The sequence below is a fragment of the Rhinolophus sinicus genome, linkage group LG02, assembly GCF_036562045.2.
Source record: "Rhinolophus sinicus isolate RSC01 linkage group LG02, ASM3656204v1, whole genome shotgun sequence".
NCBI classification, from domain to species: Eukaryota; Metazoa; Chordata; class Mammalia; order Chiroptera; family Rhinolophidae; genus Rhinolophus; species Rhinolophus sinicus.
In genome coordinates, this window is record NC_133752.1 from 174,564,490 (window position 1) to 174,776,193 (window position 211,704).

The window sequence follows — 211,704 nt, forward strand, 5'->3', positions numbered from 1 at the left end:
TAGGCATGTCTATATTTTATTTTCCTTTAGGTGATTTTTTTTTTTTTTTTTTTGGAAATTATGCTTTCAAAGAATCAGCCCTTACAGAGCATCTAATCTTTCAAAAAATAAAATCTAGTATCTAGAGTCTCAAAATTCACAAAACCAAATGAAAATGTCTGATTGCTGGCCAATAGTGTCATGCTCAAGTCAGTTTTGCATCACAAGGAATCATCTATAACTAATTTCAGTAGGCGAATTCCAATTCCAAATATAACTAGAGACTGCCATTGTCATTCCCAACTGTGTTGACAATTGTCTTATTACCGAATTGTACATGATGTGTTTTCTTTGGTGACTTTTTATACTATCAGTGAACACAATTGGACAACTATAAAGGTTTGCATTAACTTAAGTACTTCAAAATTTTCAAAACTTCATTATAACTATTTAAATGTTATTTCTTATAGATGCTAGAATAGGAAAGTTTCTAAACGTGCCTAATGTAATAGAATGGACAAGAAAAAAATTGCTAAATAATCACTAATATAAGCTTTTCAGTTGTATTTACAAGTATATAATTCAACTCCAACACAAGGAAAATATTACAATGTTAGCTCCAATTCTCTACCAGACACTTTGTGATAAAAGATAAAAGTTAAATGCAGAAACTAACATCTGGGTATTTGTCAATTTTTCTGGAAAACTGTTTCATATGGATTCAAAATTGCCTAAAATTATCTGAAATATAATACAAATTCTCACTACAGTGCCTCACAAAGTTAAAGTTTGTTGATACCTTAGTAATTTTTTATTCTATTCTATGGAATAAGCCTACTTTAAAAGCCTGGTACAATATTACCAAGAAATTTAAACGAAAAGCTCAAGTCCAGATGTATAACTAAGAAATCTTTTCTATCATAACAAAATCACCAACTTAACTTACAAATGGCTTTTTTTAAACTATCACCACACCAAAATTCACACAAAGTAAATTAAAACAAGGATGGCAGAAAGTGCACTCTGAAACTTGTTCACATTACAAAGAGAAGTGATAAAATTTAACCAGCAAAAAATCAAATAAGCATATATGTGAACATTTATATGCAAACTTTCATGAGTTAGATATAAGAAAGGATTAAGTTGATAATTTTATGTATAGCTTATATATAATTTAAAACAAGTATAACTGAAAATTTTCTATGTAAAAGCCACAATAAATAAAATACTAAATAACAGTCTTACAAACTGGTCTCTCAAGAGAATAATAACTGAATGATGTTATCCTAAGAAATACCCTCTTCTTGATCAATCGTTTCTGTTTTAACTGAAAAGACATCTGTCGGCATATGTTTTGAAATTTCTGAACCTCTGACTTTCAAGGCACAACAAGCATTCTCCACGTTGGCCAGACTTTGTTTCAAGATATACAGCTTCTTAGAAACCTCATAAGGTCCAGTATTGCCAATGAATGAAAACCCATCATAAACCTGAGGTAAACATTGGCTCACTTCAAAGGAGGTGTCAATGTCCCCATTCCCTGCCCTGTTAATACACATCGCATCACCTCTTCAGTTAAGTCAGCCACTCCTGCAAGGTAATCAACAGTTGTAATTTCCAGTCTCCGAACACCGAACTGTTTATCCTGAGAATCAGAAGAGGGCAGCAGTAATGGCTCTCTGGAACTGATGCCTGTCTTCTGAGCTCCTGGGTCACCTGCAATATCTTTGTCTGACACCATCTGACATAATTTCTGATTCAGTCAATATTTCTCCCGTATCAGAAGCACTCGTAATCGTATGGAGGAGAAAAATTGTTCTTATGCTTACTACAGCTTTATCCCGACTGTTTTACAAGTTTCTTATATTTGTCACGTCTTGCATCAAGTTTCTGCTGAAATGATTTGAAGATCAACTACCATCTTTCCCTGGTTATATAGGAAATTGTCATGCTTCCTTTCCCTGAATCCTCCAGATCCTTCTTTGTCGCTCATGTTGTCATGGCCAGAGATGCCATGAGCCAAGACTGAGGGCCATGCAGCTGGTGGAGCGTAAGGTGGCCCTCCATTGATGCGTGCCCTTTGTATTATGATTTCTTTTAATTCAAGGGTTATTAATCAGAGTAATTTTCTAGTTATATGAGATATATAAAGGCAATTTTTGTACTGAAATTTTATTTTATTGAAGTTGGATCAGACAACATATTTGTATGATATTTAGCCTAGGATAAGATTTGTTTGACCTAATATATGATCTATTTTTGTGACTAGTCCATGTTTTTTTGAAAGTCATTTAATGATGTTGACTTCAAATTTATGTACATTAGATGAACCATATTAATGACATTGCTTCTTTTTATCCATTTATTATATGACAATTTGAAATAAATAATTAATAAACATACATTCACAATTATTTGTCTCTGCTCATAATTTTTTCATATATAGCTGTATTTAACTTGAAGTAATAGTGATAATTGTATGGGATTTGGCGGTCATTACTTTTATTATTATTCTTTTCTTTACTGATATTAAAAACCTTCTTTGTTACTCATGTAGGTTTTTGCTTTAAATTTTATTTTGTCTATGTTAAAAAACCACTGATTTTGTTACTTTTTAAAAATATACTTTAGAGGAAATGGGCTTTTCTTCAGTCAAAGGGTTCTGGATTTGTAAAATGGTTTGGGATTGGAAATCAGGTCTTTCCCTTGTGGCAACTCAAGTTAGTGTTTTGGTCACCAGATGCAGAATTTTTCCTGTTATAAAGATCAAGTAGGATTTTAGTAGCTAACCATCTCTTTCAGTCCTAAAGACATCATGATCAATTGGGCACCACCAAAGGTATTTTAAGGTCAAAGTATTCTGATCACCGCTGGGTCCTTGCTGTTCGATAGTATTTGTGTCCATTTTGCATCTATTGTTTAGGCAGTGACACTCCAGGATTCCATCATCACCATTGAAATTGGGAAACTCATCTCAAGTATCTACCACTATCATACCTTCTGTTGAGAAGATAGATTCTACAGAGCTTTTCAAAGATACTGCTAATTCCCTCAATAATGTATTTCTCAATGTTCTAGTAAATGAAGTGTCCTTCTAGCCCTCTTGGGTCATATAATGGGGAGAAGAAAAGTTACATAGGATAAATTCACTTTAATATGCTTGTATTCCTAAACTGTTAGATTCTTTCCTCTAAATTCTGCGAGTTTTGGCATTAAACCCCATTTAATGTAAATAAGAATTATTTCAAGCTTTAGACAACCAAGCATGTAAACTGTTAAAGCTGTCTATACAAGCTCACACATTAAATCCAGAATCTGTGAAGAGGCAGGTATATCAATGTTGACTCAGGTCCAGTGTTATATCCGCTTTGGTCTAAAACCCTTAAAATCCATTCTCACATGTATTCTTTGGGTGTCTGTCATCACAAATGAGCAAAATCTTACACTCTTTTTGGAGTATAAATGTTTCCCTTTTTGATCAGACTTTGTAATTGCCTTCCTTCCTTTTTTCCTCCCCTGATTGCCTTGAGCATGCTGATGTGTGACTTTGGTTATGGGTCTAAAGCCAATAAATGGTGATTGAATTGGATATTGAGGAAAATAAGAATCCCTTTGTGTGGCAACTTTCCCAAGATTTCAAGATTCTCAGTTTTATTTATGCAAGTCCATGTAGTTTTTGTCATTCCCAGTGTCAAGTTTCCACTGTTTTCCCATTATTGCTTTAAATTTCATTTGGTAAGACTTGGTAAATCTGTGAATACATTGTATATAATAATTCTCATATATGAACAATTAACTTTTTAAAATTTTTATTGGGGAACAGTGTGTTTCTCCAAGGCCCAAGTCATTGTCCTTCAATCTAGTTGTGGAGGGTGCAGCTCCGTTCCAAGTCCAGTCACCGTTTTCAATCTTTAGGCGCAGCCCACCATCCCAAGTGGGAATTGAACCGGCCACCTTGTTGTTAAGAGCCCACACTATAACCAACTGAGCCATCTGGTGTCCCCTCTGGCAGCTCATTGGAAGCTCATTGTCTTTACTGGCTCATGTGGGAATCGAAAGAGCAACCCTGTTGTTCAGAGCTCATGCACTAACCAACTGAGCCATCTGGCTGCCCCTAAACAATTAACTTTTAGATCTGACTTACAGCGATAAATGATAAGAGGATCTTTCAGGACCACCATAGAAGATCTTGATTTTTTGACCATTACAAGCTGAATATTTAAAATCTCGAATTGTGATAAGTTGTCCTATGCAGTTAGAAATAGCCATACCATTCACAGTCCTTTTAGTCCTTAATACAGTAAGAATCAAAAGCATTAGCCATTTGATTTGCAAATAGATAAGGGAAATTATCATTCAAATAAAGGTGCTGTCTCAAAGCAGGGGGGCAAGATTAATTACCAAATTGAAATGAGTGGATAGCCATCAATAAAGTTGGATCTATACTTGACTGTATATATGTATATGTCTATGTATATTTGTATATATAGAAAATCAATTTTTAAGAATTTTCCATTAAAAAAAGCAAACCTTGAGAGCAATAGAGAAAAATATAGGAAAATTTAATGGAAAGGTTTTTCTAACTATAACTCCAAATCCAGAAATCACAAAAGATTGATAAACACAAATACATGAAATTTGAAAACTTCTGTTTGCATTTTAAACATACAAGGAAAGACTAAAGTCAAATAACAGATTGGGAAAATACTGTCAATTCACAACATAAAAGCAGTGCCAATCTTTCTAATATATAAAGACCTAGAAATTCATAAAAACATAGAAAAATGAGCAAAGACTATAAACAATTTGTAAAAAATAAATGTAAATGGCTTTTAAGATGAAAAGATACTTTCTCCTAATACCCCCTAATGGATGGGATTCTTTGTCTCCAGTTCCTACACTCAGTGTCTGTTATTGCCAATATCCTTAAAATACATGTGCAAATTATGTTGGTCATCACACCTCAAGTTCTTCCCCTCAGACAGGGCAGCTCCTCCAGTTAAAGCAAAACCTGAAAGCCTCCAGCTTATATGTTAAGTTGGTAAAATATTAAAGTCAATGCAAGTGAGTACCAATATAGTTGGTTTATTACTTTATGAATTTAGATGTTATGTGCTTTAAATCATGAAACCAAAAAATAAGTATACAAATAATAAAAATTTGATCTAATATGTTTTGTCTTTGAAATGGTATCCATTATATGTATTATAAAGAAGATGATACTCATATTTTAACTATAATAGTTTACATACAAATACAAATTCTGAGATCAAACTGAATAACCAGGGGCACAACAAGAGTATCCTCAGTGCTCAGTTCTCCACATTACAGGGTGAAAGCTAGAAGTCTAATAGTTGTCTGTTCAAGAAAATTGAAAAGCACTGTTACCCTACTTGAGCGATCCTAATTAATGAAGTGAATACGTTATTCTGGGGCTGCAATTATTAGTGTCAGGTGTCTGTCAGGTGTCTGCACTAAATTCACAGTTGTTTGTAAGCTTCAAAATCTGAATTTGTACAAAATGGACCACAATTTTGGGATACTTTGCAAGTTATTAGAAATGGTAAAAAGCGCCACATTTCCAAATTAAATTTTAGATGTATTTTCCAAGTAATTGATTCCTTCTAGAAGTTTCTGGTCAACAGTTTATATTGATGAATACAAAATATGCCAAGCTTAAAATGAGAAAGATGTGCAAATCTAAGAAATCAGATCCATTCCTATTTGCATCCTAGAGCCTTTCAATCATCACTCCTCACAAAGAAATTACTGGCTTCAATCAGTGAAGTCTTTAGGCAGTTGTAACTCAGAGCAGAAATGTCTTCTTGACCTGGATAACAGCTGAAAAAGAAGATAATCACCTGGATAACAGCTGAAAAAGAAGATAATCAGATAAAGACAACTGTAGCATGACCTAAGTGGCAGACACATATACCATTCTCCACTGGTCAACTGAAAGTCAATTCATCATAAGCGATATCTAAAATCAGAACTCTCTGCTGATATGCCAAGTACAATGGAGGCAATACATAGATCTTGATTGCAGGTGAATTGACTACAGGAACTTGGGGAAATGGATTCATTGGTTATCTGCACTGGCTGGCTCCAAAGGAGAGAGATCTCCTTGATTGACATCATTCTGGTCAGCTTACCCATCTCCAATAATGTTTGTTGTGTGTAATATCTTTAGATGGCTTTGTTATGCAGCTCTCTCCAGATACATATGCCCATGGTGAGCTAGTGAACATTTTGGATGTTTTCTGGACACTCAGCAATCATTCAGTTGTCTGGTTTACCTCTTGCCAGGCATCTTTTGTTTACTCAGGATAGCCAATACATCCCACTTGGTTTTCCTCTGGCTGAAGCTAAAGATTAACAGGGTCATCCTTGGGATCCTTCTGGTGTCTTTTCCTTCTCCTTAATTATTAGTATTTCATTGAATGAGGAGTCCAGAAAACATAACTTGGGAATACAAAGTGAGTAAAACCCCAAAGGCTTTCCAATAGATTATCTTGAATCTGGGGGTTATAGTTCCCTTCTTTGTCTGATCTCATTTCTCTTGTTACTTTTCTCCCTATTTACATACACCAAGCAGATGAAACTTCATGCCACAGGGTCCAAAGACCCCAGCAGAGAGGTCCACATGAGGGCCATAAAGGCATTGATCATCTTTCTGTTCCTCTTCATTATGTATCATGGAATCCTTCTTGTAGTAAGCTCCAGCTTTCTTTCTTTTTTAATCTTATTAAATTTATTGGGGGTGACATTGGTAAGTAAAATTACATAGGTTTCAAGTATACATTTTTATAATACATCATCTATATATTGCCTTGTGTGTTCACTACCCAGACTCAATTCTCCTTCCATTACCATATATTTGACCCCCTTTAGCCTCTTCTACTACCCCCTCACCCCCTTACCCTCTGGTAACCACTAAACTGTTGTCTGTGTCTATGAGTTTTTGTTTGTTTGTCTTGTTTGTTTGTTGCTTTCAGTTTTATATCCCACATATGAGTGAAGGCATTTGGGTCTCAACTTTTCCTGACCTATTTCGCTTAGCATGATAATCTCAAGATCCATCCATGTTATTGCAAATGGCAGTATTTCATCTTTTCTCATGGCTAAGTAATATTCCATTGTATATATGAACCACATCTTCTTTGTCCAATCATCTATCAAAGGACGCTTCAGTTATTGCCACATCTTGGCCACCGTGAATAATGCTGCACTGAACATGGGGGTACATACAGAAGGTGCCAAAACAATGTATACACATTTTAAGAAAGGAAAAAACTATTAAAATTGTAGTACTCAATATATACTGATAACAAAAGATGAATACAAGTCATGTGTATACATTTGTGTGGCACCCCTGATGTGGAGAGAATAATCAGGCATCCCCGCCCCCTCCGCCAGCTGGTGACATTGACTGATGGGGCCTGCTAGTCCGAGAAGATATAAGGTCTTGCAAGCACTGTCCATCCTGAAGATGTTGTTTGTACTCTTATGGAAGCACCTTTGGCTGTATGCCACCTTTGTCTCTGTGGGGTATAAAGGGCCCGGCCATGTTAGGGGACTGGCACGGAGACCAGGCTGGCGCAGAGACAGAGAAGCTAAGGCAGAGACACGGCAGAGACCGTGGGCTGTGCTTTACGTACTGTGTTGCTGACTATGACCAACAGTGGGCCTATGGGGCCCGTGCCCAAAGGTGGCTGCTGTGGGCTGCTGAGAAGCAGGCTGCTGTGAGTTATGAGGCTGCTCCTAGCTACAGATTATAACATGAGAATGTCCAGCTGTACACAGCAGTAAAAACTCCTGGCTGTATCCCAGGAGGCCTGTGAATAAAGTATGTCTACTTTGCCTTCAGCTCCATGCATGTTCTTCTGGCTCCCCGAGACTCAGACACCTTACCCTCAGGATACCATCCACGTGGACATTGACCTGACACCTGGTATATCTTCACGGATAAATGTTTTCAGATTTTTGGGGTAGATACCCAGAAGAAGGATTGCTAGGTCGTATGTAACTCCATTTCTTAAGGAAAATTACTTTTTTGGGGAACCTCCATACTTTTTCCATAGTGGCTGTACCCAATTTACGGTTCCACCAGCAGTGTATGAGGGTTCCTTTTTCTCCACAACCTCTCCAGTGTTTGCTATTACATGTCTTGTTGATACCATGTTTCCTCGAAAATAAGACCTAGCCAGACCATCAGCTCTAATGCGTCTTATGGAACAAAAATTAATATAAGACTTAGTCTTATATTATGTTAGATAAGACCCTGTCTTATACCAAAATAAAAGCGGGTCTTAAAATTAATTTTTGGTTCAAAAGATGCATCAGCTCCAAAAGAGGTGATGGTCCGGTTAGGTCTTATTTTCAGAGAAACACGATAATAGCCATTCTAACAGGTGTGAGGTGGTATCTCATTGTAGTTTTGTTTTGCATTTCCCTAATAGCTAGTGAAGTTGAACATCTTTTCATATATCTGTTGACCATTTGTATCTCTTCTTTGGAGAAGTATCTGTTCAGGTCCTCTGCCCATTTTTTTAATTGGATTTCTTGTGTTTTTTGTTGTTATTGTTGAGTTGTATGAGTTCTTTATATATTTTGAATATTAGCTTCTTATTGGAGGTGTTTTTTGCAAATACCTTCTCCCATTCATTTGGTTGCCTCTTCGTTTTGTTAATGGTTCCTTTTGCTTCACCTAAGCTGTTTAGTTTGATATAGTCCCATTCATTTATTTTTGCTTTTACTACCCTTGCCTTTGAAGTCAAATCCGTAAAATCCTCTCTGCACCCAAGGTCTATAAGTTTAGTGCCTGTGTTTTCTTCTATGCAATTTATTGTTTCAGGACTTATATTTAGTTTTTTTGTCCATTTTGAGTTAATGTTGGTATATGGTGACATATAGCAGTCCATTTTCATTCTTTCGCATGTGGCTTTTCAATTTCCCAGCACCATTTATTAAAGGGGCTTTCTTTTCTCCATGGTATATTCTTGGCTCCTTTGTCAAAAATTATCTGCCCATATATATGTGGGTTTGTTTCTGAGCTCTCAATTCTATTCCATTGGTCTGTGTGTCTGTTTTTCTGCCAATACCATGCTGTTTTGATTATCGTCACTTTGTAGTATAAAATGAAGTCATGGAGTGTGATACCTCCAAATATGTTATTTTTCTTAGAATTGCTTTGGCGTTTCAGGTCTTTTGTGATTCCATACAAATCTGGTGATTTTTTGTTGTATTTCCTTAAAAAATGCCATTGGGATTTTGATGCGGATTGCATTAAATCTGTATATTGCTTTGGGTAATATGGACATTTTAACTGGATTAATAACCTTCACCTTACTGACTCCTTCGGGAAAACTTGTGGTGATGTTTGTGATTCCTTAGGGAAAACATTTGATGATGTGGTATAATAACTGTCATTTATCCATCAAGCCACTCATTCATTCATCGTTATGATGGGGAACAAACTGAGGGAGCTTTTTCTGAAGGTGCTAAGGATTGTGAAAGGTTTCTACAAAAGAAGGAATATTTTGTTCTATAGAGAAGCCTGAATCAAGGAGAAAGGAAACAAAAGACTCTCTCCCTTCTCCCAATTGATTGCATACACTTTTAAATTATATGCTATAGGAAATAATACCTAGAATTATTCTAAATTTTCCTTTGTGTTCCTTCTCAGTTCTTACTTGTTTAATTTTGAATCTAAGGTTATCATTGAGCCACATACATTTCTTTGTCTTTGCAGGAAAACAATCTGAATCACATGCTAAGATTTCATATCATTGCCTAAATGCTAAGGGGGTCTACTTCTTTCTGCCATATCCTGGCAAAGACTTTCTGCTCAATGAATAGGAGTATTTCAGGAAAACTGGTTATGGGGATGAGGTTTTAAAACATATTAGCCCTTCCTATAAAAAAATTGCCTACTTAGTCTGAACCAATAGTCAGTTGTTTTCTTTTCTGCCCTATCATTACCTCTATTTCTGGAATAGTTCATCCTTATCAGGAAAAAGGGGAAAAAATCTGGTGAGATTCTGTCTAGGGTGAAATATGATGTGGGAAAAGAGGTGTGATCTCAAGAAAAAAGGTTTGACCAGTTGTGCAGTTAGGTTGTAAAGTTAGGCACATGTACATTAGAAGAAACTTGAGAAAGAAGGTTGAGAATTCCAATGGTCAAATTGTTCCATAGGTAACCCTAGCTGGTGATGCCAGTTTTAGGAGTCAATTCTCAAGCATTCTTTGAAATGTTCTCTCTACCCTTCTAGACTTAAGAATCTTTGACATGCATTTTTCCCTTAGCATTATTCTATTTTCTGTTTCAGGTAATATTTTGCAAATAACAAGGTTTTTGAAAATTATTAACTTTATGCTTTCCTTCTACACATTATACACATGTAAGAAATAGGGAAAATACTACATATGATGTTTACATTGTAGAACTACTTAAATCTAAGAAGAAGAGCCCTCATTTATGTAATTTGTGTACCTAGATCCAAATTTAGTGTCATCTAAGTTATATTTCCCAAACAAAAAAATTAAATTTAATAGTAAAATTAGTCCTATTCCCTTGAAATATTGTTTAGTGAAAAAACAAAACATTTTTTAATTTACAGTGTAGAATGTGAGATCATAAATCTTTTTATAGGAGTTAATTGTAACGAGAGTAATTTAAAGTGTGAATTTCTTAATTTTAGTTGAAAATGTTTATTATCCAAGAGACATTTCAGAAAGTAAATTGTAATGGACAGCATTTCCCATACTAAATAAAACTAAAGATAACAAATCTTTATCTTGCATTTTTCACTTCTAATAAACATAGAGAGCAAATTCTTAGTAATTGTTGCCATGTGCCTGCCTAATAACACTAACCCATTTATAATTAGATTTGTATTATATTGTTCCTTAATCAACCATTTTATATGAAAACAAAAATTACTGAGTGAATTTTAACTCTCTATAATCTGACTGCTCTGATTGTTTCCAAAACTAAAATCCATTTCCATTAAGAAAACTGACTTGTGGGAAATTGACAACTGATGGTGATGAAAATGATGTTTCATTTACAGATTTTGATTTATATTAAATACATGTTTTTGTTTGCTTTTTGTGTTTCCCTGTTTGAAACTCAATTTGACTGGTCCAAATATGCAGAGCTTACCAGCGTGAAGTGTATTGCAAATTCATGAAATATGATCTCTTTTAATTTGTATAAGAGCAATTTTAACCAAACATTTCTGTTATCGCTCACTAAAGAGTGATAATTATAATTTGCCCAGGATACAAAGCTAGTCAATTTGTTTGGAGCAAGCAATCCGTTGGTTTATTCTTTATGAATATAGAAGCAATCTTATTTTAGAGGTGAGCTGGGCACTTCTGGAATGACATCAAAGTCAAAATAATGACAAATGAAAACATTATTCCATGATTTGAAAAATTTATTTATTATGCTCCAACTGCTTATCTGTAGATTAGCTCATCTGCAGTGATATTTGAGGTCATGGTCTTCTCTCTTCCAACATGCTCAGTAGAGAAGATAACATCTTTATGATCATAATAACTGGAGAAACTATGAGAGAAATTTTGGGGACTGGATACATTGGTCTAGTAAATTGGATTGATTGGATTAAGAAGAAAAAGCTCTCTTCAGTTGACTAAGGTTAGCTATCTCCAGAATTTGTTTGCTCTGTGTAATGGTGCTAAATGGCTTCACAATGGTATTCTACCCCAATATTTATAAATATGATAAACTAAAAATAGTCAATATCTTCTAGACACTCCCCAACTACTTAAGCATGTGGTTTGCCGCCTACCTCAATGTCGTCTATTTCCTCAAGACAGCCAGTTTCTACCACACACTTTTTCTTTGGCTGAAGTGGAGAACTGACAGGATGCTTCACTGTATCCTGCTGGTGTGCTTGGTGATTTCATTGTTGAACAGCCTTATGCTCACAATGATATCAAATTATGATATCAGAAAAATGCAGATTTTTTAAATTGCAAAACATACAAGAAACTTCACTGAATTTTTCCATGTGAGTAAAATTCAATACTTCATTCAGCATGTTGGGCCTGCCCGGTGGCTCAGGCGATTGGAGCTCCATGCTCCTAACTCCGAAGGCTGCCGGTTCCATTCCCACATGGGCCAGTGTGCTCTCAACCACAAGGTTGCCGGTTCAACTCCTTGAGTCCTGCAAGGGATGGTGGGCTGCGCCCCCTGAAACTATCAATGGCAACTGGACCTGGAGCTGAGCTGCGCCCTCCACAACTAAGATTGAAAGGACAACAACTTGACTTGGAAAAAAATCCTGGAAGTACACACTGTTCCCCAATAAAGTCCTGTTCCCCTTCCCCAATAAGAAAAACAAACAAACAAACAAAAACTTCAGCATGTTTTCAATGTTTAATCTGTTGGCAATTGTCCCATTTACTGTGTCATTAATCTCATTTTTTCCCCTGTTAATTTTGTCTTATGGAGACATACAAAGCAAATGAAACTCAATATTATAGGCTGTAGAGACACCAGCACACAGGTCCATGTGGGAGCCGTGAAAACTGTGACTTCATTTCTCTTCCTCCTTTTTTTTTTTTTACTACCTGGCTTCTCTTTTAGTGACATTTAGCTACCATATGAAAGAAAGCAAGTTAGCTGTGATGTTTGGAGAGGTTATAGCAATTCTCATGCCCTCAGGTCAGTCACTTATTTTAATTATTGGAAATAACAAGTTAAGGCAGGCATGTGTCAGGATGCTCAGATGTGGAAAAACAGCATGTGTGATGTAAAACCTTGGCTATAAAAGTGAACTTTAAAAGCAAATCTTATTTTCTGATAAAAGTACAACTTTCTTATAGGTCCATTCTTATTTTTTCCAGTTATTACATTTATTTTGGGTATATATATTTAAGTGTTGTTGAGACCCACCAGCACACTAATGAAGACATCATTTATATCCCTTTATATCCCCAGACATTCTCATCTTCACACTCTTTACCCTCCAAGAATTTCAGGGCCTACACTTCTCTTTTTGTCTTCTCACTGCAAATGTTAGGCATGTAATGCTTAGTTAAATTCTTTTAAGATTTGACTTTGGCCAATACTAGAGCACACCTGAGCTGCACTAACTGGTTTCTCACTTTTTTCTATCATACACTTTCATTGCTGGCCCTTAACTGAGCTCCCTTCATGGCTCTGCTGAATCACTCACATTTGGCTTATTAACCATGAACTTAGTTCTCATCTGTCTTGTCTCTGGTTCAGTTTTGTATCTCTCTCCTCCCAAGTGAGTGATGCTTTAGATGGTCTTCCAGGTAATATTTCCTAGTTGACCTTTCTCTGGCATCTCCTATTTATTCCCTTGAAATTAAATTTCCTTTCAAACAACTTGCATTTGAGTCAGTACCAGGATAGGAGTAATACCCATTCAAACATCTCCCTTTAAGGGGTGTTCCTTAGTGCTCTTCACAATCTGGATGGAGGTAACGAATATCAGTCAGGCTGCTTCACTCAAATTTCTTTCCTTAATAAGAGCTGCAGGGGTTGTTTTCACTCAGGACTCTAAAAAAGAAATTAATTGGGAAGAAATTATTATACACAATGCAGTAATTACATACTATTACTAAAAACATCACTCTATGTCCATACAGAGTAAATTACAAAAAAAAAAAAGAGTCATTAATAAAATGTGCTTCTACAGTGAACATCAAATCCTTCCTCACTAGAGTGTTATTGAAACACTTGATCTGGCACATCTAAGGACATGTCTGTTCTGATTGGACTACATTTTTGCTCCCACCATTTTCTGTGTCAAATTCTGGCCTATTTCAATATATGCATTTTCTTTCATTATAACTAAGATACTAATTACCTAAAGATTATCAATTTTTCTGCATATGATTATGTAAATTCACTCTATAAAATACTGGTAGTTACAGTCTAAGTACATACACTTCATCAAGTATATTTCTTTTTTTTTTTTTTTTTTTTCGTTATTTATTTTCTGTTTGGATGATCTATCCATAGCTGTCAATGATGTATTTAAGTCCCCTAGTATAATTGTGTTTTGGTCAATTTCTCCCTTTAGTTCTGTTAGTAGTTGCTTGGTGTATTTCGGTGCTCCCTGATTGGGGGCATAAATATTGATGACTGTTATGTCTTCTTGTTGTACAGTCCCCTTCACCATTATGAAATGTCCATCTTGGTCTCTTGTTACCTTTTTCACCTTGAAGTCTGTTTCATCTGATATCATTATGGCTACACCTGATTTTCTCTGGGTACCATTTGCTTGGAGTGTCAATTTCCACCCTTTCACTTTGAGTCTATGCTTGTCCTTGTAGCTGAGATGTGTCTCTTGGAGACAGCATATGGTTGGGTTTAGTTTTTTGATCCAATCTGCTACTCTGTGCCTTTTTATTGGTGAGTTCAGTCCATTTACATTTAGGGAGATTATTGATATGTGAGGATTTCCTGTCATTCTATCTTTAGTTTTCTGGTAAGGCTGTGTCTCCATTGTTTCTTTGCCTTTTGTTGTTGTCTATTATTTCTGTGTGGTGGTATTCTATGATGTTTCCCTCTGTTTCTTCTTTTATTTCAGTATATATTTCAATTCTGGATTTATTTTGAGTGGTTACCCTTAAGTTTATGTAAAAGAAATGTTTGATATTTAGAGTATTCCATTTTCTTCAGCACGCTTACTTTCTCCATTCCCATATTCCGGTTCAGACCTTTACTCTCCTCCTTTTTGAGTTTTGGTTGCCACAATTTGTCCCTGTTGATGGTGGTCGAATAGCCTCCTTTAGTATTTCTTGTATTGCAGGTCATGTATTAGAAAATTCCCTCAGCTTCTGTATATCTGGAAAGGTCTTTATTCCTCCTTCATTTCTAAAGGATATCTTTGCTGGATATATTATTCTTGGCTTACGTTTTCTCTCTTTCAATAGTTTGAATATTTGGTTCCACTCCTCCTGGCTTGTAGAGTTTCTGCTGAAAACTCTGATGATAATCTAATGGGCTTTCCTTTGTAATTACCGTCTTCTTTCCCTGGCTGCCTTGAGGATTCTTTCTTTTTCGTTGATTTTAGACAGCTTCAGTACAATGTGCCTTGTAGAAGGCCTGTTGGGATTGAGGTAACTAGGTGTTCTATTTGCTTCTTGGATTCGAGGGTCCAGTTCTGTCCACAAATTTGGGAAGTTCTCATCGACAATTTGTTTGAATATATTCTCTGTTCCTTCTCTCTTTCTTCTCCTTCTGGTATGCCCATTATTCTTATATTGCTCTTTCTGATGGAGTCAGAAAGTTCTTGTAAGTTCTTTCATTTCTTTTAAGTCTCAAGTCTCTTTCTTCTTCTCTCTGTGTCATTTCCAGGTTTCTATCTTCGATGTCACTGATTCTTTCCTCCATCTGGTCAACTCTACTACCTAAGCTGGTTATTTCATTCTTAATTTCTTCTATTGAGTTCTTAATCTCCAGAAATTCTATTTGGTTCTTTTTAAGATTTCAATCTCTTTCGTAAAATGCTCATGCTGTTCTTTGATTGAGTTTCTGAGTTCCTTTAACTGCCTATCTGTGTTTTCTTGTATCTCGTTGAGTTTTTCAGAACTGCAATCTTGAATTCTCTGTCATTTAAGTCACATATTTCTGTATCTTTAAGTGCCTTCTCTGGAGATTTTCACTTTCTTTCTGAGCTATCTTGTTGCCTTGGTTATTCATGGCGATTACTGGTTTACTATTTCTCTTCCTAGACATCTACAGGAGTGACTTCTGCAACAGGTTGATAAGCGGTCTTTCTTTTGTTTGCCAGTACTTGTTGGTAGAATGTTTTATTATTTCTCCAACTGCAACTTATTTTCCTTCTCCCACACAGTAGTGCTATGTTTTCTCTGCACTATTCAACTTCTCACACAATGGGGGATTCCCTGGGAGACGGGCTTCTCCTCTGTTAATAGTCTGTCTAGGTCACAGGGCGCAGTGTCCTGGTGGGTATGTGGAGAGCTTTTGATGTTCCAAAGCTCTTCCAGCTCCTGATTCAGAGCCCGTAGGTTTCAGCAGTTCTGTTTACTCCTGCAGGGATCCGCCCAGATAGGTGGGGTCAGGGCGGGGTGAGTTGTGAGAGGTGGCCCAGAGCAATGGCGGCAACCACCACCACAGCCGGTCCTGCTTCCACAGCTCTCTCCCTTTGCTGGAACTAGTTGGGCTGTGAATTGTGTTTGCAGTCCACAGTTCTCAAAACAGCAAATTTTCTGTTGTTTTGATCTGACACTGCTACTGTTTCGCTTTTAGCACCGGGCAGGTGGGGGCGGGCGAGCTCTGGGAGGGAGGGAGGCGGCTAGTCTCAGTGCCTAAGGCTCCGTTCTCTGCTCGGCAGTGCGGGCTTAAACGACCGTTTTCAGCCTTTTTCCCTCAGTCTTTTCTCCGAGGTCTCTGCCGTGAGCGTTGGGTTCAGCCGTGTTGTATGCTATCCCCTCAGCCCTGTGGAGCCCTGGCGGAGCCCTAGCAGTCCGAGTTCTTCCCTCTCCTGCAGCTGCGGTAGTTCCGGGAAGCAGCGAGCTCGGAGCACTGAGCTGGGTCTGCGTCCTCCGCCCAGCCTCCGTCTCCAAGACTTCTCCCTTTCCTCCTCCCTCCACTCATGAATCTCCCACCTGTAGGTGATTTCAGTCGGTAGTGGGCCTCTTCGTGTTGCCTGTGTGCTGTGCAGGGAGTCCTTTGTGGAGTTTTTGTTGTTCGATTCGTTGTAAATTCCAGGGGAGCTTTACAGAGGCTCACCTCACGCCGCCATTTTTCCGGAAGTCTCAAGTATATTTCTAATATGCGAGCTACTTATGTTGCTATTTGTTGTATAAGACAGGTGTATTGCTATTCCTGTGATGGAATATAATACTATATTCTATAAAATACCTGTAAATTCAATGCTGGGATAAACTTTACATTCTTCTGCAGGTGTAGATGAAATAAATGTTTTATATGATTAGTACTTCTGGGGAAGTTTTCCTGCATTAGTCTTTTTCGATGTTTTGCTCTTTGTATCTCTAATGTTTCAAATGTCTCCAATGACGGATGGCTGGGCTTCAGAGCAGCAGGCATTTGACAAAATGCACTCTTGCAGAAGAATGCTTTTCTATTTGCTTTTTTTTTAATTGTAGTAAGGAAATTGTAAGTGTACAGTAGAGTGTTTTTAGGCAGATGTTATGCAGTAGATCTCTAGAATTTATTCATGACTGTAACTTATAGTTGTTGAATAGCGACTCTCCACTTCTCCTTCCCTTAAGGCCCAGACAACCACTGTTTTACTCTCTGCTTCTACCAGTATGAGTTTGATTGTTTTAGAAACCGCATATAAGAGGAATCTTACAGTATTTGTCTGTCCCTAACTAATCTATTTCATTTAGCATAATGTCTTCCAGGCTCACACGTATTTCCATATTGCAAGATTTCCTGCTTTTTCTTAAAGATTGAATAATATTCTATTGTATGTGTGTATGTATATACCACATTTTCTTTATCTATTCATATGTCAATGGAATTTAGATTGTTTCCACATTTTAGTTATTGCGAATAATGCTGCAATAAACTTAAGAGTGCAAATTGTCTCTTCAAGATCTTGATTTAAATCTTTTGGATGTATACCCAGAAGTGAGGTTGCTGGATCATAGGACAGTTGTATTTTATTTTTATGAGGAATTTTCATATGGTTTTCTGTAGTAGCTGCATCATGACTTCCCTGCTGTAACACACTAGTAAGCACAAAATGTATATTTATTTGTAAAACAAAAAAAATTAGTTCTCATCTGTCTTGTCTCTGGTTCAGTTTTGTATCTCTCTCCTCCCAAGTGAGTGATGCTTTAGATGGTCTTCCAGGTAATATTTCCTAGTTGACCTTTCTCTGGCATCTCCTATTTATTCCCTTGAAATTAAATTTCCTTTCAAACAACTTGCATTTGAGTCAGTACCAGGATAGGAGTAATACCCATTCAAACATCTCCCTTTAAGGGGTGTTCCTAAGTGCTCTTCACAATCTGGATGGAGGTAACGAATATCAGTCAGGCTGCTTCACTCAAATTTCTTTCCTTAATAAGAGCTGCAGGGGTTGTTTTCACTCAGGACTCTAAAAAAGAAATTAATTGGGAAGAAATTATTATACACAATGCAGTAATTACATACTATTACTAAAAACATCACTCTATGTCCATACAGAGTAAATTACAAAAAAAAAAAAGAGTCATTAATAAAATGTGCTTCTACTGTGAACATCAAATCCTTCCTCACTAGAGCGTTATTGAAACACTTGATCTGGCACATCTAAGGACATGTCTGTTCTGATTGGACTACATTTTTGCTCCCACCATTTTCTGTGTCAAATTCTGGCCTATTTCAATATATGCATTTTCTTTCATTATAACTAAGATACTAATTACCTAAAGATTATCAATTTTTCTGCATATGATTATGTAAATTCACTCTATAAAATACTGGTAGTTACAGTCTAAGTACATACACTTCATCAAGTATATTTCTAATATGCGAGCTACTTATGTTGCTATTTGTTGTATAAGACAGGTGTATTGATATTCCTGTGATGGAATATAATACTCTATTCTATAAAATACCTGTAAATTCAATGCTGGGATAAACTTTACATTCTTCTGCAGGTGTAGATGAAATAAATGTTTTATATGATTAGTACTTCTGGGGAGGTTTTCCTGCATTAGTCTTTTTCGATGTTTTGCTCTTTGTATCTCTAATGTTTCAAATGTCTCCAATGACGGATGGCTGGGCTTCAGAGCAGCAGGCATTTGACAAAATGCACTCTTGCAGAAGAATGCTTTTCTATTTGCTTTTTTTTTAATTGTAGTAAGGAAATTGTAAGTGTACAGTAGAGTGTTTTTAGGCAGATGTTATGCAGTAGATCTCTAGAATTTATTCATGACTGTAACTTATAGTTGTTGAATAGCAAATCTCCACTTCTCCTTCCCTTAAGGCCCAGACAACCACTGTTTTACTCTCTGCTTCTACCAGTATGAGTTTGATTGTTTTAGAAACCTCATATAAGAGGAATCTTACAGTATTTGTCTGTCCCTAACTAACCTATTTCATTTAGCATAATGTCTTCCAAGCTCACACGTATTTCCATATTGCAAGATTTCCTGCTTTTTCTTAAAGATTGAATAATATTCTATTGTATGTGTGTATGTATATACCACATTTTCTTTATCTATTCATATGTCAATGGAATTTAGATTGTTTCCACATTTTAGTTATTGCGAATAATGCTGCAATAAACTTAAGAGTGCAAATTGTCTCTTCAAGATCTTGATTTAAATCTTTTGGATGTATACCCCGAAGTGACGTTGCTGGATCATAGGACAGTTGTATTTTATTTTTATGAGGAATTTTCATATGGTTTTCTGTAGTAGCTGCATCATGACTTCCCTGCTGTAACACACTAGTAAGCACAAAATGTATATTTATTTGTAAAACAAAAAAAATTAGTCTAAAATTTATTTGGGTATGGGTATTATCATAGTTATTGTGAGTACTTTATTTATCAGGACACTATAGGAAAGAAAATGATATACCTGGGTCAGGGATCATTTCCAGAGGAAAGTGGTCACCTGTGAACATGCTACATGAGGCAGTTTGTCCCATCATCAGAGCTACGTCTCAAGAATAAAGGTTTGGCCTTTGAAGAAGGATGAGAGAAGAATTGCATTCCCAAGAAAGGTATAAATATCCCAGAATTATTCCATGGAAACACTATGTAGTAATGTGTTTCTCAGTAACTCTAATTTAAAGAAGCTATTTCAAAACAAGTATGTCTGTAGAAATGAGGTAAATTTAATTATCAGTCATCTGCCTAACAAGCTACAAGAGCTAAAGATCTAAATACTCAATGACAATTTGGGATGGAGTAGGATAGAGAGTAGAATGAAACACAGGATTTTACTCTCTTTCCCCTTGTTTATAAAAGTGACTTTGGGAACATTTTAAATGAAAAGGAAAAACCTAAAAGTAATCAGTACTCTTCTTTATCATGGCTCCTTCACCTTATTATATATAGCATGACAAACTAAGTGACCATTAAATGTCACTTAACTAATAAGACAATGCACTGTTTTAAGAAACCTTATGCCATTTGATTGTTACTCTGAACATCCAAGATAAAATGAGCTAAAATATTTTTTAGAACCACATAATCTATATATTCGCCTTTTAAATTCCCTGAACATATATAGCTCTCAATGTTAAGCAAAACTTTGGATTTTTAGCAGTAATTGATAGTATCATTCAGTAAAATGAAGATTCCTCTACAAATTTCAATTTTTGACCATTTTTAATTGCCAAAAAATCTTTGAGGTTTAGGTTTTCCAGATAAAATACAGGACACCCAGTTAAATTTGAATTTCAATACTTTCTGGAAGTACTTATCATGCATTTGGGATATATACTAAAAAAGTATTTATTGTTTATTTGGAATTTACATTTAACTGAGTGTCCTGTATTTTTATTTGCTAAATCTGGCAGGCCTGTTGAGTTACTAGTACGCATAACTGATTAATGAATCTAAAATTTGCAGTATGTAGCTTGAGAAAGCGCACACCATGAAAGGGAATCGGCCTAATTTACATCTTAGTAAACTGTAGCTCAGCCTAAATCAACCATATGTGGAAAAGCAAAACTTGCTGGGAAGGTAAACGGACATACAGCGACCAGGCCAGAGATCACCAACCACATTTTCAAGACTAATTAGGTTTTAATGAAGACAGCTGCAGTCTTCATTTACCATTCCAGTCTTCATCATAAGACAGACTACAATAAAAGAGGTAAAAAAAATTACAGCAAAATCTCAGACGTAGGTGGAGATATCAAACTACACCAATTCAAATAGAAACAAATTGGATATTCCTCTGTTCTGAGATGTCAGATGAAGTAGATAACACCTTAATGATCATAGCTGCTGGAGAGTTTTCAGTGGGGATCTTAGGAAATGCATTCGTTGGATTGGTAAACTGCGTGAACTGGATGAAGAACAGGAAGATTGCTTCCGTTGATTTAATTCTCACCAGTCTGGCCATATCCAGAATTTGTCTATTGTGCCTAATAATGTTAGACTCTTGTACATTGGTGCTGTATCCAGATGTCTATTCCACCGGTCAACAAATGAGAATCCTTGACTTCTTCTGGACACTGACCAGCCATTTAAATGTCTGGTTTGCCGCCTGCCTCAGTATTTTCTATTTCCTCAAGATAGCTAATTTCTTCCATCCTTTTTTCCTCTGGATGAAATGGAGAATTGACAGGGTGATTCCTAGGATCCTGCTGGTGTGCTTGGTCTTCTCTGTGGTTATTAGCCTTCCCGTCACTGAGAATTGGAATGATGATTTCAGGCGTTGTGTCAAGACAAAGGGGAAAACAAACTTAACTTTGAGATGCAGAGTAAATAAACATCAATATGTTTCCATCAAGGTATGTCTCAACCTATTAACACTAGTCCCCCTTTCTGTGTCCCTGATCTCAGTTCTCCTCTTGATCCTCTCCCTGTGGAGACACACCAGGCAGATGCAACTCAGTGCCACAGGGTTCAGAGATGCCAGCATAGAAGCCCACATGGGAGCCATGAAAGCTGTCATCTCCTTCCTCCTGCTTTTCCTTGCCTACTATTTGTCCTTTCTCGTAGTCACCTTCAATTACTTTATACCGAAGTCTGATTTAGCTGTGATAGTTTGTGAGTTGATAGCTCTAATCTATCCCTCAAGCCATTCATTTATCCTAATTCTGGGGAACAGTAAATTGAGACAAGCATTTCTAAGCATGCTATGCAAAGTAACATATATTCTGAAAAGAAGAAATTTCTAACATAAACAAATCTGAAGGAAAACTATCATTTTCTAGGACAAAGGAGGACAGATGTTTCTTAACTATCTTTAGTTCCTGCATTAATATTGGTTTCACATGGTTGATACTCTTAAAATGTGTTTAGTATACTTAAAACTTAGAAAATCTCATATGGAGCTGATTTTGCCTCTTTACTCTGTCTCTGTCTTTGTCTCTCTCTCTTCTCTTTCTCTCCCTCCCTTCAGAGTTTTTTTTTTTAAGACATGTTTCAGAATATACAGAAGTTAATATTCTAACACTAACTGTGAGAAGAGAATTTTCATAGTTAGTTCTAAATCATTTCTCCAGAAGCAAAATTGTATGACTAATTCAGAACAACTGTAATAGCATCGTGCTGTTATTTGCATCCCTATGAAAAGCAGCTAGCTCGTTTCTCATGGTCCTACCTAGATTTTTCTTCTTAGATCATCCAACTTAGCTCCACCTTTGGAAAAGACTCAATCAGGTGACAATTCTTAATCAAATTCTATGCAATTCTATGAATGTAGAAGAAATTAATACTGATTATAATCACAATTAAGGCATCAATTGTGATTAAAGTAAATATTGCCAAAGTGAGTTCAAAAATTAGGATCAGAGATCAACAAAAGAAAGACACTCGATAAGTGTGAGAGAATCATTTATATCGCAAGTTTCTATAAAATATAGTTAACTAAATAAAGAGCCTAACTAGAACTATGTATTGCTTATTGAATAATATTTCTTACACAAAAGACATGTGTAAGTTTGCTTTCAGCAAACAAGGACTGTATCAGACATTGATTGTCAAGACACCCTGATAAGATGAGACCTTCAATCAAAAACTTATGTTTCGAGATGTTAAAATACCCAAACTGTCAAAGGAGACATTGATTCAATACAGGTCATCTCTATACACCAGGAGGATATTATTCAGATTATACATAAGTCATCTATGAGATATCTATTTTGGAAATTCCATCAAAAGTACATCATTTACATTGTGGCAAAGATATTTTGGAGTAATCGACTGTTACTAACCAGCCTAGAGAAGCCATGGACTTTGTGTGCAGAAGAAAAAATGTTTCTAAATATTCTCATCAATAAATTTGTTAAAAATAAAAATTATGTTTACACTAGTTTCATGTTAACTTTTCTTCTGTGAATCTGACAGTGCAAAAGTGGTAAATTTAGACAGATTTACTGAGATTTAAATTTATCTAAACTGATAAATTTAGAAAGATTTACTGAGTGCTTTGTAAGTTAAAGAAACAATAGAAAATTAGATGCATAGGTGAAGCTTACATTTTTTAAATACTGTCTTAAAGAATACCTGTCCCTACTCCCCACCTAAACAGGGGCCAGCTTATGTGGATTTATAGGCATGGAAATGAAAGAACTGTGGGCTAATGGGAATCTTGGAAGCTCCATGTCTCATGTCTTCACATTGTGGACTCTAGAATCTTGGTCATCTACTCACAAACATAGCACCTCAACATTCAATTTTTCTGTGGTCTGTAACCAGGCAAAGGATACTGAGGTAAAAACAGAAGCCATATTAGAGACCTCTTACTGTACATAATTCTCCTTACTGGCATATGTAGGATAAAAGTGATGTCGCCAACTCAAGTGGTTTATCTATGTAGGCAGATTTCTTTCTGTTTTTATTCCTTGTTTAATAAATATGTATCCACTCACACATTGAATGTCTGAGTGTTAGGTACCATCTTGAGTGTTTAAAATACAGATGAAATGTGACAAAGTCCGTACTTTCATGCACAGTCATGAAAAACATTATGGAAGACAGGTAACGATCAAGGAAACAAAGAGTTACAAGTCATGATTGATGTAACTGAGAAAACCTGAAAATGAGAGCTAGCTTGGTATAGCATAATCAGGAGAGCCCTACCTCAGAAAATGAGGTTTCGAGCTGAGACTTGCATAGCAAATATACAATATTCATGCAATAGACATGCAATATTCTGGACAAATAACAGCCCTTTGCAAAAGATGGCAAATCAAATGTCAGTACCCTGAGGACTAAATGTTTTGAGCAATAGGGTCTGAATGATCAAAGCATGGTGAGCAAAGGATGAGTGGCAAGGTCATGAAAGGCCTTGTAGATCACGAGAGGGGATTTAGATTTAAGTGCAATGAAAAGACATTGAAGGAATGAAAACCATGTATAACAAAATTTGACTTATATGTAGATTTAAGTTCATTTTTGTTATCAGAAGAATGGATATTGTATGTGTTAGGGGTGGGGAGGAGTACAGTTAAAGGGACCATCTGGTAAGTTATAGTAAGTAGTCCATATGTGAAATCATAGTGGCTCAGATTTAGATTCTGGCAATAGAACTAGGGAATTTTTTAATGGATGTTTTCTACATGGTGTGATAAAAAAATATGGTTAATGTTTAAATTGAAAAAAAATTATTACAGTAAAAGACACATTGCCATTAAACCCTCTCAAAATACTCTTCCGTGCTTCAAACATTCTCATCCCATCGTACTTACCACTTTCTGAAGCAGTTCTAGAAGTCCTCTTTCGTGAGTGTCTTCAGTTGAGCTGTCGTGGCGGCCTCGATGTCCTGAATTAATTCAAAACGTTTACCTTTCATGGTTATTTTGACTTTGGGAAAGAGCCGGAATTCATGTGGTCCAGATCCGGTGAATCAAGTGGATGAAGAGACACTGTATTTGACAGAAATTGCCGACCACAAGCGATGTGTGACATGGAGCCTTTCTGTTGTGATCGAAAAATACAGCAAATGCTGCTGCCAAGTGCAGTCCAATGGAAAGGCAGGAATCTTCCATATGGGAAGTGGCGCGTCAAACCTTAGTAACTGTGTGACAAGTTTCAACTTGTTTCGTGCATTCAGTCAGGTGTGAGCTACGGTTGAGAGAAGGTGTGTTTTAAAGTGTTCAGTAAATCATCTTCCATCATGACAATGCTCTGTGTCACACATTGCTTCTGGTATCTGAAATCTATGAAGTAACCAAGGTGAAAATGTCAAATAGATAATCGAATATATAAATATGTAACTGAATATAGAGAAAAGATATATACATTTGGAAGTCCTCAACATATAAATGGGATTATCTAAAAGAAATTGTAGATAGAGAAGTGACACTAGATCTGAGCCCTGAGATGTTCAAATCTTTTGAGGTGAAATTGAAGAGAAAGGACCAGCAAAAGATAACAAGAAGGAACTCCTAGGAAGATAAGAATAAAGCGAGGAAAGTCTGGTGAAGTGGAAATAAGAGATGACACTGTGTTATAAGGAGGAACAGAGCAACTTTCAAATGCTGCAGAGAAAAACAGTAAAACTGATATAGCAAAATAAGCCTTGGATTTGACCATATGGATAGACAAACAATCTTCAACTTATCATGGTTAGATTTACTTTTTTTTTTTTTTACTTTACTATGGTACAGGAGCAATATGCATTCAGTAAAACCATAATTCAGGTTTTGAATTTTGATCTTTTCCTGGGCTAGAGATACGCGGTGCAATATTCTCTTGTGATGCTGGGCAGTGGGCTGCCGCTCCCAGGCAGCCACACGGTCACGAGGGTAAACTACTGATACTCTACAATGTACTATGTTGCCAGTGTGTTTTGTGTTTTCACATCCCATTATGTGTACAAAATACCCCTCTGTGTCTCCCGCTTCTGGTGAAAAAAGAGGTAGACAATTATTCTTGAAATAAAATTCAAGATAATTGTGAAACTTTAGACCAATGTAAGTGTTCTGAGCACATGTAAGGTAGGCTAGGCTATGATGTTTGGTAAATTAGTTATTAAATACATTTTCAACTCATGATATTTTTAACGTATGATGGGTTTGTCAGGATGTAACCCCCTCGTAAGTTGAGGAGCATCTGTAATTGGTGACTCTAACAAGAGCACCGTTCGTGAACTGTAGGGACAGAAACTAGGTTTGGGGGAAGGGTAAGAAAGGAACAAATGTGAGAAAGCACAGACATGGTGAATATGTAATAACTTAATAAGTCTTATTAAGGAGAGTAGAGAAAGTAGCATGGAAGCAAGGCAAAATTTTAGTGATTTCATTGGTTTTATTTTTAAGTTGGATGATACAGTGAGTGCATACAAATTGAAATGAGTCAGTAGAGAGGAAGACAATATAGGAGAGGAGTGGTAATTGCTGGAATAATTATGTTAAAATCATGGCCCTGACATAAAAATATAGAACCCTCACACCTGCAATAGGGATATTTAAGTGGATAAAGCAAAATTTGGAACCTTGGAATCCCAGGAAGCTTCCCAACCACCAGAAACAGACCCCTACCTTTAAAAAGAGCAGAAGAGCCTTGCCACTCCTGGAAACTGTTCAGTTAACTCAGTTTGAGGCAGGTTAACATTTGTTCTCCTCAAGATATGCCCTGCTGAAATAATATGGAGTTCCTCAAAAAATTAAAAATGTAGCTACCATGTAACACAGCAATTCCAGTTCTGGGTATTTATCTGAAAAAAATCCAAAACACGAATGCAAAAAGACATATGCACCCCTATGTTCATTGCAGTATTATTTACAGTAGCCAAGATATGGAAGCAACGTAAGTGTCCATTGATAGATGAATGGAGAAAGAAGATGTGTTACATATATGCAATGGGATATTACTCAGCCATAAAAAAAATGAAATCTTGCCATCTGCAACCACATGGTTGGACCTAGAATGTATTATGCTAAGTGAAATAAGTCAGACTGTGAAAGACAAATCCATATGATCTCACTCATATGTGGAATCTAAAGAACTCAATAAATGTACAAACAAAACAGAAACAGATTCATAGATACAGAGAACAAACTGATGTTTACTAGATAGGATGGGGTTGGGGGGAAAGGTGAAAAGTGGGACAGGATTAAGATGTACAAATTGCCGGTTATAAAAGCAGTCACAGGGATGTAAAGTACAGCGTAGGGAATATAGTCAATAATATTGTACTAATTACGTATGGTGTCAGGGTGGGTACTAGACTTAACGGGGTGATCACTTCATAAGTTACATAAATGTCTAATCATGATGTTATACACCTGAAGCTAATATAATTTTGTAAGTCAATGGTAACTGAAAAGTAAAAAGAATTAAAAAGAAAGATATACACTATCACGCCTCATTACTTCAGGACAAGTTTCTAGCACAACCCAATCAGGAAAGTACAGTTTTGTTCTGAAAGAAAATATCTTCAATCTAATATTAGCACACATTGTTAACATATCAGCAAGAATAGGAGAACATACTGGAAATGGGTCTTGAGGGTAGTGGAAAACGAAGTCCTCTTTATTTAGTCTGGATAGAAGAATTTATTGACATGGAGTCTGTCGATAATGACTTGGGACTCAATATTCTGGCAAGGGCACATAAACCCAGTGCTAATATTCCGTCTATGAAGCTTGGACACAATGATGGCCTTGTATATAAGGTAGAGGTGCTGCAATATCTTTGACATGATATTAAGAAAGATCAGAAAGTTCAGAGAGATGGCAATGTCAGGAAGGACTGACTACATGAGATACAAACCACCACCTAACTATGATTCCCAGGACATCCCTCAGAATATTCCATTCACTGAGGCAATAATGCATGCTCTGAGTGGGGAACACTGGCCATACTGAACCCCGATGATGGGATGTTCTCTGTAGGCCAGAATTGGCTGGTGGGATAGGCTACCAAGAAACTGGGGTCCCTAGTGTCACTGAGTACATTAGAATTGCCATTTACAGCACTTAACCATCATTATCACTTTGGACAGCAAGGCCAGCCAGGGTGCTGATCACCATACACTGATCCATAGGAATCTGTGGTGAGAACTAGTAGAAATGGTATTCCTAGAATTCATATAGATATACAGTTAAATAAGGTGTTTCCTGTATTATATAAGAAAAAAATAAAATTCCAAGGAGTCACTGCATTAGAAAATCTATTTCTTCTCAAGCTTCTAGCTCTAAGTCACTTCACAAAAAAATCCATTAACTGAAGAGGAGACTGGGTCCCACTGAGGAATGACCTTGCAAAGGCACTGCAAGTTTTCATGGTAGATGTTTTCTCATTCTTCAATTCTCCCCAAAGGGAACTGTGCTTATTTGACAGAGTATGAACTGGGGAAAGAGAGATAATTAGATATTTTGAGAGCTGTTAAATATAGAATTTGACCTGACAGTAATACCAGAACAGTAAAAATGCCATCAAATTAATCTTCCAGTGAGAATGGAGGCTTAGAGGGGACAAATTCTGCAGTGGGTCCACAAACTCACATAACCACTCTGTGGTTATCTCCCCAGTTCTCAAGAATAAAATTGAAATAGATGTACTTAGCATCTGTCAGAACACAGCACTGAAGGCTCTTAAATTTCAGGTGAACAGAATGACACATCAGTGGATGTCAGAAAGCTTTTGTCTTCAGCCATTCAAGTTTTGAGTAGACGTTGAGAGACAGGTACTATTGGGTGCTAAAGAGGTAGAAATACATATAAAGTTGGCTTCTTCAGAAAGCAGTTCTTGTGTAGTGATGTGTGGATGGTCAGGTTTTTGCTCAGTCTAATGCTTGCCTCTCTGGACAGACCATCGTGATGACCGCAGTCTCTCTGCCTGCTTTGGAACCAACTATATGGCTCCATTTCAAAAGACAAAATATGTGCAAATAACCAAGTGTGAGTCTCAGCCCAGGCCCATCATCACTGTGTTGGGGGAAAACTCTTCCCCAAATCAGATCAGGATCCCTAAGTATCTAGACAAGTACAAGGTAATCTGATATTTAATTTCTGAATGGTAAAATTTAAAACACGTAATTAAAATTTACACACCAATGCCCACTTTTATTCTTACAAAAGTATTGAGTAGTAGACCCTTCTTTGTGACTGGCATTTAAGTGTGGCTGAAATAAAAAGCTATACTGAAACTGTTAGAAATTTGCTGCCCGTAACTCTAAATATGGCAGAAGAAATTCATTTTTAGGGAACATTTGTCTGTTTCAGTTAGAATCATATAATTAAGCCCATGGTCAAACATGCAAATCAATAGCATTTTCTTCTTTGTCCTTAAATGATCACTATGGCAGGAACCTATTCTTGGCACTGAGGATACAAAGGTAAATGAAACACTGTTCTTGTCCTTAAGGAACTCAGGATCTAATGGAAGGTTTAGCTTGGACATGATGATGATGACAATCAGAAAAGTGGCAAAAGAAGGTATGCTGGAAGCTCAGAGCAGGGGAGCAAAGGGAAGGCCTCCCACAGGAGATGCCATGTGACCTGGACCTTGGAGAGTGGGGTGTGGAGGGAAGTAGAGAAAAATACATGGCTAAATCGATGCATATAACATAGTATTTCACTTGTCTAGGAAAACAAAATAATTCAGTAATGTTGAAGTGAATATGGGAAGAAAATGCTGGAGATGGGGGTTAGTTCCAGGTTGTGAAAGATGTGGTGAATGGGAAGCTGAATTTGTCATTTATTTCAGGGACAACAAAGGTATTTTTACAGAATGGTGTTGCATGATCATTTCTTTGCAAATACTTCAGAATGGGACATAAATTGGTTAACATAAAATTTTGTCTTAGTATAAGAGCTACCTCTATCAAGAGATTTATTTTAATGTGTGCAAACTGAAAGTTACCTCTGGTGGGCTGGGAGACAGCTCTTTTGTATGATATTAGGAAAGAAGAAATGGGGACTTGAGTCCTGAAATGAAGATAATGTTGCTAGGCAGTAGTTTTTAACCAGGAAAGCCAAGTTTGGGATCTCTTTCTGAAAATAAAGCATGACAGTAAGTGGTTCATTTATGAACATCTTTGACTATTCAGTAGGCTTGTGTTATGCAAAAATGTATTGATTTGGATATGAGACTTGGCTGCCCAGTATTACGATTGAAATGGGAGCAACCCATTATCTAGTAAATTATTGGCATTTATCTCTGATGTTTAGTGCTATTATGAGATTTTTGGGTTTTACTTTTTTCCCCTATGCTTTTGATAAATAATGGAAAATTGGGAAAGATCACAACTGGGGGCTTCCAGCCTGCTTGCAAGGTAAAGAGAGAGATGTAATTTTTTCTTGATTCCTTACCCAAGTCAGTTTCAACTGCCTCTACTCACAGGCTTATATATTTTTATACATTTTGCCTTGTGAAACATACCAAGTCCATCTGCAGAATAATCACATTACGTCAGAAACTATTGGATCGAAAGTCCAGAACAACCAGAGACTAATTTTGCTTCCAAGGAAAAGGCCAGTTCTCGATCTGATTCCAGAACTGAATCTGGCAGTGAATGTGGGAGTAAAGGATCTTAAACATGTTTAATTTCTGTGTCTGTTACTTTAACAGAAACATTGTGATCTTTCATTAATACGAATACTAAACGCAAACTACTTGTGGCCTTGATAGTAATGTCCCTTAGAGCCTTCATTTTTATCCTCACCTAGTTTCATAGTCAATCTTCTTGGGCTGCCAGCATTCGATGGGTGACTCTCCATAATCAAATTTTGGCACTCAGAGAAACAAAGAGCTTCCAGGTTAGGCACAACTCCTAGCCTGACTGTCCTGAGCCAACCAACTAAGATACTTCACACCTCTCTCTGTTGATCTCCACTCAGAAGCTTTGGAGGTAGATGGAGTAAGTGTGTTGTAATTAGTCTATGTGTGCTTGTTCATTTAAAAAATCTGGTAAGTAAATTTTCTCACTGTATTAGTTTGCTAAGGTTGCTGTTACAAAGTACTATAAACCAAGTGGCTTAAACAATGGAAATTTATTTTATCACAAGATCAAGGTGCTGGTTCAGTCTGAGGGCTATAAGGAAGATCTGTTCCAAGCCTCTCTCCTAGCTTCTGGTGGTTTGCTGGCAATCTTTGGTTCTCTTTAGCTTTTGTTACAGCACCCCAATCTCTGTCTTCATCTTCACACGGTGTTCTCCCTGTGCACGTGTATGTCCAAATTTACCCTTTTTACAAGGACACCGGTCATACTGGATTAGGGGCCCACCCTACTCTCATGTGAGCTCATCTTAACTAATTACATCTGCAACAACCCTATTTCCAAATAAGATCATATTCCGAGATACTGGTAGTTAAGTCCTCACAAAATTATGAAAAGCTGATCTACCTATAAAGCTGCATAATACAGAACATTTGGAGTCCAATCAGAGCTTTGTACCTCCCAGCCTGTCCCTCTTGTCCCTTGACTGAGAACCATAACCCTAAAAGGAAAACAAGAGCCAATGTTTAATGCTGATGACTTTATTGATGATTTAAAGTTGGGGAAAGGAAAGGCCAAGAAGTTCACACCACTGAAAAGTTGATGGTCCCCAGTTGATTTCTATCAATTCTGAAACAAAGAGAAAGAGTTTAGAGAGAAGTAGCTTGGCCTGAGCATGATCTATGCCTCATATCTCTATTATTAAGTAGTCTCATTATAAGACATCGCATTACATTAAGAGATAGAGGTGAAGAAGGAAGAGTGGGAGGTGGAGGGGGAAGAAGAGACCAGCAGAGGGGAATGTAAAGGGAAGAGAGAGGAAGGGGAGGGGAGGGAACGTAGAAACTGGGGAGGTTATAGGCTAATATAAGAATAAGGGAGTAAAAATTAAAATCCCAAAAACCAAAGGTGGAAATAACACGTGCTCTTCTCAAAATGGAAGAGCTTTTCTATGTGCAAGGTTGAGGCAAGGAGAATCGTGGCAAGGACAAATCTGAATAAAGAGTTTAAGAGTGTCAAGACTGAAAACAAAAGTCAACATTAAAAACAAGAGAAATGAACAGAAAGAAAAAGAAGAGTTAAAAATTTTAAGAAAAATTCCCTAGATATATGAATAAAAATGCAGTTAATACCTAGGGAATCACTGGAAGCCATCTTTAGTTGGTTTTCCTTGTCATTGGTCACCTCTCTGACCATCCCGGCCATCTCTTCCACGCTGGCTTCTATGGACACCTTGGCCACGCGGTTCACCTCTGCGACCTCGGCTACGCGGGCCACCTTGAGCATCACGGCCTCTTTGGCCATCTTGACCATCTTGGCCACTTTGGCCATCTTGACCATCTTGGCCACTTTGGCCATCTTGACCATCTTGGCCACTTTGGCCATCTTGACCATCTTTGCCACTTTGGCCATCTTGACCATCTTTGCCACTTTGGCCATCTTGACCATCTTGGACACTTAGGACATCTCTTCTTGCTCTTCTATATGAGCTTTCCTGGTCCTTCTGGCTGTGACGTTCGCGAGGCTGACCGTGGTCTTTTTCCCCATCTTTGCCCTTATTGCCATGCTGACCTCCATGTTCTTCTCCTTGAGATTTATCTCGCAATCCCTCTGAGTGTTCTTCAGGTGATTCAGTATCTGCTTAATCAAGAGAACACAGATTCAGAAAGAAACAAGGAAAAAAGAGGTTAGCCATAAACTTAAATGAGGCAAGTATGGAACCTACTGTAGACTCAGTTTAATTAGAAGTAATGTATTACTGGTTGGAATGGTACTAGATAGTGACCGGTGCCTAGAAAAGGAGGGGCAGAGAAATCCTGGCCTCTTCAGAGTGTGTATGCTTAGCTTAGCAGCTCTTGTTTGTCCCATCACCATTTACTCTCCCTTTTTCTGATGTTTCTGCCACTATTCTATATTGCCATCTATCCTGAATTTGCCGTGATATATATGAAATCATCTAAACCATCAGCTCTCTCATGATGTCTGAGAGAAACCACAAGATGGAGTCACTGTATCTACCTATAGATCAGGGGTGTCCAAACTTTTTTCAACGTTTTTCACCAAGGGCCATATGCGGTAAAATATACAAACAGCCGGGCCACTCACTCGAGGTGAAGTACGTATTGCCTCACCTGGTTTATTTAAGCAAACTAAATGTATTTTTGGAATTTGCTGCGGGCCAATAAAAAATGGATCTCGGGCCTCAGTTGGCCCACAGGCTGCAGTTTGGACACTCCTGGTATAGATCCTCGTATACATGATATCTTGGCAGAAATCTATTGAACAGGGGGAAATTATCAACCACGTTGGCCTTCCCAATGGCAGATAAATCATATAACACCTTCTTTCCGTTTTCTTCTAGCACCTTCTACAAACTGTTAAGTCTGTAGACAAACAGAAAGTATAAGTAAATATACTTTCACCTTATGTTGTTTCCTTTTGCAAATTTCTGGGACCTGTACTTGAGTCCCATCTATTGCATTAACTTTCAATCATTTCTTCATGATCTCATGGCCATCACTTTTACAAACATTCTCTTATGGATTCAACACATATTGTTTATACACATGCTGTATTGTGCCTTACGTCAGAAACTAAGAGCTCAAGCTTAAAAGACACAGCATGTGACCTCAAGCTGCTTGCTCCTCATTGTTGCCAGGTTAACAGAGAAATGGCTGTGTCACCCTTCTATTCAAAAATCTCTTTGTTGCCCGTAGAATAAATTACAAATTCAGCTTCCCCTGTACAACATCCTTTACAATCTGTAACTAACCCACATCTCCAGCTTTATCTTCCTATAATCACTTTAACGTTACTGAATTATTCTGTGTTCCTACACCATTGAAATAATATGTTATATGCACAGATGTAGCTGTGCATTTCACTCTGCTTCCCCCGATGCCTCCACTCTCCAAGGTCCAGGTCACATGGCATCTCCTGTGGGAGGCCTTCCCTTTGCCCCCCTGCTCTGAGCTTCCATCATACCTTCTTTTGCCACTTTTCTGATAGTCATCATCATTATGGCCAAGCTAAACCTTCCATTAGAGCCTGAGTTCCTAAAGGACATTTATCTTTGTATACTTGCTACCAAGAATAGGACCCTGCCATGGTTATTGTTCAGTATTAAATTTTATTGAAATAATATTGGGGTAGAGCATATGGATAGTCAAAGCATTTCCCCACCAGGAATCCTCATAGGCATACCCCTAGAAAAACAGCCAAGGCCAGGTAACCTAGGCAAGAAAAAAAATCAGAAGGAAAGCAGTGACCACATTTTCTAGACCGAAGAGAACCCTTAAATCTAAAGCAAATCATTTCTTTTTTTCTTCTTTTTTTTTGGTCTTTTGTGCTCCTTCTGCAATATGGAACTAATAATATTAAACTATATGGAATGGTTGAGAAAGAAAATCTTAAAGGTTAAGCATGAGTTTCTAAATTACAGTAAAAATTGTAGAAACGGTGACCAGAGGTTCCTAGAATCCATTTAGAAAAATTCTAAATAAGTTAATTGAATTCAAAATAACTCACCTAAGAGTTGGGATTCTTCCTCTTCGTCTTGAGGGACTTCTGCAAAGAAAGAACAACAAAAAACTATAACGTGTTCAATGACATCATAACCTGAGAGGAAGGATCATTGACAAGTCACGAACTGGGGAAAATCATTAAACATGTAAAGGTTTTCTTTAAGCAGCAAAAGTTTTAGTTGACTCATTTATTCAATTTGCTATTTCTTTGGTGACATAACTTATAATTCATTAGCTCTCTCATGTACTATGGTCTTTTCTAACATCCTCCCTCCTACACACACTCTCTCCCTTGTCGTTAAAACTGACTTCAAATTTTTCATTTGGAGTGTGTAAAGCTAATAATGGCTTTAAATTTCATCTACTCTGAGGCATCTTACCATTTAAACAGATATCAAGGCTTTGATAACCAAAGAATGAAGCATTAGTGCAGTATATAAATAAGGTGCAATTGTAAACTTGCTGGTTGAATAATAGAAGTACTTTAGTTAAATTAAAGAGTATCTTTATGATTGCATTCAAATTAGTTAAATGTCAATGGAGATAATGCCCTTACAAACAAAAGCGATTTGTGTTGTTCAATTATTAGTCTGTGATTTAGAGAACAGCATTTACAAATCAATAGGGTGCCATGATCTGCTGATGTTCGGACACTATTTACATATCTGACACAGAATATTTCAGTGTGGAAATGAAGGAAATGACCCATATCTAACAATATGACTGAGGACCCCTAAAACTTAGGGGTTTGTTGTCCCTTTTTGCCTTTCTCGAGGCTCAATTTTGCAAGTTTTCAAGAGACAAACACTGAACAAAGTAAAAAGTATGCTAGGTTCTGAAGAAAAAAGAAAGGAACACATCCTTGAAAAAGGATTTACCTAGCTCTTCACGTAGGTCTTCAACCTCAGTACCTAGAATTAAAAAAAAAAAAAAAGATAAATTTAAAATATAATTTAATAAGACCTCATCTGTACATTTGTAGAAAAACAAGTAAATTTAGACACAAGAACTTATAAAATGCTTAAGAGAACTAATAATAATAATAATAATAATAATAATAATAAAAGATTTGGATACAATGGAGCAATATTTCCCAAAGTAGAACCCTAGACCTAAACACTGATTCTGAAGCAGAGATAAAAAGGGTGTCAAATATTTTACTAGTTCCATATTATATATAATAAAATGGAAAGCCACAATGATTCCAGCAAATAAAGATTATGTGACATCTTGCAACAGAGGAAATTTGAGAACTGAAAGCATTTACAACAATACTACTTACTGTCTACACTAATGTGACTTTACTATTCTGGGAAATTCTTGCCCGTGAAAATAAATGTTTCAAGTAATTATTTGTTACTTCAGGAATTTGCCCCAAACCTGTTTAAACAAATATTAATCTGTTCACCTTTTCAGTGGCATCAATTGTTTTCTCTCCAAGACTCAGAACCTTTCCCTCCTAAACTCTTAAATCATGAATCTTACCTATTCCTAATAAAGCTCTCCTTAAACTAGACCCCTAAACCTTATCTTTAAAGATTCCGACCTTGTGTTTTTCCCTCAGAGGCACTCTACAGGTAAAACAGCACTTTTCTTACCAAAGTAAGGGTAAGGTTATCTTTGCCTCATGACAGATTGTTTTGTTGGTGTTCTGGGGCATCCTATGTTTAACAATATTTTAAGCTATAGTTTTACTTGAAAGTTACTCACATTTTGATAAATAAATGTTCTATGAAATACTCAGAGAAACATAGCACTGCACTTTATTAGACTGTAAGTAAGGCTGCTCTTGAGAAGTTGAGTGAGTTAGGGATGGCTGTCAAGGGGGAAATCCATTTGGGAACAAAGCAGAGATGTGGAATAAAGGAATTTCTGTGTTGAATAGAGATATTAACTTGAAATTGTTCAACATACTTAAGACAATTTCAAGTCATTTTAGATGAGGCAAAAGCTAAAAGAGGTCACAGAATGAGGTAGAAAGATCATGGGATTTGAAATCTGACAGGGCTGAGTCTAAAAACCAGCTTTATCATTTGCTAATTGTGTAAGCTCAGAAATATTTAAACTCTGAAGTTATGGTTCAAACATAAAATATGGATAATAATATCTACTTCAAATTGTTGTAGCAAATAATCAATGACATAATATATGTACAAGACCAGGCATAGACTAAATTCCCAGTATACACTTTAAAAAAAAAAATCTTTCCTTGGAGTTTTACTGTTATTCCCATCTCATACCAAAACTATCACAAAGTGTTAGACTTTGAGGTGCAAAGAACTTTATCATAAAATACCATTTTATAGATGCTTGTTAATACTTACACACCTTTCAGAGAAATCTGAAATTACCATTTTAGAATTACCTTCTCCATGAATAGCGACTTTGTCTCAGCAGATGGCAACAAGTTAAAACTCAAATAATCTATTAGAATTTCATGTATTTGTTTAATATTGCCACTTTGTTCACTTAGGCTACTTCTAAATAGTGACAAAATACGTATTTAAGAAGAAAATAAAATTTTATTCCAACTTCTAATTGTTTTACAAGAAGTCTGGTATCTGAAAGTTTGCAGTTATTTTAAAGAGTATCTGGAGTTTGACTTTGTATCTGGACATTTGGTATCATTAAGATATGCCATATATCTTCTCTATTTAAAAGAGCTACAAGTTGATAAAGCATTAGCCTTACTCTTCTGTTGTATATAAATTCCTTTATTACTGCTTGAAATTATCTATTCCTAGGAATCACCAGATTTACTATAAATACTGTAAATACATGCCTGCCAAATGGTTACATGACCAGACTTATAAGTATTTAAAAGGAATAAGTAATGTAATAGAGAGAAAAAAATTAATAGTGCCTGCCTTATGTGAATATTTTGATGAAAGAAACAAAAATTTAATCAAAATTCTTAATATTTCTGAATGTTTTAGTGTTTGATATTAAGAAAATGAGGTATCTAAATGAATTATAGAATTTTCACTCAATTTAGAAGAATGCGTTTCACACAGAATAAATAACTGACAGTCCATATATCTAAAACCAGCAAAAGTCACACCGCGAAGATGATGGGCTGAGGCCCAAGTTATCAGAGAGATATTGAATTTTAACCCTGCCATCCCTTGTACAATCCCTCCTTTCCCCCTCTTACCATCATTGACGTCCCGAGCTGAGCTCAGGGCCAGCAAGGCCATTGAGAGCAAGAGCAGCAACATCTTGGTAGAAGCCATGGTGTCTCTCTCTCTCGGTGCTGCAGGAACCTCAGAAACACTCCTTTATAAGACCAAAGAGAACAATATCACCATTTAAGCCCATGGGTTAGACACCTTTTACCCATATCTGATCTCCGGTTTGGGCCTCAGCCAGCCTGTTGGGTTGAAGGGCTCGTTAAACTCTTCAATGGAGAGCCATAAATTGGTCACACCCTTTAAAATAATTGTTCCTCCTCAACTACTAGTTATAATTATAGGTATTAATAATTGTCTTCCATTTTGTCATATTTAGTTCAGAACTGGGGTTCTTTGTTTTACTACCCTACCTAACATTGTTCAAGCTGTCCAAATGTCAATTATTTCACATCCCCTTCCTACGGAATGAGCCAACAGAATCATCATGAAATGAAAGGTTAAAATAACAGAAATATAATCACAGGATGAAAGAACAACAAAGGGTCAAGAAAGATTAGTATAAGTTATCTTGACATGGCTTGAAAAATGAAAGCAGTTGACAGTAAGAGATTAAAACCATCTTCAGACTATGCTTGAATTCATGGTTTGTATGGACTATGGAATCTTTAAACTAAAATGATCAGAATAGTGAGAAAACAATATAGTACAAGGAATAACTGAGTGAATTAAGGGTTTCATCTTAGAAAGAGAAGAGTATGACTAAGTGTGCTAGTTTTACTTAATTATGTAGAATAAAGAGCAATCTTGTGTGTATAGTTCTGGAAGGTACCAAAGAGCTATTGATTGAAAAAGGAGGATATTTTGAAGATAATATAAAATAATGTGAAGTAATTCCTTGTAATTATTTAAATTATTTTAGGTAATTTTAAATTTTGTTGATTATCTGCTGACTCCACTAAACTCAAGATGGACAGATTGTTTTTCTGTTCCAATTTTAGCCGAGGACTATCCACTAGGCCTCCTTAGCTATTGTCTGAGGTGAGGAGTTCCACGTGAGGCTATACTGATGCTCCTTTAGATTGCCATCTGTCTTAGTCCATTAAAACTGCTATAACGAAATATGATAGACTGGGTGGCTTAACAATAAAAATTTATGTCTCACAGTTGAGGAGGTTGAGAAGTCCAAGATCAAAGCACTGGCAGATTTGGTCATAGGTGGTCATCTTCTCTCTGTGCCCTCACATGGTAGAAGGGACGAAGAAGCTCTCTGGGGTCTCTTTTATAAGGCCACTTAGAGTACTTTACATCAGGCATTGTTCTAAGTGCTGAATGCATATTAACTCATTTACTGTTTATATAAATTTAGTTTTTAAAATATTTTCTTATTTGGCATTTGTATGTATAGTTTAAGCTTTAGATATGTTAACCTGTTTCACATTTACATTCACATTTACATTTACATACACATATAAATTTATATTTACAACTCAGTGAAATTTGACTTGCACCCGCACTTTCTTCACTGTCAAGGTTTCCAATACCTTCATGGCCAAATATGTATTTTATCTCTTGATTCCTTTGACACTGTTGACTGCCAAATACTTTCTGATATCCTTCCTTTGTATGATTTTTACAAAACTTCTGTCAATAGGTTATTCTTCTACTCATTACTCTCTTCTTAGTCTTATTCGATGGCTCTTCTTTCTCCATTCAGTCATTAACTAATTCAACAAATATTTAATGGGTGCATATTGGCTTCCATCACTGGTGGTATAATGGAGGATATAAAATAATACATACTCAAATAAAAATATTGTTACAAATTTTGAAAAGTGAGATATTCTCCCAAGTTTCATCTTATTCTCTAACTTACTCTCTCAATCTTAATATTTACTCACTTGTCTATTTATCCTGAGGCAATCCCATCCTACGCATGGCTTTAGCAATTGCTTATATGATGATACTATATCTAAATCTAAGGCCTGATTTCTTGCCTGAACTTTAAGTCTGTGTGTCTTTTACAAATGGCACTGCCTGGATATCCACCAAGAGCCTTAAACACACGTTCGACGTCAATGCCATTGTAGTTCTTGTTCTACATGCAAAGTTGTTCTTATTCTCTTCCATATTTTCGATTTCTATTAATAGGAATACCCACTACTTTTATATTTCTATAAATTTCTTCCCTCTTAAAGTCTTTTTTCTTTTGATGTCTGTGAAAATAAATCTCCTGATTCTTTTTATATATTTTTTAAAATTTTGTCTGCTTCATTAAATCTTCATTTTTAAATAAATTTATTAGTTAAGAGGTATGGAAGATACTGCTAATTGCTCACTTACTATCCATTTTTACCAGTTAGTTTGCATAGCCCCAATAATGATCAGGGTGGTAATGTGTCCAGCGAAACAATATTTATTTTCAGACTCATTGCTGCAGGGTGTGACCATATGGCATAATTCCAGAAAATCTGAAGTTAGTTGAATTTTCTTTGAGTGGTACTTTTAGGAAGGCTACTTCCAGAATATGACTTGCCTTTCCTCTTCTTGCTGCCTGAAATAAAGACACAACTCCTTAAAGTTTAACAGCCATCTTGCAATACAGGGCCGCAACATGAGAATGGATTTCAACAATGTTTATTTCTCTGAACCCAGTACTTCTTCAGTATAAAGGTGTTTAATGAGTTGCAAACTTGAGAGTCCATATTATTTTTGGTATGAAGTTCTCTTGAATGAGGGAAAACTATAGGATTGGGATATTTTCCCCTCAAAGAATGTCTGACCTTTGCAGCATACTTCCAGTCTTCAGCAGGGGCAGCTGCCAAACCAGTCACCCAGCTTGCCATTCAGGTGCTGTGCTAATGTCTCCTAGAACAATCAATCTCGAAAATCTGTGGTGACAGCATTCTCTAGCCTCAAGAACATACCTCTGTGTCCCAGTTTTAGTACAAAGAGACTAAAAGGAGAGCAATGACCCTTATCATTGTGATTCCTAAAGGTATAGGAGTGAGAACAGGTGCTTAAAGAAATAGAAGCTGGGAGTTTTGCTATCAAACAGATGGTGAGTGCTCAAGAATTACATTTTGCTTTACCACTGGGGATCTTTTTATGCCCTAGTTTATAAAACCAGAGACATCAGTTAAATTTTCAATTTTTATAACTGACCTTCTCAAGTGCCTTAAAATCCAAGTGTCCAGAACTAGATTTGTCATCTTTCCCTCAAAATGTACTCTTTCTTTACCAACTCACACTCTGTGTGCCTCCAATATCAGAATCAGTTTTACACATCTTTCTCTTTCATTCTTTCATAGCATAAGAAATTGAGTCCTTCTCATTTCCAGGCCTATGCTAGATGTTGTATTGCAAAAATGAAATTTCTGCCCACAGAAAGATTACAACCTCACTTGGAAACATATATACAGAGATGATCATAATGCAAATATTTCTTTAGGCCAGCACATACAAATAAAAGTGAGACGCAGTAAATGGAGCACCAAAGTCTGCCTGTGAAAATCAGGGAAGATTTCACAGAGAACATAGCATTTCAATGCAAGTCATGAAATCGTAGTTAAATGTCAGATGGCAGCCTGGATGCTGAGCACATTCCAGGAAGAGGAAATGTATACAAAAACAGAGAAGTGTGAGAGAACATACCATATTTGGAAGATTGAATGTACAGTAGCCACCCCCCCAATCCAAGGAGGATACATTCCAAGGCCCCCAATGGATGCTTGAAACTGCAGATATTATCGAGCCCCATTTAGACTGTTTTTTTCCTATACTTATATACACTTGAGGCTTCTCTTTGGCATATCCAAATTGCCAGCATCACTACTCCCGCACTCTGGGGCTGTTAGTAAGTAAAATAAGGGTTACTTGAACAGAAGCACTGTGATACATGACAATTGATCTGATAACTAATGTGGCTACTAAGTGGGTGGGAAGTATAATCAGCATGAATATGCTGGACAAAGGGACGATTCACATCCCAGCAGGAAGGAGCAGGATGGCATGAGATTTCATCACACTATTCAGAACACTGTGTAACTTAAAACTTAAGAGTTGTTTATTTCTATAATTTTCCATTTAATATTTTTTTAGACTGTTTCAGGTAGCTAAAACTGTAGAAAGTGAAACCACAGATAAGGGGGGACTACTGTAGTTTGCTACTTCTGAATTATAGTGTCATAAGAGATAAAACAATTAAAGTGGAAGGAGAAAAGACTGGACATACAAGTAGAGACCAAATGATAAAACCATATGACAAAAGTCTTGTGTGCCATGCAAAGGAGGTAGTATAAATTATACTTTACAGAAGGGGGACAATTAATGAATATCACACGAAAAAGTAAGATCATTAGATGACTGTGTTAGAAAGATGACACTGGTAACTGTGGTCAGAGGAGCGGTCTCCTGCAATTCCCCAAGAAATGCATAGTGAGCACTAGAGTTAGGGCAGTGCTGATTAGGATAAAGAAAAAGAAATACTAAAAGATTTATTTTAGAAGTAGAATAAATATGATAGACTTAAAAGTAAAATAAGTAGAGTTTTCTAAAATTAGTTTCTTTTTTTTTTTTTTTAATGTAATGAGTAGACTTAGGATTCACCAAAATGGGTAATCAAAGAATAAGGCAGGTTTGGAGGAATGTATGTGATGAGATTAAGGGTTAGGGTGCCTCGTATAAGATCCAAGTGAAAACATTTAATGTCTCACATGAACCTAGAAAACAGGTGCCGAACAAACATTACCGGAATCAATATATGAGTATGATATGTACAATAATTAGCTGACTTATTTGAAGCAGTCCAAACTATAAATAGCCATATGTCTATCAAAAGACAAAATGATAAATTAAAGTACAGACATAAGAGGGAATATTATACAGCAACAAAAGTGAGCATTCTGCTACCATCCTTATACAAAATGTTCAGTGAGAGAAACCTAACTCAGAAGAGTACGTACTATTTTATTATATTTTATATAAACTTTAAAATAGTTAAACTAATCATTATGCAAAGACGTGTGTGTAGGAACAGTAAGAGGTTATTGTCTAGGAAAGGACACAAGGATTCCTTTTGGGGTATTGTAATATATTATTAATATACTATTTATTGAGCTGATTTTAATGACATGGTTGTGTTTCTTTGTAAATATTTGTCAATTTACATATGTATAATGTGCACGTTTTTCCATAGGCATGTTATACTTTAACAAAATATATTTACTTATAAGTTAGTAATTTAGATGATATGTTTGTGTACATTACATAAATTATTTAAACTATGTTAGTAATGATATAGGAAACAATCATTCTCTTTATAACTTTGGGGAATTCAAATTTATATATATTTGAGGAGATAAGTTGTATGATCTATCAAAGTGCACCTGGTGTTTTATCCAGAAACCTCATTCTTAGAATTTATCCTGTAAGTGTTGCTGCATATGTAGGTAAATAAATAAGTAAACAAAAATTATTGCAGCACTGTTTGTGACAGCAAAATACTGCAAACAATATAAATGGTGATGTAACTGGTTAAATAATTATGGACCACCAATACAATGGGTTACAATTCAATCATTAAATAGAATTCAGTGGGTATATATGTGTGGGATGCATATGAAATGCATATGAAAAGATATCCAAACAACAGTTTAGTATGAGCCCATTTCTATATGAAAGAAAAGAACTCTCTCTAAATATGTATGATATAAATAGCAATTTTATATATAATCTATATTTTATATACCTATTATATATAATACACATAATATATATTTATCTTATATATAATATATATCTATCTTATATTCAATTTTCCATATAACTATTTATATATAATCTATAATATAGCTATTTTATATATCCACATATCTATTTTTACATATAAAAAATATATGTAATATATTATGTTATATATTATATGTAGCTATTTAATCTATAATATGTGTATTTATATAGCTACATATTTACATATGTATTATATACAATCTGTTTTATATCTCTATGTATATAGATATAGATATAGACAAATATCTATATCTATATGTATAGATAGAACAAGCAGGCTGTGTTCAGCAAATATCTAAAAATATAAACAAAATTTTACCGGTGATTTTTTTTCTGGAAATGAAATTGTGGTGAAGATGATGAGTAAGACCACCTTTTTCTTTATCCTTCTGTATTGTTTAAACTTTTTATAATGTTTTTATATTTAAAAAATACTAATGAAAATGAAGACCCTTGCCAGCAAGCTATAGTCTCACAGAATGTGAGGACAGCCTCACAATTTGCCTCAACTTCCTGCTTCCTCATTTGCTCCTGCCAGATAAGATCTGGCTTTTAACCAAGACCTCAAGTCTGTTCCAGTCAACACTTAGCACCTTCCTTTCTGTCATCTGATAATTAATCATTTCAACTCTTAACTCCACCTGTACCCATCATTGACATTTACCTGCTTTCACCTGATAATTGAACTTCACTTTGTTTCTTAATTGCAGGCCTTCTTTCTGGGTGTAATTTTACTTTTAACACCCTGCTCTTTAGAATTGATAATAGTCATGACATTGGTTTCAGTGTCCATTTGCCCTTGAAACCAAAAATCAATATCTAATGATATTTAAGGCTTACTAAACCTGGGTTCAATGCCCAAAGCATTGTGTAAGCTCTTTCAGCCATTGTATTATTTAATTGAGTCCTGGCAACCTATAATATTATCATTCTAATATTATAAGTAAATAAATTGAGACATGGATTGTATTTGTCTTGTAAATTTTGGAGCTGAGATTTGACATGAGTACTATTTGACCCAGACAGAGTCCATGGTTTTAATTACTATATTATACTGCATATGAGATTTTGCCCAACATTTATTATAATCTGCCTCATATTTTTATTTGTATTTTATGTTTTTATTTGCTTATAAATTTCTCAAAGGGACTAGCAATATTTTGTCACTGTTCTTGGAACCCTGAATATACAAGTAAGGGGACACTCCATTGCATTTGCTTTCTACTTTTGAATTTTCATTAACTTCTTTCTATTTTGTGAGTTTGATAAAAAATAAAATAAAATAAATGCAATATCAATTTGCTGATGTTGTTATGGTCAGGTCAAACGTCATTGAATTTGAGGCTGAGAAATCTGTACCAAAAAAAAAAAAAAATAGCATTCTAATAGCTTAACTTTGCTTTATGAAAAGGTTGTCTAATTTTGGCAAGGTCACTTGATAGAATCCTGAAGGGATTCCTAGGTGCTTTCTCGTTAAGACCTGCTCAAAATTACTTTTAGTACAGTTTTACTATTTCCTATTCTACATTATAATACGCTCTCGTTAGTCCAAACTTTTAGTTTCAATATATGTGTGCATTAGGAAAGAGGATAAAGGGGAAGAATTTTTTGACTTCCACCTACTTCTTAAATGGTATTTTTGGGACAGAAGCAGTAATAAATCAAGGGGACTATATTCAGAGTGTCCTGGTGCTGTCCATCAGCAAAGTGAGCAGTGGTTTACAGTGGAATTGAAAGCTGTAGAAAAAACATATGTTGCTAAGGGCAGCATTAAAGAGAACAAATATGGAGAACCTCAGGTAGGAGCCTCTATTGTAGGCTGAGAAGGTCCACTGATGAAAAGATTTGGAAGGTGTGAGTAGTTAGCCTAAGCTTCGATAATATTAAAGCTTGTTTGTATTGTCTTTCATTCTGCTAATGTGCTTTTCCTTATTTTTGTCTTATGGTCTCACATATTCCTCAGACCACTCTTTCCCAGAGGGCATTCTGATCTCTTTCTTGATCATTTAGTGGCTTAAACTCCGTTGTTTTCCTACTGGTAATGAATTTAAATTTATATTTGCAGTAGTGACTATTAACAACTCGTTCAAAATTCATTTTGTCTCAAAATGGCTCCGAAGGTCATACCTCCACCTCTTTCTTGCTAACCAGCACCATTTCTGCTTTTCTTGGTTTTTATAATTTGTGTTTGCTTACCATATCTCAATTTGGAGTGTCTAAGTGTCAAAGAGGAGACTAAGAAAACAGTGTCATTAAATCCCCTTAAAAACAATCTTAAAACTGAAATATTTAATGTACTTTTTTCTTTTCTGATATTGACATTCATCTTATAGGAAATGTGTGTTTTAATGATGCTGGTTGTTTTCCATCAACTCTTTCATCAGGCTGTCACATTTCTCTAATCAACCCAGGACCAGGTACAAATTAGGGAGAGCCCACTGAAATTATCCAAACTAGCCTTTCCTAAACCTTCTTACCTTGCAATACCCATCCCTTCCTGCTTAAACCACAATATAAGTTTAAGCCCATGGTTTCCCCTCTGCTTCTTGAGCCTTCCCCATTCTTCCCCATGTGGCACCCATGGCAAAGTGTACCTCCTTCTCTTGGAAACTGTGAGTATAATGAACTATCTTTCAATGGCAGTCATCTCCTGATCTGTTGGCCTTACTATATCTAAATCATAATAAAACAGTTATATACAAGAATATTCACTAAAATTATTTATGATAGCAAAAAATTTACAGCAATGTAAATGGTCCCCAGCTAAGGAATGGTGGAATTAATTATAATATCTCCATAGAATGAAATCCTAAATAGCAATGTAAAAAAATAAGACAGTTCTGTATAAACTGACATGGGATTATCTTCAAGACATATTGTTAAGTGAGAAACGGAAGTTGCAAAACAAAAGATAGACACTATGATATATACCATATGCTTAAGTAAGTATACAAAACAACACTATATATTTAGAACTATTTATATATAGGAATGCACACAAAAAGATGGTCTGTTTGGATGATAAATCAAAGAGATTCCAGTAGTAACCTCTGGGTAAGTCAGGTGGGATTTTTACTCTATCAGTAATTTAAAAAATATTTTTACCCTGAGAATGAATTTATGTACTATTTGTAGCATTCAAAATAAATAAAATATATTTTATAAAATTTCAGTTGATAACTGAACTAATTTAAACTTTTCACTAGCATTATCATCAACCTACCCTTCAATATTCAAGACGTCTAAGGTCCGCTATGTTTAGGGCCAAATAGGGAGTAGAAGCAAGATTAGCCTCACCTCATCACCTCTGGTATACACTCACTTTTACTTAAGTTTTATATGAATGCAATGATCTCTTTCCTAATTGACTCAGTAAAGCAAAATCAGCATTGTAGCTCTGCAGAGAAGTGCACTGAATACAAGTCTTGAGCAAAGTTTGGCCACTAACTTGTAGTAAACACAATTTTATTTTATTTTTTTCTTTTGGTTTTCTTATCTGGTACGTACCTATTAATGCCCTATTAACCAAAGATAATTATTTTAGAATTCAAAGACGTTTTCTTTGAAAACACATAAAAGAAATATACTAATTGTCGTTTACGTGAAATTCATCTTTATAGAATTCATTCTTTCCCACTGCAAACAAATTAGAACATTTGCCAGGCTAGTCAGCTATTGTTTATACCAGAGATCTCTTTGTTCTCTGAGTTCATACAAGTTACTATCATGATCCATACACCTTTATGCCATATTACAGAGCATGCCTATGCAAAAGGTAGGTGTTCATTAAATATTTCTTAATGTTTCAAATTACACAAGTGGGAAAAACTTATACAGAAGTTGACATTATAAGGAATGACTTTCATGGATCTTCTAAGTCTATTACATGCTTTAACTTAAGCAAATTAATAAATGTCAGTCCCTTGGGCTTCTTCCATATAGTTCCCAAAGCAAGCATTAAAAAATTAGATCAATATAAGATGAAAGATTAAAATAATACCAATTACATAACAAGACAAAACAAAAACGTGTACAGTTTGTTAAACTTTCAGAATTATTTACAGGCAACTCAGCGATGAAATTGATGTGTGTGTGGGCTGAAAATGTCCTCAAATACCTTAGAGGTCATACTCTACAAAATCTTTGGGCATTCCCTACTAGTTCTCAAGGATCTCCTTCTGGGCAGCAGAAACCATATGCTTTGCAATCCAGTTACTCCTGGTACCCTAGAACTCAAAAATAATTAAAACAATCAGTCGAACACAGAGCTCAAGTATAGATGATGTTGAGTTTTAATGACACATGGATTTTAAGAAAAACATTTGAGAGGGTAATATTTTGGCAGAGATGAGTTATAAAAATAATTTAAAAAGGTGCAATAATACCTGCTTCTGAACACATCTCTCTATCCATTATCTAGGGGAGAAAAACAGAGAAGGCAATAATTCAATCAAGAGTTGAAAACCGACCTCAAACTCTCAGATGGGGTGGGATTTATGTTGCCTTAGAAAAGAAAGGGGGAGCAGTAGGGAACATAAAGAAAAGTCCAGGTTGCTCAGTGAAGAATAAAGAACATCGCTAAAATTATCAACTATGTAAGTAAAGTGGTTGCATCTGGCCATCACTATATTCTCAGTGCCTCGCATATTGTGGGCATTCAATACATGTTAGTTGAATGAATGAATAAGTGAAAGATGAATGACTGAATGAAAAAAATCAGGTGGAGTATACATAAAAATTTCTTCTAAGATGGCGTGCCTTTATATATGTCATGGAGAAAGTGGCCTAAATTCTAGACCATTCTAAGTAAATTTTATATTATAGTTAAAATTGGATGTAAAGTATGAGTCTGGGTTAGAAGAATGTAAAACAAAAGACACAGAAGATATTTTAAGATGAAAGAGTTAAAGAACTGATGAGTTCATGTTGCCTGATACTTATGCCTTAGATAGTGGAGGTGAATTAAAAATCCCATGGTCACCAAAGAAGGTGTGCACACCTCAGCCCACACCTAGGGGTACCACAGCTTTTCAGTGTAACTTTGCAGTCATTATCTGTTTATTCTGTACAAGGATCCCCAGAACAATAAATGTGAAGATTAGATTCTGGCTTAGAGTTCTGTTTGCCAGGATGGGGTCTAAATTTGGTTTGACTTGAGTCTTGACTGTCACTCTTGTTAGTTTGTCTCAAAAGATTGTGTATATCCATGACATACACCCAGCTGCTCTTCAGCTGTAAAAGAAAAAAGTAACTGAGATTTTTACCTTCTCTGTATTTCTACAAGCGATTTAATCATATGTCCATAGTCTCCTTAATTATGCTCTTCTGTTAGCTCATTTCTCTCCTTAAGTCGTATCTTAAAAGCACTGTAAAGCATTCACAAGTATATTTGAAGTGCAATTATAAACTGGCTTGTTAGAACAGCTCCAACCTAATACTTTGCTATAAATGATATACGATATATATGTAATACATATATTTAGAACATATATATTTGGAATATTTATATACATATGTGGAAATATATATTCAAAAACTATATACATTTAGAACATATAACTATATTTGAAATACATATATTTGAAATAAATTGGAGGCAAGAAACTACACAATAAGGAAAAATGTTTCAATTTATGCTTATCTATTTTATTAGAATTTTATTGCACTTCTGCATAGGATTAACAAAATATTTCTGTACATATATAATTTTTTAATCACTAGAAATGTTCAAATGTAGGTTTAATTGAAATATGTATGGGAAATCTAAATTGTGTATGAACACCAGGTGTAGATAGCATTAATTCATTTCTTTACTCATTTATTAATTTCTAAAAATATTTATTGAAATTAATTGCATATGCTAGAGTTGTTAATTGCATATGCTAGAGTTGTTAATTGCATATGCTAGAGTTGTCAATATATAGTGAACAGATCAAACAAAAGTCCTTTCTTTCATGGAGTAGGTGACATATATAATAAAAAGGATACATTAGTAAAATACATGCTATATTAGACAAAGGATTGCTAAAGAGAATAATTAAGACAGGAAAGGAGGTCCCTAAAAATTCCTTGCAATCCCAAGTCTTTCATTCTTTAATTCTGGTTATAAATAATTATATGTAATATAAGTGTTAATCTACATAAATCCGTTGTTTTCAGAAGTTTCTGCCCACTGTAAATCTTGTTTATTCACACTTACTGCCATTCAAGAAGCACTGATCAAACTTTTACCAGCATAACAGGAATAATGCTCCTCCTTTCCATGAGGTCAATTAGGTTACAAATTGTTTATTAAAATGCAAGTAAATATGATCAGTAATTAATAAATGCCAGGAAGCATTATACATTTTTGTAATAATTCTATGGCATTTTGACAATATAAAAAATAAAATTTAATGTATGAAAATAGTAATCCCTGTTGATCATTATACCGTAGAATAGGAAACACACAAGAAAAAAAGAGTAAAAAACAATTTTTAATTATAGAAAATAAAAAAAATTAAACTGACTTGGTCATAGAATTAATTTTCTAAAGGGAAAAGGAAGAAAAATGATAGAATTATAGACTCAACTAGGTATTAAATTTAACTTAAAACTCACTTTCTTTTTTCTCTATAAACATTATTTTTCTTTGATAGGGAGCGTAACTGAATTGGAATATAAAGTTTGGAAGCAGCTTCTAATACTTTTTATGAAAGAGTTATACATGTTATAGAATTTTCTTTTATCAGTCTCCTTAATTTTGATAATTCACTTCACTGAATATGTAATATAGAAGCTATAAAGAATTTATTCTTTTATGTTATTTATTTGTCATTGTCCATAAGGAATATTATTTCATGCATGTACACAAGATTTTTCTTCATCACTGTCCTAATGCCATACTTCTGAGTCTAAGGAAATAGAATAGGGATTTAAAACAAAAACTTTTAATTTTGGAATAATTTTAAATTTCAGAATAGTACCAGGGTGTCCAAACTTTTTTCAACGTTTTTCACCAAGGGCCATATGTGGTAAAATACACAAACAGCCAGGCCACTCACTCGAGGTGAAGTATGTATTGCCTCACCTGGTTTATTTAAGTAAACTAAATATATTTTTGGAATTTGCTGTGGGCCAATAAAAAATGGATTGTGGGCCTCAGTTGGCCCACAGGCCGCAGTTTGGACACCCCTGAGTTATAAAGACAGTGCAGAGTGTGCCTGTGTACCCTTACCTAGCTTCTCTTCTCTCTTAAATAACCATAGTATGATGATAAAAACCTAAGAAATTAACATTGGCATAATGCTCTTAACTAAACTACACACTTCATTCAGATTTCCCTAGTTTTTCCACCGATGTTCCTTTTGTATTCCACGATCCAATGCAAGATTATATGTTGCATTAAGTTTTCACCTCTTAGTCTTTAATCTGTGAGAGTTCCTCTGTCTTTCCCTATCTTTCATGATCTGGATACTTCAGTAGAGTATGAGTCAGGTATTTTTGTACTTAGAATGTTCCCCAATTTGCGTTTATCTGATGCTTTCTTATGATTAAACTATAGTCGTGGATTTTTTGAGAGTTCCACGGAGGTGAAATGCCCTTCTGCCTGCACTAGTTAGCGCCACGTCTTGTATTCATGACATTAACTTAATCACTGGGTTAAGGTGGTATCTGCCAAGTTTCTCCTCTGTACTGTTGCTACTTTTTGTTTTCCATACTTGAATGGGGTCTTTGTAATGTGACTCAATACTGAGACAAAGACAGATATGTATCTAGGCCCAGCATCGTGGCAAGGATTAATCTTTGTGGTGAAAAAGTATGACATGTTTACTCTCAGATCCTCCAGCTGACGGTAATAGGCAGTGTGAATGTTGTGGGTGCTCTTCCTTGACCCCCCTATGACCGGTGCCCCACCATCCATTTGTGAGTATTGGCTGCTAACACTCACAGCTGCCTCCTTCTCCAGATAACTGCCCTGAGCAGCAACTCTCTGACAGGAGGGTACAAAAGGCTGATCTCTTGGCCTGGGGCAGGACTAACTCAGGGGAGCACTTGATGCTCCAGAGCTTTCTCTGTGGGTCAGAGTAAGCTACTCTCCCAATAAGACTACCTTGTTGCTTATCTCCTGTCCTACCCTGCTTTGCTCATCCACTCCACTCCCAGGAAAACTCCTCCACAAATATTTTGAAAACATTTCCCTTTCAGGCTTGGCTTCTAAAAAATGTGACCTAAGGTAATACCTCACTTTGAGTTGTTTTTCTCTTCATAGTCTCTACCCACCTCCACATGTAGGACCCAAGGCCCTTTTCTCTCTCCATTCAACAGCAGAAACTAAAAGGGCAGGAAATGCCCACTCAGGGAGACCAGAAATAGGATGACACAAGTGGGGGTCAGTGAAGAAGTTAAAAAAACACTGAGGGCTGTGTATGAGCCTGCGAAAGAAGATTCGGGGGTGAGGGTGGGGAGCTCTCTATCCTCTAAATCTTGTATTCTGAGCCTTAGGGACAAAAAACTTAAATCAAGGATGGAACTCAAGGATAGGACATTCAGTCTCCAAAACCCATTATCTTCTGAAATCAATATTAACTGGATTGAGTCCCTTAAACTTGAAGTAAAGGATGGATAAAAACATATTCTCTGGACTTCTGTACTCATATATAAGACTTCCTAGTTGACAGACCTTTTGGTTGTAAAATTCTGGAAGATGCAACCATTGGCAGAGAAAGAACTAGTAAAATGATTAAATACAAACAAACTAACAGTAAGAACTAATTTAGAAGAGAATAATATCACCAAGCCAAAACAGAAAAGAGTTTCCAAAAGGAGAAAATGAATAATAGTGTCAAATACAAACTCATTTTGAGGCTCCTTGAAAGCTACTTTCAATAGATGGCACTGGAAACCAGACTGCTATTGGTTGAAGAGTACTTACAAAGTGGATTCTAAAATTGAAGAATATTTGTTCAAGAAGTTAGTGAGCTAATACAGAACTTGAGGAGGAAGTAGTATTAGGTTTTCTTTTTAGATGAAGGAGGTTTGACTAGGAAGAGCGCTGTTGCTAAAAGAAGTGTAAAACTAGATATGAGTCAGGGAAAAATCAAACGACTAAGCACAATGCTTAAACCATGGTTTCTTGTTATGACTTCCTTGGAGGGAAGAGCCTACAACAATTTGAACTAGTTTTTACTGCATAGTGATTATGCTTCTAGATGTAGTTTTATGATGTCATGCATGATACTTGGATGCCACACTGTGGTCATTGTTAGTACAACTTTTATACCATCTGCTTTATACATCATTATATTTCTAGATAGCAACTGCAACCATTTGCACGGTCCTTTTATTTTTTTCTTAACATGGCTTCCTATTTTAAATTTCTTTTTGAGTAATACATAACAGTAAAAGAAAATATAAGGCCAAATAAACAATGCAATATACAAAAAGGAATTGAGGTAAAGTAGTAAGAATCAAAAAGTGGGTTATAAGACCCAAATATATAATTTAAAAATTTAGTTGAATACTTTATAGTGATGCCTGAGGTTAACTTGTAAAGTGGGTTAACTTTTATATTATATTACTTTGTTTCTATGTTTAAAAAAATGTATGACCTTTTAAAATAGTGGAATTCATAAGGTAGAGTTTTGAGTAATACATTAGTTAGTATCAATCTATTCCAGCACTACTTTTTTCATATTCATTCTGATAGCACACATACTATAAAAACTGCAAATATAGCTATGAAAGAGTCACCCAATCAAGTATACTCTTGCTCATTTCATCTGGTCCTTTTTAATCTCTTTTTATTCAATCCTGACAACTTAATAATTGTCTTCGTATTTCAGGTACACGGGGATGCATATCATTTGTTTGTATCATATAGTCCAGGAGCAAAATGTTGAATTTAGTACTTATTTATATATACGCTACCTTACTATATGTATTCAAGTTTTACTCTCCCATGAAAAATGTCTGTTCCTTGAGGACAATCACATATTTCTTTCGTATCCTCTGTATAAATACATCCTAATTTAAAGCCATTAGATTGAAGAAGGCTATATCTTCAAAATTGTGTAAAAGTGATTGGATCGAATTAATTATTTAAGATTGTATAAAGCTATTTTTATTGACCAAAGTCACAATTACCTATTAGAAATACTATTCAAAATAAATCAAATCTCTCCCTAAAGTTTCAGTACCATATAGGGCACGAATTATAGGGCACAATTCTTAGGAGGGAAGAAGAGAAACTTCTGTATTGGTACTTATTTTGTACTAGTGATTAGAATAATAAACATCTTAAATCATTGATAGAAGGATCAATAGACTTAAAGAACAAAAAGTCATGGTTTATAAGTTATCTGTTGAGTAAATTGTTACTAGTGAGTTGCTTTTTTGGAATTGCGCATGATATATTAATCTAATTTTGTCACCTCTCGTTCTCTGTTTGCTTTAGGAAAAAGGAAAGCCCCCCGCCCCCCCCCAAAAAAAAAATGAGGATAAACTATGTGTGCTCATCAAAACTTTACCATACCTGTTACCGTACTGGACTTACCACTCTAGGTCTTGAAGTTTTTGCTGGGCTGTGCTCAAAGCCAGCAGAGTAACTACAAGAAATAAGGAATGCATTTTTAAAATCAGAGTTACATTGTCCTTTCTTCTGGAGAAAATTGAGGTTTCTCACTGATAGTGTTCATATAAGGAAATATGCTTTGCTGCTACATAGGAAAGGTTCCAGTCTTTTACCTGAGGGATTGCTTCAACCAGAACATTTCCTCTATATGATTTTATCACCAATCTCACTGTGTTCTATGTTATCAAATTTGTCAAATGATAATATGGCTTCTGCTCTCTCCTTTAACTGTGATGATAAAAAAAAGAGAGAGATTAAGAAAATACATATGTAATTGCTTGATGATACAGGAACTACTTTGGGGAGGATCTAAAAAGAACTTTCTGATTTGTCAGTTCACTAATAGTAGCAGGGCAAGAGTCTATAAAGAAAATACCCACGTTAATATACTAATCTAATTTAGCCTATAGAAATTGATAAGAAGTGAAGATAAGATTTGTAACATTGGATTCCCTTAGCAAAATATTGGAAATGGTGAGTTGGTCACTTGAGGAGGATGGCACTTGTCACAGCAACTTGGAAGCAAATTTGAGACCAACTGGCTTCAGTGAAAGGAACTTAGGGAGTTAAAAAAAAAAAGTTGGTTTTCTTGCACTAACGTGAAAGGTCAAATCTAATGATTTCCATGAACTCAGGACTTGGCTTCTTCATTTATTATCTCTTTGACCTTAAGCAATAACTGAAAGAACTAAACTAAATGCTCTCTAAAAACATGTTTATGTCACATGCTGGAAGTTTGAACCAAGGTTTTAAGGAACTGCTACTTTATCAATTTTTCTATGGCAAAAAAAAGAGAGACTATTTTATAGGCAGTAGAAAAATGCTTGATTGAAAGAGTGCACCTAAAAAAGAAAACTTTCCTTTAGTTTTAAGGAATACAATACATACAGGGGTTAAATGACATGTTTGTGTCCTGAAGTCAGATGTGTTTCAAAGTCTGTCTTCATCATTTATGAGTTGTGTAATTTGGAAAACTAATTAACCTCTCTAAGCCTCATTCTTTTTATCTATAAATGAGTAATACTATTAACTAACTCACGACACTTTGTGTGAATTAAGAGAAATTACACAAATAAAGTGCTTTTCCTGGCATATCGTGAATGTTCAATAAGTATCAGTGACGAGGAAGACGATGATAATGATGTGAATGTTCCTTAGAATGCATCAAGTCTTCCCTTTGGGTATCTAAGGTCGGATGAAAGAGAGGGTTGTTACTCCCATCGACTGACAGCATATAACTGTATACAAGGAACGTGTGGGGTGGGTGGGACCCAGAGGAGCTGAGTTGCTAAGAAAGCCAAGGAGAAAGTTGAAACAAGAGCGGGAAATCATGGCAGTGGAGATAATGTGTTGGGTGGCTGGGGGCGTTGACAGAGGAGAATCACAGCTAACACAGTGAAGCGGTAACATTGCAACCAACCGTCTTCTTATTTTTAACTTTTAGACAAGCGGAGGGCGGAAATTAGAAAACAAATAGGATAGTCAGTGTCGAGGAGAGATTCGAGAGCAGTATAGTCTTAGGTGTGAGATGGACAGCTTGTGGTAGGGCACAGGAGCACACTGCAGGGTGAGCAGAGTGTCTTTAGGGAGCAGTGACCAGCTGAACATGACCGTATCTTTGCAAGTTACATAAAAGGAGTCTTATCCGGCAGTCGACAGAGCAACAGTTATAAACATGGACCAATTCCACACTGCGGTTCTAGGACTGTCTTTTGTTAAATCCTGCATTTTTATGTTGATATGGCCCTTTAGGTGAATTTCTACAGATACCATAAAGCTTAATCCAAATATCTATTTCAATTTTTTCATGTTCTTTACTGTTTTAAGTGATAACATTTATTGAGAATTCATGTGTGACATGCATTGTGTTACGCACTTTATAAGCTTGTCTCATTCAATCCCTATAAACATCTCGTATGTATTATTATTATTCTCATTTTGCAAATGAAAGCACTAAAACCTCTCCAACGTCACACAGCTAAGAATCATACTGAGGCAGCCTGATTTCAAAACCCTCAGCATTTTAGCTCTTGTCTTGGTTATGATGGGTATTTGAATTACTTAACAATGGATGTAAAACAAGCTGGAAAGGGAAAGAAAACGGGCATTAATTAAGCAGCTGTTATGCACAAGGCGTTGTTATGTCATTTAATCATTGCAAAAACCGTGAAATCTGGGTGAAATTTTTCCCGTTTAATGGGTGAGGTAACTGAAGTTCAGAATTGCCCAAAGGTATATGGTAATCAATTGCAATAATAATAATAAAAAAAACATACAAGATATCTGTGGTTTGTTGAACTTCATCTTCTCCTGCTTAAATCACACTGGCTTTCCTGAGATGACTGACTATCCATCTTACTTTTCTAGAAAAAATACTAAGTAAATAGACTGTGGTTCTTTGCCCTGAGCCACACACAATTTGGATAAAAGGTTGTTTGAATTTTAGCTTAGAAAATTAAAGAAGCTGTCTAGTTAACTTCAAAGCACTATAAAGAGAATAAGAAAACCAGTAATAGAAGGAGGGGGAAATCATCAGCTTAGTTTAGAACCCTATTTATCCAAGACCTTTTATGGGGATTGGAATCTTCCATTTCTAATCTCAACCCTCGGAAGTTCCATCTTCTGAAATGCTGTTCAAGGGCTGTTCAAGGACTCCATCTAGTGGATTGAATTTGAGAAAGAGCAGCAGGTTTTATCCATGGATAATCAAACATGTCTTCTAGACTGACTTCTATCATTTGTATTGTGTTTATAAAACAATATTAATTTGTGTCTGGTATATGTGAATAAATGTACCTATAAAATAATTAAAACCAGTTATCTCCCACTAGATAAAGCTCTTTCATTTTCTCCTTTAAAACCTAGACTTTTATTAATCAACTTTACACATCTACATTTTATCTTAAAATGATAATCCTAAAATACTACCAGAGAATATTTTTCCCAAATTTTTCATTTTAAGGTGAAGAAAGTGGAGGAAACCCCAGAGTGTTTTAATGACTTTTCCATGTTCATATTACTTGTTATGGGAAAAGAATCAGAACTAAAACTTGGGTCTCAACTGCCAAGATTGCTTTCTTTCTATGTGTCATATATGTTTATGACAGTTGGAAATAGGTGTTACTATAGATGACTTTGGGGGCTTTTGGCCCTACCTGAGTGCTCCCTTGAATTCAAAGGTTTATTAACTTTGTCTTTCATTTAAAAATGGTAAGTCTCCATCACAACCCTCTGGGAATTGGTGTGTATACAGCAATAATCAGCGAAATGTTACCTATTTCTGGACACTGAATTGAGTCCTACAAGTGTCCCAAAATACGAGAACAAGGAGACAAAGTCGCAGCATCCTTATATTATCTTTAGTATTTTACTGTCACGGATTATTCATGATTGATGCACAGCCTCATTCTCGATATGCAATGGTTCCTCATTATGAAAGTTTTCCAACTCAGGATTTAGAAAAGCAACCTCAGATTTCCCTAGGTTGTTGCAATGGGCAGAACAGAGCTATGTCAGGAAAGGTTAAAGTGCAAAAATCAATAACACTAGGTGGAACAGCAAGAAAAACAGCAAGGCTATCTGATATTTCTAAATCAGAGAGGAATGTTCTAAAAGAACATTCAAACTTTACTGAGTTGATGATCTGTGTTAGGCTCCTGACCCTACATAAAAGAGTTAATTAGCCTTTTCATCTTGTAGTTTCCTCACTTTATACTTAGACCACACAGAGCTTCTGAGAGTATCTTCAAAGCCAACCACCATATTTCTCCAACAAAATTAGAAAGTAAAGAGACTGTCATTATTTTTGCTGATTAAGAAGATGTGGTGCCTAAAAAGATTAGAACTTTAAGAACGAATACAATTCTTTTCATTGAGGCCAATCCATTTAAATTAGATATGCTGAGCTTCCTAATATGTCTGCCCAGTTGTTGTTGTTTAAAACAACTACTTAACCTAAAGGTCTAAAGTCTTATTTCTAGGAAGTCATATTTCTTCTTTAAATGAAGAAACTTAGTACCAAAGATATGAATGAATAATGACATAGCATCTTGTGGTCTATTTTCTTGCCTTATATGGTTATATTCCTTTATGCTGACTTTGATATATTTATTCATCCTTATGACATATAAGTACATAGATTCCTCACTCTTCTGTATTCTAAAATGAACAACCTTCATTATGGTGCAATTCTCTGATCATCTATCATTAATTCTTCATGATATAATTACAAGGCTTAATTTCAAAAGTTATGTGCAATGTTTATGTGTTACATTTTGGATAGAACATGGCTTTGATAGCAGAGGATTTTTATTTCAGCTTTTTATTTTGTTTCTTTTTATTTTTCACTGTGAAAGTTAAATTAGCTTCTCTGACCTAGTAACGGTGAACTTTTATAAATGGTGAAGATGGAGGAGAATCTGGTGTTGTAGTGAAGTACTGGTTATTCAATAGAATGATGAAAAAAAAAAAAAAAAAAAAGAAGGGCTTTGAGAAGGGCTTGTATCCAGAAATTAGAAAGAACTCCTTCAAATCAATAAGAAAAGTGAGAAAACTCGTACAGTAATAGGAAAAGGATTTGAACAGCCACGTTATAAAACAGTAAATCCAGATGGCCAGTAACATAAGAAAGGGTGCTCAACTTCATTAGTCATCATGGAAATGCAATTAAAATAAGTAATTAGATATGCTGGAGAAAAAATAGAGGATAGCTTTCTTAAAAAGAACAGTAGAGATCCAGTCTACTTCTTCAGGGTAGAAGTTGGAATACAGAGATATTTCTTCTGCTCTTGAAGTTGTGCAAGTTACTTACAGCCGGAAAAAATCAGAAGCTAGAAGAAAACATGCTTGGGGGAAAGAAGAGCGATCAGAGAAAGAGATACACTGTTCCTTGCCTGACCTGGGGACACTGACTTTGTTTGCAAACACCAAGAGCTCATTTCAAGAATAAACTGACAGAAATGTTCTTTATCTTAATCCGGGAGGGACTTTACACAAGTATGTTCATATGTAAAATTTCATCAGCTATAGAATTACAATCTATGCACTATAGTGTATGTAAATTAGCTTCAGTAAAGAAATAACTTGATTAAAAGCATAAGGGAAGAGTAATTCTCCAGCTGAAATGAACTTGGGGGTAAGAAAAAAAGCCTCCTCTAGGTGACAGAATTTATAGGCACAAAGAATTTCACTAGGAGGCAGCAGTGACAGACACTGTAATATAAGCTTGAAAGATGTGGAACTCCTGCTGGGGACAAACATTTACATCTTCGGAGAAGACGTGACTGAAGGCAAAGGTTGCTGAGACTTACCTATTATAATACGAATAAGGATGGCATGCTTTAAAAAAGTACTGGGAAAGAACTCATACTCTATTTAATATGGTGTTGTTAGGAACATGAGGTTCAAAAAGGAAATGGAAATTCGGAGGTTTCTCATAAACTGATGGAGCTAATCACTTCAGTAAACTATAGACAATGTTTATAAAATGTTAAAGAGAGAGTTTCACATTCCACCCTCTGACAGAGAATATATAGATAAGGCATTAAATCACAATTAACTTCTTGAAGCAGTTATTTCTTCTAATTGATTTTTAGCTCAAAATTTGTGGATTATGAACATCTAGTAGATATTGTCTAAGTTGAAAACAATAATTTTTCCTTTTTTTGTTTTTCCTTTTTCCCCCTACCTCTGTGGCTAGCCATCGTAATGAGAGAATGCTGCTTTTTTGCTCATTGTTATTGCTCAAGGCAAATTTTCTAAACTTAACTATAGATATATTTTTGTAATATTCTTTTATGTGCAATTATCCATTTTGCTTTTTGAAAATTGGAACATATAAGAAAGTGTGGGTGGAAAACCAGGGGATATTTATCAATGTTGAAAAGTCAAGAACTTATAATTACTCAAGTGAAAGAGGGCTCATGATCTGTTACAAAGAAAGGAAAATGGAATCTAACCAGGTATTTGAATAGCTTGAATAAGATGAACAGAAGATGACCTGAAAGAGCAGAGTATTTTCTAATTTAGATTTTTTTTAGGATTTTAATTATAAGGCATGGAAAATTTTCCTTGAAAAATTAATAACAGGAGGCATTTTTTTTCTTGGGTGGTATGTTTCACTGTAAACTTTGGGTTTATTTTGTAATTACAAGACAGTGGGTTTGCAGTGGGGACTTATGGGAAGAGAGGCTTATTTACCCTTCTCCATATATTTTTGTTCTTTTTACTTTGTTTCTAATTCTTTCTCTTACACTTTCTCCCCTCTGCCCACAACATCCTTTTCTGCTACCTTGTGGGAGAGGAGGATTTGCTAACCTTCCTGTTCAGAACCAAAGGTAGTAGGATATTCACTGGGAGATATTTTAGGGGAAGATTTGCTTTTTTAGAATCACAAGAGTACACTCTATTAACATCTATTTCTTGGAGTAAATCCTAGCTGGGCTGACTCTCTTCAGGCAGATTGATCATTCTCTTCTGTCCCCATCATTTGACTGGGTCAATAAGTAGGCAAGGTCCCCTCTTGAGCTCAGCCTTTTTGACAGAAAGCTAAAGAGTCAGAAGCCTCAATTAGACCTCTGTACTTCCCATCTAGTTTATACCAAACACTCCTGCGTTACCCAGTACTTACCTAGATAATTTCAAATATTACAAAGAAAGCTTTCTATATACACATTTAACTTATTGTAATATTGTATATACATATATTGATCATCACTTATACGAAGTACATCAAGCTGAAAGGAGTCAACGTATATTAGCAAACCTAAGGAAATAATATGCATTTGAGTCAAAGGATTTTTGACATAGAAAGAAAAAGAAAGAGGAAAAGAAATGCATGGTTCATGTCGCCAGACTTGTGAGTTATGATGGATTTGTCAATATTCTTGAGAGAAAGTTTGAAGCACTAACTAAGGGCACTAAAAACATTGACTAACAAAGGGTATAGAACCTGATATATAGTTGGGAAAATCAAAAACCTGTGGTAAGTACTTTAACGTGGGGCAATTACAGGATTATCATGGGTAATTCTGTCAGCACAAGATTTTTCACCGTGTTCTGACTTTGATTCTTAACTTTGTGTTAAATGCATCTCCACTGCAATACGCTTTTTTCTTTTGTCCACTTCTTTTTCCATATAAGCTTTTTAGTCAGGAAACCTGAGGCAAAAATCTGAATGGCAGGATCCTGCATGACTGTTTTAATGACATCTACAGTCAGTAAATCTCACACTGTCCTCTAAAAATACTCCCTTAACAATCTTTCCCTTCCTGATCCATTATACTAGCTTCAACTCCCATTACTCCATAACATTCCTCTGGAAAAATCAGCCATCCTGTTCACATGCCCTGCATAGCCTGCCAGGACAGATGGCCTGTGATGCTTGGGATGGTTAGTTAGTGACTGCTTGAACAATATACCTGTCTGCAAATATACTTGAACCCACAAGTATAAATACTTGTAAAGGGGTAAGCTGTGAAGATAGGTCAGGTCCACAAAATACACTGAAACAAGCAAGAGGAACATCTCAGATGTCCTTTCCCTTCATTGGAGCTGGGTTATCTTCAGTTTGCCCTTAGTTCTGTTATCAGAAGCAGGCTCATGCTCCTTTTTCATCTCTTTCCACAAAGACAGGGTAGGTGGAGAACTGTGGTCTTTTCTGTTGACTTATGTTAAGTACCTTGAGGTCAGAGATCTATATCTGTTTTGCTCACTCACATGCCCCAAATACCTAGAAATGTGCCTAGGGCAGTCAGGATATAGTGGAGAAACTGGAGGCTATTTCTTATTGGCTCAACTGCAAGTAAAACATAGGTTAATGATACAGGTAAGGAAAAAAATTTGTATTTAGCAATTTCTAATCAATACATAGGAAGTTTTTACTTTTGATGTGTTTTAGCGCTATTCGGGCTGCTTTAGCAAAATACCACAGACTGGGTAACTTACAGACAACAGAGATGTATTTCTTACAGTTCTGGAGGCTAGAAGTTTAAGACCAGGGTGCCAGCATGCTTGGGCGAGGGCCCTCCTCAGGGCTGTCGATTGCCAACCTCTCGTTGTGTCCTCACCTGGAAGAGTCGAGGGAACTCTGTGGGCTCTCTTTTATAAGAACACTAATTCCACTTAGTCAGTGGTAGTGTAATGGCTATCTGTGATGTCAGAGGGGTGGTAAACTTGGGGGTTATCACTTTGTGAGGGGTGTTAATGTCTAATCATTATGTTGCTTTGTACACCTGAAACTAATTTAAAAAAATAATCACACACACACACACACAAAAGAACACTAATTCCATTTCTTGTATGCTCCATTCTGGTGACCTAAGCACCTCCCCACTGTCCCACCTCCTATTTCTATCATCTTTGGCATTAGGATTTCAACAGATGAATTTGGGTGGGGCGACACAAACATCCAGACCATAGTCATTTCCTAACATACTGCTTACAATCCGTGAACCCATTGATACATATTCGCTCTGTTTTAGTCATCTCCCCCCAGAACCTTGCAACAACAGCAACCAGAGAACCCCGCCCCTCTCTTCACAATAGCTACCTGTCTTCAAAGACCTGAATGAGTCTACCTATCCTTTGTTTCCCTCGCTTGAATAGTACAAGATAAAAATGATAAAGTTCTGTTCTCAATTATTTTAATAGAAGCCATGGATAGTCTGCCATAAAGTTTTATAACAGTTTAAGAAGCAATTATTTTCCAGACATGCCTTCAGGGAGATAAAAGCCCAGTCATTGTAATTGAACTTGAGTACTTGTAAGTCTTTTGAGCAGTACATTGCCAAGTGATTTCTTGCTTTAAACCCCTGAGTACAATTGTAATGACTTTGTTTTAGGGTCATCTGTCTCCTCTTCTGGTAGGTAAGCTCAGTGGGAGATGAGAGTATCTTTCCTGTCGAGCACTATTTTCCTGACATATTTTGTATTTTCTAGAACCTAGAAAGCACTAGGTTGAGCTACCACTGAAAACAGTTAGGCAATATTTTGATATATGTGTGGATGTGTGTGTTTGTGTATATCGTACTTTCAGAGAGTACTATTTATTTTTCTGACCTTATCCTTAAATTCAAAAGGACCTTTAAATTTACTTCACATACAATGATAGAATGTAGTAAAAGATGCTGGATGTGAGTTCAAATTATAGTGATAATAATAATAATAATAAAATAATTACTATTTATTATGTGCATATTATGTGATTAGAACAGTTCTAAGCTCTTTAAATCTAATCTTTACTGCAATATTTTGAGGGCATTACTATAATTAACATTGTGCAGATGAGATACTAAGAGATGGGGAAATTAAATAATTTTCAAAGATGGCACAACCAGTTGATAACTAAGGTGAAATTTGAACCCAGAGTGCCTGGCTGTAAATTTTGCGCTTTTTACAGCTATGTTTGCCATGGCATTGAGTCTGTCTCTGTTCCATACTAAGAGTGTGAATCTGTTAATATGTGGACGTGTTTTTCTTAACTTGAAATTATAATAATTATTTCAGATTGTGGAGAAAATCTGGTGATATGAATGTTTTGGGAAATGCAAGATAATATCAATTTATATAGGCCTATGACAATTATTTATTTTTATTCAATTCAGTGTTTTTCTGATCTATGTACTAATCACAGATTGCTGAATATAAACATTCTTTCATTAATGGTATTGTTAATATATGTTTTACTAGCAATTAAGCCAGTAAGAAAAAGCTAGAAATAAGGAAAACAATTAATAAGTGAGTATTAAGTGGGAACTAGTAAGAGAATGGGCAAATGCAATAAACCTCACCTCACAACGAGTCCTTGGAAATGAATTGAAAAATAAGGAATAAGTCCTGAATCACACTAGAAAAAAGAAAGAATATCATTAGAAAACTGGAAGTGTTTATATATGTCTAAAAGATAGAAATCTAACAGGATTAAATTGAGGAAGGGCATTTGGCTCAAAGATAGACACCAGATAAAATGGCTTATATGAGCAAGATTGGTTTAAAGACTCTTCTGACTCATAATTAATGAAAATAAAGAGAAATGGGAAGTCAATGACAATCATTAGGGTGACTGCTTAGAGATGGAATGTAAAGCAGTTAGGCAGGTTGGCTCTGCTTCCACACCTCCTACGCAAACATAAACATTCTCTCTCTCTCTCTCTCTCTCTCTCTCTCTCACACTCACACACACACACACACACACACACACGCAGTCAAGCAGTAAACACTTCAACATCTGCTTCCAGATTAGAGAAGTTAGCATGAATAACTAGGTCACAGAGAAAATACAGTGTTCCAGGTGGCTGGTAACACCCAAAAGGAATGGAAAAATCCTCATGGGAATGACTGTAAGATTCTGTGTTAGTAGATGCCAACTGTCTCCACTCCAACATTGGAGTCAAGCAACAGTAAATTTAAAAATTGTCCACAGTCAGGGAAAAAAGAGTTCTCAAATGCAAATATAAGCCTGCAATCAAGACTAACAAAGCATATGCGGGAAATACAATTTCATTAAAGAGGGGCACCAAATAAAACAGCAATAAGAGAAAAACAAATAAACAAATAAAAGGCACAGATATTGAAAAGAAAGCGAGGAAAATGTCAATAACTACAGGTGAGAATCTAATTGTGTCACTTTTGAAAATTGTTTAATGGCCCCATCTCCTATTTTCTCATCTGTATGTTATTATAGTACTACCCTCAAACTATTGTAGAGAAAATTAGATTTCAAGAGCTTAGAATTTTCAAGACAAGTCAAGTGACAGACTATTCAAGTTAATAAACAAGTTCACCAGTTAAAAAATCACTAAAGAATTTAAAATAATGCCTAGCACGTAGTAAGTACTATGTAAGTCTTAGCTATTTATACAACAATGACCAATTTAAAAAAGTAGTTTATAAATCTTCAATATAAAAGCTTTAGAAGAAAAATATAAATTTTTCTAAAGGACATACTGAAGATGAAAATAAATGGGATGATAAGCCATGTTTAAGAATGAGGAAAATAAATGTTGTAAAGATATTAAGTCTTTCTGAATTCTTCAATGAAATCCCAAGCCAAAATCATAACAGAGGTTTTCTGTGAAATTTACAAATTGATTCTAAATTGTATCTAAGAGATTAAGTAAGTGATCATTAAGCACATCAAGGACAACTGTCCAAATTCAAATAACTGAAAACTCTAGATATAATTTAAAAATAAAAACTTCAGTGCATGGCTGAGCTAGCAAAAATCAAAGGAAATGCTTTGAGATTTAACAAAACAAAGTATTAATAAAAGCAAATCCAGGGAGTGAAGTCAAAGTCTGAAATTGGGGCCTGCCTTAAAGGAATCTGCCCATCCAGGATAATTTTGAGCCTCTATTTTACAGTCCATGAGGGAAAATGACAGACAGAAAACAGAGTACTCAGGTTCACTAATGAAAAATCATTAGTGAAGATGGAGGCTGCTAATGGACCCCCCCCACACCACCCCACCACCACCCATACACATACATATACACACCTGGAATACGAGAAGGCTGTACTCTCATTATCATGGTGAATTACAAACAAATTAAAAAAATAAATGAACAAACAAAAAACTTTTCTCAGAAAAGGGAAAAACAAATTTATTATAGTTTTCAACCTTGGAAATGAGGGGAGAGAGGGAAAATAATCTTCACTAAGAATTCATAACCACAAACTAACCATCAAACGTGTTTGCAATATTTAGTGCTCAAAATCTCAACCTGAGAATTTGTTTTAAGGTGATACCATCAATTGCCTCTAAGAAGTAAAACAGACAACTTCAGTAGAGGAAAGCAACTGGAACACAGATTCCCAAAGAATACCCATAGATAAGTTGCTTGAACTGAAAGTTAGGGGGGAAAATCACACACACACACACACACACACCACACAAATGAGGAAACAGGTTGCCACAAGTGAAAACCAGTAGAAACAAAAAGCAATAATCTGTTACTACTTACATGGATTGTAGTTTTGTTTGTTTGTTGTTGTTTTCTGCTTGCTTGGAATAATGGAAATGTGACAGGAAGGGGAAGTGAAAGCAGGGATACTCACAATACATATTAATCATGTATGTATATATTAGGAACTCAAGTGCTCTTAGTGATACTCTTAAAACATAGTCTTTGCTTTCAAAGAAATCATTTTCTATCTAAACAAACAATGATATACATGTTAAAATAACTTATGTAAGTCAGTGATATGAGCCCCACAGAGGTAGCATGAGCATTGTGGTCTGAGAGGCTCAGGAGAAGTAGGTGGAACTTGAATTTGCCTAGAAAAATAGGATGTCGCAAACATCAGAGAAGTGAAGGGATAGTTCAGGTAGTGGGAAGAAATACACAAAAGGTGGAAATTCGCAAGAAACCTTCAGCGACTAGGGACAGGCTCTTAAACTATCATCCAATACTTCCACAAAAAATAATAACAAGAATATGTTTCTAAATGAAGAAAATTGGCAGCCTCCAGGAAATAGACTAGAAGAGAGCAGGCTCACACGTAAATGCAGTGCTATAAGGTAAATTAATTGATCAGTTGACTACTGCCTATAAAATAAGTAAATAATGAAAAAATAGCCATCAGCTAATGTAAATACAAGCACCTATTATCCAATTGTGTAAGTGGGAAGTGTGTTCAATTGGAAGTCAGGAGCCCTAAATTCTCTTCTTGGATTGACTACTGGCCAGCCTTGAAATTCAAATTATTTGGGATTCAGTTGTTATATTTGAAAACTGGGGACAAGGAAGATCTATGGAGGAGAGCAGATTAATCATTAGTCTCATTCATGCTGTCAGCCCTACATTTAACTTTACAGACCAGCACTGAGAAGAGGGTTCTCCCAATGATAATTGACATGTACTAAAGTAATAGGAAGTACCATTTTACCGTCTCAGACTGTTTCATTACCGAAGAAATCCACAGGGTGGCCATAACAGTAAACTAAAAGTAAAAATCTGAGTAGTCTAAGAATCAGACTTCTTTAATGACTAATGTTTACAGATTTCCCTTTCCCTGCTTTTATGATGTCACCAAGCCCGGAGAAGCTGGGAGAACAGCAGGAAGTGGTGACGGCTCCCACTGGAGAACCAACTGTGATTTAGACCCTTTGTAATGCTCACAGTGTTGCAAAGGAGACTTTACCATCCTCATCCTCATTTTGCAGAAGAAACTATGAAGAAAGAAAAATACTATTTTAGGTAACAGAGGTGGTAAGTGATGAAGCCAGATTTCAAAACTTAGTGTCTCTGATCAAAGTCCATCGTCCTTTCCCACACTTGCTGAGAGCTCTAAAGAAAACCCATTTGGTTAACACAAAGCGCCCCTTCTTCCTAACCATCCTCTTTATTGATATAGAAATGAGATGTTTGCTACTTTCTTTATAACTGAAGGGATGCTTAAAAAATTGGATTCATTTTTAGCACAGGGCATTATAAATAACTTTCCCAGTGCAGTATAAATAACTTTAGTGTAAATCACTTTACACTATTAAGTAATGATTTGATCACTATAGCAATTTCAGATTTACTTCAGGGTCACTCACATGTCTTTCCTACCACTTAAATGAAGCAGGATATTTCTTCATTGGTTGTCATATTTATCAAGGTACTTTGAGTTACAAATAACAGATTTCATTCAAACTTGGTTAAAGAAAAAAAAAAGGGGGATGGCTTCCCAATGGAATGAAGGTTCATTTTAAGGAAACCAAAGGCAAGAAGTTCTTTTAGGTGATACAGAAAATCCCGTCCAGAGTCAGAAAAACGTGAGGAATTACAGCAATTGCTCATACTTATTCTCTCCACGTTTTCTAGACCAGGATTTTCTTGGCATGTTCAGGCTATTGCCTCTTCTCATAACTGGCTTTATTTTCTTTTCTAGACCCCACAATTCCTGAATTCACACATTCTCAGCTCCAGTAACTAGTAGAGACTGGCTCACATTTTTGAATCCAGATTCTCAACCTCTGAGAGAAAGAATCCAACATAGTCTGGCTATGTAGAGTAACTAAGCTCAAATAAGAGTGATGATTATTGAAGAACGATATTCTGAGCCGGGCAGACACCCCAGAAAATGTATGTTATGATTGGCTAAATATCTTTCTGGGAAATTATACAAGAAATTAGAAAGGACATCAGAATGGAATTCTAAACCAATTGGCATGTCTACATTTCCCCTTATGCCAATGGTGATAACTATCAAACCATAATTTGAGACAAAAATTTTGATAATTTTTCAGAATAAAGTTAAGCCAAAATTATAAAATTCTGAATTTATACTTACAATATCTATACTTCTGCGTGCCTATTTTAAAATGAATTGTAAAATTAAAAATGAGACTTAATGACAGTTCAAGTAGAAATACACTAAAAAAATCACAAAAGATTAATTTAAATTTAACATACAGAAAGACGCTTGATTAAAATTGAAGTCACTGAAACAGGTTGTCATTTGCAGAGGACACTTCTCTGGAAGATGGCCCTTAAATAACAAAGAAGATCTAGTAAGGATATATAATATCCTGATTAGAACCAGGTTAGTGAATTTTTTTAAGCAACATTCTTAAGTTGTTTACAACCAAAATTTATTCTATTTAGAAAAAGAGAAATGTAAAAGTTACCAATATGTTACAAACGTAAGCTACTATCAAAAGTTAAATTACTTGCTGCTTATACCCTACACTAGTGATTTTCGCACTGCGGCGCACTTCAGAATTGCCTGGAAGTTTTGTTGAAACACAAATTGCCACCTGTCCCACTGCCTCTCACCCCCTTAAGTTTCTGATTCTGTAGATATGGCTGGGGTCTGATATCTGTAATTTGTATTTGTAACAAGTTCACAGTTGGCACAGATGTGCTAGCCCTGGACGGCACTTTGAGAACTCCTGCTCTAAATTTTTTTTCTTCTCTTCTCTTCTCTTCTCTTCTCTTCTCTTCTCTTCTCTTCTCTTCTCTTCTCTTCTCTTCTCTTCTCTTCTCTTCTCTTCTCTTCTCTTCTCTTCTCTTCTCTTCTCTTCTCTTCTCTTTCTCCCTTCCTCCCTTCCTCCCTTTCTCTCTCTCTCTCTCTCTCTCATCCCTATCCTTTCTCTCCCTCCCTTCTTCCTTCCCCTCTCCTTCCTTCCTTCCTTCCTGCCTCCCTCCCTCCCTCACTTTCTCCCTCCCTCTCTCCCTTCCTTCTTTCTCTCCATCCCTCTCCCTTTCTTTCATTCTTTTGTTTCCATGTTCACATTCAGTTCAATTTAAGAAGTTCAGCAGTGTGCTGTGTCAACATCCATGCTGCTCAGTGTGTTCTGGGGGACTCAGGTGATTATGAAAAGCAAAGGAAGTTTTTTCCTTGGTGATACACTCATGCTAGAGCTAACAGAGAGGCTGGAGAGCTTGTGTGGGACCTGGAAATTAATGGAAGTTTGTATTTTAGTATCTCAATTGGTGATCACCTTATTGCTCTTTTGTCAGTTTGTGGTATGGTTTTCTCACCAAATTCACGCCTGTCTGTGCAGAAGGTCTGCACAATGCAGAGTGTGATTTTAAATGGGTGCAAACATCCAGACCCTTGGAGCTTGCTAATTGTCTTTTATTCTTAAGCTTTACTGAGGTATAATTGACAAATAATTTTGTAAGATATTTAAAGTGTACACAGTGATACTTTGATATAGATATATATTGTGAAAGAATCCTCCCATCTAGTCAGTTAACATATCCATCATGTCACATTTATTTATTTATTCATTCATTCATTCATTTGTTAATGTGAGAACATTTAAGTTCTACTCTCCTAGCAAATGTCAATTACACAATGCAGTGTTATCACTATAGTCACTGTGGGGACAGAGCCAGGAGTGCAGTTTCCAGGCTCTTGGCCTCATGTGAAAAGGTGCTGGCTCTGGTAGTAAATGGCCATCAACTGTGATTGGATGGCGATCAGCTGTGGCTGGTTAGCCGTCAGCTGTAACCAGTGAGCCACTGGCCACTAATATAACTCTGTGGATATGCTAGCAGCAAATGGGGGCTAGCAAGAAGATGGTGGCTAAGCTAGCAAGCACGGATTGCAGTTAGCATGGCGGATTGCAGTTAGTAAGTGGTGGAGAGAAGTGGACAGCAGGTTGCGGATAGTGTGGCTCCTGCTTCCTGTGTCTCCAACCCAGCCACCAGCGAGACTATAGTGGTATGACTCCCCTATCTATGGCTCTGTGAGTATTCCTTTTTGGTTCACCATGTCCTGTGTTCTTATGTGGTGAGCGGGATCAGAGACCTCGCCTGACACCCTGCATGACAGTCACTATGTTATACATTTTTACATGCTCAGGATTATTCATCTTACAACTGAAAGTTTGTACCCTTTTACCAACCTCTCCCTATTTTCTCCAGCCCCTGATAACTACTTTTCTACTCTCCGATTTCTTTCATTTTCATTCTGTAGGTTGCCTTTTCATTTTATAGATAGTTTCCCTTGCTGTAAAGCAGCTTTTTAGTTTGATTTTTTTTTCTTTTGCTTTTGGTGTCAAATCCAAGAAATCATTGCCAAGACTGATATCAAAGAGCTCTGAGAACTCTGAGAACTGCTCTAAGCTCAGGACAGGAGAACCATTTCTAACCAGTATTTTTCTGGGTTCATACAGAATTACACTAAATACAAATAAATGCACCAAAAACTATAAGTAAACAAACAGCAAAATCCTTTACAGGCCTACTTTTCAGGGTCCTTTTCAGGTTTATCCAAATTGGAGATGGGGATACTGGTGGTTAGGAGAGTTAAATACACACACACACACACACACACACACACACACACACAGGCGCACACATTTACAAATGACATCCCACATTCCCTCAAAGATGAGTGAAAGCTCAGAAGCTGGAGTTAAGGTTAATACTAGGCAAAAAGGAAGGCAAGGAAATATGTATTCAGGTTGTCACATATTTATGCAGGATCATAGTATAATGGAATCATTATAGATTTTGTGATCAGACCATCCAGAGTTTATAAAGCCTAGGTGTGCCATTTACTAAGTATGGAATCTTGTATGTTGGTTTTCATAATTCCTATTAAAAGTAATGTTGAGAACACACACACACACACACATATATGATATAGATATATTTATATGATACAGATAACATATTAAAATGTCTAGCACACAGTAGGCATTCAAATGTATTAGCCACTATATATTAGAGTCCTATCATGTGCAAGGCACTTAGCTAGGTGCTTTGGTTTGTTTAATCCTCACAAGAGCCCCATGAATTGTCATCATCATTATAACCATCATCATTCCCATTTTGCAAACAAGAAAACAGAATCCCAACATCACTTGGGCAAAAATTCAGTCAAACTCTTGAGGCAAACCCAAACAGTTTGAGGCCAAATGCTTGCCTTTCTACAAAGATGAATTTTCATATCACCTTTATCTTTCCCATCTCATGTTCCTTGGCTACAGTTATAAACCAGAAGTTTTCATTGCAGAATTGCTTCCTCATTTAGTCAATTTCCATGCCTTGCCTTTTACTTTCCTCTAAGTAATGTTCACTACTTTTATATCTTAATCTATAAAGACCTTGTTGGCAGACCTAATCAGACAAAAATAAGATGTGGGGAAATTTATTTTTCATCATCTAGTCTCCATTTTTATCTACATTGCTCCAATAATCCTTTCGTCTTTCTGCTGTTAGACCCCGTTCCCAGGGGGGGAAAGGCTGATCCTGAACTTCTACACCATAATTGCTCACCCTCTCTGTCTAGTCAATACAAAAGAGTCTGTTTTATAGCATAATTTAGTCTATATTGTATTGTTAATGATACAAATGATAAAAATGCCTTTGGAGGGCATTTTATCCTCCTCTCTCTTTATGGCGAGGTAGATAGACCTGTCACCTCTCCCAGTCAAATATTATCTATTTGTCAAGGTGTCGCTCAAATGTCATTTTCTACATGGTTATTTGCCTTATTCCCCAATTTTTCTTAGCCTCCAAATCCCCACAATGCTTTAAGTTACTGTATCTTGTTGTTTTCATACTCAACTTTCTATATTAAATACTACTTGTTTTCTCTTGTCTCCCATATAATGTGATTTTTCTTGAGAGTTAACATTTACTGGCTCATCATTCTTTTGATGCCTGATTTAGTCAGACACTCTGCTGGCGCTGTAGAGGTGGTATGGTGAAGGGGACCACGAACCAGATTTCCAGAGGTTCACAATCTAGTGATCTCAGAAAATGCTTGGGGAAGCTAGGGAAGGGTTCATAGAGAAAGTAAAGTTTGAATACAGTCTGGAAGGAATAGTAAAAGCTCTCAGATGTGAAGAAGGGGAAAAGGTATTCCAGATAGATGAAACAGTCTGTAAAAATGCATGGAGACATGACAGCACATAAATAAAAAGATTTCCAGAAGAGGCAATACATTTACTTACAATGTCAGATCTGATCCAGGAATGCTCCCACTAGTGCCTTTATCCCACCATGCTAGACATCGCTAATCCATCAAGGTTCTCCTGTCTGCTGAGCTCGGACAAGCTCTCACTTCAGAGTCCTTCTCAACACGGCAGTCCAGGCAGCCATTATTGAACAACTGAAGTTTGCACAAATATGAAATCTGTTTGCCAAAAGTACCCTAACTGAAATGTAAAAATTTCTATGTGGTAGAATGTCAGTCTAGTGGGGCAGATGTCGTAGAAGAAGCTTTTAGGATGAATAACTCAAATTAGTTCTCACTGGTGACAGGCAGCCTCTGTCTGTATGTCAGGTAAAAGTAAAGAGATGCTAGCATTGCTGAAGGTTGACCAGGGGCTGGGAGAGAGCAAGAGTAAAGGAGCAAGGAAAGGGTGTGCTGAGTCAAGCTCTGGGAATTTTAAGCATGGAAAGCAAACTTCTTGGGCTATCTGAGTGCCTACCTTTTGGTAACTGTTTTGAAATTTTGTTTCATTATTCATTTGATTCTGCTTAGGTACACTGTGCACAGCTCAAGGAATTATGTTCCCAAATAATAACAGTAACTTATGTCTTTACTGTCACAGCATTCACGTACAGATATCACATGAAGCTCTTTACTGCCTCTGGCAGGCAGGTGGGTCTTCACAGTTCCCCCTCACTACATCTTTTTTTAATCAAAGTCTATATGGTGCTGTATGGGGCAGAGATACCCTGTCATTATTAACTCAGTTTTATGAGAAACTCCCAAGTTATTGAAGTCTTTTACACTGTTTTACAAGCTACTCCTCAGAGCAATACTGAGAAATGGGTCAGCATTGTTATGGCTCTTTATAGTGTCAACTAATGATTGCTGGTGCCTATTCCGGCCAATAGGAATCCCCAGTTTGGGGTGTGGTGAAGGAGGAAACTTCATTCAGTGCAAACAGCTCAAGTGTGATACAGCATGGCTGTGAGAACAGCACAAATGTAGAAAAACTCAATAATGCTACAGCTTAATTATGAAGCAGCACAGCATGGCTATGAGGTGACCCTGGGGCCAGATGGCCCTGGGGCCAGACCCCTCTCCCTCTAGACAGCTTTGCTCTGCTCCAGTCTGGTCCACTCTGGTCCACTCTGCCCTGCACTGGTCGGCGAGACATTTTCCATCTTTCAGCTCCAGCTCCAGCCCGGGTCAGGTCCAGCTCTAGTCCCAGCTGGGGAAACACAGTTTTCCACATTTGGTAGAAAGGGAAAATGTGCTCTTCAAGCCAGAGGGGAGCTGGCTTATATATACAGAAATCCCTGCCCCTAGTCCCTGATTGGTCTGTCCTTATGCAAATGAGGACTCCAAATCCTTGCAGTTTGATTGGTCCAAAGAGCCCTGGCCTCATTTGTCAGAATGGAGCCTCTCTGATTGGTCAATAAAGATGCTGATGGGGCTATAGCTGTGTAGCTCCAATTGGATGGGGAAAGCCTCTGTCCTATTGGTTGAAATACTATTCCAGGAACTCCTTTTGTAAGGGCTGGCTCAAATGGCAGGAACACAATGCAGGCAGGCAGTTCCGTGCAGGCTTCTCCCTGAAGTGCGGTTTGCACGAGAGGCCCCTGTTTAGAAATGGCTGTTAGGCTCTGCTTTTAAATTTGAACCCACTTAGCAACCAGGAGCCCTTTTTCTGTAGGTATATTGTTTCCCAAGTTCCATAACAAACAGGAAAACAAGGCTACAATTAAGTTGATTATTTTCTGAAAAGCTGACAATTAATAGCGGAGTCTTTCTTACAACTAGGATCTCTTTTGCCATTTGATCATGAGTATTATAATTGACCAACAGGAATTAATAAAATATTATTTTCTTAACTATCTTGGAATTTTATTAAATCTCCACCATATGTTAGATGCTGCACAGGTTACAAATCTGACATATATTAAATGGATAAGTGACACAATATGTCAAATATATAAGAGCCCATATTTCATATATATGTATATATATACACACATATATATGTATATATATATATATATATATACATATATATACATATATATATATGTATATATATATATATATATATATATATATATATAAAATGTGTTGTATATTTTAATTTGGGTGCTTAGATGTAGTAAGATATTCACATTATGCTCTTCCCTTCATCACCCTCATTTTGCTCCCTTCCCCACCCTGCCAAGTGATGATGATTATCATAACCAATTATAAAGATGTCATATTGTCTGCTTTGAGGCCTTCTTGGTGTATTACTAAGAACTACTCCAACTCGTCTGCGGTTTTATCACAGCAATTGATAGATTTATACGTTTTAAAAGTAAATGTAATATGTAAGGACAGAAAAACGTATTTGACTCTATGGTATAGTTATGTTTATCCACCAAACCAGAAGCTCTCCAAACCCCATTCTTTGGGGTTTTTATGGAGACTTCATTACATAGGCGTGATTGATTAAGTCATTAGCCATTGCTGAGGGAACTCAATCTCTAGCCATTGTCACTTTCCTGTAAATCAGGGGATGGAGCTGAGAGTTCCAACCCTCTTATCACTTGATTGTTTCCCCTGGAAAGTAGTCCCCTTACCTCAAGGGCTTTCCAAAAGTTACCTCATTAACATAAACTCCCCTGTGGTTAAAAGGGCTTGTTATGAATAGCAAAATACACCTTTATTACTCTCATCACTTAGGAAATTGCAAGGATATTAAGAGCTCTGTGCCAGGAATAGGGAGGAAAACCAAATACATGTTTGTTATTAAAAATTACAGTATCAAAGCAATATTTTCCCTAAGAGCTGAATAGGTAAGCTGAGCATAGGGGGATATTTCCTACCTGTCCCTTTCAGGAACTGTGTCCTCTTGGAAAAATGTCTTTCTTCCAGAACAGCCCCAAATCTACCCATTGACAGAGCTGGTTCAGGCTATATTAGCCTCAGATAACTTGAAATTTTAGATAATAGAGCAGCAGTGTGGGGTACTAACGATAAACTGAGGCATATTAAAATATTTGAGTTTGTTAGAACAAAAGTCTATTTAAATCATGCAGAGCCAAACCAGAAGTGACTAGGAGTATTCCACTGACAGGAGCTAAGAGAAAGACTTTTATAGAGAAGACATGGAAGCAAAGCAGGGACATTGATCTATTCTCTTGCAGGGCTTGAGCCACATGACTGAAAAAGACCCATCTTTCTGAACTCCACCTCCCTGCTGTTGAAGGAAACAGCGTCTTCATCTCCCCTTTTTACCAGCTTCACTACTTGGGAGAAGTTTGGAAAGGGATTGAATTCAGTTGAGTTAAGCTTTTTGCAGGGAAAGATGCTTATCTTTGCTCCTGCCCACACTTGTGCTAAGTGGGTCAGCTGCACTCTTCCCCAGGATCTAAGGGCAGGTTCTTTATAACAAAGTCTCTAACCTTACTATGAATATGGTAGTTCCCCCTTATCTGATGGGATATGTTCCAAGACCCCGTGGATGCCTCAAACCACTTATCGTACTGAATACTGTATAGATTGTTTTACTATGCATACATACCTATGATAAAGTTTATAAATTAGGCACAGTAAGAGATTAACGACAATAACTACTAATACAATAGAACAATTATAACAATATACTGTAATGAAAGTTATGTGAATGTGATCTCTCTTTCTCTGACAACTGAGGCGCTACTAAGTGACTAATGGGCAGGTAGTATATACAATGTGAATATGCTGGACTAAGGGATGATTGACATCCCAGGCAGGACAGAGCAGGACAGTGCAACATTTCATTATGCTATTTAGAATGTCACACAATTTAAAACTTATGAATTGTTTGTTTCTGGAAATTTCCACTTCATGTTTTTGGACCGCAGTTGACTTTGAGTTACTAAAGATGTGGTAAGCAAAACTGCAGGTAAGGGGAGACTACTGTATAGTCAGCTTTCCCTAACTTTCTGGCAACACTTAGGAGTTTTACCTACCATATTTTCTGATCTAAGCCTCTGGAACCAGCGCTCAAGTACCTCAATCACAGCCATTGAAAAGTTTTACTTGAGAGCACTAGTGGCCCCTTCAGGTTGACTTCCTCAGGCATTCCATAGATCATGTTCTTTTTCTCAGCTCCTTGCCATCCCTCACCTACCCGTGCCTCACCCAATACAGAACTGTCTTTCCTCTTGGGGTGGAAACTGTATCTTCTTAAAACCCTCTCTGTGTCTGGTAGTCATTTCCATCACAAGCTAAATGGCTTTTTCCTAGCTCTATCGTCTGTTTCAACATGTTGAATGATGCCTCAGATGTCATGTCCAGGTTTGGAGATTAATTTTCACCCAGGATTCTGAAAACACTGCTCCTCCATCTTCAAGAAGTGGCTTAATTTTAAATAATTCATTCTGAAATGAGGGTCTTAAAAGCATACCCCACTAAAAAATATTTTTCTAGATCTACCTGGCACTATGCATAATTGTTGCAACATTATCAACTATATTCCCTATGCTATACTTTATTTATATCCCCGTGACTATTTTGTAACTACCAATTCATGAATTATATAAATGTCTAACCACTGTACTGTATACCTGAAACTAATATAAAATAATATTGAATATCAACTGTAACTTAAAAAAGTAAATAAATAATTTTTAAAAATTTGAAACAATTGTTGAGCAGGTTGCTTTTATCCTAATTTCCTTCATCTCCTTCTAGACAATCATATATATAGAATTATGTAGTAATTTTTGAACCCTGTCTCATCATACTCCACTAGACACAAATCACTAGGGACTTCTGAGAGTGCAACCCAAATACACCAGAGTCATAACTAGGTTAGCCAATCATCCGATTGGCCTGGGACTGAGGCATTTCCCAGGATGTGGGAGTTTCAAAGTGCTAACATCTCAAAATGATTTGGGTTCAGTGCTAAGAGTTGTAATCTACTCATAGCTCTATAGCTCTTGGTATGGACCACACAAGGGTTTTTGGTAATCTAAAAAAAAAAAAAAAAAAAAAAAAATGTACATATAGGGTTATGAGTCCACAAGCTCAGATGTGAGGGAAAACAAAAAGAAAAAAGAAAGCCATATAATGTATAAGGGTCCTGGCAGGAAAAAGATGGCACAATAAAAGGTAATTAACTGAGGAGGATTCAACAAATAAATTACTTAAAAGGTATAGATAGGATTAAGGGAAGTCAACCAGGAATAGTGCCGCTCCCCTGTCCCTATTGCAAGCTAACAAGAATGGAGAAGCTTCTAAAGATTTTAGATTTGAGAGAGCAAGAAGAAGGAATGGTTACTAGAACCCAGCCAGAGAGTGACTACAAAGGAGGCCCACCTGACAGGATCTGCTGCTTTCAGGAAAAGGACCCAGTCAACCTATAGGGAGGGATCCTCAGAAATCTCGATTCATTCTGTTCTCTTCCTCTGATCTCCTACCCGTGCCTCCTAATGGCTGGACGCAACAAGAATCAGGAGGGCAAAGAAGTCTGTAGAAGCTGTCCAGCAAGGTTAGCCCCTGGAGCACAGAGCAGAGAAGAAAAAAGGTGGGGAATGGATCTAAAGCACAAAAATATTCAGCTTACACTATTTCCTTTAACTCAAAAGCAGTCTTATTTGGAGGACCCATCCCACCAAAGTTATAAGAAATTCAGGCATTAATGGAACTCTGCCTCCCCTCCCCACCCATGTCCACCCCACATAAGACCCCTACTCCATAGAGCAAACTTTAGTCTGCACTGTATTTACACTTGCTGCTGAAATGGGCATTGTCCAAGCTTGCTAGAACAATCAATCTGGTGGTTCTGTGGCTTTATGCCACAGCCTTCACGGGAGTCTTTACTAGAATTGAGAACATCGAGGAAGGTGATGCTACCCAAATGTGCCCACCATGCAGACATCCCCCACACCACAAAGTCCCTCCAGAGGGCACTAGAGGGAGCCGGCCACAGTCCTATTTACCCACCACATGCTATTATTGTCCCTTTCCCAGGTATGAGAATCTTCTTGCCTTGGCTTCTGTGTTTGCATATCTCCTCATAAAGACACTAGCTCTTCTCCTCTTCCACTCAAAATACCCTAGCATATGATCTTTAGCGGTTTGGATTTTCACAACATAAAGAGAGATCTTCTTGAGTCAACTTCTGCCTTTAGTCCTGTAGACTACCAACTGCCAAAATATTGGCTTTCATTTTGGAATAAGAAAAAAGAAACCCACAGAAACAAACTCAGTCAGAATTTTCTCTGATTCTTCTATTGCAACACAAATAACATGCAACTTAATTTACTTACATCAAATTGAAAATGTAAATGGTGTTGGGGTACTATAGCAGAAAGGGAATTTAATCCCGGCATGTAAGACAGAAACAAATATATGTGTGTATATATATGTATATACATATATTTGTATATATATGTGTATATATATATATATATACATATATTTATGTGTGTATATATGTATATACATATATACATATATTTGTTGATGAATATATATGTGTATATATATATTTGTTGATGAATATATATATATATATATATATATATATATATATACACACACACACACACACACACACATATATATTCAGTGTATAAAAAGACAGGAAAACAGCCATAGCCTAGTCACTTATTATACTCTACATATATCTTTTCCCCCTTTCACTTTGCATCTATGTGTCTAAGCCTCTGAGTTTGATAGAAATGGAAGGACGTGGGAGGAGGAAGGTAACCATACAATGATATGACTTCGTCTACAATTTTCAAGTAAACTTGCCTCTCTGAATGAATGTTAGATTACTTTCCAGAGCTGGTAGCCTCACATAATCTATATGGATAACAGCCAGAGGAAGCATTAGTGTAGAGTTGAATAAATGGTCCTGGCTTGAACCTTGAAAGAGAGACCTGAGTTGGAATCATTGTTCTTTGATCTATTAGCTCTATGATGTTAGGAAACTCACATAACCACTCTGAGTTCTGGTATCCTCATTAGGATAACGACACCAATCTTGCATAGCTGGTGTAAGGAGTAGAAGTGATAAAACGAGGCTTCTGTCTAGCACCTAGACCATAATAATGAGTTTTGTCCCCTTCCAGAGGAAAAGGCATTGGTAATCCCAATCCAGCATTTTCTTGACAGACTTCTATTTTGAACAACATGGTGGCCTATTTTTGTAGGTATGTACAGCTTGCTTAAGAGTTTCAGCCATAATAGAGGGCAGAAAAATGCCAACTAATCTTGAGGGACCAGAATACATTGAGATCAGAAACTAGGGCTAAGGTGTGCCCGGTTATACCTGTTGAGTAGCCATAGTGAATATTATTTCCTAAACTATGAAGAAGAATTTAGTGGTGGAGTGAAGTGTGTATCACCCGCCAGAGCAGACTCTTGCTCCTGTCAAACCTGGGTAATACAAATACCAATTAAACACATCCCTGTGGGCTTTTCAAAGTAAGTCAAGGCCATCCAATCACCAACCACGTGCCTACAAAGATTGTCTTTAGAACCTTCTCACATAGGGACACATCAAAGTCATTTTGCCACACAATTCAATTTCTCACCATCTCAGAATTAGGTGCTGTAAACTGAGACCCTTTTTGGTACAACTTAGCTTGTGTTCTTTTGGTTTACTCTTGTTAGAGATAACAAAAGTGGCTGGCTAGCATAATTATACATTAGTGAAATTCAAATGAAATGGCATTCTTTTACTTTCTAAGTCCGTGATATGCCTTCTAGCTCCCTTTAAATGTCAGGTTCCACACTTTAGCTTTAGGACAACATTTCATTTCATTATAGTTATAGATTACGAACGTTGAATCTGAACAAAAACTCATGAAATTGAGGTAAAGGAGAATAGCAGTGGTCACAGCCAAACAGTGAAATGTATATCTTTACTATAACGTGTATGGATTATGTGCTGTTGAGTTGGCTCCAATTCCTGGCAGCCCTATGAATGAGTCATGCCCACAATATCCTGTCCTCAACAGCCCTGTTCCGCTCCTGTGGACTCATGCCTATGGCTGCTGTAGTGGAGTCAATCCATCTCATATTTGCTCTTCCTCTTTTCCTTTACTGTAACATGTTTCTTTATATCATCTGTCATCCTGAAGACATGTTTTTAGCTTAACTGAGTTTAATAATAATAATAATAATATAATAATATATACATAAAACACACACACATGCAAAAAACATTATCTCCAACCACCAACAAAACAAAGTAACCTCCTCAGAAAACAAACAAACCACTCCACTTGATTCTTAAAATCTCATTTTTAAAAATTAGCTACCAGAATTTAAGTTTTCCTATTGAAATTTCACAACTCTTAAGTGTTTCATTGTAAGTTTTTCACGTAAACTCTTACTGTGGGGATCCCTAGTGTGTGGTCACTTGAAAAATCACTTGAAAATCACTGTAAGTTGCCTAAACAGGAACACAAATAAAAGACATTTTGTTTCACTAAAACTGTTTTTGAAATGATATTTCGTGGCTCAAAGCAAAACAGTATAGGTGGGTGTGTTTCTGAAAATTGCAACAAGCTTATTTGTAATTGTAAATTGTAAAATACCACACAAGTATCTTGTAATACTTGTTTTTGCCCAAACTCTGCTCTCCAGCATTCGATACTTATTAAAAGATCAAGACTGATAGTGATGGGTATACGAGATTCAGGTAAAGGCAGAATAAAAGGAAGAGGACTAGAAATAGTTTGCTCACAGTTCAGTAAGATTTCTAGAGATCTAAAAACTTGGACAAGGTGGATATTACTCTCCTTGTTTATATTTAGTTCATAATATAAAAATAAATACACACTCAGATCTACACTAGCAAATATTGCTAGTTTATGGTAATTGTGTGTGTGTGTGTATGTGTATCTTTTTTTCAACATTGTGACCTTATCATAGGGAAGTCGAAACTCTAATGGCACTTGACTAGTAATTTTCTCTTGCCCGTTTTTTAAGAGCTAGCTCTTCCTTACCTCCCAAATTTTCTCATTTTCAATTTCTACTCCAAAAATTCCTGTGCTTGGGGGATTATCAAAACTAAATTTGTCTTCAAAACATGAGTACTAAATAGATCATTACAGTGAGTAGTTATGGATGCTAATAGTGATCAAATGGAAGTCTGACTAAGAGGAAGAGTTCAAATTAAAAAGAAAAGAAAGAATTTGGAAGAGCAAAAACTGAAGAAGACATGTATTGGATGTTTTTCCTTTTTTTCTCTTTTTAGTTGAAATCTATTTTCCAGAATTATCATACCTACCAAAAAAAGTAAGTCATTAGATCTTCTAGACAAAAATTTAGTTCAGATATCCCATGAAATTTAATTCCTAAACAAGTGAGGATATAAAGGGAAGTAATAAAGAAGATGAAAATAGAGAAAGCAAATTAAATCAGGTAAAAAAAAAAAAGTGATATGTGCAGAAAGCGACAGAAGAAAGCTTTCTCAGGAAGAAGAGAGTGTATTTTATTCATTATTTCAGAGTTAGTTCCTAAATGCTAAAAAGTACAATTTTACACAGCTGTTTAGTTTCCCCACCAAGGGGCCTAATAGAAAAGATATGAGTATTTTCTGGTGGCCAGATAGCCTTGCTCAATTGGCTCCATTTTCAAGGTGAGTTCAGGGTGTCTACAGAGTTCTCTGCATGTTTTACATTTTACCAGATCTCAATTATGTACTTAACTAGAGAGGAGAGTTCAAACACCACTAGACGCAATACCAGAACATGGGGATTTTTTTCCAACCAGAAGGGTAATGTTCAATCCAGAAAGAGCATTGGATTGAGTGTAAGGAAACTCAGGTTTTGGTTCTAGCTTTGCCACTAAATAGATGAATTAGTTTGAGATAGTTTGTTAATCTCCTGATTCTCATTTGTAAAATGACTGGGGTTTAAATGGATACTTTTTAAGATTTCCTTCCAGTTCTTATTTATCTATTAGACAATCTTTTCAAGTTCTTTAACCACAAGTAAGCCAATTTGCTAGTCTTTAGAGAAACATTAAGAATGTATCTAAATAGTTTAGAAAAAACAAAAGAAGCAAAACAAACACAACAAAGTTTTTTAGAAGCTGGAACTTTTATATAAAATCAACATATGCTGAAATAAGCAAGGTTTTAAAAACCTGCTTTTTAAACTTCTCAATAATTGCTTCTGCCCTCTCAATAATCTCAGCTCTAAAGGTGCATCATTTTCCAAATCCTAAATCCAGTTTCCCATAGAAGAAGGTTAAGTCACAGTCACTCCCCAACCCTACTTCTCCAGCTCTTAGTTCTCTTAATGAAAATGAAGACCACTCATAATATATCTTTACTTTGGTATGCCGATATAAATTAAAGTTAAAAGAAGGAAAGTGTATGTTTGCAAAGGCAGTGGTGGCATGGAATCGATATTGTAAATTAACTTTATTTCCATGCCCTGGAATTTATCAGTGACATTATCATACAACTACTCAGAATTATGGAGTTGTGGTTCATGTAAATTCTTTGTGTATTATATGTCATAAGTAAGCTAAAGCAAACCCAACATGTAGCATTATCTTGATGGGTTTCCATAGACCAATGTGTGGTCCAGATTGGAGGGCTGGAACTTTTCCACAATAGGCTTCTGGAAAATTATTCAGGCTAAACTTCTAGTTGTGTAGAAAACTTGTGCAACTCAATACACTAGCCACGTGGAGCACTTTAAGTGTGGTAAGTCCAAATGGAGATGTGCTGTAAGTTTAAAATACACACCAAAGTTTGGAGACAGTACCAAAGATTTAAAAAAGAATGTAAAGTATTATTAAACTTTTATATTGATTAAATATCGAAAGGATAATATATATACTTAGACTGTATCTGGTTAAGTAAAATGTATTAAAATTAATTTCATCTGTTCTTTTTTATTTACTTATTTTGACTGTCAGTAATTTTTAAATTACATATGTGGCTCATATTTGGGTCTCAAATTATAGCTCATTTGCTGGTCTGGACCATCAAACCCTTGAACATAGGGTCATTCTAGTCTTGATCCACATACTATTCTTAGCACCTCATGTGAATGGTCACTCTATGCTTTGAATGCCAAACAGAGCCATATAATCAGAGTCCCTACTCCCTTGAACATAGCTAGAGATCATGAAAAACCTTTGCTCTCTTATTCCTCTATTTTTGTGTTCTCAACTGACCATTTACTGATGTGGTTTTAGCATCAATGAGGTTTATAAGAATCGTCCTGTTTTCTAGTTTCAGGTGTATTAATATATCAATGCTTTCATACTTTATGCTCTAGTCCCTTGAATGGTTTAAACTCTCCTTAACCCCCTTAGTCAACTAATTGCATTTTTTTCCTTATGGTGATATGCTGAATAAATTTTTGTCAACTCAGCATCATACCTTAGCCTCTTGAACGGCAGGAACTACATTTCCCAGAACCTCCTTCCCTGTATGGTTCCAAGTTGGAGTCTGTCAATGAGAAGCACTTGCTCAAGATTTAGAAGGCAGAAGAGGTTCTGCCTCTTGTTTTCTGGAGTCAGCGACAGGAAGATGCGTGGGCAGAGGAAGGTTCAAAGCTGCTTCCAGATAAATTTCCTGAGGAACTCCTGTATTTATGTTGCTGACTGACAGCTGATGTGGGTGGACTCACAGTAAAGCTGATGAAGTTAAAATTTCAGGGCTTCTGTCTTGCATGGACCCTTTTTAGGACTCAGGAAGTGGCTTTAGTTTTTAATTTATTTTTATTTATAATTTATTATTTTATTTATAATTTTATTTATTTGTTCTTAAAAAGAGCCCTCTAAATTGCATAATGTTTAAGGCTCACAACACTTGGCCCTGACTGTTTCAGAGCCTCTCAGAGATCTTGTGACTCTAGTGACTTCAGGAGAGACCTCCTGAAAATTACTGGCTTTAGGGCTGGAGTTGGAGATCTTCAGTAGAGCTTCTCTGACTTTTTCTCCCCCTGCCCTTCCAACAGTTGTGGCTCTCTAACTCCCTTCATACTAAGAACAGAGTGGCTTTTGTTTCCATGACTCAACCAGTCATTGCTTAAAAATGATTGCTGTCAACAATTAGATTATGATTCGTTTTTCTGTTGTTCCACTTAATCTCAAATTTAATAAATGGCATTTCTCTACACTACAAATGATAGGAAAATAATTATTTAACATCACATGAATAAAACCTTAGGGTAAGTTCCATCTTGTTAAACACTGGATATTCATAATGTAGCACTTTGTCTGGCACATAGTGTGTGCTTCGTGAATATGTGCTAATGAGTTAGTGTGTGAATTGAGTGAGTGAAAGAATGGATGACTTTATGAGCATTTGTATCCAAGTTGCTTTCTAGTCATGATTATTAAAACAATATAGATCATGTTTGTTCTAATTCTTTCAAGATTTATTTAGCTCAGTGTCAAGAACTCCCAGTTGCACACTGCTTTTTTTGGATGAAAATAAGTAGATTCAGAGCCATTCCAGCACAAATTCTAGGAAATTCCAGGATGCATCTGTAATTATTTTAGGGTATTCCAGAGGTTGGAGGCCACACCTCCAAGGGTGAATATATACATACATATAAAAGGGGCTTGATTATTGGATCAGAGCTTGAAGAGTTCAAGTCCTCTCATTTCTTTCCCTTGCAATTTAAATTTGCATAATAAATAGCAGTGATAATCATTTTGCTGTATAAGAAAGTCAATGGCTAGTCCTCACCAGAATAAATCATGCCTTTAATTCTATTGAAGACTATAATCTTAAAAAAATTAACAATTTGATCATGCTTAGAATTAGATCAGCATTTTTTAGAAAAAAAAAAAAATATATATATATGGCATTACTGTATGCTCTATATTGAAGTCAAACTAAAGTATGACTCCAACATTTAGGACTTTGTCATTTAAAAAATATTGATGAATTCTATGGAGAAGTCAAAAATTCCATATTTTGCTATTTTTCTCTAAGAATTAATTTTCCTTAGTTTTTATTTTTCGTGGGTGGAGTAAGAAAGTAATAATACAAGATAGTTTCATAATTATCGATAATGAATGTGTTGGTAATTAAGATTGGAAATTTCGGGTCTTTTTGTTTATTTGTTTTCATTTAGTAAATATTTACTGTTCCAGCTTATGCTAGGGTACTGTGCTAACCAGTGGAAATATAATGAATTATCCTTGATAGCTAGCTACCTACCTGATGTGGGGCAGGCAGTCATATAACATAATTCCAGGAAAAAAAATATGGTTTGGGGGAATAGGGAAGGGAAAAAAAGGAGCTTTTGTGGGACTAGATCCTGGAGGTACATATGATAATCTCGTATACTTATCCTTGCACCTTTGGGAAACTCTTATAAAGGAGGAAACAGATTCTGGGACATTGAATACCTAGCCCAAGCTAACTCCTTTAATAAAGCCAGCAGTAGAAATTTATACCTAAGTCTCTCTGGGCCTTAGAAGCAAAGAACAACAAATAGTCCTGTATTCCATAGAGTTTTGGGGTACAGGCCACAGTCCCTCTGGCATGTGCTTAGCATAACCCAGTTCATTCTCTAAAGGCCATGTGGGTTCTTCCAACTGGGAACACCGTTTATTGGGTGACGTTGCTCGGTACCTGTCATCCTGAGGCTAAGAGGGCTCGGTTGCTTAAGCTTTCACCAGCTGGCAGAAGCAATTGGAGCAGAAGGTAGGATGTGGATTTATTCAGCTTTTATCCCCAAATGTAGTATTAAATACATATTAATTGCTCATTAGTTCTTCTGTTAAATGGGTGTAAACTCTGATATTTACATGCATTTTCTGAGGGTTGGATTTCAGCTTCCTCACCAACGGTGATAGATGAAATTATCCGTAAACTATCTTTCAGGAGTAAGTTGCCAATTAGTCTTAAGAATTTATTATTCCAGTTCTTAGTTGCTATATCAGAAATAGTTTCTGATGCTTGATAAATGTTGAATGAATACATGTATCTAGAAACAAGTGTCTGGGAAAGAGAAGCGCAGCATAATTTGGATGCCTAATTTTACCTCTCCTAAAGGTCAATTTCAGGTGTCATAAGGTTGTAAGGGAGGAGAGCCCTCTCCCCGCTCCTACTAAAGGACCAGTAGACCGTGCTCCTCAGAAAACGCCACATTACAGTGCAAACCTCAGATTTACCCCGGCTTTCCTTTACTCCCCGTCTCGGCTCCTGCGCTCCAGTCCCCAGCGGATGGGTGGGTTGTAAAGGGCACCAGGCGCCTTTAAATGCTAATGAGAGTCGCTGCCCTACTCCGAAGCCAACTTTCCCCACCCTCTTCCCTCGCCCGCCCTCCCCTCCCCGGCCCGTGCGCCGCCTAGAAAAACTTGTGCGGGGCCATTTTTGGGGCAGTAAGATCCAGCGAGGAGCCCCAGAGCGAGCGCGCAGCCCGAGAGCTCGAGCCGCCTCCGCCGCGAGACCCCACCCCGGCCTGCGCCGCGAGATCCCGCAGCTCCCCGAGAGCGAGCCCGGCCGCCGCGACCACCAGCCGCGCTAACCGCCGACCAACCGCCACCGAGGTGCCCGAGTGAGAGCAGAGGAGGCGGCATGAGCGAGGCGGGCGAGGCCACCACCACCACCACCACCCTCCCGCAGGCTCCGGCGGAGGCGGACGCCGCGGCCCCCCAGGACCCGGCGCCCAAGAGCGCGGTGGGCGGCGGCGCCCCCCAGGCCGCGGCCCCGGCGCCCGCCGCCCACGTCGCAGGAAACCCCGGTGGGGACGCGGCCCCTGCAGCCACGGGCCCCGCGGCCCCCGCCTCTTCAGTCCCCGCCGGCAGTGAAGACGCGGAGAAAAAAGTTCTCGGTGAGTAAGGCCCGGGAGGGTAGGGGCCGCTCCGGGCGGGGCGGGCCGCCGCCGGCCGCCGAGCACGTGTGGGTATCTCCCGCCTCATTTCCTTCTGGGGCGGGGAGCTGGCCGTGTGGGGTCCCCAGAGCCGGTGACGGCGGTCCTTTCCGTCCTGCAGGCGCTCCCAGGTGAGCGCGTGGCGCCCTGCGCTCCTGGCCGCCTGGTGCGCCTCCCTCCCAGTCCTGGGACAGCAGTTAGGGTCTTAACTTTGTCACTTAGGCAGGCACTGTCGCACATTCCCCAAGTGGAGAATGCCTCTGTCCGGACAGGAAAGGAGCGGCCACTGGGGGAGAGGACCCAGGGTAGGGATGCTTGGGGACGTTGGGGAGGGACAGACACGTGGGGCGGCGACTTGGGAGTCTTCCCTTAGGACCTGGGTGGAGAGAGGATTTCCTTTGAAAAGTGAGGCGCTGGAAGGAGACGGGGAGGGAAAGGTGGAAAGGCTTCTTGTTGGGGAGGCTCAGGTGTCTGTCCCTGACGCCCTTCCCACATGGGCACGGGAAAGGCGCCATGCTTCTGTCGGCCACATGCCGGGAAAGAGGTGTTGCAATTCTCTTGGGTCTTGGTCCCACGTCCTCCTTCCTCTCTGTGCCCACTGCTGCGAAGAACCGTGCTCTGTTTACTAGTCGCTACACATTTTCTTCTTCCTGGACTGTGGGAACGCACTTGGTGCAGCAGCTGAAAAAACTTCGTAGGAAATGTGGGTATGACGTGTGTTCAGAACATCGTTATCTTGGGACTTGGAACTTAGGAAGTTGGCAGATGAGATGTTCACGTTTGGGAGAGCAGAGTATTAGAAAGGGTTTGTAGTTCGTAGTTGGTTCTGTCATGTGTTTCAACCTTCTCTCAAGTAACGCCCTGTGTGAGGCCTGAAACAGGCATACAAAGCAGGTGGGTGGTGAATAAGCTTTCTTAAGGGTGTGTGCCTCTATCATCCCCTCTGTTGGAAACAGGAAAGTTAAGAGATGATGTAGGGTGCTTCAGAGAAATTTTCAGTATTTTGGGAGGGGTGTGTTTAATCTCTGAGCCTTGCCTGACCATTTTCTCAGAAGAAAATTGAGGGAATAGTGTGAAGAAAGCATATGATGCCATTGTCCTCCCCGGTCCCCTTGGAGAGGCCTGCTTTCTTGCTTTTTAGGGCTTTTGCTCACTGCCAACAACATGCTAAATGTAACCTGTGTAGGTTAAGAAACAAAATAGCCCCTCGTTTTCCTAGACTAAAAGTTGCTAAGTCTAGTCAGTATTGAACTGTGATACTGTTTCCAACAAGTGTTTCTTGGAACACTTTCTGCAAAATGTCTAAGAGAGACACCGATGGGTTATCCAAAGTGGTGTTAAGATATTCCCCCCCCCCTGCACTTCTATTTATATATGAAGGAATTTTGCAGTGTTTTACTTAATCCTTGTACCCTTCTGGATCTAAATTAACTTTCTGTATTTTAAAGCAGATAACTTTAGACTTGAAGGAAACAGATAAAGTTAATTTTCTCAGCCACCAATTGCTGTTAAGCCTGAAGGTGTTTCATCTTTCCACTGTAACTCCAACTCTCAAAATGAAGGACAGCCTTCTACATGACATTTCAACACTATTTGTCTCTGTCCACTGTGTTCTGCCATCCCCTTTTCCTTTGCCAAGCAAACACATGGGTGCCTAAAATGTGCCAGCACAGTGCTGACTGAAATGGAATTTGGGTTTTGGATTCTCCCATCCTAGTTTTTACAAAGGGTCTTTAACTTAACTGTACATACAGCCATGGGCTAGGAGAGGTAGCTTACTTCCCTTGTAATGGACCATGGTAGACATTAACTTAAATGAAAATGAATCAAAAACAGTTCCTATCTTTATATTTCCTTATGTATTAATAGGTCATTAATTGGGGGGGGGGATGGAAAGAGCCACAAAAAAATATCATTTGAGAAAGTGTGACTTAAAAGCATATGATTTATCAAATAGACCACTTCTGTGTACATTTGGATCTAAAACATAATTTGTTTCTTCTTGCCCTGCTGCTCCAGTTACAATGGCCTAAAACTGAAGATTCCGATGGTTTAATCTCTTCATTGGAGAGCTCTTCCTTACTTGGAATTGGAGCTAGAGATTGCCCAGTCAATGGTGGTGGAATGTCTTTGGAGGCATAAAGAGTAGTGTTTTTTTTTTCTTTTCTTTTTACAAAGAGAACTAAAATACTTCCTTAAGCATATCAGTCTAGCAAAACAGAACTAACCTTGCCCACAACAAAACAAGTCCTAATTGCTATTTTAGTCTTGAGTTTAAAAACTGAATCCTTATTGTTTATCCTTGGAAAGGCAGCATGGATTAATGTTAATTGTTACTTTCATTCTCTACTTTTTTTTTTTTTAAGGTACTCTATTGTCAGATTTCCTGTTTCATTGAGTCTTGATAATTGCTTTATGCATTTCCTGAATTTAGACATTGACATTTATTTCCTAGAGGTACGGAATTTGGCACTCAGAATTGATTCAAAGGAGTCATCTCAGATCATACTTGATGGGTGAAATAAATATTAATCTACAAAGTACAAGTTAATATGACCATTCCATTTGTTTAGATGACTTCTCTTAAATTCTGTTAAAATCTGGTGTTGTACAGAAATGGTCCTCCTCATGACGGAAAGTAGAGGCGATAATCAAGTTTAAGAGGGGGATTTTACAGAAAATGCTGAGTTTAATTCCCACCAACTGCAGAGAGTAGGGTAAACAGTGAAACAGAAGCCCAAATTCATCACTGTGGTTTGAAAAGGCCTGTTACATCATGTCTCAGGGTGGTGAGTACAGAACTGGATTGAGACAGCATCAGTTCTATTATTACTCTTGACTCCTCTGATAGGCCCCCATTTGGCAACTAGACAGGTTACTTTATGTTATGTCTTTGTAGATTAGCTATTAACAAGCAACTACTATTTCACGTAATAAAGTTCACCAGTGTTTCAAAGTGAGAAATAATGTGTTAAGGTCATTGTACTTACCTTGTTCATCTACGTTCTCTTTCATTGTGAACCTTCTCTTGCACTTAGGACATTTTTCTGTGTTAAAACTTTAATCTTAAAGAACATTGTTTTTCCTTAAAGAGTATTTCTCAATTTTAACTATTGCGGAATTGTATAGACTTATGACCACTCCTTAGGATCTTGTGACTTTACTGAAAAATATAACAAGGAAGGTTTATTCTTCTGAAAAGTATTTCCCTATAAGATCTTCACTTGCTCTATTTTCTTTTTCTAATATATTTTGGAATTAAGCTTTTAATGGTTTCCTCAGGTATGTTTAGGATTTATATAATGCTATCAAGACCTTAGTGATATGAGCTTTATCTTTGTAGGTCAGCTACTAATTTATCTGCTTAATCCTGTTTTAGCCACCAAAGTCCTTGGCACTGTCAAATGGTTCAACGTCAGAAATGGATATGGATTTATCAATCGGTATGTGTGTGTGTATCTCTACGTTTTTAATACAGACTTATGTTGTGGCACCAGCACATAAAAATTCTTTATTAATAGCTTTCGTATAAGTTTTAAGATTTGTGAGCACTGTAAATATTCTCATTTCTAAGATACTGGTCATTAAATATTAATTAAAATGCATTTCCAAAACACCGATAAATAGCTTATTTTATAAAATCTAGTTGTTTAAAAAAAATGGGGGGAAAATCAGAAATGGGAAGGGCCTTAGAATAACTGAGACCATGTCCATAATTTCACAGATGGAGAAATGGAGTCTTAGACTGGTTAAGCAACTTTCCTAAGGTCACACAACTAGTGAGTGAGTGAGCTGGAGCTGTAACCCAGGTCATGTCCAAGTCCTGTGTAGAAACTGTAGTGTTTTCTTTAAACCATGGTACCTTGTAACCATATAGGAATGAGAATATGAGTGCAAGCTGTTGGGAGTATTACGGTTTTACTTGATATTCTCATTTTCTTTGCTCTCCCTTCCACCCCCACCCCACACACACACTTCTTAAAAAATTCCTCCAGCTCCTTCCTTGTCTGTTTTGGTGGGGGAGGGAGGAGTTAGGGTGGGATGGTAGTTGAGGGACTGTTTTAGGTTTCAGTGTAAGGAGAGCCTAGTTCACAGCTGTGCCCTGTCCTTTTAACTGTCTTGCTTTGCTTTCGTTGGGAGGGAAATCTGGGGCTCTGATTACATACCACGTGATTTAGAAAGACATGAGAGGAAAGGGATGTTTCTGTGTGTTGAATCTGTATACTTGGATCTAAGCACTGTGGAAATGTGGAGGAATAAGGTGGGTATCTTGGGGGTTTAGAAGTTTTTAATGGGGATTGATTCCGGGCATCTGAATTGAATTTAGAGACTAAACAAAAATTTATGTTGTGTTTTGAAGTCTTGGGATCTAAAATTGTAAAACATCTGTTCTTGTTAAGTTTTTTTCACATAGCTAGTGCCTTTTAATTGTGAGCTTTTTGTCTTCCAACAGAAATGACACCAAAGAAGATGTATTTGTACATCAGGTAAGATGGGTAATAAATGTTACATTTTATCTGTGAAGAGAGCGGTGTGAGGAATGTGCTTGTCCCATTCCCAGATGTGGTCCTGTACATCCTTATTCTACTCTCCACTCTTTCTGGGATTTTATTTTGGAAAGAGAGCTCAATTCCACATTTTAAGATTGGCAGATAAGCTTTTCTATCCCATCATATTAACTGTTTTCAAACAGTTTTTATTTTTGAATAGAATGAAGTAGTACTCAGACCACTTTTTAATTTTTAAAGCCTTGAGTCCTTAGCAAAAACCTCTTGTTTCCATGTTGGCGTCCTGTTCTGATTGTGTGGTTCCCCCTTAGTGTTCTGCTGGAACCCATCCGGCTGTTGCCTGGGTGGGTCTTGGTTAAAGCTCCTCTGTTAGAGCGGCTCTAGCTTAAAGTAAACAGCACAGCGAAGCAGAGGGTTAGGGTGTGTGTCTGCAGATGTGAGGAAACTCACAATTCCCAGGACAGTCCTTACTCCTGTTGAAGGTAGGCATGGTTAGCACATGGCCCGGTCAAAAAGCTCACACTCTCTGATTCGAAGCCAATGTAGAAAAGGGGGAAACTAGAAAATAGGGACTTCTCTGCTACCGCTATCTCAGTCTTTCCTTATGTTAGTGTTATTTTTGCTATTCGCATGTATGATGGACTTGCTTTACAAAATAGGATAAAAAAAGATCCTACCCTTGAACTGTTCTTTTTGTATATTCAGTTTTCAATGAACTGTCTCAAATGTATGTGTAGTTCTTAGTGTGCAACAACAGGGAAGCATGGAGGCAGGTACCGATGCCAGCACCTTTACCTTCATGCTGCGCCAAGCCAAGCATCTGGTTTTCAGTGTTTTTATTTCCTTCTGTTGAGGATTGTGTATGTATTGGGATGGGGTGTGGTGACTGGAGATAAGTGATATGTCAGAAGAAGCTCTCTAGTTGTGGTTTCTAGTGTTAATACTTCTGCTTGACTGGATATATTCCAGTTGTGCCTAGGAAATTTGAGTAGATTTTTTTTGGTTTGTTTACATACTTTAAAGTCGTAACAGACTGAAAGGAAGTGTTGCTTATAATACCAAGAGGTTAATAGACCTTTTGGGGTCAGAACTCTGTGTTTGGTGACTGCTAGAGGAAAAGGACCTCGCGAGTTTCTGTGCTGGTGGCCGGCTTTGTTCGCCTGTGAGTGTCTGACCTGATTCCAGCCCCTGTGAGGCTGTGGTGAGTCACCTCACTGTGCTGGGGCCTGCCCAGTTTAACAGGAAAAGGGAACAAGCGGGCAGGGAGGGGCTGGCTTTGGAATGGCTGAATGTTCAAACTGCGTGCGCATGTATCCTGCCCTGAACTGCCTTTTTCCTCTGTGGGTGAAGTCTCTGCCCTATTGGCTCATTCTTTAATTTTTTTTTTTCCCTCCCTCCTACTCAGAGTAAGGGAAGGGCTGGATTACACATGCCTAATCGCTTTATAAAATAAGGTTGACCTAGTTCCATAGAAACTCAGAGCCCCTTTAACTATTTAGAGATATCAGCTAAAGAAATGGAAATTCATTGTAGGAGTTAGTCTGCCTCCTTCTACTGGTTGGAAAAAGAAAGGTCTATCCACAAGTAGATATTTAGGTGCAGATACTTAATACAGGACATTTTCATTGACCTTTTAATGTATTATCAGGGACATATGCATGGTGTGATGGGAAAAATATTGAGTAAATATATAGATACCGTACCAGGATATGAATCCCCCCCCTACCCCCCCTCTCCCCAGGCTGCATCTTTATGATCTCAGATAAATCACTTATTAGCCTCATGTTCCCTCATCCATAAAATGGGCAGTGAGGGTGGGGGAAAGGCCAGATTATCAGAAATGTTATGATTCCTGAGGTAATTTTGTGTATTCCATCAGAAGTACTTACCACTTGGCATTTTCTAATTCCTTTTTCCTATTTATCAGCATCCCTCCCCCCACTTCACACTTTTTAAAATATCTTTTGAGGTTAGCAGTTTCTCTTCTCTACAGAAACCTTTATACCTAAAATGTGTGCGTGTGCATCTGTGTGTGTGTGTTCGTGAAGGCATTCTTCCCCACCCGTGGAGCTAGCTTAATAGTTTGAGGGAACTAATACATGCAGCATCATGACCAGGTGATGAGGCTGTAATAGAAGTGTGTAGTAACTACACATTCTGTTTAATCCACTTAACAACATGAATTTTGAAGGATAACATGAATCAAAAAAGTAAATGTGAAAGTCTTTTGTAGTTCTTTTTTTGTCTTGTTTTGTTGTTTTAGAGCTTCAGCGTAGTAGGAGAATGGTAATTTTTAAAAGTAATAATAGGTCAACAGTTTCTTCAGTATACCCAGTAAACTTGAAAGTGATGAAATCTGTCACCAACATTGACATATACTTCATTTAGAATTTTCTCTTCTCGACAGACTGCCATCAAGAAAAATAATCCACGGAAATATCTGCGCAGTGTAGGAGATGGAGAAACAGTAGAGTTTGATGTGGTTGAAGGAGAGAAGGTGAGAGAAAGTCGTGGTTGGGTATCAAAGTATGCTGACACTTAGTTTTCTTGCATAGCAAATGGTCTCTCAGCCCTTTATTAATTCACATTACTTTGGATTTTTTTGTACATCAGGAAGAAGTGACTTTTAAATAGAAATATTTCTGGTTAGTGGATGTCATTATATTCTTTGATATATTATAAAAGGACATTTTATCATTTAATACATGACGAACCTTATGTAATTATGGAAGGAAAAGCTAATTTCTGAAGATTTAAAATGACGTATTTTATTTTGGTGCCAAATATATATTCAAGTGTAGGTTAAAATTTAACTTTTTAAATAAGAATAAAATTTTCAGGATGTGGTTTGTAAGCACTTCTATTACAAACAATGCACAGTAAAGAATGTTTTAATCTCAATAAAAAATTCAAATTTGAATATAATCATTGTGTTTTCTCTTTGGCTTGGATTTTGGAAAGCTGAAGGCATCTTGATACACTGTATAACAACTTTGTTCAGATGAAGCTAATGGGTAATCTTGAAGTATGTCTACAGAATATTTTTATGCTGTTGTATATTGAATTCCAATATTAGTAATGTCTTTTATGCTTTGTCTTTAATCAGCAGTCTATTATAGAGATCAGGAAAACAATACAGAATAAGAATAAAAACATTTTAAAGCCATATATGGTACAACTGCTATGGCAGTTACTGGTGGCACCTGAATTATAAACTAAGTGAATGGCTTGTTAACTCCATGTATGTGTTCTTCCCACACACATACACACACACCATTCCATAGTCTCTATTCTTAGTGGCCCCCAAACTGTTCATATAGAAATTTAAATGATGTGTTTACCAATGTGATCCGCAGGGTATCTTGCAAATGCTGCTGTGTAGTGATCTCTAATATCTCATCCAACTCTTGAAAGTTTGTTTTGCCAGGTTAATTTTGCATCTCTGTGTTTCCAGAACTTGAGGTTTTACAAATGGATGTAGCATGTGAAATATATATTTTTGAATTTCCTTTGTCTGAATTTTTTATGTTTTTGAAGCATTATTTAATTCATTTGTACATCTGAGGATAAGAACACTAAGTGTGTTGAGAAAAATAGGAAGGTCTACATGTGTGGGAATCTGTATTACTAAATCAGGGCCCCTTTCCTGTTGCTGCCAAAATGGGAGCAGTTTCACTCTCAGTAAGTCTTTGCTGCACAGACACGTGAGCCCCTGAGTAGGGATTTTCTTGGTATCTCTTAGAGTAACATAGGTTTCAACATTTTCTAGGAAGATAACATTATCTGTTATTTTTCATTAAGGCATATCCTTGGTCTAATATTACTTCTTTTACAGTTACATTATATGTATACTTTTTTTTTTTTTTTTAACCAGTTTATGTTCTTTAAAGAGGTATATACTGCTCTTGAACTTAGTATAACCAAGCAAGAAGGCCCAGTTTAGGATGTGTGAGCAAACGAGCTGTACACATTTCAATCAGGGCAGCAATACCTTGCTCGTCTTATTAAAACTTGGGTGTGTTTTTGAGGTCACAATAGGAATTGTTTGTATGTTCTGCCAATCTTTAACACTCTGGCTGTCTAAGGCTGCTTTTGGCAGGGGTTAATTTAATTTCTTTTATAATTTGAGGCCATCTTTATTTTCTATCTCAGGGTGCAGAAGCAGCCAATGTGACTGGCCCAGATGGAGTTCCTGTAGAAGGGAGCCGTTATGCTGCTGATCGGCGCCGTTACAGACGTGGCTACTATGGCAGACGCCGTGGACCTCCCCGTAATGTATGTTGGTGTCTTCCTACAATTAGAAAAACGTTCACATCTAAAATTAAGTGTGTGTACTTGGAGCAAATAAATGTTTTTTTTCTTTTTCTTTTTTTTTTTTTTTTATGGGAAATTTTTTGTGCCCAGAATTTATCCATAGCCACTGATCTCATTGGAAACTTGCCATTCAAAAGCTATATCAATTTGTATGTATTTGGTTGCAAATAATGGTGAATTATCTTGCATCAAGAAGGCTTAATTAGTACAAGGTTGTCAAGAAGGCATTCTCTTCATTAGCTCTTTTATCTGGTCAGGACCTAGTCTTAATGGCATTTACTGGGAAAGTGGAATGGGATTTCTGTGATTGGCTTAAATCTGTTCATTCCTTGGCACTGGCACTGTTGATCTCTAAGAAAATCAGCATTTGGTTGGCAGGGAAGAATGAGGAATAGTTTAGGAATAGACAATAAACAGTGCTGGCCACACAAATACTAAATTTATCTCAATTAAAAAGCTATTTTATTTAGCATAGCATTTTCCCATTATTTTAAAGTAAAGAAGTAGTTAGTAATTCTCTGGAGTTTCAGTTTTTCAGATTGGTACCAATCCAAATGAAAGGGTTTACAACCAAGTCTGGCTAGAGTTTTCTTAGGAGACTCAATTTGTAGTACTCTCAGAGCACCGGGAAAGAATCCCATTCATTTGTCGTCATGAGGATCCTATAGATGCAAGTCATTTTTTGATGTTTCTAGAGTTAGTACCTGGGATTGGCGTCATAGACTAAAATTCAAGATGCTTTGTGAGCCCAGGGTTGTGGGTATATAAGTCATCCAAGGAAAACTTTTGAAAAATCTCATCAGAATAAAATATCTGCAGATTGAGAATGATTTATCTCTATGCTTTAATAGATTTACATCTTTCTGCTTACCAGAAAGCTTTCTCTCTTCATTCTATCATCTTCACACCCTGCCCAAATTGATATTTATCAGATTCTTTATGATACCTTGTATTTCTGTGTCTGTATTTTTCTTACCCATGTTTTGCTTATTCTGTTTGATTTTTAATAAACTGCAGGGGGCGGGAGTAGGAATGAGGTAGTATAGCATTTCCTATGCCATGTTAATTCATGTTCGTTAGATTCATATAGCTCTAGTTGTGATAATTTTGATTGCTACGTTAATTCAGAAGTAAAAATGGCAGAAATCCTTTAGTGGAAAATTTTCCTTTAAAGATTTTTCTTCTCAGCTGGGAATTCTGAAGTCATGCACGTAAAAGACATTTACAAATAAAATTGTCAAAGTTTTGAAAGTGTACTAGATCAAGGTTTTCATTGTAATGTCTTTAAATCTTTACAGCTCAAGAGCATGTTTGGCAATGGTGCTGCCATTATTTTTATTTTGTAAAACTCTTAATGAACGATTTGGCTGTATAAAACAAAAAGGTACAGGAAAGCCTAAAAAGGAAAACAATTTATGAAGTCTGTGTCTTTATATAATTGGGGATCATATCTGATACAAGTTTTGCAAGGTGTAGAATGGCTTGATTTTTCTGAAATTAGCCTAGCTGAGGCTCTAGTTGAAGCTATTCCTCTTGGGGAATTTACTGCTCCCCTGTGGGCTTGATCTAGAGGGTTCTGAATTTTAAATACTGTCACCCCAAAAGAAATAGGTCATTACTTTGTTAATTTTTAAATTATTCATTTTAAAACTACAGTTATTTCCCTTAAGACTAACTTTGGCATTTGCATATCTCCCTTTAAAGTAAGATTTGAAATAAATTCTTGGAGGGATGTTTGGCTGTTTATTTTTTAATATAAAATATTAGTATATGGTATGGTGGTTTAAATACAGGAAGAAGTATAAAATAAGTCAATAATTCCCTTTGTTAGTAAGGCCTTTGTTAGAAACTGCCTGTATCTATCACTTAAGAGTATCAAAGTGCCATTAGAACTTAATTTCTAAACGTGAAGAAAATCATGCCACAAGTCAGTGGTTCTCAAACTTTTTGGTTTTTGGACCCATTTATATGCTTAAATATTATTGAGGATCCCAGAGTCTTTGTTTGTGTGTGTTTATATCGATTAATATTTATTATATTAGAAATTAAAGCAGAAATTTAAAAGATACTCAGTTGATGTAAAATACTCCTTACATGTAAATATAAGTAACATTTTTTTATGAAGACTATATATGTTTAAATTGAGTGAGAAGAGTGGTATTGTTTATGTTTTTGCAAAATCTCTTATATCTGCTTTACTAGAAGACAGCTGGATTCTCAGATCGCCTTTGGCATTCAGTCCACTGAGAGACCATGTCATTGTAGCTCTGGGAGACCCCACCCCACACTCAAAACAGGATGAAATGGAAACAGGCAAATCGCATTTTCGTAGCATTATGAGAACAATTTGACCTTGATTACCCCTGAAGGGTTTCCAAGGGTTTCGGAGACCCCTTCCATACTGGGAGAACAGCTGCAGGATGTATACCATTTAGAACAAACTGTTGATAGCATTACAAAATACGTTTTTTCTTGACTGTCCTGACTTTGCCTCGGTGGATGGCAGATGTCAGGGGACCCACACTTGGCGGAGCTAAATATTGCAAATGTTGTGCGTGTTCTTGGGGTGGTTGGTCAACTAATATTCATCAGTTTAGTTAGATGACTGTTAAATTCATTATAGGTTGATTGCTTTTGCTTTTTCTGCTTCTTGGTATTTTATCTGCATAGGTCTACTTTAATCTTAATGTAGTTTATCCCAGGTAATCACACGATGATCTGGGTTAAATGCATTTTGTCTGTATAATAGAAGGGATTATTCCTGTGGGGGAGATTTTTTTCTTTTGGCGATATTCATCCTAAATGGTATTCTTTGGTTCTTTTCTTGCTGAAACTTCTTCTGAATCTCTGTTTCTTTGCTTCGCTAGTACGCTGGGGAGGAGGAGGAGGAAGGGAGCGGCAGCAGTGAAGGATTTGAGCCCCCTGCCACTGATGGGCAGTTCTCTGGGGCCCGGAGTCAGCTTCGCCGCCCCCAGTATCGCCCTCAGTACCGGCGGCGGTTCCCGCCTTACCACGTGGGACAGACCTTTGACCGTCGCTCACGGGTCTTTCCCCATCCCAACAGAATGCAGGTAAAATTGCACCTGGGACTTCTCTTCAGCAGTCCTCACCCCTCCGTCCTTCCTCTGCCTCCTCTTCTTCCTCCTCCTCCAACACCAGCTGCCGGAAATAAAACCTTGCTTATGGCTCCTCAATGGTACAAAAGCTTAGGCAAGGCCTTTAGTCTGCTGTCTCAGAGCTTTCATTCTAGTAACATTTCTAAAAGCACAACCACATGAGCCATGCGTCTAATGGGGACCCTGTTTCTAGTTTATGGAAGAATAAATAAAAGAAAGGAGAGAGATAGATGGTATGCGTAAGGGCTTAAACTCTGAAGTCAGGCAGGCCAGGATTTGAATCTTGTCTCTGCTACATTTTATTTGGGGGCTTTTGAGAAAACCAAATTTTAGAGAGATTAACTTGTCCATGCATTAAATGGGGATAATAATGTGTTCACCACTGGGTTGTGATGATTACATCAAAGGTAAAGACTTTAGCATAATGCCTTAGATAGCTAACATCTGATAAGTCCTTCATTTAGATGAGATAGTGCAGATTATTAAGAAAAGCTTCCATAGAGTGGGGATTGTTGGTTATTGATTGACTTTCCTTTTTTTACTGCAAAATATTGATATAGCTATTGTGAACTTGACCTTATACCAACTTTGCAGTCCTTGGAAACTTGGAAAACAGGATAGGACATCATTTTTGTTATCATTTGTGACAAATTTTTCCTCTTTGTGTCCTTGGTTTTTGTTTTTCCACTAAGTGTTTTGACTGAACATTATGTTCAGTCTGTTCTTTGCTACCCTTCTCCTATCCTATCATGCATGACTGTGTTCTTTCTACATTGCTTCTTGTTTTTTCCCTTACACTCTTTAACAGCTGTCCCTGACAAATGTGCTAAAAATAACGAGTAGACTTACGTATATGGAGAGATTGGGTTCATGAGGCATAGTAGGTTTCTTTAGGGCAGCACTTCCGGGCTTCTAGGAAATGAGGACAGGAAGAGTCAGTGAGGTTTTAATACACATTTATTGTTTGTATGTTAGCACCTTCCTGAAATAATCATTCTTAGTATTTAGCATATACATATGTCTCATGTTTTTTGAGAACATGCTGATTCTTTTCCATAGGGTTTGAAATAAAGTATATTTCACCATAGGAACCGAAGGTGATTTTTGACTGCCATGTAGAACATCATTTGCAGAAGCTGGTTATAAACAAATTTTGAAAAATGCTTTTTCTGATAACTGCATTTAGTTGTTTTAACTTGGGCTGAATTTCTCACCCTTTCCATATCTGAAATAAAAGCTGTCTTAGATTCCTTCAGTAGTTTTTCCTTAGAATATTTCTAACGCATACCACGTTTGGATGTTCAGTGAGTAAGAGGTCTGTTTAACCAACAGCATCAAGTGAAAATCCCTAGAAGTTTCTTCTATATACCTAGGCTACCTCAAGGTTGTCAGTGTAGTGGCTTAAAAGTATAGCGCGATCTCTAGGATGATAAAAATTCTTGAGGTTAAATAGAAGAGTCTGCCAACATTTTCTACTACATATAAAACTATGAAATTTATTGGACACAACAGAAAAAAATGATAACTATACAGGCCAGTAATATTTCCCTTATGTAACAAGGACATACTATAGCATGATCAGTGACCGGATAACTTCCATTTTGTAAAGATAATAATTCTATGTATTTGAAAATTAAGTAGAATTGGTTACTGAGCTAATATCAGCTCTTTGTAATCTTTGAGAAAAATATTATATGATAGAGGAAAGGGAGCAACATTGTTTGGCATCTGCCAAGTGGCAGATGTTTGAAATCAATTCTTATTCAGTCTTCCCTACAGCTTTATGAAGTTCACGGTGGTTTCCATGTTGTTGTTGCTATTGTTACAGATGAAGAGATTTGAGTATTTAAAAAAAACAGCAACTTATTACCTAAGGTTGCCTGGGTAAGAAGTGGTAGAGATTGATGTAAACTCATTCTGTCTGCCAGTGCTTTTCCCATTTGGTCTTTCTAGTAAACTCTCATTCTTTATATATGTTAATTGCTGTTTCTGTCTCGTGTGTGTGTGTATGGAAAAATCAAAGTTCCTGAGGAAGAAGCAGCTTCGCTTGTTCAGAGAACTAAATGAAAGCTCACGGGGTTGGGATGGTATGAGTGGAGAGGAGAAAGGTAGGAGGTGAGATTTGAGAGATATCTTAGGGTAGACCAGGCATGCCTGGTGGACCATGGTAAGGACTTTTGACCTACCCGAAATGTGAGAAAAAGCCAGTGAAGGACTCTAAACAAAGAAGAACCATATTTAAGAGATCATTGAGTGTTCATAGAAGCTGGACCGTAGGAGGCAACCAGTAGGGAGACCAGCTGCTATAATTTCCCTCTGTAGAGATGATCATGGCATGGATTAGAGTGCTAGCAGAGGTGTGATAAGTGGTCAGATTTAGAAAATGTTTTAAACATAAAATTGACTGCATTTGATGCTGGAATAAATGTGTGGTGTGAGGAGTAAGATACCTCTGTGGCTTTTGGTTTAAACAAATATAGGAATACTGAAGAAAGATCAGGTTTGGGGGAGAAGTGGAAATTTGGAGGTCTTTTTTCCACATTAAGTTTTACCTCCAAGTATGGCTGTCAAGTTGGCAGAAAATAAAACAGAGTCAAGAGGTAGAAAGTGGCTTGAGTTAGGAAGGTGTCATTTTAGATAAGGTGGTTAACAAAGTCTTTGGTGCTATATTTGAGAAGAGACCTAAGTGAGGCAAGGGAGAAAGTCATTCAGATATTGGGAAAGTTGTACATGGCAGAGGGAATGGCAAGTACAAAGGCCGAAGGGAGCCTGAAGGGGAGAAACGAGAGTGTAGATATGTAAAAACATATTTAAAGGCATGGGTAGGATTAGACTAACTATAAAATGAGTGTAGGTAGAAAATCGATCCTAGGACTGAGTTCTGGGGCACACCAACAAATAAAGATTAGGAAGAGGAGTCCAGCAAAGGACAGTGACAAGGAACAGATAGGGAGAGTGTTTTTCAAGAAGGAAATACTATGTTAAATGCTGTTGATAAGTAGAGGAATTTGGGTTGAAAATTGATAACTGGGTTTGGGTAACTTGGAGATTAGTGGTATGAGGACAAAAGTGACTAGAATGAATTTAAGAGAGTGCCAAGGGTAGGAATAAGAGGTGTTCTCTTTCCTTTTGAGGAGGTTTCTGTGGTGGTGGTGATGGGTTTTCTTTAGTGTGCATGTGTATTTGTAAAGGAGCTCAAAGAAATGGGGCAGTATCTGGAGGAGGATGTGGGGCCAGGGCAAGCTTTTGGTTTGATTTGATTTGGTTTTACATTGAGCGAGTTTTCTCCTTGTTTTCCTTACTCCTTCCCTCATCAACAACTTACTCCTAATGCCATTAGAAGGGCAGATCAAATCACACACACACATTTATATATGTGTAATGTGTGTGTGCACATATAGTTGTGTGTGTGTGTGTATGTTCCTTCTGTCTATTAAATGGCCTGAAATCAATGACACCTGATAGCATTGATGTTTCTAAATAATCATTCTCCAATCAAAGGAAACTCCTTTGGAGAACTAGCTGATTTCAGAGCTGGGCCAGAGAAAGGACAATATGAGCCTGGAACATCTTGTTGTGCCAGAAAGCCAGGAAGTACTCAGAGAATGTTGGCGACATGTCAAAAGGACATGGGCCAGCATGAAAGGGTTGGCCAATAATGATAGTAACAGATTATAACTCATTGAATAAAATAGAAAACCATGAATCTATACAGATACAAATAAATACATATATTGAGAATTTGATGAGGAATGAAATATTTACAGACTTTGAAAGTAGTTCTTCACAAAATCCTCATTAATTATAAAGGGGAAATGAGTAAACTTATAGCAGACGAGCCTTAGCAGATACCACCTTAACTATTCCTCACCATGAATATTGTCAGTAATGGGACAAACGGAAACCATACTCCATCTGACAGGTTGCAGTGAGAAGAATGCAGTGCCACTTCTGTGGCTTCCCCACCAAAGATGCATCAACTAAATCATGGGAAACACCAAAACCCACATGGAAGGGTGTTTTACAAACTATCTGGTCTGTAATCTTTAAAAGTGTCATGATGATGGAAATAAGATTGAAGAACTGTCCCAGACAGACAGCTAAATTTAGTACATGGTTTTATTGTAAAGGGCATTTCTGGGACAACTGGTGAAATTTGGATGGGGTTTAAAGATTAGATTCTATACTTTCAACTTTCTTGTAAGTTTGTGAGTATTCCAAAATAAAATAATTGGAAACGATGGGTGTTGTTTCAGCATGTTTATGTGGCTGGATGGAAATGCTGGAATAGAGAAGGCAGAACATCCACAGTGAAGGAGAGAAGGAGGAATAAAGAGTTCTAGTAGGCAAGACAGCGGTTGGCTTTGGATATGAGCTTGTACCATTTATCCAGTGTAAGGAGAAGAAAATGAATACAAATGTAGGTAGGTTGGTAGATTTGATAGTGAAAGAATGTAGAAATTATTTTCTGATTGCTTCTTTTTCTTAGGGGAATATGGGGAAGGAAGGGATGTTTTGAGGAAAAAAAGGTTGAGATGTGGCTTTATTGTAAAGAATTTCACAGATTGTTGGTGGGTTTTTTTGTTGTTGTTGTTAGCCTTAAGTTCTTCCCCTGTAAGTTACAATAAATTATTTTGTTCCCCTAGGTTACAATAAATTTATCAAGACAGTGTATTTTTTTAAAATGTGATACTTAAATAAATAGTGCAAATAGATACAAGGAAGAAATTGTGAAAGAAATCAGAGATGAAGTCATGGTTAAGTGGTATGGGAGAGGCTTTGCATGTAGAAACCATTCATGGCGTTGAAGGTTTACCCGGTTTGTAGAATTGCCGGGTCTGAATTTGGAAGAATTGAAAAGATTCTCATTGCTCAATGTAGTGTGTCATTCCATTTCCCTTTTATACTAGGTTTTCTTTCAAGAGATGAATAGAGCACTGAAAATGTTAAATTAATATTGTAAAATAAAATTAGGTGCTTTGGGATAAGGCTGTTCTAGTGGGCGTGAGTTTTTCTTTCTTTCCTGTTATTCACAGAGGTCTAATCAGTAAATAGTTCCATGTTATACTTGAGAGTCCTCAGCTGTGCAAGGAAGCATTTTATTTTTTACTTTAAAAAAAAATTCTGAATGCAGCTGTGTGCTCTGTGTCTCTCTTATCCTGTAGCATGACACTCATTATCAGCTCTTTTGCCTTCTAGGCTGGTGAGATTGGAGAGATGAAGGATGGAGTCCCAGAGGGTGCACAACTTCAGGGACCGGTTCATAGAAATCCAACTTATCGTCCAAGGTACCGTAGGTATGTTAACATTTTCCACTAACTCATGATCAGCTATAGGACCTGAGTGACAGTAGAATGGATGAGGATATTGTGGGTCTGTTTTGTGGATTTAGGCAGTAGAAGATGTGGCTGCTTTGACTGTATGTCCAAGTTTTGGGGGGACCCTGCAGTACATGTTTTCAGATGGCCTTGTGACATTTCCCCTCTACTTAAGCAATTAGAATTTTTAGTTATCCCGGTACCAAAGCATTATTTGCGTTTGATAATTTTTACAGGATATAAATTAATACTTATTTAATACTATATTTAATGGAATAAACTGAAAGTAATTGATGAGTAATTTGATGGTCGTGCTACAAATGGAGGAAGAATTGAGTGCCAGAGAGTACTTGGGATACTGAATATTCTGTTAATCGAGCTTGTCTAGTATAAGGGTTAAATCAAGCTGCAGATCAAATTGTCTGTGTTTAAATTCCCACCCTGCGATTAGTAGTTGTATCTTCTTTTGCAAGTTTCTGGACTCTAAGACTTTGTCACCAGGTCTATAAAATGGACATTAAGGAATATTCTATAATTGTCAGCAGGGTTAAATGAATAATGCATCTAAGATAATTAGTATGGCGCCAATAGTAAGTCCTAAGTAAATATTAGATATTATTACTACCCATGATGTTAATATTAGTGAAGGAGGGGATATTTTATCTGTACTTTTATCTCTGTGAAGACTGCAAATTGGGCTAGACTCCCTAAGGTCCTTTTTCAGGTTTTATGTTATAAGCCATCTTGTTCATTTACCCTATCCTTAGGTAAGTGAAAAACAAACAAACAGACTTCATTCCTGAATGACATTTATACCTGCTTAAACTTTGGCAATATGGGTTTATTAAAAGGAGAATAAGTGTATTTTTTGGGGAAAGAATTTGTACCATTCTACATCCTTTTCTCACAAGATTCATTCCAGTTTTAGACATAATCACTCTAATGACTAATTCCTAAGGACTTGCTAATAAAAGACTTCATAGAAATGTCTTAATGAAAATAGAGAGGAGACAGGACCATATGTGAATCCCAGCTCTGTCAATTCCTAGCTGTGTGATCTTGGGAAGGTTGTATTTGACCTTTTTTACCTATAAAAGCAGCAATCCCGTAAGGTTCAACCAGATATGTACGTACCCTTTTTAAACCTCTTGGTTTTCTAACTATAAATCTAACTCCCAGAATTAGCATTGAAATTAAATACTTAACATGAAAACACACAGCACAGGTTTTGGCACATAGTAATTAATGTTAGTTTTCTCCCTGTGTTTAATCCCCTTCGTTTCCACTAAACTGTTCGTGGAGGGCAGATAGGGACTAGATGGCAGAACAACACTTTTTTTTATTTTCCAATCCTCAGTGCTTATCAAAGTGCGTCGTAGGAACATAGTATGCCTTCAGTATATGTTTATTCACTACAAGTAGGTATTCAGATGAAGGAGGAAGATTATGGAAAAACAGGATTTTTTCACCAAAACTTTGTTTCATTTGCTGCATTAGCCTGTGCATAATTCTAGCAATAAGTACCGGTCACATGACTTTTTAATCTTTAAAAATGAATAAAACCTATGTTCTTGAGGACACTTGTCCCTTTGCACTTTTTCTCTTTTTTTGTGTTCTGTGCTCTAGGGGACCTCCTCGCCCACGACCTGCCCCAGCTGTAGGAGAGGCTGAAGATAAAGAGAATCAACAAGCGGCCAATGGTCCAAACCAGCCATCTGCTCGCCGTGGATACCGGCGCCCGTACAACTATCGGCGTCGTCCCCGTCCTCCTAATGCTCCTGCTCAAGATGGCAAAGAGGTAGATCCAGCCAGAGGGGCTGTTGCCAGATCATCCTTAATTATGTCAAACTTTAATATTCTAGTTTATTCTGAGTGGTTTAGTAATCTGATAACTGACACTTACATATATACCATGTTTTCCTGAAAGTAAGACCTAGCTGGACAGTCAACTCTAATGCATCTTTTGGAGCAAAAATTAATATAAGACCTGGTCATATATTATATTATGTTATATAAGATCTGGCCTTATAGTAAAATAAGACCGGGTCTTATATTAATTTTTGCTCCAAAAGATGCATTAGAGCTGATTGTCCGGCTAGGTCTTATTTTTGGGGAAACAGGTATAATATACAGAGGGTGCCAAACAAATGTATACACATTTTAAGAAAGGAAAACTGTATTAAAATAATAATACTCAATATATACTGATAACAAAAGATGAATACAAGTCACGTTTGACTTCTGCAATTACAAGAGATGCTCAAAGTGGTTACCATCAGCATCCAGACACTTCTGATTACGGCGAACTACTGCTTGAGCAATGTTGACCAAAGTGTCCACTTGTATACATTTTTTGGTACCCCTGGTATAAATATATCTTTATATAATAACAAAATGTTATTTATAATGACATTTATATATATTTTACACATAACATTTTATATATTATGTATTGACATAATATATATTTTTACATGTATATTAACATTTTACTTAAGATCCATGTATATATAGAGTAGGCTCTGCACATAACACAAACCAAATACTTGATTTCAACTAACTCAGCACTCTCTGAAAGAATTATCCATACCAGTAGGGATTCAGAGCTAAAATGTTCAGGGCTGTCTAAACAAAAGACAGCATTTACAGAGAGGAGCCTGCCTCTGAGTATGTGTGGAAAGTAATTGTATATCGTAGACTTGTTACGGAGCATTTTGGTGTTTAGTTGTCATTTGGAGGCCAATTTTCTGCGGTACTGATTTTTAACTTACACTTGAGAGTAGTTAAAATTGTGTACAGTGATTTGCCGTCATAAGCAGGAAGATTCCAACTTTTGAGACTTTTTAGTCTTGAACTTTCCACTGTCACCTGAATTGATTCATTTCTGGTTTGTGGTTTTGTTTTGTGTTTCAGACAAAGGCAGATGAAGTGCCATCTGAGAACCCTGCTCCAGTCACCGAGCAGAGCAGTGCTGAGTAACACCAGGCTCCCCAGGCACCTTCACCATCAGCAGGTACAGGATTGGGAAGCCCAGGCTTCAGTTGCTGTTTTCTTTTCAGTGTCATTGATTTCTCAACAGTGGCACTGATCAGTCTAACCTAGTTCTGTGGTTCACCTGGGCAGTCCCCTCATCTCCATTGGGATTCTGAAGAAAGAGGGGTTTGGATGGCTAAGTATCTCTGGGAGTGACTTTTTGTTGCTAGGCTATGGAGGGGCATAAACATTTAGACAGAGTTAATGAGAGGCACATTCTTTTTTCTAGACAGACAGTTTTTAACTATTGTATATTATAGTATTAATATGGTGTGCCACGTGAGAAAACTTTTGAAAGTTTTACTTTTGGGACACCTAGTGGCCAGTTTGATAATTATAAAGTGCCTGACAATAACGGGAGACTGATCTATAGAATAAACTAGAGTGTTTTTTCCTTTGATAACCAATATTTTTTATTTGGAGGCAGTACAGTATAATAATGTGTGTGGACCAAGAGGTTTTTATATGCAGTCCAGGATCTATTACTCGTTTGCTAGGTGATCTTAAGCCGTTTATTTATCTTCAGTAATATCTGCTGCTGGTGAAAATGGGGATGCTAACTAGACTTCCCCACTGAGGTCATTGCAAAGATTTAGTGAGATAACACTAAACAAGCCATGGTAATCATTTACCCTCTTTATAGAGGTTAGCTTACTATCTTTATTGTGGTCTTGCTATTATGTACTGATTGTTCTGGTTTATAAAAATATTTTATGAAAAAATAAGAGTTTCCATTGGATTAATGTATAGTGTACAAATCTGGAAGCTTTATACATGTGTAGGTATTGTTTAGAGTTTTTGAAATAGTGTTTTTTGAATTACATTAAAAAACCAATCATTTTTGCCTTTTTGTCTTTTAACTCTTGGTCATTTTGTTACTTTATAAGTTTGATTTTAATTTTTTCCAGGTGACCTAAAGAATTTAATGATCATTTAAAAAATAAAGCAAAAAGCATACCATGACCTTACCAACACCAAAGAAACATCGAAGCAATAAAGTAGAAGACGAATAACTAAGATGTGGACATTGGAATGTTTACTGTTATTCTTTACGAAACAAGTACAAAAGGAAGATGTCAACCAATTTTCCAGCATTTTATCCGGGAATGTCTGCACAGAAGATAAGAGAGCAACCTCCCCAGTTTCAGCAACCACTAGGTTTATTTTTTTTCCTGGTTTTTTTACTGTTTTGGTAATATGAATTGAAAGAAGAAATATTAATACCACATGGGGTAAAACCCTACCAAAGAAATCTGAAATATATAGTAAATGCTTGTTTTTCCTTTTCTGTTCATTTTGGATGCTGGTGCTAAACTTCCAAGTGTCGTGATTTAAAAAGAAATTTTATGCCCTTCTTATTTATTTCTAGGATGAGGGGAGGGTAACATTTTTGCTTTCCTATGTGACTCTCTTTGAAAATGTGCAGTGTGAAGTTCCTCAAAAATAAAATTTTTACCCTTGAAAGGAAAAGATGTATTACTGGAGTATGTCTTCCTATCTTAGCACGTTTTGTGTTTTTTTTCCCACTTCATTCACTTGACTTACTAGTAAACTCAAAGCCAAAAGTAAAGGTGCATTAGTGCTATTTAATAAATGTAGGCATCTGGGTTTGTGAGAATAGAAAATGGGGTTCCTTTTGGAATGTGCAGCTGGGAAGGAAGAAGTGCATGCCTGAGTTTGGCAGTTGTCGTGCTTTGTTTGCTCTATCTTTTGAGTTGTCCTCCTTGAGGTGACTGGATGGCATTTAGGTCATAAACTTCTAGAGTTCGAACATCCTTGAAGTTCCAATCGGAGGATGTATTGTATGTTTATATGTGTCTTTCAGAAAAAGCAAGGGGGGCTTTTTGCAACAACACTGCAAATTTCTTCCCCTCCAGGGAGCAGATGGTGCCCCAAGTTGGGAAACTACAGCATATGTCAATACTGTGTAGCTACTTCTCATATCCACTGCACCTTTCAAATTATCACTTAAGTACATACTGACCCTAGGTTGGTGCCAAGCACCATTCTAGTGATAGGAGAGAACAAATGAACAAAAGACGAGTCCCAATGAGCTTATATTTTAGTGAGTGAATGTAGAGAATAAACAAATATGAAATTTAATGTCAGGTGGCAATAAATGTTAGAAAGGAAAATAAAACATTGTAGAGACTGGCATAATTGCAGGAGGTATGCTTATTTTAACTCGAGTTGGGGTGGGGGGGTGTCTCTCCTTGTGAATGATAAGAGATTATATAAATGGATTCCTGAGGTGGAAGATCAATAACCCCTTGAATATCTGGGGAGAACATTCCAGGCAGGGGGAGCAGATACAACGACTCTAAGGAGGGACCATACTTGGCCTGGTTAGGAAATGGCAAGCAGGGGAAAGTGGGTTGTCCAAGAACCTTGTGTTGCCTTGCAAGTTTAAAAAGCAACCAAAATTGGTGATACACACAAGGCAAAAATATTCAAAGGTATAAAGTATTTTATTAAAAAATTCTGGTTACCATGTTTATAAAAAATATGTTTCAGATGTTTTATGTTCATGAGAGTGTGTGTGTGTCTGTAATTAGTAAAGTGATATAAATTCAGGAAGAGGGAAAGGGTTTTAATTGTGGTTCCCCTAACAAGTTAACTAACTTGAGGCATATCATTATTAAAATTCTATGGGTAATGTTACTGTACTGCCCACCCAGTCCTCTCTTTTCTAACTTTCTGTTCTTGCTTATTTTAAAGCAATTTTATTAAGGAGTGTTTCAAACATTGTTTATCTTAAAAGGAATGTGCCATACAGTTTTTGGTACTGAGATTCTTTTCCCCAACCAGGTATTTTTACCGTTGTTCCATTATCAGTGTGTAGAGTCCTCTCATCATTTGTACTGCCTGTATAACATTCAATTATGTAGCTTTCCATAATTTTGTCAGTCCTCTATTATTGAATATTGAGGGTTTTTAAAAATTGCAGTTATAAACACTTTATTCCAACACCCTTACAGCCAAATACCATTGGTCTGTTTCAGGGTTACAGCTATTCTATTTCTAGGGATAAAATGTAGTAGTGCAGAGTTTGGAAAATTAATCTTAACTTTGCGAAAGGTAAGACTTCAGCTTTGCCATTTTTCCCAGGGTTTCATCAGACAAACTAGTTCCAGAGTAACCCAGATTTTCAGATGGGATGGGGAAGTGTATATAAAGTACAATAAAAATACACGATCTTCAAAATATCTGTCCTCTGTGCCTCATAAACCTGTTACAGAGATCAAACAAGATGTTGAAATTAAAAGTATATTGAAGACCATCACTTTTTTCCAATCTTCCCATATTTGACAAACGTGTGCCAGGTACTTTGCTAGGGTCTAGCTATAGTGATAAGTTACGGTCTCTGCCCGCAGGGAAAATGGAGCCTAATAGAAGAAACAAACTTTTTATTTTTTTATTAAATGAGAACCAATCTGGGTGCTGAGAAGACAGAGGAGGACAATCTAGATGATTTGAAGTGAAGATCAAGGAACACTTGGAGGTGAGCCAACTCCTAAAGAATCAGGAGGAATTAATTACTAGGTAAATTAGGAGGGGAAGGTAAGTTTAGCATGGGAAACAGCATGCAAATACTTGTGGGGTGAGAGGTCTTAATGCTTGTTTATTTTTTTGTTGTAGGGAATGTGAATAGTGTGACTGGAAGATACTGAGAGATTGAAAGAAATAAGGTTTATGGAGATGTGCAATCATAAAGAGATTTCATTCTGCAATAATTTAAGGATTTTTAATGGGCGGTATTACATGGTAAAACTTGCTTGTAAAAGAGATCGTTCTGGCAGCAATATGAAAGGGATGGAGAGACTACGGGGAAGGGAAAAAAAGGGGAAGAAAAATGAGTGGAGCAGATAACTGGCATAATGTCCCAAAGCATCACATTTTTTTCCCCAGGGGGAGTCTGTTCTTTACCAGAATAAAAGTACTTGGCAATTGAGATACTTCTTTTATGGTCAAAAGCATTTATTGACCTTTTACTGTTTGTAGGAAACAGGTAGTACAAAGAGGTATGAAAGATGGACCTTATACTCAAAGTCCGTCCAGGTAATGTGTGGTAGGCAGAATGATGGCTCCCCAAAGAGTACACACCCTGATTGTCAGAACCTGTTACTATGTTACGTGATGGAAAAGACTTTATCAATGTGACTCAGGTTATGGAGCTTTAGGTGGGAAATTACACCGTGGACCCAATCTAATAATCAGTCCTTGAAAGTGGAGAAACTTTTCCCAGCTGTGGCCAGAGAAAGAGATGGGACAATGGAGGAAGTCAGAGAAACACACATGCAATGTGAGAAGGTCTAGACTGGCCATTGCTGGTTTTGAAGATGGAGAAAGGCGTTCTTGAGCCAAGAAGTGTGGGAGCCCTCTAGAAGCTGGAAAAAGGTAGCGGACAGATTCCCCCCAAAGCCTCTGGAAAGAGCTCTGCCAACACCTTGATTTTAGTCCAGAGAGACCCATATCAGACTTCTACGGAACTGTAAGATAATTATTTCATATTGTTTAAGCCACCAAGTTTGTGGTAATTTGTTACATCAGCAACCAATACACAATATAAAAAGGAACAACATATACATGGCAAGTCAAACACCCATGATGAACATTCCCTAAGAATACACCAAGCTGGGGTGAACATGGGGACACACTGAAAGTGATAGTCCATGTTGTCTTGTCTCTGCCTTTAGGTCGGTGCAGAACCTCTGCTTTATCTTAAAAACCCTTTCCTTAGCTGTCCCTGGGAGTCATTCCTCAAGGCAGTGGAATACCTCGTAAATTTTCACCCACTCTTCCAAACCCCAGCTCTTATACAGACTAGAGTTCTCCATTTTCCTGCCCTGGCCTAGATTCCCTCTGCTGATGTCTACTACTCTCTCCAGTGTCTGAGAAGCCCCACTTAGGGGCCGGGCATCGCTGCTGACTCTACATATAGCTTCCATCATAACTGCTCTGTTTCCCTAAATACTAAATAACTCCAGTCTCTAAATACTCCACATTACAGTGTATCCAAACTTATTCTGTAGTCATGAGTGCCCCTCTCTGTGTGGTATGCTATTGATGTGGAAAAAATTGCTCACCTATTCAAGTTACTGATGACCTATATTTCTTTTTGTTTTTTTTTAAATTGATGAATGTGCTTTTATTTGCATTTTGGTCCCCAGTATCACTTTCGGCACACTTGGTTTCTTTAATTGAACTTCCTTTAGGTGTTAGTATCTAATTTGGAATTCCTTCAGCTGTGTATTTTTTCCTTAGTGTTTCCTATGATTGTAAATTCCATGTGGGCAGGTAACACCGACTGCCTTGTTCTCAGCTGTGTCCCTAGAGGAGAGTCCCTTCCCTACAGGTACGTATAGTATTTAAATAGCTTATGCTTATGACTGGTGGTTGCCTAGTTCTGCGATTTTTATTTCCACGTATTCCTTATCGATTTCTTCATGTCGCAGTAGTGGTCAGTACTACGTGGTGCACCCAGCAACAGCTTGGGATTGCGATTGTCCCTGGAGGGGACTAATCAGACTAAATGTCAAATTCTGACCATTTTGAGCACCAAGGAAGGTACCTGCTTGTGGGGCTGAACCTGAGGTGGCGCTGTTGTGCTTTATCATGACTTTCCATTTTCACTTGGATTGAAATCTCCTTTGTACCTGCCCATCTACCAATCGATCACCAGAGGAGGAAATGAATAAATAGATCAGCAACAAGTCCAGCTTTTACAATTTCAGCAGAGGTTTCCGGCTGGCTAGTGTGTGGTGAGCCCCAGAAACCTCAGTGCCCACCGACTTCCCTTTGTGGGGAGCCAGCCCAAACTCCATCCTTTGCTGGCAGCCACGCCCCACAGTAGGAAGGAGGGACTGAAAAGCATTTCCTTGAGGCTGGCACACCTTGCCCTACCCAAACCGGTCTTTTTTTTTTTTTTTTTCCTTCTTTCTGGCTGGGCCAGTTCCATCTGAAACCAGGACAAGGTAGTGAGTGGGGGTTTGGGGGTATGAAGAGTGAGTGGGTGGGGGAAAGTGGCAACACAGCTAGGGGTGGACTTTGGCTTTTGGAAAGAACAAGAGGGAGGAGGCGGGGATAGGGATGGTTGTGAGCAGCTGTCTGCATTTCATGTGAGCAAACAATCACCAGACGAATGAATCTGCATTTCTTTGGAATAAGCATCTTGTTGGTTTTGGCTTCTGTGTTTTTATGACAAGAAACTGAATTTGCATCAGCAATTTTGGCAAAGAGCAGCCCCAGCCAGAAAGCCTAGTGAGGAGGGGCCTCTGTGTGTTCCTGGTGAGGGGGCGATGGGGAGAGGGGAGGTAGAAACAAGCAGGGTACAGGAATTACTTGTGACAGGACTATATAGTCATTTAGATATGTGGCCTTGGGCTCACTGCTCTCACCTTCAACTTTCTCATCTGTAAAGCAGGGTTGTGATTATTTAAGTGAGGTAATTCCTGTAACCACGGTTAAAAACTGTACAGTGGGATATGCTGCTCCCATTTGACAGAATTTGTTTTCTCCTAATCTGTCTTCTCTTTTTCTGTCTCTTTCCTTTCTCACTATCAATCCCTCAACCTCAGCCCCACATTGTCTCCTTTTTTTCCCTTTCATTTCTATGATCGTGGCCTCCTTCTGTTATGAATCCTTTCCCCATCTGAATTTCTCATACATTTCAGACCAAGCTTTCTTCCCACTACTTAGTGAGAGCCATCAGTTGTTGTGGAAATAAAGGCTACTGTAATGTGCAGCACACCCACACTGAAATGCAGCTGGAAACAGGACTTTGTGCTGTCAACTTCCTTTACCCTCCTCAGTCACCAGACTCCGCTCACAGCCAGCTAGGGGCTATCCAGGTCTTTAAGTGAGACATGACAAAGTATTCACTTCAGTGACAGTCATATACTCTCTTTCTTCAGTACCTTCATCACTGTAGGAGTATGCTAGGGCTGCCATAACAAAGCACCACAGACTGAGTGGCTTAAACAAGAGAATTTTGCTCTCTCACAGTTCTGGAGGCTAGAAGTCTGAAATTAAGGTGTCGGCAGGGTTGGTTCTTTCTGAGGGCTCTGAGGGAAGGATCTGTCGCAGGACTCTCTCTTTGGCATATAGATGGCTATCTTTATGTTCATACGGTATCCTCCCTGCACGTGTGTCTGTCTTCAGATTTCCCCACTTTTTGAGGGCACCATTTATATTGGATTAGAGCCTACCCTAATGACCTTGTAATTTGATTACCTCTATTAAGTCCTTATTTCTAAATAAGGTCGCATTCTGAGGTACTGGAAGCCAGGACTTCCAACGTGAATTTTGGTGCAGCATACTTCAACCCATAAAAATGACTAGTTCTTTAATTATGCCCACGCTCAAAGTCAGTTGAGCATCACATCCATTTCAGTTATTTTCTGCAGAAACTTTGTTTCCCCACCTTTCCTAACCCCTCACAACCAACTCCTGTAAGCTCTGGGAGTTATGTGATTCTCCATCTGTTTTTGTTTTAACCCAAGTGTGCTATGTTCCTATTGTTATGGTAACAAATCACCACAAACTTGGTGGCTTCAAACAACACAGATTTTTATCTTTCAGTTCTGGAGGTCAGAAGTTGGAAATGGGTAGCAGGTCTGTGTTCCTTTTGGAGGCTCGGGGGGAAAATCTGTTTCCTTGTCTTTTCCAGCTTCTAGAGACTGTTGCATTCCTTGGCTTATGACTCCCTTCCTCATTTCCAAAGCCACATCAAGTCTCTCTCACATCCCATATGCCAACGCTGATGCTTCCGCTTCCTTCTTCCACATTTCAGGACCCTTGTGATGACACTTGACTCACGGGATAATCCAGGATAACTTTCCTACTTTAAGGTAAGCTGCTGACTTCCATCTGCAATCTTAATTCCTCTTTGCTAGTTTAACACTATTAAAAACTAACATATTCATAGTTCTGGAGGTTTGGACACAGACATCTTTGGGGGACATTACCTGCCTACCATGCTGAGTTTTCAGTGATTAGGTTTTCTTTATTGGGTTTGTTGTTTTGTTTTTATTCTGAGGGATGAATGTTTTGCTTGCTATGTGTCGTAAAAAACTTGATATCCCTTTTCATAGAGAACAGCAGCATCCTGCCTAATGATAGAACTAAAAATGTGTCCCCACTGAGCAGAAACCTGGGTACCATGATACTTCCCATGTAACACTGTTAAAAATTACTCACCATCCCCACTTATACTTTAACATTACAGTTTAATCCTTCATACCCAATTAATTTGTGTAGGTTATTTTCCTATAAAAATTTATTTCAGACCCAATGCTATTTTTAAGGGTGAATTTAGCTATTTATTTATTGAACGAGTATATGAATCCCGAAATGTGCCAGACATTAGTTTAAGTGCTAGGGCTACAACAATGAAATGAATATGAGATGAAGAAAATAGCCAAAGTCCCTAAAGTCTTGTTCTCATGAAGGTTTCATGCTTTTTCTTCTAACTCTGTCATTTCATTTTTGTCCTGGCCACCAGCCGAGGTCTGAGTTCCCCACCATGCCTTCTGACTTGAGATGTGGCTACTGCTCTGTGTCTGTTTCTTTGCTGTGCTCATAAAGGACATAAAGAAGCTGACTGTGCCCTGAAGGAAATTATTATCTAGCTGGGAAGAAACAGATAATGATAAGCAAACTGATTAAGTACTGAATAAACAGATTATGTATTCAGTGCTCTATACTAGCATATCATTTCTTTGACACAGTTTCTAATGGGGGAAAATGAAAGTAGAAGGGAATGAATGTACAAAAAGAAAAAGCGGCTAATTGCAGACACCAATGTAGGGTGGAAGGGATTCTGTCCTGAGTTTAGGGACCTTAAATTTGTTTTAATCTCTGGCACTGGTTTTGTGGGCAAAGAACAATGCACTTATCTCCTTAGTTATACTTTTGTGGAGTAATTACTGGCAAGAATTATAAGTGAAAAGGAATCTTGTTTTAATGTTTCCTTCTATAGCAGTTAATATCTTATAGCCTCAGCCATCATAAATTGCCTTATCTTTACGTATTTAACAGTGGTTCTTAAAGTTGTCAGGTAACAAAATACATAGAGATATGGTGCTATTTCTAGAATGTTGACCTAAATTAAAATGATTATATGTATATAATTATAAGCTATGTGAGAATTCTATTAAGAACAAATTGTAGCAGATGCTAAAGGTTAAGGAAAGTGTGTTTCAAAATGTACATTGTGGCAAATAGTAAAAGCTCAATAATACACCTATAATACTTGCATTTTAAGCCAGGTAGTTTTCTGGAGAAAACTTCAAAATCATTAGCTTTTTTCTATAATCAGTTGTTGAATGATTTAACCAGATGTACTATATATTATTGTACGTCAGGTAAATGCAGGGCATTGAGCAACTCCACTAGACACTGTTTATGTTATATTCATATGATGCTATCAAGTGTATGATGAAAAGTATTTGCCAAAGATGGTCATTTGTAGTTAAGAGAAGATGATCCTAAGCACTTTTTCTTTTTTTCCTGAGAATAATTAGCTATCAGGACCAAGTGTATGTTGAAGCCACCCCTAGTTGGTGTCATTAGAGTCAACTTCTCCCAAGTTCCTCTTAAGTCAGATGGGACTGGATGGCCTGACACAGGGAGCCTCCCAGCTGTACGATGCTCCTTCAGCCTGGGCCCAAATCTAGTGCTGCCTTTGGCCAGGTAGAGGCTATGGCAGCAGGAAAGGACTTGTTTATCTGAGTAGTAGAAGTGATAGGCTTGGCTTGTTCAAGGAAGGAGGAAAGGGACTAGGGGAATGCTGAAACTCTATCTTGACTGCCTTGTTTTCCATCAGATTTATAAGCAGATTCCACAAATGCAGTCAATCTGATCTGAAGCTGCCCCGCCTCCTACTTCTGTGGTCTTTCCCCGTAGGTCTCCATGCCTGACCCTTTAGCATCCCCTGGGGCTGATATCTTAGTATGAGTCAAAGTGAGTTCTGGTGGAGGAAGAAGAAAGAAGCAGAGTAGTCACTAGAATATTCTCAAAGCCTTATAGTTTTACAGTCAAAATACAACTAGAATGTAAAGTCTCTAGTCTTCTATCTTGGACATATGTGGGGTAGATTTCCAGAGGCCAGTCGAGATACAAAGGCCTGGAAGGTAGAAGAAACGATGAAAGTACATGCTTATTACAAATTCCAAGAACTAGGATCTTCCTCCTTATCCTCATCCCTGCAACACTTAACTGAATAAAAAGAGATCAAATATCCAATCAGCCTCAGGAATGGTAGAAAACTGTAGTGAAAGAGCACCAGACGGAGATTCAACACACACAATACTAGTCTTACCTTAAGTGCTAATTAGTTGAGGGGAGATACCTAAATTCTGTGACTCAGTTTCCTCATCAGTGAGTTATGGAATAGGTTTTTCGGCTGCTTTCAAAGGGCTCTCTGGTTGTACACATTTAGAATTCTATGGCCTCTGTGGAGCTCACATTGCATTTCATAGTGTGTTTGTCAGGCAGAATAAGAAATGGAGGGCCGGGTTGCTGTTGTTATTGTTTCTATAGCAGGGAGGCATGACTACAGTGGCACAGACGATATGGCTACTTCATTTACCGTGTGGGAAGAAAATGGCTTTTTGACATTGAGTTGAAGTTGCTGTCTTTGCATTCCTTCTTGAAGCCCAAGCAGCTCCCATAATCCCAAATTACCTTGGTTTCATGCCCTGTCTTTCATGTTCTCACCCATGTTCCATTCTTAGGATGATCTAATTATGAATTAATGATCAGGAGGTCCTGCATCTTATTAGATCTCTGATTTATGTTCTGACCCTGGGCAAGTCACCTTTTCACTTAGATCTTAATTTCCACATGCAATATGAGATTGTTAAAACAGCCATGGATTATTCTGAAGTGGCTTTCTCTTATTAAATTGAACATAAATTTCAAGAATAATTTAATTTTCAGGATTAGGCAAAAAGAAATGTAGATAACCCAAATGTGATTTTATAATTATCTATAAATCACCTCCCCTTCACCACCACATCTATCTTTCTAAGTATGCTCTTCTTGGGCTGATATTAAAATTGATTAGTTTTAATTCACTGAGTTAACATTGACTGGGAAATAGAGGCAAGTTGACTTAAAAACAAAAGTACAAGCTTGATTATCTACAAACAGATTAGAAATAAAGATTTGAGAGTATTAGCAAGGCCACAGGTCGTGGTTTATAGATCTTCAGATAGTGTGTGATATAAATGGCTCACAAAAAGAAGTTCAATGAACCCTGGATGGAAGTTTCTGTGCTAGACGGAAATCCCCATATCTTCATACCTGCATTACGGGGTTCAACAGCCATACTGAGGGTTGTAACTTTGTGGCTTTTATTTAAACCTCAACCAAACATATTTTGGGTACCCAAAGAGCAGCAGTCTCTGTAGCTTAGATATGTAAAAGCATTGATGTTGATCAAATTTAGAGACATGATGCTTTGGATATTCTCTCTAGTTCCATGAATTCACGGCAGCCTGAGAAATTTAGACCAACTCAGAGCTGTCAAAGAAGATAAAGTGGGTCCTGACACTCAGAGCTACAGAATACGGTGCTCTGTAGTCTGTGTACTTGGAAAGATATGAGCAAGATCAGTATGTCATGGTCCTACACATATAGATGGCATGTCTGGTCATCCTTTAGGAGGCATGTATATTCCAACCTGTTCTAGAACTGATTTTCTTAGAGGCAGACATTCTGTGGTATCACCATATCATACAAAAATTTTTGCTTAACCTTTTGAGGCCATGGAATGTAAATGTTATCATCAACAACAAAAGTACTGAGACTGAAGTACACTGCAACTACAAAATATCATTGAAAGAAATTAAAGAAAATATAAATAACTGAAAAGACATCCTATTTTCTTAGGTAGGAAGACAATACTGTTAAGATGGCAGTACTCCCCAAATTGAGATATATATATGTATATATATCTATATACACACACGTACATATGACGTCTGATAATTAAGTTCACGAACTTGTTGCAACAATGTTGCTAACCTTTTTTGATATCAGAGGCATTATTCATTATGAATTTGTACCGACTGGAGAAACAATCAACCAAGTGTACTATTTGGAAGTGCTGAAAAGGCTGAGTGAAAAAGTTAGATGACCTGAACTTTTCATCAACAATTCATGGCTCTTGCATCACGACAATGTACCAGCTCACATGGCACTGTCTGTGAGGGAGATTTTAGCCAGTAAACAAAACACTGTATTGGAACACCCTCCCTACTCACCTGACCTTGCCCCCAATGACTTCTTTCTTTACCTGAAGATAAAGAAAATATTGAAAGGAAGACATTTTGATGATATTCAGGACATCAAAGGTAATATGACAACAGCTCTGATGGCCATTCCAGAAAAAGAGTTCCAAAATTGCTTGAAGGGTGGACTAGGCGCTGGCATCAGTGTATAGCTTCCCAAGGGGAATACTTTGAAGGTGACTATAGTGATACTCAGCAATGAGGTATGTAGCACTTTTTCTAGGGTGAGTTCTAGAAGTTAATTTGAAATCATACATATATATGTACATATATATATATATATATATATATATGTATACACACATGTGTGTAATATATATATATATAAATATATATGTGTATATATATATATATGTGTGTGTGTGTGTGTGTGTGTGTGTGTGTGTGTGTAATCACTACCAAAATTCCAGATGGCTTTTTTTTTTTTCCAGAAATATTCAAGCTGATTCTAAAATTCACATAGGAACACAGGGGACTTAGAATATCTAAAACAATCTTCAAAAAGAGACCAAAGTTGGAAGACTCATACTGAATGATTTTAAAACTTACTGTAGAATTAAGTAATTAAAACTGTACTATTGGCATAAGGATAAACATATAGACTAATGAAATAGAATTGAGAGTCCTGAAATAAACCCATATGTGCCTATAATTATTTAATTTTTGACAGGGTGCTAAAACAATTCATTAGGGGAGGAAGAATCTTTTTAACAAATTGTGCGAGGACAACTGAATATCCACATGCAAAAGAATGAAGTTGAACCCCTACATCACATCATATGCAGAAAATAACTACAAATGGATCAGACCTAAAAGTAAGAACTAAAACTATAAAATTCTTAGGAAACAAACATAGATGTTAATCTTTGTGATTTTGGATTAGACAATAGTTTCTTAGCTATGTTACCAAAAGCACAAGCAACGAAAAAATATAAAAATAAATAAATTGAACTTCATCAAAATTAGAAATTATTGTGCTTGAACACTATCAAAAATGAAAAAGTAACACAAAATGGGAGAAAATATTGCAAATCATGTATCACATAAGGGTTTAGCCTAAAGGACATTCATAACTCAACAATAAAAGACAAATAGTCCAATTGAAAAAATGGGTAAAGGATTTGAATAGACATTTCTCCAAAGAAGATACAAAAATGGCCAATGAGCATGTGAAACGATGCTCAGTATTATTAATCACCTGGGAAATGCAAATCAAAACCACAGTGAAATACCCATTTCACATCAATTAGGGAGGCTATAATAAAAAAGACAGAAAACAAGTGTTAGCGAGAATCAGTAGTGGATGTGGTGAAACTGGTCCCCTTAGAAATTGCTGGTGAGAATGAAGTCACTTTGGGAAATAGGTGGCCATTCCTCAAAATTTATACAGTTAAAATATGACTCAGAAATTCCATTCCCAGGTCTGTACCCAAGAGAAATAAAAACATATGTCCATACAAAAACTTGTGAAAGTTCATACCTGCATTATTCATAATCATGAAAAAGTGGCAACCTTTCCAATGTCCATTGCTTGATAAATGGATAAACAAAAAGTGGTGTAGTCATACAGTAGAATCTTATTCAGCCACAAGAAGGAATGAAGTACTGATTTATGCTACAAGATGGATGTGAGGGTTAATTTTATGTGTCAATTTGACTGGGTTAAGGGATGCCCCGATAGCTAGTAAAACATTATTTCTGGGTGTGTCTGTGAGGGTGTTTCTGGAAAAGATTAACATTTGAGTCAGTCGACTGAGTAAAGGAGGTCTGCCCTCACCAGTGTTAGTGGGCATCAGCCAATCTTTTGAAGGCCTGCATAGAACAAAAAGGTGAAGGAAGGATAAATTCTCTCTTTCTTTTTGAGCTGTGACGTCCATCTTTTCCTGCCCTCTGACTTCAGAGCTCTTGGTTCTCTGGTCTTTGGACTCTAGGAGTTAAACAGCAGCCCCTGGTTCTCAGGCCTTCAGCCTTGGGTGGAATTATAGCACCTGCTTTCCTGGTTTTACAGATGGCAAATTGTGGGACGTCTTAGCCTTCATAACTTTGTGAGCCAATTCCTATAATAAATCTCTCTCTCTCTCTCTATATATATATCTATATCTATATCTATATCTATATCTATATCTATATCTATATCTATATCTATATCTATATCTATATCTATATCTATATCTATATCTATATCATCTATAATGTATTTATTTATTTATTTTTATTGGTTCTGTTTCTTTAGAAAACCCTGACTAACAGAATGGATGAACCTTGGAAACGTGCTAAGGTGAAAGAAGCCAGACATAAAAGGCCACAAATGTAAATGAAATGTCTAAAACAGGCCAGTCCATAAAAACAGAAAATAGATGAGTGACTGCCAGGGGCTGGGCCCAGGGAGTAGCATTGAGGAGTGACTGCTATTGGTATCAGTTTCTTTATGGAGAGGATGAAAATATTCCAAAATTAGATAGCAGTGATGGTTTCACAACTTTGTGAATATACTAAAAATCCACCAAATTGTATGTTTTAAAAGGTTGAATTTTATGGTATGTGAATTACATCTCAATCAAAAACCCAAAGACAATATTAAAGGTAATTCTAATTTGAAAAAAAAAAAAAAGTTTACCAGAATCTACTAGGGAGGGAGTATATATAGTACAATCTAGAAACGTAGATTCTAAAGCCACACGACCTGGATTCAAGTTCCAAATCCGTGCTTACTAGCCGTGTGATCTGGAGTAAGTTATTTAACCTCTCTGTGTCCCAGTTTCTTTATATGTAAAGTACTTAGCACAGTGCCTAATATATGGCGAGTGCTACAGAAATGTTTGCCACTTTAATTGTACTCCATAAAATGTGCTAGGCCATGGTAGGAAGCAAAAACCAGTATCCAGGAAGCTGTGCTGAGCATAAATGTCAGTTAAGGAGGAGCACGCTGGAGTCCAAAGCAGGTTGCTACATTTGATTTATTATTTGAACTCTGCCCCATCTGACTAAAGGAACTGGTGAGTGGAAAATGAAGGAGGAATAATATGGATTACGGCTACAATACCTAAATTTAACCTTCTTACCAGGGTCCTGGAAAAAGGTCCAAAAATATGTTAGGGGAGACATACAGAGCAGGGAAACAGAGCAAGGGAGGGTGAACAGTACTTAATATATTTTTGTTGTTCAATTTAAATAAATATTAGGCAAAAATTATTGAGGGATTTCTTCTGGAATTTAGACACTAAACTCATGGTCTTTGTTTTCCTGTCCTGTCTTAATTGGAATCTTTGTTGTGTCTTCATTTCAAAAAGTATGATCAAACAAATCTTTGAAGTTCATGTCACTGTCACATTTTTATTCCCAGGAGAAATCAAGAACCCAGGATGGTGGCTGGGTTTTTGATTTTTAGCAATACTCACATCCCTTTGTTTTAAACTGCTTTTTGCATCTTTGTAGGGCGATACCTACAATTCTTGGTTTTTCTGTCGATGTTGCTCTTGCTGTTGACAACACATAGAGATTCTACTATAAGGACTAGAGTACATATCCCTTTTGAGGGATGGATATAAGGTATTAAATTCCTTACTTAATAGGATAGAGAAAAACTGTTGTCCACCTTTCCTTTGGTTTTACACATCTGAATTCTCTTCTATGTAAATATATTTTATATGTTCTTGGATTCATCATACTTGTGCTTTGTTGGATATTCTCCATTGGATATCAATAAATAATTATAATGCCTGATATTTTTGCTCTTTATATAGTTCACAATCCTTTACATACAACCCTCTGACAAAGAGATGTTAACTGGCTTCCTTAAGGTCACACACAGGAAGTTGGTGACCCAGGGCCATAACTGAAATCTCATGACTCCTTTACCTGTATTAGGAGAGGATCATTCCCTTTCACTGTGCATTTCTCCTAGAACCTTCTACTGAGAAATAATCTATGTGGGGAAAATAGGGCAAATTCCAGGGCAGGAGACAGCTGAAGCCAAAGGAAAAATATTGCCAGGGTCTCATTACATTGGAGTCCAGGCTGGTACAGATACAGCATTATTTAAAGTTTATTTGCTCTCAGATTTTTCTCCAAAGTGCATTTCATATTACCTCTCTTTACATGCATTAACTTTTGTGTCCCTAAAAATTATTAGTAGTGAAATATGAGAGGAGAAAAAGTATGATCAACAAATGATAGACCAATGAGTAGAGTTGGCTTGAAATTCTCTGAAATATCAGAACTTTAACAACAGCTTAACATATCCCCAAATCATTTGCTATAGAAAAGCTTTAACTGTGGGAAGCAAGGGCACTTCCAAAGAGTTGGCAGTGGGTATGTGGTGGGGTGGGGTGGGGGTGGGAGGGTGGAACATGATAATTCTACCTTGGATCTGAAACACTTTTATTCTAAAACCGTAAACTCCTTCCACATGTTTTATCTCATTTGTCTTCTTGGACTGTCTATGATTAGGTAATGCCAGGATTATGACGATTCATTATGTTATAGATTAGGAATTAGAACCCAGGGAAGTGATGAGAAAACACTAAAATGTGGTTGCACATTAAAACCTTATCTATTTATCCATTAAATTAACACCCGGTGAATTTCCTCTGTATTAATTAAGAAAAGAAGGTAAAGAGGGTTTAAGGCCGAGTTCCCAGTTCCCTAATATTGGAATTAACCTTGGGAGCATTCAACAAAGCCCAGTACCAGGTTCCCATTCCCAGAGTCCAATTCTGATTTACTTGATGCATCCTGGGCATTGCAACATTGAAAATGAAGGAGGAATAATATGGACTAAGGATACCATACTTAAATTTAACCTTCTTACCAGGGTCCTGGAAAAAGGTCCAAAAATAGGTTAGGGGCGACATACAGAGGAGGGAACCAGAGCAAGGGAAGGTGAACAGTACTTAATATATTTTGATGGTCTGGAATGGGCCTGGCACTGTACTAGGTATTTTACATAAATTATCCCATATGACTTTCAACAGTCTTGAAGGTAGATATTCCTGTCTCTACATTACAGATGGAAAAACAGAGGTTCAGAAAGTTAGAATTACTTACACACAGTCATGATGAATGGTAGAACTGAGATTCCAATAGAAGCCCAACTCCAAAGCTCCTTCTCTTACCACTAACCCCTAGAAAATTATAGGCAGGGTAGAGATAGGAACAAAAACCTGTGAGATTCTGGGTCTGCCACGATCCGGGTAGGGAGATGAAAGTCTGGGGAGTTAGAGTCTAAGAAGAGAAGTCCAAAGTCTGCAAGATCCACCTTTAGTGTAAGTATGTGATATTTTAAATTCAAAAACTCTGAAGCAATTTATAAACAAACAAACAAACAAACAAACAAACAAACAAACAAACAGGAGAGTGGAAACTTTAAGATTTGCAAAAAGCAGATGCTCTGCAGAAGGAAGGTGTAAAGATAATAGTAGAAGCCTAGGTAAGCTGTACTGTAAGGACACGTTAAACTTAGATCTCGGGAAATAATTCTCTTATTCTTGTGTGATGTACAGAAATGAGTGTTCTAATTATTAGAACAGAAATGAGTGTTCTGTTATGCTGTGATACTGATGCTGCATAGGATGAAGTTCTATACAAAAGTAGAGTTGTTCGAAGATGTCATAATTTGAAGAATAATAACAATATAATTGTTATAGGGATATTTTTATTCCTATAATTATTATGGGAATAATTAGTAACAGCTACTATTTACTAAATGTTAGATATTGTTCTAAATATCATTTAATTCTTACAAGGACTCTGAGTTAGATAATATTGTAAACCTAGCTTAACAGATGGGAAAACGGAGGTTTAGGAGAGATTAAGCAGCTTGCTCAAGAGGACACAGCTAATTAGAAGCAGAGACGGTTATACTGGATTTCAGAAATGCACTGGGCTATGCTTCTGAGACTTATAATGAAAACTGAAAGTGAGCTGAGTCCTAGGAATATGCCTTTTTGGCTTTTATTGTGGAAGATATAAAAGACCTTCAGGAAAGAAGTGTCTGAAAACAGTATCTTTCTCATGCATATGAATTCAGAGCAGGGAAGTAAAGGACAAAGGGAATGCTGAGGTTGGGATAACTGCTGGCTCCATCAAGAGAAGAAAGCAGCTATAGTAGAATTGCGAACTTCTACTTTAGAAAATACGTGCCCACACATCTCACTCATCCACATGCACATCTGCACGCACATACCATGGTTCTGCACTTTTTGCTCATTGAATTTGTTTTCCAGCTATTCTCTCTCAATATTTAGCAAACATGTCCTTTGGTACTTTCATTGTATTACACTTATGTTAAGAGGACATACCGTGGTTCTGCACTTTTTGCTCATTGAATTTGTTTTCCAGCTATTCTCTCTCAATATTTAGCAAACATGTCCTTTGGTACTTTCATTGTATTACACTTATGTTAAGAGGAAAGGGATTTTATCACATTTATGCCAGTGCTTTGAAGGAAAGCCACACTCTGGAGAGCATTGTGGTGGGGCAGTCGTAATCAAAATTAGAGAACCTCAAGTCCAATGTGACAGTCAGAAAAACTAAGCTGGAACCCTTGGTTGGAAAAGTAATTATGGTACACAAATGAATTCTTGCCAGAAGAGGAACTTGTAACTACTACGGTTGACGAGCACTTTACATTCTCATTAATTCTCATTGGAATCCTTTGAGGTAAATGGGCATGATTATCTCAGTTGTATAGATCAGGAAACCAAGGCTTTACAAGGTTGAAATAAATCCATCCTGCAGCTCGGCGTTCTCTCTGCTATACCACAGTCTTGGAGATGACACATTAACTTTGTTCCTGGCAGTTCCAACTTTATTCCAATTAGGAAAGATAATGCCTTTAGCAAGCAATAAGGAAGAACTCGTTAAACCGCCAGGCTTCATCTTGACTTTTGGCCAAGAGAGTCCTCTGTTGAAGAGTCCTCTTTGAAGCCATAAATCTTGACTTAGTGATTCTCCCTCTCTTTGATTTTGATCACTAGGTCTTTAGAAAGCTTTTTTGTTTCTCCTTCTGTATTCTCTGTCACCCTCAGCCAGTTTTCTTCTTTTGATGTCTCTGCTTTCAAATGGTTCTGCCTTCCTACCTTTCTTGCTTTCCATTTTCTCATTACAAAATAATTAAAGCTTAATTCAGCCGTACCTGTTTGGTCCAGCTATGTGACTACCTCCCAACCTGGGAGACAGCTGAAGAAGGGAGGGAGGAAGAGAGAGACTGATGATACACATTGATTGTCTGGAATGGGCCTGGCACTGTACTAGGTGTTTTACATAAATTATCCCATATGACTTTCAACAGTCTTGAAGGTAGATATTCCTGTCTCTACATTACAGATGGAAAAACAGAGGTTCAGAAAGTTAGAATTACTTACACACAGTCATGATGAATGGTAGAACTGAGATTCCAATAGAAGCCCAACTCCAAAGCTCCTTCTCTTACCACTAACCCCTAGGAAATTATAGGCAGGGTAGAGATAGGAACAAAAACCTGTGAGATTCTGGGTCTGCCACGATCCGGGTAGGGAGATGAAGGTCCAAGGGAGCCTTCAGAATTTGAGAATGGTGAGGTGGAATAACTGGTGGAGGGGACTTGCCACGTGGCCTGCCGCTTTTCTGGTGTGACTCATTTCCTGCTGTCCTCTGCTGTTCTTCACTGTCCTCAGGAAACGAACAGGTATTCTGGTCCCTAAACTAGGAAGAGAAGGAATGGCATGGTCAGGTGATAGGCTCCAGGTAACCTGATGAATCACCTACCAACTAGAACTAGAACTTCAAAGCCTGACTCTGTTAAGCACCAGGTCAGTGCTGAAACCACTTTCTCCAGCTCACAGGCTGCCGGGCTCTGAAGCCCTTACCCACTGCTCAGGGGAAGTCTGCTACTTGCTCGTGGCTGTGCAGTGCTCCCAGAGGTGTCTTTTTCATCTTACCAGGCATTTGTTTTTGTTTACCTGGGCTTACATTTTATATTTAGAATCTTTAGAGTAACACACCCTGTATGACAGTACTGAGGTAAATAGCAGCTGCGTTGTTTTTCCTGATTGTGAAAGCTCCGCCCATTTGTCTCTGCCTCCCTGCATAGGGCACTCATTATCAGAGAACGAGAAACTGTGTGTGTGCCCATGCACGCGTGCCTGTGTGTGTGTGTTCCCGAAATCTTTTGCAGACTGTCTTCCTTCTGTTCTCCTCAGCTGGGGAACCTTCTCCCTGCCAGAGGGCAGTGGGCTAGAATAGGCTGGAGGAGAGGCCAGAAAACAGAATTGATCTCCTCACTTATGGAAGTGCCAAAAGATTGTTAATGTACCAGAAGTCCCCTCTTAGAAGGAAAGCCCAGCTGGATGAGTTGCAAAGAGGGGCACTGATCCTTGGAAATACAGCGTGACTGACATCAGTGGGTACAAGGTGTTTGAAAGAAGCCAGGACAGCAGCCCATGCGGTGTCTTCTGGACTGTTATCAGGTAGGAGAAAGGAGACAGATGGCTCCGAGGCAAACCCGCATTTAGAGTGGGGTGCCCTTTGGGTGTTCTTGGCTTTTCCCTCTTCTGGACTGGGGAAATTGTTGTTGATTAGTAATCCCAGGAAGAGAAAATCTAGAGCATAGAGAATATCTAATTTAGATATGTTATTTCTGAGTCAGACAGAGAAAGACAAATACCATATGATTTCACTTATATGTGGAATCTGAAAAACAAAATAAATGAACAAACAAAACAGAAATAAACTCATAGATACAGAGAACATTTTGGGGGTTGTCAGATGGAAAGGAGGATTGGGGGGATGGGTAAAAAAGGTGAAGGGATTAAGATGTACAAATTGCCAGTTATAAAAGTCACAGGGACGTAAAGTACAGCGTAGGGAATATAGTCAATAATATTGTAATAACTATGTATTGTATCAGATGGGTAATAGATTTATTGTAAGATCACTTTGTAAGTTATATAAATGTTGAATCACTATGTTGTACACCTGAGACTAATGTATTATAATATTGTATGTCAGCTGTAATTAAAAAATTAAAAAAAACACACCACACACAAAGAAAATAGAGCCTCCCCCCCCCAAAAGAAAAGCCATTGTTGACTTTTTGGGAGATCACAACTTGTTTGAGAATCTTATGAAAGCTAAAGAACATCTGCTTTAGAATCATGATAATATACATTTGGGCTGAAAGTTAATGTTTCAGTAAAGGCTCCCTTGATAATAAAAATAAAGCAGCAAATAAAATTAACTAAAAAAGATATATTATTTCTGGGCTTTTGAGGTGTGATGTAGTAGATGAAGAATTATGGAATCAGGAATATGGGAAATAGAATGATAATTATAATAAAAATAAAATGTCTTGAATTCGTATAATACCTCAAAGGAAATACAATGTGTTCATCTATATGATCATATTCAAAATGTGATCTGCTTGTAGAGTTATTGAGCACTGTGTTTCTTATCTACACATTAGGGGGCCTGTCTGTGTGCCATCACTCTGCTCCTCTATAGAGCAAACTTTTGGGGAGGATCCAAGATATAAATTAGTCTTCCTCATCTCTGCTGAATATCACCTGTGCTTCAGTAATTCCTGCAGACAGGTAAAAATAAGAAGCAAGAAAAACTGATAATGCTCAGTCTTTTTGTCAAAAGATCTTTGTTGAAAGTGTCAGGACTCCAGCCACTGTGGCAGAGCCTCTTTTCCAGCTGTTTCAAAGTGTCTTTGAGGCCCAGGGTCTCTAGGAAGGTGGGGGAAGGTGACTGAAGATGAGAATGATCACAACCCCTCCACGTCTAAGAACAGGGGGACAAGCAATTCCCTCTGGTGATCTCCTCGCTTTCTGTCTCATTCACACTAGGAGATATCACGCAGGATAGAGCAAGTTATCTACACAAGTCTGATTCTCTGGATTTAAAGAAGGTTCTCTCTTCAGTGGGAACCTTCCATTCACTTTTGTCTTCTCACAAGTTTGCTCCAGCAGAAAGGTGGAGCTGAGGTGCTGTGGGATTCTCAGGCCAGTGCTCTGTCCTCTGGGAGTTCTGGTCTCTTCCTGATCCTCAGGCTCACAGTGAAAGATCACTAGGCCTGGAAACTAGGCCCTTTCCTTCCAAAAGCAAATAATAGAAATAGGATTGGGATCAGATCCAGGGAAATGAGCAAACAAAGAAAAGGATCCAAGATTCCACAATCTGGTGAGTAACTGGAAAACATTTCTGATTCTACCCTTATTTTCAGAATACATTTAGAAGACAGACATGCAGACACCGCCTGTCCCACTATAAAACTTTAGATAACACATTTACAGGCAGATGCTACTTATCTGTACTTTCCAATTTATGATATATTTGGTGGTGAAATTTGGTTTCAGCCTTACGATCTTCGTGATTCTTTTAGTTTCTGACGTAAATCCTTCTTGACACTATTGGTCTTGTCCATTTGAGTGACAAGTACATACACGCAATAAAGTAGTTTATGGAACATTTGGTTTGAAATTAAAAGACTGGAGTATGGAACCTTGCTCTGCCATTTACTTGCCGTTTAAAAAAACAACAACAACAAAAAACCCTGGCCAATTCAGAACTTACTGTCTGAATCTTAGTGTCATCCTAGCACAATACCTGACACATGGTAGTTGTTCAGTATGTTTATTGGATCTGAAGACAGGAAGGACAGATCGTTTTCAGAATGTTGGAGATAAGTAATTCTGGAATCTTTTAGATCTGAGAGGTTCTTTGTCTTGCTTCTAACTTAACATGTTCATTCCAATAAATGAGTTTGCTTTGTTAAATAGCTCAAAGTAAGGAGGAAAGGGGGAGGAGAAGAGGGAAGACAGAGTGATTGAGCAAGGAGTCGTACTCTCGTTCTGGGGGCTGCTACCTCCATATATTTTCTCATCCTCACTTTGAGTCTTTGCATCCTGTGCCCCATAGCCCATAGCTATTAATAACTTCCTTAACCCAGTATGGCGTGCATCTAAGAAGGTGGGTCACTTGTCTATATAAAAAGACTATGGCTGGCAGATCCACTTGTGCTCATATGCAGGCAGTAAGCTTGAGGGTGAGGCTGGAATAACAGATTTAATCACACCTTATGGGAACAGGACCACATATTATACAGAAGTCAATCAAGGAGTTTTTTACAGTACATAGACAGTGTACAAGAGAATGCATCTAATTTTTAAAGTTTTACTTGTAGACGTATTTTGGTAAGGAATTTCTTCAGGGCACTCATGGGTAAATTGCTGATTATGTGAGGGAGACTATTTTGTGCTAACCGAACAGAAATGTCATTTGTGAGAGTTGTGTTGTTGTAAAACAGATGCAGAGATGCAGTGTGACATTATGCTTGCATTGTGAGGATGTGTAAGAGTTTGGTGAGTTCCTATTAATATTTTTAGTTCAATTCTAGTTATAATCGTTAACTTCTATGTCTCCAGACTATACTCTTGCAAAGGTTTGGGACAGACTTCACTTCCCATTTCACTCTCATTCTCTTACTATGTGTAGCTCCTCCTTCACCGTGCTATTCCCGTCTAGATTCCCATTTCAAAAGGGGAATTAAAATATGCTAACAGAAGTCAGAAGCAACTGAGAAGAGAAAAAAATAAGGAATCACCATCACAAGTGAGGCAATAATATTGTTTTCATTAGAATCCTGCCTGAAGAGATTTGGCACTATAGATATGTATAAACTGTAGGCACGCTATATACATAATTACCAGCCATCAAATATAAGAACAAACAACTTTACAACTTCACCACATTCTTGATTCTAATACCCTGAATTTAGCAATATGTGGCACTAAAGTGAGAACTTGAAATCTGCCAATGATTTATGCATTGTGTCAATTAGCACTGTATAAAAATGAAATTAAATGTTTTGTTTAAATAATAAGTGATAAACAGCAAGAGAAAAATCAGACCTGCTTGAGGACTGCAGGGAAGGTAGACCTTCCCCACCAAAGCCATGGACCACAATTGCTCAGACAGGTGCTGCAACCGTGTGTGTACTTGAGCACTGGAACAGGAGTCTTGGGTAGGAGGGGAGCCTTTAAAAATACTTTGAGAAATGCTGGCATGAAAGGATAAGGCCTGTGGTATAATGTTTTATATACTTATGGATTTTACAGTCCAGTTAAGAAAAGAAACAGTAGCGAACATACCTTTTTTGTTTTAAACACTATGAAAAAACAGTCTAGATATAATTGAAGGGGACAGAGTATTGGTCATATGGTATAGAATTGTTGATCAGGAACATTCTTGTAATAGTCAGATGGGTTAGACTCTAACCCATAGGCAGAGCCATCCTGGAAGAGTTTGGCATCAAGGCATGCCTTTTCGCCGCTCGACACAGAGTAGGCAGGCAAAGACACGTGGTAACTGAATAATTGCAGGAAGAACAACAACGTCGAGAGGAGTATTGTTGTTACAAGTGAATATGCATCTTTTGATAGAAGTGCTTTGAGGGCTCCGTGAGGTAAGGTTTCCTGTATGGACTTCCATGGATATGTGGTGTGTGTACCTGCAAATTTCTAGATTCATTTGGCATGAATGAATCTAGCCAACCTGTAATCACTGGAAAGAGCTTACTGTACAAACAGCTGGAAAGCAATTTATTGAGTGGGCCTCACCACACCGTACCTTTCTTTCTTTGCTCCAGCATCCGTTTCATTTCATCCAGCATCTTGAAACTTTCTATGCACAAATAAAACTGACGTTGAGAAAGTTTTTTCAGGAAATGCAATAAAAGGTCTTACCGTATCCAGAGGTGGGTGCTCTATAATAATGTGATATCCAGGTGCAGTGGTATAAACATGGGTGTGAGTCATTGGGTGTCGCTATGTTTGGCCACGTGCCTGTAGCTGAAAGTGGCCTACCATGTGTGGGGATCCGTGTGCACACAGGGCTATAAACGACTTCCTTCAGTATGTATGCGTGGGTGTGCAGTTTGGTTTCTGGGAAGAGTTCACAAGCTTGAGCTGGCTGCTCACTGACCTTTCTTCCACTTGTGCTCTGCTAAGAGGTTATGCTCACAGAACCTATTCCTCAGAGAACTGAGCTCATGAAACTGGCTGCTCCCTGAGTGAAAATAATTACATTTGATAATGCACAGAGAGGAAGTAAGAGGGAAGGAAAATAAGAATGAGCACAGCAGTGAGAAATTTTCAAATAGCTTTTGAATTCTCCTTGCTGAGCTGTTTATTTTTAAGACCTTCTCCTTCACTCCACCCTCTCTAGGCACTCTGTTTCTTGCCCTGTTATTAGTGCTTTTCCTTCCATGTGGTCTTGTAGAATTGTAGGAACTTTCTCAACTACCTCTCACTTTGCCTTTTTGGCTTACAGACTCAGTGAGAGGGACTTTGCTGTCTTATTATTCATTGACTTCAGAGATCCCTTCCTATATACAAACCCACGGATAAGGATTTCCCCCTCCTCTCTGCGCTTTTTCTCCTTCTGGCTACTCCTCTGTTTACTCTGCTTCTGTCAACCAACCACACACCTGTCTCTCTTCTGAGTTAGAAGGAAATCGTTTAACTCTCATCCCCCCATACAAGCTCATGGAGCTCAAGAAAAGTGAAAAGGGGCTGAGGCGGGAGCTGGGAGACTTCTTTACATATGTGCTTCAGGACCTAAGAGACTCGCCTCAATAGGTAGCATTGTGTTTATTGGTACCAATAATAACACACAATGTGTAATGTAATGGAAGACAGAGTAATATAGCTAATGTAACATGTACAATATAGTATGTCATACAAGCTACAATTCTGAGTTTTAAAACTACCTTGTTATCAAATCATTATAAAAGTAGATCACATATTTAGGTACCTAGACAGTGGGAAATCACCATAGTCTGTTTCACATTAATCAGAATTAAAGTAGGCTTTCCCGACCATAGAGTCAGGGGCAAAGGGCAAAGTTTGTAGATATATGGATATATGAAAGGGTGGTAATCACCAGTTGTCTTCAGGAAGAGCGAACCAGATTTTTGGAGGTGTCCTTTCAAATATATACTGGTTAAGTAGAATTAAAAATAATTCCCATTAATAATCTCTGGCCAGACTAAATAAGACACTAGTAACTATAGTTTGATTGGAGGAGAAATGGAACTGGATAAATGGAGGAGGATAGGTTAAGAGAAAGATTTTATGGTATATCATTTTACTTTTTTTTTTTACTTTTGAACCATATATTTCCTTTTTGTTTAAAAGGAGAAAGAAGATGGTTTGGTATTGACACTCCCTTTAATCTATATACTAGTAAGAATGAGTGTCTGCATCTATCTATATATGATGGGCAGGAGAAGATTCTTGGAACTCTGAGAGCTGCAGAATTAAATATTTTTTATTGATAAATGCTTTCTGTTGGTTGTGAGGCTGTAGTGTGACGATGCGGAGAAGGAAAGCCAAAGAAAGCAAATACAAAAAAAAAGGTATTATGGATTTCTCTTGAAATCTGCCAACTATTTACTCACTGTCTTCATTAGCTTTGTATAAAAGTGAAATTGAATGTTTTGTTTAAAAAATAAGTGATACACAGCAAGAGAAAATCAGACCTGCTTGAGGACTGCAGGGGAGGTAGACCTTCCCCACTGCAGCCATGGACCACAATTGCTCAGACAGGTGCTGTGAACATGTACTTGAGCACTGGAGCAGGAGTCTTGGGTCGGAGGGGAGCCTTTGAAAATACTTTGAGAAACAATGGCATGAAAGGTTAAGATCAGAATCGGGCTGTACATTCTGTATAAAAGATGAAAACGCCAGGAAAATATAAAGTTCTTCCAGCCTGAATATCAGGTAGATGGACAGAGATAAATGTATGACTCAGAGAATTCCAGGTACTTAATACCAAGTAATCTGTAGATGTGTTTTAAAGTTCTCTGTGTGCTCCATTTAATTTTTTTTTCAGAACGACTGAATCCATGGGAATTATCCTCAGCCGTGCTCCCGGCATTCTCTTGGGTCAGGCATAGAAGTGGACAGACAGCTGTGTGGCAATGGGAGCTGAGAAGGGCATGAAACGAATGCTACTGGAATGCAGTTTCAGTGACAAATTGTGTAGTAAGTACAGATACCACTGATGTCTGCCTTCTGATTTTAGAGTAATGAAGACTAGGGTCTGGATAGATTCCAGGAGGAGGATAATTTGACTTTTAGGAGAAATGAAGACAGTGTTGATAAAGAAATGGGCACTAGAGGTCATTGTCTTTGAAGGGTGGAGAGTACCAATCAGAGATCCAGAGGCTACATCTTCATCTCAATGGAAAAATGAAAGAAGAGGCACAGAGCACACTTGGGCTAAGAAACAGGGATATTGGCATTTCTGATTAGAGAGTTGCTCCCAATAGGGATTTCAGTGACTAGAAGTAGAGCGGAAGAAGGAAGAGGTGATCATTTCAGGATGATGAGCTGAGGACTGATGGGTAAGGGTGGTTGTGTAGACATCAGCTTAGGCTTCTTCTTCAATCTCTTCTCTTCCTGGTTAATTTCCTATCCAGTTGTCCAGCATGACCAGTATGAAATCATCATTGTTCCAGCCCTTCTGGTTGGCATCTTCCTCATCACTGTTGGGGTCATCCTGTGGCTTTTTATCAGAGGACAAAGATCTCAGCAACAGTCTCCTGGACTCCAAGGTAAAGCTCAAACTGGGGCTGGATGGAGGCCCAGGGAAGCTGGAGACTGCATAAAACTAAAACCCGTCTCAACGGGCCGAAGTCTAGAGGTCTAGGTCCCTGCAATGGGAGAGGAAGCATGGGTCCCCTCCTGTGCGGTTGAGAGGGGGATGAACTCTTCTCTAGGAAGTCAGGAGCAGAAACTCAGTATATGCTTGTTGGCTGAAACACAAGTAGGCAAGAGAGGACTCACATGACCTGTTTTTGTGCTCTTTGTCTTACTGCACTATCAAATCTTTGGCCACGTGAATGTCTAAGGATCTGGACGACCTAGTGGGTAAAGCCGAGGGCTTTGTTATCAGGTTGAGGGATGGCATTTTACTCTATAATACATTCCCACCCTACTCTGTGTCCTTGGAATATATGATGAAAAGAGGTGCTTTCATAATAGTCTTTTAAGTGTTAGGTAGGAGATAAATGCTGTTCTGGAGTACCAGTGAGCATGTGATGAAAGAGAATTGGCTCATACATGAAACTAAGAGTAAAAAAAAGGAAAAAAATATTTGACAGTAATGTGAAAGTTTATAGTGGCTGACCCCTACTCCCTCCTAAATTTTATCCCAATCCTCTTATAATTCACTATAATAGATAAACTTCTCAAAGAAGTTGTCTAAACTCACTCTGACTACTTACGCTTGTCACATTCTCTTTTGCACATATTATAATAAGGCTTTTATCTCCACAATTCCACCAAAAGATCTCTTTCCAACATCACCAATGACAGCTATGTTGAGTCCTCATCTTACTTGACCTGTCAAAAGCATTTGAAACAATTTTATACTTCTTTCTTCTTGCAACACTTATGTTTTTCCTTTTAAGTCTCCAGTCATTTCCTAAATGATCTCATTTTAAGTCTACAGATTCAAATGCTTTCTCTATTTTGACTATGGTCCCCCTTGAACTCCAGATTCTTGTATTAAACCACCTACTTTGCAGTTGGGATCAAACACACATCTCATATATAAAATGTCCAAAACAAAGGTCCTGAAATTCCTTCACAAATATCCTCTGCCAGGAGTCCTCCCTGTCTTAGCAAATGGCAAACCCAGCTTTCTATGTGTTCAGTCTAAAATATTAAAGATGTCCTTGACTCTTTTTTCTCTCACACTCCATATCCAATCCATTAGCAAATCCTGTTAACGCTATCTTCAAAATAAACTCATGTCACTCTCACCTTTCAGAGATCATTGTAATACGCTCCAAACTGGTATCTTTGCTCTGCCCCATCTCTTTATGATCTATTCTGCTCAGAGAAGCAGAATGATTCATTTAAAGTGTAAGTCCTGTCAATTGTCTGCTTGAAACTCCCCAGTAGCCTCCCATCTTAGAATGAAAAAAGACAAAATACTTTCAATGGCCTTACTTGATCTGGGCCCTCTCTGGCTTCCTGTCCTGTAACTCTCCAATTATCCCACTCAATTCCAGCTGCACTGACTTCATTACTTTTCTTCAGATATGCCAGGTATGCTCCTTCCTCAATACCTTTGCACTTCTTGTTCCCTTTGTCTATAATACCCTTCCTGATACCCGTACGCTTGCTCGCTAATTGCTTCCAGGTGTTTCTCAAATGTCATCACAAAGGCCTTTCCTGACCTTCAAACATAAAAGAGAACACTGATGCTTCTTATTCCCCTGTTTTCCTCCATAACACACATCACCTGGTATATTATTACCTGCTTCCTCTCTCCTACCACTAGAAAGTAATCTTCATAAGAATCTGGACTTTGCCCATTCCCAACACCTAGAACAGTGCTGGGCATGTAGAAAGTGAAATTTGTTGAATAAATGAATGAATTAATGAATGAGTGGAGATTTAATGAGAATGAATCTATTCCAATGAAGAAAAGTTGGCTAAGGAAGGGATAAAGGACTAAAAGACATTTTTGATGGAAACTCTAGGAAATACAGAATAATTTGACTATGGAACAACTTGAGGGAGGAAGACTAACCATAGCTTAGAGTTGAGTAGTTATCCATACCCCCCTCTACTCGTGGGAGCCATTTGACTGACTTAAATGATAGTCCCCACTGGCAGTTACCACCGCCTTTAGGTGTCTGTGGTTTGAGTATCTATTCAGGAACTTTCTTAATTGTCTCTATTCTATACTCATACTAAACTGTGATCCTGAGAAAACCAGACAGGAAATGTCATTACTACTTTTCAGTGATCCATCTTGAGTTATTTTGGAAGTAATGGAATTATTATAAAAGTTCTCCAAGGTTGGTATTGATGCTGGTTCATAGGGAAACATTAGGAAGTAGCAATGTTGTTAAAGGAACTTCCTTGCCAGTTTGTTCCAAGCTCTGCTTTCCTGGAGTCCGGAGGGTAGGGTAAAGTTGGTTGGTGTCATCTCTTTGTTCTAGGCATTGCCCCTGTGCCTCCATCTAGGGGCCTAAATCAGGAAGCTGGAGAACATAGAAGAAGCGTGTTTGTGCCACATAAGGAGACAACGGTGGAAAGCCTTCTAAAAACTTCCACACATGCCCTGGCTAAGCTGCAGGTGCCCCGAGAGCAACTCTCTGAAGTTCTGGAGCAGATCTACAATGGGAGTTGTGGGGCCATCTATCGATCCAAGATGTACACTGGGGACCCTGCCAAGTACAAGAGTGTTGTCCTCAAGACTTTAAAAGGTAACAGAGGAAGTGTTAGACTTCCCTTGCCCTTTTTACTTTTCTACTGTGCATCGCTAATAGTGAATGCTAACAGGCTTTGCAGACATTCAGATGTCAATCAATAGATAGTTGTGATCCCAACTGTGTGCAGAATAAGAAGGAAATAGACAGTGAAAACTTGAAAAAGAAATGTTATTCTTGGAGTCTTTCCCTAGCTCAACCTTGCCTATTGAGGTGGTTCAAACTGATTTTTCCAAATCGGATATTACTTGTATGAGGATTTTGAGGTTGTTTCTTAATTTTTCTTCACTATATGATCTCTTTCTCTAATAGTCTCTCTCTCTCTCTCTCTCTCTCTCTCTTTCTCTCATTGAGGAGGTGAGTAGCTTAGCCCTATATGGCCAGTAATGGTAGATGCATATAGAACAACTATAGGATAAGCAAGAATATTAATCAAAGGTCTAATCCATGATAATTTTTAATGTGAACAGAACACATGACTATGTAGGCAGATGAAAGCCTACTCAGCTATAAGACCTATGATTCTATATTACCTTTGAGAAAAGACCAGTGAGGATCATCTTTTAATTAGTTCCCTTTCTATTTCCTTTTCCTCCCTGTTCATTCCCCTGTAGAGCCTTGAGAATAATCACCTGAGGTGGCTTCCTGCCTCATACCTCATTTTATCTGAGGTTGCTTCTTGTCTCATACCTCATCCTATCTGTGATGCTCTGACTGTTCACTGCCCATGGCTCTTCTGTTCTCCACAGAATCAGCTGGGCTCCACGAGATTCAAGATTTCTTAGGGCGAATCCAATTCTATCAGTACCTGGGGAAGCACCAGAACCTGGTACAGCTGGAAGGCTGCTGCACAGAAGGGCTGCCGCTCTATATGGTGTTGGAGGATATGGCCCAGGGGGACCTGCTCAGCTTTCTCTGGACCTGTCGCCGGGTGAGCAGTAGGGTAGAGGTGTTAAGAAGGAAAGGCTTGACCTGACTCATTAGCTGTTCCCATGAGTCCAATTAGCCTGGCAAATGACAAAGTAGAGAGTCATTATAGTAGCAGTCAGGCTAATTGTTCCCAATTAGCCTGACAAATGACAAAGTAGAGAGTCATTATAATAGCATAACAGTGACTATCACCATCCTGCAGAACTCTTTATAATGATAGCAATGTTCCATATCTGCTCTGTCCAATATGGTGCCCCCAATCACATGTGGTTACAGAGCACCTGAAATGTGGTGACATGACTGAGAAACTGAAGTTTTATTTTTATATCATTTTGAGTAATGCACATTTAAATAGCCACAGGTGTTTAATGGCTACCATAATGGGCAGTACAGATTTAGAGCATGGACTTTAGTCTCCACCTCTTACTCGCTATGTGACTTTGGCTAAGTCACCTTTCTGAGCCCGAGTTTTCTGAATCTATAAAATGAGAGTAAGAATAAATGTTATTAATGTGAAAAGAAATTACATATGTACAAACATAGCAGTGACTGGTACATAGCAAGTACTCAAAATGATAGCTGTTATAATAATAATTACCTAACAACACAACTATTGTTAGTACTGATTATAATTCTGTTGTCTTAGTGTTAAGTGTGTCTTCCATTCTGTAGTATCACTGTACATGCCAGGGCTGATTTGAGGAGACATTCAGCTTTTAAGTTTTTGTGTCTCAAACTCATATTTAAAAAAATTAATTTCCAGACTAAAGTGCAAATCCTTTTCCTTACAATTTCCCTACTTCTCTATATATTTCTTATTCTGAAGTGCTACGTTTCCCTAGTTAGTTCTTCACTTGCCAGTGACAAGTTAAATGTTAATCAAGTCTCCTCAATATGCTGATTATTTTACTACTAAATGTGTATGAAAAAGGGACCCTGTTCACATCTTCCATCCAGTGCTGCAAATAGGACAATGTGCGAGTCTTTAGGCATTTTAAACTTGTTAAAGAGGTTAGCCATCTGTAACTTGTTCTGTGCTCTAACCTCACTAGCTTCTTTCTATTTTTCAAAATTACTATGCTTCTATGGATGATTTTAGGTAATCTTCACATGCTTTTCTCATTACACCAAACTTCTCCCTTCTCCTCTTTGTAGAGTCAATGCCCACTCCTCTTTCAGATCTCATCAAAAGCTTTCCTTGCTCCTCCAACTGAATCAGCTCTCTTTTTCCCACCATCATATACTCTCTTTTACATGTCTTTCATGGAACTTATAGATATGCAACTATATATTTAAATATGATTAATTGATTGTAATTCATGTATGTTTGTCATACTATAAACTCCAGAAAGCAGCAGACATGTTTATTTTGCTAACTTTTATATTCTGAGTTCCTAAGGCATTCAATAAAGATGTGTTGAGTTAATGTGCTTAATTAATCACACACACACACACACACACACACACACACATAGACACACACATTACCCCAGGAAAACTGATGCTTTATCCAGTGGATAGTCTTATATATACAAGTGGATAGTCTTACATATACTTGTCTTTCTTACCTGCTATTCTGTTCTTCCTTCATTGTTATTCATCTACATTATTGTTTCTCTAGTCCAATAAATCATTGTACTTCTCTGTATATCTGAGAATCTCTCAGATCAGTCTCTCCTTGAATCTTATACTTCCTATGTTGTTGTATCTTTTCCTTAGATTTGATATCTGCATTTAATAATATCTCTGCCCATATATATATTTTTGAAATCTGTGCATGTCATTTTGATATAATGTTTTTTTCTCTGTCTCTTTAGGATGTGATGACCATGGATGGCCTTCCCTATGATCTCTCAGAAGTACAAATATATCACATTGGGAAGCAGGTCCTCTTGGCTTTGGTAAGCGGGGCAAAATGACAACAGATGGTAGGGATTTTTCTTGTTAGTGTGGTATTTGATGTCATATTTTTCATATTTGTATTCTCAAATGGGGTATATATTATAAAGAAAATTGAATGGAAGTTAGCGGGCAGAAACTCAGGAACTGATAAATTATTTTCAAAACTTTATGAAATCATTTAGATAATATACTTTAGGATTGGTAATTCTAGGCAGAAAGTAGTCAACTTAGGGCTTTTAGAAAGTACAGGAAGGGTTTTAAAAGGCTTTTTAGTCTTAAAGGTCAAAAACCAGGGCCAAGAGCTATCTATCCATTTGCTTGATACTCTTGCTTACACATATATATACTAATATTAATAGATGTAAAAGGGGCAAAAAGGGAAGCAATTTCAGAGAAGATAAGGGAAGATAAATGGGTAAAAGGCTACAGAACCAGAAGGAAGTATACAATTGTAACTTCCTTCTGAAAAACAAGAAATACTAGTTCAGAACATGTTTGGTTGGAGACTTGCTTTGATACTGAAGATAATAGGAAATACATATACTTTAAAAAGAATGAGAAACAGGTGGAAGAGGAGGAATAAGAAAGGGCAACAGTGAGACCATTCCTTTATTTTAAACCAACTTAAATAAAGAGGTAAGAGAAAGAACTCAGGGTTTAAGAGAAAACATTTACCTTTACTAGAATTACTCAGGAAATTTAGATGACTATTTCTATGAAATTATTTAGATAATTTTGTTTAAGATAACATTTGCTATAGAAAATCAGGCCTCTGTAAAGCTACTACTTTAAGCATTTGATATATCATGTCACCTGAAGGTGTGAAATATATCAGGGATCTAAATGGAATGAGGGAAAGCTTAGGAAAAAAGAAGTAGGGAGGTGAGAAAAGAGCAGTAGTTAAAGTTGAAGTTCCCATGGGGCAAGGTCGAGAGCACATCACATAAATCCATGTTATCTATGGTGTCTGGAGGGCCTAGTTGGTATGTTCCCTTGATAAAATTAGAGTATCACTATACAGCCAACCTTGGATTCTGAACGGTAATTACAGAGGCACCCCACTGGGAGGCGCTGATCCCACTGAAGCATTCATCAGGGCCCTAGGTTACCTGTCCTAAAACAATATCATACTGTTTTTTCTTATCACAACCTCAAAGTCACTACATTCTTTAATTCTTCTCATTACAGTATAATTTATTTGTTCTAAAAGTTCAGAAAACTGATGGCCACTGTTTCCTTCATCATCGATTGGAAATTATCACCTTAACCTTTTATTTTTCATAAGGTTCTTGTTTAGTAATCATAGATCTCAATCTCTAGCTCTTTGGTCATGTATAGGTTTTCCCCTTCTCCATATGCCTTGAATAGCTTGATGTCGGGGGAAATGATTCCAGGAAACCAATGCCATCCAGGTACAATGGTTGATAGATGCCTTGTTGGCTCTACTAGAATCATTTTGATACTTCTTAAAAATATAGTTTACTAGGTCCCTCTTCCTCGATTTTGGTTAAGTGAATCTGGAGGTGAAAATCTTATGTTTTTAAAAAGCGCTCAGTCAATTCTGATTTTCAGCCTGGATTGAGAGTTATCAGTAGAATTTATAGTACTTCCTATGAATTATCAAAACCTGGTTCTAGTCACTACCACTTAATAACTGTGTGGCCTTATGTAATCATTTAGATTTATCTAAAAGATACTTCCCTAACTCACTTCATCTAGTTATTTGAGGAACAAAATGAGATGATGTAATAAAACTTTATATAAGTTTATTATTATGACTCTCACTTTTTCTTTTTATATATTATCTTGTTTGGGGGACTGCTCTTAGAAACTTGAAACCTACTCCATTTTTCCAGTGTCTAGTTGGGTCCTATCTGAGAGGAAGGTGAAATCAGGCAGAGGTTAGAGCTTGACACACAGTGAGTGATTATACTTTCCAAACCCAGTATTCATGTCAGTTTGGTAATCACAATGCAAAATGTCTGATTTATTGTCATGACTTGGAAGTCATTATAAATGAGACTTGTTTGGAGTAACAAATGGCCTCGTGTTTTTGAGGATTTCTAGGACTGCTTCTCCTTGTGTGTGACCCAAGCCATGACCTCAGACAGCTGATCTATCTTTGATCTTATGTTGACAGGAATTTCTCCAGGATAAGCATCTGTTCCATGGGGATGTGGCAGCCAGGAATATTCTGATCCAATGTGATCTTACTGCTAAGCTCTGTGGACTGGGCCTGGCTTATGAAGTCCACACCCACGGGGCCATCTCCTCTACTCGCACCATACCTCTCAAGTGGCTCTCCCCAGAACGGCTTCTGCAGAGACCAGCTGGCATCAGAGGAGACATGTACGGTTTGTTCTTGTGCTTTGGATTTCTTCCCTTTTGACCTGTGTGTCCTCTGCCCATGACTCTGTATGTTGTCAGCTATGTCTACAAATGAAATCTCTACTTAGAAGTCAGACAGACTCTCGAGCAGAAATTTGTATTATGTGACAGAGCTCATATTTGGCACTGGCTACAATTCTTTTTAGTGTCTTTTGAAGTATTCCTTCTGCATTAGATTAGCAGCCATAATTAGGAAAGCAAAAAGAAAAATGAAAAGATTATTCACACTCATATCCAAGGACTTAATCTAATAGAGTACCTTTTATCTGAAAGAGATGGGTCCACTTAATCAAAAGTTCAGTTAAACCAGGAACTATTGAAATAAAAAGAAATATATGTATTTCAAAACATTTACCTTAAAATATATAAATGGATATTTATTTATCATTCTTTTTGGAGGAGAGCCAAGGACTTTTTACTGAGGATGGACCTGCTAAATGAAGTTACATGTTGTTTCTTGTATAAACAGTATTCATAATGAATTATTTTTGAGTTTCAGTTTGGGATGTCTAAGTAGAGTGAGAAACTTTAAAACAATTGTGAAGCAATTTGACTGCAGACATTTATTTTTATTTCCCCCAATTTTTTACAGTTGTCTCACCCACACAATTTGACACAACTTTGTTTTACATAGCTTATTTTTATAGACTAGTTTCAAAGCATTGGACCTACTTTTCATGGAGCTAATACTTTGTTGCATTTATATTTAATCAGCTTGCATAATATTTAATTGGTTACATAATTACATTTACACATATGATTGGCATAAACAGGACTGTGAAGAATCACAACTGACTTTTGGTAACCATATAACTCAACTGATTAGAGAAGTACATGGGCGTAACATAGAGTATCTTACTAGCCACGAATGTCATGAGCAGCAGAGGAAATTTAGAATGTTGGTTAATATGGTGAGTCAATTAAGAGACTTCCATTGCTGCTGCACTAACATCTGCTTTTCAACAGAGTTCTGGGAGTAATAAGCGTAACTAGGAAATACTGCTCATTTAATGATGATATTATGGAATAGAGAAATACATCCCTTAAATCATACTGCTTAAGCAAATACCTATTCCAATTATGTACAAGGCTTATTCTGTTAATATTTTTCCTAGATTTGGGCAATTAGATCTGCTGAGGAAATAGTAGATAAATGATAAAACTCACTTGGCTTTGTACTAAGAATAAAAGCTGGTATTTCAGCAGGAAGGAATAGAAAGAATGAAAAATAAGCAGAGGGGAATTTCTTTATGTTTGGATGAATGTGTTTGCATAAACACACACATACAATTTAGCCAATAATAGTAAACATCTATTAATATGAAATAAAGAAGAAAGGAGACATAAATCCAGTTCTCAAAGATATTAGCCTCCAAGGGGATTAGACAGAAATGCTTTCTAATGGCACTATTACTTGGCTTATTGACACTTTCTGTTCCCTTTCACTGCCTTCTTTATAGAGTTCTTACTGAAGGCCTCTGATATTTATGTGAGCTCTCTTTAGGAAAGGCAGAAATTGAAATTAAGTAAATGACTTTGTTTCTTTTATAGCTGGTCCTTTGGAATCCTGCTTTATGAGATGGTGACTCTAGGTATGTACCTGTATGCAAGTATGTTTATTGGGGTCGTGGAAGATACATGCTATGAGAAGAGGTTTTAGTATAATCTCGGAAGTATGAACTGGGCTGGCATGAAATCCTTCTCCTCCTTTTAACATTCTTTTGCTTTCTTTTCTTCGACACTTTACCAATTCCAAGGGATGTTGTGAAATCCAAAGGATAATGCCATGAGTGATCTTGCATAGCAAACATAAAAAGGTTGTCTTCAGATTTATTAATCCATTTGACTGAGAAACTATAAAACCGTCTCACATTTGGGAAGGGAGGGCAGGTGCTACTACTCACTTTGCTTTACTTTGTTCCTTTCCTAAAGACTCAACATTCTCCTAAATTATCAGTTTTTTCCCCCAAAACACATCCCCCCCCCAATTTTCTAAGTTATATCTTAACTTGATCATTAGAGAGCAACTATATGTAGTATCTAGTATTTTTCCTATGGCTTATATTTAACTTATTTTTTGCAGCCAATTAGCCCAGGTGGGTGGAGAACAGTGTTGATATAGTTGATGTTCTACCAGACCTACAGTGCTCTTGCTACTCTCATTCTTTCCATACCAACAGGGGCACCACCATATCCCGAAGTCCCTCCTCTCAGTATTCTACAACATCTCCAAAGAAGGAAAATCATGAAGAGACCCAGTAGCTGCACACACACCATGTAAGTGGCATTTAAGGCCTACTTGTCTCTCATTCCAAGTATTTTATTATTATTATTAGTTTCAGGTGTACAAAACAATGTACTAGTTAGACATTTATACCCCTCACAAAATGATAACCCTCTCCCCCAACCTACTACCCCTGACATCGTATATAGCTGTTAGAATTCCACTGACTATTGCTGTACTCTATATCCTGTGACTATATATATATATATATATATATATATATATATTCAACTATAATTTAGTATATTCAGTATTATTCAGCTTCAAGTGTTCACTGCAGTGGTCAGGCATCTATACCATCCACGAAATGGTCTCCCTAATAAGACAAGTGCCCATTGGATACCCTACAAAAATTTTTACAACATTATTGATTATATGCCCCAAACTGTCTTTCCTATCCCCATGGCAATCTTGTGGTTATCAATTTGTGCTTTCTAATCCCCTCACTTTCTCCCTCATTCCTACCCTCCTCCCATCTAGCAGCCCTCAGTTTTTCCTCTGTATCTCTGAGACTGTTTCTGATCAGTTTGTTCATTTCTTCTATTCTTTAGATTCTACATATAAGTGAGATCATATGGTATTTGTCTTTCTCCGTCTGACTTATTTCACTTGGCATAATGTTCTCATCTATATCATTGCAAATGATAAGATTTCATTCTTCTTTATGGAGTACTACTCGGCCATAAAGAAGAATGAAATCCAAGTGTTTTTTGCTGCCTATGAATCATGCCCTTTTCAAAGTGGCTCAGTTGATCCCTAGCTGTCCTTTATGTGCTAATGTGCATCCCTAGACCAAACCTACACAGTAAAACACATCTGCTCATACATCATATATATACATATTGCATATGTATATGTGTGTGTATACACACGTACACACACACACCATGTTGAAGCAACTATATTATGAATCTAAATTTGATAGTTTAGTTCCTCCAGAAGTTTCTAAAATAGGTAAGAAGTAGACCAAATCCAATGCAGGTACAGAATATTTTATTTGTTGAAATGTCAGTCTCAGTCAGAGACTGCCAGCCTCAGTTCTAATATAGTTGCCATAAAATCCACTGCACTAGGTTACTTACTGGCTCTTATTTAATATTTAACTTTTAAAAATTATCTATCTGTTTTTCCAGCTGTGAGCACATTAGAAACCAACCAGAGGGGTGGTAGGAAGAAATTAGAAAGACAGGAGAAGGAGAATCCAATATTGTCAGCAGAAAGGGACAGCTGGTGAACCAATATAGAGCAAAAAAATGGAAAAATTAAAAGTTGCGTACAGAATTTTATAACCAATAAAATACAAAAAGGGATGGTTATAGGACATAAGAAAAGGTTTAGATTATTTATAAATGTATATATTAATATACATTTTCATTAAAATTATAAATTTTGCAAAATTTTCAGCATCAAAAGGGTAAATTTCCAGTACCTGGGTTTCCCTATAATAAACATTTACTATATCAAGCAGATTATAAATGTTAACTATCATAACTATAAATACACACACACACACACACACACACACACACACACACACACACAAATACACACAGTATAGTGATACTGGCTGGGTATACCAGAGCGAAATTGTTGAAAAATGTTTCTTGCAAACTTTCTATGTGTAAAAGGCTGTCCTTGACACTGGGGGGAGACACGTAACTGATAAAATACCTAATCTTGAAGAACTTAACATTGGATAAGGAGATACCTGAAAAACATGAAAATCAATATAAAGTGTTAGGTAGTAAGTAAAATGGTTAAAAGCTCAGATTCCTCTCATAGAGTCAAAAGGACACATGCTCAGTCCTAGTCCTGTTATTTTACTGCACATTGTTTATTTATCTTAAAATAGGTAAAATGATAATCCTATCTCTGTTATTGTGAGGCTAAAATGAAACAATGTACGTTAAGTTCCACTTCCATGCCTTATATAATAAGTTCTTGGTAAATGGTAGTAGTATTAAAGTAGCATCTTTCACAAAGTCTCATGGTACAAGGTTAACGAGCATGGGAAATATGGTGGGCTGAGGTTTATAAGGGAAGGTTTCACAGAGGAATTGAGATTTAAAACACACCTAGGGAATGATGACGACGGAGATTTCAAGGCTTTGGGCATAGCATGAGCAAAGGCAGCGCTGGGTGTTAATAGCACGTGTAGGACATAGCAAGACACTGGGCTGGAGGAGAGGGCTTCAGTTAGGCCAGGCCTGTGTGGGAGACAGCTGGCGGTAGGATGTTGACATCATGTGGTAGGCGGTGGAAAACTACTGTAGGTTCTTGAGCAGGGGTGGTACATGATAAAAGTATTTGAAAACAGACAGCGTTATACGTTCTCTAAACTGGATTGAAGAAAAGATGGATAAAAGTACTTTTATCTAGATTAAGGCAATTTCCGGAAGAACTTAAAAAGGGGGAAATGACCTCGATTAACACGGAAGGGAACACCTAAAATTAGTATGAATCATATTATTCCATAACTTCTTATTTTCCTGGCTTTAATGTAGCTTCTACTGGTACATAAATTGTAGCAATGGTCTGGAATGCTGCAAGTGAGTAACATCTAAAGATGAGAACACCTGACTTCTGAAAGAGCATTTGGCAATAGAATGGGGAAGGAAAAACAGCGAACTGTTCTGTCATACTGATTGTACTCTGAGGAATCTTCAGTCATTTCTATTATAAAGAGGGTGCTGTTGAGAAGATGATTTTAAGAGACTAAGTATTAAGAAGATGAGATGAATATTAATCTCTGGGAAGAATATGAGAGACAAGACAATGAGAAGTAGATTAAAGAAATGTAGCACTTTTTTGTTCAAGTTTGTTAGGAGATATGTTTCTCATACACTTGCCTGGTCAGGGAAGTCAGTGTCTCTCATTTCCCTTGCAGGTATGGTCTTATGAAGTCCTGCTGGCGCTGGAGTGAGGACAGCCGCCCTTCCCTCAGAGAGCTACGCTCGCGACTAGAAACTGCTGCTCAAACTGCAGATGACAAGGCGGTGCTGCAGGTACCAGAGCTGGTGGTACCCGAGCTGTATGCAGCCGTGGCAGGCATCAGCGTGGACAGCCTCTCCTACAGCCACAGCTTCCTTTGACGGTCCCAGGGCAGGGAACATCCATGGGTGATCATATACTTTTGGAACCAATTTCTCCAAGAACAGAGGATGGACTTTCTAGTGGGACGTAAAGAGAGAGAGGACATGGATCCTGGATTTCCCCCATACATTTCCCTAGATTTGTGAAGAGATGCTGGGTGAAACTCTACACGCTGCACGCCCTTGAGGCTGAGAAATACAACTCCATTTCTGCTGTCTCAATCCTGAAGACTCAGGGTAGAAGTGGTAGCCAGTGTCACTCACTGCACAGAAGGTTTTAGAAATCTGCGATGTTTGCTGGGGCACAGTACAAATAAGCTGGTTGCTCCCACCACAGGCTAGTTTCCTCCTGAAGGATGCTTTTATCTAGACTATTATAAGGTCCACAGAAATTAAGAGTCAAATGAGGGACTAGAAAGCCAATAAAGCACTTGATGAGAGAAAATTAAAGGTCCTGTTTGCTCAGGGGTATAGATGGACTAAGGACATCCTTCAAAGAGAAGGTGGAGAAAGGATGTCACATTCCTCAGTCCTGGCCCCTTCATGCAGGGCTGGAGGAGAACTGTGAAGGAAAACTTCTGAGTTTCCCCTGAGCATAGGTAAGAGAAAGATAGCCCCCTTTTCCCTAATAGTAACACAGGTGAACCCTGGTGGTTTTAACGAGAAGCTGGAGGGGTCATTTTATGATTTGGAACATTCAACATGTGTTCATCAGGCCAGCTTCCTGGTCCCTGTAAGACTAAGGCAACTGAGACTGGAGAGTCAGGCTCATGATGGATATACTGTGTGTGTTTAACAAATAGGGAATGTGGAAATCAAGCAAGAATGCTTAATAGGCCAGAAGGTCTTTAACAAGGGCTAGCAAAGGACATCACCTGAGACAGAAGGATGGTAGCTTCTGATTTTCAATCATCCGTTGATGTACTGTGAAACTTATTTCATTAATATTCACTTAGTGAAAGTGGGCTTTTCTAGTATACAGCTGCTAACATCTTTACAATAGGGAGGATAAAAGCAAATAAATGGAAGTTAACGTCAACAGAAAAATTCAAGAGACAATCTACATTGGCAGAAAACGGATAAATGGGGATAATACTTACCTCACAGGGTTGTTGTGAGGACTGAATGAGAGTATGTATTTGTACAGTATCTGGCACGTAATATGTACTCAATAAATGTTAGGTTCCTTTTTCTCTTCCTATTCTAGAATCTTTCATATCTTTTTCATTTAAAATCTGTGGTCGAGAAGAGAACCTCTGTTTGTCAGTCACACTGCAAGGCAGGGCCTGCCTAAAGATGATGGTATGGTACAAGCACCACAGGACTAAAATGATGAAGTAATCATTTCTGTGTGAGCTTCTGGAGGATGGGAAGAGTCTCCTCCTATTTCAAAATCCTGAAAATATCATGATGATGACAATTCAGTTGGACATGTGATCTGTGATTTTAAAGAATACTCACTCAGGTACTCTGGGTGGGACATCTAAGGCTGTAGGAAAGATGACTGGCAGTTGAAAATTTCATAAAAGTTAGACTCCTGATGGAGTCATGATGAGTCATCCAATTAAGCAATGATTTTTGCACCTGTAGGAATACCGCAATGAACTAGTCAGGATTTAAATGGATGGTAAGTAGCAGTAGAGAGAAGGAAGTTTGAGTGGCTTGGCACAAAATGATGAAGTCCTCTGGAATTTCATTGTTTCTTGGCTGTTCATTTAAGTCAAATTTACAAAATATTTATTTATTTAAATATTTTTTAAAAAATTGAGTGGTAAGTTTAAGGACAACACTGTTAGATGTTGTGCTAGGTGTTGGATAAAAGGAACAGAGAGCTTTTGATTACAGCCTAGAAAGTAAGAGACATTATATACATATTTGTGTGGGCATTTGTACATTATGAATTGAATAAACTGTAGTGGTGATACCAGTAAGCATGCCCTAAATTGAAGCCTACAAAAACTGGTATTGAGATTTCTTAATGTTCGAAAAATATTTTCACTATTTCCAGCCCAAGTAAAAGTGTATGAAACGGGTCTTATATAACTTCACTGTCCAACACCATAGCCAGAGGACACATGTTGCATTTAAATATTAATCTAAATTCATACAGATTAATATTTTAAAATAAAAAAATTCAGTTCCTCATTCTCACTAGACACATTTCAAGTGCTCAATAGCCATTCACAACATTTCCATATCTCTGTTGTATAACATCCAAGACCACAAAGCAGCCTATGCTTTATTACTTTGCAATCCTTATGATATGAGAGATACCACATTTTGGCTTTTTTTCTTGTTTTTGTTTTTTGCTAAATATATGAAGGATTAATATATTTTCGCAATTCATTTTAAAAACAGGATTAGAGAGGATTAGTCTTGACCTCAGAAGTCTTTTCAGGGCATAGAGACAGTAACTGGACCACAGATAAAGATTTTAACACTGTGCATTCCATAAGCTCTATTTACAGTCACAGATCTGGTATCTGTAGCTGTTTAGGTAAGCATAAATGCTAGCATATGTGTCAAAAATCTGAAAGAAATGCATTAGGGAATCTAACGAGATTGAATGAGGCTCCCTACAAAAAACAAACCAAATGGATTACTGCCTGTATTTTCATAGATACTGTGGTCAAATTTCTGTGGGTTATTCTTGTAGTAGGTACAGTGACTGAGTCATCCGAGTTTACCTGGGACTTCCCAGGTTTTAAAACTGAAAGGCCCACATCACACAAAACTCCTCAGGCCTGGGCAAACTGGAATGGTTAGTCGCCCTAGTGGTAAAGGATGGTGCTTTATGTTCCTTATATATTTTCCATAATGGCAGCCTGTACAGTAGGAATTGAATAATTTTCCTATGTAAACACTTATACAATGGTTAATACAAACTTCTATATTGACAGTTACATAATTGTTAATATAGAGTCAACATAATCTGGGCCAATCTGCCTTTCTAGTTATTCCACTTTCATGAACTTCATGTTCTAACTATACTGAATTTCTTGGCTTTCCCAAATCATGCATTTTCACACCACTGTGCCTTTGCTCAGGTTGTTTTCTGCCTGGAGTGCCTTTTCCATCCCTCTGAACATATACTCAGCCTATCCCACAAGGTCCAATTCAAATAGCACATCTTGGCACATCTAGGCTTCCCCTATTCCCCAATAAAGTGACTTGCTTCCTCTGCTGTACTACCAGCATTAAAAAAAATTATTTCTAACATTTGCTTCCTTGTGCTAATATATGTCTATATGTTTATTTTCTAGACTGCAAATGCAAAGGCTCTATCTTTTTATTAACAGCGTCTAACCATTTCTGGCACATAGGAGTACCTGTTAAAACTCATTATATAATGCTTTATAAATGTTAAATCTGTTTTACATGCATTGTCTCATTTGGCCCTCTCAATTCTGTGAGCTTGCCAAAGTTGACTGTAGTATATTCATTTGGTTGACGGAAAAACAGACTTAGAGACAGTGACTTAACCAAGGTTAGGTAGATGTAAGGGTTGGGAATGAATCCCAGGTCTTCTGACTGCCATTCTTTCTACTAAACCCCATTGAAGGTCAAAAGCCATCAACAGGATTACCCTATGTGCTGGTAAAGGAAGGAGGAGCAATCATATTTGAAAAACAGACTTTGTGTGAAAGCTCACCTGGTCTTTGCTCATCCTTCTAAACCCATTGGTAAGCATCCCTCCCCTCCCCAATTTAATTTTATTTGGTAAGAAACGTGGGCTAAACCATTTGATCTTAAGTCACATTGCCAAAACTCCCCAGGCCACTAAAGATTCACCTTTACTTAATGAAAGAAGTTTTACTATTAAAAGGAACTCTTTTATACCATGCCTGTCGGGATTTTCAGTTTCAATGTGCCTTTCACAATTTCAGAACTCTCGTCTGATGGATTCTACGTTGTCTCTATTATTTATAGGCATCAAGTTGCCGGACAGGTAGCATTGTCCAAAGGGGAAAGCCCCGTGTTAGGAACCTAGCAGGAGAAAAGGGTTTTATTCCAGCTCTATCATGTCGACTCCGGGCTTTACCTGGACTCATCCCACCAGTTAAAGGGCAGTGATGCCACACCCACCTTTTCACAGGATGCCGCGAGAAGTCGAGAGCCGAAAAGCAAACGCGCCTTGCAAACCTTACTTGTAAGCCGATAAAAAATGCTATCATATATTCACACTTTTGTTCTTTGCTATATACGATTTACTTAATTTTGAAAATAACATGCCTCCGTCGCCAGTAAAGCGAAGCTCGGGTCGTCGCGCCCTCACTCCGCCGGCTTCGGGCCTCTCACAGGCGCTGCAGCCTCCAGCGCTGCTCTGGGAGGGCCGGAGGCAGCAGGGGCGCGCCCGCGGTGACGCATTTATCCTGGGCCGCTGACGTCACTGCTAGGCGCCCGGCGGCGAGGAGGCCAGGCCTTCGGCGGGCTTTCTGGAGACCAGAATGTCTCTGGCCAGCGATTTCTACCTGCGCTACTATGTAGGGCACAAGGGCAAGTTTGGACATGAGTTCCTGGAGTTCGAGTTTCGGCCGGACGGTGAGCGGAGGAGCGGCGGCGGCCGCCGCCATGGAGCGCGGTGCTGGGCCGGGGGAAGCGGGGCGGCGAGGCCGCGGAGGAGGCGGAGTGGGGTGGGCGTGCAAGTGTGCAAAGAGGACTGAGGCCACTGCACGAGCCGAAGTAAATAGGAGCTTGAGAATCCAAGAGGCATGAACTATTCACAAAAGAGGTTTTGTGACTAAACGAGAATTAATCGATGTAAATTAATTCAGAAAAGGTCATCCTGCCAGATGCTACAGTTGAACCTAAGGTAGTCAGGATCCTAGACTCAGCTCACCGGAAAGGACCGGAAAGGCCATCTAGTGTATCGACCTAATACTTGAACATTTTAAAGAACATCCCCACCGTGCGTTGATTTAATGGATGCTTAAAATCTTTTGGTGGCCAGTAACTTTCGGATTTACCCATTCATCCATTTTATTCATTCAGGCGTTGTATGTAAGGCAACATGTCTAGAAAAACGAATGAGGCCTCCTCTGAAGGGGAAGACCAACGTGTAGAAAAATGAGTGTAATGGTGTATTTTTATTGTGGGTGCTTAAATACAGTTGTTCCCCATAGTATGAATTAAGAATTAAAACAGGAGAGTGGTTAGTGCTACATGAAGGAGCGGGGAAAGCTTCCCAGAGAAGGTGACAGCTGAGACGATCTGGAAATAGATGAGTTTCTTGGCCTCTGCAGGAAAAACAGCAGTGAGAGCAGCGTGAGCAGAGGGCGAAGTAAAACTGCCTGCTGCCCAGGAAGTGTACAGCAAATTCTATCTTTCGACAGCTCTGATTCTCTGGAGAGTTTTATTGTATATTGCACTCTTTTTGCAACAAGCACAGTCCGACTGCATAGGCTTTTCTGAATGCATGGTATGTGCTGGGCAGCATGTAAATACAAAAATTGAGGGTACAGTAGTGGTTAAGACTCTTTAATTTCCCACAAGGAGTTACATCTTGATGGGCAACACATACGTGAAACTAACCATAAAGCAGTATGGATAGTAAGTGCTATGTTCATGTTCTGGACAAATGTCTGTGAGAACTTAGGGGAGAATCACATATTAGAAAAGGGGAAGAGTATCAGACATTTCAGGTAACTACTGACCTGCAATTATTTAGAAATGACAATCACCTTTTTTCTCCTGTTTTCCTCACGTCTGTTCTAAATTTACCTGAATTCTCCATCTGTTGTTTCCTTATGTGATGTTTTTTCAGTGCTTTGGTCTGTGAATAGTTTTCAGCTTGTCCGTATTACTTTTAGCCAGTCACATAAATTAAGTAGTCTAATATTATCAGGGAAATTTCATGCCCAAACAGTGGTTCTCATCCATTTATCAGCTACCACACCATCCACATATTTCCCTCAGTAATAGTGATTCCTAAGGCGTTCACCTCAGTAGGTTAACATATCATTTTAGAGGGTCAGGAGCACATTACATCTGTACCTGGGCAACTGATTAGCCACAAGGGGAAGCATGCATCAGGGAGTACAAAAGTCATAATGGATTAAAATTAAGTATAAATTAGCTAACAAACTGGCCAACTTTTATCCAGGAGCAGCAGATAGTTTGTATGCTTCCTAACCACAATTCTAAAATATTACCAGTGCCATATTATCATACATTCATTAATTTGAAGGAAAATAATTACTCCAAATTTTGGAGTACTTGGAAGAAGGTACATCTAGAACTGAATCTCGTGTGACCCTGGGCAAGTTACTTAACTGTTTTCTCAATTGTCAATAGGTGTGAGAATAAAACCCACTTTTTAAGGTTGTTTTACTGATTAGATTAAATGCTCTGGTCTAATCACTTGGTACCAACACAGACACAAACTTTAAAAGAAAAGTTTTTTCCGTTTTCAGATTCCCTGTCTAGTTTAGGACATAGCTTAAGAAAATGGGCCTTAAAAAATGGCCTTCCCATTATATTGAAGGCATAGAATATTTAAAAATTATATTGAATATTTAAAAATTATATCAAAGGCATGGAATGTTTAAAAATTTGACTAGCTTCAACTGTAGCCAACTTACCGGCAAATCTTTGTGTGCCTGCATGTCTAGCATTAATCTTATGCTGGGAAGGAAGACATATTAATAAAAGTAATAGTTAAGAGTATTTTATGCCTTGTAAACACTTTTAAAACACAAATTTTGATCTCAGTTTGTTTTATGCATATGTACATGTGTTCTAAAAAACAACAGCAATAAACTGTTTATCTCTTTTAAATTCAGGAAGCGCCCAGTATTTTCATCTACCCACTTGATGATGTGATCAGTGGAGTTGGTATTGGGGAGGATTTGGCATGCCCCAGAAATTGTCTATTGGATCTTTAAGTCAAATATTTTATGATTATTTAAGAACCTTAGTTAATTCTCTATTTTGTGTGTGCCATAAACTGTGCATAATTAGGTCTTCTGATCAGTGATATAGCTAAGACTGTCTTGAATGGCATGCTATTTAACCTGAGAAATCACCACACACATAGCCTCTTAATTGTTGGTTTTAGATTTGCAGATAAAATACAGAGAAAAATTTGTACAATAATTGTGGCACACTGGGGACATCTACATTATATTTGTTTTAGTAGTTCTTAGTTTTAATGTTTTGTGAAGTCAAAATGTATGAGTCTTTCAGTCTTACAGTCCAGGATTCAAATATCAGTACCCTCACTTATTGATGGTTGTGAATATCAAGTTTTTTCCTATGCTTTCTGAGTCTTGGATTTCACAGTTGTAAAATACGCTTACCTCAGAAGCATATTTCAGGGATTACAGATAATGTCTGTAAAGTCCATAGCAGCAGGGCCTGACACATAGTGGGTACTAAAGTGGTGCTGTTGTTTATATTATGCATTTTATCTTTAGAGCCTTGTGAAAGGGTAAGTGTGTTTATATTTATTATATTAAAATAGACTTAGACCATGTTATTTTTACAACACTGTGCTTCAGAGTGATGCCAATAGTTTTTACTGACATTACAAGAAACATTTATTGTCTCTCTGAAGTATGTCATTCATTTTATAGTATCTTTATGAGATCTCTGGAGAGTAGTTTTGGTTAGTCCTAATACTGGGGACTCCTGAACAGGTGATCAGGTTTTTATTTTATAGACATAGTTTATGTCTAACAGATCAAATGTCTTTTTTTCTTTTTCTTCGACTGCTAGAAAAACTGCAGCTAAAACTGGGACTTCTCAGTAGCAAGAATACAGATATCTCTGGGATGAATTTTTATATTAACTACATCTCTCTATTTTATTTTTTTCAGGAGCTTGAAATTGTAATCGGAGATGAACACATTTCTTTTACGACGTCAAAAATAGGTTCTCTTATTGATGTCAATCAGTCAAAGTGAGTATGTTAAAGCATTTTCATCAAATTGATAACATTTATTAGAGGTTCATTTTAAAGCTATAGCCAGTTTGAGATCATTTCCATGATACCCTATCAGTTTATTATGCAGATGAAACTTTGATTTTTATGTCGTTAAAAACTTGTTATCAAAGAAGGTAGCAGTGTATTTTATTGATTTTTTTTAAAAAAAAGTCTTAATCTGACAGCTATGTATAATAATGCCCAAGTTTTATTAGCTACTTTTTTTAGTAAAAATCTGGACACAGTGTCACAAAATTTAAAAATCCTTATTGGATATTAGCCTTGTTAGTCCCATAGCGCATCACATCATTTTCCTCTTTGGGTGTAATACTCAAATAAATGAAAAAAAGAATCCCGTATAGCTTAATAGCTTTAGCTACGTATGTCTTTAACTTAATTGTTTTAGGTTTTTGTTTTGTTTTATGAATTAATTTAAAATTACACTATTTCTAGGAACAAAAAAGTAACTTTTACCTTTTTAAATTTTAGGGATCCTGAAGGCCTTCGAGTATTTTACTATTTGGTACAGGACCTGAAATGTTTAGTGTTTAGTCTTATTGGATTACATTTCAAGATTAAACCAATCTAAATTGTATGTTTTTTTAAGGTGTTTTTATATTTAATTAAGGGATGGGTAAGGGAGGGTTTATTTGTCATTTACAGTATTGGGATTTTTATGAATGTGAAGCAAATAAATTTTTTTTTGTATGCAAACTGAAAATAAGAAAATACATAAACAGGCTTAATGGTTGTCTTCACTTGTGTCCAAGTGGGTTGGACAGTCCCCACACACATTGAAATCTGTAAATGAAAACCACCTTTCACTCCAATAAAACTTATCAAAGCCTGGATGGAGAGTGTTTTTCTGTTTTTTTTTTTTCCCTCAGGAGGCTATGTCTCTTGCTCACTTTAAAGATAATAAAAAATTGTTATCGTAGGAACACACTATGGTAGACGTTCTTTCAGGTAGGAATATGTAGCCAGATTCCCATCCGTTAAAGGCAATTGTAGATCTTCCCTTAGTTCTTCCCTACCTGATGGGATTTAATTTTGTGGTGTTTATAGAGGTTGTTTACAGAAGGTTCTGGATTTTCACATTTATCATAAACTCAGGGATTATTTATATTTAAAATATTTTTGGTATAAGCAGTGATTTCCTCAAGGGTAAAGCCAATACCCCAAGTTAGGCATATCTTTCATTATGCTCTTATTTCACAAATATATTTTGTGTGTCTAGAAACTAAATGAGTTCTCAGCTTAAAAAAATTATTTAAAATTTAGATTTAAATGTGTGTGTGCGTGCGTGTGTGTTTGTGTATGTGTATCTATATATAGTAACTCGTAATGAGCACAGGTCCCACTCATATTTCTCAGTTCCCTTGAGCCTCTTTCTGATAGACTTGACCTTGTATTGTTTCTCCTGTCAGTAACCATGCCCTGCTATTCTGTTATTCCTCCATCTGAAACATCATACCCTCCCCCCATCCCTTAAAAATGTGTAGCCCTGGTAGTCATAATCCACTTGCCCCAGGGACCAGTCAGGACTGACCTTAGGGTGAAAAAACTAGTCCCTGAAGTCTTGCCTGGACTCCTGAGCAGCTAGACGAGAGTGGCTCTGCCCAGTAAACTTTGAGCTAATAGAAATGTTCTGTATCTGTGCAGTCCAATAGCGTAGCCATGACCAACTACATGTGGCTACTGAGTACTTGAGATGTGGCTATGTGGCTAGTGTAACTGAATTTATAGTCCTATTAGAATTTTTCCCCCCAACTTTGTATTATGAAAAATTTCAAACATAGGAAACTGTTGGAAGAATTGTAAAATGAACATCCATATGCCAATGTGGATTCTATAATTGATATTTTTTTACTGTAATAAGTCTTATAATAAGGCATGTCCTGTTGTTGATTTTTCACTTATGGGTAGAATAACTGGTGTAATTGGTGCTAATAGACCAATTTTTTTCCTTAGTACTATGTAATTTTGATTAGATAGTCACATGTGGCCTGTGGCTACCCTCTGGATGGTGTAGCTCTAGAGCATGGCTTGGTAACCTGTTTGCCATGGAGTGCTGTCTGCTCCTTTACACTGCAGGAAAATGCATGGCCGTCTTCTTCAGGGTTGCCAGGGAAAGTCACCGGGTCTCCATCGTGCAATACTACACTGTCATTACCTTCAGGTCCCTTAGATGGAAATAAACATTTCTGTTCAAGTGGTAGGCCTTGATGGATGTGCGGTATAAAATCGTGTTACAATTCTTAGATGTTAATCTCGAGGAGAAAAGGAGAAATAATTGTTCTTTGAACCTCCTGTGGGGCGACAATTTTTGGTTGTTCCTCAAAATAATAGTTATTCTGTGACTCCTATTGAGTAAGCAAGGTTGGCGAGAAATAATCCTTAGATTAACAAATCTTTAGCATATTAACTCTTTGTCCTCATTTGCTAACTTCCCTCTAGTGCTGATTTACTTATTATGCGCTGTCCCCACTGTCTACTAAGTTTTTCATATTCAAATCAAGATTGGAGATTGGATCATTAGGGTAAATATTTTATATTGTCTCTGATTTCCTTATACATTCTTTGGACTGGCTCTTACTTGATTGTAAGCTGCTGGTAGACAGTGATTAAAAATTAAATTTTGTGCAGCACTAGTTTTAGGACAAACTAGATTTTTATAGCACTCAGATGAGCAGATACATGTCCTCACTCCCGCATCTTGTATTAAACATATTCCAAGTGTTGGTTCAATGCCCCATCCCCCCCATCCCTCCTTTTACCCTTTCATGGGATGGAGTGTCACTACCCAGCAGCTAGCATAGTCATCCATGTAGTAGGTTCTTTGTAAAAAGTTCATTGAACTGGTTGACTTTTTGTACTTACTGCCTTCAAATTGTCTTTGTAACTTAGTTTGAGATGCAAGATAATTCATTTCTGTTGCTATGGAAACCTTTCCATTGCCATGAATTTTGCATATGCACATACTTATACTGCAGAGTTGTACATTTGAGCACATTGGATGAGGATGTGGCCCAACTGTGATCCTGATTTCTCACGTGTAGTCTGAGTAGAGCACTTTAACCTTCATTGTTCAACCAAAGCAATAAATACAGCACAGTGAAGAGGACCGATGAGAAATGAGATGACCTGGCAGGGTCTACCGTTCTATTTTATTTCTATTTTTTTATTTTGAGTTTCTGGGTTTTGTGCCTCTGCTTATAATTAAGAGTTCAGACAGACAGTTCATTGATAGCAGGCTGAGTCTACTTGCGCAGACACTTAATATGAATATAAATGATAGCTGAGATTATTTGTTTTATGTAACCTGTTGTTAGACTACTTTGTTTTGATTTGAAATGTGTGAGACCTGTGAACAATGCTGTTCAGGTCAACCATTGATTCATAGGATTTTTTTTGAAGATAGTTTTTTTAAGAGTAGTTTTAGGTTCACAGCAAAATTGAGAGGAAGGTCCAGAGATTTCCTATGTACCCCTGTCCCCACACATGCAGGGTCCCCCGTTATCAACATCTCTCACCAGAGTAGTACAGTTGTTACAATTGGGGAACCTACACTGACACATAATCACCCAAAGCCCATACTTTACATTAGGGTTCAGTCTCGGCAGAGTACATTCTACGGGTTTGGACAAGTGTATAAGGACATGTATCCATCATTATAATATCATACAGAGTATTTTAACTGCCCTAAAAATCCTCTGTGTGACACCTATTCATTCCTCCCTGCCCCCAACCCTTGGCGACCATTGATCTATTCACTGTCTCCAAAGTTTTATCTTTTCCAACTTGTAATTTGATTGGAATCATATAGTAGGTAGCCTTTTCAGATGGACTTTTTTCACTTAGTACACATGTAAGTTTCCTCCATGTCTTCCATGGCTTGATAGCTCCTTTCTTTTTAGTGCTGAATAATATTCCATGTCTGGATGGACCACGTTTATCCATTCACATATGAAGGACGGACATCTTGGTTGCTTCTAAATTTTGGCAAGTATGAGTAAAGCTGCTATAAACATGCAGGCTTCTGTGTGAACCTTAAGTTTACTGATTATTTTCTAATGTTATGTGGTAATGAGCTAGAATAGAAAATCCAAAACAATTAAAAGTAAATAGGAAAGGTGAATGAATGCTTGGAGGGTGAGCTTGAGTCTGAATCATGTGATACAGTGGAGAGAACACTGAAAATCAAAATGTTTAATATGGTACTGCTTCACCGAACTGTTTTCCCTTTCAACCTGTGAATAGACTATTGCTTAGTGGCACAAAGCCCATATAGCCACCCGAAAACCATTTTTTGCCATTATGTTTGCATGCTAACTTAGTTCTTGAGGTGGCCCTCTCATTCAGCTACTTAGAAATTGGAGGAAGGCTGGTTACTGTTCGATTGACTGCTAGAGGCCAGTTTGGACAATTCAGAGGATTTTAACTTTGGAGCAGTAGAATAGGTTTTATTGTAAAGACAAGATGGACAAAGGAAGTAGCTAATTAGGGGAACAGGAAACCTCAAACGAGAGTCTTTTGACTTTTTACTGTTAGAGCCAGGAAACTGAGTATCACTCAGTGGCATAACGGTTAGGCATTAGGACAAATATCCTTGGAGATGAGAACCAGGCCAGGTGAACTTACTCTTCCCAATAGCGTGATGCACGCCATCTTTCCTGGGAGCTGGTGGTTATTCCAGACATCCTTCAGTTCAGCCTAGGACAGGAAGAACAGCTTGCTGCTGTGAAATGATAAGCCACTGAGGTTTGAAGGTGTGACCACAAAGCTTGCAGGTGTGACTGTAAACTGTGTGCTGAGCTTCTAGCTGACCAAGTTAATCATCGGGTTGGGACATGTAAAATGTGTGGTTTCCCAAATGAAAAAAGGCTTTGCAGCAAAACAGCCAGGAAGAGAATGAATGCTTCATATAGTCGTACTGTGTTTGCATAAGTGTGCTTGGCATAGAAGTGAATTTGGAAGACAAAGTACAAGAACATTCAAAACATTCTTCAAATTTCTCAGTTTTCTGGTTTATTAGCAGTGGTTGTGATGAAGTTTGGTGCTTCCAATTTTGTGTGTGTTTGATCAAAGGACCATGCTAGGAGTTTGAGTCCCATCTGAAGTTACTACTGTTCTCTTCTGATGCTAGTTGTCTTCTCATTTAAGAAGAAATTTGTTTGCCTTTTCCAGAAATCAGAGCTTAGGGGAAAAAAAAACCAAAAAAAAAAAAACTAGAAAAAAAACAAAACAAATAAACAAAAAGTAGAGCTTAAAGGGAGCAGCTCCACAATTTGGCTTTCTAATCATTAACTTCATTCTGTCTCTCTCTAAAATCTTGAAAAACATCTATGTTTTGTAGTTAATTCCTGTTAACTTTAGCCACCTTGCTCATCAAGTACACGAGTAGACATCATATCTTTCTATGTGCTGCAGCTGCAGTAATGAACAAGTCGATGAGGAACTCACCCTCTGGACTTTCTGTAGAGGAGACAAACAACTATGTATGTGTGAAACAGAGTGCCACACCTGTCTGGCCTCGGTCATGAGGACTAGCCACCCTCTCACCAGCTATAAGGATGTAAATCAAAACCGAAGAATGGCTCAACATCACCAATACCTCCAGGGGGCAGTAAGATACAAATAACCAGGTCTGAGGTCACAGAACTGTTTTTCTAGGGAGAGAGCAGTATGCTGCCACATGTTTCCCAGCTCCTAAATTGTATTAATGTGCCTCCCACATCACAACACTCCAAACCTGACATGTTAGGATAGAGAACCTAGCTCAGTGTCAGGATTTCTGGATTGCAGTCCTGGCTTAGGGAGAGAGAAAAAAAGAGCATTTACTTTTTTGAAGTCTAAGAAATCCTATCTGTAGTGCTAATCTCTGAATTCCTCCAGGTCTATTTAGTGAATGATACTCTTATTCAACATGAGAAAACAGACTTGAAGATTTGGAATGACTTATTCAAATTTTTATAATTGGGAAGGATTTGAATCTTGGACTTCAAATAATATTTCACATTTAATGAGAGCCTACTCTATAGCATTTGCCGGTTCTGGTTAGGAACTTTCTATCTCACTTAATCCCCACAGCAACCTTGCAAGGCAAATATTACTGTTTTACTCTGGTGAATCCGAAGGGTTAGAGATGTTGAGTGACTTGCCTCAAGCCACATATTTAACCTGGGGCTGACATTTCAAGCCAGATCTGCTTGGTTCCAGAATTCATGCTTTGTGGCAAGAGGTTTGAAAATCCAGGCCCTTCTAAATCCATAGTCCGTCTGTGCTCAGTGTATTAGTGAAGCCTGATGTTAAACATGGATCAAGAATTAGCAATAATGTGTCCTTTGGTAGGTCAGTTAACCTCTTAATATTAATGTCTTCATTTGTAAAATGGGGACAATAAGAAACAGCTGTCGGTGTTGGGAAGTTTCAATATTGTTATACATACAGTAGGTCCCCAAATACTGCCACCTTTTCCACAGTCATTACTACTCCCACCCTAACTCCTTATCTCCTCTCAGCAGAACTTTATCTACTCATATCTATCTATGTATCTATGTATCGATCATCTATCATCTATTTTTGGCATTGGGCTAGAAGGTAGGGACCTTTTTCTGTTTTGAGACCGACGAAGCCAATCCAAGATAAGGGCAAAGAGAAGAAAATGACCGGCAGCAAGTATTCTTGAAGTGTCCAGATTCCACGAAACTTTGCTTATGTGATTGAATGCAATTCATCTCTGCGAGACATTTCAGCTCACTGTTGCACATGATGAAAGTGGCAGACCTCAGTGGTGATTCAGAGACTAAGGATCGCATTGGGGGACAGAAGTAGACCCGCTGAGGGCCAAACAAGGGGCAGCATAACCTCGACTGGGGTCCTAGTGTTTAGTACATTCAGTAGATTGTGTTTATAAGTAGTTTGGAGGAGAGGGGGCAGACATGAGCAAACTGAAGAATGGGGAGGCCATCCCAAACACAATGGTTTAATGGTGGCTAGAGGTTGGTAAAGGAAGAAAAGAATAAGCAAGGAATTTGGTCAGAGCCTGTTGAAATAGGGGTGGCTTTGTTCCTGCATAATCAATTTCCCCTTCTGTTCCCCACCTCACTCCTCGTCCCTCACACTCCACGTTAACCACAATCGTCTGATTTGAAGAGCATTTTAAACTGATTTCATAGAACTGTATGTCAGAAGATTGGCAGGGCCTTATGAAAAGAAGTGAACCTCAATGAGAGATTTGGGTATATTCTCACAGGGTCTGGCTCATAGAAACCGAGTTATAGAAATGTATTTCTTTTAGCTGGTAGGTTGAAGATAACGCGTATTTATGAAGTAATATTCGTGGACAAAACTCAAGTACAGGAATAATTCACTAGTATCGCTTCTTAAAAAAATCAAATATGAACATTTTTACACACAACTAGTGGTGTGTAAATGGAACAACTTTTCTGGAGGGCATTTGGTAATATGCATCAAAGTTCTTTATATACCTTTTGACCCCCAATTTCATGTTTAAAAATTTTCCTAAGAAAATGTTGAAAAGTACAAGCCAAATATTTTTTATACCAGCAAAAAATTGGAAACAACCTGCATGTGACACAGTAGGGGATTACCTAAATAAATTATGATCTAATCCATGTGGGTAATAACTATATGGTTTTGAAAATCACATTTAGACCAATATTTTTAAATGAGGAAACATTTATTAGAAAATAATAGATCAAAAACATTGAGTGTGAAGTGACACCAACACTGATAGTAAACAGATAAAACAAATTTTGGTCATATACAGATAAAAGACTAGAAGAATAAACAAAAAAAAATTATAGTTGAGTTATAGATGTTTTAAAATAATTTCTACATACATTTATCCGCAATAAACATAATGGAAACAAGAAATAATCTTTTTTTTGTAAATAGTAACATACAAAGAAAAATTTCTGGCAGACTATTTGAGTTAAAGAAATGTCATGATATTTCTTATGTATGTGTACAGATACATATTTATACATTTTCATTTCAATCGTTTGTTTTTACTAGTAGTTTCTTTTAGATATGCTAGTTTTTGTTAAAGATAGTAGTTCTTGTTTTTTGAAAGCTGTGTTCCTTTATCTTTTAAGTCCCCAAATGTTGATTTTAAACGCAATTTTGCAGAGTACTAAGTAGTTGGTTAGTTGAAATGGAGGAAAATGTAGCTCATGACCATCTTTCCTTCACCGTCAATATCAGCTTTCATCATACAATTTCCTTTATCACTTTGGTCAAGAGGAGGGGCAGAAATTTTTGAGTTGGAGTTCTATTCAGAGGCAATTCATTTCTGCCTTCCATCTTACAGCCTCTCATGCCCCCAGGGGAGCCAGGATTGGAGAGGCCAACTTCTCCCGCCTCATTTTTGGGTCAGCTTTCTCCACCGGCATCACTGCTTGGCACAGATCCAGGTAACAGAGACTTTTATTCTCTCAGATCTTTGTACCTGAATATCCTATTAGTCCCATTTATAAAGAAAAGATTCTAAAGAAAAAAGATTCTGGGAATATGTTATTTTATGACAAATGACTAGGCCTGAGTATGGGGTTGATAGGAAAGCATTCTAGATTGATTGCGTTGGAATTGCATTAACTTTGAAATAAATGGCGAAAACTGTAGTTCAGTTGTTTTTGTATTTTAAAATATGCCACGATTTGTGTTATCAAAATAATACGGATTTGGGGGTTAATTCCTTTTAATTTGGACCTAATGATTTACATATTACCTTATCCATCTTGAAGGATTCTGTAATAGAAAAGACTCCTCTTCTTTAGGAAATGGGAGAAAATATGAATAGTTAAGTTTAGAAAATTTTGCAACTTAAACATTTTTTTTAACGAATAAAGTTATATGTGCAATTTGTTTTCCATATTTTCTGTTTCCTGAATATCATCTTTTCATATTGATTAATGTAAGAAGCAAGGTACATTTTAAATATTTATTATTTAATAATTTCTTTTTATATTGATGTCTATTAATAGCTTGAATCCTTTATGGATATTACCTAATGACTGCCTATTGAAAATTTTATTTTAACATAGGCTTCTATGGCAACATCATACACTAGAAAATTCTTTCTAAAATTGTAATGTACATACGATCATTTGGGATTAAATATACAGGTATCTGAGCTCCAATGTGAAAGATTCTTATTCAGTACATCTTGCATGGGGCACTGGAATCTGGAGAGTTAACCAATCTGCAATGTTAACTCTCGAATAATTCTTTTGCAGATGGTGTATAGCATACACTTTGGGAAACACTCTGGTAAAGTCATGTTATAATTGAAAACAATGTGAGAACATTTTAAAAAATAATTTTTATTTTTCAATTACAGTCGACATAGAATATTATGTTAGTTTTAGGTGTACAACACAGTAGTTAGATAACTTAGAAAGTATCACCCTAATAAATCTAGTATCCACTTGATACCATACATAGTTGTTATAATATTATTGACCGTATTCCCTGTGCTATATTTTACATCCCCATGACTATATTGTAAATGCCAATTTGTACTTAACCCCTGTCGCTTTCTCATCCATCCCTTTACCCCGCTCCGATCTGGCAACCATCAAAATGTTCTCTGTATCTATGAGTTTGTTTCTCTTTATTTATTGGTTCATTTTGATTTTTAGATTCCACATATAAGTGAAATTATATGGTATTTGTCTTTCTCTGTCTGACTTAGTTCACTTAGCATAAAACGCTCTAGGTCCATTCATGTTGCAGATGGTCAGATTTTATTCTTTTTTATGGCTGAGTAATGTTTTATTATATATATGTACTACTTCTTCTTTATCTATTCATCTATTGATGGACACTTAGGTTACTTCCATATCTTGGCTATTGTAAATAATGCTGCAATGAACATATGGATGCATACAGTATGTCTTTTTAAAGTAGTGTTTCTTCAGATAAATACCCAGATGTAAGATTACTGGATCCTTCTTTGTCTGCTGTTATAGCTTTTATTTTAAAGTCTATTTTGTGTGGTGTAAGTATTGCTACCCCAGCTTTTTTTTTATTTGTTTGTTTCCATTTTCATTAAATATCTTTTCCATCCCTTTACTTTCAGTCTGTGTGTGTCTTTTGTTCTGAAGTGAGTCTCTTTATGTAAAGGTTTTGTTTTCTTATCCACTCAGCCACCCTGTGTCTTTTGATTGGAGTGTTTAATCCATTTACATTTCAAGTAATTGTTAATAGATATGCAGTTTATTGACATTTATTATTTATATTTTTTATCTCTTTCTTTCTTCTTTTTAAAGAAGTCCCTTTAACATTTCTTGTACTACTTGTTTGGTGTTGGTTAGCTCCTTTAGCTTTTTCTTGTTTGGGAAGCTCTATCTGTCCTTCAATTCTAAATGATAGCTTTTCTGGGTAGAGTAATCTTGGTTGTAGGTCCTTGCATTTCATCATTTTGAATCTTTTGTGCCACTCCCTTCTTGCCTGCAAAGTTTGTGTTGAGGAATCAGCTGACAGTCAGGTGGAAACTCCCTTGTAGGTAACTAACTACTTTTCTCTTGTTGCTTTTAAATTTTTTTCTTTGTTTTTAACCTTTGGCATTTAATTATGTTGTGTCTTGCTGTGGGCCTCTTTGCATTCATCTATTTGGGACTCTGTTCTTCCTGGGCAGGTATGTCTATTTCCTTTACCAGGTTAGGGAAGTTTTCTGTAATTATTTCTTCAAATAGGTTTTCAATTTCTTGCTCCCTCTCTTCTCCTTCTGGTACCCTTATGATGCAAATATTGGTATGCTTCATGTTGTTCCAGAGGCCCCTTAAACTGTCCTCATTTTTTTGTTTTTGATTCTTTTTTCTTTTTGCTATTTTGATTAGATGTTTTCTGCTATCTTATTTTCCAAATTGCTGATTCAATCCTCTGCTTCATCTAATCTGCTGTTGATTTCCTCTAATGTGTTCTTCATTTCAGTTATTATATTCTTCATTTCTGACTGGTTCTTATGTTTTCTATCTCTTTGTTGAAGTTCTCACTGAGATCATGAAACATCCATATAATCAGTGTTTTGAACTCTGCATCTGGTAGATTACTTGTTCTCTGTTTTGTTTAGTTCTTTTTCTGGTCTTTGTTCTGATCTTTCATTTGGGACATGTTTCTTTGTTTCCTCATTTTGGCTACCTCCCTGTTTGTGTTTCTATCTATTAGGTAGAGCTGCTATGTCTTCTGGTCTTAGTAGGGTGGGCTTATGTAGTAGGTATCCCATGGAGCCCAGTTGTGCAGTCTACCTGGTCACCAGAGCTGGGTATTCTAGGTGTGTCTCTTGTGTGGGTTTTGTGTGCTCTCCTGTTGTAGTTGAACCTTGGTTGCTGTTTGCACATCATGGGGAGGGCTTGACTCTCAGGTTGATTGTTTATGAGGACTGGCTGTAAATACTGTAAAGGAGCTGTTGTGCAGGGGCTGACCTTATGGAGTAGGATTCACTTTAATGGGGCTCTGGTGCCTGTTGAGTCTGCCCTTTGGGCATGTTTTTTTGGAGGTGGTTGGGTAGTGCTCTGGTGTGATCTGAAGCTGGCCATTGGGTGTATTGGTTCTGGGGCCTCTTGGGAGGGTCTGTGTTGCAGACCAAGTTCAACTGCTTACTGTGTCCTGTCTATGGCCCCTTGGTATGAGCTAAAAATTGATCTGCAGATGGTTTCCACTTGTGCTGGGCCTGATGGTGACTGGGAAAGGCTGTGTTGCAAACTGAGGCTGGCTGCTGCTAGTGCCAAGCTTAGGGCTGCTTAAGAGGGCATGCCAAGGCTAGATGCTGCTTGTTTGGGGTTTGTGAGCCTTTGAGAGATTTTAGGAAAGTCTTCAGCATGAGCCAAGACAGGCCATTAGTATGGAAAAATCATTGAAAGTGGCTTGGATGGTTCCAAAAGTTGGGTGGAGCAGGGTTTCAGGGAATCATCAGGGTGTGGCGAATGGTGTTAGCCAGGTCGATGGAGACTCAGATATGGCACTAGACTGCACTTGCACATAGGGAGAGGGAAGGGCTCAACAAAGGAACAATGGCTTCTTCCAACACTTCTGTCTATGAGAAAGCTGTCCCTCCAGTCTTTGCCCTGAAGCCAGACAATTCAGTTCCTCCCCGTATGTCCCTGCTGCCTTTTGAGCTACAGTCCTAGTGTTGGAGCTCAGAGTAAGTGAGTCCACGCGTGGGTCCTTTAAGAGGAATGCCTGGTATTCCAGCCAAGCTCCATCTCACTCAACCATAATCTCCGCTGGTTTTCATGGCCAGAAATTGTGGGGACTTCTTTTTCTGGCACTAGAAATGTGGACTGGGGAGCCTGGTGTGGGGCTGGGACCCCTTGCTCCTCAGGGGGTCCTCCACAGCCAAGATATCCCTCCCAATATTTAATGGTCACATGCAGTTGTGGGGCAGCTCATTCAGTGTCTCTGCCCCTCCTTCCAGTCCTGATGTGGCTTCTTCTGTATATCCTTAATTATAGGACTTCTGTCCAGCTAGACTTCAGATGATTCTCAATAATGGTTTATCTGTAGTTTAGCTGTAATTTTGATGTGGTTATGAGAGGAGGCAGGCACAGCTTTTACCTACTCTGCCATCTTGTCTAGAACTGAGAAGTTTTTAATATTTATATATAGATCTGAATGTGAATATTGTTTTTTAAGCCAAAGTATTTATATTTTTTCAGAATTTCAAAAATGTAGAATTTTGTTTTTTGAATAATTTTAAAGGTGTTTCAGTCATTTGGCCTAACATTTGTATATGTATGTTGAACATTTTGAGCTAGATTGCCTAGGTGAATAGGACCCAGCCTATTCAATCTATTAGTACATTAAAAACAAAATTTCTGGGCTGGCCCGGTGGCTCAGGTGGTTGGAGCGCTGTGCTTCTAATGCCAAGGTCGCTGGTTTGATTCCCACGTGGGCCAGTGAGCTGCGCCCTCTTCAGCTAAGACTGTGAACAACAGCTTTCCCTGGAGCTTGGCTGCCGTGGGCTGCCGTGGGCTGCCGTGGGCTGCCGTGGGCTGCGTGGGCTGCGTGGGCTGCCGTGGGCTGCATGAGCAGCGAGCTGCTGTGAGCTGATGACCAACTGCCTCAGCCAGGGGGAGTGCAAGGCTCATAACACCAGCACAGGCCAGGGAGCTGTGTCCTATACAACTAGACCGAGAAACAATGGCTTGAACTGGAGTGGCGGAGAGGCAGAAAAAGGGGGAAAAATTTCGTTCTGTGTTTTCTAATAATCATGGCAGTAATCTTACATAAATTTCTTATATAAATCAGTCTCAGTCTATGTGCTTTAGGCACTTGAAGTAGTTAATAAACACACACCCACATCACAGACAGACATACACACATACCTCTCATTTCTGGTATGTTCCTATAGACTGACATTTTAAATTTTCTTTCGAAATCATCCCAATGCAAAGGTTTTAATGCAAAACATCTTTCTCTTTGTATTCTAGAGATGAGCGATCAAGAAGTAGTTTATTCAACCCCGAGATTTCTTCAGTCTTCTTCAGAGTCACAAAACAGATTAAGGCGTGGTGGTACTCAAATGCCTGAGAAAAGTGATGACAAAGGTATGTTTTAAGCATCTAGATTTACCTGTCTCTTATGGATTGTCAAACTCTTAAAATTTGAAAAAAATTCTTATTTGTACTTTAGGTTCTTAGATGGTAATTAAAAAACCGTAATTGGCATAGTAAAGCAAGTCTTTTTTATTTTAATTTTTCTAAGTTTGTGAGTGTGGAGAAAACAATGAATTATTTTAAATTGGAGAAGCTAACAGAATGTTTTCATTCAAATTGGATCAGAGGAGTTTTTGAGGCCTTTAAAAGTAAAGAACAGACTAGAGACTCAAGAAAACACTACATTTCCTAGAGAAATAAAAGTCTTACAGAATGTTTAAGAGATGAAAAATGCACTTTTATTTAGACAAAAGATATTTTAGGTGTCTTAAATATTTTCTGATGCTTAATGGCAATAAAGCTGCAAAATGTTCAAATCAAAAGAGGCATTCTAATTTTTCTGTTCTCTCTCTCTACTTTCAAATATTGTCACAAAATCTAAATTGAGAATAACTTTTATAGGTTTAATTTAGTGATAATAAGAGATACAGCTTTTATATACTGAGAACACCCAAGGATAAATATAGCATTGTCCAGAGAAAAATAGAATTGATGAGAAAGAAAGGAAAGTCGATTTCTTGAAACATCTTTCAGGATGGACCCCAATCACATTTGCAGCTTCAGAATATCCACTGTTGGCTACCAATATCTCAAGAATAGTAACTGCTTTTTGTTTCCTCTCCATGATTGGTTGTGATCATAGCAAGGAGTACCCTCGTCAGTGTGGATTCTCTTAAATGTGTGTTGTGCCTATTGTCCTCTGCTTTTGTAAGGGATGCATGTACTTTTGAAATGCTATAGAACTGTTCTCATGTGGGTATATGTCAGAACTCTGAAACTTTAAAACTGTAATTACTATATCACAAATTTAAATCAATTTGTATGATATAATTTTGTAAAAAGTTTTAGATAACATTTGTCTCTTAGTTTCAAATGGTATTCCAGGTGAAGGTTTGTAATGGGCCAAGCTATATCCCTGATGATTATTTTCTTTCTTCTTTATTTAAAGAGTTTTCAGTACGCTGGCATCTCATTTCAAGGACTCTAGGCATCCTCTGTTTACTTTTATTGATGACAGTTATCGTGCTGGGGACAATGAGTGAGTAATTGAAATACATCCTTCTGTCTGAGTCATAGCACTAACCACTAATTTTGTAGGTATTAACCATGTACCATCAATTGTTTCCTGGCTATAATCAGGGAATGTCCCAGATGGCTTTTTCTTGGTGATTTTTCCTGACATATCCCAGTGTGATTTTCACTTTACTTTCCTATTCCAGTGACTCTGCAGCTGTAATGAGCTGCCTCATTTTGTATGATATATGGTAATATTCCTTTTGATACAGGACTTAGTCATATTCTGCCTTTGGAGTTTAGATCATTGTGAATCTTAGATATACATTCTTTGAGACAAAACTTTTCACAAGAACTTATGGCTTTCTCTTGATTTTTCTAAGAATACAATGAAGAAATGATTTAGTAAAATGAGTGGATGTTAGAATCTTGAATTTGTCAACTTTTATCTTTTATTTGAATTCCTTGATATCTTTAGAGAAAGTCACTAATATGTTACACTCAGATAAAATGACATATTTATATTTTCATCTTTCCTCCTATGGATATTCTATTTAATAATAATGGTGCTATTTCTTCATGTTTCTTAGTGTAGATTTTCATACTCAGAAGATGTGTTACTAAATGTTGACTGAATGGTTTTTACTTTGTTTTCTATTTGCAAATAATGTGCTAATTATTAAAAAGAAATTAAGTTGAATGGTAAGGTGTTGCCATCATAATTTTATTCAGATACCTTATTTTATTTATTATGCACTTAAGTTGCTAGTAGCAAGAGGTTTGATATTTCATTTTTTAGTCAATTTACAGAGGTATTACTTTTTAAATGTCAAATTGCTAATTAAAGTAATGAAATGGGTTGATTGTCAAAGTGAGATTTTTTTCTGTTTTTGTAATTGCAACATTTAAGTATTATGAGTACATTTTTGTATTATATTTATTCTATTAATTTTAGTTTTTCAGTGTACTCAAGAAAAACATCAACAGGATGAAATTCTGCAGAACCTCAGACAAAAGCAAAATGACAGCTACTTAAAAGAGCAACTTTTGACAAATAAGACTTTAGAATATGATAGTCTCAAAAATAAAACCATTCAGCATAAAAAGGAACTGGCCTTACTCTTAACAGAAAAGGACAGATGCGGTACAATAAAGATCTTTTCAAAATCTTTGCGAAATACAGGTATGGAGGAAATCTTTAATGAGAGAGTGCATTGTTTTTTATTATTTCTTTTGTAGAAGCTTCAAAGCTAATAAAAGGCTTTTGATATATGTAATGATATAGATCTACTGGAAAACTTTAATTTGTGCCTCTTAGATATATTGTGAGTATTTGGGTTTGCTTGTTTCAAATATGGGATTAAGACTCTAGGAGCAAGTTTGGATTAGTAGAACCCTGTATTTCTCCAAGCTCAGTGGCAATTATTTCATTCCTATTGCTCCCAGAAGGTGAAATATTAGGTTGGTGCAAAAGTAATCGCAGTTTAAAAGGTTAAAAATACGTAATTGCAAAAACTGCAATTACTTTTGCACCAACCTAATAGTATGTCAACTCCCCTGGAAATTCAGATCATTTTGGATCTGTAGGAAAATTAATCCCTTCTATTTGTTACTGACATAAAATATACTTAGGCTGAAATGAGCACAAGAACTTTTATTTGGTTGCTGTTGTATAGATAATTGTGAGTGTGAGTGTGTGTGTGTGTGTGTGTGTGTGCGCGCGTGTGTGTTTGTATGTGTGTTTCCATTCTGCCTTCACTTCAGGTATTTGGTCTGTTTGTAATCAGTGTATACTCCCTGCAGTACGCCTGCAAGATTCACCATAGTGTTGGTATGTGGGCACCTCTGTGTGATGATACCATTAAAAATATCCAAGAGATAAAAATATTGAATCTCATACAATAAAACTCTGTTATCATGCATAACAATGGAGTGAATTGACCTGGTTCTTAACAACTACTAAATATTTGCTTAGGACTTAGAGTTTACAAAGAGCTTTTGTGTATTTAACCTCATTGAGGCATGGTAATTAGTAGAAATTACTGTTTCTATTATTAAGCATCAATAATATTTTTAATATTTGGTATATTATAAAATATATAAGAGAAAAAAGAAAAAAAATCCAAACAATCATGTTTCTTTTTTTCAGAAGGCATTCCAGAAATATTTTTTGAATTTTATAATTTTTAAGCAGCTTATTTAGGTATTAATAATATACAAAAAACTGCACATATTTGATGTATACCGTTTGATGTGTTTGAACATATACATACACTTGTGAAACCATCCACAGTTAAGATAATAGCAATAGCCATCACCTCCAAAAGTTTTCTCATGTCCCTTGTTTCTTTTTTGTGGTAAGAACACTTAACATGCCTTAAATCCTCTTACCAAGTTTTTAAGTGCACAATACAGTATTGTTAACAATAGAAACATTACACCCAGTGAGCATCTACCCATTTCTGCCTCCTTACTTGCCCTTGGTAACCACCATACTACTTTCTGTTTCTTTGAGTTTGACTATTTTATATATTTTATATAAGTGGAATCATGCAGTACTTGTCCTGTGACTGGCTTATTTCACTTAGCATATTGTCCTCAAGGTCCATTCATGTTGTTGCATATGGCAGGATTTCCTTTTTAAGGCTGAATAATCATTCCATGTATATATCACAGTTTCTTTATTCATCCCTCAATGACTTTTTGAGTTGTTTCCATATCTTGGCTATTGTGAATAATGCTACAATGAACATGGCAGTGCAGATATCTCTTGGCATTCTATTAGGTTGATGCAAAAGTGATTGCAGTTTTTGCAATTATTTTTAACATTTTAAGCCGCAATTACTTTTGCACCAACCTTGATAGACTCTTGATAAACCTCATATTATCATTATCGATAGCTATTAAAGGCTGATAAATATATTGCTCTGCTTAACAGAATGCCAGATAACAAGAAGTTTAATGTTTTACCTTATGTGTTATAGACAAAGTATTTGAAGAATGCTGGCCCTGTTGTGGAATAAACTGTTATTATTTTACCACTGAATATAAAACCTGGACGGAATGTAAACAGATTTGCCAGAATTATGGGTTATCTCTTCTGAAGATAGATGATGCAGATGAACAGGTATCATGGACGGTTACATTCCCTTTTATTCTCTTAGATTCTGACTCGCACCCTCAGACCCAAAATATTAAGGACAGTGGGGAGTCTAGAAAGAGGGACCTTCAGTTATTCTTCGTGTTGTGTCTGTTGAGTGAGCAAAAATCATATAGTTAGATTCTCCCAGGAGACTGCCTGCTAAGAGGCACATGATCTTGCTATTTACTAAGCATTCAATACGTTTTGTCTATCATGATGACCGTTATTATTTAGAAAAGGGAAACCCCTTTGAGGATGCAGTTTGAGTCTTTGCTGTCATCTCCCTTTCCAAGGAATCTGCAGGAAAACCACTCACAGAGAAGTATGCCTTTCTTGTGATGTAATACTTATCCATTTGGTAAATACACCTGGAATGAGTAGTTATCTGTACCAACAAGGTGGGAACTAAGAGACCAGAGCAACGTGGTTTAGTGGTTACTGCAAGGAGTACAGGAGCCAGAAGGCCTGCGGCTAGTTCCAGATCTCTGGCACTTACTAGCTGGGTGACCCTTGCTTGGTAAATTACTTAACTTCTCTGGGCCTCAGCTTCCCCATCGGCATACTGGAGATAATAATGAGAAACATAAAACTGATAACCGTTTTACAAATTGTCTTCATGGTGTTTTTCATCGCATCTTCAGGTAACATTTACTAGATCAATATTCTTGTATGTTATATCAAAATTATATCTTTCAAAAAGAACAGTGAAAAGAAAATACAGTAATACAGTATCAAAAGTATCTTTTAAATTTATTGCTAATAAACACTATCCATATACACACAATGTGTTTTTACAGAGAAATGTTTGCAAAGATCAGCCTTGAAACCTGTGTTTATCGTTTAGGAAAACAACACAAAATTTATATGCAAATCTAATATGTAGGTGTTTTAAATTATAATACAGAAGAATTTATGATGTCAAGTCATAAAATATTTTCGACATTTGATGCAGTAAAATACAGATAAATTTAAATCTATATTTTAAAACACATTGAGTCATTTAATCAGATATTATGTAATATGTCACTTTGATATATTTTTGGACTAGTAAATATTTCCAAATACTGCCCCTTTTTCCTTAACCCCTTCCAAGTACTAAACTACAGCAAGGCTTTCTCTTATGAGGCTAAATTCTCTACTGTACACCTGCCCACATACAGTTGTTATTTTAATAAATTTGTTTTGAAGATTCCTTCTTTCACTTAAGAATATATAATAATTCTTTTACTGTATCCTTAAATATTTTTTGGGGACATGATTTTGAATCAGTTCGTGAAGTATCATAAAGTATTTAACAAGTCTCCTATTGTTAGATGTTTAGATTATAATTTTTTTCCATGTTTTAAATAATCTATGACATTGGCAGCCATTTTTGACAAAAATAAATAATCTAGTAGGAGGGAATTATGTTGGAAAATGAAAATACAGGGATTGAGGGGAGAGAGGGCTTTCTAAGAAGGAGGAATGCAGGATGATGTGGAGAGTAGCAGAATACTCGCCATAGAAACAGCTGGCCGCTTTACCTATCTTTCTCTTCATCTAACAGATGGGAATTTAGTCACATGATGTGTTTTGATTCCTTTGTAGACCTTCCTTCAATCCCAGACTAATAGAAATTTGTACTGGATTGGATTATCATATAATGAAAGAGAAAAGAAATGGGAATGGATTGACAGTAGCACACCTGGACTGTAAGTCTCTGGAATGCATTCAAACTCTAACACTGGTGTTGGGGTTGGAAGTATTGTATCTAAAAAGTTTCTTCCCTCATTTCACACAGCGTAACTCATTTTCAAATAGAGGTTATTGGTAAGAATAAGGATGGTTAAGAAAGTGTTTTAGGAAGTATAGTTAAAAAAAGAAGGGAAGTGTCATGCAGAGTGAATAATAATAAAATTATGATGCTAACCACATGCTCAAAAGTATGTGTGTTATGAGGTACACAGAAATGAAACAAAATCATAAAGTTATATGAAGAAGTGATTGGATCATCCTGCGTTAGCCACAGTGATCCCTCCTGTAGCCACAAAGTATTTTGAGTATCCCTAAAATTCATTTGAAATGCCTTTATTAGTTTACACATATGTTTATATATATTTGTAAATATAAATATATGTGAGTACACACACACACACACACACACACCTGCACTATCGTCCTTCTGTTTTGAAGTGCAGTATTTTGTAAACTCTTGGGTTTACATTAAGTTATAATCCACTGTTAAACTGTTCAATATTTTTGAAATCTTAACTATTTTATTTTTATGTCTAGGAATTCTATTTTATGTTTTCAAATCTCCTTGCTAGTTACTCATATTTTCAAGCTGTCTTTTATTTCTTTAAAGATAGTAAACATACTTCATTTATATTTGATACGTGATAATTCTAATATTTGAAGTTTTGTGGATCTAATCTATTGTTTCTGGCGGCTTTTGTACATGATACCATTTTCTTTTTGTGTTTAGTGATTTGTTTTTTTTCTTTTTGAATTGCTGTGGAAATTGAGATCTGAGATGAAGGTGGCTTCCTCAAGAAAGAATTTGCTTTTGTTGGATTCCTTGGGGTACTATAAATCTGGGCCACTTTTCATTCTAAATTTGGGCCCTGTAAGTAGTGTAGTTCTGAGCTGTAAACCTACAAAAGATGTCATGCAGGAAATTACCTTGATGTAATCGTAGGCTATGAATACACTCCCAGGCAAACTATATCAGAGGTCACAGAACAGAAAGGTTCATGGGCCAAATTAAGATGCTCGAATTGCATGGTTAATTCAATAATTTAAAACACAACGCACTATGCAAAGGGGAAGAAATGGGATTGCTTATCACACTTGGATGGATGGGATGGGATAGGTTGTCACACTTAGGATAAGGTACATGTAAGTGAAAGGATCACCTGAGTCGTGGGTTATACTGTCTTCATGCAGAACCCTTCCCTGATGATGGCACAGTTTCCAGCACCAGACTTGACATTTGAGTAAGGGGGTCCAACAGACGGAAGGCTCTTGTGACTAGCACGTACACTTTCTCCATTGGGAGATGCAGGAGCATGGCAGCCTGGCTACAGCGTCAGCTTCTGAGTAACCCCATAAGCAGCTATAGGTTTTATTTGTGTTTCTTTGGCAAAGGGCCAAAATGAGTGTCACCAAAAGGTAGCAAGCTTAAGACCTCATGAATGCTGGGTATCTATGTGCATCATGTATATTTTGTGTATGATATTTAGTGCCTACTTGGTTCTTCCTTTTCTATGTTAAGCATGCAGATGCCCCACTTACTGAATCTATACTAAACACGTCTCCTGGTTACAAATTTACTTATCCATACTTAACATATTTTATGCTTTCTGCAGATGCCTCGAAAGCCACTTAGTTCATTTATCTTCCTGATTTGTTTGTTTCTGTTTTTTTCCCTGTAGCAGATTTGAATATTCTTACATAATACAGCAAATGCAAATTACATGAGGGATGGCTTGTGATTTTGGATTCTTGGGCGGTATATGCTTAAATCCAAGGTTCAAGACAGTTCTTAGGTAGTTTATGGTGAAGATGTATCCTTTTGGCCTCACAACTCTGTACACAGAGCACACAGCTTGTCTTCTATTTAGAATCGTGGGTAGGACTTCTTATGCAGCCTACTACATCAATGAAGGGGAAAAGTGGCTTCAGTGTTTTACTTACCTTCCTGTGTTCCCACCTCTATTTAATACTCAGCTCAAGTCACGGATTTGCTTCTTGCCAGTTCATAAATTTATTCAAGAAAGTTTAAATTTTTTCTTAAATTAGCATTTACATTTATTTTCAATAGAAGATAGTTCTGGCACCTAATCCACCACTTTGCTGAAATAGGAGTCCTGCTTTTAGGTATTTTTCAATGTATTGTTATGTCTTAGCTAATAACTTAGTTACGGGATAGGGAAGGAAAAGAAACAAAACAAAAACATCAATTAACCTCACTTCTGACTATGTTCCAATTCTGCTTTTTTTCTCCTTAAAATATACACACATGAGACCTGGTTTTCTGTGACAGAAATTCACTTCTTTTTAATTTGTCACATTTTTGGAAAAAAACTAACGTAAGAAAGCAGGTTTGCCATATCACAATCCCATATCAATATTACAAGGTATCTACAAGGTAATTTTATATACAAGGTAATTTTGCTTCTGATCAAAATTCCCACTATGGAATAAAATGGGAGATTATGTGTGTGAGCCAAAGACTGTGATTCTAGTAGTTAATGGGCTAAGAGTGAAAGAAATTTTTTAGTGATGAAGTTATGATTAACATTTCCATATTCCAGTTCTTTAGACAACAGACTTAAAAACTTATGTTTTATGTTATTGTAAGCTTCAGAATTGAACAGTTGACCGTGTATACTTTCTGTTTTACAGTGATGTTAAATTATGGAATCTGTTTTCTGGGAGAGGAAAATGTGCATTTTTAAGCTCAACAAGACTAACACGTATTGAATGCAGTAAAAGATACAATTGTATCTGTGAGAAGAGAATTGATTGCATTGTGTCTGGTTTATAAAGACTAAGGAGAAAAGGTGAAAATGGAATTTTGTCTTTTTTTGTTTGTTTGTTTCCTGTAATAATTTGTGGTTACTTACAAAATAATGTTTTTGACTGCAGGCCTTAGTCAATTGTGGAAACAAAGATAAGCTGGAAGAGGAAGAAAATTATCTTTTGGATTATGATATGAGAGATCAGATACCATCTGTCTTCTTGGGGAAGAGGGGACAATGATTTCTTTGGAGAGCAGTTACCCCTCTCTTTAATGGGCCTGAAGAATTATTCTCTGTATTTTCCTGTACTACATGCAGAGCCAACTAGAGAACTCATAAATACTTGGATCTTGTCCTTATCTATAGGCTCAATCATTTCAATATCCTCTGGTTTTGAGAGATAGCATAATTAAGAAATAAAAAAAATAGTTATCTTTGCCCCCATCTTTACCTTTCATATTTAAAAAAAAATATTTTGCTATGATTTCAAACTTACTGTGTAGTTGAAATAGTAGTACAAGGAATTGTTATATAACCTTTACCTGTAGTTACCATTTGTTTATATGTTGCTCTATCTGTGCTTTATAGTCTCTCTCTCTCTCTCTCTCTCTCTCTCTCTCTCTCTCTCTCTCTCTTTTTCTCTCCCTCCCTCCCCTGATCCATTTGATAACAAATTGGGAACATTATGTGCCTTTGTCTAAACATTTTACAAGAGCAAAGTCTTTGTCTTGTATAACCATAGTGCAATTATCAAATCAAGAAATTTAGCATTGATACAGTGCTGTGCTTTCATCCATAGTCCATGCTTAAATTTTGTCAACTGTCTCAATAATGTCCTTTATAGGTGTTTTTCCTCCGTGTTCAATGTGATTCACTTAGTTGTGATGTCTTTTTAGTTTTCTTTAATCTGGGACAATTCTTCAGGCTTTCTTTATCTATCTTTACCTTAACATTTAAAAAATCAACTTTATTCAATTATACTTTGCATGCAATAAAATGCATCATTTTAAGTCAGGAAGTGAATGGGTCTGTAACAAATGTATACACCTCTTAAATCCAGATACAGAACATTTGCTTCATCTCCAAAACTTCCTTTCTGTCTCTCCACCCACTTGGCCCAGGCTACCAGTGATATGCTTTCTGTCACTACAAATTAGTTTTGCCAAGAATTTCATGTCATGCTCTCTTTTGTATTTGGTTTCCTTTTGCTCAGGATATTTCTGAAGTTAATCCATGTTGTTTGGTGTATCAGTATGTCATTCTTTTTGTTATTGAGTAGTATTTCATTGCATGGATCCACCACAATTTGTTTATTCATTCCCCTATGGACACTTGATGTATTCCCAATTTTTGGCTATTATGAATAAACCTGCTGTGAACATTTAAATGCAAGCCACTGTGTGAACATGTGCTTTCATTTCTTTTTATTAAATTCCTAAGAGTTTGATTGCTGAGTCCTGTGGTAAGTGCATGTTTAATTTTATAATAAACTTCTAGATTGTTTTCCAATGTGGTTGCATCATTTACTCTTTGAATAGCAACATATGAGAGTTCCAGTTTCTCCACATCATTGCCATTCTTTGATATTGTCAGTCTTTAAATTTTAGCTATAATGGTGGGTGTGTAATGGTATCTCATTGTGCTTTTTAATTTGCCTTTCCCTAAAGACTAATGACATTGAGCATCTTTTCATGTGTTTATTGCCATTCAGATAGCTTCTAATCTGAAGCATCTATTCAATATTTTGCCCACATTTTTTTTGGTAAATTGACGTGATATGCTATCATCTTACTAATTTACTTATTTCCAGTACTTTTTTTTTTGTAGATTTTTTTTTCTATGCTTTTTTGGTGCTGGTTAGGACCTCCAGTATAATGTTGAAGACAAGTGATGATAGCAGGCATCCTTGCCTTGTTCCCAATCTTACAAAGAAAAGTATTTAGTGTTTCACTGTCATATATGAAGTTAGCTGTAGATTGTTTTTTTTTTTTTTTGGTAGATCCTCTTTATCATGTTTAGAAAGTTCCCTTCTATAGTTGTCTATTGAGAGTTTTATGAAAGGGAGTTAAATTTTGTTGTATAATTTCTCTGGGTCTATTATGATGATTATATTGATTTTCTCTTTTAGTCACTTCATATGGTGAATTGCATCAATTGGTTTTCGAATGTTAAATAGAACTTGCACTACTTGGATAAATCCCATTTGGTCACGATGTATTTATTATCCTTTTTTATCATTGCTGGATTTGCTTGGGTAATTTTTTGTTAAGGATTTTTGTGTATATATTCATGAGGGATATTGGTCTGTTATTTTCTTTTATTTAAATCTTTTTTTATGGTGTTGGGGAAATACTGGCCTTATATATTCATTTGTGATATTTTTAATATCCATCTATTCTTTTATCTTTTGTGGGGAGGGGGGTGGGTAGAGTTTGTATTTTCATTCCTTAAATGTTTGATTGAATTTACCAGTAAAATAATCTGGGTCTGAAGTTTTCTTTGGGAGGAGTTATTTAATTAGGTATACCATCTTTAATAGACTTGGCTACTTAGACTTTCTGTGTCTTGTCAATTTTGATAATTTTTATCTTTCGAGAAATTTGTCCATTTTGTTTAAATGTCATTATCATATTGTTTTTCATTGATGTATGAGTTTCAAGGGCTACTATAACAAAGTACCACAAACTTGGTGGCTTAAAGCAACCAAAATTTATTCTTTCACTGTTTTAGATGACAGAAATCCAAACTCCTGGTGCCAGTATGCTTCTTCGGAGACTCTGGTTGGAATCTTTCCTTGCCTCCTACTGGTTTCCATTGCTGGCTGTTGATTATTGATGTTTTTTGGCTTGCAGCTGAATCCCCCAATTTTTGCCTCTGTCATCACATGGCATCTCCCGGTGTATCTCTGTGTTTACATGCAGTTTCCTTTTCATACAAGGATACCAGTAATACTGGATTAGTCTCTATTTCCAAAGAAGATCCCATTCATAGGTGCAGGGATTAGGATTTAAATATATCTTTTTGGAAGCTACAATTCAACCCATAATAATAATATTCCATTATTTTCTGTTTACTTTTTGTAGGATCTATAATCATGTTCTTTCTTTTCTGATATTGTATTTCTGATATATTGTATGTTTCTTTCTTGACCAGTTTAGCTAGAGGTTTATATCAATTTTATTGATCTTGTAGATGAACTACATTTTCATTTCATTGATTTTTTTGTGTTTGTCCATTTTCCATCTTATTTATTTTATCTTTTATCTTTATGATTTTCTTCCTTCTATTTTGAGTTTAACTGCTTTTATTTTCCTGGCTTCATAAGTGAAATTTATTTTATCTTTCTTTTTGTATATGTAAACATTTAAAGCTATAAATTTCCCTCCAAGCATTATTTTCATACATCCCACAAATTTTGTTCTGTAATTTTTTCTTTGACCCATGTTTGAAAATTATGTTAATTTTTAAATATTTGGGATTTTCCAGATACCTTTTTTTTGTTACTGATAGCTAATTGAATTTCTGTGTGGTCAGAGAATATGCTTCATAATTTTAATTCTTTAAAATTTGTTGGCACGTGTTATATGTCTTATTATATGGTCTATCATGATGAATATTCCATGTGCACTTGAAAACAATATGCATTTTGAAATGTTGCAATATAATGTTCTATAAATGTCAGTAGGGTCAAGGTGATTAGTATACTTGTTCATATCTTCTATTGCCCTAATGTTTTTTGGTCTAATTATCAATTATTTAGAGAATGGCTTTGAAATGTCCAAATATGATTGTGACTTGTCTACTTTTTTTTTTTTTTAGTTATGTTACCTTATGGTTCATGTAGTTTAAAGTTCTGTTCTGTCTCATCCACTAGTCTAGATGTTTTATTAGACCTTAAAAAATATCTTTGTTTTCCTTTGTTGTATCCACAGTGCCATAAAGAGTCATTCCCTTAGTGTAGACACTAAATAAGTATTTGTTCAATGAATGATGAATGAATGAATTATATCACGGCATGCTCCTGGCTACTAAAATATCACTTTCTTGGTATGTATGGGATAGCTTCTTTTCAGTGTCCATAGAAGTGATATTTTACAACTAATAAAAAGTTTTTGTACCTTTTAAACTTAAGCTTAGATTATCTTATTTGGATAGAGGAAGTAGAATGTGATAATGATTGCTCATCTCAGCACGAAGCAGGAAAGGGTGAAGCATAAAAACTGGCTTAAAAAGTTACACATAAATGTGAAAGAGTAGAATTGGGATGCTGCTCTGGTGGCAGGAGCGGGTTCATGCAGTCAGGCAAGCCTGCGAAGAATCCAGGGTATCCAATGGTCTGTGTCATGGATCTCAAACTGCAGGGAACATCAGAATCACCTAGAGGGCTTGTCAAAGCACAGCTTTTTGAGACTCACTTCCAGAGTTTCTAATTCAGTAGGGCAGCAGATTGAATTGTTCTTCCCCAAAAGATATGCCCAAGTCTTCCAAGTCCTAAACCCTGGTACCTGTGTATGTGACCGTAATTAGAAAAACAGTCTTTGCAGAAGCAATGAAGGTAAGGATTTTGAGATCTTGCTGGATTATGATGGGCCCTAACTCCAAGGATAAGTGTCCTTATAAGATAGGAAAAGACCCAGAGGGGACAGTCATGTAAAGAGAGGGCCAGAGATTAGAGTTATGCAGCCACAGGCCAAGGAACACCCAAGGGCTGCTGGTAGCCACCAGAAGCTAGGAGAGAGGCGTGGAGCAAATTTCCTCCCTTAGAGCTCCAGAAGGAACCAACCCTGCTGATATCTTGATTTTGGACTTCTGGTCCAGAACAGTGAGAGCATAAATTTCTGTTGTTTTAAGCCACCCAGTTTGTGGTCCTTTGTTTATAGCAGCCCTAGGAATCTAGTAGGAGTAGGTGTGGGCTGGCGCTCAAGAATTTCATTCCTTTAAAGCTCACTGGTGACAGGAATGTTGTTAATCCAGGATTACATTTGGAGAAACACTGCTGTAAATTGGGGAGCTTTAAAAATTAGAATTTAATCTAAATTGGGCAGAGCTATTCCAGACACCCTGTTTAATAGTCAAAGTCAGATTTGCCTTGTTTACATTTCTCTTCAATTGTAAAGCTTAGATACTATTAGTTTCGATCACTCTGAGTTTTCTTCTCTACTTTAGGACCACCCAGAAGCTTTATTCCTCTTCCTCTTAGAATTTTTTTCAGTTAAATTTTTATTTTGAGATAATGGTGGATTCACATGAGTTGTATGAAATAATACAGAGAGACCTCTTGTACGCAAACCAGCTTCCCACATTGGTGACATCTTGTAACTCTATAGTATAATGTCACAACTTGGATATTGACATTTATAGAGTCAAGCAAGATACGAAACAGTTCCATTACCATAAGGATCCTTTTTGTTGTCCTTTTATAGCCACACCTGCTTCCCTCTCCCCACCCCTCATCCATAACTCCTTCTCAGTGTCTATAATTTTATCATTTCAGGACAGTTATGTACATGAGATGATACAGTATGTGATCGTTGGGGTTGGCCTTTTTATTCAGTACGGTTCCCAAGAGATTCATACGTGTTGCAGGTATCAAGTTTATTCTTTTTTATTGTTGTGTAGTATCCCAGCATATGGATGCACCGAAGTTTGATCAGCCATTCACCATTTACTTATTGAGGGACAGTTTGTTTTTTCCCCAGCATTTTTTTGTTTGTTTTTTCACTTTTATAAATAAAGCTGCTATAATAGGTGTAGAAGTTTTTGTGTGGATATAACACATTTCATTTCTCTGGGATAAATGCCCAAGAGTGCAACTGCTGGATCCTATGGTAGCTACATTTTTAGATTTATAAGAATAGGCCAAACTTTTACAGAGTTGCTATAACATTTTACATACTCACCGACAATGTATGAGTATCCATTTTATCTGCATCCTGGCCTTTATTTGGTTTTGCATTACTTTTTTTTAAATTTTAGCCCTACTAATAGGTAGGTCGTGATTTCCTTAGAATTAAAAAAAAATTAGATTTTAATTTTTTGGAGCAGTTTTAATTTTACAGAAAAATTGAGTGAAAAGTTCAGGGTTCCCATATTAACTCCCCCTTCCCTGGTTTCTCTTATTATTATTATCTTGCATTATTGTGGTGTATTTATCATAATTGATGAGCTAATACTGACATTATTATTAACTGGAGCCCATAGTTTACGTTAGTTTCACTCTGTGTTTTACCTTCTATGGACTTTGGCAAATGTATAATAACATGTATCTACCATTGCAGTATACAGATGCAGAATAATTTCAAAATGCCCTAAAAATCCCCTTTTCTCTACCTATTCGTCCTTCCCTCCCTCTCTTTCTAAGTCCCTGGCAAACACTGATCTTTTGACTGTCTCCATTGTTTCTCTTTTCCAGAATGTCATATAGGTGGAATCATGCAGTATTGACTTTCCAGACTGGCTTTTATTCACTTACCGATATGCATTTAAGTTTCCTCTATGTCTCTTTGTAGCTTATTAAGCTCATTTCTTTTATAGCTGAATACTATTCTATTGTATGAATATATCACAGTTTACTTATCCATTCACCTATTCAAGGACATCTTGGTTGCTTCCAAGTTTTGGGAATTATAAAGAAAGTTGCTATAAACATTCATGTGCAGATTTTTCTGTGGATGTAAGTTTTCAACTCATTTGGGTAAACGGCAAGGAGCATGATTGCTAGATCATCTAGCAAGAGTATGTTTCGTTTTTAAGCAAGTGCCAAACTCTTGCAAAGTGGCTGTACCATCTTGCAATCCCATCAGCAATGAATGAAAGCTTCTGTTGCTCAATATCCTTGTCAGCATTTGATGTTTTCAGTGTTTCGGATATTTGCCATCTAATAGGTATGTAGTGGTATCTTATTTTTGCATTAATTTGCAATTTCCTAATAACACATGATGTTGAGTGTCTTTACATTTGCTTATTTTCAGAACTTTGACTCATTTTTAAATTGAGTTGCTTGTTTTCAAAACTGTGATTCTTTTTTTTCATAGGATATATAGAATTCCTAATGGCCCTAAAAGTTAAATAATACTGTCCAAACCTGCAAAAACTTTTTATGAGTTCATTTGATCTAAACTGATGACAATGCCAGGAAGCAAGATCTCATATGGGACTGAGAATGACAGTTTTGCAGTTTCTTTTATACATTTGGAATTAAGGAAGGAAGGTAAGATAGATTACATGAAGGTGGGAGAAAACAAGGTGGGATTGGATTACAGGATAGTTGATAAGATTATGTGCTTTCTTGAGGGTGGTTATGTCTTAGAAGGAGGGGTCTGAAAGAAGGCATTTCAAAGGTGTGTCAGAGAAAGACAAATACCATATGATCTCACATGTGGAATCTAAAGAACAAAACAAACAAAACAAAACCGGACTTGTATATACAGAGAAAACTGATGGTTGCCAGATGGGAGGAGGGTTGGGGTGAAAAAGGGATGAGTGAAAAAAGATGAATGAAGAAATATAAATATATAAAGAAATGTTGGCTAAGTGAGACTTAAAACTAATATCATTTGTAATGGAGACATTAGGTTATAAAAATCCAAAACCTATGTGAAGGGTGAGAATTTAAAATGCCTTATTTTTGTAACTAATGAAGTTTAACTCTAAAATAAGAGCTAACTTAATGGCCTGCAACTTTAGTTAAATCACTGTGGGATAAGCAAACTGGTTCCAAACTCTGACTAAAAACCGGTTGTTTGATAAACTGTTTTGTGAAATATTTTGCTCTTTGCTCTAGGGATATGAGGACAGGCCCAGGAAGTTATAAAAGGACATAGCAATGCAACTACTGGAAAGTACAATTACAGTCTTAGAGAAGTATAAAAAATCATAAGAATAACAAACAAATGAAATTTAAAAACTTATATTTTAGGATAGGTTTAAGTATAAGAATAGCAATAGGTTTTGTAATAATTTTGTCTATGTTTGCTACGTAAGGCTCTTGAGGTGTTTAAAAGAGTTTGCTTGACTAACTCTTTAACTGCATTTTAAGTTTTGTGTGGTACTTAATTTGCGTAATTAAATGGAAATTGGTGTTCAAATGTTTAAGTACGTTTTAAATTCTCTGTTTAGTGAATTAGCTATTTCTGTGTAATAAATTACTGTACAACTTATCTCACACTTTTTGTGGGTCAGCAGCTAGGCTTGGCTCAGAGGAGTGACAGACTCAGCGCTTCTCATAGCTACCCTCAGGGTGTGGGCTCTGGCTGGGGGTCTCATCTCAAGGCCTGGTTAGGATCTGTTTGCAAGCGCTCTGTTGTGGCTGTTGGCTGGCTTCAGGTCCTCACTGGCTACCCACTGGAGACATCAATGGCCTCTCCAAGGGCTTCATTCACATCATAGCAGTTGTTTCCTGTGGGTGTGGGGGAGAGATAGAGACAAAGATATAGAAACCAGCTCAGGGACCTGGGAAGAGGATTGCAACATGGCATGAATAGCAGGAGGGTGGGATGATGTTTGGGGACCGTTTTAGAGGCTGCCTACACAATTAGATATTAATGCATTTTATAAAATAAGGATTCAAATTAGGAATATGAGTAAATATTATTTTCCATTTGCAAAAACCTTACGCCAGGTTTGCAATGATCAGTTTGCTTTCATGTATCCATATTAAAGGATACATTCCTTGAGGTCGTGTTCTGTGACTCGTATTGGTCTTCAGCACTTGATAGGACAGTCACCATTTGGATGGTGGTCCAGAAATTCAGGTTGAATAGATGAATTAATGAGTATCCTTTGAAATACATTATAAGCTTTATTTTATATAGTTACTGAGATTTTCAGAAATCCAAATAGCAAGAGTCTTTTCTGAAAATTTATAAGACCTGTGATATTTGCGGCCACTTTATATGTTTAATTTTGCTTACTAGAGTTTTTAAGGGATCTTTCTCACTTCTGATTATGTACTTTTGCTGGTAAGAATAAAATAATACATATATTCTCATAAACTGCTACTTTATGAGGGTATGTACTTTTGCACTGTGGACACCAGATGGCATTATCACACAAACCAAGCTCTAAAATCAAGGCTCTTAAAAAAAAATTCTCTTTTATATTGTCATATAGATTTGATGGTTGGAGTATTTTATGCTTGTGGGATGAATTTTCCCCAATATAGAGCCCTTGAAATGAATACCATTCCCACATATTGACTTGGATGAATTGCTTTCTTCAGGAAGAACTGTTCCATATTACTATAGTTTATTTGCACAAGATTTCTCAATGCAGTCGTAACAATGGCCTTGGGTCTTTCAGAGAGAGTCTCTGGCTGAACAGTGTTCTTACCTACAGAATTTGTCACCAGCCACATTGCCAAAACGAACATCTTTGACAGACACATTCTTGACATTGAAGGCAACACTGTCCCCAGGAAAAGCCTCACTCAAAGCTTCATGGTGCATATTGAACAGATTTTACTTCAGTTGTAACGTTGACTGGAGCAAAAGTGACCTGCATGCCAGGTCTGAGAGCACCAATCTCCACTTGGCCCACAGGGACAGGACCAATACCACCAATTTTCTAGATATTCTGGAGGGACAGACACAAAGCCTTGTCAGTTGGATGAGTTGTTGACAGGATGCAATCCAGGGCTTCAAGCAGCATGGTTCCACTGGCACTGCCATCTTTATGGAGACTTTCCATCACTTGAACCCAGGCATGTTAGCACTTGGCTCCAGCATGTTGTCACCATTCCAAATAGAGACTGGCGCAAAAGCTACTGTGTCGGGGCTGTAGCCAATTTTCTTATTGTAGGCACTGACTTTCTTAACAATTTCCTTGTATCTCTTCTGGCTGTAAGGTGGTTTGGTGGAATCCATTTTGTTAATACCAACAATTAGTTGTTTCACACTCAGCGTGTAAGCCAGAAGGGCATGCTCATGGGTCTGTCCATTTTTGGAGACACCTGCTTCAAATTCACCAACATCAGCAGCAACAATCAGGACAGCACAGTCAGCCTGAGATGTGCCTTTTTTGTCGATCCCGCCACATTTGTAGATCAGATGACCAATAGTGGTAGACTTGCTGGAATCTACGTGTCCAACGACGATGTTGATGTGCGTCTTTTCCTTTCCCATTTTGGGTTAGTTTAGATTCAGCAGTGGTTTTCACTACACTTGTGCTCTGGCAGCAAACCTGTTGTGAAAAAGCCTTTCCTTCTAGCTCATTCTTTAAAGGGTTCTCTCTTTAAAATGCATGGGTATATAACTCCTCAAGTGGAGAAATGGTTAATCATATAACAAGGCTACGGTACAGTAAGTTTATTTCATTCTAATAAAAAGGATGGAGCCATAATAGGATACTGTATATGTCCATATAATATTTTTAAATAATTGTTTATTATAAGTGATATTCAAACATTAATGATTAATACTTTTTCCTTCTGTCTACTTATACTTATCTGAATCCTGACCCAATTTAATGTAATCAGATTTTAAATATAGAATCAGAAACTAAACAAAATAAAAATTATTTACAATACACACGAAAAATCAATGTAAGATATTTATTAAACCCCTGCTTTCCTTACCTGAATTTACTGAGCTCTTTGAGTGAACAGTAGTGTCATAACATTCTTTTTAGTCAACCAACCTTATATTTCATATATTAAAAGACAAAATGTGATATAGTTTTACAATTACTTATAAGACATTTTGATCTGAACTGGACATAAAAGGATAGAAAACTTGTGAGAACTGCCTATATCTGTAATATCTTGTGGGTTTCAACCACACTGGCTCAAATATACGTCAGTATATTAGTATACATATGAGGTTATACAACCCCAATGAGTTATATGTCTATTTTTGTTTATGTACAATATTTATTTCTAGCCACTTGTTGCAATACTGCACAAGATATTAATAGTCATGATTGATTATTTGTATTGTTTTGAAAATTACAACTTACGAAGAAAGTAAGGACTGGTTTGTAAGCAACTGATTATTTCCGTCAGAGATGAAACTAATTCAGTAGGGAAGGGAACTGGACTGAAATTATTTGTGTATTTTGTCTCTTAATTGTTATCATTATTATGGCTCTGGAAATAGTGAAAAAATTAGATGTGATATGTATTCTCATCTACTGTTAAGTCTTGCTGTTCTATATGGAAAACCTAGAGTGCTCCAAAATCAGAATGAGTATCTCCTTAAGGCTTTACAAGAACTAAACGTGAAACAAGGTTATTTGGAAGTGAGATAATTCTGACTTGATAATAATTCTTAGTAACAGCTTCATTCTTTTAAGTGAGAAAAGCTATGAAGCAATAAGGCCTTGTTTGTGAGGTTCTGTGGTCTCTGAGTAATAAATATTTTCTTTCCTAGGAGACTGGTGTGGACCTCTTCTGCATCACTGGGTACAACACAGAGACCACTGCTACCACCAAAGTGTGGAAATGGTTTCTCGGTTAAACGGTTCTCATCTTTGTGTCTCTTTGAATGCTACATTTTTAAAGACAGAAAGGAATAGATTAATGGTGAGATTGTATTCATTCTTTCCTTCTGGGATATGAACAAAAAGCAGGCACCACTCAAAGGAAAGGTTCAGCTGCAGATCCAAAATCAGGGAAAAAGACACTCTCTTGCTTAATTTGTTGCACGTCTTTCCTCGTGTGCTCCACTGGGGCACACCTTTCTTTTTCACCACACCACGCATGCCTTCACTGTAGAAACCTTGCATTTGTGTCCTCTCGGCTGCATTGTTCTACTTTCGGATAGAACCATGGCTAACTGCTTCAAATCCTTCAAGTATTTATTTAGTTGTCAGCCTCTTAAGGAGATCTGACCCGACAGTCCTATGTAAAATTGCAATCTGTGTCTCAGTGTCCCCCAGACACCCTCCTCTGTACCCTTAGTCCTTCTTGCCCTGCGTTAATTTTTTATAGCACTTGTCACCTTTATATATACCATTCATTTATAAATACAAGCTTGAAGAATAGGTACAGAGTTGAATAAATGATTTTCTATTAACTATTTTGTTTCTTTTTATTTAATTCCTGGTTTGAGAAATGTACAGACACTGCAGTACTGAAATTTTTTTGATGTTTTATTTATCAGTGAGCATATATAGACTGTATTATTTTTATTTATATATTTTTTTTACTTCTCATTTGACATAAAATCCATATTTCTCTTCTCTGATGCACCTTTGCTTTAATACCTGGTGTATTTTGGTTCCATGCAGAATATCATGAAGTTACTTGCAGTAAACCGTACTTGGCTTGGCCTGTCTTATAAGCAAGAGGACAATGAATGGAAGTGGGAGTGTGGCCCCTCTCCTTCTCCTGGCCTGTAAGTTTCTAGTATGTAATTCAATTCCTTATTCCTTTTTCAATGTCTTTTGCTTAAAGAAATGAAGAAAATAGAGATGACTACTTGAGACAGAATTGAGACCTTTTTATTTCTTGCTTTTGTTATTTCATATTGTACTAGCAGCAATTTCATAAATTATAAAGTCAGTTAGTTCACAATTTGTATGAAATGCCTCTAATATTAGGTGCTCTGATTACTATTTCACATAATAAATATAATGTGGGGAAGATCTCATTATATATGAATTTGGGGACATCTCTGGTATTTTATTGGGAAGAAGTTCAGAATTTTTATTCCTCAGTCAAAGAATTTGGGCCTTTTTATGGTTTCAAGTACATATTGCTAAATTGCTATCCAGAAACATTGCATTAGACAACTATAACTATATATACAGAGGGTGCCAAAAAATGTATATACATTTTAAGAAAGAAAAAAAAACTATTAAAATTGTAATGCTCAATATATACTGATAACAAAGGATGAATACAAGTCATGTTTGACTTCTGAAATTACAAGTGGTGCTCAGAGGGGTTACCATCAGTGTCCAGACACTTCTGATCATGACGAACTACTGTTTGAGCAATGTTGACTAAAGTGTCCACTTGTATACATTTTTTTGGCACCCCAGGTATATATAAGCTGTTTCAACATTCTGTGCCAATCTTATTAATATTTCAACATTTCGATAATCGATTATTTCAATTTTGTTCTCAGGTTTTACCTATTCTGCATGTCAGGTAGACTTTATTGATTACAAGTGACAAAAACAGGGTTCAATCTAGCTTGGGCATAATGGGAAAGCTTTGGGAATTATGCGTGGTTATTACATATAGTGAACAAAACTTTGAATAAACAAACCATAAGAAAGGTAGTGATACAGCTTAGCCACAGGGAAAACTGGGGCTAAGGACTTGAACTCTACCAGCACTCTGTTACTTTTCTCTGACTATTTCTCTCAGTGTTGGTTATTTTTATTTTTTATTTATTATTTTTTGTATAAAGATGAATTCCTTCCATTTAATAGGAAACACAGATAATCACTGCTCTCAGGCCTCCTATCTTATAGCTTCTTTCATGAGAGAAATTTTTCTCATGTAGTTTCGCTTGAAAAAATAATAAGTGATACTGTGTTAAGGGAGAGCAAAGCCTTACACAATGTGGCCACCTCAGCGAGAGCTACGTTCTCAGGATGTATGCTGTCTGACAATAGCATAGATGCCCACTACAATTATGCTCTAATTTTTCCTCTACAAATAAAAGGTGTCACAAATCAAATACATTCCTCAAGAAAGCCTAGAAAATTTAAGAAACAGTAAATAAAATAATAGTTAGCATATATTTAAAATTTACTCTGTGCCAAGTCCTATTACAAGTGATTTGCATGTGTTAATCAATTTGATTCTCAAGATGCCACTAGAAGGTAGATTGCAATATTTTATAGAAGAGAGAAGTGGTTAACTTTTCTAGCATTGTAGTAGTTGTTAGTAGTGGAGCTAGAATTTGAACTCAGACATCTTAATATTAACACCCATCTCCGGAACCACATTACCATGTATACTTTTCCTCGTACAGCTACTAAAGGAAGCATCCAGTATAAGTATAATATGCCACTTAATGGCATGTAAGATTATACTTGAAAGCCTTACCAAACAATGAACAAAAAATTTTAATGATTCCATATTTAGTACAAAACAGTGAGGAATTCAGAAAACTATTCGGACTTTTGCAGTTTTGCAGTAGAATTGCAGTGACAATTAAAGAACATGTTCTCTGGGAAGCACATATAAAGGACACAGCTAAGATTCGTGAATCAGAGCAGGCATTCTAGTGGATTTTAGGCCTAGAACTATATCTCAATATACTGCAGAAGTCTCAACTTGTTTTTTTTTGAATACATGGTAAGTCAGGTTCGTAGGGAAATAGTATTTGAGACAGAGGTTGTTTTATTAAAAAAAATCCTCTTGGGATCAACACTTTGTGGGAAAGAAGGACAGGATTGGACAGAATAAGCTGTGAACTCATTACTGAACTTCAGCCAACTTCACAAAGATTTCTGGAGCTGGGAAGGTCCTTCAGAACAATTTCAAATTGGGGCGTGTGCTGCATCTTTGTATTACCCAGGCGTGAGATGCAGGTGGCCCCACAGGAAGGGTAATGATTTTGGTTGAGGCACATGTCTTAAACTGGGGACAGTGTCTTTGGGCTGAGATCAAGGAGCTGTCACGTTTCAGCATTTCTAACGTCTTTGAGAGTTAGTACTGTACTCCTGAAGGGGCAGACAGCACAATATTTATGACAGAATAAAGAACTCAAACCTGAAGGATTGAATTAAAACTAGGAGGAAGAAAGTTAATTTTGTGAATAAGGCCTTGTCTGCTGGAGCCTGACCCAGCAACAGAGCTTCTACATGCCTCATGAGGATGGTCCCCCCATTCCACAAACAAGCACAAACTCAGCACATGTGCAGGGGCAGGAAACTCCTGAGCTTAGCTCCAGCAGAGTATACTTAATGAGCAAGAAGATTCGAGCACCTGACACGAGACCCACATCCTCTCTGCGGCTGTCGGTCTCAGGAATTCCTGGTTCAAGGAAGCAAATAAGGGCCCCATTGTGTGGGAGCAACAGGCAGGTCCTCCCTCCAGGTCTGACAGGAAGCCCTCTACTCCCTGTGAGCAGGCGTTGACTAATGAATAGTGAAAAGGTCAGACTTCAGCCATGTTGTCACAGCAGAGAAGTGATCCCAGCTCTTGGCATAGCTGTTCAGGGAACACCACAGAACCCTGTCTTTCTTTTTGCTCACTTAACCCAGAAAAATGACCAGGCCTGCTGTTTTTCACGTTGGCTTATTAAACATACCCTTCTCAACCTCAGCTTAACACTCAAACTGACTTGCTCAGGGGTAATGAGCTCAGAGAGGTGTCAGTGCCATTCGTTGGTGCCGATCGCTCAGCTGGGATGGGTGGGCTACCAAGCCAGAGTTTGTTCCTGAACTGGAGAGACCTGGGCTGGAATTCAGACTGGGAGCTGGGTGCCTAGCCACTGCTTCCCTTTTGGTTTTCCCTCTTGGCCCCTACACTATCTCCTCAGAAAGCCTTCAAGATTAAGTTCTTTCTGTCTCAGTGTTTTTCCAATGCCCTATTGAATAACAACAACAAGATAAAATACATTTGGCTCTCAGGAGTTGAAGAAGGAGGTGGTGTAACTCCTACACTCAGGAAGCAGTTACAAGTGAAATATGACCAATACAATTGAATTTATACAAAAGCTGAATATATATACAATTGAAAAATAAATAGAAAAATCATTGTGAGTAGGTGTGTGCAGCAGGTGTTCACACCTGTAGATTTACACCAAACACCAGCAGTGCCTGTGGCAGACTCTCTGTGGCTTCCAGGGGATGTGTAGCTCGGCCCATGACGTCAACATGGTCAGAGGTGCTGTTTACAATTTGGCTGAAAGCATGGCCTACATTATGTGTGAATTGCTTAACGGAAAAGTTTGAAATCAAGCTATTTCTGTAAATATGTGTTTTGACAACAGAAATACTACAAGGAAGATAAATTGGGGAACTTTTCAGAACAATAAAGTGAATAAGACACTAGCAGAGAAAATGAGATTGATTTAAAAATATTCACAGATATTTTAGAAAAGAGAAAGAGAGAAGACTAAGCTTTCATACTTAACATACAAAGTTTACCCATGCACACATAAGTGGAGAGGAATCTGAAAGCTTAGGAATTATGTATATGACATACAAAAATTAAATGATATTAATATTAGGTTGGTGCAAAAGAAATTGCAGTTTTTGCAATTATTTTAAACCACTATTACTTTTGCACCAACCTAATATCTATGAATTAATGGATTAACATTGATTACATTTACCAGCACAATAATACAAATATGAAATTTAGTATTATAAAATGAATTTGCTAGAGACAAATTTAAATCTATGATTGTGTGTCAGTGACTGAAAGAGACTTTACAAATCTATTGCAAATATTAATATCTCATTTCACTAAGGAATGATGTTTTCTTAAAAAAAACACTTAATTGTTTAATGGTGTATGTGTGTAGAGATTGTGGATTTTCCTGTGTATATAATATTTTGTACTTTTTCATATTCATTTTAGAAATAATATTAAAATATAAAAAATAATATTAAAAAGAAGTTTGTTTCCATGTCTTTCCATGTCTTGGCCACTGTAGATAATACTGCAGTGAAAATTGGATAAATGTTTTCAGATCTTTTTGAGTAGATACCCAGGAGAAAAATTGCTGGGTTATATGGTAATTCTATTCTTAATTTTTTAAGGAAACTCCATACTGTTTAGTGGTTACCAGAGAGTAAGGGGGGCGGGAGGGGTAGTAGAAGAGGGAAAAGGGGGTCAAATATATGGTGATGGAAGGAGAGCTGTCTCTGGGTGGTGAACACACAATGTGATTTATAGATGATGTATTATAGAAGTACACTTGAAACATATAATTTTACTAACCATTGCCACCCCAATAAATTTAATAAGTTAAAAAAGACATTTGTTTTTATCTCTCTCTCTCTTTTTCTGGTTGAAAGTGATTTGCTTTGAAAGTAATTTGTCTTGTTAATTAACATTTCAATTATAGACCCAAAGAGTTATGCTTTACAAACTTGAAATTTCCTGTGCACAGAGATGAGATTTATGGGGAATTAATATAAAAAAACTATTTACTCTACTAAATGTTTGTATTTAATGCTGTGTTTAATGTTAAGCTTTTTGATTTTACTTTCCATTTTTGTAAAATAGATTTTTCTAAATTCCTTTAGCCTAGCAGAAGTGAGTGTGTACCAGATACAAAATCAACTCAGATTCATTGAGAAACAAAGGGGAACTACAAGACCAAGTTCCTAAAAGCTCTGGCTGGCAAGATTTTCTTAAACATGTAGCTTAAAATCTAGCTAAATTCTAGAAAATTTTCTAACACATGGTTGTAGAATTTTGCTTTTCAATTCTTAGGTGTGTATAAATTTGGGAAGTTTGGAAAAAATCTTTAGACTTTTAAAGGAGTAATAATAAAAGATGCAAAAAATATTATAAAAGAATAGGGTATGCTTTCATAAGTTCAGAGTAAAAATGCAAAGTGTTCTATTTTCTAATCAATTAAGGGTAAATTTTTGAATACCTTTGAATGATTGTGTTAGAACACAGTAAAGTAGGCAATTTAGTTCAATATAAAGTTCAATTTGAACTCTAGTGGTATTTCAATTGGATATAGTCTTATTATTGGGAAATTTAGTCACTTGCTGACATTTATTTGAAAAAGAAAATCTTAATTGTTAAAATATATTTGTTATAGGACTTGGAATTTATAGACCTAACTACATGTTATATTAATTTACATGCTCATAGATCGAAGAACTTTTGTGGAATTTTCTGTTTGCTATTTTTAATCATGAAATATTTCAAGGAGTTTAGAAAGATTTTAATTGGGGTATATTTGAAAGTAATGTGTTCATTGCTATATTTAATTAATTTAATTTATACTGTTGTATTTAGCAAGTATTCTAACTTAGAACCTTTATCTCTGTTCTGAGACAGACTTAGAAGACAAGAAGCGATGAAGATTTGTTTTCTTTGTCTAGAAACAGAACTGAACAGAACAGATTCCAAGCTGGAGTCCAGGTCTTCTTTATTTGGAGACTTTACGAGCTAAGTCAAATACATGGTGACGGAAGGAGAACTGACTGGGTGGTGAGCACACGATGCAATCCTAGGCCCCAGCTCCTGTGGTCCCTCCTCCCTCACAATGGACCCTCCTCTTTCCTCCCCTCCTCTTTGTCCTCCTCCACACCCCCCATCTCTTTTTGCCATACCTAGTTTCGGTTATTTCTCAGAGTAGTATTTCACATCTTTCAGCTCCAATTCTGAGACAACTGAAAGTAAATAACAGCAAACATATTATTTAAAAACCTTTGGTGGGAAAGACTCTTAATTAACAATTCTAGAAAAAAATGGATTTTATTACTATCAGACTTCATTGTATGTTTTATATATATAACAAATTATGTAATTTATATTTTTCATATTTTAATAAATAAAGGGCATTTTCCCCCATAAACCTAATTATATGTATCTCACTAACACAGAATGAGCTATATTGGTAAATAAATGGCTTTTTCTTAGAAATATATATAGAGGAATTATTTTAAAGCCATTGAATATACATTATTTTTATTGCTTTTAATGACTATAATATTCTGTGGTACGCAATGCATATTTAAACATTTCCCTTTGAAAGACATCAATCACTGACATCTGAAAATCTTATTATGGACTTTTGACTTTGGTATGAGAAATTTATGCACAGAACAAATCTGTGGATTTGTACACTCAAACCTTTGTAAATAACCCTTAAAACACACATTTGCCAATCTTATCATATGAGCACATTAATTTTGCCAATACAATGGCCAAAGCTTACTTAAATTGCATTTCACTTATTATCAGTGAGAATTTAGCATTTTTTCACATTTTAATCAATTTGTGTGTGTGTGTGTGTGTATGTGTGTGTGTGTGTGTGTATGGTGTGTGTGTGTGTGTGTTAGTGTTATGTTTATTCACACTTTTTGCCCTTTGTGAAGGTTGGCTCTGATGTTAGTAAGAATGACCCATTCAATTAAAGAAGAATGATGTGGCCAGAGCAAAGAGATGGGGGCGAGTGTAGTGTCAGGTGCAGCTGAGAAGACAGGGCCAGAACAGAGGCAGCTTTAGGATCATTTTTTATTTAAAATAGGATAGAACTTGTAATTGACATAGATGTGCAGAGAATGAGATAAGTAGAACTTCAGATTTCTTTCTCTTTTACACCATGAAAAAAATAGTGACCTTTACTAATATAAGAGCATGTTTGGAAAGATTATGTTGCAATTGACATAGATGTGCAGAGAATGAGATAAGTAGAACTTCAGATTTCTTTCTCTTTTACACCATGAAAAAAATAGTGACTTTTACTAATATAAGAGCATGTTTGGAAAGATTATGTTGCTTACTTTTTTTATTTTGGAGGTATGGAGTTTTATATTTTTATGTAGTTGTTAATATATGGGGTATTAAGAAATGTTAATTTACAAGGAAATAAATGAGCTGACACCTGGGGATATATATATATATATATATATATATATATATATATATATATATACACACACATATATATATCATATATATATAAGTATATATGTTATATAAATATATATATTGCATATATATAAGTATATATATATATATACTTATATATATATATATATATATAAGTATATATATATATATATATATTTGTTATAGATGGTAATTGAAAAATGAGTGCAAAGAGGCCAAGAAAATATAGAATAAAGAAAGAGGTGTTTAAGAAGAAGGGAGTGACATACAGTGTTGAATGCTATTAAGAGCACAATTAAAAGAGAAATTAAAAGGTCTACTTAGTGAAGTGAAATCACTATGACCAAAAAGAGAGTCGATGCCATGGAGTCATTGGGGCAGGAGCCAGGTTGTAACGGCTTGAGTAGTGAGGGTAAAATGTAAGAAATGGAGATGAAATGCAGACAGCACTTTGTTAACTTTTCCTTTTACAAGAGTGATAGAGAGTGAGGACAGTATAAGCTGCTGGGAAGGATATTACTAAGAAAACACTGAGTATTCAAAAGGAAAGAGGAGTGATTAATAGTGTATGAATCTTGGGTGGCAGGAGTGTATGACTAATACAGATGACATTGGCCTTATGGAAGAGGAAGAAGAGCACATCTTTCTAACAGAAGAGAAGATGCATGTATATATAGGGAGAAAGCTGAGAGATTTTCAGTTTGATAAGCTGGTGGCTTTTATTTCTCTGTGATGTAGGTCATCTTCTGAGAAGAAGAGGGGATGTGGAAGAGTCAGAGATTTGTTAAGAATAGATAATGTGTGATAAGATTAATTTTAGAGAATGTGAAAGAGTGGTGAGCTGAAAAAAGTAACAGGGCTCCTAGCAGCATGAAATCTATTTCGTGTTGGTGACAATGAATTTATATTGCAATACATCTGACCTGTTCTAAAAGCACTTGGCTTCTCAGACACTGACAGAAAGAAACAGAAAATTAATTTCATGTATAGGAAAATAATTTTGTTAAACATTGGGACCAAAAGAGGTTCAAGGGAGTTCGTGCATTGGCAGAAACATATGGAATCAAGCCAGACATGGAGAAAGGTGAAGGAGGAAACAGATGGACCGATAAGACAAAGTAGAGTTGGAGACAGGGCTAGAGAGGCTAATGTGATCAAAGCATTTTCATGTTGGAAAGAGATGAATGAGCAAGCTAGAAAAAGGTCAGGGTGTTTGTGGAGGGTAGTAGGCTTTAATAACACATTTTTGAGAGGAAACATTTAAAAGTATGACAAAGACCAAAGTGTTCCCATGGGAATGGTTTGCTGAGGCAGAGTGGAGAAGTCACTTGGAGATGCAGAGGCAAAGAGACTGAGTGGCCAAGATGTGGGAGGATGGTTGATGCATTGGAAAGTTGTGATTGATCGTCACTGGTGAATAAGAAGGCTGCCGGGGAGGATATAGATGACAGTGAGAAGGCGGAAATGAACTTTAATGGGACTCATATATAAGTGGGAGAGGTTTGAGGAGGTGCTATCAGTACTATGGTTCTGAATTATTAGGTACACACTAACAAGAGAGACAAACCTGGACATTTATAGTAAAATGACTTTATACTCACAAGATGATGACTAATGAAGTCAAATTATATAGTTATTTATTATAACATAGCAGACTGTATTATACTATATTATAGGTTATAATAAACAAAATGTAAACATCATGCTATGGATTGTGATATCAACTATCACTAAGAATTATTTACCATAATTTAGCCATAAGTAAAGCCAAAAATATAATTTCTATTCTGACAAATCTATATACTTTTCTATTTATCCTATGGTACTCTTGTTCCATATAATGTCTTATACAGTATGCAATTTGGTTTAGTTTCCTTTTCCTTTAAGGCCTCAGACTTGATTGGGGGTATTCCCATTAAGAAGTCTTTAAATTTAATAGTTTTCTCATACATATTAAGTTGAAAGTTCTCAACAAGACAAATAATAACAATTGTTGGAGAGGCTGTGGAGGAAAAGTAACCTTCATACACTGCTGGTGGGAATGTAAATTAGTGCAGTCACTATGAAAACAGTATGGAAGTTCCTTAAAAAATTAAGACTAGAATTACCATATGACCCAGCAACCCCTCTTGTGGGTATCTACCCCAAAAATCTGAAAACACTTATTTGTAAAGATACATGTACCCCTATGTTCATTGCAGCATTATTCATAGTGCTCAAGACATGGAAACAACCAAAGTGACCCTCAATAGATGATTGGATAAAGAGGATGTGGTACATACATAATTGTACAATGGGATATTACTCAGCCACAAGGAAAAATGAAATATTGCCATTTGCAACAACATAGATGGATCTTGAGATTATCATGCTAAGCAAAATTAGTCAAACAGAAAAAGTCGAGAACCATATTGACTTCACTCATATGTGTGATATAAAACTAAAAGTAACAAACAAGCAAGAAAAACAAACAAGCAAAAACTCATAGACACAGACAACAGTTTAGTGATTACTAGAAGGTTAGGAGGGAGGATGGTAGAAGAGGGAAAAGTGGTCAAACATATGGTGATGGAAGGAGAACTGACTCTGGGTGGTGAGCACACAATGTGATATACAGATGATGTATTATAGAAATGTACACTTTAAAACTATGTAATTTTACTATCCAATATCACCCCAATTAATTTAATAAAAATTAAAAAATTAAATTAATCGATTCAAAGGCACTCAGATGTTTACTGAGCATGTAATATGTGCTAGACAAACAGTGAATAAGAAGAATGATCCAGGATCTACTCCTGAATCCATTCAACAAATATGTGTTAAGCACCATTTATATGACAGGTAGTCTGCTAGGTACTAGGGAGACAGCATTGAAAAGAAGGCTATAAACCAATTCTCAGAGGATGAGAAGGATCTCCACGAGAAAAACAGGAGCGGAGGAAGTGATATTTGAGCCAGTCTTATTTGATCAGTTTGTAGTAGAAAGGAAGAAACCTGAGGCAGGAAGAAAATATATGCGCCAATGAAAAAAGGTAGTTATTAATAAAATGTGTTTGCATGACAATGGACAACTATCCTGACTATAGCCAACGGCCTATACTGAGTAGAAGTGGAACGTAAAGTTGGAGGTAAATTGAAAAAAAATTGAAAGCTCTGTAATGTATCTAATAGTTTTCAAAATATGAAAGGTTACGGCATACTAAAGCAACATTTTTCACTCCCTGATGGTATTTTGTGGGGGAGGCAAATGACAAATAGTAGTTACATAAGAACTTTCTTTGTAGTTTTCCACACATGCTTTAATTAACAAAATGTCATAAGTCATTATTGGATTATTTTTTATCTAAAATCTTGCCTGGAAGTTCTTCAATGAGATTATCCACTGTATAACAGCATTAATTCTAGTCAGCCACAATTTTACATTGTTTCAAACTTATAATTCTTCTACAAAATTTCATTACTTGTAAGAACTACAGAGACTTCTTTTCCATGTTATTTTTAAATTATTTGATAATAATTCTTGATGTTAGCCTTTAATTCAGTTCAGTCCTACTCAGTCCCACAGATATTTTTTATGGGCCTGCTCTGGAGTTATAGGACATGTAAAGATGAAGAAGCAATAACTACTTAGCTTCAAAGAATTTACAGAATTTGTTAGAGCAAAGACAGGTTATAGAAAAAAATTAAGAGTATTTCAGAGGTAAAACTTATAATACTTCATGAGTAATTGAATGTTGGAGGTAAAGTTGGAAAATGAATAGAATATTACAAAAAAGGTTTCTAGCTTAAGTGTTTGGGTGGTTAGTCATCTTACCCATCTTAAGAAAAATAATGATTGACCCAGTAAAAGTCCGATCTTATACAGCATTTGAATTGTATCTTGATAGCTCAGAGCAAAATGACTGTAACAAAATTGGATTTAGAAGGATGGATGTACAGGGAGAGGTTGGAAAAGGTTGTGCAGGACTTTTGTGAGTAGGTAAGGCTGCTGATGGAGATGATGTGGGTGACAATTCTATCGTAGAGAAAGTTTATTTCTCTATGAATAGAGAAAGACCAAAGAAAGGTATACGTGAATACATGTCTAGAGAGAAGGAGAAAAAGAAACTGTCAAATTAAAAACACAAAATGCAATGCACATATAGATGATGTATTATAGAATTGTACACTTGAAACCTATATAATTTTACTAACCCATGTCACTCCAATAAATTTTATAAAAATTAAAAAATAGTAGTCTAGTAAAGTGCAAGTGGAAAATTATATCCTCAGATTTAGCAATTGGGATTTTTGTTTGATTAGGGAGAAAGGCACTATAAGTTACAACTAAGAGTTAAGGTGCTGAAAAAACTGTAGCATGGGATAAAATGAGTCCAGAAAATTTTTCACAATTTTGGCTGAAAACAGTAACATAGGAAAATTGTCTATAAAAAGCAGAAGACCATGAAGCAAAACAAGGGATTATATTAAATTTTGTGAGATTTGAGCTCATGTATAGACTAATATGATAAAGCTTATAGAAAGCGATGATGAAGATACTGGCAACAAGGCAGAAATTTCCTTGTAGGGAATAAATAAATATTTTAGAGGAGACTAGGTGGCGTGGAATAAAGAGGACATAAAAAAAGGTTTTGACTTTGGCCACAGAGAAATTGCTCATCCATTGAAACAAAAGGGAAGTGATGACATTGAGGTATAAATACATGAATAACATGTATAAATATGCAGGTATGGGGGTGGGCAAGTTAAGGGAATTCATGGCCTCACCTTCACTGGTAAAAGAAGAAATGTCTATCTTGATGTTTGACTAGAGACTCAGAGAGGCTTGATCTATATCTATATCTATATTATCTATATCTATATCTATATCATCTATATCTATGTATATATCTATACCTATATCCATACCCATATCCATATCCATATCCATATCCATATCCATATCCATATCCATATCCATATCCATATCCAGATCCAGATCCAGATCCAGATCCATATCCATATTCATCTAGTCAAGGAGGCACTTTGGGAAGAAATTGACCAGAATGAAGAAGATTGAACATGTTAATGTTTAGCCACCTCACTGTCAAATCTTAAAACTTGAAGGTAAAGTTTAAATCCTCATGCTTTCTCATTTTAACACATTTAAATAATCGCAAAGCATCATAGATTCAAACCAACCTTCTTCTCTTCTTTTTGATTGAGGTCCATCTGTTTTCTTCAAGATTACTGCAAGAGAGTCCCAAAAGGTCTCTCATCTACTGCTCTAGACCTTTTTCAATCTTTTCTTTATGTTTCAAGAAAAACGATAATGGCTTTTTAAAATAAGTCCCTGGAAAGTTTTCCTATTGGTCTTAAAATAGTCCTGTAGTCTTACAAGATATGACTCTTGCCTATCCATCCACCTCCACTCTCTTCTTTGCTCTCTGAGTTCAGTCTGACTATAATTTCAGTTCCATGAATACATCAAGTTTACTGTCACCTAGGAGCCTTTACAGTTGCAGCCTCTGTGAGTTGAAGACTCCCTCAAAAGTCTCTCACGTTTCAAAAAATAATTAATTCTTACTTTTCTCCAACTTTCAGTGCAATATCTTTTTTAATAGAAACATGTCCTATTCTTGTAAATATAGGTTAAAACTTGGCAAACATACCTGTATTTCTTTGGTAAAATTTATGACAATTATTATCTCAACATAGAGAAAAATGTATTTTACTTCCCCCTTGACTAACAAATTGATTGATTGATTAATGAATATTAATATTCACGTGGAATTTAGAAATCAATATTTTTATTTGCATGGCATATTTTTATTTAAATGACAATTTTTTCTTTAGGTGTATTTAGTTTTGCAGTTTACTAGCCAGCAGAATATATTTTCGGATTATGTAGAGTTAATAGTTTGCAGAACCCTAGACAACTTTTGCTCAAAGATGATGGTGAGGGTGGTTCAGGTGACATACCTTGGGCAAAAGCCAACATCCATTCATGATAATAACTCTTATTCATGATAGCATCCATTCATGATAGCAAACTAGGAATAGAGGAGAACTTCTTTAACTTAATAATGAACATTTACAAAAAAAACCCTTCTATAACTAACATCATACTTAATGGTGAAAAACTAGCTTTCCTTCTAATATTAAGAATAATGCAAGAATGTTTCCTCTCACTACTATTTTCTTTCACATCATACTGGAAACCCTGGCTAATGAAATAAGACAAGACAAGAAAAAAAAATATGTATACCAATTGGAAAGGAATAAATAAAACTGTCTTTGTTAGTAGATAGCATGATCATATATGTAGAAAATCTGAAAGAAATGGCCAAAAAGTAATCCTGAAAATAATAAGTGATTATAGCAAGGCTGTAGGATGAAGGTTAATACACAAAAGTCGATTGCTTACCCATATGTCAGCAAAATACAAGTGGAATTTGAAATTAAAAACACAATACCACTTATGTTAGCAACGTAAAAAATGAAATACTTAGGTATAAATCTCATAAAATATGTACAAATTCTACATAAGGAAAACTATGAAACTCTGATGAAAGATATTAAAGAACTAAATAAATGGAGAGACATTACATGTTCATGGACAGGAAGACTCAATATTGTTGAGGTGTTAGTTCTTTCCAACTTGATTTATGGATTTAATATGATTACACTCATAATACTAGTGTTATTTTATGGATATTAACAAACTGATTCTAAAGTTTATATGAAGAGGCAAAAGACTCAGAATAGCCAACACAATATTGAAGGAGAAGAACATAGAGAACTAATACAACTCAACTTCAAGACTTACTATCAAGTTATAGTTATTAGAACAATGTGAAAGAATAGACAATTAGATCAATGGAATAAAATTGACAGCCCAGAAATAAATCCACAGAAATATATTCAACTGAGCAAAGGCAGTATATGAAGAAAATATAGTTATTTTTTTTTTAAAACAAGTGGTGCTGAATGAAACAAATGGACATCTACATACAAAAAACATTAATTTAGATACAGTCCTTATATCCTTCACAAATGTTAACTCAAAATGGATCATATACCTAAATGTAAAATGCAATACTATAAAACTCCTAGAAAATAACACAGGAGAACATTTAAATGACCTTGGGTATGGTAACTACTTTTTAAAATATAACACCAAAGGCATAATCCAGGAAAGACATAATTAATAAGCTGGATTTCATTAAAATTAATAATTTGCATTTTGCAAAATATACTGTTAAGAGAATTAAAAGACACAGACAGGGAGAAATTATTTGCAAAAAGCAGGTCTGATAAATGACTATTATCCAATATATACAAATAACTCCTAAAAGTCAACAATAAGAAAACAAACAACCTGAATAAAAAATGGGCCAAAGATCTTAACAGACACCTCATCAAAGAAGATATACATATGGCAAGTAAACAAATGAAAAGATGCTCCACATCATATTGCCATCAGGGAAATGCAAAATAAAGCAACAAATTATCATACACCTGTTAAAATGGCCCAAATCAGACTCATAACATTAATGCTGGTGAAGATATGGTATGTCAAAGCAAAATGCAAATCAGTACAGTACTGGAAGACAGTTTGGCAGTTTCCTACAAAATTAAACATGCGCTTACCATATCATCCAGCAACTGCACCTTTGGTATTTATTCAAATAAGTTGGAAATTATGTCCACACAAATACTGCTCACAGATGTTCATAGCAGCTTTACTCATAATTGCCCAAACTTGGAAGCAACCAAGGTGTCCTTTAGAAGGTAAATGGATAAACTGTTGTACATCTAGACAATGAAATACTATTCAGAGCTAAAAGTTAATGAGCTGTTAAGCCATGAACAGAGATAGAGAAACTTTAAATGAGTAGTACTAAGTGAAAGAAGCCAATCTGAAAAGGCTACATATTTTATGATTCCAAATACATTACATTCTGGAAAAGGCCAAATTATGGATGTGGTAAAAAGATCAAGATTTGCCCGGTGTTTGGGAATAGGGAGATTGAATAGGGAGAGCCCAGAGTGTTTTTAAGGCAATAAAACTATTCCGTATCTTGCTATAGTTGGGGATGTATGTCATTATACAATACATTTGTCAAAACCCATAAATTGTATAACACTAAGATTGAACACAACACTATATGGATGTGAGTGATAATTATGCATCAATGTAGGTTTATCATTTGTAACAAATGTACCTGTCTGGTGTGGGATATTGACAGTAAGGGGGTTAGAGGAGGGGGGTACATGAAGATTGGAGCTCTGTACTTTTAGTTCAGTTTCTCCTGTGAATCTAAAACTGCTTTAAAAAATAATGTTTATTTAAAAGGAAAATAAAAAGATTGTCAAAAAAGAGGGAGGATAGCTTCAGAGGTGGCATAGTTTTTGAATTTCCCCAAATTTCCTGACAAAATTATATAGAGTAACTAGGAAAGAAACATTTTAAACAACTCTAGATAGGAAAATATATCTACAATCCTAGAATGTCAGTGGGTGTAGCCAGATCATCACAGCTTTGAGAACTAGAGGGGATTTATATGGCTGTGGACCCTGAAGTCAACAAGTACTTATGATGTGGACACCTCACTCAGAGTGGAGAAATTGTCTAAACTGGGAGGGGCTTTACAGGCTCCAATCTGTTGTTGAGGACAAGGGGGCTGAGATAAGATCGGAAAATGTTGAGGTTATCTGAGTCCTCAAGGCTCTCAGAAGCACCCAGACAGCATAGAGCCTATACACAGAACTAGCAGGAACAGGACATGAATTGATCTGGCAAGCACTCTTTGGGTAAAGGACAAAGAATCAGATATTAAGGAAGGATGTACCACAGGATACACATATAGAAAAAATGAGAGAGGAGTAACTAAAACACAGAGCCCACATTTTTAAATGTCATGGCAGCAATGAAAAAGGAAACCCTAGAGCCATGAAGTTAAGTTATCCTTGCCTCACAAATCTTCCTTTAAAAGTCCAATAAAACCTATCACACAGAGTAGGATTATGGTAAAACCTCATTCAGGATATTGTAAGGGACTATAATAGACTAGTGATTTGACTACTGGAGAAAATGACATACAGATTTGATACTTATAGAAAATGACATACATATCAGAAAAATATGGCCATAAAGTAGATGAAAACTATAATCTAATATTTCAAAATGAACTATAGGAAATTCAAAAGTATGTAAACTATAAAAGACATAGTAAATCAGACTTAGGAAAGCTCGTAGATGAGATGGCTAGAAATAAAAGGCATACAAAAATTCTTAAAGAACTCTGGAGAAAATTAGGAATCAAAGAAACAAATATTTCAGAAAGAGATTAACATGGAAAGCATTCTAAGGAAAACAAGATACAAAAGGGAAAAGTGAAAAAAAAATCAAACAGAAATGAAGAAGGAAATATAAATGAATGAGAGTCACACTTACACATATATATAAGAATCAAGGAAGATCTAAAAGAAATACAGTAAGAAAAAAATAAATTAAACAAATATTAAAAACTATAATTCAAGAAAACTTTTCTCAAATAAGACTTAAGCTGATGTATTAAAAGTACTCTCTATGTAAATGTGACAATCAACCCAGAATAGCCAATATTGAGTCATATTCTAATAAAAACGTTGGATTTTAGAGAAAAAAAAGTTTTGAGCATTCAGGCAAAAATATCAAGTTAATTATAAGAGAATGAAAATTAGACTGGCATTAGACTTATTTGAGAGAAGCATTTTATGCTAGAAGGTAATAAAATAACACATTTAAGATAGAAAAAAATCTGCTAGCCACGGATTTTCTGCTAGCTAAACTGACAAATAAAGGCTACATAAATACTCTTAAAATATGTCAGAACTTGGAATTTGTTCCTTTAAGTCCTTCTTTAGTCTTAACAAAAAACTGGAAAAGTTTTAGTAGGACTATTGGTGGACATTGAATATGTTTGACAAAAGAACTAAGATTAAATCATGGGGATAGGATGACAGAATAGTATCAATCATTATGTGCTCTGATGATTAAAAAATAGAGGGACAAGGAGGAAAGTATATGAACTGTATAATTATAGGTAATTATTTATTTATTTTAATTTTTATTAAATATATAGGGTGACAGTGGTTAATAAAATTTCATAGGTTTCAAGTGTACAATTCTGTAATGCATCATCTATATATCACATTGTGTGCCCACCACCCTGGGTCAGTTCTCCTTCCATCAACTTATGTTTGACCTCCGTTACCTTTTTCTACCTTTCCTTTCCCCTTATCTGCTGGTAACCACTACACTGTTGTCTGTGTCTATGAATTTTTGTTTGTTTCTTTGTCCTGTTCATTTGTAGCTTTCAGTTTTATATCCCACATATGAATGAAATCACATGGTTCTCGATTTTTTCTGTCTGACTTTTTTTTTTCTTTTGGAAGGAGGTAGAAGAGGATCTGTCTAACTTATTTCACTTAGCATGATAATCTCAAGATCCATCCAGGTTGTTGCAATGGCAGTATTTCATCCTTTCTTATCACTGAGTAATATTCCATTGTATGTATGTACCACCTCTTCTTTATCCAATAATCTCTCGAAGAAAACTTTGGTTGTTTCCATGTCTTGGCCACCATGAATAATGCTGCAATGAACATAAGGGTGTGTATATCTTAACAAATAAATGTTTTCAAAATTTTTAGTATATGTGCTGCCGAAGCAAGCACATGTTTTCAGAATTTTTGGGTTGATACCCTGAAGAGGGGTTGCTGAGTCCTACTCTTACTGTTTTCTTCCATGTACTTTATTTTGATTTAATTTGCTCTTCAGTTTTCATTTCTCATGATGCATGCTCAGGTATTGATATTCTCCTTTTCCCCCCTCATATAATATATATATTTAAGAAAATAAATTTTACAATGAATTCGTATGATGTTGAATTTTCATTGTAATTAATATAAAATTATGAACATACATTACGATTTCTAATCTGTCCATATTTTTTTTATCAGTATATTAGTGAGTTAAAATCATATAAGGATTTTCTAGAACCTTTTAGTGATTTTTATTTAATGTACACTGTGGTTAGATAATTTGTTGTGATGATAAAAAGGTTCTACATCAATTGCTAAAATATGGCTAATATAACCAAGGAATCAATTTTTAAATTGTATTTATTTTTAATGACTTAAAATTAATATAACTTTAGTGTAGCAATTTTCTACTGGTTTGTGTTACGTGAAATACATTTTCTTTTTACAATTATTTTTCTTTATGTTTATATTAAAGTTGTGTCTCAGAAAAATGAATGAATAAAAATGTGATATATATATATATATATTATTCCATTAAATATATATATATAAAATGTCATTCCATTACATATATATGTAATGTTATTCCATTACATGCATACATACACACATATATATACATATATATGCATACATACATATATATATGTATGCATGTAATGGAATAACATACTGCCTTAAAAAACAAAGAAATCCTGTCATTTGCAACAACATGGATGACACTGGAAGGCATGTTTCATATTTGCATTTAAGATTATTTTATTTATATTTAATATAATTACTTGTTTGGGTCTATCATTTAGTATTTTCTTCTATTTGTAACTACAAATATACATTTTTTTCTTTTATCATCTTTAGGATTAAATATATTTTATTTTTCTACTTCCCGCTATAAAAGGTTGTTAATTCAATACGCCTTAAGTATACTTTCAGTAGTTCTGTATATTTCATTATATTCTTTTCTTATTAAATATAACAAATTACTACTTTTACCAATTCTCAAACAGCAGAAATATCTTGCTATCCTCTTTTGTTATATTCTGCTTGTTAGCCCGTTTGCTTATTTTACAATATGTTTTTCAACTGGAATCTTTATCATTAATATTTTAACTAGTTACATACATTTATATATATGTACATATATATAGATCTATGTATCTATGTATCTATGTATCTATGTATCTATGTATCTATGTATCTATGTATCTATCTATCTATCTATCTATCTATCTATCTATCTATCTATCTATCTATCCTCAATTTTATTTTCTTTAACTCTTTCCATCATTCTGTGTCTCCAAGCTTTCATCTGGCCAAGTTTTTCTTCTGTTTGAAGAAAATCCTTTAATATTTCCTTAAAGACACTTAGTAACAAATTCTCTTTTTAATTTATTCCTTAAAGATGACTTTATTTTCCCATCATATTGGAAGGATATTTTGACTAGATATTAAATTCTGTTTTAGCCATTTCTCCCAGGACACTGGATTCTGCTATTATAAGCAATAGTCAGTCATATATATTCATGCTATATATACTAAATATATTGTTAATATTTCTTAATAATATATTTATATGTCATTATAATATAGAGGGTGCCAAAATAATGTATGCACATTTTAAGAAAGGAAAAAAAACTGCATTTAAATTGTAATACTCAATATATACCGATAACAAATGATGAATACAAGTCATGTGTATACATTTTTTTGGCACCCCTGGTAATTATATTAATATTATACTATCAATTTAAGAGAGAGAGAATTATATACAGAGAGTTATATCATGTAAAATAAATTCCAACTACTCCATATTTTTGGTGGTTTTTATCTTTAGTCATACATACCAGAGGTACCAAGAAACTGTATACACATGACTTGTATTCATCTTTTCTTATCGGTATATTGAGTATTACATTTTAACACAGTTTTTTCCTTTCATAAAATGTATATACATTTTTTGGCACCCTCTGTACATCTCAAGGGAAATTATATGATTTTCAATTGACTTTGAGATATTTTTGTTGTGTCTTTATATTGTCTGATCATCATTGTCATTAAGTGTAAATGCCAGAAGAATCAACCCATATTATTGCATATAATCAAGTGTATGATGTATATCATTATTTAAATCAAAATATCAAAGTGGATGTCTGTAGAAATAGTGGACATAAGTATCTTCAATTTTAAGAGAGCAATAGCGAGCCTCACGTTATTTGGCATTGTCAAGAAATGATTTCATTGTATTAATTCTCTAATTTGTGTAATAGCAACAGTAGAGCAAGAATATTATTAATTTACTTCATGAAAATATAATAAATGGAAAATACAATTATTTCTAATAAATAGAAATGCATACAACCATACATACATATGATTATTTAGTTTATGAAAAATAATAAAACATAATTAATAGATGTACACATATAGCAAGCTAGCCTTAGCAACTGTTATTAATGTCACGAATATTAGTTTTGATTCCAGAGACAGAACTAAGGCTTTAAATGCCATTTTTCTAGATGTAAGATAACTTAATATTTGGTTTTGAATCTCAACTCAATTTCTTACAGGCTGCATGGACGTGAATATTCTTAGGAATGATGGGGAATAAACATTCTACCCTTTCTTGACACAAGATGAAAAATGATTTAAAAATTACATTTTATACACTATAGATATTTTGAATTTAAAAATTTGTATTTGATGTCCCTGTGTCATTTATCTTGTGATTCAAGTCTTCTTTTTTGGCCCTTCACATTAGTTAAGTGACTTTTTTTCCCCTTAATTACCTTTTCTCTTTTTAAATTAAATTTATTGGGGTGACAATGGTTAGTAAAATTATGTAGGTTTCAGGTGTATAGCTCTATAATACATCATCTATATATCATATTGTGTGCCCACCAGC

The 211,704-nt window shown here is 36.7% G+C and overlaps 6 protein-coding genes, 1 non-coding gene and 3 pseudogenes across 14 annotated transcripts; 7 read left to right on the plus strand and 3 right to left on the minus strand.

Moving 5' to 3' along the window:
* Positions 1-1,265: 1,265 nt before the first annotated feature.
* On the minus strand, positions 1,266-1,972 carry LOC109454261 (translin-associated protein X; annotated as a pseudogene).
* Positions 1,973-5,983: 4,011 nt separating this feature from the next.
* LOC109454234 (taste receptor type 2 member 9) lies at positions 5,984-9,539 on the plus strand (annotated as a pseudogene).
* A 1,963-nt stretch (positions 9,540-11,502) lies between these two features.
* Positions 11,503-12,765, plus strand: TAS2R8 (taste 2 receptor member 8). The gene is given in 5 exon segments (XM_019744710.2): positions 11,503-11,635; positions 11,638-12,043; positions 12,372-12,445; positions 12,448-12,557; positions 12,559-12,765. Coding segments are annotated over 5 exon segments (930 nt in total).
* An 8,125-nt stretch (positions 12,766-20,890) lies between these two features.
* TAS2R7 (taste 2 receptor member 7) lies at positions 20,891-21,829 on the plus strand. Its single transcript, XM_019744712.2, has one exon. It carries the CDS (start codon positions 20,891-20,893, stop codon positions 21,827-21,829), a length of 939 nt encoding a protein of 312 aa, XP_019600271.2.
* Positions 21,830-31,047: 9,218 nt separating this feature from the next.
* On the minus strand, positions 31,048-138,602 carry LOC109454273 (uncharacterized). Its single transcript, XM_074326007.1, has 7 exons — positions 138,468-138,602; positions 126,869-127,071; positions 37,219-37,340; positions 34,943-34,975; positions 34,069-34,107; positions 31,674-32,178; positions 31,048-31,170 (listed from the first exon to the last, which is right to left on the minus strand). The coding sequence occupies exons 3-6, from the start codon at positions 37,295-37,297 to the stop codon at positions 31,715-31,717; spliced, it is 615 nt and encodes a 204-aa protein (XP_074182108.1). The 5' UTR covers positions 37,298-37,340; positions 126,869-127,071; positions 138,468-138,602; the 3' UTR covers positions 31,048-31,170; positions 31,674-31,714.
* Positions 86,269-108,568, plus strand: YBX3 (Y-box binding protein 3). Of its 4 annotated transcripts, none has more exons than XM_019744737.2 (10): positions 86,269-86,764; positions 90,183-90,246; positions 91,257-91,290; positions 93,719-93,808; positions 95,464-95,586; positions 98,493-98,696; positions 103,941-104,029; positions 105,686-105,857; positions 106,973-107,072; positions 108,001-108,568. In XM_019744737.2, exons 1-9 carry the CDS (start codon positions 86,509-86,511, stop codon positions 107,036-107,038), a joined length of 1,098 nt encoding a protein of 365 aa, XP_019600296.1. In that variant the 5' UTR covers positions 86,269-86,508; the 3' UTR covers positions 107,039-107,072; positions 108,001-108,568. The 4 variants fall into 4 exon arrangements, with proteins under 4 accessions (XP_019600296.1, XP_019600294.1, XP_074182107.1 ...); XM_019744735.2 differs by having other exon boundaries at positions 86,271-86,764; positions 103,941-104,038; XM_074326006.1 differs by lacking the exon at positions 98,493-98,696 and having other exon boundaries at positions 86,271-86,764.
* STYK1 (serine/threonine/tyrosine kinase 1) lies at positions 114,821-149,456 on the plus strand. 5 transcript variants are annotated; one of them, XM_074326003.1, is made up of 11 exons: positions 127,417-127,835; positions 128,831-128,957; positions 134,263-134,414; positions 134,852-134,986; positions 137,390-137,656; positions 138,409-138,590; positions 140,407-140,490; positions 142,632-142,840; positions 144,431-144,471; positions 145,060-145,156; positions 148,051-149,456. In XM_074326003.1, the coding sequence occupies exons 3-11, from the start codon at positions 134,351-134,353 to the stop codon at positions 148,253-148,255; spliced, it is 1,284 nt and encodes a 427-aa protein (XP_074182104.1). In that variant the 5' UTR covers positions 127,417-127,835; positions 128,831-128,957; positions 134,263-134,350; the 3' UTR covers positions 148,256-149,456. The 5 variants fall into 5 exon arrangements, with proteins under 5 accessions (XP_074182105.1, XP_074182106.1, XP_074182104.1 ...); XM_074326004.1 differs by lacking the exons at positions 127,417-127,835; positions 128,831-128,957 and adding an exon at positions 114,821-114,942; XM_019744733.2 differs by lacking the exon at positions 128,831-128,957.
* A 5,448-nt stretch (positions 149,457-154,904) lies between these two features.
* On the plus strand, positions 154,905-157,030 carry LOC109454274 (uncharacterized). The gene is made up of 2 exons (XR_012494041.1): positions 154,905-156,155; positions 156,669-157,030. It is a non-coding gene; the product is annotated as an uncharacterized LOC109454274 (transcript).
* Positions 157,031-164,209: 7,179 nt separating this feature from the next.
* On the plus strand, positions 164,210-179,911 carry LOC109454249 (killer cell lectin-like receptor 2). The gene is made up of 8 exons (XM_019744702.2): positions 164,210-164,617; positions 169,637-169,753; positions 170,811-170,900; positions 171,831-172,058; positions 173,860-174,002; positions 175,605-175,708; positions 178,404-178,561; positions 178,647-179,911. Exons 1-7 carry the CDS (start codon positions 164,521-164,523, stop codon positions 178,543-178,545), a joined length of 921 nt encoding a protein of 306 aa, XP_019600261.2. The 5' UTR covers positions 164,210-164,520; the 3' UTR covers positions 178,546-178,561; positions 178,647-179,911.
* A 7,934-nt stretch (positions 179,912-187,845) lies between these two features.
* On the minus strand, positions 187,846-188,640 carry LOC109454233 (elongation factor 1-alpha 1; annotated as a pseudogene).
* Positions 188,641-211,704: the final 23,064 nt, after the last annotated feature.

Excerpts from the sequence above, each read along its gene's own strand:
- LOC109454273 (XM_074326007.1), bottom strand. The coding sequence starts at position 37,297 with ATGGCTTCTACCAAGATGTTGCTGCTCTTGCTCTCAATGGCCTTGCTG. Across the intron at positions 34,976-37,218 it reads AGCTCGGGACGTCAATGATG|GTACTGAGGTTGAAGACCTA; the intron begins GTAAGAGGGGGA and ends TTTTAATTCTAG. Across the intron at positions 34,108-34,942 it reads AGACCTACGTGAAGAGCTAG|AAGTCCCTCAAGACGAAGAG; the intron begins GTAAATCCTTTT and ends CTTTCTTTGCAG.
- YBX3 (XM_019744735.2), top strand. The coding sequence starts at position 86,509 with ATGAGCGAGGCGGGCGAGGCCACCACCACCACCACCACCCTCCCGCAG. Across the intron at positions 86,765-90,182 it reads CGCGGAGAAAAAAGTTCTCG|CCACCAAAGTCCTTGGCACT; the intron begins GTGAGTAAGGCC and ends ATCCTGTTTTAG. Across the intron at positions 105,858-106,972 it reads CTGCTCAAGATGGCAAAGAG|ACAAAGGCAGATGAAGTGCC; the intron begins GTAGATCCAGCC and ends TTTGTGTTTCAG.
- STYK1 (XM_019744732.2), top strand. The coding sequence starts at position 134,773 with ATGGGTAAGGGTGGTTGTGTAGACATCAGCTTAGGCTTCTTCTTCAAT. Across the intron at positions 137,657-138,408 it reads TGTCCTCAAGACTTTAAAAG|AATCAGCTGGGCTCCACGAG; the intron begins GTAACAGAGGAA and ends TGTTCTCCACAG. Across the intron at positions 144,472-145,059 it reads TTATGAGATGGTGACTCTAG|GGGCACCACCATATCCCGAA; the intron begins GTATGTACCTGT and ends CCATACCAACAG.
- TAS2R7 (XM_019744712.2), top strand. The coding sequence starts at position 20,891 with ATGTCAGATGAAGTAGATAACACCTTAATGATCATAGCTGCTGGAGAG.
- LOC109454249 (XM_019744702.2), top strand. The coding sequence starts at position 164,521 with ATGCCCCCAGGGGAGCCAGGATTGGAGAGGCCAACTTCTCCCGCCTCA. Across the intron at positions 172,059-173,859 it reads AAAATCTTTGCGAAATACAG|ACAAAGTATTTGAAGAATGC; the intron begins GTATGGAGGAAA and ends TATGTGTTATAG. Across the intron at positions 174,003-175,604 it reads TAGATGATGCAGATGAACAG|ACCTTCCTTCAATCCCAGAC; the intron begins GTATCATGGACG and ends ATTCCTTTGTAG.